Here is a 275,360-nt window from a genome sequence, read left to right as displayed (position 1 = left end):
GGCTCCCTTAGATAAAGTCCACAGGTTGTGGTTTGATTAAACAAAGGGATTATACTTCAATTTGTTTATTTCAATATCATTCAAGAGCTTGTAAAATTTAATTAATGCAAGAATTAGAAGAAAGTCTAATTTTTGGTAGCATTTGTTCTGCTTTTCAATTTTCAATTTCTGACCCCCCGGCTGAGAACCATTGGTTTCCATTCATTTCTGAGTGGCATAAAAATCAATGGACAGACTCTTAAGAATTTGTTTGAAATAAGACACTGTGAACTGTGAAGTCAAGTCAAACACAATGAAGTGAAGGATTCAAACAACCTGCAGATTGACTTTCATTTGGAAATGAATGAATGTCAATGGCTGTCTAAAAGAGAAGAATATTAGAAAAGAAGAGGAAGTAGAAGTATCTTTACTTAAGTGAGTTAGAAAAGTGTAATAATAATTATATATTTTTACTTTGGAGTATTTACTACTCTCCTACTTTTACACAACTGCAATAGTTCCTGGTTAATTTGTATATTTTACATACAAACTTGCAAAACATGAGACAGCTTCAGCATATAAAACTGCCTACATGTTATTAGACCAATAATAATATAATGTAACAGAGTGAATGGCACCATTCTGCATTAGAGATACCTTTACTTTTGACATCCAGTTTGCTGATATTTGACATGTCACGAATTTTGAATTGTGGAAATCCACTCGTAATATCATTGCAGTATTTCTGTTTTAATTGTTGTAAAGAGTCTGAGTCCTTCAAGATGCTCTAAAAACATGCAAACTCAAGGTTGCCACACGCTTAAGAAAAGACCAAAAGGATCGTGGGATAATAGGAAGCCTCTGAATGGAGATGAAGTCGACGGTTTCTGTGGTAATTTCCTGACACTGCAGAGTAAAAAGTGTCAATCGCTGGCCTACACACTGGCACAATACTGCACAAACAGATACATAAGAAGAGACAGGCAACCAGTCCAGATTTTAACGACAAAAGTGCTGATCTGAGATAAGTATAAATACGTGTAATTCAGCAAGGTTTCATGGCTGGTTAAGCTGGTACGTCTTGTGGCGGCCCCACTAACTGATATTACTGCAGTGCAATATTTCAGAGTGCATCAACATCCCGGTGAAATTATCTCTGAAGTGCGATCAGACCCGGGTCCGGCACTCCAAACTGTCTCCTGATTATATCGAGATAGATCGAGCACAAAGTCGTGCACAGAACTCCCCACAATCTCCAAGCTGTCCTGACAAATTTAAATACGCCTAAGAAAAAACACTCACTAATGTTTCTGCTGCTGGAAAATAGGTAATAAATGCGATGCCCCGAGAGTGTTTTTTGGAGGCAGTTGGTTTTTCCTCTGTCTGATTACTAAATCTAGGGTTGATAATATACAGATGTAAATATGCTGCTTAGAAGCCCCCTCCTCCCTCCTCCTCCTCCTCTGCAATCCCTCCCTCCCTCCCTCTTCTCTTCCATCTGGCAGACAATAGTTTAAAATTCTTAATCCATGAGCAACCATTGAACATTAGTGAATTGCAAATTACAGATGTTTTACTGTCTCTCCCTCTTCTTTTTTTCCCTGTTTTGATCTGTGCATCCCACTGTCACTCAGTGTTGCGTACGCATCCCTCGCTCCTCTGCATTCATTAGACACCCTGTGCCATCATGGCACCATATGACACTGTCATCATTTGGTAATTAAACCTTTGCTCGTTTAAATATGAAAAGCTGGCAAGGGTGTGATCATAAACAATGTTGCGCAAACCAGATTTTCCAGACTAAATGAGAATTCGAGCAACATCATGCCAGAGATTGATTTTTTTTTTTTTTTTTTTCCAATCTCTCACTTGGAGCAAAACAAAAAATAAAAAAAAGAGAGGAAAATAAACATTGGGGAAAGTTGCTCTTGTGCCAAACATATCAGTGTCACACATTAAAATGCATGTAAACAGACACTTTATTTAAAGCGCAAAAGAGTGCACTTTAGAAAACACACTCCAGCTTTGCGTCGAATGTGACTGACATCATAAAACTATGTGTTTTATGGTCGTAGTCACAAATTACAGCTCTGCTCTTTTGCTTCAGAAGTAAACAATGATAATAAACCAGCGGATGACGACTTCAATCCAGTATGATGCACAATAACATCATGATGGCAGAGGGATTTATTTTTTTCTAAATTCTGCCCTTAAATGATGATAAGCACGGGACATAACATCAGCGTTGCACTCTTCTGTCCCCTAAACACAGTTATGTGCTTGATCATGTTGGACCACCAGACAATAAAATCTCCCCGGTGCCGGAGGACAGGCGTCAACATCTCCCAGATTCTCATCTACATTCACACAGGCCTCCATCACTGAAGATTTAGCCAAATGGCTGTGGAGAGGAGGCATGCCCGAACCATTACAAGCCAAACTACTGGCTTTTTATTACCACTAAACAATCTTCCTCAGAGCCGTCCTTTAGCGCACCTCCGAGCTCGGAGCCGGTGAGAAAGTACGTGGGAGGAGGCCATTCAGTCACATTATGGCTTTCCATAGATCAAGGTCACAATTTTCATGATCATTACACCACTGAAGGTGACAGGAAGCATTTACAGAAGTGATCAGGAGCTTATGTGGGAGCTGCTCATCCGTAGATTTCTGGGGAGAGGAATATATGTGTATACAGAGAGCTGGTGCACACACCCACAGACGCACAAACTAATCAGCAAATCACACTGTGCAGCTGACATTCCTCGATCATATTATCATATCATTATTAGGGCGAAGATAACTAGTGAAGACAAAAGAGGGAAAAATGGAAGACAACAAGACAAAGAGGGGGAATTAAAGACATCATCGGCTTGTCTGTGGATTTAAAAAAAAAAAAAAAAAAAATCAACATTTGTGAGTTCAAAGCCTGCCACCAGGAGGTGACTGCTACATTATGCATTCACACGCCATAGGCTAACACATGTCAGCGGCCCACTGGACAGAAGCTCTGGTTCCCATATTGCTGACATGTGATTGGAAGCTGTTGGCTGTCTGGTTGGGACACAGGCAGCTGGCGGGACACCTCCGAGCCGCCTCGGGCTGATCTCTGCCGCACACACACACACACACACACACACACGTACATACATACACTGATCCACAGAAGGATCCAGCTTCTCCCACAGCGATGAACCCAGGGCCTTATGGGAGGACTGGCTGGTGTGTGATGCTTTTATCCACTGGTGGAGAAGCTTCAGTGCAGCTCTAGTCTGGTGGTTGTTGTGGGTGAAGGTGAAGATACTGATTTTGACTGATTTTCTTTTCTTTTTTTCATTTTAGTGACTTAAAAATAATAATAAAGGAAAGGAAAAAAATAGGGAAACATCATAGTTGGATATCTGTGACAATGATCATGAACTTTTGCAGAAAAAATAAATAAAAGACACAATATCTACAATATTCCTGACTTCAGTCTCCAATGCCCTTAAAATGTTACTTTTCTGTAAAGCCTCTCCAGTCTTTGTTGAGTTCCAACCAGAGGGGCACACATTTAACTATTCATGTGGAAAGTTTGATGGGGAAGAGAAACCGATTTAGCCCTTGTTCCCAGTACAATAAATGCAACATGGAGAATACTTTTTGAAAATGACAAGATACAGTCCTATTTTTAATCCAGCACTGCGGGGCATATTTAACAATTACTTGCAAATCTGCATAATGAATGAGGAGCAAGAGTGTATTTTAAGACTTTGGCACTTTATTCCCCAACTTAGTGTGTTAATGCATGAGAGACAGAGATATAACATGTCTGAAATATTCATGGAAATGGTCTATACAATAGATTTACATGTTGATAATAATAATAAAAATAATTGTGATGTGATTTTTTTTTATTTTTTTTGTAAATAGGTCCTTTCTTCACGTTTAAATGCAAATGAGATGTTAATTTTTCTTAATGATTTGCTGTACCTGAGGCAGGGAAAAGCTCAGGAACTCGACTGTCTGACTGCTTTTGTGCTCAGGGTATGAAAAGTAATTTAACAAAGTGTTTGCTAATCAAAGTAATGTAACCTGATCCCACTTGCATTTGGATCTTTAATACAATGCAAAACCACTGGAACCACTCAGTCAGTGTGTGTATATACTGTATGTGTATGTGTGTGTGTGTGTTTGTGTGAGGTGTTGTGGGGGGGTTGGGGTGGGAGGAGGTGGGGGGGTGTTGGTGTTGAGGACTAATGACGGGACAGATCATCAGCTGAACAGTCAAGCTGAAAAGACTGCGGATATAAGAGGAGTTTAATTGGAGTTAACACCAAACTGGATGCAGGTTTTTTAAAGCGCTGTGTGGATTTTCTTTCTTTCTTCTTCTTTTTTTTTTTTTTTTTTATAGTTTCAGCACAAAGACTCACGTGGAGCAGCTCAGTGTCCTTCCTTGTGTGTGTTTTATCATCTGAAATACGACCCTGACAGCTGTAAACTTCCGCGTTGACTTTTACGCCTATTCTTAATTTTTGATGATTTCCCATCAAAGACAGTAAACGGTTAAATTGGCCGCATTAAACTGACATATTCACACTTTGAAAGCTGCGAGGTGGCTCGAAATAATAATAAGAAGAGTGGCGTCGAACAACCAATAGATTAAAAAAAAAAAAAACTATATTGCGATAATATTTATTCCCCTTCCTGCTCTGATCCACGTGGAATTCACTTCTCAAATAATCAATTTTATCCTGAATCCAAACTCTGAGTTCAACTAAATGTGCGTTGATTTACGCACGTGACACTGGACTTAATATAAAAGACGATTTTCATTATTTATTTATATGAGTTTGTTGATGTTGTGGTGTACAGTATCACACACACACACTCCTCCTGCCTGCTACATATGGAAATGAAGGGTGTGTGTATTTAATTGACTAATTTATTTATTTAATATTAAATATGAATTTCTTTTTTTTCTATATTTTTTACTGATGTCCAGGTAATCAGTGACAGCTGATGATTTACAAACTAATGATATTAAAATGAAGCCCATGATAGATAAATCCAGAAAGACACTGTGTGTGCTGCTGTAAAAATTATTTTAGGAATATTAGCTATATCAATAAAAGTGTCAATGTAAAAAAAAATGCACTAAATTGTAGAAATATTAAAGCGACTTTTCGTCATGAAATGGTTCAGATGATCAGTGTGTGTGTGTGAGCAAATACACAGGCCACATCCTGAGGTTGTAATGACGTTAACACTCTGCTGTATTAATACACATTTGGGTTTTAGGAACATCGTCCAATCACTTCAATGAACAAATTGGACATAAGTGATATTCGATTATTTGTTGTTATGTGTTTTTTTCGTTTCTTTCACTGTGACAGTCACAGTGCTCCCACTGTGTGAATAAAAATAAATACAATAGAAACATAGATCACATTCTAATTCACCTTTAGGTTTTACATTTGAACGATGGGATCAATGCAAAACAGTTGTAATGATCCAATTAATTATGGGCAAAATTAAAAGCAAGTGCAAAATCAATCTTTCACGGTGTCGAGGATGGAATCAAATTGATGCTCCATCTGTTCACGCCAGCAAGATTTGTAGCCCGGAGAGCAGCAGCTCCATCCTCTCCTCTCCTCTCCTCTCTCTACTGCTGCTGCTGCTGGGTGGAGAGCGCGGGGACACGGGTGTGGAAATCCAATATACAGTAGCTACAGTGTCAGGAGGTTGTTTTAGTCGGTGCCACAGTGTCATATACTGTAAGCAGGTGGAGGCTGCAGCTCAACTTCTGAAACCTCCTCCTCTTCATATAAAACAAGACAAGCGTTTGGATGGATTTCCAGTCAAAGCAAGCAGCAAAGGACATGTTTGACAAATTTAGTCAAATAAAAGATTATTGTTTATTTATCATATATAAATAAGCATGCTTAAAAAAAACTCTATCAAATGTTTTGGGGTATTATTCCCAGATTTACAGGTTGTGCAAATCGTTCAAAAAATCCGCCCCCTAAATTCATCTAAAATCACCATAAACCTCCTGACAGACTCCCTCCTTCCACCCCACCCCACCTCCCACCCCCTCCCTTAAATCCAAAAGGATTAATATTCAACTTACAACCAGTGGTGTCAGCTCCCCCCTCTGCAGGGACACTCAACATCGATTGGTGACGTTGGAATAACGCGAGACAACCGGCAGGAGGGAAATGACACCTCTCTCTCTCTCTCTCTCTCTCTCTCTCTCTTTCCCACCTACAGAAACTTCTCTCTACACCTCCACCACCACATCCTCCTCTTCCTCCACCTCCACAACCACGGTCCTCTCCTCCTCTCCTCTCCGCCACACGCTGCCTCAAAGTGCGAGCTGGTGGAGCTGCTGGACCCTCGGTGCTCCTTCTTCCCTCTCCTCCTCCTCCTCCTCCTCCTCCTCCTCCTCCTCCATGCCACCTCTCCTCTCTCCTCTTGCACAGGCCATTAGGAAGCGGGGCAAAAGATAAATTGCTCTCTGTCAATACATTACACCTCTCCTAATGGGTGCACACGGGCTCCAAAAACATTTTCCAAACTCTTGACACGCAGAGGCGTCGTCTTAAATACTGCGGTTGTGTGTCAGGGTGGAGATATAGTAGTCGCTCATTTGCATTTAAATTCTTGCATTTTTTTCTTTTATTCTGAAACTCATATTTCTCTCCCTTCGCGTGGATGCAATGATCAGATGATTAGAAATATTCAGACTTTGATTATTAGAGATAAAACTGCAAAAAATAAATAAAAATCATAATGAAGCGATGATTCATTGACTATAATCCAATTGTTTTATTTCTCCTGAATGGCTTTTTAGGAGCTCTCTGACCCCGTGTTGTAGCAGCTGAATGGAGCGAGCGGCCACCGTCCCAGAGAGAGAGAGGAGGGAGGGGGGGGTATAAGGCCCATCTGACCACTGTGACACCCAGCAGCATCCAGCACGTGCTGCTCAAACAACACGCCAAACAAAAGTAAACACGTGGAAACGGTGGACTCATCTGTATATGCGTGTTTTCAAAAAAAAAATAGAGAAAAAAAACAAAACAATTTCAGCATTTTATCTCCCCCCATTGCTTAATTTTTTTGCAGGGGGTGGGTGGGGGGGGGACCAAATTGTGGGGAGCAGGAGGCCATGAGAGGGAGGGGGAGGGAGGGGGGTGGTGGTGGTGGTGGTGGTGATGGTGGGGGTCTTATAGGGTGAAAAAAAAAAAAAAAAGAATGTAGCTTTAAGGGAAATGTGCAGCCGGCTGTGAAATTACAGCCTATAGTGCTACATATTGTACCAGAAGCTCACTCCAAAAACAGTAACAAAAAGAGAAATCATCCCCTAACCTGACCAGGAGGCAGACCGCGAGATGTGGCCGTCTGCCCCTAAGAGATGCCCCCCACCCCCCTACCAACCACACCTACCCCACCCCACCCCAAAAATAAATAATACAGATATTTGAACAGCATGCAATAAAAACAAGGGAAAATTATGAATGTATTTAATTTTTAAAGGGACAACGAGGAGTTTTGGAAAAGCGAAGCGTTTTCACACTACATTTATGAGCCTCCGCGCGCACCGTACATTTCTTTGACCGGCGCAAGACGGACTCGTGTTTTCATTCATCAATAATTAAAGTCAGAGGTTCAAAGAGGTTCACATACCACCGTAGTTCCGACCACAAACGGCGGTTCGGCGGCGTTATTCTCATAACTCGCCACGAAGGAAACGCTGGTCGGCTCGACCAGCATTTCCGCCACCACTAATAATAACAAAATAACGATAGAGACAGAACGATATATTTATCGAAAATGGGCCCATTATCAAGTGTGGGTAGCGGAGATTCATCCACATTAACGTGAGACTTTTTTATAACCGAATAGAAACTCCTCGTTGTCCCTTTAAATGTATTATTTTTTAATTTTTTTTATTATTATATTGAGATTTATTTACTACAATTTAGTGACTTTTATTCAAATATTTCTATGTAGCCTGTATCCACATTTGCTTTTGTTTTTATTGCTTATGTATTTTTCCCTACACTTTTACACTTTGTAACTTTAAGAAAAGTGCTCCAATTCACTTTTTTTTTGTCAAATTATAATTATTTACATAATTCGTCTATTATGATTTATAGAGGTTTTGTTTTTTTTAAAAATAGAATAGTAGTTGGCCTATCCAGAATCTTGACTTTCACTTGTCTCCATCACCGGTTAGTTTCACTTTCCATTCACTTTCCATGGCAGGTGATAAATTCCTTGCAGCATCTCGCATGCATCTTATGGGTAATTGTTGCAGAGGAATATATTTACTTGCAGTTTGATCACAGGCACCTCAAGTTTGACTTTTTTTTTAGGGGGGGTTGGGGGTGGGTGGGGGGGCTTTGACAGCACCTTTACATTTGAGAAACTATACAGCGCCATCTACAGAGGCTCAGGGGCACTGCTGCTGCTGCTGCTGCTGCTGAGTGCAGATCAGTTTCACCTCCGACCACCAGCAACCACCACCACCACAGCTCCCAGTTTGGGACCCATGAACCATCGCACCATCAGGCAAGTGTAAAGAAAAAGGTCAGTATAGCCTATATCTGCATAATAATATACAAATGACCACTTCAGCATCCTCTCCTTCACAATTAAATAGTGTAAACAAATTCATTTAGGCCTACTTGCGTTCCAGTGTGGACATAAGGACAGAAAAAAAATGAAATAAAAGGAAAAAAAAAATGTCAAAGTAGGATGGAGCTAAATCCGGGTTGTGAGGAGACCTGACCACACATACAGTAGACATCCTGTATATTATTCCCAGAGAGAGACAGGCTGTTAGTCCGCGTTATAGAGGGAAAAAGATCAGAAAGCAACACAAATTTAAAAAATAATCTCTATTTCATTGATTGAAAACTTCCAGTAAGCGAGTATATAATTCACAGCTGTTATAATGTCTAGTAAAAACTCTGATATTTGCAACTCCGAATCCATTCCTTTATTTATCTCCCTCCCCTTCCTGCCGGTGTGTCAGACCTAGAGACCTCCTCATTTGGACCCCCGGTTTTTTTGCGTTGGCGAATCACAAAGTGTTGGCATCTATTGCCTTTGTCTGACAAGTCATCCATATAAGTAAAGGGGGGGGGCTGCAGAGGGGAGGCGAGGGGGAGAGAGAAAGAGAGAGAGAGGGGAAAGAGAGAGAGAGGGAGAGAGAGAGAGGAGGGGAGGGTTGCAGCTTTTAGAACCACAGACACAGAGAGAGGCTTCATTCCCAGCCCCAAAGATCCAGCCTAACGCATCCTGCGCGAAAAAAGACAAACCCGACGCGTGGTGTGTGTATGTGTGTGTATGTGTGGTGGTGGTGTGCGCGCGCGTTTTTATCCCGCATGCCGTGTTGACGCGTGAATCCATCCAGGCCACCAGGACTGAGGAGATACCGGGGCCCTGAATGCACGCTGCTGGACCTTGAACGTTACATTTCGTTCGTAAAGAAAGAAAGAAAAGAAAGAAAAAAGAACAAAAACAGCCAAAACAAAACCAAGTGTGTTGTGTGTTGTCGCTGGTGAGAAATATTATTCCTCCGGTCAAAGCCCCGCGGGGGCTCCGAGAAACACCGACAAACTGAAAACACGAGCTGTGTGTTGTTGCTGAAACAATCCTCCGGTCATGCCGCTGCGCACCTGCTGCCAGACCTCCGCTCCCGGACCGGACTGTTAAAAAAAACAAACACCACAAGACGAGAACGGCAACTTTTTTGGAGCAGGGGGGGAGAAGAAGAAGCAGAAGCAGAAGAAGTTGTTGCCATCAGATCGTTTGTTGACGAAGCAGGAGGTGGAGGGGGACGAGCCAAGTCACCTCCGTTTAGTAGAAGCACCTTTTTTTTCTTCACGTTTTCATCCTCGACAGGAAGGCGAAACGGCGACTTCAGTTGATTATCTGTCTTTCCTTTGCTATCCAATGGATATTCACTGCAAAGCAGACCCCTTCACGGCGATGCACCGTAAGTAGCACAACCTGAGTTACACAGCCACTGCAGCTTTTTTTTTTTTTTTTTTTAACAACATGTATGCGGGTAGAAATATAGCTAAGCATTAATCGTGCATAAGAGGAAAGGCCTGCAGCATGGAGCACAGATTTTTATTTTATTTTGCATGTGTTGAATCTGCATTTTTGCGGATTTTAAGAAAACAGACTAATAAAGTGACATGCAAGCAAACAGCAACGTCAGGCAGCCACATATTCTCATGTTTCACACCTTCTGTAGTTGTGAATTTCAGTCCAAACATCGTGTTAAAATCTATTTAAAATAGAACAACACTCCTGCAGGCAGAGCTGCAGTGACCAGCAGAAATTAAAAGTTGTCATAGTAAACAAAAGAACATGCGTGAGCAGGTACTCAGTAATTTACACGTGTTATCACCCTGCAGCTTCCCGCGCTGTGTGTGGATGTGTGTGTGGATGTGTGTGTGTGTTCAGGCCTAATAAGTCAGGACACATTAGTTACACATCTATTATTCAAATTATCCAAATAACAACAAGAGAACCCCACGAGTATCACTGAAGTCCTCGTGCAGTGTGGTTTACTTGTTATGTGGTGGATGGGAGTGAATTATTGATGACCTCTTCTTCTTTTAGAAAATAATATGTAATATGAGTGATCAAAGCTCCTTCAATTATTTAAAATTACCGAGCAGGTGAAAAGAAGCAGGTGGCAACTCAATACCAAACATGAGCCGAGGAGCTGCTGAGGAAATATCAAGTCTGTGTTTTCACTGGGAGAAACTTTGAAGAGCATGGGCTTCTCCAGACTCAATAAAATTCATATTCTAAAATAAGAAATTAGATGAAATTGTAATGACAAAGGCAGGATTTAACGCACAAGCTGCTGGATATCATGAAAAAATAAAAATGTATATCCTGCTAAATAGCTGGGCAGCAGGTCGATGCAACTGTCTGTGTTAATCAATTTAATTATTACAATGACATTATTGCAATTTATTTTAATTTGTAAAGTTAAAGTTGATCATAAATGACCTTGTTTTACACAAGGGGAGAAAATAAATTTAAAAAAAACAAAGACCAGCAAACAAGGAGGAAATGATATAAATAAGAGCTTTTAACTACAGGGTCCATTTTTGTTTCATTCAGAAATATATAATATATATAAATATATATATAAAAAAAACATGCTCATGCATGGGGATATGTTGTCAAATCTCCCAGTAATAAAATCCAGTTTCTCTTCCCATCAATTATTTTTTAATAATGACTGATAATTGGCAAATATTAATATAACATGGTTATTGTGGTGTATTCAGTTAACTGTGAAAAGACGGAAAAGTGAGACACCTCAGTGAAGCGAATTAACAACCTAATCAGATTAAAATTTAAAATAAATAAAAAATATAGTAATTTGGATGAAAAATTACTGATTTAAAATGTACGTTATGAATTTTAAAGACTTCTCCATATAATAGTAAATACATTTAAATCCACCTGCTGAGAGAGAAGTGGAGTGAAAGTGACCTGCAGCCATGTTATAGGCTATTATGGGCTGGTCTCCCTGGTTTTAAGTCTTCACTAAACAAATTAAAAACATCCACCTCCCTCTACAACCTTATGTAATGTTACGGTTGTGTGTGTGCTGCTGTTGTGTCCCACGTAGGGCACGGAGGTGTGAACCAGCTCGGCGGGGTGTTTGTGAACGGCAGACCCCTCCCGGACGTGGTGAGGCAGCGGATAGTGGAGCTGGCCCACCAGGGAGTCCGGCCCTGCGACATCTCCAGACAGCTGCGGGTCAGCCACGGCTGCGTCAGCAAGATCCTGGGCAGGTACGTGAGCCCCGGAGGTCCAGCCTGGTGGACTGCACTCTCAGAGGAGGCGGACAAACAGAGGGCTGGACCTCCACAACCCAGGTTTTTATTTATTTTTATTTTATTCACCATATTTTTTTTAGTATAGGAGGTCAGTGGGTTTTCTTGTGGTGCGTAATGAGCATGACGTTTCCTGTATTAATGCACGCACCAATGAAGTTGCGTTTATTATAAGGCGCTATTAATGTTTAAAAACCCTCATGTTGATGTTTTGTTAAAGGAAAGTTTGACCTTTAGACACTTTCTCATATAGTTCTTAGAAACTCCAAAGCTTTTTTAATCCATCCATCAATGAGCCTCAAACAATATTAAACGCTGATTTGTGATGGGAGCAGCCGGCAGCATTATTATGTCTATTGCTAAAAAGCATCAGCAGCGGCCTGATTGTGGGGGGGGATTATTACTTCTGCAGATACTACGAGACTGGCAGCATCAAACCAGGGGTGATTGGAGGGTCTAAACCTAAAGTGGCCACGCCGAAGGTCGTGGAAAAAATCGCAGACTACAAGAGACAAAATCCAACCATGTTCGCCTGGGAGATCAGAGACAGACTGCTGGCAGAGGGCGTCTGCGACAACGACACTGTTCCCAGCGTCTCATCAATTAACAGGTAGGAGACAAGAGTTTCAATAGGACCGGGGGAATATCCTACACTAAATGTGGATATTCAGATTTTTTTTTCTCCCCCCTCTCTCTGTGTAAATTGTGTTGGATTAAACAACAGGCAGCGGGATGTAAACACTCTAATGAAGAGCGCCGGCAGAGCGCAAATTGAAAATCATTCATCACAGTGTATATCTGTGGTGAGCGCGCACCACCACCACCACCCACCCACATGCTGAATACTGTTTGACCAACTTTGTGCTGGCCGGCACGCCGAGGCTGCCTGCCTGCCTGCCCGCGGTCTCAGAGGTGCAATTCAATCTTTCAGACCAAACTCCCTCAACAATCAGCAGTACATCCAGGACTGAGTGAATCTGTCGAGATGAAAACCGATCAATATTCGGTGACCAGATCCCGTGGCGCTATAAAGCAGGCCAATTTTCTTTAGCACATCTAATGTGGTGGAGCTGGAGCTGCTGCTGCTGCTGGAGCTGCACACACACACACATTCACACACACACAGAGAGAGAAACACTGGATTCTGTGTGAGATTTTATGTTGAAGAAATGCTTTGAAAAAGGGTCATTGGGTGGGAAAAGATGTCGGATGCAATTTGAAAAATATTGCATCACGTAAGGTTGTAAATTTCAAAAAGGCTTTCTATTGTAGGAGGTTTAAAAAAAAAACAAGCACTTTCTATTTATTAATTAAGCTCCCAATTTAAATCATTGCATTGGAATATCTTGCTGTAATTAAATAGTCATGATTCATAAAAGTGAAAAATCAAATTTGCCTTGTTGTGGCACTGAAACGCTGATATAGAGTTTATATGAGGACCCAGCAGGTTAATATCTAATCAGCAAACCTTCAGTTTTCTTAAAGAAAGTCATAAACAGCATAAAGGCTCCAGAGTGGCAGCTACAGCAGGACCCAGGACACCCCCACCATCATCTTACCCCCTCCTCACCCCCACCAGAGATCCCTGGTGATGAACTTTGGTTAAGAGGCACTGTTCCATAGAGCCAGCATCAGCATTACATTTTAATGAGCTGATGGGAGAGCATGGACAGCTCCACACAAGACATCTTTTAAATAGAGAAAAGGCTGAAGAAAATTCATTTCATGCTTCGTGGCTGCTTAAAAAGCCCCATTTAAGGAGGCTCAGACACATGTATGTGATAAATTCAAAATGTACATTAATATCATTAAAAGAGCCCTATAAAGTTTTTTCAATTCCAATTAAAGCTTTCTATTTTGGACCGAGGGGGGAAGCCTTATGTGTCTTTGTTTATGTGGGAAATTAAATTGTGAACACAAAGAGCTGTAATTCTATCAGCCAAATGAGAGCTACTTTGAATTTCTATTATGGCTTAATGCTGAATATTTCTTTTTTTTCCCCCCCTTCTTCTTCTTCTTTTTCTTTTTTTAATAGCAGAAGAATTGAGAGATTTCATTGTGGTGCTCTGTAGTGTAGCACCACACACATTCAGTGGAGCATACACACACACACAAATGAGACGACACACACAAGCATTTGTTTTGATTTAGCTGGAGGTAAATATTTCAATACATGTTTGGATTCCTAAAGGAGAAGAAGTTCGCGGGGGGAGAAAAAAGAAAAATCAATGAAAACATCCTTAGTGGTTCGATCACTGTAGCAGATTTTGCTACAGATGATCTGAGGCTATTTTGTATTATTCAAAAAAAAGAAAAAGAGGAGGTGAGTTTGTGTTGAAAAAAAAAAAAAAATGACACCAGAAGTTCATGCGAGGCTTTCCCACTAAAGACTGGAGCCAAAGTCTTTTCCAGTTGGCTGGTTCTGACTGGGGCCAGTCGTGGGTTTCTGTGGCAGACAGTCTGACCTCAGGACTGTTGACAAAAGAGGATGCTCTATTTAAACACCTTTCCCCTGCATGCATTATTAAATGCTACAGAGATAGTGTTGTACTACACGTCAGGGCCACCACCACCAACAAGTAACGCTACCCTGCTGCTGCTGCTGCTGCTGCTAGACATAAAAAAAAGAAAGAAAGAAAAAAGAAACGGGTCCTCAATGGTGCTCGATATTATTGATTCAGAAGTAAAGCAATTTTAATATTTCTTCAGGGGATTTTCAGCAACAGCCAGGCCATTAATTCATTCTCCCAAATTGCTTATTCAATATCAAGAACATGGATACCAAATAAAGTCTTTGAATTTATGTAGCACACACAAGTCAAGGGGTCGAATAACTGTTATGGGCGAGAAGTGAAAAAAATTAAAACATCAATATGCACTCTCTGGAAAAGCTTGTTGTTTGGCAGCTTTGCCTCCAAGGGGGAGTGCTATCTTTTTTTTGTGTGTGTTGTGACAGTGTTGGATTTATTCCTCAGTCTGAAGCCTTCTGGCACCATCAATATCCAGATCATCTGATGTGTGTCTGAATAATATGGAGGACACAACTCAGAGGGGGAGGAGTACTGTATATCTCTGGTTTAAAATTGTAGCTAAGTACTGTGTAGTTTTATATCAGCAGGCAAGTCTTTTCCTATCATGGAAATAAAAACAAAAATTGCAAAACACAAATGAGTAAAAATCTGACCTGTGTAAAGAAATCAACCCTAAAAGCCTCTATGGTCCTCAGCCTCTTTTTTTCTTGTGCTCTAAAATAGCTCTCGTGGCGTTCGTGATGAATAGTTTTAAAGTTTACAAATTATTGTGACAGCTCCCTTTCTCCCCAAGTGCCATTCAGATTAAAGGAATCTAATGCTGGCGTAAGCTTGTGCAAGGCAATAAGGAACTATTGCTTTCCTGTCACATATAATTTATAGCTTTCTATTTGCATCTGTTTGCCCGTGTGACTAATCCCCAACTTTTTCTCCCCAAGCCCCGATCAATACAACCTCATCCGCATTGGCACATGGGGGCCGCTGGTTCTACAGAGATGTTTGATCTGGGAAGCAAAAGGGGCTACTATAAGGGCTGTGATCGGCCCCCGGTGAAACCCCCCCTCCCCTCCTCTCCCCTCCCCTTCTCCCACGGTTGGGGCTGGGAGAGAGAGAGTGGTGGGGAGGGGGGTGCTGATTAGTGTGGGCCAGGTAGAGTCAGTGAAGCTGATCATTGAGGTGAATTGATGTGATTTCATGCTTTGTTTGCAAGATCACTCAGACCAAAAGTGCAATGAAGACTTTTCTCCAGACCTCACCTTTAAGGTAGAACCACTGACCGGATCCCCGTCTTGCGTATGAGTTGCGTTTTGATATCTTAATCACACAATATCTCCATACAGTAGTAGCTGCTGCTGCTGCTGCAAGCGGACGCTATACGCTCCAGATTATAGGGCAGATCAGACGTGTCCAGGAGGAGAAACTGGTCACAGAAAAGCAGCAGTGACATCTGAGTTTCCTCTGTTCCTCTATACAGGATCATCCGAACAAAAGTCCAGCAGCCTTTCCATCCATCCCCTGATGGGACATCCCTGTCAACGCCGGGCCATACTATAGGTAAGACTGCAGGAGCATTTACACAGTATAACAGCATGTATTCACTGTAAAACTCAAGCTGGTTGTTAATTGTTAATTCTTTGGTTTCCAGTACCAAGCACAAATTCTCCGCCTGTAACCAGCGCCTCCAATGACCCTGCGGGATCCTACTCCATCAATGGGATTCTGGGTATTCCACGATCCAATGGTGAAAAGAGGAAAAGAGATGAAGGTAAGGAGAAAAAATAACACTGTTTCAGCTTAAGATTAGCATGCAGAAAATACCTAAAATCCTAGCAAAAAAAAAAAAAAGAAGCTTTATGCTATAAAACCCACTTTGCTGAACTTGCAATTACGGCATTAAAAGCTGCTTCAGTTCCAGTAGATGACCCTTATAAAACACCTAAGTCTGAACTCTGTTACACCGCCGTGTCAATCTGCCAAGGAGTCTTTTGATTTGAAGACACGACCTCCGCTGTTGTCTCCTGCAATTAATCTTTATGGAAGTGATTAAAGGGCTTTAGATAATTACATGTCAAGATGATGTAGCCAACCACCCAGGTCAGTCAAGAAAGCCGCTACAGCTCTGTGGAGGGGCTTCTTTTTTTTTTTCTTCTTTTCTTTCTCCTCAACAAAAGTGGCTCCACTTCTGCTGCTGCTGCTGCTGCCGAAGTAGTAGGTTAGTGGATATAAGGGGGCCTGAGGCGATATAGATTATTGGTTCTGTAAGCAATAGGCTTCCTTAATGTCACTACATAAGTAGCTGATGAGAATAGCTAAACAGATGCACTCGTGTTACGAGGCGTGTATGAGTACGGAGGGATGATGTGGCTGCTGAAAAGGGGCAGTTATCTCAAACAGGGTGGGGAATGAGTGCCTTATTTCTGCAGTGCTCCGGAATGAGAGCTAATCAGAGCACGGCAGCCGTTTACATAGCGTCTTCTTTGTTCTGGCGTTTTGTTGAGAAGCACGGGGGTTTGCGGGATATTGAGTGGAATTGATGTTTTATGTGCGTGCGGGGAGGGAGGGATGACTAATGACCTGTCAGAGGTAGATTTCCTGGCAAAGATATAAAAACCAGCATGACGTGGACATGGCAAATGACATAATCAAGTCTTTCCCTGTAAGAGATGCAATCGCGGAGGCATAATGCAAACGTCTGGTATTTTCAAGGGTTCATTTTCAGTCGTTCGAGGACCTCTCATATTAGCCGGGGTGTAATGTCTAGTCACTGAGTGATAGAATGCACACATTTCTATGCAGATTGCTACTGAAGGGCAAAGAGGTATTAAAGGGCATGGAGAGGACTAAGGTATGTGTGCGTGAGGAGGAGAGCTGGCCTGTTTTGTGGAGGTCTCCCAGGTGACAGCGCCATGTTTCTATGGCTATTCAGTCTCAAATGATTCCCCTGATGTGCTGCCATTTCTGTGATTTAGGTGCTCAGCCGGTATGTACGATGAAAGAGAGGGAAGCTGTGTGTGTGTGTGCGTGTGTGTGTGTGTGTGTGGATGGTAGTGTGTGCTCGTGTATGTGTCTTTGCGTCAGGGTAGGACTTGTACTGAGGATGAAGTGGTGAGGGAGGATGGGGGGGCTTTGGTTCTTATATACTCTCTCAACAGCCGGCTGGTGCCTACCTGGAAACACAGGGTCAGGGATACTTTATCTTTCCAAAACATAAACCCCAGGCCTTGGCCTCACACACACACACACACACACGGCTGCAAAAGCAATGTCTCGCCCTGAGCCACACTTTGTAAGAATAGTATATTACATATGAAGTTTGCCTGTAGACACCATTGTCCTGCTGCTGTCTTCTCTTAAAGTGCACATTGCCAAACAAAACACCTGAATTTCAAAGGTTGAAGTGTCCTCTGAAACTGAATCATATATATACATGTATATATACTGTATATACACACACCATTTACTGTAGCCTCATATTGTAGGGGGTTTAAGGCCTTTCAACCATGACTTACTTTACGTTTTAGCATTTAAAAATGAAATCTTTACTCACTTTACCAAATTAGAGGCCCTTTTTTTTTTTTTACAACCATAAGAAAAAGTAAAGTTGGAAAAATCAGGAAAAGAGTGAGTACTTATTTTAAAATTTAGGCCCCAGCTCCAGGATGTCATTATCTGTGGCATATATGGTGTTGTGTATTATTGTTTTGGGGTATGAATTATTCAAAGAAAATCACAAAAGATCCCATATTTACCACAGATGCATCATATAGTTAAAGTGACTTTCTTTCTTTAGTTCCATTAAAGCATTTTTGTAACATTAATATTAGAAAATAAGTTAATTAGTCACTTGTTTAGAAATATTTCTGAAAGCTGTTAGTGCGACCTAACTGCTTTTGTAGTCCTTTTGTAACCAAATAAGGTAAAAAGCTCAGTATGTGGGAAATCCTTTTCATAAAAAGTATGCTTAGTTTAGGAGAAAGAAACATGGTTGTTTTATGTTATGTTGCCGTTTTATGGTCATTTCAATGTGGATTCTTTTCAGATGAAGTCAGTGTTTCAGTGTTGCCTTGTTTGCTATTCAGATGTATTTTGCTTCGCTCAGTAGGCAGTAGTCTATAGTCAGTTAATGCTTGGATTAAATTTCCTCACAGCACAGTAGCTTGCCTGAGCCCTACTTAACTTGGTAAGCCTCATGATGATTATGGCACAAGCAGTCATTATCAAGGGCTGAAAACATGAACAAAAATGAGCGAAGGAAAGAGGGGGGACGGAAAGGAGGGGAAGGGTTAGGGAAGGGGAGGCAGTGCTGTGCTGTGCTGTGCAACACAAGCCCCGCTGAAATGGATTGGCTGTGTAGCCCGCAGTATTTGTTTTAGGCAGAAGCTGTGGCTCTCTGCCAAGCAGGCAGACAGCTCCTAAGTTTCCAAGTCAGCAGTGCCCTTAAAAAAAGGTCCCCCCATTACGGGAGGGATGTAGAGATAATGTAGTGTGACACACGTTATGTACACTGGGTCTCGGCAAGAGGAGCTTCAGGGACACAGGTGTCATAAGAGCCATTAATCTGCTATTGTCACGTGTTATTGTAAATTAAAAGTAGCATGTTACACTTGGCAGCCATTGTTGCAGATGGACAGAGTGGGGGGAGAGAGGGAGAAAGAAAGAGAGAGGGAGAGGGAGAGGGAGGGACCCCAGGAGATGGTGTCTTTGGTGACCACGGCTGTCCACGCGTTTTACAACGTGACATATATTAGAATTTGCAATTCTGCGGAGAAAAGCTATTACCTCACAGATTAACATCCAAGTACCCCCATCACCACCCGCCTCACCCCTGCATCCCAACTCCTCCAACACCCCCCACCCTCCCTCCTCACACTGCTTCTGACACACTGGGCTTGAGAAAAGACAAAGGGAGAAGCTTTAGCTGCTTCTCCGAAAGGGCGACATGAAAATCTTTCATATAGCATCTGATGTTTAAGTACAAATCTGCTTTCATGGATGTTTTTGTTCACCTTCTTGTTATTAGTGAACGCATGTGTGTGTGACAGAGAGCTGAATTGACCCAAGCAAGAAAGCTTGGAGGTCTGTTGAGAACATGCAGCGCCCACGAAGTGTGTCCGGCCTTTTCAAAGTCATAACCACAACGTTCCCTTTTCAGAGCGCCGCCACAAAAATTTGCGCTATCAGACCTGTAGATGATTCTTAATTTCAGCCATTCTGAACGCTTTCTCGCTTTTGTGTCGGGCTTTTCTTTCTTGATTTATGAGAGAAATACCAAGAGAGAAAATTTCATGATAAGACGATCATCATATATTTCGAGAGCCAGCAACAATAGCCGGTGGCAGTCAGAATGGATGTGATTCTGTGCTTCAGTAGCTGTTGAATTAATTATTTCTCATCGCTGAGCGTCATGAGGACTGAGCCGATGTGTGTGGATGGAGATGAGTGATGGAGCGAGCCGCCGTCACACCCTGCTCTGTGTATCAGCATCTGTTTTGGGGGAGAGGAAGAGTAAACACAAGAACCGAGAGCAGCGAAATGTCAGCACCTGAGTGCAACCTCTGAATTAGATTTTTAAAAGATTTTAAAAGCTCAGCAACATCACAGTTTAACATTTTATGTGTGAATTTTAGGATTAAACCCATGTTTTGCAGTCGATCGATTCAAAATACTAAAAATTCAATGAACATTGATACAGAAAAGAGGCAAGTTCATGTGCTTGAGTGGCTACAGATGGAGGGTTTTACGATTTTCAATTAATCGATACATACCTTTTAAAATCCATCTACTAAATTTTGCCTCTAATCTCTACCAGTTCACATAATCAAAACATTCAATTAGAAAAACAAAATGCAGCTGAGTTCATCCAATTTGATGCAAATGAGTTTTAATTTGATTTAATTTAACCAGGAATTGAATCAGGCGGGAAATTATGGAGGTGTATTATTGTGAAACACATAACAATGTGTTAAGGGAACGAGAGCGGTATGTATGTTGACATGTTATTTAAACAAGGAGCAGAGTAGTGGGTGGGTGGGTGTGTGGGTGGTGGGGGACTCGTTGCTCTGAGGGGGGCTTCCATGACCTCAAGGTGCCAGCTCAACTCCTCATGCCTCTAACAAGAACTCAGAAAACTCTATTTTCATTGCATGAAAGAGTTTTGAACTTTCATTTTGAAATCATTCCCTTCCTCTATCAGAGTCCGACTTTCAGAAAAACCCACTATTCATGCTCAATCTGCACTTTCATTCATGATAATTGTTCTGTTTTTGTTTGGTGGCCAGTCGCTCAGACTCGCTCCCAGACCCGGGGCTGCGTTGGCTGAAGCCCCCCTGCTGGGGGCCGTGACCTCTGGGTGCCAAACCCGCAGAGAGGAGTCTGCTGTATAGAGCTGGTTATCTGATCTGATAGAGGCTGCTCCCTCGTTACCGGAGTGTTAATACAGACTGATGTCAAGATGAATACACTCAACTCCTACTGATCAATAAACAACCACAGAGCGGGACAAGCATGTAACGCACCAACAAAGCCACTGTGGTCAAAGATTAGTATCACCGCTGCATAATGGGCAGATTTGAAATGTCCAAATACTGGATGTGACTTGCAGTGACGATAAGTGTTTGTAGACACTTTAGAGCAGTGAAAACTACACAAACACTTTTAAACAATAAGCATCTGGGACTAAATGAACAAAAATGAAAGTTAATGCTGTCAAAGTTTCACATTGAAAAGCTGAACTACTCTGCTTTATCTGGACTGTGCTGGTTTGACGTTTGTTGAAATTTAATTGACAGATTATCAAACCCATATACCCTCATAGTGCATAAAAGTATCAAATATCATAATTTGCTGCCAATTAGAGCACACATTAAAAAAAAAAAAAAAAAAAAAATACAACACAAATCTCCAGGATTCGTCTGACAAAAGTTGTTATTCATCAGTGTCTTTTTGCAGAGCTCTGATTCAGTTTTGGTTAACTTTGAAGCTTCTGAATCGGTTCATATCGCCTTTCCTTCTCTCTACAAAACTACATCTCTTGTCAAGAACCAGGTGAAACACAAGGAGTTCCCTCCATGTGATCATCTGAAAACGTGCACTTTTGATCAGAAAAGTAGTAGAAGTTCTTCTAGTTTTACCTAAAACAGCGAAGTTTAGCACCTCCAGAAGGTGAGGGGACCTTCATCATCAAAGTGGTGAAGGTCAGGGCAGTCCAACACTTTGTTTACAATTTGTGACCTTATTATAACATCACACATCACTTCTAAATCTGACAGGACTTCTACAATTTCTACAACCACAAGAGGACCACACGTTAACCATCGTTTTCTTAAGAAGATCAAATAAAAAAGGATAAAATAGGAGCAGAAAATCAATTGATGCACCTTTACGAAACACAATTACGCGGCTGCATTTATATTCTAAACCTCTCTATAGGATCATCCTCATCACAAAAACACAGTTGTTGTGGATCTGTCAGACGGGAATCAGTATCGGGGAGGGCAGATGGGGCTGTCCTCGGCCTGAGTGGGAGGAAGAGTGTGCAGGTTGACCCAGGATGGGTTGTCTTGTGTGTGGGAAGTGTATTCCACAGTGGTGAATGACAAATATGGTGGAGGGGGGTATTGATCAGGTGCTGTGGCTCGGGCCGGCTGATGGAAAGTAATTAATGACTCTATTTGCTTTGGTAGCAAAGAGAACAATTGAGTTTGATAAAGTGACAAGCAGCAGCTATAATAGGTGAGGGCTAGAAAACCTGCTGAAGATTCACCTGAATGAAGAGACGAGCAACACGTCAGAATAATTAGCTGAGTGGCACAAATTTGGGGAAATACAATGACGCATTTTCATGCAGTGACCTAGATGAGTCTGTCTTTTGAATATGAAGGTACATCGAGAAGAGCTAGCTATTAACATCGAGGCTGGAGACATGGGAACACAACTCACTGTTAAACCCCAACTCTGTTTTTAAACTCAGGTTTCACTCAAAAAATAAACAACATTAGAGGTATTAATTTGTACATTAAGGATGTGCTAGGAAGCTAGCAGTTTCTCCTGTTTCCAGTCTTGATGCTAGGCTAAATCTCTTCTAATGATTGACAAGAAATCAAACAAGCAAATTTAAGTCTGTGGTCAGGCTTTGTTCAAAACCTTTTTTACAATCGAGTGATCGTAGCTAGAATATGTTTGTAAAGGTGCAGCTAAGCTGTAATAAATGGAAAGGTTGTGATGAGCAGGTTCAAAAAACTGTCTTATGAAAACTACTGTATGCATCTCCTCTATATTACCTATCTGGAAACAATGTAAACAGGCTGTTTTAAAGCTCGACGGCAAAGCGTTTTTGATGTAATCCAGTTAAGTGTTTTTAAAGAGATACCGTGAATGTGAAAAATATTTTCCCTTAGATTTTAAGAAACTGTAACATCCAGCGTTTAATGGTAAATGACACAACAGGTGACACTATTAGGGGGTAAATAACGGGTATGCGTGGCAATCCTATTCCTCTCTCAAAAAGTGCTGATTCATGACTGGTGATCTTGTTTTCATAAAATCCAAACATAAACATCACCATGTGAAACTCAGTCAGGTAACATGAGGACAAAGACGGCTGGGCCAGTAGAAATGGATTCAGCAGCTCGCCACAACTCAATGAATATAAACGAAAACCGAAACCTTTGATTCTTATAACGACATAAGACAAAGAAACTCACGACCAATACCTTGATCCACTTAATAAGATCAGTATTGGCACCAAATAACGATCCAGCTTATTGGATCGTGAACTGCTTGTAAATAAGTCCGGATGCACTTGTGCAGTCAGTGACAATAAAATAGTTAACACGATATTGTTCGCAAACTCATGACTTATTTTACGAACCATCAGCACAATCTGACGTTGTGTGACACACACACACCTGCAAGTGTTCAAACACACACACACACACACACGGTTTAATAGCTCCCCGTCTTCACACGAGAGTCGGGTTCATCCTGTGGCCTCAGCCTGTGAAAAAAGGTCAAGCAGCAGAATAGAATGGCAATAACCCTCCCAAATGGTACTATCACACAGACATGATTGATCAATTGAATTCCATGGCAGAGAAAAATGTGGGATTAAGTAGAGTATTATACGCACAATGAGTTGAGGCATGATGTTCATTTCAAGTTCATTTCAGCTCCCTCTTGCCACCAGATCAGGCAATCAATAGGGGCCTTGCATATCATATATCACCACTCTCCCACTGAGGGGAGAACATAATCTGCCGCAAATTTAGAATGACAGATTTGTAAGGGAGCTGAAGCTTTGTGGGATCCGGGGAGGAGACCTACAGACACAGCCACTGCAGCCAGGAGAGGTGGAGGGGGGGTTGATGGAAAAGGGAGGGAGGAAAAAGGGAGAGGTATGGTAGAATAGTCTGTAAAGGCTTTAAAGCCTTGCACACAAGTGACAACGGGAAAAGCTAAGGCATCCTTCTCCCCAACAGTTGGGTAATCAGGTCAGGAGTCAGGAGAAAATTCCTGTGTTTGGAGAGCAGGATGATTAAACTAGACTGTACGATTTTATTCAGCCTCTTGTCCTCCGCCGCTGTTTCCAAATGGAACCGCACACTCGCAGAGAATGAAAGTAGTTTTGAATTGTGAAAGGGAAATTGTGCTTAAAAAAAAAAAAAAAAAAAAAAACTGCTCTTGAATTCAGCGAGCACCAGCTGAAGAGGAAAGAAGAAAAAAAGATCCCCTGGCTGCAAAGAGAGAGAAGGGACTATAATGGGGCTCGCTGCTGCTTTCATTAGTATACATGCTTGCCACAACATGTATATATTTGCAAGTGACGGTAATCCATCAATTACCAGAGGGGCTTTCAGATCATGATGGTGTTAATACTGTGGGGTGGGGGGTTCAGGGGAAAAAGCCAGTGTGATGTAGCCAGTGGCTCACTATACGGCCATTAAGGTGCAGGAAAAAGCTGCACTCCATCCTTTTCTGTCCTCCTCAGATCCCCCACAGAGGTGGTGCAGGAAAAAAAAAAAATACATGAGGAGAATATAAAGTGCATAGCTTGAAGTAAAGGCCAGCTTCCCGGGGTCAGTGTCTCGATTGTTGCTCTTTCTTCTTGTAGATGGTTCAGATGGTTCTGGCCCAAACAGTGATTCTCAGGGTAGTGTGGAGAGTTTACGGAAACACCTGAGGGCAGATGCCTTCACTCAGCAGCAGCTGGAAGCGCTGGACCGGGTCTTTGAACGCCCCTCGTACCCTGACGTCTTCCCTACATCGGAGCATATCAAACCTGAGCAGGTCAGTAGTAGCACCACGACTCACACACACAAAATGTGGATTTAACTTTGAACTGAGAATATCAACATTAAAAAAAAAACACTGTTGTCACAAATATTCCCAAATCATATTCAGAAACAAAAGCTAATTAAACAAACGTCTGATACGGCCAAGCACTGGATTACAACCCAGCATGTATAATGCTAGAGGGATCACAAGGAAAACTCCCACACATTATTGATTTTGTGATGAAAAACACATTCCTTGCATCCCCTATAATTGAGAATAACAGTAAGGCAACATGAAATTAATCAATACCTAGATTTTTCTTCATTTCTGCTGTGTTATTCAACTGCTGCCTCTTGCCTCTTTTTTTTTTTGCTGTTTATTTCCCAACCCCTGTGTCATATCTTGATGTTTAATGAACGCTACCTTTATTGTGACGTGCATTCAGGAAGTGGATGCATGCAAACGCTCTCTGTGATATTAAAAACCGCAGTCGCCATCCATCCTCATTTCAAAAATTAGAAGGCATTTGGGGGAACAGCCACCCCCACCCCACACCAAAACGACAGCCAGAAACCACTGCTTATTAAAAGCTCTGGGCTTATTACAATGGATAACCTTTATTTACTTTCATTATACCATTAAACAACAAGAGACTATTAATTTCTCCCACCAAACTACAAGTTGGACCCATAAAGCAAAAGCAGTCGCCTAATTGAGTTCATTTTAATTTCTCTCCAATCGGGGCGAATTACGCAGGTGATAAATCAGTGGGACAGGCCTCACCTCCAGAAGAGGGCCTAATTTGCAGCTAATTACAAAACTGATTTCTACTGGAAGATCAATACCAAAACGAATTGGAAATGACTTGCAATCACAAAGAACGTCAGGGAGAGTATTAAAAGGCAGAGGGAAAAGGGTTAGGCTAAAAAAAAAAGGGGGGGTAGAGGGGGGCAAGTGAGGAAGAAAAAAGAAAGGAGACCAGTAACAGTCCAGAAAAATCAGCTTTAATTTATTGCAGTATTAATCAGAGCACTTTCTCTTTCATTGGTGCCTCACGTTTTCTTTTTTTTCTCCTCTGGAAAATGTGTCCCTATTAGCCAGTGTCTGGGTTCTGTAGCGAGGCATTAAAAACCCATTCTGGAGATGCAAAACTCAATGGATTCACCCCTCCCACACTTCTGCTAGCCATTTGGTCATCCCTTTCAGACCTATCTTTTCAGTTTTACCCCTCCTGCCCTTTATCTGCATGATAAAACGTCTGTTTGGCGTCTGAAGCCTCCGAGAATAGAGGAAAACATCCGACATTGTGCCAGTGAACAGTTGTAGCAGACAATTAGAGTTTATCGGTGATAGTGGCAGACAAGAGCGGGGTCACGGGCGTCCCCCTGTGGGAGCGCAGCCCACTGAGCCACTCAGCCTCACACTGGGCTTTGGACAAACATTGTCAACACTCAGACTCCGGAAGTCTCATCTCATTAAAAAAACCTGCTAACATCTGCCATGATGTCTTTCAGTGGATTTTACAAAAGGAAACATGACGATGAAAGATAAACTTGGAAGAGATTATTTTTCACATAAGTTTTTTTTTTTTTAATTAAAAGATGAGTTTCCCAAAATTACATTATTTAGTTACTACTTCCGACTTTAGAAATAGTCCCTAGACCGCAGAGGATATTGTGGAAAAGAGATGCTGCACTGCTGTTAAATGAGGCTGTGCATCAAACTTTGACACCACTGTGGTACCAAGTGAAGTTAACATTTAAATCCACAGTCTTGTTTACACTGATTCAGGCGTATTTTAATCATGACTATGCTTATTTAAAACTGAGTTGTGTTTGTTTATAAAGTATCAAACAACTGACTTTTTAAATTGAAATGGTCCATGTTGTTTTCATGATTATTAAAGCAGCTCAAATGTACACATTTTATAAAATCGCAGGTAGAGTGGGGTTGAGATGGGAGTTTGACACACAAACCCCAAATTATTTGCGCGGCTCGATGCAGTTTCTGTGTTTTGGGTGAACCAGTCATCATCTTAACGCGCACAAGAGGCGAAACTTCAAGCAGTTAAACAGCAACAAAAAAAACACAAGTTGTACAAGTGATTCGGAGATAAGAGGTAATGAAATTTTAAGGTGGTTTAGACTCCAAATTAAAAGAGAAGAGAGAAAAAAAGCAGAAAGAAACGAGTAAAGAAAGAGAAGGTGAATGGTGTCTCTCAAACAGGACCACATGGTGTGCCTGTAACAAAGCAGAACTGCTTTCTCCCTTGGCTGATCAGGGGTAGGACTGCAGTCAAGCACAAAGGGCCAGCTGACGCCTTGGCTTTTCACTCATCTCAAAATCCCACTTCCTCTCAGACAATACCAAAATACATTCATGATATGCTTGAACTGCCACCCTGCAGCTTGAACACACACACACACATACACACACACACACACACAATGCTCGCTCTCATACAAATTTATACTCGCACAGGCCTGTGTGGAGCGCTTAATGGAGGAGGAGAAGGGAGGATTTCCATCTAGGTATTGTTTGGTTGTGTAATGATTCAACTGTCCTTTTCCCAGGCTAATGAGTACTCGCTCCCTGCCCTGAATTCCAGCCTGGACGAAGTCAAGCCCAGTTTATCCTCTAGCGCCAACCCAGACCTGGGCCCCAGCGTGTCGCAAAGCTACCCTGTAGGTAAGATCAAGTGCCATACAGTAACGCCTTTATGCTGCCGAGCCACAGCTTCAGCTGAGGGGTTTTTGGAAGAATACTGTAAAAAAAGAAAAAAAAAGAAAAAGAAAAAGAAAACCAATGCTAAAGCGTGTTTGTGCAATTGACTTTAAGAATAAAAAAGAAAAGAAAGAAATGTGTGAAAATAAAAGCAAACCAAAAAGTTAAGTGTGAGGACTTTTTTAATATCATTTCACTCTGAGCTGAAAAGGTGGTACGATGATGCGATAAAAAGCTTAGCAGCTGTCGTCCGTCTGTTTTGGGTTGGGTTTTTTTTTTTTTTTTTTTTTTGCTGAGCAAGCACGACGTTGAGAAAGACTGGGTGTAAATGGAGGAAGGGGAGGGCGGGGTGTTCAGTCACCGCTGGACAAGGACCTTTGGGTGTCAGCACATCAGAACTATGACTGTGTATCAGAGCAAGGTCTCGCAAGATAAAAAAAAAAAAAAAAAAAGAAAGAAAAAAAAAGGGCCACCATGCAGGACTGGCTGCTTGTTGGCTGCTGCTGCTGCTGCTGCTGCTGCTGCTGTGTTGCTCCTGTGATTTGTTCGCCGGGAGACAGTTTGTGTGTCTCAAAGCACGAGTAATGTGCCTCGGTAAATACGCTCTGGCATTTCTGCCGCCTAACTCTAACACCATGATCATTTATTTCACCCTCCTATCTTTCTCCCCCTCTCTCTCTCTCTCTCTCCCTCTTTACCCCTCCACCACCCCCCTCCCTCCCTCCCCCCTCTCCGTCTCCTCTCCTTGTCACAGTTAATGACTGCCTGGCTAATTGAAATATTGTTTCGTTGTTGCCGTGTTATTACCAAGAAGAAGGTTAAGTTTACTGAAAGTTTACGATGACTGTCGCTGGCCTGAGATTAATATACAGAGCTTTTATTAAAATTCATATAATTATGCAGCAGCCATCAAAGGCAATGGGGTTCTGCATGGGGGAGGACAGGGTGATTGAAAATTGCAGCAGCCCCCCTTCTCAAATGATAGCCGAGCAGACTTACGAGAAAATAAAGAGCCCCTTTTCTCATTAATATGTGGGAGGTAGTTTTCCCCTGTAAGGCAGGCCTCCTGAGAAGAAAGGTGTGTGTTTGTCCTTTGTGCACTGATGGCCTGTGCAGAGAGCAGGCCTGGTTCTGCAGGCAGCTTTGTTTGCACCTGGGATATTTTAGATGGTCTCTGCAGACGGGGTCTCCTTACTTACTGCGTTACAGGTGCAAAGAGACATGTAGAGGAAGAAAGATGGGATTGTATGCATATCCGTGTGTGTGTGTGTGCGTGTATGTGTGTGTGTATTTGCACATGAGAAGCACATTAGTTGCTTTTGTATCAGCAAATACGTTGATTCCATGCCCTTTTTTCTGCTGGTAGATCTCACTGGAGCCAGAGAAATAAAGCATTCAGAGGTCAAAGTAATGGAACAAACATCGCTCTGACTTCCACTTGGTAATTAGTATTTGGTTAGTGGCTCCTCTGCTTGGTTTTCCCTCAGTGCCTGCCTGTGTGGATAATAGGTAATATTCAGGTGTGTGGTCTCTCTAATGGCTGAGTATTACAGTTTACTTGCCAGCGATAAGCCTACCAGAGGAATTTTAAGCCCAGGCAAAAAGTACTAAATTATCTGCAGTATTTAGGCTGAGATCCAATTTCAAATTAATTGTGTCTTTACGGAGGAAAGAACTGGAGATTATGTTCATCCTTAAAATGTTTTCGAACACCAATTAAAACGCCTGCAGTTATTGATCTTGTTGATTTTATGTCCCGGAATTTGCATAATCTATTAAAAATGAATGATTCATGAAGTGCTCTTTGCCAGAGATCGGGATTCTCAGTGAACTGAAAGGCTTGAGAGATAGAAATCTATTGTGTCCTCTGCTTATCCTATTAAGGCTCAAAAGTACCTGCAAAGCAGGCTCAAATAAGAAAGGGATTTAAGGGCATTGTGCACATCATCGAAATTCAGAGGCAAGAAGCCACTTCCATTAAAACAGTTTTTTTTCTCTCTCTCCCTCTCCCCCACATTAATGCTGTATTACCTGCTAAATAGTCCCTCTTACCCCATAAAAACACCAAAGGGTTCCATGAATATGTGGATAGGACAATTGCATATTGTGAGGTAATTTCTATTGTTGATATGGGAAGTAATTTCTTTGATGAATTCCCTTCGAGAGATGGATTTCATCTCAAGTGCTTCTTATTCTTGTTCATTCGAACTGCTTAAAATTCAAATAGTGTGGGTCGTGGGTGAATTTATGAATAGCAGAAGGAGGAGCTCAGAACTTTTTTGTGTATTTTGAGAAATAAATGGAGAGATGGCCTTGATACGGCCAATTGTCCACTATTTCTATATAGAGAGTCTCTGTATTTTCCTGAAATTAGTCAGAGCCCACCTGTTTTCTTGATGGCACTTGAGACTTGAGAAGCCCCTTCAAGCACTGACTGGATTCCCCTGAGCTTTCAGTGGGAGTTTTACACTTCTCCACTCAATGACTGCATACTGAAGACTCTTTAAACATATTCCCTGCTGGGCCTGTTAATGGAGGCCTCGGATGGCTCAAAGCCTCTGTGTCAATGACACCTCTCCTCCTCGAGCATCTGCTTCCATACACTCCTTCACCCCCCCCCCCCCCCCCCCCCCCCCCCTCCTGTTATTCCCTCTAAACAAACCTTCATTGGTGGCAAAACACAACTATCCACGCTTAAAATTCAATTAAGGAGACTGAGTGCTCTCCGGGTGAACTACACAGAAAGTATCAAGACCTGCCGTTGTCCAGTGAGCAGCGAGCAACGATCAGACAGCGAACACGCCGTCAGTGACGTGTGGCCTCATGACAAACCGCTCGCCTGTCCTCCCAGAGGGGGGGAACGCAGGCTCAGGCGCCGAAATTAATGCTTATTTCGTCTTCACAAAAGCAAACTAACCTTTGAGCACACATTTGATAATGAATGACTTTCAGCCGGTGTTTGGGGAATTAAAGCAATTTGGCTCTCCAAACATTCTTTACTTAGTTGTAATTAATTAGGGTGCTGAGATTTTTTGGCTTGTGATAAATTGCCCCATTCTGCATATAGCCTGGAAAATGGAGGTCAAAGATTTTTGGTTGTTGTTGTAGCAAACATGAAGGTGTCCCTGTCATGCTAAATTTAATACTCTTGCAAGCAAAAGAGTCATTCACAAATGACTTTGTTCCTGTGCCAGATAAAGAGAAGGTCACCCTGCTTTTCTGTTTGTGTTTGAAGGAACTGAGTTGATGGTAATGCAAAAGCTGAGCATAATGTTTCTTCTTGTGCTGTGGGTTGAGATATAAAACTCAGGATAATGAATGGTTGGATGGATAATGGTGACTAAAAACTTTTCTTTCTGTGGTGAAGTAGTTAAAAGTCTATGATGTGTTTGAATAAAGAAAATGACCTGTAGCACTTAATATCTACACAAGACTCAGACAATCAGGTCTGTTAAAAACAGATACCGTAGTTCTGGTCCACTAAAAGCAGGAAATACTGTATCCCCAGCTACACTCCCAGCTACAAGCCACCCCTCAAATGAAGGAAGAAATCAACAGGCTTTTGTAACAGCAAAACCCCCCAAAAAATCTTTGAATTGATTTTCGCAGGGAAAGAAAAAGAGGGCAGAGGAAAAAATAAATAACTTGATTTGCTGGCGTTCAATCTAAGGGGACTGTCAGAGGAAGCAGACAATATAAAGAAGCCCATCTTTTAATGAGAATCTGGACACACATCTCTGTTTGTAAAAACAACAAAGGCTAGGAAGCAGCTAATGAGGCTATCATTGCTGTACAGAGAGTTCTCCGAACCGGCGCTTCTCTGAAAGAGGGCTTTAAAGGGGACATAAAGCAACAGTCACAGAGCTGCTGGCAGCCGCTGCCAACTGTATCCTGGAATATACAAAAACAGGACCAAACAGAGGCCGTTATTATCATCACCAGAGCCAAAATGTGACGGAAAGCTGGCATTCACATTTATTTCTCTATTATAACACATCTCTAACGTATCTCCATTTGCCAGTACATTCTTTGTTTTTATATATATATTTTCATGTTAAAATAATAACTGAACTAACTTTTCCCACATGACTCATCTACTCCAAAAAGTAAAAACACACCACACTGTGCCGTATTGTTGCTTTTAAAGGTGAGAACGAAGGTTGAAATCTCCATTGAGTGTACTGTAAAGTTGAAAGTATTGATGCCTTGTTGATCCAATGCACTAACTGGATCAGTATCAGGGATAATATTGATCAGGTATCAGCTAGAAGTGACCAGCCCATATTTATTAAGCTTCTGCAACTGTATCATTAAAAATGTGCGCAAATCTTACTGGATTTTGTTTTGGTGAATGAGAATCTGCTGTTATGTTTAGTAAGTGATGTGTGATGCTGTGATGCTGTGATGCTGTGTGCTAAAGACAGGAATCTGTTGAATTCTTTGCTCATGATGTATTTCATCTCTCTGAAGCGAGTTAATGAAGAGATAAGAGTATTTACTTTTATAAGTCATGTACGACGGCTGTAGCTGCTGCAATAATAATGAAGAAAAGATTGGGTCAGTGTTTGCTGAGACAGTTAGACAATAGTTACCAATGTCTACACACACACAGAGACACAGACACACACTCCCCCTCTCTCTCTCTGTCTCTCTCTCACACACACACACACACACGCACAATGGCCTCACCCCTGCTGGACCCCCCACCTACAGTACTCCCACGGCTCCCTTTGACTTATGTGCACTGGCTTGTGGCTAACTAATTCTTATTATAAATGAAAGGTCCGACATGACCTCACTCTTCTCTGTAAAGCTCTTTAATGCCACAGCCCTCGAGTCTCAAGCGCTTTAACCAAAAAGACACATCTCACCGGCTCCTCAAACAATACAGCCACCGGTGCTGAGATTTGCAAATAATAGAGAACAGTTGTTCGGCGTTATTAGGACTGAATCGCTGCTTTTATCGTTTAATTTAACATCACAAATGGACATGTTCTTGTTTTTGGCATGTGTCGTCAGGGAGAATGGATTTCCCACATGTATTTTCTGTCATGTTTCAGCCTCATCGGTTTATTTTGTGACACATTTTTTTAATAAATCGGGTTGACTGACAAACTTGGTGCTCCATACACAGGCGAAAACAACTATTTTACAACAGCAAAGTGGTGATGTTACTGAGGGCTTTTTCTAATGCAGGAGAAAAAAAAATAGGTAATGGTTTAATGGATTACACCAGTAAAACCATGCAGCTCCACAGTGGAAAATGCCGTATTACAAGCTCTACATTAAAATTAAAGTAAAAGTGCAAAAACACTACAAAATAAATGGATTTTTATAATCAGAGCTCAGTTATTATGCAGATTTTCTTTGTTTAAAACTTTAAATTGTACAATAGTCAAAACTACAGTCATGCCTCATATTCTATTAGCAGGTTATTCAATAAGCTTTGACTTAAAATTGAATCAATAACCCTCTCTTATTGATGGGATTTCCTCTCTTATCTATAAAAACCTTTATGTCTGCTTATAGAGATAACGCAGCACAGAGTATATAGACAGGCAGGGAGCTCCTGTCTCTTTCATATTGCCTCTGTGTGCGTTTCTCCATCCATCATTACACCACATTAAGAAAGAGCCATTGGAAGCTTCTGTAGCTCCTTTCACTTCCCCACCTCCTCCTCCTCTTCCTCCTCCTCCTCCTCCCCGAGTCCTGTGGACCTCCAGGCCTGCCACTCTGCCTCTTCACTGGGTTTACCTGCCATTTCACCTCCTGTGGCCCACCACTACTGTCAGCTTGCCTGCCAGCCTCTAGCATCTGGTACTTCAGTACCCAGAGGGCCCATTCAAATTGTTTTACAATATTATAAACATAAGAAACTGTTGATATGTAAATCTGGCTGTTTTAATGTCCTGTATCTGATATTTGGACAGATACACATTTCTCTAAAGGGTGCATAAGTTCTACAACTTCTTTTTTTAAAATCTATTTCCCTCCTTGTAAGACTGCTTCCTTTTAACCAGGTATAAGTTTTGAAATTAAAATCTGTTCTTCAAGAGCAACCTGGCAAATTGAGCAGCATGAAAACATTCTTGCAACAATAAAAACAAACAAATGTTGCATTTAAAAAGTATACACAGCATCTAACTGAAATGCAATAATGCAATCTCATTCATCATAATCTTGTAAGAAATTAAATTTAAAAAAAAAGATATTTCTGTCTATTCCAATGTTAAAAGATGCAAAAATGATATCAAGCTCCACTTCTCCCCCAGGATGCAAGTTTGTTAAGTGACAGTTTTTCATGAGGAATAAAATAAATTCTCAATAATCTTTTGTCGCCATGATGAATTCCCTTGAACTTTGTAGGCGTATCTGCATTTGACTGAACTTTATTTGTTGTCTGTGTGTTGTCAACTGTTGTCCTTTAGCGTTAAGAAGCATTTTGTCGACGAGTTCCTCATTAAAGCTCCGGTGGGAGGTGATTTTCCCCTTTTGAGTCCCAGTGGCCCTCACATCTGACAATATAACTATGGGGCCTCTCCCCCGGCCCCTGCTGCAGATTGGGGTTACGTGCCGTAGTCCAAACGTCCCCCTGGTCAGCGAGGACAACCCGACTGTCACTCTCAATTACAGAGCTGAATATCTGCAGATGGGCGACGCTCGGCAAAAGGGGGCCTGCCTGCCTGCATGCTCGCACTTTTGCAAAGACGGCAAAGCCTGATGATGGGATTCAGCGAAAGGCTTTAAAGTTTGAACAGCCTACTACAGTTCCACGTCGCGCAAAACACCAGCTGTTTGTTTCACCTGTTACAGAGGCAGAGTGGAGCTGGAGCGCTCTGGTGTTAAGTAACAGGTTTAAATGACACCGCGTTCAGCCCGGGAAAGATCGAGTGTTTCTTCATCACAGTGTAAATGGAGTTGTTGTGCTGACTGACTTGCAGTGGTGGCGGTGGTGGTGATGAGTCATGATGCCGAATTCCTGTATGATGGAGATGTTTGTTTACAGAAGAAGCTGCTTCCGTTTTTTTTGGAACTGAACATTAAAACAGATGTAACAGGTTTAACTGAGTACTGCATTTATACTTCTACTGGTTAGTCCACAATGTATTATCCCATTTACATGAAAACGTTCTACTTATATATCCATATAAGTAAACAATTTCAACAATTCATATATCATTTCATGTGTAAAATGTAAATTCAGATATTATATATAAACATAAATACGTTTCTATAGCTATGAATACCAACAGAGTATAATATGAAAATGTTTTGTTTTTTGTTTTTTTACATTATATGACAACCTAATAACCACTACTTTTATTTGAAAACTTAAAAATTCAGGACTTAAATAAGTAAAGGATGGAGGCTTTTCCTATTTCCTACATATTCTATTCATATAGTCTTATTCTAAATTAGTTTCTCATTCTGAAATAGAGAGAAAAGCCCAAATAAAACAATAAATAAACGTGAAACTTTTACTAAAGTCACATGAGTCACATCTGGAGAGCAGCTTCAGTGTTTTTCTCTAAGTAAAACTGTCACTAAACTGTTTTCGAGGTTTGTTTAACTTAGTTTGAAATTCAAACTCTGTGTGTGTTTCTTGTTTGTTTTGTCTCTGCAGGTCGGGATATGGCCAACACAACCTTACCTGGGTATCCCCCACACGTTCCCCCCACAGGCCAGGGCAGCTACCCAACCTCCACGCTCGCTGGAATGGTTCCTGGTGAGTCGCTGCTGCTGCTGCTGCTGCTGCTTCATTTGGTCGTCATATGTTCGACTTTAATAACAGGTGGCGTCGGCCTCCAAACGAAACAGGTGGAGACGCTAAGAAGCACAGGGAGGAGACTTTAGCACCAGATTACACAATGAGGCGATAAATATTGACCTGCAAAGTTGGAGGCACATGTTCTCTCATATATATTAGCTCTGTGTGTATGATTGGATCAGACAGGCTGAATAAGTGATCAGAGACAAGGGGAGATTAACGGTGGCTCTCTCTTCCTTCCTCTCGGCCTTATTGGCTCATTATCTCCCCGCGTGGCCCGTTCTCAACCGGCCTCGTCGATAAACAGCACCAACCAGCCCTCCCCAGCCTCTCTGCGCTCCAGAGCATATCCCTTTCCCCTCCTCTACTTAACCCGCAGTTCAGGTTCACAGCAAACAGTTAAGGGTCAAAAGGCAGAGAGAGGCATGGGAGCCCGGTAAATATTCAAATCGCTCGTCTCTCTGAGGAGGTCGGCCTCGTGGTTCTCTGCCAGGAACAGGGGCAGGGATGAGGTTTTGGTGCTGGTGTTTGTAAGGCTTCTTCAATCCTGCATCACCACACACACACACATGCACAGAGACACATAGACACACAGACACACACACATTTTCTCTGAAACGCAGCCGGCATTTTGCTTTGATGTGATTAAACCACGTGGATGGGGAAACCAGTGGAGTGTGTGCTGTGTTAGCATATCATTTACCAATCACACCAGCCCATCACAGGCTCAGGCTGTTCCCCTGTTCTCCTGTATAAAGGGCTGCCATGACACGTTTCGTTATCTCCTCAGCCAGGAAGGTCATATTTACTGTCACATTTGTTTTTGTCTCTTAGTTAGTGGGGGGAGGAGGGGGAGACAACAACAGAAAAAAAAAAAACTGAAAAACTGAAACCTGAAAAATAGGTCACTGGTATGGAACGACTAAATGCTTCTCTACAGAATTTTAAAGGATTAGTTCATCCAAATTATAAAGAAACATATTTTTTGTTGTTTTTCTGCCTCAGTATTTTCTGCCCTGCCTTAAATGATTTAAGTCTGAACTGAATGATGAACAATTCATTGCATGCTGTTCGTTATTGAGATGAAGTGACCTTTCAAAATGACAAATAATAACTTGTTCTACATGTGTGATGATGTGTACTTTGACGCACATACAGTAAGATCCAACATAGAAATGTTCATCTTCTATTATTATTAAAACAAACAAATTCAGATAAAAGCGCTTTCTAGTTTTGCTCTATGCTTTTGTTTTGAAAAAACTATTTTGAGAATATGGAGGCTTTTATATTTCATCAATTTAACAGCTACCAGTCAAAACAAAGGGCGACGTGGTGGCAACGCAGCACAAATTCATATTCTACTTTTAGATTTTGGCTTTTGGCTAATAAAACTGTTAAATCATGTGGGTGGGAAAGCGTCAAGTCAAACATACTTTTACTTTCCATTTGTTCTTATGTAGCACAAAGCAAAAGATGAGGGCCTTAATCCCATGGCTTGTGGTTTTGTGTTACAACCCATTCATCCTATACACAACCTCTAAGATTTAGTGACAGGCGCAAAACACTGTTAAAGCAAAGCCATTTCTCACCAGCTTCATATAAAATCTAGCCTTTATTGTCTCGTAAAAGAAAGAAACGTGTTGAACCAACAGCAGTGCTCACTGACATGCTCCAAGTTACTTCCCCTGCAATGAAATTCTGTCGCAAAGAAATGCCAGAGCTCAGACCGGAGGGGTTTCAGATTGGAGATGTTAAAATTCCTCCAAGAAGAAGCTCCAGGATTTATTGCAGCATATCAAAAATGTATGCATGAAACTGTTTATTACCAGTGTGTATTTATTAGGCCAGTTTGGAATATACTGGAGGAAGAAGAATGGGTAGATATCCATAAATGGGACGGGGAAAGCCGCCTTCAGTGTCACATCCTGTATTGTTCAGTGTTGCATAACTTAAGTGAAATGAAAAAGAAATAAATTACTTGCTTGACTGGTCGCACACCGATGACTATCATTTCCCCCCCTCAAATTGCATCCTGTTTTGAATGACGAGAAATGGCTGCATGTGAAGGGGTAATGGTTTGACGCATTGAAATGCTAATTGATTTGTTGTTTTGTTTTGCAGGGAGTGAGTTTTCGGGGAACCCCTACAGTCATCCACAGTACACAACCTACAATGAAGCCTGGCGATTCAGCAACCCAGCATTACTAAGTGAGTAAAGAGTAAAAAAAAAAGACTGGATGAGAAAATTGAATTGACTGTTTGCTAAACCCCTCCCCTGAATCCAGTGGTAGCCTTAAAAGACATAACGAGGCTCAGGGTGTCGAGGATGCTTTGGATTCCTCTACAATGTGGTAAATGTGCAGCTTTAGTTAGAGCACTGTCTTCGTGTGTGGAGCAACAAATGGGTTAAACTGTATTTGCTCTACCTGCGCTGCTACTATTTACAATTAGCATTACTTCAACACAGCAAGGAGCTCTTCATTAACTAGCTACACAATATTGAGGGATTAAAGGATAATAAAAAGCCTATCATATAGCGCAGCATTTGGGAAGTTTGCACAAACAAATTAGTTTCCTCACCCTTAAAGCGTGAAAAAAGATACACATAAAAACAAAGTTTGTGCGCAACAAAGCAGTTGCTTTGCATTTGAGGTTAAGAGGAAATTTTAACAATTAAAATTATTTTAAATTTTTTCCCTCTACTATCCGACGACTATTTGGCTCTCTAGGTGCAATGCTGTTTGTTGTTGTTTTCTACTTGTGTCAACTTTTTGCTAGCATACTGTACAGTATGTAGCTCCAGCCTCCGTCTCTTAGAAAAAGACATCGATTCTTCTCATGCAAATTTAAGACATCATTTACAAGCTCAAAATGAGGCAATTGGAAACATAAAAAGTTTCTAGAATAAGAATTTTGTTTTTTTCCTGTCTTGAAGTTGTAACTACAAAAACCTTTTTGAACAACGTAAAATCAGCTGTTTTAGGCAACTGTTTGGCTCTCAGACATACAAACATTAAGATCTGTTGCCTTAATGTACTGAGTTAAAGTTTAAAATTTGTCTCTGTCTGAAATCATGACATGACAACTTTGTTTGAATAATTACTGAAGTTTGCATTTGTGCCACCGGCATCGTTGAAAACAGATAAGTTTGACCGGACAGAGCTTGGGCAACACTCAGTAATCCATAAACGTGTTAAGAGCTTATTCACATCACATGTTACATCAAAGCGCAGCAGCTCTACAACTGAAATCTATTGTGAAACTCAAGACAGCAATGATCATGAAAATTTTGCTAAATGGCAGATAAAACTGTATTTGTTGTTTCAAACAGTTCGTTCTTCTGTTAACTTTCAGGTTCCCCTTATTATTATAGTGCCGCATCGAGAGGCTCCGCCCCTCCCACTGCTGCCACTGCCTATGACCGTCACTAGTTACCATGGAAACCAAATCAACCTGCAGGACCATGGCCTCAGCCTCCATATTGCCCCCGTGTGAGCAGCATGGTCCACTGGACACTGAGCAACTGCGCATAAAATGTTCCCCGGCTCACACAATGAGAAACTTAACAGGTTTTTTTCTTTTTTTTTTTTTTTTGGATTCAAGACGACTTCTCTCCTCTCTCCTTGCAGCTTTTTTGGACACTTAAAGCCAAAAAAAAGAAGAAAAAAAACGAAAAAAAAAAACTACAAGACATCACCAGAGACAACATCACCTAAAGACACTACAGTACACAAACGATGAAAAATTGTGGCAAATCGCAGCGATATAAAGAAATTAAAAAAGACTGACGACAAAAATATCCAGAATTTATTTTCCCCTCGTAGCAGTGTCAGTTTCATCCCATCATGGATCAATACTGTACATTCCTTTTCTTGACGGCTCCCAGCAGGGATGCTGTCCGGAGCATAAAATGTAGCAGCAGCCTTTTCTTTCCCTTCGACTCCCACTTGATTCAAATGGCAGCACAGTGAGATCAGAGGAGATTAGCGGCAGCACATGCACGACTGTGGCAGGCTAACGTTGTTTTTATCCATCTGAACAGTCACCGACCAAACATCCAGCATGAGTGAGAAAAAAAAAAGGAAAAAAAAAAAAAAAAAAGCGATCACTTTTGATGCCATGAGAAGATTAGGACATGTTCTCTGTGATACACAATCAAGATGTAAAAATGAAAATGAAATAAATAAAGAAACATCAGTTGGAAAATAGAGGGAGCCATGACAATATATCACCATGGCCCACTATTTGCAAGATTTCAAGAAACTAGTAAATATATTCTTAAAATAATTTTTTAATTTCATTTTTATAATTCGTAATGACTAAACTGCAGACTGCTTGGCTAGTGTTTTACTATTTCTTATTTGTCAGGATACAAGAGGTCATCAGGCAAAACCTTTCTGTGTGTTTTTTTTTTGTTTTGTTGTATTATTGTTATTATTTGGTTAATTTTGCACTATTTTGGAGGTTTGCAACACTGGAGCGTTATTATGCAGAAAAATGATGATGCATATTTGCTTTATTTCATGAAGATGACTGTAAGTCTAATAAGTCTCAGTCTGTAAAAGGCACTTACAGTTTCACACTTTTTTTTCTCTCTCTCTCTCCAAAATCCATTATGTCACTGCCTTGACATGCACTATGCTCTGTTCACACAGCTTCCTTTTTTTTTTTTTTTTCAAGGTTAAGTTGATTAAGTCTTTGGCATTCAACCACAGAAAAGGATATAACAGCCATCCCAAGTTAAACCAGTGTCATCATTTGTCTAGTTTGATGCCAGAGGTGTCCAGATTCACCCTGACGACTCCAATAATGTCAAAAAGCAGGGCGACGATTTCAGCTAAAATGCCTTAAACATGTTCCCTCTTAACTTCAGCTCCTTCACATGTTTCAGGCCAAGTCATTTCTTTGAATCAAGCTGGAACGATGGTTTCTTCATCTGTCAAGTGAATGTATTTGCATTTGCCAAAGACTTAGTTCTTGTTAATGTTTATTTACAGGCCGCCTATATGCATCATGAGAGCAGTATTATTATTATTATTATTATTATTATTATTATTATTATTATTGTTAGGAAAAACCCACGTTGTTCATGAGGAAAGTATATGTATAAATTCTATGCAGTGCAGAGATGGTCATCATATGCATATTCAGCTGTAAACCTAAAGGTAGGTGGAGTTTATTTAATTGTTATGTTATTTACAAATTGTTCATTTTGTAGGTTTTTTTGTGTGTGATGTGAAGACACTTCTCTGTAAATACAGTAAGAAAAAATGTCTTTCATGTTCATGGGTATTATCACTTTCATTACGCTGGTCTCACTTGTACAATAATAAAAGTGTCTGAAATCTTTTACGCAAAAAGACGCTGCATGGTGTTTCTGTCTGTGTCAAGTCCATCTGGAGCATTTAGCTCAGTATTATTGGCTGACAACATTTCTGATGATTGGTTTTTTTCATTCTGGGTTTCAGCCTCTCAAAAGTGACGATTTGTAGCTCCTATATTTTATATATCACTCTTGACTGTTTGATTAGACATAAAAAACAACTTGAAGAAGTTGCTACAGGCCTTTTTCACTATTTTATATATTTCATATCATTGTAAAATAATGGACTGATGAAAACAACCTTTTGTTGTGGCAGTAATCTGGACTCAAATACTAAATCTTATCTCTTGTTTTCACAGTTTCATATCCCGGCTCTGTTATACAAAGTATTGTAAGTTTCATTTTAGTAATACTTACAATCTAGTACCCAGTTGTAAACAAATGGTTTTTAAATCAGTGGTGAAAAGTAACAAAGTGCATTTGCTGTTTTGGGTTTCACACTCAGGAAATTAAATATCAAAATGCTACTATCACACACAAAAACATCTGTAACAATAATTGAATAATAAATAACTTTCCTGTCTCAAGATACACCTCCAACATCCTTATTCTAATAGTGCGGCATTAGTGTTTTTACTTATGTAATAAAGATTAATACTTCCTCAGCCACTACAGTATGATAGTCTACAAAAGTAGTTGTAAGTTACTGTTCAATGTTATTTCATGTATTTGTCCTAACATGTCCTAGTGTGAAGCATCTGTAACTTGTTTATAAACAGTGAATGTAAAAAGAAGTTTGACAAAAACAAGTCAAGTTCAATGTCCACTTACTAGATTTTTCCTGGGGCTCTTCATCTGAATCTCACAGCCCTCAGCAGCATACGGAGTTGTTGCAGCTGTCATAGAGAGATGAGATATATCAATAGATTAATGAATATAAACAAATATAATAAATAAATGTTACAATACAAATAGTAAAAAAAAAAAAAAAAAAAAAAAAAGATAGAAGACTTCTTCTTTATACACCAGTTACAGACACTTGATTTGAAAACTTACATAAATACATCAATAAACCTTTACACTGCCCTTATTTTAGCTTACATCTGTATTATGGCTATTATGTATTGTAAACAATATAAAGTGCTAACTTATGGCTTATAAAATGCTACATACAGTGTATTGGGAAAATACACTCTCGGAGGTTCAATGGGTTAAAATACACTGTGATCAAGTTAAGTTTCCATTTAATGTCGACAAATTCTGCTTCAGATGACAAGTAACTTTTATTAATTCAAGCCTGTTGAAATAAACAACACGCCACAATGAATATGCCACAGCCTAATCAGACCGCTTTGAGATAAATGACAATGTATTTACTTTCCAGGTATAAAGATCACATGGTACACGGGGGCTACAGTGAGAATGCCTCTGAATGTTTTCTCCATGATTTGGATCAGTGAGCAGCATATAAAGTGTTTAACCTCTCCTCGCTTTGTAAAGCTGAATTAATTTTTCTAGCAGTGTGCCTGAATTCAATTTGTGCTAAGTTGCAGTGAGAGATTTATGCATGAAATCCCTCTTAGAGCTTATTTTCACTCTTTCTTCGCTCCGTAATCCCTCCGCCACTGCCGCCTTGTATGACTTAGTTATATCATTATTGATTTACAACAAGTGGACACTGTCCTGATTAGCGCTGTGCGATTTGCAAAGGATTTGGGCTGCGGGAGCGCTTGATAAAGCAGCGTGTACATTTGAAATGGTGTCAAACAGAATAGGACTGTGTAACACAGTAATGCAGACATCCAATTGTTGGCCCAAACACTGTTCTCAATGTTGTCTTAAAGGCAAAAAAGAGAGAGTTTGAGTCTCTGGTCCTGTGGTGAGAGAAGTGAGGGTCTTATATGGGTATATTACAAAGTTTATTCAGGAAAATATTTCACCCTTCTATCCCATATTTTCCTTCGAATTTCAACATCGTCAAAAGAGAAAATAAGCCTCTGTAAAACATACTGAGCTGAGCTGTTTTTGGTGCACGCTGGTGCCTCTGGGCCCACGAGGAGAGACCCCCTTTTTGCTTTATAATTCAATTTCTCTGCCTGTTGTTTATTTCATAGCTCCCCTGTGAAGCATCAAAAGCTGATGTTCTGTCAGCCCCTAACTGTCGTATATGTTTGTCATTCACAGCCCTTGTTAAAGGAGGAGGAGGAGGAAAAAAAAAAAAAAAAGGAGCTTGACTCTTTCCTTTCCCCAGCTGAGAATTCCCAGAAGCAGAATTTAGATGGAAACTTTTTTGTCACTTTCCTGTCTAAATTGGCATATCTGGCTCTTTCCTTCCGAAACCAATAAACTGTGAACCTGGATGTATCTGTCAATCACGCTCAAATTGACTGCAGTGTGCCAGATGACAACAGCATCCTCTGGAATATAAATATATATATTATTTACAGTATAAGAGCAGTGGGATGATCTGATTGGCTCTAATCAGCATCTGTCTTTGCTCATCAATCACTCGGCGAGAAGAAAATAAAATTAAGAGTACGACAATGACACTGCTCATCTCAGATGAACTTAAGTGAAACAGAAAAATCATATTTGATATAAAAATAAAAAAATAAGAGTGCAGCTATGCAGAGGCCCGAAAAGAGATTTTTACTCGTATGAAAAACTAGTTCAGTAATCAAGTTAATGCACAAGTGCTGAAATCTTGATTTACTGTACATTTTAAACATGGACTAGGCTGCTCTCTGGCTATGATTTTTAATTCATTTGAGAGAGAGAAAAAAAGCTATCTTTTTATACTCTAACTGTGACATTAATGTTATTACTCCTCACTGGATAAGCAGTAATTATCTTAATGTGTAGACCTCATTCTGTAGTTTGCTGGAGACAAAAAAACATGAGCATATATAGAATAATTGATTTGGAAACTTTATGATCCATTAAAGAAAAATCATAATGTTTAGAAAAAAAAAGAAACAGCAATGAAGGTTACATGTGAGGGAGTGTTGCGTAGACATTTGACACACACTTGTACTTCAGGTATTGTACCCGTGAACCTCATCATGTATAACTTGGAACCGCGTTGTCAGATCTAAGTGTTGACCTTTGGAGCTGCTCCGCACTAATACATGCTGACTGAACACACTGTGTGCGATTTGTACAGTGCTTCTATGAATATGCCGCGGCGACTGAATTATAATTTGGGTACTGGTGTGTCAAATGTACAATAAATCCTCAGGATGTTATCATTTGCAGTGACACACCAAGACGGGGGACGGGAGGGGGGGGGGGGGGGGGGGGTGTGGGTGGGTAGAAAGGGAGGGAGGGGGGGTGCTGTGGAGAAAATATGAAAATGCATTTCACGTCTTTATATCTGTAGTAGTTTGGACGTTATGAAAAGAGGGAATGGATCTGCTGCTTTATGTGCTGTATCTAATTGGATATGGCAATATATAATACGATTCTCCAGTATCCATCAATTCCTGTGTTAGACCTGTTTGTATGGCCGTGTCAGTGGGGCAGCCTAGCTTGTTATGATGCCTGAGCAGCAATTATGAGGTAATTTTTGACTCTTGCTGTGTGAGGCCATCCAGAGGATACTTGAGGGGAGGTTCCTAATGAGTGAGCATTGATTGATTGGACATAATAAGTGCCCTGCTTGACTGAAAGCGAGTGTGAGAAAAAGGGGAAGAAGAAAAAAAAAAAAAGGGGAGGGTGGGGGCCGGCCGGCCGGCGGGGTCTGGATGACAACATATTTCCAAAATGAAGCAAATGACCTGCGATTATATCTGTTAGCGGATAAAAGGTGAGCACCACACCTTTTGCCAAAACGAGGGGTGAAGCTGGCTGCAGACTGGCTGCAGGCTGGCTGGCTCTGAACCTCATTTACCCTTCACCATTAAATAATTACCCTAATAGCTATTGTGTGATACATGATGCAATTAAAGGCTAATGCAATGCACCTCACTTAGTGAATGTGTCAGGTCCCACATAACAGGCACTGGTGGTCCTGGGCTAAACGGGGCTTGCTACCTGACTGGCCAGTAATGGGGATATCCTCCAAAAGCCGACAGAAGAGCTCCCTAATCAGCTGGATCTGTCAGCCAGGCATGTTTGTTTGCAACCAGGGTTGGGGGGTGGAGAGGGGGAGGGAGAAATATTCAGAGAAGTGAGGGAGAGAGAGGGAGGAGGCAGCGGCATGAAGCTGAATTTGATGCAGGCTATTCCTGTTAGCAGAAGAGGGGAATAATAGAAGCGGGTAGAAGAGAGGGCACAATCATCAACCCCCATCCTTTCCCCCCTATAACCCCAGCCTCTCCTGCACCCCCCCCCCTCCGCCCCCCAACGCACCCTCACCCTCCTCCCCACCACCACCACCACCACCACCACACTCCCAACACCCCAGTCACTGTCAGGCCAAACACATGATGAATTGCCCTGTCAACAGAATTCATTCAGGGACCAATTAATTCAGCAGAAATGAACTAGAGCCATCAGTCGCTGAAAAACTCACGGCAAAGAGAGCAAAGTAGCTCTCTTTGGAAGAAAGAGAGACAGTGTGTGTGTGAGGGAGAGAGAGAGAGAGGGAGAGAGGGGGAGAATGAGAGAGAGGGTGCCAAGGGAGTGCAGTGGAAGTTAGCCTGACAGGAATTGGTCATTTAATGCTTTAGCGCACTGGAGACAGCCCCTGTCATAGAGGAAGCCATGACAGGACTCCCCTGGTACTTTATTTATTAATTATCCAGAGCAGCAAGGGGCATTTAACTGTCTCACTCCAGGCCTGTCAACTCGACTTCTTGTCATTTCCTCACCATAAACAGGTCCTTTAGAAACAAACCCCTCGGATCAAAGCGGTATGTACTGTACTGTATGTATGTGTTGGTAGAGGATGATGAACGTTTGCGTCGTAACCACTGTTTCAGAAGTGTGACCCTCTACTGAAAATGTAAACACCTGATTGCCATGGGGAGAGGAAACAATATCTGGCCTTGTGTTATGTCAGCTGATCGGCTGTCAGCAGTGAAAGGGCTCCAGTGAGTCAGGTCACTCTCACGACCTGTGGAAACAAAAACAACACAAAAACAAAAACACCCACCGAAGAGCGAACACCCCCTAACTCACAGCAATAACTCCATGTGGCTAATGCATATTTATATAAACTTTGTACAGTAAATGCATGGAGAGGCAGAGTTGTAGATTGTAAAAAGTCTGATTACAAATGATTTTGTGTTCTCGTATTTTGTTATTTTCTATCTGGATTCATCCTGTGAGGGTCCTGACCTCTGTGTTGGCCAACACTTCTTATCTGATTAAGAATAATACTTTTTAAATAGATTTGTAGAACTCTTTAAACTTTTTTCTTTAGGTGTACTCACAGCAAGAGTTACTGTCAATCAACTTGAACACCTCCACAACATTTTCTTTCTTAGAGCACACAGAGAGCTGAATGATGTGATCTATTATTGATAATTTATTGTACTGTTGCATTAAATATGAATCGTTCAGCATAAAAGATAATGTGCGTAATGATAGGAATCAGTGAACGGGGTTGATCTGAAAGAGAAACTGCTCAGAGGGATGGATGACTCAAGTTGTTCCTCGGTCTAGTAAAACAAAGAAAAGCTTTTCTTAAAGAATAAAAAACAACAAATCCATGACGATTTCTTGCCTATAGAATCAAACAGTGCAATTGTCTTCCTACAGTCTGTCTTCTCTGCTGGAAACCCAATGAGTCCATGGCTGACCTATCCGGTCAAAGGTTTGATCTTTCCCTATTGTGTTGTGTTGATCAGGTGGTAAATATTTGATGGAAGCTTTTCTTTAGCACATTATGCATCCTAGTGTAACAGGAGGATGAAGTGGCAGCTGGGAGGCTGCTTAAGACACCAGGTATTCTTTTACCGAGATCACACAACAACCCAGCAGCAGCAGCAGCAGCAAAACAACAACTGTCCAGTAGTATCACAGGGAACTTTTTTTTTATCCAACAGGAAATACTTAATGAAGGAATGTTAAACGATCTCGCATCGAATCCTCCCACTGTCATGGCTGCTGTGGTGCTTTAAGCAAACACCTTGTGGTGAAGCTAAGCAACTAAAAAAACTGTTAAATCCACACACTGATATCAGTCACAACCCTAAAACTGAGAAGCAGCACCTGCAAGTTTGAAACAAAGGCAATGAAATCCAGAGAAAGCCCAGAAATAAGGAGAAGTGCTGCAGTATATAATTAATTAAATGAGACTAATTAGGAACATGAGAGCAGGTGCCAGGCTATGGGCTGACAGCACAGACAGCCAGACAACAGGAAGGGGGAAAAAAAAAACCTATGGGTAAGGGGTGTAACGTGACAAGAGGAGGGACAAAGCAACTTTCTGTGTTTTGTCACATGAAACCTCCAAGGAATATATGTGACAGAAACTGTAGACCCAGACGCCATGGGGGTCTTTCCCTTTGTTTAAGACAGATTTTCATTTTGCCAATTTGAGGATGATGCAAGCAAGAGATTTTCCTCCTCATTATTTCTGCACATGGATTTAAAGAGGAAAAAAAAAAAAAAAAAAAAGAGCGAACTGTACGACTGTGACATGAGGCAGTAGCTCACCAGAGACAGCATAGAGATGTCACACGTTAAGAAATACCATGCATATAAATGGTAACGCAGGGATTACATCACTGACTGCTCAGCCTCTGGTGTAATATAAAACTCCAGCATTTACAGGTCAGGCAGAACTTGATGTGTTTTTTGTTTTTTTGTCATTTTTGGATGATAAAAGTAATTCCTGCTCACTAGATAACTGTCCCAGAGTGATATCAGGACACACGACATCACATGAACCATTCTGCTGTGTAACAAATGGATGGAAACCTGTATTTGTGCCACACTCGTCCTCTTTTTTCATCCATACAAATGTGGTTCCCAACATTATGGAAAGTCCAGCTTGTGCAGCCAGAGATGCTCAGAAGGGGCATCAGCCTATTTTATCACAATTTGCTCACTAACCAGTTACAAATGTGGCATGTGATGACAATAATGAGGCTTGATGTCACTTAGCCTTTGGTGCCGTGTGTGTGGAATAGCAAAGCAGGGTGTCAGGGTGCTGCAGGTCCTCCACTCTGGCACTGAGCGGGCCTCCTGCACCAGAAGTGACAGACACCTCGGTTAGAGAGAGAGCCGCCTCTCTAACAGCATTATAAATTACTGTAGATCCTATTTGTGTCAGTGGAGGCAAGTGAGGGGAAAATTCAACATCAGCCTATTTATTCATTTACTTATTCCCTGGCTCGGTCAGGCTCAGTGCTGCCGGAGAGGAGCTCTGCTCCGCTCTGCAGTGCCACTCTGCCTCAGAACAAATGCTGTGTGTTTACGGGGACACATGGGCATTTTATTTTAGAGGCACTGGTGATATCAGAGTCAATCAGGCCGGAAGAGGGAAAGCATTACACTGGAGCTGATTTTTTTTTCTCCCTCCATACCTGGATGGAGCCTGAATTTCTAAACAACCATAAAGTGTATATAAACCTGCAAGTGTAGACACCATGTCCACCATCCCTGCTGAGACTAAAGCATTAAAAAAAATGACTAAAGACATACGTTTTTCAAAATCTCTTTCCAACAAGTCCTCATACCTACATGACAGAAAATGGTTATATGGGAAAGTGTGTTAATATAAAAAGATATATCTTAATTGTAGGTTGTTTAAAGACAGTTGCTTCCTACAAAATGACCTACAGCAGATGACCAACAACGGTTTAAATGGGTGTTTTCCCATTCTGCCACCTCTGATTACAAGGTTTGGTTTCCCAGTAAACTGTAGCAACGTAGACTTGGTTAAGTTTAATGAAAGGATGTAAAATGACAGCCTCCTTTGTTGCAGTATGTCTCACTGATCCAACCATCCATCCTGAACAATTTTTTGGTGATTTAACGCCACGCTACACTGAGCTCACTCACTTGTCAGGAGAATGTAAAGTCGTTTTAAGCATTTCAACAAATGACTTTTCCTACTGCTGTTTTATATCAGTTTTATAAGCCTTTGTTTAATACAAGAGCTCCTGCCCCATAAGTTACACACAAAACAGATAATGCAAAATATGTCAGGAAATGTGATCATGAAACAATAACAAAATGCAAATAAGAGTCATAAATGATCAATATCTTGAAACGAGACGTGATAACAATCAGATTATAAACGCATGCTCACTCTACTATGATCCAAAAATAAATGAAAGTCTTGGAAAGTTAAAGATTTTTGAGCAGGCAGCACTGTCTGTGTTCAATCAACAGGCTCACCTGACCCAATGCTCAAAACAAGACTGTTAACAGTTCTTATTCTGCGTAATCAATGACAAGTGACAGACTAGAATAGATTCAGTTTGTTCGTTTTTTCCGTCTAAATGCCATTTCCCAGCTAACAACGCCACAAGTGATTTAAAAAGAACAAAGTGCCTGCAGCTCGATATGTTTTTTTGTGTGCACCTGTTAATTCACAAAAAGAGAGAATAACAAAACAAGGGAACAAACCAAAAAAAAAAAAACAGATGGCTTTAACTGTGCATCATCATTAGTTTGACTAAATAGCGTCGGTCAGTGACTCAAGTAGTGGTAAATGGCACAATTAGCAGCGTGAGCAGGGAGAGGTATATTCAATTTGAAAGCCTTCTTTCTTAATTCATCTCCTGTGATCAGGAGAAATGCTGAGCTATGGGTTTTTACGCTCAATGACATTAATCAGGTTAATTCCAAGCAAAATGTCAACATTGTAATCAAGAACCAGCACACTGCAGCAAAACGTTAAATGTCTATGGACGCTAAATTTAAATGTCCTACAGCTTTTATCCTCCCCATCTCCATCTTAACGTCATTCTCTCCTTTCTGCGCAAATTCCTGTGTTAACAAGTTGGCACATTTCCTCTTCAGATGGGCATATTTGATTAACAGCTAAGAAGGAAAAAAAAAAGGGAGTACAGATTAGTTTGAAACCTACGTAGCAACCGGCAACAATGAATAGCTTAAGTACAGACACCAGGGAGGTGTTGACATGCTTTCTTAACATGAATCTGTTGTTCCTTGTTCTACTTCTCCCAGTGCCCCAGTGCCCCAGTGCTTAATCCCTCAGTGCACTTGCTCTGTAACCCCAGCAGGTGCAGTGGGAATCTATAAACACAGCTGGTGCGTCTCAGCGTCGAAACTCTCAGATCTACCCTCACCTCGCACCTCGCACCTCACCCCGCCGAAAACCCCCCAGTTTACCCTGAATACCATGCATAACACAGATTCATGATGCGGGCTGATTCTTTTATCAGGGCTGCGGGCAAGACAAGGGTTCACGTCAATTAATTACAAGTCCTCAGTGCTGCCGTCAGGGTTTTTTTTTTTTTTTTAGAAATTTGTCAGGGTTAAAAAGCCAATGAAAAAGCTTATAGACCATCATGGGACACTAATCTGAATTCCTCTCTGGTTATGGTTCCTCTTCAAGACAAGGTGACCTATAACATGCATTCACTGCTAGTGGGAAGTGAGATGCAATATGATTTTCAGCTTGAAATACATTTACTAAACTGGAATAACTCCAAAGAAACACAGGCTGGCTTATATCATAGTTTATGTCAGCTTTTAAATAAAATTACCTACAGTATATTATTCATTTCAACTGCAAAGCAATGTTGGTTTACAGTTAATCAGATCTACAAAAGGCAAAGCCTGGTTGAGGTCCACTAGAGCTCTGCACCAAGACAAGAACCCAGAGCAGACGGAGTCATGTTTATGCCTCTGCCAAATAAAATACTGACTACAGCAAGTTAATTAAGGACAAACAGAAATATTAACATCCAAGCTCTCTAAAGCAACACACAGAGGCACGGCGTCCCTACCCACACAGGACTAAATAATTTGCCTTTCAATGTTATTGCTGAAATAATAAATACATATACAATGTGACAACCCTTTTATTAGGGCTTGGAGAGATTTAAGGCAAGAAAACAACTGGTTTAGTTTTCGAGGAAGATGACAATTTGGTATCATATTAGCAGTTAAAAATGATAGGGTACCGTTATCGTCATGGTTACAATAAGAAAGAGACCCATGGTTGCAGTGAAATGATCAAGGTCATGTGTCACATGGTTTGCTCCTTTGATGGCGCTGTCATAATTACTACAACCACTAGAGGTATTTATTTTTTTGACATTAACAAATGTGATTTACTTGTGTGTTTTCACTTATATGAGGTCAGAGTTTTTCAAAATTATCCACATTTGTCTTATAAAAGTGACTCCATCTATAGTTTAATTATAATCCTATATGTTAAAATGTCCATGTCTTGCTTTACAAATCCATGTATCTATACTGTCTATAGGTCTCCTCTACAAAATGCCCCGTGGCCAGCTGCTCTGCTCTTCCGGGTTACAGTAGTATATACAACATGTACTGTGTATGCATGTGTGCACAAATTACATGCAACGCACACATGCACCAGCTGCTGCCTTCTGAATTTTCAAGTATATGCATGTATCAGTTCCTGTGAACTCCTTGTGCTTGTGTGAACAGTCTGATATGAATGAATCTACTTTATGAGTCTACTTTATAAGAGATACAGTTTATAATGTGAACAATAGGTAGAACATTAACAAAGGTGGAGTGAATATAGGACAGATAGACCAAACTGTAGATCCTTATTAGATAATAGGGGTTTGTGTACAGTTTAATACTGTCTGTTTCCCTGCTGTATGTTATGTACAGATATGTCACTGGGTGTCTCCTCTCTTTTCTAGAAGCTTGATGACTCTGGGTATCGACTGTCTCATTCACTCTGATTTAATGTTCTACTTGGCTTTGCATTTTAACTTGTTAAAGTGTCGTAGTCTATACCTGCCTGGGAACGTTAGTCCTGATTGCTTAGGAAATTCACCGCTGCCTGCCTGTAATGAGAGTGGACAGAGGTTAGAACAGCTCAATAGAAGAGATAACCAGTCTTTGATCCAAACAGCCATGCAGAACATACAGGCAATACCATCAGAAAATGTACTGTCAGGAATTTTGGATTTTAAATTACTCCTGATTAAGCCTGAAGGGAAGTGGAGGAAGAGTTTGGCGGACTTGAACAGGGCAGAAAAGAAACATGAAGTCGGTTGGTCACAAAAACCTGTCAACTTTCCTCAAGTCTGAAAGCGAGTAAAGCAACAATTCCTCGAACAAAGACACACATTTTTTTTTAAAAACAAGAAAAAACAAGTTGTCATATCTAAGGAATAAAATGCAAGCTCTTTGTGATGAGGGATTTTATTTCATGCACCTGTCATTCTCCTCCACCTAAAACGCTGCAGAAGTGTGAGAACAGCCCTTGCTGATCAAGATCAGTGAACAGTCTCATGTTTGCAGATGTCTGCTGTGTTATTATAAGGAAACAGACCACTGCCATGAAACATGCATCAAGGAAGAGATTTGATTCAGTGGATCTGAAGCTTGAATTATTCCTTCTTTTTGTGTAAAGAAACATGACTTACAGTGCAAGGATATGGTAGCTATTGTGCTTTTTTTTCTTTTCCAAAAACAGCACAGAATAATTTTTGGATGTATTTGTGGAAATAGTGTCTCAGGTTTCTCATGACAGACGTTTTTTTTTTACATATATATCTGAAGGGTGGTGTTTCTAGGACACACGTTATCAACTGTATCCAATGAATGTGGACAGAAGTCATTTTTCCCCTTTTTCTAACCCACATAACATTAGTTATAACAAAAGAGGATGAACCAATCACATCACAATATTCAACAACTATGAGGTGTCATCCCACAATTAATTAAACCTGGTTTCAGAGGATGCTAAATACAGTAGTTTACAGTCAGTTTAATGTTATCGCTGGATCATAAAGTAGCAGAGCTTTAACAGTATTAGTAGTAGTACTAGGCATTACCTGACTTCATCCATTACAAGTCATTGAATTGAATTGAATTGAATTGAATTGAATTCTTTATGTTGCTAAATCTGAATTTATTGGGCTTTACATGTTAAAAGTGTTTTCCGGTTTGCAAAGAAAAAGCTTTGGTGATGATATTAATTTTTATAGGATCACTTGTTTGGTAACATAACTATGTAAAACGGAATAAATAAACTCATCATGGCTTCCAAAACAACAAAACTATTCTGCTACAAATGTGTTCAGTTCCTTGTCTGGAGTCTGGCTCACATGCAACATGACCGTCAGATGATACATCCACATCTGGACCAATTCTGGCACAAACACAGAAAGTCTTCCTGGCTCTCAGCCAACACTAGAGGATAATAGATAATGATCAATATAATACATAATGCAGAGTGACACAGAGCAACAATGCAGAGTCATAGAACATTTTAGGGATTAACTGCCTGTATGGCCACTGCAACCTACCAGGAGGAGACTATAGCATGAAAAAGCTAATGTGACCATCAAACCGAGTGGCTCACTAATGTTAGCACTGACTGTTATTAGGCATTACTTTTCATTCAGTGCATTTCCACGTGGTTCATTTACATATTCATCCAGCATTACCATGAATACCAAAACTCAAAAATGCAAGTGGTTCTATCTGTGACAAGTCAGTGACTGAATATATAAATAAAAAGGACAATAATTAATAGAGGGAAGTGTTTTTTCTGCTCTTTAGTATAAAACTGTCCCGTGGTATTTCCCTTTAGACCAGCTTGATATATTGATATGTCATTGCCCCCCTGTAATTAATATTTTTTTAATCAGGATTATGTTCCGACTTTTATTAAAACTGTGAATTGATACTAAACATTGCCTCAAATCCCACGGCTCTTGAATATTCACGAGGGTCAGCTAAAAAAAGATTCGATCACAGTCTGACTGTGGCTTCCAAAACACCTGAGGGGGAAAATGATTTCCTCATCGCCAGGCTAATGATGTTTCATTTCTGTTAATCTATGGCCCAGTGTTTTTCAATTTGGAGGGTGTATCCTCACTCTCCACTGTCTATTATGCTCCAGGGCCGGGGAGAGGCCACTCTCTCCCCATCTTGTGGCACTTGAATTAAATGGAGGCAACTTGATTGCTGGGAAGCACAAGGCTAAGCAATAAAGCAATTAAGACACTCCAATTCTTAGCCAAAGGACGGGGCAGCAACGGCACCAGAGAGAATTAATTTGTATATAATGATATCCTCAAGTCTTTTCATTCACATTTCTGTTTCATGGCTTTTTGGGGGGCTCTTTTGTGTGCAGAGTATACTCCTCCCTTGGCTTGTCAGAGAGATGAAAACAAATCTGTGGTTAATAGGTCCTCCGTGGACAGAGGAGGTCTATTGGAGAGTCATTTGGTAATGATGGAGAGAACTGGCTGAAGCAAAAAGAGGAAAGGACACTGATAACAGCTGCTCTTCTGCAAGTTGACTTCATCACGACAAGGTTTCAGTTCACTTCCTACTTGGATTCATTGATTCAAAGCAACTGTGAAGCATTTCACAAATGTAGAGATGCTATACAGTATCTACAAATTAATTAAAAGAGAATATTGTAATGAAGATGAATCAACAAAAAAGGGAAAAAATTATATTAAATGAGTACCGAAAAACAATTTTTCATCTTCAACCATCTTTACTCTACTAAAGAAACATATTGTTTTTATGTTCAATAAACTTAAAACACCTAAAGAGCTTTGGGATTCAGAGCTAAACAGCAAAAAAGGAACAACTGATGGACAGGAAGCACTGATTTATACTTAACCTACAGTGCTCAATGGATTACAAGCAGTGCTTTGTACCTTTCAACCATCTACCATGACTTCCCTCCTACCACTTCTGCCAAATATGAGTATGTCACACTTCTCAGATTAAACCAATTGGTGTTAGCATACTTCTCAGCAACCTCAGCGAGGAAAGTCTCCAATCGAAAGTGCTTGAGAAGAATGTAACTATTGTCCCAGAAAAGAAACCCAACATAAAGGAGTTCAAAGAGTAATAATCATTTTCTAATCACAAGTGTGATGGCTTTTAGACACTAAATGTTTGAGAGCAAACAATTTTCTCTCCAGCTGGCCTCTTTATAGATCATGAAAATATACTACTTAAATCAATGGGAGACATCCCACACACAATGGCAGCCCTGCTGTTCAATGATGGCTTTTGTATTGGGGATAATCTGCTAAGGTCATCAATCATGTCATGCGTCCTCCAAAGAGAAAGAAAAAAAAAAAAAAAAAAACACTGGCTGATGTAACGGATTGAAACATACCTTTTATAGAACAACTTCCTTCTTCCATTGTTCACACAAAGAAGATATTTGTAAAGAATTATATGTGTAGCATGATACTGTGGCAATACGTTACACTAAACACCAAGGGAGTCAATAAGGCAAATTGTTCCAAATTCACTGTCAGGCATGTGGCGAGACAGGCACTTTCACAGCAAAAGACTCCCTGGTTGAGCTGCAAATGTACAATTGACCCTGTCTGCCTGTTCAAAATGGTGCAACATTATAACCTGGGGGAATGTGTTGTCATCCAAATGAGATAAGTTTATTTTCTGCGATGTAGCATTTGTTCCATCAGGCAGGGAGGCTATAAAGCTAGAAGGATCAGTGGGGAGTCGAGCTCGACACATGTGGTGCGAACGAGGAGCCCGACGAAAAGGCTTGGCCACCGCCCAAATCTCTGCCTCTGCCTTCTGTGCGGGCCCAGCCTTGGAAAGCAGGAGGCCACAATATTGTGGAACAAATTTCCTCTAATCTGAGCGTGCTGGTCTGGGGGCTCCGGTGGGAAGACTGCTCTCCTGTGCCCTCCCCGCCTGTCCCACAGATCAGCCCAGTTTACCCTTCACAGTGCCAACACACTGCAAGACGGATGAGATGTCGGCGGGGGGGGGTTAGGACTGTCGGGATCTCGGCCCTCGCGTTGGACCACTCATGTGTGCTCTCAGCAGGCCGGCGCTCTGCCCTGGAGAAAGGAGCTGAGTGGAGAAGAGCTGGCACAGGATCGTCCTGCTCCCACCTGCACCCTCACAGCCAACAACTTTAATAACTTTAAAGCATCTCACTATCAGTCTGGGACTAATCATTGTTTCTGTTCAAATCGAGCCAAAAATGCAAAAGCATGAAGTCACATCTTGTTTTTCTCCTCTAAGGACGCTCAAATTAAACCATTTTAACGAAGATGACCGAAACAGATGGCGTGATGTGTCCGTTTTCTGAATAAACTGGAATTACCTCCTCCACTCAGACTAGTTTTAGGTAACATCCTTTTTTAAAAAAAAGAATAACCATTCATGTTAACTTTGTCATAACCGTCATATGAATTATTGAGGTCACCGTGACTTTAACCACCAAAACCAGTCCAAGTAAGAGTTTGACCTTGTTTTGATTGGTCAATTTGCAGTGATTTGTAGCAATTTGTATCAACCAATCAGAACACAGCTGAAGTCCAACCAAAAAGAATGTGACTACAAATTTAACCAACCAAAACAAGGCTATACACCATATCAATGAGTTTAACCTTTGACCTCATATCAGTTGGTTCTTGGGTCCAGATGAACATTTGTTAAAAAAATTTGTAGAAATTCCCTCCTGGTGTGACTGAGCCATCCCGTTCATGAGAATGAGACAAACACACGGACAGACAAACCGTAAATATAATGTCTGGCCCTGACTGTTGTCAGCGTAGAGGCATAATGACACAAGAAACAACATATATATACATATATAATACATTTACAACTGCAAAGATCCCACACAGCTGAGTGAGGATCCTCCTGTTGTCAAGGACTACATTTAGATTAAATGTGGTGCCATAGGCACCAATGGAGACAAGTCACGTGCCCTGCTGGGGACTGTATCCATCAGCTTCCAGTCATTTTACAGCAGCATGCGGGGCTCCTCGGCTCAGGATTGATCGAGACAGGAAGGGAGTGGGAGTGATGAAATATATAGCAGATAATTATTTATGGTGGCGATGCTATGAAGCTCCTCCAGCATCTTTTTTTTTTTGCAGGCAGCTTCTCCAGGAATAAACATTGTTTATACCACAAGTTTGAGCGTTAAAACTTTGAAGCGACAGCTTTAAGATAAATTTCTAACATGTCGTTGTGACTTGCGGTCTTGATTTTAGGAGGAGTAATGAAGAGATTTTCATGACAGTATAACAATTAGACAAAATTACAGCTCTCACATAAAGTCTTTGAAATGGCTGTCTTGATGGGACTTTTTGTATTTCAACCCTGACATGCTGCATGCAGAAAAAGCAGCAAACATCTTTTTTCTCAACAGCTTCATACAACTCATTGTTTCATAAGTAGATTTCTTGCTGCGTTTAGAGGAAACCATTGAGACACCATGCAAGTCGGAAAAATCAAAACTATTAACAAGGGGAATCTCTGTTTTTCTCCCAGTCAGTAGTTCATATTTACAGAACAAGGGATATGATGAAATACAAATATCTTAAGATAACTAAAATATATGTTACTCTTGAGGTAAAATATGTGTGACTGTCACTGGGATTCTTTCATTTTTATTTCTCTTGGCTCAATCTGATTGTAATAATGAGGAAGCACACTTTCACATGGGGTAATGCATTTCTGGTTCTAAGAACATGGCAGCTGGTTAACAGGGCTGAGAGAGCTTTAAATGTCTGGTTGAATGTTAAGATTGTATATTTATGAATATATACATGTCTATGTTCCTATATAGAAGCATCTGGGTATATGTAGGCTATATATTGCGCGTGTGTTGTGGTGGAAATTGCACGGGACATTTTTTGTCTAAATTTGACTTCAAACACTAAAAAAGAATAACTAATGAAAGATTAACTCAAAGATGCCAAGTGATGCTGTAAACTTATTGAAAAATCTGAGCAAAAGAGAGCACAGTTAAGACCCTGGTTTAAAATAACAATCCTTCTGATGTAAGCGATGCTTGTTTTACCAGCACTTGTGGTTTCTAGTGGTAACACTTCCAGTGCTTTTTGAAGGTGCAGGTCTAGCAGTACTGTTGACACTTGTATCAACAACAAGGAGAAGCAAACATGCCTCAAGTGGCCACACTGACAGAAATGCATCAAAACCCGTGTGTGTGTGTTTACAGTACACGCAGAGAAACTGTGGACTGAGAGGTTTCAGCGTCTTCACATTGTTTTTGTAAAGAAGAATCAGGAGGGCCGCCTCAACGCTGCTAGACATGATAACACTCAACTCATGAGTCAATCTTGTCTTACATGCTTTGTTTCCTGTGAACCCTTGAGCGTGGGTAGAGGCTACACAGTTTGAGTCCCACATGGCAGATTCTGCCAGTAACCATGCAAAATGCAGTATGGAGAGGCAATTACCGAATGCAAATACAATGAACGTCTTTCACTGAGCACAAACAGAAGCAGAACTATGGCGTCATGAAATGAAAATCTTCAAAATAATTCCCTGAATTATAAGTAGCAATAGATATTCATCACATTCATGATCTATAGAGTTCATCCTCCTCGATATACAATATGTGACCGCGTTATATTTCTGTTGTGGTAATTTAAAAAGCAAGGCAAACAATTTCTCAGTCTTCTTCTCTAGCCAGCTTACAGGAGCCCATTCTAGGAAATTTTCCAGCTGCAAAGCCGGGCTGAGCACTGTTAAGCACCCGAGTGCACCCCGAGCCATTTTCCATTTGCAATAAACCCCGTTTGAAACAGGGCAGAACAACAGAAAAGTTGACTTGTTAACACAGGGAGAAGGAGGAGGACTTGTATGGTCTCAAATGAGCAGTCTGGGGCATATTCATGCACCCCAAGGGGGGGGATGGGGGTGGTGGGGGGTTTGGACAGGCAGGGAGGAGGAGGAGGAGGAGGAGGAGGAGGAGGGGGTTGTGATTTCCATAGCAACAGTCAAGTCCCCAGCTGTCATGTTTGGGCTGAGATAGGTGCTGTGAGCATAGGGACCACTTAACCCCAGCCACACTTCAACTTAGGAAGTTAAGATGCTGCTGAGTGTCTGTGCTGTGCCTCACTTAAAATGCAAACTCTATACCCCAGGGAAGATAAGGGAATGCTTCTGAATTAACCCGGGGATACAGGAGCTATGCAAAAAGCCTCCTCAGAAATAATTAACCATCAATGTTTTTGGATGTCATTGAATGAAGTGTGAAGAAAAAAAAAACAGACAGTGAGAGCACCGATGCCATGCCAGGCTCACAAACACAATGAACCTGTTTTTTCCTCTCATCATGAGTCACTTGAAACACACTCGCTTGTTGAAAATTATAGGAAGTGGGATCTATTGTTTAGTAACCCAAGAAGATTTGCTGTGAGGAGCTGTTACGCATCAAAAGTATATTTTCCATAAGTATGTCATCCAATTCATAAATAGTAATCCAGACTGCTTTCACTATGACACAGCAGTGGAACGGCTCTAGAAATTTCAAAATAAAAGCCCTGACAAATAGCTTATATTGCTATTTATAACCAGCATCATTCTCTGTAACAGTGATTCTCACCACAGCTTATTCTCTGCCATTGTCCAGGTCATTGAGTTTTTTCTCCCCCCTCATGACCAGCTGAGAAGCTCTTGATGCTTTAATGAGCAAAATGAGTTCATATTATGTCTGAAGCTACAAGCCTTCGGTCAGACAGGGAACATGGTATTATTACAGTGTTTAAAGCCGGGCCCTTTAGTTGTTGAAATACAGCACGACTGATGTATGAGCGGGGAATGAGAGGCGGTGAAAAGGGAGGTAAAATGTAGAGAAAGTGTGAAATGAGCTAACTTCAATAAGCAGCAGTTACTGAGAGGAAATTTATTTTGACTTCTTCAGCCAGTAAGTTAACTCATTTCAAAATGTTTCATACATTAAATGTGTATTTTATGCAATCAGCATCCAGAGTGAACGCATACAGTGTGGTGTTCAGATGTTACGTCTGTGTGTAATGGACTTTAAATGACTTCTGAGATTCAGGTTCAAAACAGTCCAAAAAAAGATGAGTTGTTCTTATAAGAAAAAACCCTTTCAAATGGCTTTTAACCCTTTAACACCCTCTCTCCTGAGGCAGAGGGACAGTGTGAATACAGACAAATAAGATCATTATTGTTAGATTCTTATACTGAGTTTGCAAACAAAGTTTTAAAAGGTTTACTGTATTGATATACTGGCCATATTAAGGTTTTAGTTGTATACTCTGCCATGCATGATCTATGACCAAACAAAAATGGTTTAATCTCTGTGCAGGGAAAAAAATATTCATGCAAGTGGTTATAGTACTACATCTGCAGTGCTTGGGATTTTATATTTTAAAGTGGCAGTTGTTAAATAACATTTTTGGAAACAGACTTATTTGTTTGCTGACAGTTGGATGAGGAGATACTGATGGACGATGATAATGGTGGTAGCCATGCTTTTGCAATGTCAAAACAATATTTGACTAATTGTCTCATATCATATAAATATTTAATTTAATTTCCCTGCCACAGTTACATAACCACATATAGACATGCACACCAACCAGCTGATTGTAATGACACACTGTTTGCTGTGTGTAGGTGCTGCACTGTGATTTACAGTAAGACCAGAGAAGATTGACAGAAAGATTTTTAATCCGGTTTCTTATCTGGCTGCTTTTCATGGTCGTAAATAGAAGTTTTGGACAGTCAACAAGAGATTTGTGATGATAATTTGTCAGAGCCATAAAGTCTCTTTTGAGAGTAAAAGATGGAGAGAAAGAGGAAAAAATACAAGTTAAATTGTGTCTTCCAGATTCACTAAACATGATCCTTTCTTTAACGGCGGCGACCGCTGATTGAGCAGCGAGTCATCTTCATGTGCGGCATCGCTCCGTCTCCTCTGAGCTTTTCACACAGCCCCTCCGCAACATAACAGATATTGCTCACGACAGGCCAGACAAAATGTCCCTGTTGTTTTGCAAGGGAAAATGTGGCATTGTCCCTCCACGGCAGTCCCCTTCTGGGTGTGAATGGCCATCTAATCAAGCTCTGCCTTTCACTGCAGCTGGTTTACAGCGAGCAGCGGGGCTGACCTCTGAGGGGCCCGCCTCCCCCTCCCCGTCCTCTGGGACCCTTCAACAAGCTTTAGAGGCCAAATGAGGTGTAAGTCTATTAAAAGGGAGTTTGTGTGTAGATCACAGTCCCTCTGGGGGTGGGAGCCTTTGCCTTGTCATTCAGGTGCGGCTAATTTCCTTCTGCTCCACATGCAGACATGAGGCCGGCCCACGGTCCTCCTCGTCGCACTCAGACGAGACCCGCTGCTAGAATTTCAAATGACAGTGTCTTGCAGAGGCAGCAGGTGATTTATTAAAACAGAGCGGAGAAACAAAGAGACATCGTGATGAATACAGTGCGACTGTGCAATGCTCACAGATCCAGTTCATTTATGAGGCTCATAACTGCAGTGCAAATATCATTGGATGCAAATTAGATGGAAAAAACAAACTGTGACAGGTTTTTTTGCTCACGTTTTCTTTTTTTTTAAAGAAAAAAATGGCAGATTTCAGGTTGAATCCTGGAGGGATGTAAACATAGCTGCAATGATAAATATTTGGTGCTGCTGACTGCAGCTTATTGGACCGACAGAGAAGGAGAGAGGCTGGAGAAGCCAAAGAGGGAAATGGAGGAACAAGGCCACCGGCAATGCTTGAGTGCGTGCGAGTTTGAATTTGTGGCATAAATTGATTGGAAGTGAGGGTTGTCAGAATAACACGGTGTTCTACCAATCAGGGTCCCATGAAGAGATCTGATTATAACAGCAGCTCGTGGAGGCACCTTCAACCGCACAGTCCCCAAAACACAGTGACAGTCACAGCAGAGTGCGGTAACAAAACACCTGACAAGTTACAACGCAGCCAGGACAGCGATAGGATTTTCACTGTGGTGGCTCCAGGTTACTGGATTTCAAAACAAACAGTGACTAAGTGTTGACCTTCAGCTGTATAACTACAGGTTGCTCCAAATCGTAGCCCTTTGGTACCGTACATATGTTTCAAAGGACTCTGGCTGCAGGACAGGCCACCACAAAAAAGATGCTATATGTAGATACACGTAGGTCGCAAACTTCCCACAGCACCTGTCTGCAAAGCATCGCCCAATACTGAGATCTGGGAACACAGTGATGTTGCTATAGTCAAGTTAACTTGCAAAAGAAAAGTTCAAATGATCAAACAGGTTGTAAACATGACAACAAATCAGTTTAATCAGATTGTTACACTAAAATTGTTTTGCAAGTATACAATTTGAAACCTGCTTAAAACCTGTTGGATTAGAGATGTCACCATTACGTTTACCGATGGGAACAACGGCCAAAGAATTACCAAAATGAGCTGACAGTTTACTCATAGTCATCAAGTTTTGCTGCTCTCCTATGAACATGCTGTATGTGAATACTCATAATGTACTTCTCTACACCTGAAAGGACTTACTACACCACAGATCCCACTGCACACAATCAGTGTTTCACTTGGATGTAAAGAAAACTAATGAAATCTTTGAATCTTAAGTGGACAAACAAAAATAAAGTGACATTATTGAAGATATGAGCACCTTCAGCCACCTTCAGAGCAGACTGACCGGATATTTGGCTGAGGAAGAGCTTTTCCGAATCAAGCATTGACAGTGTTTGTCAGAGGGGACCGGGGTCAGCCCAGCAGCATTAACCTCTGGGAGGCCATCTCAGTGCAGTGCATTAGTCACACAGAGGAGTAGGAGGGATGTCCTGTAATAGATTATTGACCAGCGGGCAGCGGCCTGCACCGCACCATGTGGTCCTAGCCAGCCACTGACCTCTTCATCACAGATGGAGGAACCCACCTGCAGTCTACAGAAACACACACATACAGTACTGTACATACACTCTTCATGGCAGCATAACCCCGGCAACTAATGACAAACACACAAGTAATATTCTCTGTGTGGTTGCAGCAAGATATTTAGCAGGACAAAGAACCTGAGGGGTATGAAACCATATTCATTCATAGCTATAAAATGGGAGTCCTTGGCTCATCAAATTGAAAGTGCTGGGGAAACAACAATTGCTTCCATGAACTTAGACTACCTAATTAAAGGCAGGCAATTTCTCTCCGAGAGTCACACTCAGGATCTTTAATTGAAATCAAAATGAATATCGCTGGAACACAGAGAGCAGGGTGGAGCGAGAGTTGCAGGCGGGTGGGGGATGGACACATCCTCAGCCGTTTCACTCGTCTCGTCAGTTCATATGACTGACTTTATATTTGATTTATTTATTACTGAGACATAAATCCTGGAAATTAATAACTGTTCGCTGTGTTTTGTTTTGTTTTTTTTGAAAATACATGCAGCCAAAAGTGCAAAAATAAAAAGGAATACAACAACTTAACCCAGAAAGACAAGAGCATCTCAAAACCATTGCCAATATCATCTGTGCTCTGTTTCCTTTTGGCTCAGCCTGGCTTCTTTTTTTTTCTTTTTTTTTAATTGTTTGATAATTCATCTCCAAGCTCTAATTTACCCCCCATCGTCAGCCCTGTATGCTCAACCACTGTGTGAGACATTCAGCTGAATTTCAAATGAGCTTGTAGCATATAAAGTCTTTCTTCCAGGGAAAGCACCTATTTATGGACATGTTTGTTTGTTTTTCATCAGCATTAACCCTTTGGGCGACGAACGTCCGTATGCCGTCTTCTCGAGAACGGTCCCAGGAACGTCCTTGGGCGTGAAGTCACACTGTTTTGGTTAGTCTGGTTTCTCAGGGTGAAAATACAAGATAATTAATTTGGTTTTCACCATGAGAACATTCGACCTATAGGATGGCACCGTTAAAGCACCTGCCTTATAGCACTGTGTGAAAATCAGCCTTCCAACCGACAGCACTTTGAGGTCAACACCACCTCAACAACGGTGTCAAATAGTGAGATGTTTTGTTGTATGATGACCTAATGACGTTGTCTCCTTATATTTCTGGGCAGAGGACGTATGATGATAGTCATTGTGTGTGAGAAAGACATTAATGGTGTGTTCAGGTGTTCCTGTTCAGCTTGTAAACTCTGAGTTCACGAAGGCAATATTGTGATATTAACAGTTTGATAGGCATAATACTTAATGCAATAAATCGGTATTTATTAGGTTAACGGCAAAGACATAGGCTACAGTACATGCCTATTTAATTTTAACATGAATTCTTAGATACTGTTTAATAAATCATTTGTGGTGATTAATTAATAACATGTCCAGTCAACTAACAAAGACAAAATATGATTTGAATGCTACCATTTACAATATTTACAGTAAACGTTGCCATTAGATATGTTGAACCATTGTATATATTGCATAGCATAGGCTACTGTCCTTTGGCAGTTCACACTTAATGACTTAACAGCAAAGAAACAATATTATGTATGTGGAGCCTTGTATAGACAGATATGAGTGGTGATAAGTGAATAAGAATATGTCCCAAAATGTTGAAGATCCTGTCTAAGACTATTCTCCACATGTTTTTTTTTTCCCCCAGGTATGAAAAAACATATTAAATGTTACAAGAACATGCTACATCAAAATCACTGAGAAGCTTTCCAACGAGCACCAAACACCCACACACTCAAACAGGATTGAGAATATGAGGCTATCAGAGCCTTGCACATTACATTGACTGGTGGAGGTCTTCACTGTTTAAGTGGAGCTGCCTGCTGAGGTTTTCCTCCCCGGCAGCAGGCCTATAAGAGTGGTAAGTGGCGGTGATGAGACACTGTCCCCTGTGCCTCCTTCAGCTGCCATTCCTTTTAAATTGAAACAGAGTCCTGCAAATAAATGCCACATTCTGAGAGGGGAGAACGCCTGAAAGTTGCATTTCATATAAGCACCCGTTGGGGAATTGGCCCCGGCACAGTCTGCTTTATTCGCTCTGCTTTTTGTTATTTATATGATGAAGGAACACGGCTACGTCAGGGTCATTCAGTGTTCATTTATCTTTTTATGTTGTGTTTTCTGAGGCAAGCTGCTATAGCCAGGCCAGGCCGCCTATAGCAGTGGATTCTGCAACATGAGCCCCCTTTTGATGCTTTCACCTCTTGGTATCAATATACATCAGTTTTGCCCTCTGTTCATTAGCTTTAAATGGTGTCTCGCCTTAAGATTAATTGAGACTGGGATAAAAGAAGATGGCTCCTATGAGTGGCGCGCTGTTTGTTATTCATGTTGGCCTGAAAACGGCAACAGTAAATCCTCTAAGTTGTTGTTAAGCTGCCTGTATTACCATATGTGTGCCATTCCCATGGAGTGACAGACCCCCCCCTGGATCAAATGGGGACTATTGATCCTGTAGCACTCCATTTCAAGTTAATTGTGCTTGAAATGAGGTGCACACACTCAAGCATACCTGCATTGGGAAGGCTTTATTTATTTATATTTGTCAGGGAACCCTTGTCAGATAAACTGAAAATATTCAATTCACGTCTTATTCAATTTTGCTCAAAAAGCCAGTTGTGCTGAAGTATGCTGAGGTGAAGTGGCTGAACCAGATTGAATCAGACGATGATTCTCGGTAAAGCCGGTGCTGCACAAGACTACAGACAACAAGGGAGGATGTTATAGCAACACGATGCAAGGGGATTGAGTGAAATGATACTCGCATGGCGGTGATTAAACCTCATCAGTGGAAAAAGCCTCATCAGATTGGGGCAATGTTCTCCTCCGCATTTCTCTACTGCCTCCCAGCTTTGGAGGCTCTCTCTCTCTCTCTCTCTCTCTCTCCCTCTCTCTGGTAAGTAAACCTGGCTGTAATATTTCAGCAGAGGTCAGGTGAAATCATGGCCTCCCCCTGACCCCTATTCCCGACGACATTAACGAAGCCGGCTCTAAGGTAACCAGGCATGAAGAGCCTGCCGGAACCAAAAGGGCTGGAAGCGGCGGAGTTCCTCGGCAGACGTCCTGCTCAGCCTTCAGAGTGATCATGTGCCAGATTATGACTTCGAATACACACCCCAGCCTACAAATCACTTATGTCCCTGCAGCGCAGTGGGCTTAAAGTGGGGAATCTGGAGTGAAAAAGAGGCATAATCAAATTGGAAAAGAAAAGAAATATAATCTCAGCCTGCACATATTCTCATGGTGCATTTTATCACCTCACTGAAAACCAAAAACGCAATGTATTGCAATGTAAAAACAGCCAGTTCTGTAATATTACAATGCAATGGATGAATTCATTCATAAAAGTGGACTATAGAGGAAGAGTTGCCTCAATTTTTTTTCTTTGTGCGTGTGTGTGAATAGATTGACAATCTGTGTGTAAATGTGTAATCTATAACTATAAAGCACCTTCTACAAATACAGAAAATATGTGTTATGTTTACAGATTACACATTTACACACAGATTGTCAATCTAATACAAATAACATTGAGACAGTTTTACCTCCATAGTGGACTGATCGTTCACAGTTTAAGATATCTTTGAATGTTATTCCATATTTTCCATTACACAGGCAGCTCCATTGTCAGTGACTGGCAGTGAATGACAGTGAAAATCGCAGCTCTCTCTGCCTGCCCCGGGGCCAGCACGGCCCCATTTATAGAACAAACCCCTCCCGCAGTTTGTTTATAAGCCTATTCTTTTATAATAGTATATATAAATAAGTGAAACTGTGTAATGGATCGCATTAAACAGGCAGGCATATTGAGGCAGGATTTAATTTGCATGCCAGATTAGCTTGCTATTGGTTGGGGCAGCGCCGTAGGGCAGCCTATTCATTAATAGGATCTAGTCTCTTCAAATCCATTAAGTCAATTGAACCCATACATAATCTGATTTCAGAGGCACCATGTAAATGTTGTACTGGTACGCCTGTTCTAGGACAGGCCTTTGCACTCCCTTAAGTGCAGTGCATTGGTGGTATTTGTAGAAGTGAAGTAGGGATTTCAAGCACCCCACACCTCAACCAGCCACCCCCATCCACCAAATAAAGGGGAACACATATAAAAAATCAGTAAGTGTTGTTGCATGTGTTGTTAGACTTATAATCCCCTCATCTCTAAGTGATGAAAGTGATTTAGCCCCTTAATCTAAACTATTATTATTATCCTAACAAGAGAACCAGCTGAACTCGATGCTTCCTGAGTTTGTCTGCCATCAGTAGCATGTGGATGAGAAGAGCTTTTTTCATTCTCTTATACCTGGCTGTCACTGAGGATGGAGGACTTGTTCTGTTACTGTGATACTAACAACACAACAGCTGGATCATAAATAGTGTATAGGACAGGTTGTCGTTATCTCCCTCCTTAATTATATGAGATGACATTAACAAACTGCCAAAAAAAGACCAACTGTCTATCACAAAGACTAAATAAATGAGTGAGGAAATTCAAGCAAATCCATCTCCAGACGAGAAGTACCGTACCGGTATTGAAAGATTCTGCGAAAACGACAACTGCAACTAGTTAGGCAAAGATTGTGGTTACTCTCAGCAGAGTTTCTCTCCTTCGGTTCACTCTCACCAATCACAGTGAAGCATTCGGCTGTTTGGTACCAGACTTTTCTCTGCCTTGGGGGGGTTTACAGTATTAACTCAACCCAGAGCTAAAAGGAGAGTAAATATTGGCTTTATTATATTTATCAGAGGTATCAGATACATAGCTGAATAAATACCTGTACACCTCTGTATCTGCTGGATATGTAAATAGGCAACTGTTTGGGACAGTAAAGCATCCCACAGCACAAGTACTGTCACTTTTGAGTCATTTGGGGGAAAAAAAGAAGGTATCTTATATCATAGCAATTATTTTGGCACTACAAAAAATTTGGGATTTCCGCCACACTGTGGGAAAATCGGTGAGCATCATGGATTACAGTTAGTTGTTCCTGAACATTTTGTAGCTGTAAGTATTTGATCCTTCTCAGGCAAAGCTCCAGGCACAAGGCTAAATTAACTACATTAGGGATTATGGCGTGCAGAATACTTATTTACATACAAAATGCTTACAATATAGTCATCATGTTTATAGCGTCGATTTCAATATGAAGCCCAGAGGCAAAAAAAAAAAAAAGATCTGTTTGTTTTGTGCAAACATCTTAAACGCTGCATTCAGAGATCATCACGTTAACAAACACACGGGCGGAAGCGGGCGGCGGAGGGGGAGGTGGGTCAAGATGACCTAAATCCTTGTTTGTGAGGCTGGCTGGTCAGAGCTGAGGAGGGGAACACTGCTGGAGGCACTCGCAAGACAAGGCCCAACATAGTCCAGGTCATGGCTGACTGACCCAACTAGCCCCAGATTTACACACTGTACACACCCCAGCATCTGGGCCAACAGGGAGCTACACATGCATGCACACACACACACACACAGACATATTCACACTCACGAGTAACTCACAGATACACACACATATCCACACTGTAGATGTGAAGAGAGGACAGGGACTCACCATGGGGAAATCTATACAGTTTATAATTGGGGGAGGCTACTGAAGGAAGAAGAGAACCATAACAAATCTACACAAGGGTGCATGAGGCTAAATAGACCTGAATATCTGGAAGGAGACTCAAAAAGTGGGACCATTTCAGGAAAGAGGATACAATAAATACATCTGGAGCCGTGCCATCCAGTCCTCCTCAGTAAGTTTTTGTTTGTATGTTTGTTACAGTAATCCTTGAGTGTTTTCATATCTATTTTTGGGAAATACTTTCACAAGGAAGTAGCCTCTGCTTTCACCTAAAACGTCCAAAAATCCTGTTTATTGGCATGAAGGAGGAAGTAAAGTAAGCTACATAATTGGCTGGTTTTAGGTACAGTAAATACTGTAAAATAATAAATAAAGACTCACAGTAGGGGGGCAGTTAACTACCCGTCACCTGAAGATTTAAAGACTTTATTTACAATCCCTTAACTGTACCACCCTTTTTTCTATGTCAGAGGATTTGTCACCTCTGCTGTGAGGTTTTCCTGCTTTTCCAAACACACAATGGGGGAAAAATTAAATCCTTGGAGGAGGATTTAGACACTTATATAACTCCCCAATTATAAAGTTTTTTTTTCCTTATTCCTTCAAGAAGCCTCAGTGCCCTCCCTTCTGTTTATATGACTCACAAATATCTAATACTGAACTGTGTATAATGCCAGTATGCCCACATGACTGCAGAAAAGGCTCTTTTGCTTTCTGCCCGACTGAGTCAGGCATAATGGGAGGCTTGAAAAGCTGCGAGCTTAAACCAGCGCAGTCTTGACAAAGCCTTGGTGGCTTGCTGGGAGACTGTGCATCCTAGGAAGTTGCCAAAAAACTAATTTTCAAGAGCACTCAGCATGGTCTTAAAGCTATCTAATGGAACCCCACCCAGACTGGACGTTAAATACCTCACTCCTGCATGGGCAATTTGCTGACAATGATGAAGGAAATGACTATAAAGGCTTCTATACTTTAATTTAAGAAAGAAAAATGAAAAATGCTGAAAAAAAGTGTACTGTATGTTGTAAGAGCTGCTATCAATTCATTGCTCTATCAATGTGAGCTGCTACAAATGTTGTTTTAATGCGACCATAACAAAATGGGTATCCCAGAGATAGAAACCATTGAAAAACCAAGAGGAGTAACCAGTAATAAAAGTTCTCATGCTGCACCACGCATAGATGATATGTCCAAAAGTATATATACATCAACATCACAGATACGCAATCGTGGAACATATAATTCCCACACTATGGGCATTAATATGTAGCCTCTGCACTCTTCCTGGCTGCACGCACAAGGGAAACAGTGAGATTGGGCTCTGATGTTGGGAGATAAAACCTGATGTGCAGATGGCATCCCAATTCACCCCAAAGGTGCTGGGTGGAGTTAAGGTCAGAAAGTTTTGTTTTTCTCCAAACCAAAGTCTGTTTGATTTATATGACAGAGGCAACCAGGAAATACTCGTATGAGCAGCAAAGACCTGCAGATATTTGGTGTTTTGCGTTCAACCAGACTTTATTTTGATTGACTTGTTAACTAACTTTGCTGCTCTACTCTCCATCACACTAAGGAAAATAATTATTATTATTATTGTTAGCACAGGTGCTGTCAGGGTGGAACAGAAAACAGCCTTCACACACTGTTGCCAACCAAACTAAATCGCAGGTTAAGACCTTATTACATGATGATGAGTCATAAACATCTCAAAGTAAAGACGTTTGTTTAACTTCAAAGAGCTTAAGTTGTCAAAATGTCCCATATGTGACCAAAAAATGTGAGAAGAAACAGAAAAACACCAACTAACTAAACACATTTACTTCCTGTACTTCAGTACATTTTTGAGGTATAGCCTATTACTTGAATACTCATATCATACACTCATATTCTCTATATTGTCTTTATTGTCTATAAAAAAAATTGTTACACATTATATAAATATATATTCAATAACAAATAATTACAAAGTTTTCTGTAATAAGAAGAAATGTCCGTCTACTTATAAATAAGCACATACCTAACAAATATCCAAGCAGACTAAAGTAGAGGTAAACCTGATCCTGGTCGAGGTATCTTGTAAGAAGAATGCCTGGTATTTTCCTTGGTTCTCTTACAAGGCATATTTTATGATAAACCACAATGACGCCAAGTCATCAAGAGCCCCCAGTCCCCTTTGACCCCCCCTTATACCTGATGGCCTCAAACCTCCCCTTCTCCTCATCTTAAATTTCAACCCACCTTGATGTACCTGTTTGTGTGTCAGTGGGTGGTCTGGTTGGTTGGTACTAAAACAAACTCCCTTCCCCTCCCCCCCTCACGCTGGCAGATCCCGGCATAGAGTACCAGTTTATCCGATTTCAGGAAACGGCTAAAGCTGCCCGCTTGTTTAGCAGTTTATGTCCTCGGTATGAAAGAGGTAGAAAAGGATCGAGGGTGGGCACATGGGGAGGAGGGGATCATTCAGCAGAAAAGTCCCCTGGCCAGGCCTCAGGACCACCTAACCTGTGGCTTCTATTCCTGACCCATTAGTGTGTGTGTGGGAGGGGGGATATTACCTTTTCGCCGACAGTGCTTCCCCATATTCCCTGACCCCACAGAGACATTACAGTGGGCAAATATAAAGCAGGGCTTCATGAAGCCCGAGCTTATCTGGGCTCTGAAAGTATGTGAGACATGCCTGGGAACAAAAGGCCGTCTCTCAGCCTGGTAGCGGGCCAAGAGGATCTCTTTCAGCAGCCACAGATTGCCCTGTGTTTTCTTAATTGACAGACCCCGGCCACGTTTGATAGAAATGACATGCAGCTGGCAGGGAGCCTCGGCCTTCCAGGTAGACCACCTTTCAGCAGGAAAATTGTCCTCAATCTACTTCATAAAGAAGTTCGATGGAGGTCTTCTCAACCTGCGTCATAAACATACTGTGCTGCGGCGGGGTCATCTCACTGAGGATTACACCTGCGTGGGAAAAGTTGGCAATTTCAGAGTGTGTGGCTTTCAGCTCTCCATCTACACCTACTGATCACTTTGTTGACAATTACCTCCCAAGGAATATTTGAAAAAAAAAAATTTTAAACAACATCTGTTAGTCCACAGACTAGAGCTGTCATTGGGAAGTGTTTTATTAGTCTAAATATGACCTTAATGCCACTCGCTACCCATTTTATGCAGTACACATGTGTATTCATATTATTATTACAATTTCTATGTCTCTTTTAGACATCTATGCATCACTTCCTACAGCAGCTGTCCCATCTGTTTGTTGTCTGTACATTTTCTATACACAGTAATCCACTGGGCTACTGTGTGCACTGTCTGACTCTGAGCAGTGCTGTGGGTAAGTGAGGCTACTTAAATCTATATATTCCCATCTCCCAGTCTGAGGAAAGCATGTCCTCAGCTGGCCAGACACAGTAGTGCACCCTCTACTATTTTTTTTCCTCTGTCAATCAAACTTCAGAGATGTTAACAGAACGTTATCTGTGCTCATATTTCAACTAAATGTGCAATTAAAATGAAAAGCAATTTCATTTAAGAGCGATATGATAATACTCACTAACTGAACATCTTTCTTGATAAAAACAAGTTTCCAAACGACTTTCATAACATCCTACACTTAAAATCTAAATTGCATTATGCATTTTGATGTGTTGGTCGGATTATGGAATATTTTTATTGATCTTATATTTTTACTGCTTTTAGGGTGAAATCTTCTGATTAATATTATCCACAATGCTACAGTCACATTTCTGTCTAATTCCAAGGTGTTAAATATAGATTATGTTTTCCTGCTGAAATAAAAGCATATAGGATAAGTCCTCAAAATATTCAACTGTAAAAGACTCTTTTGTTTCCATTGGAGGTTTACTTGTTTAAAAAAAACTATGAATTCTTAATTTTCTGACATACTTAGTCAGAAAAGTAGCAGGCAGATCATGTGGAGAAAGTTTTGTTTTTGTGATAAAAATGTCATTTGAAAGAGAAACTGTGCGCTGAAATAGAGCACCAGATTTAAAATGTTGCTCAGTGTAACACCCATTTGAAATAGCCTACTATTAATTACACACTATTCTATAATGAGCCCTGTTTTATGCAGTTGGGTCTACAGATAGTCACCAGTTCAGCCCCTGAAAAATGCTAATGAATCTCATTGATGTGCTAGTAATGACAAACAACAACATAAACTGCCAAAATTCCTTTGTCACATCACATATTGTCAAAATCTCTGGTGTGCATTTAGATGCTGGGCATCCAAAAGGCCTGAACTCCACAGGGAATAAAAAGGGGCCATATGGCATCCATGTCTCAAGCCCCTGTGATCCACACGGGCTGATTTCCCATCCGGTGTTGGAAAAAAAGGATTTCAGGGTGCCAAACGGTGTTGGTCCCCTGTGGATATTAGTGGGCCATGGAAGATAAGAAACTAGCCATCCCAGACATCCAGCTCCATCAGCAGATAAGAGCTGAAAGGCCCCTCAGCTCCAACTGATTCTCCACTGATCCACTGCAGGACAGATACGCTGCAACTCTACATCCTCCATCCAACACCAGGAGTTGTTTCATTTTATTTTAACTCAACTTTGTTTTATTCTACAGGATCCTGATTCATCTATGTGCGTATTTAAATTTCATGACCTTATAACACATCACAAGTAGCCTACAATTACAGGCATAAAGCAAATTGTTCTCATTATACAAAAACTCTTGACACCAGAGTTATCCATGTAGAATATTGCTAATCAAAATAAACTTTAACTCTACCATGAGCCACATAATAAGATTGTTTACATAATCATTCAAGAGCCAAAATTTCCTTTGGGTTTTCTAATATGCAGCGGTTCTCATCTTATACTGTATCTATACTGTATCCAGACCTTGGAGACCATCCTCCTCCACACATCCACAGTCCTGGTTTTGTATTACCGATTCTCAGTGGACGGCACAGCACTATCTGTTGGAAACACCTGTAGTTTATACAGACTTACACCGAGAGACAACATCCTATTATCACAGCCTGAAGGACAATATCAACAGCTGTAGATGTATTCTCCCGTATCATACAGGATTTACACCACATGATTGCATAACAGTATCAACACATGAACCCACAGTGTGTAGCTGAATGGCAGAAAGCAAGCACGGACTTCCCCACCTCCGCCAATACAATCCTATGATACAGATTATTCCATCAATCACACACACACACACAAAGTGATATTTCCTACTGCTCTGCATATAGATACACCTGCAACAAATATGTAATCTGAATTTGCATAGAGATGCAATGATGCAACAGTCAAAGGGTTTTCCAATGGGCTCTTTTCACAGCTCCACTACTTCTGCTGCTCCTTTATTTCCTGTTTTACATTATTGGACAACCTGATTAATCCAGGTGTGTCTGACCATTGTGACTACTCAGACACACCTGGATTAATCAGTTTGTCCAATAATGTAACACAGGAAGCAAAGGAGCAGCATTAAGTTCAGGAAGTAGTGGAGCTGTGCAAAGAGCCCATAGCTACCAATCCATGTCAACAACTAGGCTACTCCTTCTCATTGTAAAAACACCTTGGAGAGGAGCATGCCTGTAGTGTGAGTTACTATTTTCAGTAACGAGTAATCAAAAAAAGTTACTGTTTCCCCATTATAAAGTAAATACCATTGCTGACAATAAACTGCGCCATTACTTGTCTCAAGAAGTCCCATGTAGTTATGTAGCCTGCATCTTTTTCAGCCTATCAACTAAACGGAAGTAACTAGCCTACCTGACTAAGTAACTATAAATAATACCTACTTTTTAAAAGTAACGTGCCCAACACTGGTGAGAGTAACTAATAATATGAGAAACAGCTCACCTCAAATGACGGTCTTCTTCCAGCCCTTTTATCCAAGAAAACTCCACATTATGAAACTCCAGGCCTCTAGCTCCAAGTCGGACCGCAGTCCAAGTCGAGCTCTATCTCCGGTATTGATAGAGTTCAAGTTGTTGTAAGTTTTCACGAATTTAAGTGTCTCCAATACCATTTGCTTTTCTCTATGTTGCTCCATTTCGCCGAAGTTTGTTTCCAACAAGTTCTCAATCTCAACACTTCTTTCTTTCACCAGCTGATTTTGCTTTGGCGCTAATTTCCCAGGGTCACCGTCTGACGTAACTAACGTCATCACGTCATCGTCACGATTTCCTTTTCTTTAAAAAAAAAAGAAAGAAAGAAAAGGAAAATATATTCATTTATTGGTTAAATTTTCAACTACGCAAGCGCAATTGAATTATTTTATTTGGTTTTAAATAAAAAAAATAGTAAATAAACAAATCAAAAGATGAGAAGGGTTAGGTTAGGGTTAGGTTTTTTACAGTCTATGGTTAGGACGCCCCCTAGAGGTCGGAGGTTAATCGGCGAACTCCTGCTTATTCTCACCATGGATCTATTATAATAACCTACATCCATGGTTCTCACTAATAAATAAAAAAAGACACATTTTAAATTCAGGCTTTGCTTTATAAGTTAGACTAGGCTACCGTTAAAATCATATGACTGATATAATTTGATGCTTTGATGGGCACTGGGAAGTTTGTGTTTTGTTGTAGGGCTACTTATTAGGCTCGTTCGAGATGAACTGCGCCTCGTCTGGACGGTCGGCGAGAGCAGGCGGCAGCAGCAGGGGGTGGTGACAGAAAGCTGCAGTCAAGTCGGACAGTTTCCAGCCGCCGTCAATACAAACAGGAAGTCACCAAAGTATATATTTCTTATGCTGTACTGCAATTGTCCAATAAATAACCAATATATTTCTCAGGACATAAGTTTGACTCAGTGTGAATATTTTTTTTAAGCAGTAGGCCTACAACATGAGATTCATGTAATCTAGCATTATACAACAACACATAGTGTTTGCAGTCCTAACTAAGAGCCAATCAGCTCATGATCCGGTGCGTTTCCCATCATGCCCTGAGGCGTGCAGGCGGTAGCAGTCGGTGGAGAGCAACTGCGGCGCCTGGCTCTAAAAGCTGCGGCCGCCTTGATCTCGTGAGGTTATTGTTGCAGGCGCGTGCATGACGTCAGAGCAAGTCGGGATCAAGTCGGACACAAATCTAACCGGCATGCACTGTGCGTTGGTCACCGGCGATCGATTCTGCGCACGCCTGGCTCATCTCGAACGAGCCTATTGTCTTGTCTAAAGTAGGTACTTTATGTGTTTTTCTGAGCTTTCCCTTTAATGAATGTTCACAAACAGCAGGAAATCGGTTCATGCGTCAACATGTGTGTGTGCAGAGAGCTTCAACTCAGAAAACTGAATGTCAGCAAAAAGTTAGGTTTACTTTACAGTAGATAAGACTGTAAGCACCTGTCAGTTCTTCATTGGCATGAAAAATCAATACAATCTGATATTGAAATTTCACTCAAACTTCCAAATTATTGTATCATTCATTATTATTATCATTATTTTGGATATTCATCTTCTTTCTGTACTGCTATTTCAGCTTTCAGCATAACTCAAATTCCACTGGAACTGTAACATTTTGTTTCTGCTGGACATTTCACTTCTTTAACCTTTACCAAGAACAAGTCTAAAATGCTTTTTTGAAATACACCCCCTAATCTTCTCCAGGGACTGTGACAGTAAAATATTCAGAAAAGGACAGAGATATGAAAGGTCATCTGATAACTGCTGAGCAAGCAATGAAACAAGAGATTACCTAGAGAAATTTTTCAACATTGAGATTATGAAACAAATTTTGTTCTCACATTTCAGACCTGTGTTGAATGAACCCAATGCTGGCTGATGGAGCTCCTGTCATACTGTGGATCCTCCACCCAACTCTCTTTCTACTGTGGGAACTGTTTTGTCTCCTATCGGCCCATGCAATAAAAGCAAAATGGGAATTTTTTTAGGCAAAAGATGGGTCACAACCTCCCTCCCCTTCTCTACAGATGCTGGTCGGTTAATGAAGTAACAACAAATTGGGCCGCAGGCTAATTTGGAGTGGCGTTTCCTGGCCCCTCTTGGCCCATAGAGATGTGTTTCATTTTCTCTTATCAGTGATTCAGTCATGTGGATTTACGCATGGACGCCTCTGTCTCCCCCGATCGCTGTGCTAATGGAAACTTCGTTAATGTCATTAATCTACGGGCCGAGACATGTACTAAACGCGCATTTTGCTGTTTGTGCTCCATTTGTCAAATAATACTGCGAGTTTCCTTTATGCTAGAGTTTCTAGTCAGTGAAGCAACACAGCAGAAATGAGACAGGGGAGGCTTGGGTGATAGTTTGGTTTGGATTATTTAGATTTTTCAGGTGATATTAATCATTTTCTGGCTTCAAACATGAAGACTACAAATTCCATAGATACCCCCATCTGAAGACACTGGCAGCTTATAATATATAAAGTTAAAGAGTTTGTACTGTAAAACCACTGTGATCTGCATTCAGATTTGTCTTTCTTTATCTATCTACGTCCCCCTATGAAGTAGCTGCTACAGTATGAGACAGTCTGTAGCATCTTTCATTGCCCACTAAGCATAACAAGATGTGATCTGTGATTACGGCACAACGCTGAACTCTGATCTCTGCTGGCTGGAGGACACAAGTTCAACACAGTTACTCACAATTTAGCAGCCCGGATTAGATCAGAGGGCAAAATGCTCCTGCCAGGACGAATCCTCATCACGCTTGTTGTATACATATTCTCTATTAGGTAAATCAGTGTGTTTATATTGCAGGCAAATTGAGCGTAGCCACAAAAACCTGCCTCTGGGTGCTCAGAGTTGGGCAGGGACTCAAGCCTGGGTGTCAGAGAGGCTTGAGGTCAGAGCGGAGTGACTGTCATGAGAAGGGTCACCTCTTCAGTTGCACACTAACGCTTTAAAAGAATCACGACTTGTACGCCCCATGGAGTGAATCATCTTGCATTTGCAGGGATTCACAGATCACGAAGTGCCAGAATGAGACCGAAGTGCTTAGATATGCTAAACTACTCAAATGTCTCATTGAACAAGGTCTTTACCATTCACAGCTGCAGCTATACCTCCCCTATAGATTATACACTATGTGGTGATTCCCAGGGGGAAGCTACTTCTGAGGGAGCCAGGGGGTACACGGAAAGATGGTGAAGTAGTTTAGCTAATTAGAAAAACTAAAAATTAGGATAATAAAAAATATTTGTGTTGAGGAGGGAAATAGACACAGATAGGATTGCAATGGGTGTGACCTGTAGGTAACCTTGTGTAAGAAATTACATGCTGCAACCGAGAGAGCAAGAAAACTAGTTAGCAACTGAGCAATAGATGTTAAAACAGTTGAATCATCTTCTTCTACCACTTAAAACAGCAGTGGTAGGAATGGAAAGTGGAAAGTTGAGCCCCCACTTTTAAAGCATCACACAACTGTGATATTGAGACACACACATTAGATACACAACGACATAACTAAACATACAAAGGATTATAGTTCTTTATCTGCATTGTGTTGTGTTGCTACAGAGAAGCTTTTGCCGACAAATCATATTCTCAAGATGTAACGACATGTTTGTTTGGTATAAGCCCCAGCAAAATTCAGATGATACATTTTACATTTTGTAGTGAAAATGGTATTTTAATGGAAAATTATGCTTTTTGCATATCATGCAGCCTTAATTTAGTATCACATTGAAAGTTCCTACAGCTTAAGATGACCTCTTCAGTTTGCTTGTTTTGTCTGATCTGAGTTATAAAGCCAGATCATTTTCAATATGTAAAGACTTTTAACAAAGAAAAGTAGCAGAACTTCACATTTGAGAAGTTGGAATCAACTAATTTGCCATCTTGATGAATAACAGAAATTATTATGATATCACGATGCATGTATTTTTGGTTCATATTGCTTTTATACACTTACTGTTTATTTCTCTGCATTGAATCTGGGTGAGAAGTAACTTACATGACAAAATCAAAACCTTTGCTTCAATCCATCATTCATTAATAAAAGTTTATAGTGTTGTTGACACTTGGGTAAAATACAGGGCTCTTCCCAAGGAACTGGGCCAACACATTCTTCACCCAGGCAGTGAATAGTTGAGTCACTCTCTGGCTCTGATGCTCTATTCATTCAGAGCAAATGACAAAAAAATGTCTTAATGAAGAGATAAACTAAGTGTGTGGACTCACTGGCGGCAGTGGGGCCGGAGCTAGCTGACCATGTGTTTCCTGTCCAGTCTGGGGTCAGGAGCGCAGTAATTAGGAAGATGCTAATGGGTCTGACAGTTCTGAGTCCTTAGAAAGCTTGAAACGTCGCTTCAATTAGACGGCACCCTGAAGACGTCTTGTGTGGCACCGTCATTCATTCGACTCAGAGGTTGAAAACACAACTGTGCTCGGCCTGAATCCACATAATAGTGTTTTTTTTTTTTTTTTTTACTAAAGCCTCACACCCATGACTCACCTATGAACTCTAGTTTTTCATCACTAGTACATCAACACCTTCAGTTCTTTCTAAACTGAGCTTACCAGATTCTAAACATATATGTTTATTCATGCAGATTTTAAAATCCAACATTATTTCCTGCTTGGTTGATCGACATTTTTGATGGCCGCATGCTCACAAAGCCACTTTAATGTTGTCATTAGTTATGCTTCTCTGGTGGCCAAAAGATGGATCCTTAAGTCCCAGGGTCCAATAGGGTTGTATATGAATGGTTGGGGGAGATAAACTACATCAAATAAATGAACGAAAGACTCATTCACTGATGGAAGACGGAGGAGCAAAAGTCTGTTAATTAAAAATATGAAAATGAACAAAATCTCTGACACACTTTTGGGCCCATCTGAGCACAGTAATTTTCTCTCCACCTTACAGGAACTTATTTAATTAACAGGAAGCTGAAAAGTAGCCGAAACCGTTTTCTGGTTTATTTTCTTGAGCCTGATCTTTTTGTGTTTTGTTTTTTTTCCCCCTTTTTTTTCCTCAACTGAAATTAATAATTTGATTTCATATAAATGCCAAGACATATTATTCATAATTCCTTTTCACTTGGTTACTGTTTCATGACAGTCGTTCCCAAGTATTATTCATTTCTCTCGGTTTTCCAAATGAAAACACGGCCTTATTTGGAGGTTGCCTTTAAAGTAAAATTGACATTCAAGCCTCTTGTATAACGGGATGCTCAATGGCAAATGGTAGTTTACCTGTGGATGTGAAGATATGAGGTCAAGAGCTATTTAAAGGTAGAATTTTAAAACATTATAGCGTTGATGGAAAAGAGGCCTACTTTATACAAGCAGAGATATTATGTAGAACACAGTGTTTGGAGGTCGATCGAGTGTAAAGTTATGGTTATATTGGCATTTACCTGACAGGCCTTTACGTACTTAGTATCTACATATAAATGTAAGTAATATATGTTTTTCTTGTATTCAGACAACATCCTAAGCTTATGTATTTTGTTTTTCCTTTATTAAGGAAAGGTGTGTATTCTATAGACATGCTGCTATGGGGAGGAATACATGTGTGTGGGTGTGTACAAGCCTGTAAATGTCAGTTTTTATGTCCTTTCTTTTAAAGAAAAAATTGTTATATCCAAATTTTAAAGAAAAGGGAGGAACTGAATTTGTAAGAATGAAATCGGTCCAGTATGAAAGTGAAGATACTGTTTCATTTCCCTTCTGACGCAAAACCATAAAATGAACAACACATAAGACTGAGGGCAAAGATTCAACAAATGGCAACCTTAATTTTCAAAACATTCATAATTCACCCTTTTCATGCATTTGAGTGGTGTTGTGTTGTGTAGCCATTATATATGTATTTCTCATCTACGTTTATATATTGTACCCCTGTATAAAGCGCCAAAACATGTTCTACGGACAGATATAATAAAGTTTGTGCTATCTCCACCATCTGAATGTATGAGTCACAGTGTTTGGTTTATAGTTATTGTGACATGTGTACTCTATAGGACCACTATTTTTCCAATGAGCCTAACCTATCAAAATAAAGTACACAACAGAATGCAGCCTCTATTAATGTTATAAGTAACACTTGTGTGGTTTTTCATTTGAAAATATGCAAACGGCCTATATCACCTTGTTGTAATGGTTTTATTTTGAAGGATCACCGTCAGTAAGTCACTCTGTCAGAGAGGATTTTGGAAGCAGCCAGAGATTAAACTTGAATCTATGTGTTGTTTTAATAAGTACAGTATATTACATGTTGCAAGCGGGGCTAAAGCTGCATTCTGAATAAAATGCAGCCACTACATTGTTGTGCCTCGGTATAAAATGATCAGCTGCTATTGATCAATAATTTAGACAAGTGCCAGATTATTGACAAGGAGACAAAATATGTTGGGCCGGCTGTGTTTGAGAACCCCACCCCCCACCCCACCCCACCCCATCCCATACACTCAATCAGTGGAACAGAAATTGCTCCATGGTATATATAAAAACACAGCGATGTTTCTTTCCCCCCCTGCAGATCAATGCTAATTGAAGTCCTACATGATGAATGTAGCCTGAAACGTTTAACCCACTGACTGCTGAACAGCAACAAGGATGGGCCACTGAGCACTCGAGATGTTTTTATGCTGATTATTATTGTTGAAGGTGTGACTGAGAAGTTAAAGCTAATTGTTATAATTCCTTTTATGAAGCAGGGACATAAGAGCATTATCTGTTTTTGCACCGTTTGTTATTTTAAGGAGGCAAAGTCCTGGTTCCACATGGTCTTTGCTCCTAGATTCTTGTTTATTTTTGCTTAAAAACGTCAGAGAAATCTCAAATACTTTGGTTAAGTATGAGCAACTACGGCATGACGCGCCTCATGAATTGAAATTTCAAGATTTACTTTATAACTAACGACACTGTGATGTCTCCTCGGAGGCACACCGGTACAATATGATGATCAGCAGCACACAGCTAACAGAAGGAAGCCGGTCGATCCCTGAAGCCCTCCAAAGGCAACTCTCTGTTGGTGCAAAGTCGGCTTGTGGACAGCACGCAGCAGATGGGGTAAACCATGCCATCAAGTGGAAAATAGACCTGTTGTGTTGTCACAGAGACAAGTTACAATATAGTCTGCCCATCAGACCACCAGAGAGAAGAGTGAGAGGGATTTTTTAACACCTAGCTGCTGCAACAAGGGGGGACACGTGCTTTCTCACTGTGCAGTCACTGCATCAGGTGGTAACAACATCACAAAGCTTATGTTTCTCTCTACAACCTGTCAAACCGCTCGAACATTAGTCTTTTCTCAGAACCTCAAAGCAAAAGATCCATGGCCTCTTGATAAAATTGTGACAGTGGATGCTGGTAGCCTATATTTAAAAAAAAAACAGACTGTTTCCTGGATGTATAGTGTAGTTTAGATAGAAGTAATCCAGCCTCTCAAACAGACAACAGGATTAAAACAGACACATTTCCTGACTCGTTGCTGCCACCTTGTGTCACTGCTGAGCAACATCTTTGCCAGGGTTAGTAAAGCATTTGTGTCTCAATGAGATTGAGAGTGAAATCCTCTAAAAACAGCAGCTGCTTAACCCAAATCATTTGTTAACATCAGTTTTTTTTTAAACTTATTGATCAAAGTGCCATCCACCTGCAATAAAAGTAAACAAAATGTCCCAATAATCCATTACATCCCAGTACTTTTATGCGTCCTTACAGAGGAAAACTGATGGTCTTGTATTTTACAATTTAATACTTATATAATTCATATTCTGCATTACAGGGAAAACAGCATTTCAACACATGTATTTTTTTTGTTTGTTACAAAATTCCTTTCAAAGGCTTAAAGGAAAAAAGTCATCATAAATCCCTATGCCTATCTCACACATGAATTTGGTAGATGCAGATTTAAAGGTTGCTTCTTCCATACCAAAATGAATATACATTCCAAATTGCCCCATTAGTGTGTTGCTATACAGAGAGTTTTAGTTTAACAACTTCTAACACACAGGGAACTGTTGAAAAACTGTTGCCGATGAGCTGTGTGGATGATCCTGAGGAGCCAGGACATTGATTCTGGAGGACACATGGTCAGCAGTGATGGCAGGCAAAAAGTCTCAGTAGTGGAGAAAATAAAACAAATGACTAGTGGTGAGTGAGTGAAAACTGTGGGGCACTGGGTGAGGAGATGATCCTTTAAGGTGGCACACACACATGCAAAATGAAATGTTTAATTAAACTCAAACGTGTTTGAATGTTTCTAAATGAAACATAAGATAACAGTTTTGTTTTTTCACGTCATATATATATGTATATATAAAGTACCAATAAACCAATAAACCGTACTTTGGTTAAAATCGCTTTTCTAAAAACCAACATTATTTCATCAAAAAGAAAAAGTGCAGCCATATCTTTTGGATACGAGGCAGCAGTTCTTCAAAGTACATGGCTTTCTTCAGTCATTTACAGATGTGGCGTTATTTTCAGTCCCGCCTTTAATATGAATCTTTGATTTTTTTTTTTTTTTTTGTCCTCATTATTTAGCTGCACAATCGTGAGTGCAATGTCCATGTGATGCAGCTGCGAGTGACTGCTGTTATGAAGACACCTGTAATGAAAAGAGGTAAATGTTTACAACTGATTGATTGTCACTGATATTATCTGTTTATTCTAGTGATAAATTTCCTGCTGTTGAGTTCTGACCCCGTGGGTTCTGGATATAAATTTGTCATGAGCTGGTAAAGTAGATATATTGCTGATATCACCCACCTGTGTTGGGCAGATAGATGTCCCTTTGGTTATATCTGCAGATTGATAAAGGGAGCGAACCCCAGCACATCCTGAAGCAGCACCAGAGCCCTCTGTAAGGGCGGCTCGACGTCTATCACAACGTTGCGCTTCCGTAGAGGATCGAGACTGCACTCCGTCACGTTGTGGCAGTGATTCACCTTCAGGGACTGCAGCTTTGGGCAGTACTCTGCAAGAGTCCTGTGAGCACAGCATGCGCAGGATATTACGGACGGCTGCACGTGAGGTGATGCGTGTCAAAGTTAGTTGGATTGCATTTGAAAAACAACATATACTGTACCTGATGGACTGGTTTCTGACCCTCAGGCAGCCTGTCAGGTCCAGCTGCTCCAGGCCCCTGCAGTTCTTGGCCACCTCCTCCACCGACTCATCGGTGACGTTGGCGTTGACCGCCAGAGATAGAGACCTCAACTTCGAACACTTCTTGGCCAGGTAGCAGATGGCGTCGTCCTTGAGCTGGCGGCAGGCGGTGAGGTCGATCGACTGCAGCCCCCCGCAGTGGTCAGCCAGGCTGCGCAGGGACAGGCTGTCCACCCACTCGCAGTGCGCCAGGCCGAGGTGCTGGAGGTGCGTGCAGCTCAAGGACACGGCCACCAGGGAGTGGCGGGTGAGCCAAGCACACCCGCTCATGTCCACTCTCTGCAGATGCTGGTTCTGGCCGAAAACTGGCAGCAGCTCCTTGTCTGTCACCCAGTCTGAACAGTTCTGAAGCGACAGGCTCTGGAGAACCTTGTTGTCCTTTAACATGGAGCAAAATGCTTCCTTGGGAATACATGGTCCAATCTGTGATATCACACGGCAGATGGCAGAATTCATCACATTATTGCAAATATCATGGCTGTCAGTACATATGTATACAGTGGGGAAAATTAGTATTTGATCCCCTGCTGATTTTTGCCTTCATTTCACTTGATCAAAAGAAAATTAATTCATCGTCTTTATTATTTCTGGATTTTTTTGTTGATATTCTGTCTCTCTCTGTTAAAATAAACATACCATAAAAACTATAGGCTGTCTATTTCTTTGTGGGGGAGTAAACTTACAAAATCAGTAGGGGATCAAATCCTTATTTTCCCAGTGTACATAAACACACACATATGATGACTGATGGAATATATATATATATATATATATATGATTTCTATGGAAAAAAAACACATTTTATCTTTAAACGTCTATATATTTCTTCTTGCCTTCTATAGATACTATCATGTTATAACTTGTATATGTATAATACAAGTTATAACATGATAGTATAGTATCTATAGAAGTCATAGTCACATAGTCAAGTCAAAGTCAAGTTAGTTAGAAGTCAAGTTAAAGAACTTCTTCGTTCTTCTTACTCACTAATATGTCCTACGATGGGTTTTTTTCTTACTGTGAAGGATGTGTGCATGTGTTCTATGTATTATGATGGTATTTAACTGTATTCTTACTGTGATGGATGTGTGCAATGTAGCGGCCTGGCCCCAAGACGAGTTTCCCTTCACGGGACAATAGGCTATATCTTAACTTTAACTTACTATTATTGCATTATTATAATACTATTGTATGTAGGAGTTTATTTGAGTGTTATACTTAATCCACACATCTGTTTCCTGCCCCTTATGGAGGTCCAGGTCAGGTTAATTAATGTGTTATATTGCAGATGATTAGAATAATAACTGTAATTCATCGATTACTGTTAGCCTTGTTTTCCATTACTGCATTGCATTATACAAGAACAACTTGGACTTAAAAACAACTTACCGGGGACAGATCAAAGGTCCTGCAGTTGGCCAGGTACACCTGGATGAGGCTGTGGAACTGCTTGCTCACCCTCTGCAGGCTGACCAGGTGCTGCAGCGGCAAATAGCATAAAATGTGCGGAACCAGCACATCTTCCCAAGGCAGGTCCAGTAGATGACATCTGCTGAACAAAATGCAAATGCACAACCTCTGCGTTTTTACACAGCTGAACTTTGACACTGCATGCATGCAATGGTTTATGATGCGGGGTTTAACAGAAAACAATTACATGTTAGCTTTTCTTTTTTTGGCTTTGACTGGCACTTTAACAACGCAGCGGATACATTACATTAGCAGGCATTTTATATCCGACTCGCCACGGTGATACATGAGCCGAAGTCAGCTGCCACAAATAAATGGGACAGATCCATTGCTCAGGGACTTGGATGTTGTTGCTATCGCTGTTAGCAGAGGAGCTAACCTACCGGGGGCCACCGATCCAGCTGTTTATTAATTAAACACACTCCGTTTTAAAAGGACACTTACGTTCGCGTCTTGTCTTCTTCATCCATTATGAGCTCAGTATATTATACAGAGTCTTTCAGGACGTATTGTTGAGAACATAAACGCAAAAGCAACGTATCTCCCATTAGCATCTTGCAGGCGTTTGAGGTGTTGTCCAAAACCCAATGCTGCCTTCAGGTACTGTCGGGAGAATCTGAGAAAATTCAGGAAAAGCACAGCGCTGTCAATTTGACAACATGTAGGCTAATGTTGTTTTGCTAAATTACAAGATAGGCTAATAGTAAGATAACTCACACATAACATACATTTACAAATACCACACCCTAAAATAAAAGTGTTATAAGACAAAAAGATACAATGACTGATAGCCTACTCAACTGCCTGAAAGTTAGGCTACAATAGAGGATGGTAACTAAATTTCGCCTTTAAACAAAACAAAAACATTTTTGTACAACAAAAAATAAAATAAACAAACAACAACAACAACAAAAAAGAACATACGAACTGATGCGAAATGATGTTATCACTGCTTTGTGGTCTAATTATTGTCCCATTAATTGCGTTGGCAGGCCTAAAGTAGACAAATTATAAACCACTTGAGTTGAATAGTGATGAATAAAACCCAAATTCCAGCAAAAGTGCGACTTAAGCACGTCTAAAACTCTAGTCAAGTCTAATATTATCAAGGATGGGAGCGTTAACGGTGAACAAGTGAACGCAGCAGTTCTAATTTTCCGGGTATACGTCAATGATCACGTTAAAGGCAATTTACATATTAGTCTTCCAGAAGGATTAACATAAAATAACTCTTTTATGTATCATGGAGACCTTCTGTTACAACAATAGATGTAAATTTGCAAACATTGTTGGTTTCCTAATGATTTTTTAAAACTCTAAAACTTTTTAATCTTTGTTGACACCAGTAAATAGATCATAATAGCTGGTGAATTTTGCAGAGATCATGAAAGGTCAGTGCTGTAACTTTAAGCCATGGTTTAACTACAAAATATAAATCATTATTTTGTATAAAGAAACAGGGGTGTATTCCTATAGGCTACATTAGATTAGACGTTTTGTATGTCAGTTGTGTGGAGAATTTTTTTGCAGCAAAATAATGCAGGAAATGTCATGTTTATCTTGAATAATTTCCAAATCCCAATCAACTGTCACCATTTTAACTACTACTCTTCCTGGTGTACATGTGTTGAAACAACTGACCACCCTGCCAGCTCACCTCTGCCCACAGGAACAATGTGATCAGTCATGCTGAACAATTGCTGACCCATGAGTTATGTCTCGGTGAATGAGATGAGCCAACAGGATAGCTGAGTGAATACTCATTCTTGACTGACTACAGTCCCTTACACAAGCTAGAGTACCAGCATGGAGAATAAATCAGTCTATGATTTCTCTGCTGAGACCCTGGATGGACAGCCGGTTCCGCTCGGTAGCTACAGGGGGAAGGTGCTTCTCATCGTCAATGTTGCCACCTTCTGAGGGTCAACAATAGAGGAGGTAATAATCGGGGAGAGCACCTGATTGATTGCATCCTGATCATATAATCTCATAACACATAACCCGTGCTGTCATTTTTATTGGAGGCATTTTGATTTTGTGTTCCATGCTTCCTCAGTACCACCGACTGAATGCACTGATGGAAATGTTTGGTGACCTCGGCTTTACCGTCTTGGGCTTCTCCTGCAACCAGTTTGGTCTTCAGTCACCTGGTAGGTATATAGGCTACACTGAGGCCTCTGACACACACGTGACTGTACATTGACCTGCTGGTATCTGGAGAAACACTGGACCGTTGCAGCAGTTCCACCAAAAAGTTTGTGCTCTTCATTTGTGATCTTTGGAACTAAAGTATATACAGTAGGTAAACTAGATCCACCTGCAGTAGCAAAGAGTTGTTTATGTGATGAAACAGCAGGAGTCTCTTGAGTCTCAAGCCAATTTTCTACATTATATTTGAAGTATATACTGACACTTTTCTTTTGAGAACGATTTTGAATACCTTTATAAGTGAATGTATTTACACTGATGCTTTTATGTGAACTTAAAAGAATAGTTCACCCAAAATTCAAATTGCACTCATTATCTACTCACCCTCATGTCGACTAAGGGCTGGGAGAAGTTTCAGAGTTATCCGTGGCTTCTCTGGGTTGGAACAATTTCTCATGTTGAGGCTTCAATACAAGACGGACATTACATACGAGCAGCATGGAGGTATTTGGATGTTTTTTGGTGTGTCTTTTTGTTACGAAGACAGTTGGTATCCATTTGCAACCGTTATATTGACATGCACTGCTACGCCGAGACCCAGAGAAGCTATAGATAACTCTGAAACTTCTCCCAGCCCTTAGTCGACATGAGGGTGAGTAGAAAATGAGTGAAATTTCAATTTTGATAATTCCTTTAAGCATCTGAACACCTGGTTTACAAGCTCACGTGCATTTAACAAGTTGTATGCTATCACGTAACCATTATAGTTTTTGTTATACAACACGTGAGTAAAAACTTTATTTCACTTTTATTTTTTGACAGAGGTCAATCATGAAACCCTCAACATTCTCAAGTATGTGAGACCTGGTGGAGGGTTTGTGCCAAAGTTTCCTGTCTTTGCCAAGGTTGAGGTGAATGGATTGAATGAGGAGCCTCTATTCACCTTTTTAAAGGTAGCGTGTTTTATTTATTAGACTGATGGATGATATTTTGGGTCACATTGCATTTTTTTTGTCATCAGAAATGCAGCTGTTGCAACTCAACTTTCTGTTTCACCCCAGGAATCTTTGCCCTTTGTGAACCCTGTGATTGGAGATATGAAGAAATTCTACTGGTCACCGCTCAATGTCAATGACATTCGGTGGAATTTCGAGAGGTTTCTCATTGGAGCAGATGGCATACCCTTCAAAAGGTAACGTTATGGACCAAAAAAATCAAAAGACACTCCATTTTGGGTATAGCCATAATTCCTCTGTTTTCCTTTTTCCTGCAGGTATGACCTTCACTGCCCCATGGAGAAAGTGGAGCAGGACATAGCAGAACTTTTGTGATTGAGTCTCTTCAGTGTACCACTGGTGGCAGAGTGACGATCCCCCAGAAAATGCACGTGTGCACCTGAGCTGGATCTGATGCGGAGAAGAACAGGACTCGGAGCTTCAGTGCATTCACTCTGAGAAACGTTCCCTTCAGCCACGGGAGGAGTTTTCACTAATGAGATGGGATCTTATCCTCAAAATAAATAAAAGACTGTAAAAGTATAACCATCAAGTAGTTGTGGTTTTTGTTGTCACACCTGATATTAATATATCATTGTAGCATATTAAAAACCTTTACTTAAGTAGAGGTGTCATTTAAAGTCCTTAATTCAAAATCCTACTAAAAAGTTTATCAACAAATGTTCTTAAAAGATCCAAATATCAACCAACCCAGGGGTCAGCATCCTTCAAGAGGTCAAAAGAAAAATCTGAGGGGTACTGAGATGAATAACTGGAGAAATGAGACAAAAAGACAAATCAGAATACACTAAGCTGTAATCATGCTCTCACTTTTCTTCCATTGTTTCTTGTGTAATGTTTGAAATAAAGTCACACGAGAGATCTGACTTGTTTACACTGCTAATGCATCTTGTAGCCTAATGATAATCTTTTCAAATTCATTATTTGAAATGCTTATCCATTTTTTTTCACTGGAGCACATAAAATTTAAGGAGTGCAATTAGAAAATGTATAGGGGCGCACAATGTAAATCAACTTGCAAAGCAAATATTCACATTTCCTTTTCTTTCATGATCCTCACACACATTGGCCTGTCACCTGTAATAACAGATTACAAATTCCCCCAAATACAAAAAACCCAGCAAATGTAGGCTATGTTATCCATTATTCACACTTAATACAAACGCGTATGATAGGACAATCAAAATAAAATTGGTCCTTATGTCGACCCGTACTTTCACTCTTGCGCATGCGCATTTCTTCCTCTGTCAGACGGCAGCAGCCAGCCAGTAAACATGGCTGGTGTTGGTTTCCGACAGTTGGCCTTAGCTGTGTCTAAGGCGAGAGGGCCCGGTGTTTCAGCTCTTCTTTCGGGAAGCAGAGCAGGTCTGCAGAGTGTAATCATTTTTTAGTGCGTGGCGTGATTAATATATGTGGAGAAGTGTGTCAAAATTAAAGTTTACAGCCTCGAGTGGACGTAACCTTGACATGCTAATGCTAGCTTGTTGTGCGATACTCTGAATGAGAGTTGAAGCGGCCAGAATAACATTGTTGTTTCTCCGTTTTATTCGCGTTAAGATTTCTCAACTAAGACTTATTAATTCACATGTGTACTAAATATAATGTATTTGTGTTTTTTCAGCCTCTGGTGTGTCAAAGGATGGTCTGCCCGGTCCATTCCCGACGACCCCAGAGGAGAAAGCCGCTGCTGCAAAGAAGTACAGCATGAGGGTTGAGGACTATGAACCGTATGCTGACAAAGGAGAGGGGTGAGCTTTATATTTGGAAAAAGTCTGTCATGCATGGTAATCGGTGCCACTAGCAAAAAGGCAATGTGTACAGGATGCACTGCTGCAGCATTAAGGATGGTGGTAGTGTAGGAAAATATAGCAGATTGGCAGCCATCATATCATCCACCTGATATGCTGACATGATAAGATTATGTGACTGAGTTAGTCTATAATGTGCTATACTGTGTTGGGTGTGTAAGGTATGTGACCTATAATTAGATGAAACTGGCACAGACCTGCTCCACCACCATGAGCAACCTGTTCCTTTAATTATTGTAAAGGTAATCATTTGCTGTCGTTATGTCTTTGTAGATATGGTGACTATCCAAAGCTGCCAGATAGATCTCAGCATGAGAGAGACCCTTGGTATAAGTGGGACCATCCTGACCTGAGGAGGAACTGGGGAGAGCCGGTAAGATACTGATGACTTTATTCATCACTGCTGAGATTATTCATTTTAGCACAGCACAACGTATTTTACGTATTTTTCATATGTACATTTCTTATGTACATAAACAACGCCATATTCTAGACAACAACTGCAGAAGGGTCCTTGCATCGAGGTGGTAATGGGTGCAGGCCATGCGTTGTTGTTGTTGTATATGATCAGTGATAAGTAATAAGTAGAAGAAAAAACTCAAATTTGCAACATGTAATCTGTGAAATGTGTCAGTTTTCAACATGGGCATGTGTTTCCTCTTGCCCACTCTGTCATGTTTCTCTGAAGTTTGTCAGCAATAAACTTAAACTCTCAAATGTTAATAATGGTACTTGCTTCAAATATCCACAGTCAGCCAGACAGTATCAGTCCTCTGTACTATAATATTGCTGAGAGTGCTTGAATTCACAGAAGCGTTGTTTTCTCTACATAAGGCAGGACCACTGTAGAATGATCATTTATTTCAAAATAAATGGATGTTACAGTATGACGGCTCTTTAATCAGCGATTGCTCTCTCTATGTGTTTAGATGCACTGGAATTTCGACATGTTCATCAGGAACCGTGTGGATACATCTCCCAGCCCTGTGTCGTGGTCCACAATGTGCAAGCATCTGTTTGGTTTCCTTGGCCTCATGCTGGCCCTGTTCTACCTTGGGGAGAAGATGCCAGCCTACCAACCTGTTGTAAGTACAGATCAAGGCCTCAAGCGCACCATGCTGGCTTGGGAAACTATTAAAATAGGATTTGGGCCACACAAAAATAGCTGAAAGCATCTAAATAGCTTGCTCTTTTTCCTTTTTTAGTCCTAAGATTATATGCTTTCTTTTTCTTTTTACCTTCTCTGTGTTTTTTGGTCATTCAAGTTCTGAACTGTGAGTAATCAAATAAACTATGAGAAAAATGTAGAATAAGTTGAATCTTCAATTTGTTAATATGGAAATGCAGTGTGTATAGTATTTCTAAAGGTTCATACTTTTACTATACAGCTGTGTTATTATACAAGTGATGATACTGCTATGTTGTTGTACTTTTTTGTGCATGTGTGCAGCAGTAGGAGCCGTTCACAAAATGTTTTTAGATATAGCAGAATATTCAGTGGGTAGGAAATATCATTCCTTTGTTTCTCAGTTTCTGCAAGTATTTCAAAACATAGACTTACAAAGTTTTCCAGACATCATGGAAAACTGAACCGATGGAGTGTGATTGATAACAAAATGGCTATTTGGGAGGTAGTTATTTCCTGCAAGTTGGAGAATTTCCATGATAAACTTTCGGGACACCTGTACATCTGTTTAGTTAGTATGTGGTTACAATGCCAGGATGATTTTTAAAATAAAAAACTGTTAAGTGAACATGTGTTGAATAATTTGAGTATTTATCGTATCAACAGAGAAAATGTTTAGTTTTGAAAGATATTTTTTTCATTAATGCATGTCTTTTATTTCCCAGGCTCCTAAACAGTATCCCTACAACAACCTGTACTTGGAGAAAGGAGGTGACCCTGAGAAACAACCAGAGGAAGTCAAAAATTACGAAATCTAACCATTGAAAACTGGTTCTACTTGTGTATATACTATATTTCCCTGTCAAGAATAAAAACTAATGTTAACAGTTAAATTGTTCGGAGTGTCTGTTTCTTTTTTGTATGTGGAAGTAATATAAAGAGTTTCTGACCTCTCACAGATAAGTGTGAAAGCCCATTTCTGCCACTTGATGGGAAAAAAAGTAAATGCTGTAACTCAAAATGAGATACTTTATTATATTTTTGACTTAATATCTCATTATTTTGAGAAAGCAATACAAACATATTATTTTAAGAAAGTATTTCATTATTTTGAGAAAGTACCTCATTATTTTGACTTGGTATTTCATTTTGAGAGAGTATTTAAAAAAATAATGAGATACTAACTAATTATTTTGAGAATTGATCTCAGTATGTTGACTAAATAATGTTATGACATTATTTTGAGAAAGTATCTCATTATTTTTTGACGTAGTATCTCATTTTGAGAATGTATCTCAATGAGATACTAACGCATTATTTTGAGTTATTAGAAAGAAAGAAATGGGCTTCCACAGATAAGATAGCTTCACTACAGGTAGTTTTATCTTTGGTGGGGTTAAGCTGCGGCACGGGGGTTACCTCCGGCCACTTGAGAAATGGTCTGTGCGGGCCACCGTAGCGCAGTGACAACACAGCACAGCACTTTGGTCGGGCTCAGCCTGTGGCTAAGCTGTTAGCTCTTACTAAGTAGCGTCCAAGCTTGATGTGGATGCGGACTGTCAGGCTGTAATAAACAGTTGACGTGAGTTATTTTTAAATTCATATGTCGTTTTTATTCTATATTTTCTGGGTTTGAATTCGCCTGATGTAAATATATTTCTGTTGAATATGAATACAAGAAGGGTGGTGGCTGTTAACTAGCATGCTCGGCTACGGTTATAGTCTGGGATTAAATGGCTGGGGGGGGCGAAATGTCATGTTATCCGGCTTCTAGCAATATTATGTGACATTATCCTAATACCAAAGCATGTAACAGAAACTGGGGAATAACTTCAAACTAATAAAGTGACAGGTAAAACCAACAGTCAACCTGTGCACTATGTTAAAAGATGCTAATGGTAACTGTTAACTGTGCTTGTAGCCGTGACGGATAGCTTTGCGATATACAAGCTTTACAAAGTGGCTCGACTACAACTTAATGCAGGTAAATTGCCGATTTTCTACGAAATCTACAAATGCCAGGTTAACATGAAACACCGGCATTACAGACAGTTTGTTGTGTCAATCGATAGCTACCTGGGGAAAACGTTTAGGTGAGTAACCGCTAGCCACTTTTTTCAGGAAATAGTCAGAGTTGGGCTGACAGTAAGGGTGACTCCCTGTTACAGGCAAGTTGAGCCAAAAGTAGGAAAATGTAGAGCTTTGTGAAGCCTTTAATTGTCCAGTTAAGAGATACTCCAGTGACGATACTAAGTGAAAAGCTTTGATGATGATTGAAACTCACAGTATGATTTGTGAAACCTTGTGAAAAGGTTTCTCCTCCCGTCTGCAACACACGAGAGGCCAGGTCTAAACCAAAAGCCACATCTCTTTGATTTATCAAATATGGGCTAGGTCAACATAGAATATGTGCAAATTGTTTAGAACTATTCGAGTAAATGCAGGTATACAGTAAAACTGTCTTTAACAGTCACTCTTGTCTGTTATCAATGTTCATGTGTAATAGGTATAAATGTTGATCCTTTTAAGAGATTTACTTGTTTGTCTGTATTGTTATCAGAATGGACTAATGCAAAGTGAAACTGGTATTTTGCTTTACATGACAGTAAGTACAGGTTTTTAATGTGAAAAAAGAGTGTAAAGGCTTTCCCCCCCTCTTTTGATCACTGTGCGTAACACCCCTTTTTATTTGACTCACAAACTTAGAGCGAAGTTCAGTGCTGTATTGACTCATCACTATTTGACCCTTCTAATGCCAAGAAATATTTTACCTTGATACATTAGTGTCCGATCGTCTGTCCAGGACTTGAAACTTGTAATCAGAGGAAGATGAGACTGAAGGAGATCCAGAGGACTGCCCACCAGGCGTGGAGTCCTGCAGGACACCATCCCATCTACCTGGCCTTAGGAACGTCAGCACAACAGCTCGATGCCTCTTTCAACACCACAGCTGCCCTGGAGATATTTGAGGTGGATTTTTCTGACCCCTCTCTGGACATGCAGCTAAAGGGGTCTTTACCGACCTCAAACAGGTAAAGTGAACAGTGACAACATTGTTCAGTCCAGAAGTAGAAATCATGCAACACGTTTGAAACATCTGCTTCAGCACTTCAGGATCAGCAATTCAATTCAATTCAATTCAATTCAATTCAATTCAATTCAATTCAAAGAACTTTATTTTTCCGTTAGGAACTTCATTTGCGGAAAAGTGTCAGTGCAAATTTAAACAAGATAAATAAGCAGATAAATACATATAGATAAATACAAATGTTAAAAAGTTAAAAATACAAAACAAATGTTAAAAAGAGAAGGACGCACACACACACACACACACACACCCTAGCTAGCACACACAAGCCAGACCAGGTCAGCTGTTCAGTAGTCTGATCGATGATGGTACAAAACTTGTCATGGCTCTCTTAGTTTTAAAAGTGAGGGATCTGTATCTCAGGCCTGAGGGTAGGAGACTGTAATGGCTATGTAGTGTGTGTGCAGTGTCTGAAGCTATTTGAAAACCTTTTTTGCTATGAGTCATTTGGTCTAAATAACTTATTATATTTCTTCAATACAATAGGTTGCACAGTATTGTATGGGTGAACTTTGGAATGGGAGCAGATGGTACCGGTGGGAGAGTGGTTGCCGGCAGTGAAAATGGCGCATTGACTGTATATAACCCAGAGGAAATAATGAACTCTGGAGCAGACGCAGTCGTGGGACAGTCTGACAAGCACACAGGACCCGTCCGAGCCCTCGATTTCAACCCTTTTCAGGTAAATTCGCCTCTGTCCTATACAGAAGTTCTTCTCTTTCCTGGCTCTGTGGAACTCATTTATTAATCCTATTGACTACTTCTTCCTTCAGAATAATCTCCTCGCATCAGGAGCAAACGATTCAGAGATATACATCTGGGATCTAAACAACTTAACCAGTCCAATGACACCAGGAGCAAAGTCACAGGTTTGTCTGTCGCAAGGAATGAGTCGACATATTTTGATCTGGCCCCATTTATTTTTTGCTAAAAATAGAAACCACAGTTCACAAGAGAGAGAGCTGTGTTTCTTTATTTGTAGTTTAATGTCTGAAAGTGACAGTTTAGTTTGTAGTTTCCCTTTCATGTGCTGTTGTGTATGCAATTGCTGTTAGATAATGAAGGCAAAGATGTTATATTTTCTTCCTAAAAGTTTCACGCAAGCCTCTCTCATTAGTTTCTAAAACTTGATTTAAATCAATATTTAGATGGCACAGACTAAAATACTTTGAATATTAGGGTTTGCTCAAACTAGCATGATCTCAGGAAGTTTTTTTTAACATCTTCTGTCTTGTTCTTTTCAGCCTGCTGAAGACATCAGTGTCGTGTCCTGGAACAGACAGGTTCAGCACATCCTGGCCTCTGCCAACCCCAGTGGGAAAGCAGTCGTGTGGGACCTGAGGAAGAATGAACCCATCATCAAGATCAGTGACCACAGCAACAGGGTTGGTGGCTTTAAAACTTTGAACAACAAATCTCTTATCTGTCCTGGATTAATAAGACGGCTTGTTGGCCACATTTCGCACAGCAATCAATGCACAATGTGACCACTGTCCAGTCAAATTACAAAACAATAGATCTGTTATCAATTGTTGTCTTGAACTTTTAAGAAATAGCATTCATTTTGAGGATCTTTTTCATTCATTCTCATCCTTTGTGTGATTACAGATGCACTGCTCAGGAATGCTCTGGCACCCAGATGTGGCCACCCAGTTGGTGCTGGCCTCTGAAGATGACCGGCTGCCTGTCATCCAGATGTGGGACCTCCGTTTTGCCACCTCGCCTCTTAAAGTCCTAGAAAACCACACGAGGTGAAGCTTTAAAAAAGTTTGTGTGTTTGTACTCCTGCTGCTGTTTGTTTGTCTTGCCGGATATACCGTATTTATCCTGTTGTATTTTCCTACAGGGGAATTCTGTCCATATCCTGGAGCCAAGCTGACGCTGAGCTCCTGCTGAGCAGCGCTAAAGACAACCGGATCCTCTGCTGGAATCCAAACACCGGAGAGGTGCGTGGCGTTAATTACTGCAGCCATGTGACCTTTCAGTTACCTCGGCTCATTATTGTGACTTGACGGCGATGCCCTTGATTTCAAATGTCTCCTTTCCCTCATTTTTAGGTCATTTACGAGCTTCCAACAACGAACCAGTGGTGTTTTGACGTCCAGTGGTGCCCCAGGAATCCGGCTTTGCTTTCAACGGCATCGTTTGATGGGAAAATTACCGTCTACTCTGTGATGGGAGGGAGCTTGAAGGCTCAGCAGCAGAGCACAGCTGATAAGGTAGAGGCAGCTCTGTTTGATGTGGTGCATTTAAATCCAAGGACCTTGGGTTGTGAGCTGCTTTGTTTGGCCACAGGGTGGTGCTAGTGTGAAGCGACTGATGGGGAACCATGAAAGAACATTGAAATATTTTATTACTCAAGTGAATAATTGTTTGGTCTCTAGAAGAAAACCATCAAATATACTTTTGTTGATCTAATACTTAATTAATTATTTCATATTTTTCCATGTTGTTGCTTATTTTTAATCGTTTTACATTTTGTTAAACAGATATCCTCCTCATTTGATTCAATGGATCCCTTTGGCACAGGGCAGGTGCTGCCTCCCCTGCAAGTTCCTACCCCCACAGTGCAGGACACCATAGTTCCCCCTCTGAAGAAGCCACCTAAGTGGGTTCGCAGGCCAGTGGGGGCGTCGTTTGCTGTAAGCTCAACATTTAAACACGTCATCATCAAGTTAACTTAAATCCTTCCCTTCACGACTGATCTGTTTGTTTGTTTTTTATCTCTCAGTTCGGTGGGAAGCTGATAACCTTTGAGAATCCCAAGCTGCCTCCCGTGCAGAGCCCCCAGCCCGTCCCTAGACAAGTGTTTGTGAGCCAGGTTACCACGGAGACCGAGTTCCTCCAGCGCTCCAGGGAGCTGCAGGCGGCGCTGCAGTCGGGTTCCTTCAACAACTACTGCCAGGCCAAGATTCAGAGCGCCAAGTCGGACGCTGAGCAGGACATATGGAAGTTCCTTCTGGTGGGTTCCTTCCTCACGCACCCGTATTCAGACGTCGCATCAAGTCTTGTCCGTCAGCGTCGTGCTGTCGTTCTCTAAACTTATTCTAAAACTAATTTCTGCTTCCAGGTTAATTTTGAGGACGAAGCTCGCATTAAATTCCTCCGACTTTTGGGTTTCAGCAAAGATGAATTGGAAAGAAAGGTATTCCGAGCACGCTTACCACTGCAGCAATTACATGCGAATCATCATCATCATCATCATTATGTCACTAAAATATGTTTAAACGTGTTTTACTCAGATTTCAAAATGCCTGGGGAAGAGTTTTCAACCCAACGGACATGGAGTAGATGCCAAAGATCTGGCAGAAAAGATGCAGCGGCTCTCCACTGAGGTCAGCAAGTCTGCACATAAAACAACGATTTTCCAGTCTTTGAGGTCGTCATTTGCAGCTCCTCTTCACTTTCCCATTAACCTTTGTTGTATTTCTAGAGATCTGATGATGTAACTGCAGTAGGTGATGCCAGGACATCCGGCTCGGTTTCACCTGCGGATTTCTTCAGTCAGACCCCGAAGGACAACGCCAACTTCCAGATCCCCGTTTCATGCGGTAAAAAAAAAGAAAGAAAAAGGTTTCTTATGTGATTGCAACCTTTGCTCCAGTTTATGTGACTGGGCCGACGGCTAATGAGCATCTCCTCCTATTATTAAGATACCGACGGGTTGATAAGCCAGGCGCTGCTGGTTGGTAACTTCGAGGGAGCTGTGGACCTGTGTCTGAACGACGGCCGCTACGCTGAGGCCATTCTGCTGTCCATCAGCGGAGGAGAGGAGCTGCTCAAGAAAACTCAGCAAAAATACCTAAGCAACCAAAAGAACAGCATCTCCATGGTCAGAGAATTCACATTAATGGCGACGACTTTCAAAGATTCATTCGTTTCATTGAATTTGTTTAGTTAATTCAGTTCCTCTTTGGCTTTAGCTCATATCATCAGTGGTGACCCAGAACTGGAAAGACATCGTGCAAAGCTGCGAGTTGGACAACTGGAAGGAGGCTCTCGCTGCTCTCCTGACCTACGCTCACCCCGAAGACTTTGCTCGTCTCTGCGGTAAGTAGATCAAAACGCTCATGTCCTGACTTGCCTCATTGCACAGGAGAACTGTACCTTTTTTTTCTCCGATGTACTTGTTTTACCTGCTGAATTACATTTCTGTCTGTACTTATCCTCTCTGCTCTCATGCTGCCCCCTCCTTTCTTTAACATGACTTCATTATGTGAATCTCAACAGATACTCTGGGAGGCCGGTTGGAGCGCGAGGGGACGGAGAAGCGCTGCCTGCAGGCCTGTCTGTGCTACATCTGCTCCGGGAACGTCGAGAAGCTGGTGGAGTGCTGGGCCTTGCACAGAGACTGCTCCTCCCCTCTTGGTTTGGAGGTACAATCCTTTGAATGGTTCGGTCTTGGCTGTAGCAATAAAGCAAATAATAGCTCAGCAACACAAGTACGTCTTGCACCAGTGGACAAGTTTGGCAGAAGCTGAATATAACACTCGTAAAAAGACATTTTTTTCTGCCCCATTAGAATAAATAATTGTGTGAACTGTATATCAGGAATTGTCCTGACATGTACAAATCTGTTGTAGCAAGTTGAAAAACCTGCAAGAGATTTTGTTTCATTGTCTCTACCCCGTTGTGGCTCACATGGAAAAGAAACGAGGAATGCAGCAGTTGCAGTGTTTTGTGATCTTTATCTTGCAGGATCTGGTGGAGAAAGTGATGATGTTACGCAAGTCGATCGAACGCCTCCGCAACAGCGAGGTGGCGGTCCAGAGCTCCATCCTGGCCGAGAAGCTCTCCAGCTACGCCGGCATACTTGCTGCAGAGGGCAGCCTGTCCACCGCCATGACCTACCTGCCTGATAACTCAGACCAAGTGAGAACCAGATCGGAGAGCTGCTGTGCAAACATCCCCAACATCTCCTTTAGATTGTAATAAGCAACCTTTTTTGTGTATTTGTGCCATTTTGTCTCCCCAGCCTGGGATCATGATGCTGAGAGACAGGCTGTTCCACGCTCAGGGAGAGGCTGCCGCCGTTGGACAGCAGCCTCCAAACTCCTTCAGCAGAGGCAACGCGTCAACGGCCAAGCCTGCTCCTGCTCCTCAGACTGTTGCACCAAAAGCACAAATTATGGTACAGATCTACAGGTGCATCTCAACAGATTAGAATATTATGGAAAAGTTTATTTATCTTGTCTATAATTCAATTCAAAAAGTGAAACAAATACAGTATAGAGATCCATTACACACAGAATGAAACATTTCAAGTTTTTTATTTATTTAATTTCTTTTAATTGTAGTGATTATGGCTTAAATTCAATGAAGACCTCAAATTCAGTATCTCAAATAATTTCAACATTACAAAAGGCCAATTAAAAAAAGCATTTTTAAGATGGAAATGCTGGCCTATTTGACATGAACTACTGGAAATGGACTTTTCCGCGATATTCTAATTTATTGAGATGAACCTGTACTGTCAATCAAAAGCATCAAAGTTTAAACTTCTCTTTAAAACATAGAGACCATTGGGTTGATTGTTATTTTTCTCCGACCCTTAGAGCCAGTACCAGCCCTCTGCACCTTCTCAGGTGGCTCCACAACCGCAGCCTCCTATACCGTCAGTTTTTACCCCACAAGCTCCTCCAGCCAGCACCGGGCCTGGTCTGCCCCCCTCTTCTCATGTCCTGCCGCCCAGTGCGTCGCGCCCTGGCATGAGGCCTTCGTACCCGCAACATCCTGCTCCAGCTCCAGGTTTGACTATTTGTGCTAAAAATGATTTAAAGGGATAGTTCAACATTTTGGCAAATTGGCCCATTGCCATAATCCCTATAGTTTTAGGAGTAGGTTCGTTACCTTTAATTGTCGGTGTAAGCTATTTTTAGACTAACTCCAAAACGCTCTGGTGGACAAGTTGTGACCTGCACATTCACCACGCTATGAGATAATAACAGAACATTACGAGACAGAGTTGTTTTCAAGGCAAATGCAGAGACTGCTTGCCAAAAAACTGCTCCAGATGGGAATGCGCATCAGCACCTCAAAAACAACTCCCGTCTCGTAACGTTTCGTTATTATCTCATAGCGTGGTGAATGTGCAGGTCACAACTTGTCAACGAGAGCGTTTTGGAGTTGTTGGATTGTGTATTTGATGAGAAATCCCATTAGCCTCCGTAGCGTAACTCTGAGCAGCTTGCGGCTCTGCTCCACCGTTCTAAAAATAGCTTGCACCAACAATTAAATGTAATGAACCTACTGCTGAAACTATAGGGATTATGGCAATGGGCCAATTTGCCAAAATGTTGAACTATCCCTTCAAAGTCTGGTTTTATTTGATGTAATGATACTTATCTGTGTCTCTTCCCAGGCTTCCTTCCTCATCAGCCATTCCAGCCTCCGCCCATGTCGATGGGTGGACCCTCAGCCTTCCCTCCTCCAGGTCCTTCTATGCCGGCTGCTAGTTTATCAGGACCTCCGCTCCCGCCTTCATCATCAACCCCCGGAGGTCTGCCCCCCATGCCCAGCCCCGGGGTGCCGCCAACGGGCTTCATGCCGTCTACCTCTCTATCAGGCCCGATGCCGCCCAGCTCTCAGCCCGGAGCCCCGGTTCCCATGAACCCGGGGGGCCTTCACAACCAGGGGCCGGCACCGCCAATGGCATCTGCTCTCTACTCTCCCTTTGGGTCAGGGTATCCACAGGGAGGCCCCGGAGCTCCTGCTGTGAAGCCGTTCCAGCCCCCTGCTGTCGCTCCTCCGCCTACAGGTATAAACGCCATATTAGTCCCCTTTTGGATCAAGTGATCATAGTTATATTCAGGTCATTTCCCTTTCTTCCACAACATTTACCCAAATATTTCTTGATGGTGACAGATCTGCACAGCATTAGCAGGATTCTGCTGATTCACTTCTATTCAGCTGTCACTCCTTATTTGACTTGCAGGATATTTTCCGTGGCTGAATTCCCAGTGTGACAATCAAGGTGACAGGGTTGGATATGGACTCAGAGTGCATTGAAACATACACTGAGTGATATTAAAAATGCACCTGCACTTTACAATACAGTGCAGCACAATATCCCAGCATTGTGTTACAGCCTTGTCTTGGATCACAGGATTTGACATATTTTTCACTCAGTGTGTGTTTGGTGGTGTTTTGCTTGTGCTGCCGTACATTTCGGGGGAAATGTAGCGACTTATGGGAAACAAAGCATAGTAAACAAAAGTGGTTTCCAGCAGGGCAGATGCTCTGACATCATCAGTACCAATCTGACACCAATATGCTACTGAGAAAACAACATAACAGCATTTCCTACCACAATTTGATCAACTTTTGCATTTGTTTTCAGGCTTGAATTGAGACATGCTTCATTTTTGCTCTCACAATATCAACCGTTTCAACATAACATCCAGTCATTTATTTATAGGACAAATTACGATTTAAGTCCCATACCTTCAAGCTCACAATGCTTATGATGTTTCTGAGATATTGTTGCTTTATTGGCTGATTAGTTATAGTAACGCTGCCTGATCATGTTTCAGTACATGCTGTTTTGTTTTTTGCATAAGCTGCTGATGTCTATGGACTAATGTCATGTTCTCACTGTTACTAATCTTGGCTCTAAGAGATTGTTTCATGTAGACAATCTTGCAACAGTGGCTGCTTTAGTGTGACCACATTGAGAAAAAAAGCTACTAGTTTCTGTCTGACCCTCTCTCCTCTTCTGATGTAGGACTTCAGGAAGGCTGGAACGACCCACCAGCAGTGCGAGGTGGACCCAGGAAGAAGAAGGTATTCCTCATCACTGTCTGTGCAACATTTAATTTGAAAAATCTGCAAAATTAGAACAATAATCTTGCAAAATTTCCATAATTTAGTGTTCAAATCAAGCTTCACTAAACCAGCAAATACTGTGTTTAAAAAAATACAGTATATCCAGGGATCTCCTCACCCTGAAGAGTACTTTAATTTAGTAAGGAATTAATGCAAATAACTGAGGACATCAAACACATTAATATACTCTTAGATAGTTGAACCTGAACTTTTTTGTCTGAGCTGTCAGGAGGGATTTCCGCTCTGCTTTGTGGTTATGCTGGGAAAAGTTAATATTTAATAATTTATCCCATCTGGAGTGCACTTGAATAATTTAGGTTATCATTCATTCTTAAAGCTCCACTAATAAATCTTTTAGTTCAACAACGTATTAAATTTCTACATTTAATTTAAAGGGGGGTTTGTGTCTAATCACAAACCCTTAGAGAACTGTTGTTGCTCCCATTTATCTGATTGTCTGCTGCAGAATACAGATGTTTTCAGTTTAAAAAAACTCTCATAAACTCACTGTGCTCTACCTGCTAAAGGTTCAAGTGGGTCTAATAAGTGAAATGAAATATGAAATATTGTAACCTCTCTGTCATGGACTGATTGTGTGTTGCTGTTGTCTATACACAGATCCCTGATAACTACACTCCACCAGCCCCCATCACAGCCCCTGTCATGGGATTCCCAGTGGAGGCTCCTCAGGCTCACGACCACGCCCAAGTCCCCCCCGGAGCCCCGCAGGAGCCCAACGTGCAGGTTTGTGTGTGACAAGGAAACCGTTAGGTGAATTCTCAGGAGCATCTCTTGCACGACAAACATGTCAGCACCTCGTATATACGTATGTGTCCTTGTTTTGCTCAGCTCCTCCAGCAGCTGCCGGCAGAGAGGGTGGAGCAGAAGGAAATCCCAGCTGAACACATGGTCCTCAAATCCACCTTTGACAGCCTGGTGCAGCGCTGCCAGCTAGCAGCAGGAGACCCTGTAAGTCTCGCTGCCTGTCTGAGGCACCATGGAGATTTTTCTCCCTGTATCAAAGCGTATGTTGATTTTTTTTTAAAGAAAAATGAAGTTGAATGAAATATCAAAAGACTTAATTTTTTTGATTTCAGCAAACAAAACGGAAACTTGATGATGCAGCCAAACGTTTGGGCTTCCTGTATGACAAGCTGAGGGAGCAGTCGGTAAGGAATTATTACATTCAAGCAAGGTTGTCGCGCTTCAAAAAAGCGCCCCCACTCTTTTTAATTGAGTCTTGATTTGTCCTCTGTAATTAAATTAAATTATGGTGTACGACTCCGACGAATCTCTTCTGCTCAGCTCCAACGTGCAGTGACGATTTCAACCGTAAAGGCTTGATTTACCCAAATTATAAAATGTTGAAAATGGCTGAAAGTTGAGTTTTATTTAACAATTTTTGCATTATAAAAGTAATTCTCCTCAGCTCCATGTATTTTGGGGTGGCAGAAATCTCAAAGAGAGATACCTCTAAACTTGGACAGATAGTTTATCTGCATGACTAAATGAAAACTTGTTGTGTTTCCATACATTATTACCATTGTTTTTTGGAGAAAATGCAAATTCATTCATTTTTTTAGCTACATATTTAAAAAATGATGCAGTTGTTTGAACCATCATCCAGTAACTACATTAATATCAACACAATGCTGTGTCTCATTCAGGTTAGCAGGGTGATTGTACTTGTTTTCTGCCAATTACAATCATAAACCACAAAAGCAAAACCGTGTTGCTCAGACAGACGCCTGATAGACGCTTGAGGAAGTTGCGTGAGCCATTTCAACATCGGCTGCCTGCCACTCGCTAACATCATGATTTTATCTCTCAGCTCTCTCACAACATCCTGAACGGGCTCCACGAGATCGGCCGCTGCGTGGCGAGCCAGAACTACCAGCGTGGCCTGGAGGTCCACACGCAGGTGGTCAGCAGCAGCAACTTCAGCGAGATCTCCGCCTTCATGCCCATCCTCAAAGTGGTCATGACCATTGCCAACAAGCTGGGTGTCTAACCCCGCCCCCCCCCCCCCTCCCCCTCCACCAATCAGACTTAAGTGTTATCATATTGTTATATATGTATTTATTTCTTTTTTGACCTGATGATGTGCTTTGATAATGAGATCAAATACAGATGATATTGCAGATTGTGATCTTCATCACTCCATACATGTTCTTTCCCCAGAGGAACTCGACTGATGTGGGGCAGTGAGGTGGATTTTCTTTTTTGTAGAGATTTGTTTAATGTTGCTGTGGTAATTTTACAAATAAGATGAATGTATTCTGAAAGTTGTGATTCTGTGTAAATTCAACAGTTGGTGTAATATAACGAAGCAAGCGGTGCAAAAGTCGAATCCAGGCGGTGTTTATACAAGTAGGCGCATTTTTCATAGTCCACATTTCTCTCCGCACCAGTGCACATTTCCCCTCGCACTCCTGTTGTAGTCAACAGGTTTTGCAATCGAACGCATGCAGTGCTAACAGCTGCAGAAACAAAACATCTGGGACTGCAAACGTATTCATCCGATCCGAGGTGGAGGGGTGAATAAAATTTGAGTTGCACCTTTTTTTCCAACTGTCTTCTCTACTTTGTGTGAGAGGGGGAAACGGACTGACACTCATATTGTTTTTACAGAGCGAGTATATCATTGCATAACAAGCATCAAAAAGCATTTATATGAAAACACACTGTATCATAAGTACTGATTGTTCTCTTCACCTGGTCGTGTCCAGTTCATTGTGCCATGAGGGGTTTTGGGCCAAAGCACTGCAGAAAGATGTCACACAGTGATTGTCAAGTTGCTGGTTGTTGTTTTTTTTTCTCTCTCTCTCTCATCCTATGTTAATCTAAGCCCTAACTAATAGCACTGGTACTTCTTAATAGCTTGTGTGAATGACTGAATGTAAATGATAATGATTTTTTTTTTTCCTCAGACTTGTTGGAGTGTGCATGTTTCCCACGTTAACCCCTTCACTGACTGCTGAGTTCACATGGCAGCTCAGAGACAGAAGTTACATTAATTTATGTCGGAACTGAAAATGAATTAACACCGTCGCCGCCGCTCCCTCTCTGTTGAAGATGCTCTCAATCTTCCTTCTACCCACTCTACATCTTAACTTTTTTTTTTGTAACTCTGAATGTCTTAGATTAGATCAAAATACAACCTAAATGAACTGTAAATGAAAACAAAAACAAACACATGATATTCTGAGGTTTGTAGCTGGACATAAACAAAAGCTGGATAGTTATGGTGTATCATGGCAGCAGAAGGCAGTAAAGTGCCTCAGTGTGCTCATTTTGGTTGCACAGATATTTATACAATCCATGTTGCTTACTTTACTCATTTCGGTATCTTTTTCAAATAAACTTCCTCTTCGATGGACATGAGCTTTGATTGCTTTTTTCATCACATATTGATTTACTTTTTATCACATTTTGATGTATATATTTTTTTCTCAGTAGCATATTGGTGTGTTTTTGTTTTTTTTTAGTTTTGCATGTCCTCCAGGAAAACCTATGCCACTCAAATAAGGGGTTTACATTAAAGCCTTTTATTTTATTTTTCACTTTTATTCATGATACTCTAGGATATATGACTTATATATGATATATGATATGTGACTTTACACAACTAATGTGTATATGTTATTTCCAATATAATATCTATATACTAAAATATGAAAGCTGTAATTACTTTGAATTTTTACGCACAAACAAAAAATCAAACATAGGTTGAAAATATTCAAAAGATTTGTATTTGAACATAACTTATTATTTTTAGGGAGAGCTACCAGTAATATAACATATAACAGTGGCAAAAACACATAAGAAAATAACAGACAAACTTGTATCCCTATCTATCTGCCTGCCTGCCTGCCTTTTAGGAAATGTTCCTCCTCTTCTTTCCACTTTGACCAGTAGATGGCGCTCTTTAAAATGCACTTTTTTTTATTGACCAGAGGAAATACAGCTTTTGCCATATCTTCTCTGCTGTTGCTTGCCACACACAACGCTGCGCCCAGCAGTTATCATATAGCTTTCTACACCTACAGTAAGCCACTTTAACTGCTGCTGCTTCTTCCCTATTCTCACCAAAAGCACGTGAATGCACCACATGTGAATGTGCATTTCCGACTCATTTCCGTAGTGTTTTCTTTCTTGACTCAGCCTTGTCAGGTCCAGGGACTGTGTGAAATAGTAAAAAGTTTGCAAGCTGGCACAGGTGGTTCACGCGCCTTTTACCTTATTGGTCCTGGAGGATCATAAGTCACATCCTGGCTGCTGATTGGTCGGTTTGAGTCAGACGCTGTGAGCTGCGTGGCGTGAATGTTTTTTTGGGGAACTGACCTGCAGTAACCCTGATGTCATGTCAGCCTGGGGTGATGGTGGTATATACGGTAATTCAACTTCGGCAGTCATCATCACACCACACCACAGCAGCCTCCTGAGTCACGCTGTATACGGTAGTACTGAGTCGGCTCATTGTTTCATAAAGCTGCAATGTCCCAAATGTAACTCAGTACCTGCATGTGCACCAGACCAGTTCAATACAGTTGTGACAAGTGACCATGAATCTATTATAAGACCAATATAACACATCCATGCTGGTGAGCCATCCTGCCAGGAGACACTCATCCATGACCTGTAAACATTTACTGGTGCTGCTTCCAGGGCAGTTCAGCTTTATGCAAAATTTTGCAAATTATTAATGACAGATGTAATAAAATAAACTCTAAATCTGTTCAGCTGTAACATTAAAGTGTCTCCTGCACCTTTCTATGAAGAAGCAAAAGTAGATTTAGAGCATGTAAAGTTATATTCAGGGGGAAAAAAACAAGTTTTGATACATAAAATAACCTTTATAAACCCATAATCTGAATGCTGGGGGGAAAAATTCAGCAAGAATTTGAGCATATGTGCATTAGAGATTTACAAAATTGATTATTTTCTTTAGTTGTAACAAGGTGCGGATAACATTAGAGTTAAGTGATTAATATCATGTGTACCCGTGCACTCACTCCCTGACATTGCATTTGAATTTGCATGGCCCCGGTAGTGGGGTAGGTTGTAACAGTGGCACTCCCTGCATTTGACATAGTGAATTCTGTGATATAGTTTGAGAAGTTTAAGGCTCTGCTATTTGTAGTGGACAAATGAAGGGATGCTGTGTCAAAATTTGAGAGTCCTATACCATGAACACTCTTCAAGTTATAGGAGCTGAGACAAAAAAAAAGTGTTACAACCATCCCCGGTCTCCCCTATACCTTTATTTTTGTATTTGATGTATGTTTTGATGCTAATATACCTGTTAATCACACATTTTAACAGACAACTTGCTCTCGTTACAGAGTGAGACAGATGGAAAAGTAAAGAAGAGACGACAAGTGTTGGTGCAAAGAGAAATCTGGCAGACAGGAAGGAAAGGTGCTAACGAGGGAATGTGGGACAGGTGAGAGAGGAGGAGGATGAGGAGGAGGAGGAGGAGGAGGAGGTCAGGTGATCCAGGCTGCACTCAAACAATAGAAATGACTCAATGAAAGGATGATTGAGCAGGACTGACGCTCAGAACTTGACATTTTACTTTGATGGAGCGGATTATCTTATTCTCTGACTGCTATAGCTACTTAGATTTTATTTTTATTTTTTTACATGAAAATGTATGATCATCTCAACAACATAAAACAGACCAGTGGCTTTCAGCACATCGGATCTGCACAATGAGGAAAAATGTGATTGAAAATAGATATTACTATTAGTGCCACAGGGCGGACCCACCGTTTTGACACAACGCCATATAAGCACAAATGTGAGAGCATGCGGCGCTGAGGCAGAAAATCACCCTCTTTCTCTCTTGAGTTTTTGGTCTGCCTCTGCCAGGGGTCCGTCTATCGTCGTGGCAACTCCTCAAATTGCTGTGGCAACCTCTGAGCCTCAGGCCAGAGTTACAGCTGAGACCAATTCATTAATTAGGGACTCTCCTCTGACAACTGCAGTATATCAACTATTTCACTGATAGTTAGGACTCCATACATTTACATGAAATCTATGTGAAACACAAACACTCAAACGCAACCTCTTAAAGGCAGGCTGTTACACAGATAAGATTAGGATCAAATCACTTTACTGTCAATGTCCAACATATACATTGACACACTAGAATGCATGTACACACACGGTACAGTACACCAATGCACAAAAACAAGTTGACAGCTCATTAATGTCAGTGTTCATGGTCACAAGATACTAGCTTTGACTCTGGGATTTGAACTCCAGTCTCCTAATCCAAAGTCATTGGCATTACCCATTCCACCATAATATTGGCCTATCTTACAATACACTTTCCAATGATACATAATATACAAGCATAGGTTTGGTGTGTGCTTCTAAAATAGCCTGTTTCTATAATGTAGTTAGCTAGTGCTACAATAATGGACACACTATTTACCAGAAAAAGTCTTACGGTTACTAAAGGTTACTGTTATTGTATTAATAAAAAAGTAAAATATAGTATGAAGTTTGCTAACCTGATTTAGCCTATAGCTACAACACTGCACTTCCTTCTTCTAAAAAAAATCTACCAAAAGCATCTGAGTGGTTCCTCTAGCTGCAACTAACAATTCATTTCTTTACTGATTACAATATTTTAGTTGAATTGTTTGTGAATAAAATGTAAGCCAATGGTGAAAAAAAATGCATTCTGCAGTGTTGCACAGTTCAAGTTGCCTCCTGTGCCCGACAACACAGGCCAAAGAAAGATGTTCTGTTGACACAAGTGTTGTGAAATAGCCGGAGATCTCACAAGAGAAGTTTGTTTGAATAATGTCTAAAACCTGTTCCTGAAACAAGGGAACTTTCACAGCCATCATAACCTGCTCCACATACCGGCGTGTACTCCTCGACCTGAGACTCAGGCGTAATATAAACTGGCTTGTGGTCAGCACGCTGGTCTGACATTCCTCTGTGCCCTGTGTAAACCGTCGGAGAGAGTTTCACTCATCTGCAGGCAAGAGCTAATAACAGCAGTTTTAAACAGAAGGGATATATTTGACTTGGACATTTCTGACAGCAGCAAACTGGACGGCGTGTCCAGGTCTTTACCACACAAGGCAAAATGTTCAACTGGGAACAGAAAATCCCCAGACAATCCCCCCAGAGGGATTTTCACCAGATAAGTGCTCAAGACTGTCATCCCCACATCCCCACACAGGAAACAGTGGTGGTGGATGTATTCGGGTCATTTACTTTAGCCAAGTACCATCCTGTAAAAATGTCTTCCTGCTGTACTATTCCCATCATTATTTCCTGTAACTCTAGTCTTATTTGTGGAAATTGTGTTTGGCATTTTCCACTAAGTCTCTCTCTCTGTATATAAATACTAATAAAATAGTAATAAAATAGCTCTTAAGTAGCCTACTATATGTATCCATTGTGCTGAATATATTTTACCATTGGAATATTATAACTGGATTGGCTGTAACTGAGCCTTTACAGCTGATGTTAAAAGACTCAAATTAAGAACTTTAAAATGGCCAAATAGCAATAACCATAACTTTGTACCAGATTACTATTAAAAAATAAACTAAACATCCAGGGCTGAAGTGTTGAGCTCTTTGAGCCATTTCCCTAAAAACCATTATAACATCGGTAGATATTTATCAGAGAAAGTGAAGACACAATGAATTAAAAAGAAAAGAAAAAAGAAGAGCGACAACTGTTAATTGAATTTACCAGTGTATTGAAAATATTGTGAATTTTATTTCAGAATAGAACACAGTTGAGATTTGACATAATCATTCTGACTGACAACCTTTTGATCCTCGTTGTTGTTTAGGGAAATGTCGGATTTCTACGCTCTGGACAGCGGGAAGCGTTTGCATGGCTTATTTGTGTTATTTATTATAGCCTAGTTGTCGAATCGGTGGTTTGGTGCTCTGATCATACTCTAACATTCCTCATGACACCTTTGTTTGGAAGTTTTTATACTCAGATGCTGTGATGGGTTTAAACTAGTTGGCATATCAGGGCCTTTAAGTTAAATTTTGGTGATTACACGTCTGCACCAGGCGTTCAGTTTGCAGAATCTATGAAAATGAACCTCTATGCTTTTGTATATATACTATATATATATATTTTATACTATCTCCATGTTGTCACACGATTCCATTTGCCTAAATTAAATTCTCATGTGTTTGAAAAATAAAAACAGTGTTTGACCTGGTGCTTCAGCCTGTAAACATGGACCACGGTCAGATTTGTTTTGTGGTGCTTGAGCCTTTTTTTTTTTTTTTAATCTTAACTGACAGGACATGAAGAAGATCAGGAATGGATGCAAGTCATAAGGCATTAGGTTGATTCCTGACTCTTGGGAAAACATAAACAGGTGCTCCAATTTTGATATATTTTACCAGATGGTCACACGGCCAAATCTTGGAATGCAGAAACTTGTTCAGGTTAGAGCAATCCGGCTTTTTGTTTCTTTTTTTTTTGGTCAATAAGGGAAAAAAAAGAGAAATAAATACATAAATAAGGTCAAGTAAGCATTCCGCACACCAGAATTGAAGATGAACATAAACATCGCTGCACCTGGAATTTTTTTGCAACAACAATCAGCTTTTGTAGGACATCAAAAAGGGAAAAAAAACAGACCCCAGCTCAGAAATCACCACGGCAACAGTTCTGATGATCCAAAAGCAATGCAGCTCCACAGTACGTTACAAAAATAGACGCGGTTCTGCCATTAGAGTCACCGACAAAGAAAATACACCTCACTACAACACCTACTACAGTATATCATCATGCATGGGTGGCATGTTGTTTTGTAACACCAGAACTGTCACATGACCGACTGCTGCTGCTGCTGCTGCTGCTGCTGCGGACGTTTCAGGACAAAAAGAGGGACATGTTGGATAAAAATCTCAAGAGGAAGCAAAAGCCACTAGATGCCACAATATTTAAAAACTTCCATGACGATGTTAAGTGAAGAAGCAATATCGACTAAAGTGTGCTCTAGTGGACCACAGAGATGACTATAAACATGGCGACGATTGGCACACGGTTGGCACTGTGATATTCATCAGAAACACAAAAAAACTAAATTTAACATCGCATGGTTCTAAGGTAAAGAAACATTTAGCTGTTATATCAAATGGCAGTCTTAATTTAATGATAAATATGTCCCTTATATTGTCTTGAAAAAAGCTCAATCCAATTATAACACAGACTAAATACAGGATTAGTCCTTGTTTTTCAACCAAGTTATACCGTACACAGAAACAATGCATGACTGGTTGAATGAATGGTTTCTGTACAGTTTTTGGAGTGACTGGTTGTCAAGGTACAAGAAGATGGTCTGGGTTCCCTCGTTCTACTATCATGTGCCATATTTCATTAAAGCCAGCAACTTTCACTTTTTTTTTTTTTTTTTAACAAAACAAATGTGATTCAAACTCTTCCCTTTTTTCTTTTCTTTTCTTTCTTTTTTTTTTTTTTTTAACAGATCTCAGAGCGCTCCAAAATCAAATTCATATCAGAACTGTAAAAACTTTCTGTAAACTGCAATAAAAGGCAACAGTCTCCAATCAGCATCATACCTTATCAGTTACAACATTGTCACGGCATATTTCAGTGCTCCACTTCTTGTCTATTTTGATTAATAATTGAGTTATACTTACAGAAAAATGATCGGCTACATGACTGATCTTGCATGAAGAAATGCACACCAAAGTGGCAAAAAACAGCGGAGAATGAAGTTGACTTTTTTTTTTAAATGCATCTACTTCAAATCTAAAACATCTTTGCGAGGCCTTGGCCTGACTGAACAATAGAAACCGAGGCCAAGAGCTTAGCAAAAATGTTTGTTTTTTTTTGTTTTTTTTTAAATCCGTCTTAAACAATTTGTTTAGTTACAGCTACAAAAACCACAAAAACAAGCAAAATGTGGTCAAGGCCCTCATGAAGCTGACTTTCATCCACACAGGATGAGAAATGTATAGCTGTCAAAGACTGTGAAGCTTCTTCTTTTCGGTCGTTTCGCCTTGAAGCCGCGACCACAACTCAACAATCTTAGCCACTCCGGTGGCTTCCGTCTCCAGTGCGCTGTATTCGGGCCGTGACCGCCTCGTGGGACACTCTCTTGCGGTCCTTGGCCAGGCCCAAGAAACACATGAAGTCGATGAAACAAGTGGTAAGGTTCAACTTGCAGCCAAACTCGCTGGTTGCATAGTCAAAGGGGAACGTGTGGTGGTAGTTGTGATATCCCTCACCTGTAAAACACGAGAGACATAAAGGAACAGTTTGTATTAAAAACAAGAATTGATTCATAATCCGCAGAGACACGACATTTAAGGACATGTCACATGAATAAATCTAGCTACTTCCACGACTGTAAGTAGTGATTCTTTTCATCTTGTGCAGATTAAATCCAAAGAGAACGAGTTGTTTTGGTATTTAGCTATTTATCTGGCAACCTACTGAACCAACGTCAGTTATATTTAATGAAAAGTTCACTTTATTGTTCTGGTGGCACCTAAATTGTGACACATTCTTGGCACAAGTGCGAAGATCTTGTAAACCACTACAGAGACTGACAGCAGGTTTACAAGCCCATGAAGGTTGATCTGCAGGATCATGTGACACCCCCCAAGGCCCAAAGACACTTTCTCCCACACATAGAGCTGATTGATCAATCAATTTCGTTGATTAATTTGAATTCATTCCGTTGATGATGTTGAAAAATGAAAGTCTATTTTCAGTTTCAGTTTCACTATCCTTAACAGTTTGGAGCCACTGATTCCCTGAGCTTTCCGTAGTTTGTGGTGACAGAAGAGTCATAGTCATTAATATATATTCTAGTCAAATAGAATAAATGAACAATGAAATGCGTGAATAAGTTAACACAATTCTTCTGCAAATCAGCTTTTTGAGTTGGATTATTTTACAAAATCTTTGTTGAAACATTTGCTTTGTTAAAATTTTCTATGTGCCTCTTCATTTGTTTCATGGTGTTCCACACTGATCCACATCACTAACTCTTTATCCACTGTAAAGATCAATAATGGAGACAAGTTCACGTACAGTATAAACTCTGAGCAATCCCACATAATGCATTGGGGTTTCCCTTTCTAGATGGCGCTACAGCAAAGTAGCAACTTGATGTTATTTTTGCACAATTAATCTTTGCACTATGACTTAACATTTCCACACAGGATTTAAGTACTCCACAAAATTGAATGGAGTTTGAGAAGTACATTTTAACTGAAATTGATTTTTTTGTGAACACAGGCTTAAAAAAAAATCCCATGGCAACCTCCTACGCACACACACAAATGCACTCAGACAGGTTGACAGCTCCTTAATGTGAGAGAGACGATCATGTGACTGTCTGATCTTCTTATGTTAATGTTGTTAGTTTTTTCTCCCAGATCTTTTCTTTAATATTTTCAATGATGTTTTTTTTGTTCACGTGTTTTGCGTACCTATAGCGCTGAACGTGACAAACTTGTTCTCCCTCGGGTTGATGCCCTTGTCATAGGGCCTGTTCCCCCACATGTGGGCAGCGCTGTTGACCAGCCAGGTGGCATTCAGCACCAGGGTGTACCTCAGCAGAGCCGGGACGAAGTACGCCACCCACAGAGTCTCCCCCCACAGGTACCAAGGCACGAACATGGGGACGAAGAAGCACATGAGCAGCACCGACGGCCTGTAATACCTGTTGGTGGGAGGAGTGGAGTGGGTGGAGAGAGCAGAAGGAATTCGACTTAGTGTTTACTCAGCAACTCATTACAACACAAATCCACTGCTTGTCACAAACGGGACTCCTCGCTCCTTAACTTTCCTACACATGACACAGTTTTCATTGACAACAGTCGATCTTTACATGCATGAATGACATATAAGTAAAGAGCACCTTGTTAAACCAGAATGACTCATACAACCTGCAATGCAAACTTAACTCTGCATCTGCACTGCAAAAACTTAAAGATTATTTGTCTTATTTCTAGTTAAAATGTCAATTCTAGTCAAAAACAAATCTCATTATACTAAAAATAAGACTCATCGAATAAAAAGTAGCTTGTTTTTTAGACAGTTTTTACTTTTTTCAAGCATATTTTCACTTGAAATAAGTAGAAAAAATCTGATAGTGGGGCAAGTTTTTCTTTGTTATTACAAGCACAAAAAACCTGCTTTCACTGGTGGATTTTTCCACTTATTTCAATTGAAAATTAGTTTGAAGAAAGTGAAAATTATTAAATTCTAGGTGATGAGTCTTATTTTAAGTGGAAAGAGATTAGTTTTGACTAAAATTGAGACATTTTGACAAGAAATAGGACAAATATTCTTGAAAAGATTTTGAGTTTTTACAGTGTGCTTTAAATCGTAGTAGCTGGAGTTTATCTTTATTTTCTGTTTGATAAATTGGTGGTTTGCTTGGTGTTTGCTTTCAACACTATCTGACAAAGGAGTGAGGTGCACATTTTTGTAATAATCTATCTAACCACATCCAGACTAATATTTAGCCCTTGGGTGAAATGTAAAAATCAATCATTGACTGGAGCTACCGGTACTCACTTCCTTTGAAACATTACAACTTTATCGGCCATCAGGTCAGTGAGCTCCAGCTTGCGTCCTTTCTCAATGACGTCGGGGTGTTTGCGCACCAGCAGCCAGCCAATGTGAGCGAAGAAGAAGCCTCGGACGGCGTTGTGAGGGTCCGCGTCCGTCTCGGAGTATTTGTGGTGGACCCTGTGGTCTCGAGCCCATTCGAAGATATCATTCTGTGGGTGAGAGCGAAGACAGAGATTACACACGCGCTGTCGAGCCAAACGTGGTATTTACACCGTGATGAAAACTGCAAATTATCACGACGTTAAGTGTGTGCTTTGTGTTTGTTTTTTTCAGGCACCTGAAATGCCATGGAGTTAGCAAAGCCAAGAAAGATCTTTAAAGGTAAGGACGCCTTGTAGGATCTGTGACTCCACAGGCGATGAGCTCCTGCAGTCACTCCTAAAGCACTTATCAAAAAACAAAGTACGGCTGTGGGGAGAGATGCATCAACAAATTAGTTTGACCACACATACTACTCATCTATTCCTGTCATAAACACTTTATCAGACTGGGAACATTGCAATGTATTTCTATCAAACATTTATGAACATTTGTATTTGTACTTGAGCTGGGGGAACACTCCTGCAACAGGTGACACAGTGATTCAGTCTGTAAATTCAGTTTTCAGTTCATACTACTCCAAAACTCACTCAACAGCACAATTCAATGAATCCACTTTGATTTTTCCTGCACGATACTCCAATGAGCTTGTCTGAACTAGCTGACTTGTTTGACAGGAAATTAAACAACTGCAAAGCAAAACAGTGCTATATTACATGAACACTCACTGGGAAGTGTAATTACATCACAATCGGATGATGAGTGAATGCAATGAGATCATGTGATGATGACTGTTTGGTAAGATTGGAAAACATCCAGCAATTTGCATAGGATTTTAATGATTGATGATCAAGCAGTTGCACTGTAAAAATGTAACTTAGGACTCAGAGCTGAGGTCCTCAAATGTCAAATCAATCGGAAAATATTCTGTTTGCCCACATATGAAATAGAAGATAACACTGGAAGATAAGGTAGCTGTTAGTAAATGATTTATAAATAACTCCAATGGTGATTGACTTAGTCTCTATTGATTGTTTAATAAATCCTCTTAGGGCTATTTGATTTGTTACTTAATGATCAGGGAAACTGGATTTTTTTTTGCTGACATGCATGCACGATAAGTCTGTGATCACATACTGCATGCTTCATCTATTCTACATCCACCCATACTACATACTGGAGGGGATCATGAGCCACCACCACTGAACCACTTTTTCTTTTTTCTTTTTTTTTATGCAAGCATGCACCAGCAGTGGTGAGAAAGTGGGCCGGGCTGCTGCTGCTGACATAACAGCTGTGATTTAGAGAAGGGGGTGAAAAAATATAGGCCTATACATTTCTCTCAAAGATAATTATAAAAAATGAAAATAAACCACCCAACCATTGCAGAAAATGCAGTGAACAGGTAGAGATTTTCTTTTACTTACACCAAAGCAAGGTCAAAGGAGATGCTGAGGGGATGAGGGAGACGCCGTACAGGGCACCTATATGTAACAGAGTCATCAAGAAGACATTTTTCCATACGATGGTCCTGGGAGGTTTGGGGCCCTCTTTCTCTTTGTACGAGTGATCAAACGTGTCTTCTCTGTTGGCCTCTGGAGGGACATGATTCCCGTTGCTGGACTTGTGCTGCTTCTTCTCCAACGCCTCCGCCTCCGTCATCGTGGCTGCTTGCGGGGATTTTTTGGGGGGAGACGAGGCGATGCGATGCGATGCTCTGAGGCGGCAAAAAACGTGAGAGAGAGAGAGATATATATAAACCTCGGTGTGGGTGACACGTAGAAGCTAACGGAGGAAGTGATGATGAAACAAACACACATACACAACGTCCTCAAGCGGCGAATACGTAAAATGTTCCCGTGCTACCCAGCTAGCCCGCTTGCTTGACGCTGGATGGTAATGTAACGATGATGCTGCTGACTTCTAGCCGTGTTGCATAACACTGATGTTTTACACCTGTAGAGATAACACATAAAACCAAAAAAAATGGCGGATAAACAACTCACCAAGCACAAGGTAGAGGAGCTAGAGAAGCGATGTCCGGCTGTATGAAAAAAAAAAACAGACGAAGCCGCTGTGTTTAACCCAAACTACAGTAACCCAGAAATGGAAGAAGAGTGACAGTCAGCACAGCAGCTCCCTCCGCAGCGATCGCATCAATGGGAGCTGGAGCTGGAGGTGCGACGGACCAATCAGCGTCCAGCTCGCGCCTGGAGCTCGGGTTCTGATTGGCTGCCTGTTTATCTGCTGTTCACCTTTTATTCATTCTCCTGCCAGATGTATATTTACCTCCCCAGGAGAGCAGCTGCTGCTGTCTAGACATGTATTGAATTAACCGCACTCATATTTTCATTCACGCGTGGATTAATTAAAGCGTATACACATGAACATGAGTGGGTGGGGAAAAATGTTGAATTTAATTTTGAAATAAGTTAGTTTCTAATTAGGACCCCCCCCTCCCCCACCCGTCCACAAACAGCACAGGGGATGTTACAAGGATGCTCTGTACGTCATCCACGTCCACCAAACAGGAAGAAATACTCAAGACTAAAACATACAATAAATAATCCCACATTTATTTTTTTAATTTTTAAGTGAGATTAACAAATAGGCCTACTCCTGCAACAAACAGTCTCTCCTCAAATGTGTTACTTTCTGTTTCATGTAACTAAAAACCAGAAGATAAATGAGTAACTTTTGAACATCAGTTAAAATCTGAGTGTTAGATCTTGGGCGGGCACAGTGATAGCTTCAGATGTGAAACATGCAACGTGTGAAACATGGGCTAAAAATATGTCAGAGCTTGAAGTGTTCTTGAAAGAGGAGTGGGTGAAAATGTGGGTTAAAAGCGACTCTTCACTGGCAACGATAAGCATCGACAAGCTGTGATATGTGAGGAAGGGTGTTTACCACAGACTTAACAGGAACCTAACCCTCATGAAACAAAAAGGGACCCTGCATTAACATCTTTTTACTTCAAAAATGAACAAAATTCTCAAAAAAAACAAACTCTGGCATAGTATTTGCATGCACGCAATGAATTGAATATTACAAGAGAATAATCATCACCCCATGTTGAATAAGGATGCTTCTCATTGCAAATTTCAGTCTGCAACTTAAAGAATTTGCAGTGTTTCTTGCAATAAAACAAGGTAAGAAAAACTTTTAACTGAGTTATGGGCTGCATGGTTTGTTTGCAGATAGGAGTCAAAAAAGTCACCCTCTATTTAAGATGACTTGTCACATTTATTTTCAGGAAGTCAGTGAAAGGAAAGGGAAGTCTACATATAGGTGCTACTTCAAAAGAAAAAAAATGCAACTCAACATGCACCACACAATAATGAAGTGACATGAAAAGAACAAGAACAGTCGTAGGATATTGTGTGTTTCAGTCTGTGGGTCCTATAGGGCCTTATTGTAGCTCTCATATCTGTATCCAGGGACCTCCTACTGTCTCACCATCCATCAGTGAGCTGAGGTGATGTTGAGCTGAGGAGGGGGCTAGTCTACAGATGGAGCAGCAACAACATGTATGACGGTTAAAAAAAAAATCCACACAGCTTTCCACTTCCATGACCTACATTTCAAAACAGACGCTTTGTCTCCATCTAGTGGAGAAACGATGCAGCACAGGGAGGGAGCCGATCGAGGCTGTCATCTCTCCAGTCCACATTCTCCCAAAATCTCCACACATGCACACACACACCATAGACACACGAGCAGCAGGCAGCAGGGAGCCGATCTCACAGCTGATAACATTTATGTCACCGGCTGACACCATTTGCAGCATCCACATGACGGCATCAGCAGGCGCCTTTATTTACTTCTGGTCCAGTTAGCCGCCGCTGCCGCCTTGCTGCTGCTGCTGCTGCTGCAATGGAGGTAAACAGGGACGAGGCGGAGCGCTGCATCGACATCGCAACTGCGGCGCTGACCAACGACCAGCCGGAGAAGGCGCAGAGGTTTCTGGAGAAGGCGCAGAGACTCTTCCCGACAGAGAAGGCCAAGGGTGAGTTAAAATGGCCGTGCAGGAGTAAAAAAAAAAAAAAAAAAAAAAAGGATGAGCTTGAGCTGCTGTATTTAGCTACGCAGCAGCAGCAGCAGCAGCATCATTATCATCATCACCTGCAGCATCACCTGCATCCCGGATGAGCTCTGCAGCGCGTGCAGCAGCCGGGGCCTGTGATAAGCTAATGCACAACAACCAGCTGAGCTAACTGCGTTTAATAATGATGTCATCTTGAGATGAATCAAACTGCTTCTGTGGTAGCGTCTGCTTTATCTATAAAGAAATATATACACCCACTCAACGTGAAGCAGATTTGCGTGTCAGTGATAGGCAGTACTACTCGTTATCGGCTGTTTGCCCATTAGGCCCGGGCTGCAGCTAAACATAGAAAGTCACTTAGTTAACTACAGGGCAAGAGAGAGAGGGGGAGAGGGACAGAAAGGTCCCTGAACGTCTCATCACTGTGTTTACTGCAGGGCAGGATAAATCATTGAAATGCTGCAATATGGCCAAGTGCAAAACCTTAATTACCGGTATATGATTTGTTAAAGGTTAAATGTGTCCCAACATACAACATAGGCTACATACAACATTACAAATAAAGCTGCATCATCCTGCAGAACATATTGTCATATATGCAGGCCTAGCCTACTATATAACCCATTTGTATTTTCAATAACATTTGATTTGAATACATTTGAATACATTTGAAAAAATCCCACAAAAATCTTTGAAGATAGAGGTGAGGCCTAGTTTAATTGTTTTATTACACATCTATAATAACCCCAAAGCCAACCAAAGATGTGCAATAGCTAATACAAATCATCTGCACAATGCAAAATATACAGAGAAAGCAAGAAATGTACTCCCTACAGGAAAAAAATATGACGTTTTAAGTACCAAATGTAAATCGAGGATTATTTAAAATCTCCACTTTACTTTGTTTGCCATTACACTTGTCAGGTAGGTTGTTGGGAAACTTGCCATAGTTCCTCAGAGGACTTATGCTGGCTGTCTCAGTGTTTTTAGTCTCTTCCTGGTCCGCCACCATGGTGCTGAGCTCAGGGCTCCATGGGGAGTGCGACTCTGTGGCTCTGTGTTTGGACACATTGTCTCCCCCTGAGGACGGTGTTATGTCTGTAGAATAGCCACCTACCCATGTTATGCATGAAAAAACCTCTCTCTCAAAACAAACAATAGACATCCTTAAGTCATTGCCACATTATTATACGCTATTAATGACTGACTGAAACCTTTATTCATACAGCCAAGGTGAGACAAGGCAATTGCACAGCATATTATTATACACAGGGGTCATTCAATGTGCTTCACAGAAATAAACAACTGGAAAACAGTGTCATTTTTAGTGACGGAATAATCCAATAATAAAAATAAACAGCACACCAAATTTTAGTTTCTGTAATGTAGCTCAAACATTTTCTGTATCCTATAGGATTCACTAGCCAATCAGCTGAAAATATTCTCACAAATGTATCATACATTACGTATGCTGAGGAATTTAGTGGAAAAAATGCTGCAGAATACAAATACATTCACAGAGGCAGAATCATACAAGAACAGCACAATCCCTAGATTGAGTTATACAATGCACATGTCGCTGCTCTCTGTAATAATCCATCTGGAAAAGGGCTCACGTAAGCAGTCTATTGTGATGTAAATGTACTTACTACAGCATGTTACCTACTGCTGCAGAGTATTCACGTGTAATACTCCCATGTCCATATGTCACTGGACCTGCCTGGTTAATCTGAGCATTACCAGAGAGAAACGACCCTTTCCTTTCCTGCCTGAATATCTTCTTAATGCTCACACCAGTGGCCTTGTGTTGGTTCTAGTGCTGCTGGACCTGATAGCAAAGAATGGATTTACACCCAGACCAGGCGCAGGCGGCCACTCAGAGTTCAGCGGGACTTCAGGGCCTCGACAGCGACAGACCCCGAGTGAAGATACCAGACCTGAGCAGAAGCCTTCAGAGACCTCGAAGTCCTTCACATCCGATCAGCTGGAAGCTGTGAAGAGGTGAGCTAGGCTGATATTCATGTAATTTTGGCTTTTTAAAAAAGGAAGAGTTAAACATCCCTTCCCCAACCTAACATTGAGTGCGACATATTCTCTCTGCACAGGATAAAACAATGTAAAGACTTCTATGAAACCCTCGGGGTCCAGAAAGACGCCTCGGAGGATGAACTCAAAAGATCGTATAGAAAACTTGCTTTGAAATTCCATCCAGACAAGAATCATGCTCCAGGTGCTACAGAGGCATTTAAAGGTAATGAACCGATAGGTGTCACTTAGAACTTCTTTGAGATGCTTAAACGTAATCCTGACTTTTCATTTTCCTCACCAAAAGCCATAGGAAATGCATATGCTGTTCTGAGCAATGCCAACAAGAGGAGGCAGTACGATCAGTGCGAAGAGGAGAGGAAACATCCTTCGAGACACGCTCCAGACAATGGGAACTTTGAGCCGGACATTTCACCTGAAGACCTCTTTAATATGTTCTTTGGAGGGGGTTACCCGTCAAGTTAGTGTCACCTTTTATTGTGTTTTCCTACCTGGTTCTGCTGATGATGATCTACATGTCAATTGCTACATCTGCTGCGTTAATCTAGGTAATGCTAATGTGTATGCTAATGGGCGGATGCGGCATCAAAGGCGAGAGAGGAGAGAGCGACAGCGAGATGTGAGTCTGGTATTATTATTAGAGCTCCTGTGCAGACTGCAGATATGCAAATAGTGTAATGTTATTTTAAAAACAGCAGGGGGAGACATTGATTCAGCTGTAATTTAGATGCACTCTGCCATACTCATGTGTCTTTTAAGTCCTGTTGTTTTTTTAAATGTGGTGAATGTGTCTGAACAAGCTTGTGTTTGTGGTGTTTCCTTTCGCAGGGAGGTCTTGCTCTCTTCGTGCAGGTCATGCCCATCCTCATCCTGGTTATTGTGTCCGCTCTCAGTCAGATCATGGTTAACAGCCCCCCCTACAGCCTCAGCTTCAGGCCGTGAGTGCTGATCCCTGCTCTGAAAGCCTGCCTAAGAAGGATGTTATTAAATGCCACAACTAACTGTTTGTTGTTTTGCAAAAAAAAATTGCAAGGGATTTAGACAAAAGATTATCTTCAAATTACATAAAACTCAGTGTAATCCAACCCAGGTTTGTTCCGTGATTGCTAATTGTCACATTTTCATGCATTTTTTTTTTTTTTTTTACACAAACCAGAACACAAGCAAAGGTGCGTGTGCAAAATGTTACCAATTTAGAGGTTAAATTTACTTTCATGGTACTTGAAGTTATTTTAAGATGGATCTGTTGCATTAGCTGCTCAGTTTCTCGTTCTATTTCTTGAAGCTGCATCATTCAGTTCTGAATAAGCTCAGGCCTCCTGGCTCCATGTTGTCTGCCTCTGTGTTTCAGATACACTTCTGTAGCCTCCGGCCTGTTATGTGAGGCACTATCGGCCATGAGTTATGTTAACAGAGACAGACGGTGCCACATCTGTCAACCTTTTGTCGTTGTCTGTCACGTGATATGTCTCCCAACACTTTGTCGTATCTTCGTGCAGCTCAGCGGGCTACACCCAGAAGAGGCTGACCGAGAACCTGAAGGTGCCGTATTATGTGGGGGAGCATTTCTCCAGAGAGTTTGTTGGAATGAATCTGAAGAACTTGGAGCGGACGGTGGAGGATGATTACATTTCAAACCTCCGCAACAATTGCTGGAAGGAGAAACAGCAGAGTATGTTTGCCAGGAAAACAAATCATGCTCCATTATTTATTAATTTCCCACATGGATATTGACTTTTGGGGAAACAATTAAAACCATATTTTGATTTTATGAACCCTCATTTATCTTTAATTTATCTGTTTCCTGCAGAGGAGGGCATGCTGTACAGGGCTCGCTATTTTGGAGACACCGATCTGTACCAAAGAGCGCAGAGGGCTCGAACACCGAGCTGTGCCAAGCTGTCCGAGATCACGGCTTCATTACACGGCTGAGGCCGCTTCCATAATTCAAAGCAAGTAATTTGTTTCCACGCTCTTCACACATTTTGCAAAGGCCACCTACATGTTTTGTATCACTAATTGTTTTCCTCTTGTTTTTTTTGTCTCGTTTCCAGACTCTACACAAAAGATAACTGGCTGTAAATAGATGAGCTTTAACAATCCGGAGACTGAAGACGACTCAACGACTCAAGCAACACAAACAGGCCAGCACCGATCTGCATCAAACTGACCACACAGACTGGTTGAAACCGTGAATTTTAGTATGTAAAATTGAATATATAATGTCAATATAATGATATGAAATGACAAAAACACTTGAAAATACCTTGTCCTCCTGACAAGATACGGGTTTGGAAGAAGAAAAAAAAACGACAGCAATGTCCAAGCCCCACTTTAGACCGGATCGCCACGTCGCTGGCAGAGGTCATGTTATGGTTTCTGGGAGAATGCAGTATGAAAGCAGAGCATAGTGAGGTTAGATATTGTCATACGGATGTCATCTATGTAGCAATCCAGTAGATATCACAGCAAAGGCTTCCTCTTTTATTTTATGCAGTCGGATCAGTCAGAGGGAGATTTACTGATTTGACTTCAAATGCACATTCTGAAACTATGCAGGAATAATGTGAAACCTCTGATGAATACACACTCATGTCTAAGGTTTGTCAAACATATGAACACTGAGATTTGTCTTCTCCTTCTGCTATATACGTATATGTATGTGTGTCTGTGTCTGTGTGTGTGTGTATGTGTGTGTGAGAAAGATCATTTCAAAATGTTCCTTTACACTTTGCCTCCCTTAATTGTATAAAGGATAGAATTATATAATGTAACATGATGAAACTTCACAATAAATGTCAAGAGAAGGAGAGACGTGCCTACCCACAGAGTGGGGATTTAACAGGTTGTTCTTTTGAGAAGTGATGTCTCATGTGTTGGAGAAAGCAGTCTTTGTCACACTTTTTGAGTTCATAGTAGGCTATTTATTCTCTGTATTATTATTTATTAAAAAAAAGAAAAAGGATTATCAGACCAATCAAACCAATACGAGATCTTGCTCACTTTTTCCACCATGTTTTTACTCCCAGATGATGAAAATAAATATGGATGCTTCAAAACGTGTGGGATGTGACTTGTATGACTTGACGAGCACAGAAATGTGAAAAATAAAAGCTCCGTCAGCACATTTAGCGCACAGAAACTCTGCCGAGGCCGACTGAAGAAGAGGAACTGGAAACATGGCCCGCCGCACGTTCACGTTTCAGCAGACGTGCAGCATGTGCCCGGCAGGAACTGCAGCGTCACATTCTTTCACCGCAAATGTTCTCAGCTGTGCTTGGCAGATGTTGCACCTCTGCTGTCGGTTTTTTAAAACCCTGCAGGCCTGTTGTCATTGTTGTGCACGGCTCGACTTCCTCCTATCAGCTGATCTGTATGACTGCAGCAGCATCACTCAACGTTATATCTCACTTCAACTATTTAGTTTTGTGTATTTAACAGAAAGGAACACACTTTCCCATTATTTATGTATGGGAGAAGATCTCAATGTTTTTTTTTTTGATTGGATGGGTTGCAAGAAATACAAACATCAGCAGAGAATTGATAAAAAAATAATTTATTTGCAGTCATGAAAGTACAAAAACAGTGCAATGTTATGAGTATTTGAATATCAAATAAATAAAGTCGAAAGCAGGACAAATCTACACGGATACAGGATCAAGTTACATTTGAAACATTAGCCACAGCTTACATTTATACTGCACAAGGCAAGCGCTGGTAGGCCTTTGCTCTTGAATCCACGCAGTCACTATAAGGTCCCTAACAGCTTACTGCACAATTCGTCACTTGGAGTACAATTCAGTTTACTGCCTTGTGTCAAAGGAATAAGAACACAATGGTTTTCAATGACTATAACCATAGAGCTAGCTGCCGTCATGTGGTTTCAATAGAAACTGAGGTACGCACTTATATTTACTTGCAAAAAAAATGCCTATTTATCAGATATAGCATGATGGTTACATATTGGTAATAGGAAAATCTGAATGTCGATGAGTAGCAGCACACTGCTGCATGGTACCATAAACTTCAACTCCCTTACAGTCGGAACAATTGGCAACATCATGACAAAGTCCATCCTTAACGCCTCAGAAGGCATCTCACATACAGTAACAGTAATAAGGCCCTTCTGTGAGATGAATCAACATTCCTCAATGAGCAGATCCTCAGAACAATACAGTTTCTTCTTTATCACACGGAAACCAGTGCTCAGTTTAATAGCTTGTCTCACTACTGGAGTGGAGGGAGATTTCGAGCTGAACAGTCCTTGGATTTTGGGCCACAGCCCGCTGGACTCCAGCCTCAGCACCAGAGTGAGCTGGAAGGTGGGGACGAGGTACGGGTCCACAGATAGCTGTCCCATGCTCTCGCAGGCGGCCCCCTGCTCCACACAGAGGTCGATGAGAGCCCCTCTCAGGCCGCAGGGCTCGGTAGCTGCCAGGTGAAGGAGCTCCTGCCCGATGTGCTCCAGGAGCTTCTCCGGGATGAGCAGTTTGGTACATCGCAAGGCGCAATCAGAGTCTTTGGCTTCTCTTAAGCTGCGTGCAATGAGGTCCACCACCTCCTTCAGGATGGTCTCCTCCATTGGATTGTAAAACAGGTCTTCATTAGATGGAGACAGGTCACTGGAGATGTCTGACCCTGCAGAGAAGAGAGAGAGAGAGATGGCACCAGATTAGGGACTGGACTGGACTGGACTGCAAACCATGAACAAAGAGGTGGATCAAATTCACACCTTAAATTGAGGTTATTGTCAGCTGCTTACCTGAGTCTGATAGGTCACTCCTGCTGCCATTGTTGTAGCCCATGTCCATACTGCTGTTGTTGGGCGAGCTGAAGTCGGTCAGTCTCTGCACCAGCTTGCCCCAGGACAGTCTCCTGGGACTGCCGTCCACCGGGGAAGGGGGTGAGCTGCCGACTTCGGTGGATGCAGAGAGAGCAGGCATGTTTGTCCAGTTTGTGGTCAGCTGTTTACGAGGAAGAAAGAACAACAGATGAGCACTGAAAACTCGCGTAGGATACAAGACAAGTAGATAAAATAGTGCATGTAATATAACATTTAAAGTACAGCTTCTTTACGAGTGTATTAACGTTACAACAAGTTTGCAGCAGGGAAGATCTTTGTTTGGAGGTGACTAGCAGCCGTTTAAATGTACAAATTAGCGACAAAGCGAGCAAAAAAAATGGCGAAAATGACATGATACTTACAGCTTTTTAAAAGACAGAGCTGTCGAGGTTCGTTGTCTGTGTTAAACACAGTTCTTCAAGTTGTTATTGTCTACAAAAACAACTGTCTCTAAACTTCTTTTCTCTCCTGTGCTACTGCTTCCTCTCACCAGCTGCCAAGCTCCGAGATCTGTCCTGCAACAATGTATATAAAGGGGCTCCGAGGCCACGCCCACGCCGCTCCAGCCAGCCAATCAAAAAGAGAGGCACGCCATTCTGACCTGTATCCTGCCTGGTAACATGCCAACAGAGGAGAAGGACAAACACTAGCAGAAGAAAGAGGGGGGGATGGGGTGATGAATAGCAGATCCCAGCGTTATGGAAATGTACAGAGACATGCCTGGGCTTGCAAGGATCATATTGTATTTCTTTGTTTTATATCCCGCATAAGCGTAAATAAATATCCGTGGGGTGTGTGCGTGTCTGTGTGTGTGTGCACTTTGTTATTGGCAGCATTGATTAGATGTCCATGCAGGCAGAGCTCAGCTGGCTCAGTGTTGCAGTGCACATTACGTCACCTGTTTTGCTGAACCATTACATCAGATTTTTTCATCTCTCACAAAGAGATGCATACACTGTGAGCTGCAGCTGGGTACTTGATCAAATGCTTGTTTTTCATATCCATAAAGATGCATGACAGGCATTTATTCTCGAATAATACAAAAATGAAAACATGCAGAAATGCATCAGCAAGGTATCTGATGCTGTTAGATTATTTCTCTATAGCCTTTAACAGTGTAAAATATGCCCCAGTGTGATCACAAAAATGCTGCATTGAAAATTAGATTCAGAAAGGAAATAACGGCTCCTGTAGTGCACAGCAGAAACCGCTGCTTTGTCTGCCTGGCAGCCCCATACTGTACCTGACATACACAATGTTTGCTCAAAGAAAAGTTTTTGGAAAGCTGCCAGACATATGCTGCGTTGCGACACGTGAGTGGGATGGACTGTACTTTATGTCAGGGAGGAACTAAAAGACATAAACACGTGTAGGCACAGTTTGTTCTGAAGGGGATGTTGTGAATGGGAGTCATCATCACCAGGTTTTTTGTTAAAGGGGGAACAAAATGTTTGTTCCCTTTTCCCCCCATTCCTATACTGTACAAAGAATGTGAACTCAAGTCGAATTCTTCTGCTGCTCAAGAAAAAAACACAAAAACTTTTGCAAACTATGCGCAAACAACTTTTAAAATTAAACCATTCAGTTTGCAACATACTTTCTTAGAAACTAGAACGCAGTGTTATTTATAAGATGAACTGTTGAACTTATAAAGGGAAATTTAAGCTCCAGCTAGAGGTGTGTCCTGTAATGTTCAGGGCCGGCCTCAGACCAGTACATTCTGTACGTTCCCACCCCTCATTTGCCTGAAAACATTCATTCCCTGAGCAAAACACCCCAGATCTGCACGTTTCCTCACTGTACACAGTGTACACACCGCAGACGTAACGCTGAAACAATCACATCAGTGAGTTTCAGAAGTACATTTTCAGCGATAGATAGGTATGCAAATGGGGACAACGGAAAACACCACAACACAAAGATTTAAATGTCTGTCAGCAAAGTAATAGAAACAAACACATTACAGTTAGGACTAAAACTATACGACATAGGGGGAAAACAAACAGCAAGAGACTCGAGAAAAATGTCCCAAGTATGACTTTATTTACATGCTCTCTTTGTTTTCGCTCAAGGCTGTTGGAGCAGGCAGCGATGAGGACAGAGGAGGATAGACTGAACAGGCACCAGGTTTTCAGAGTTATGAGTTACAGTGCAGCCATGTGAGAACACAAAGCCTCACTTCAACAGATTTATTACGTTACCAGACCTTTTTTTTTTTTTTTAGCTTGAGGCCAAGTACAGATTGAACTGGCATGATAATTTATTGTCTTAAACCATCTGAAAAATCAATGAACAGCCTATTACAAAACTTTAAATGGCTTAGTTATTAATGTATGACAATGAGGTTTTTTTCCTTGACAACGGTTTATTATGGTATCCTGGTTCAAATATAAGAAGTTTTGTGTTTACAAAAAAGCATACGATAGTAAAAGTGACAAAATAATACAACTCACATTCAGTTTCTCCAGATAACATTTCACACTATATTGAATAAAAACCACAGAGGAGGAATATAATTTATGAACTGATATAATCCATCTTCTTCCCTTTTCCTTGTATTTGGCTGATCTATTAACCAAAAGGCATCTTGAGCTCTTTATTTATGACGGTGTAAATCCCAAAAGCTGTTCAATGGGTTTATACCGCCACTCATCTGCTTCAAGCTCCTCCACCAAGCTGGCAAGTTTCTCCATTCGAGACACTTGTTGATCTGGAAGAATATAAAAAGAGACCATTAATCAGGACACTAATCTTTATTGGTGCAAGCAAAAATGAAAAATATTTGCATGTACAGTTACTGGCTTACCGTGTTTGACCTGTTTCAATGTTGAGGCAACTTGGTAGCTGAATACAGACTCACATAAAAATCTGTCAGACCCATCTAGAAAGAAATAAAAACAAGTTAAGAAGTTCAATAAAATACTTATGAATAATTGAAAAAGACATAACTGCAACCTTGGAAAATGTCAGAACAAGGCTTTCATGCTACTTTAGAGCCAAAAGAGTTTAAATATTATGTAATTCCAGCAATTATATAAAAGGCCAATAAGAGCTTTGAAATAGTCCAAATACTAATCACACGAAAACAAAGAGAAACAGCTTGAGACCTTGGTGTAACTGGAGTCCTATTCACCACGTTGTTGGTTGTTTTTAACCTTGCAGCACTCACACTCTGCCAAACTAACTCTGTTAATTGGTGTATTTAGAGCTACACAGGCAACAAAGATGGAGTAAACAAGTCAGATGGCCTTTCATTCCCACAAACAAATCCTGTGTGCAGGAGCAATGACGAGATAGTGAACAAAGTCGAGTGGGTGGAAAGGTGCAACTGGCTGCTGGTACAACAAGCTTTATGTAAAGCACAAAGACACATGTCCAACCAGAGTTTGGCTTGTATGTATGAGTCACCTTGCATGTCCAACAGACACCTACATAGCTCTGTGCCGTGTCCGTCGGCCTCAGGATTTGAATGATGAAAAAATAACGACAGCAATTGTTTGACAGCCACAAACTGAGGCTCTAGTTTCAGGGTGGCTCAGCAGTTCATTGCATTTAAAGACACAAAGACAAAAAGGCACGGCTGCTGGGCGTAGTGATTTCAAAAGAGCAAGGAGTTCAGAGTATTTGCTTCATGTGTTGTAATGTTACATAATTATACATGATTTTTTCCATAGCCTGGTGAATGTGCAGGTCACAACTTCTCCACGAGAGCATTTTGGAGTTGTTGGATTGTGTATTTGATGAGTTTGATGAGGGACAGGGGACCAGTACCGTTCACCTTCATTGTGTTCGCTGAGCAGCAATCCTAAGTAGAAAATTTCCCTTGGAAAATTTTGAGAGGGCCACGAGAGCTACGGCTGGGGTTGCCATCTCTGTCAACATGGGAATCAAACCCACGACCTTATGGTCAAGACAGAGCTAATAAGACAGACACATGATCATCTTTCTATAAGCACTCATATTGAGGAGCTGTAATCACATAAAGTTACCTGTGTGTATCTGTGTGTGCAACTGTAATCACATAAAGTTACCTGTTTGTGTGTGTATCTGTAACTGTAATCATATAAAGTTACCTGTGTGCTGGTGTTTGTGTGTGTCTGTGCGTTTGTGACCGATGTTGTTGGTTCGGACTTGCCCTAGGCGTTGATCGAACCCGTGGCCTCCCGCACCACAGGCGACGATGCTAACCGTTCCGCCAAGAGGTTGACAACCACTTGGCAAATTGGTTAGCACGTCCTTTATGGGTGAGTGAGTTTACTTCCAGTACCGCTAACCGCCACAACCTGTCACTTCTCCTTACTGGTACCTTGTGACTGTGGCACACCCGCTGACCTCCGTTACACGTGTGTGTGTATCTATAACTTTAATCACATGAAGTTACCTGTGTGTGTTTGTGTGTGTGGGAGAGGAGTGTGTGCAAACTTTGAATACACGTGCATGTGTAACTTACCTGTGTGTTTTGATGTGTGTGTGTCTGTAACTGTAATCACATAAAGTTACCTATGTGTGTTTGAGTGTGTGGTTGTGTTTGATAGAGACCTAAACTAAACCTGATGGGGTGCCTGAAGCAATGTTATAAAAGTTTAAAAAGCAGCCCATATTATGCACAGAGTTTTGAGAGAGAAATCAATTAAGTATGACAGGGAGCAACAGGAGTAATAAAGTCTGACCAGTGCTCGGGGCTTCTGCAGCTATTTCATGGCTGTAGGGGCCAGTGCTTGTGGCGATTGCCCCTTGGCCCTAACAACATAGTTATTTTCTCTGATCATTGAAGAAGACTATCCAACATGTAATGTTAGTATGACTGACATTTGACAAAATAATTTAACTGCTGAAGTTATGATGGAGCAGGCAACACGAAAGCAAAAAATGTCTCAAGAATCAGATTAATACATGAAAGACAAACACAGAGTTTGTCATGTTGCACAGGAAAAAGATTTGTGTTAGGCTATATTTGGGACAAGAGAGGACAGTCTGTTGATGAGCCACACGACACAAACACAAAACAACACATAGCAGGGCTGTATCGTAGGACTTAACAGCAGTGATACCCCTACCCACAAAGCCAGCTAACGTGATTAATCTTACCTTCCATCATTTCACCTGCTCCTTTGGGATATGTGTACAATACTTTCCTGGGGGGGATGAGCTCCGAGGCACTGAATCCAGAACCAGTGACCGAGCTTCCGCTTACACCTCCCGCAGAGGAGGACGAAGAGGACGCCGCCATCGCCTTTTAAAACTGTAAAATACACACACGGAGGGCTCAGGACGATTGTTGAGCTTAAACCAAACCAGCCTTCAAACGCTACAAGCAACTGCTACAACTACTAGGCGGCTAGCAAGAAAGCTAACTGTCCTGGTTAACCCCAATGGCAACAATAACCATCCAACTTTGATATTATTTGATACAAGATTGGGGTAATTAAGCTGTTTTATAACAGTATAACTTACCGTCGATATTCCAGTGAATATAAAATGACTTTAAATCCGTGCTGTTGTTCTGTTGTGTGTGTACTTCTTCTTGTCTCCCTTCTGGTTTACGACAAATACTACGTTTTACGTTTCAAGGGCTGGCGTGACAACAGACTCCACAACGACGCGGATGGATTCCTAGCGCCACTCTACGCAGCATTGGATGTGCATGTCCATTTGTAGATCTACGAACGGCGTCAGCGATGCGTGAACGTCAACGTACTCGAACGTTACACGATGAAGTCAGTTTCAGATTCGACATGGGAAAGGAACGCAGATCTCTCGCTTCTTTAACCATCTCCTCAGTAACTGAATGGGAAACTGACTTCAGCGTAGTGAAGTTGCATGTACCCATAAACTGTAAATACACGTAGATAGCTAGCAAAGTTAGCAGTGACGCTTGCCTATGTTGTTAGTTCGCTGAAGTGTAATTAGCTAACTGTACCAAGTTTACAATATGGAGGTTTTACGACCAAGTCTCATTAATATAAATGGAAGAGTGTACCGAAGAAATGTCATTAAGGAGGAACAGTATGAGGAAGAAGAGGATTTCTCCTACATGGGGCCACCAGGTTAGTCAAGTGCTAACAGCAAGAATATTATACACCTAAGTTAGCTGACTAATGCAGTGTTTTCCTGCAATACAAACTACATTAAGGACGAGGTGCTGTTTTGAAACTGTTTCAAAGAGGTGTCTGTGGTGCTGTTTAACCGTATTGCTTTCTACATGATGTCTGTGTCTATATGACCTACCCCTCAACTGTATGAATGGGTTGGAGAAACGAGTAGGAACACCTGTCAACACTAACCAGGTCAACAGCACCACAGACCACATCTGTCATAATGATTTTACAATTTGAACCATAGCTAAACATCTAAACTCCCATAAAGGAGCATGTGGCCTATTGCAGGATGGCTGCATTAGACTGTATTAGCCACAATAATATATTTGTACATTTGTGATTTAACATTTTTAGAGAGCGAAGATCTTGCAGAAGATGAAACCTGTGATGCCCACTCAATTGAAAAGACTGATAAAGGATACCGCTGTGCCATTGACGTCCCAAGTGTTCTTTACAAGTGAGTTAATGACAAAATGCACTATGCACTCAATGCAAATCATAATTTGTTTCTAAAAAGCTTAATGTGAGTCTATGTTTCCTTGTTTTCCCCATTGATCCTCAGATACATCATTGGTAAGAAAGGAGAGACACGCAAACGTCTAGAGTATGACACAAAGACATCAATCAACATCCCTAAACAAGGAGTGGAAGGACAGATTGGTGAGGATAGAGTAAAGTAAAAGAGATGAAAGGGCATGCTCTGAAAGATTTTTTTTTCCAACTTTTCTTTTCTTTTGACAGTTATCACAGGTTCCCACAAATCTGCAGTCTCGTCAGCACTCACGCGAGTAGAGGTCCTTGTTGACAGTTTCAGGAAAAAGCAGCCTTTCACACACTTCCTGTCATTCCCTCTTAATGATCCCAAAATTCAAGAAGGATTCCTGCAGTTTAAAGACGAGGTGTTAAAGCAATGTGCACAGGTATACTATTCTTATAATACATAATGAATAATGAAAAATGGCTTATTTCATTATTTTTCATCTCTTATTTACTCACAAATGCAAAGTTTAAGACACATTCTTTGTTTATTGTTACAGTATACTTAAATAATAAAAACAGATTCTGATTGTGAGGTACAGCGAATGCAGTGATGGCTGTGTATAGTTTAAAACCAACACATGATATTGTCATTAACTTCTATGCCCATAATTTGTTGTAACCTGATGTGTAGGATCATGGAGTAGAGGCAAGCATCTTTCAGAATCCTTTAAAGCTTCACCTGACGATCGGCACCCTGGCTCTGTTAAATGAGATGGAAGTGAGAAAAGCATCTGAACACCTGCAAGAGTGTCAAAGATTCATCAGGTAGGGGCTGGACAAAGTTATTGTATCGCAATCGCACTACTAAGATTTAAACCAAGCATCTAAAAATACTGTGTTTATTTGAGATTAACACAAGACTCTTTGAAGACACAACTGAAGTTATGATGAATATGGTGCTATTCTGTATTTTTCTTATTGTTAGAGAAGCCCATGAAAGCCAAGACTGTAGTGAATCTCTGTTATGATAAACATGGAGACTGTAGTTAAAACTAGTCTTCGACAAATAAAGTATTAAGACCTGCTTGGGTAATATTTTCTAAACAGTTCTGTTCCCAGCTGTTTTTCAGATGAAAGTTAAAGCAGTAGTTCCTATGCAGTGGATGCATTCTGAACCGAGTACCACACACACGCTGGGAAAGTTGGAAAGTATTTAGAGGCAGATTGTTGTATAAATGCTTTTGGTCCATTCATGGGGTTTGTTGAAAACAGAACAGACTATCAGTAGCCTTATCCTTTAAGAGTTGCTGAACTCTCTTCACGACGTTAAAGATAAAGATTAGATTAAATTAGATGCAATTAGATTGGATGTGATTGTGTAGAATAGATTAAACGAGGTTACACTTAATTGTCAGAAAGTCCAGCTGCACACACCCACAGCACAACAAGCTCTTAATAGACAGCTGCAGTGTATTATTCTGTCATATTGCTTAACCTTTGGTGTGAAATGTGTAAAGAAAAACAAGTGTGCACCTCCTGAGTGTGTTTTGTGTTTGTCTTTTCATCAGAGACATCACAGAAGGAAAACCTCTGCCGCTGGAGGTGAAAGGTATAGAGTATATGAATGATGACCCAGCCATGGTGGACATCTTGTATGCCAAAGTCAATGTGAAGGACGGATCTGACAAGTGAGTGGAGGAGTGAGAGAGAGAGAGAGAAAAAAAAAGCTGAGATCTCACTGTTTAAAAATGTTCCTGCTGCTTGAAGTTTCTGCTTCTGTGTTTTTTCACTCTGTAGGTTGCAATCAATCGCAGACCAGCTGGTAGAGCACTTTGTCTCTCTAGGGCTGATGGTCAGAGAGTGGGACAGAGTGAAGCTGCATGGCACTGTGATAAACACGCTGTTCAGAAAAGACTCCACAGGTAAATAAAAACATTACGCAGACATGTCGAGCTAAACGGCGCGAATGCAAACAGCGTCTGAGCCAGAAGCTTGTGTGAAAACAAACTTATTGACCCGCTGTGATCACACTGGTAGTTCCTACCCTAAACCTATTTGCCAATGTCCCCTTATTATCTTTTTGGCTCGGACTGGAGCTGCAGTGACGACAAAACTGAATCTTGAACAATCACGGCAACAAATTCCTGCAGAGTGGCAGCATGGGGCAGCTACTTCAGTGTTTTGGCCATGGCTCTGTTTACGTGCACAAAGCAGCGTGTTTTTCCAAGTACCGTGACAATGGTTTCATTCATTTTTGCCATGGATCAAGTCCAGCCCCAGTTCTCAAATTTGTACTGGGCTGAGAAACAACACAGCCGGAGAGAGGCCGTGTCACTGCTCACCATGTTCACCAGCATGGGTACACATCCTATTAAAAACAAGTGTTTTTTTTCTCTTTCGTGCAAACATGCTCATTTAATCAGGAGATAACAAATCTGTATTTTCTTTGTCCTATATTCTATTGTTGAGTTTGTCTTTAACTCTGGTGTTTTTACAGTTGAAGACACAGGTGGCCCAGGAAGACAAACCACCAGTGAAAGAGAGGCTTTTGATGCCAGAAACATATTGAAGGTTAGAAACAATTTACTCCTACCTGCACTTTCAAATGACTAAATTACAAACAACTTGTACTCACTGCTTGACAGCTGCTCTCTCAGATCTGCCAGATAACAAATTACATTTGAACATTTTAAAATAGTTTGTAGCTTTAGTCCAAATGTGAAACATTTATATATTGCTTAAAAATGCCTTTAAAATCCTATGTATGATCATTGTGATTAACTCGTAGAAGAACTTTAATTGTGAAAACACAGGTAAGATATACTATGGGAGAAATCAGAAACGGAAAACTAAAACATACATGGAACTGATATATATACTCACTATATCTTGCTTTATAAAGGCAGCTGCAGCAATACTGCACTTTATAACTGATGCAACTCTGTCTGCATATTCCCCATACTGTATATGGATTTTTTCAACTTTTCTTGACATTTCCACTGCATTTGGATTCCCACTGAGATCTGGGAGTTTGCCAGTTTTCAGGTCTTTGAACAGAGCGATGTAGGTCTATTGGTAGAGCAGCACAGAGTCATGCACAGAGGAAATATTGGGGCTGGGGATTTCACTCTTCACTCAACTATTGCTAAAGGTGTTTTGATTTCAAGCTTAAACTAAACCATTATGTTCTCAGATTAGTTGCGGTGTAAGCTTTTAATTTGGTGATCTTCTAGGAACTGGTCATGGTTGCCTCGATTTCAGAACAAAAATAACATTGATGACTTTCCCCCCTTCAGTCTGTAGTAGTAGTGGGAGGGGGCACTGATTCATCCTTGTTTATCATGAGCGCAATGGGCAGCTGTGAGAAAGTCTCTGTTGTCTAAAAGTGTCACATTGTCGGCTCCACTGAGGGCTGTATGTGTCATTAGCCGTCATTACCGTGTCATTTCTCTCGAGGACATTAGACTCTCTGTATTCATTACGAGAGGCACATGGCAACTGAGAAGCCAAGGAGTGAAATATTATATCAGGCTATAGAGAAATACAAAAACAAAAGGGGGGAGTGATCATTAAAGGTACTGAGCACACTGACATCAAGCCTGTGGTAATTTACATATTTGATAAAGGTGCATCATTGAAGTAAGTTATGTTATTTCTAATTAAAGCTACTTATTTCAGTTGCATTTACATTAAGTTAAAAAGGACATTATCATCCAGTGTTTTTATTCATCTTTTAGTATTTTTTTCTTTGAGTATGATTCTCCATAACAATGATTGCTTGTTTCAGATGTACTGCATGCTAAAAATGGATTCCAGTGAAAGGTCTGAAATATTTAGGGTAAGGTTATTGTTAAAGAGGAAGTAACACATAGGATGCTGCAGCATGAACATTATATTATCATTGCTCTGAACAGCTACAGTCGACCCATGTTGTTTAAACGTGGGGATAAAAGTACATAGTCTGTCCTTGAACGAACCCATTGTGTTGCCTTCAGTTGTGTAAGAATAATACCAGATATAGTTATTAAGCCTTTTTTCTCACCTCCGCACAGAAAACCAGTCGCTGTGTGAAGTGGGTGTGAATGTGGATCTGTGGTTTCACAAAGTTTTATAGAAATTGTCCGACACAGTCGATCCAATTCCAGCGTCGGGGAGGTGATGAGAAGCTTTTCTACTGAGTCTACTCCTTCAGAGCGTATTGATTAAACTAGTTTTTTTGTCCTATAAAGTTCAAAGAGGAGAGTTATGATTGATTTTTTTTTCAAAGCAGACTATATAAAATGTTCCAGGAGCAGTTTCTTTGTGAGTGAAATTGACACTGCCGATAGAAACTTCTGAAATCCACCATCCCTTCTTCTCGGGTGCAAGAGGTCGTCTTTGTTTGAATACCAAAAATCCACCATTTTCTTTTCTCCTCTCTGATAATGATACAAGGTTGCCTACTCAGTGCTCAGTGGCCGGTAACCATGGTGATGCCATGTTTGTGACTGAACTCTGCAGAGTTCAACATCACATCAAATCAAATCAAATCAAATCAGACTTTATTGTCATTTTGTTGTTACCAAGGTAAGAACAAAAAGAGAAGATGTTTCTCGGAGATCAATAAAAAGAGAAAATAGAATAAAGTAGACAAATAAGGAATAAGACAAAGAAAATAAAAGAGCTACAGCAGACACTGAGTGGAATTTAAAGTGCAGCAGCGATGAGCCTTCAGTTTTTGTTATAAAGTCTCACAGCTTGTGGCAGAAAGGTGTTCAGCTCTTGCACCTGATGCTGCTGTAGCGTTTCTGTTTGGGCAACATCTGGAAGAAACTGCAGGGAGTGGGCGATGGGTCCCTTACAATGTTCAGGACTCTTTTTTTTTTCTTCCCTAAATCATACAACTGTATTTTTAGACTTAATTGTAATTCAAATTTAGTGCAAAAATGAATAAGTTTTGTTTTATGATTTCAGAAATTTGCTGCTTATCGTTTTGGAGAGTTCGAGCTGAACTCTGTCCTGCTGTCCCAGAGATATTCAACAGATTGTACGGGCTACTACACCTCTTCAGGGAGCGTCAACTTCTCATGAACTGAGCCTAATCTGAGGTAAGAAATTAGAAATAAAATGTACATACATACATACAGTTCAGAAGATCACTGACACAGACTCCATGGAGTTGTCCAGTAGGTGGCAGTGTAGGACTCTTTAAAAATTGTAGATAACTTAGCTACACCTGAATCAAATTCTCCCGTTTTATATAAAGTGCTTTGAGAGCAGTTTATGGGGCAAAATAAAAACGATCAGAGAGCAGAATGATTTGAAGTTTCAGACTGAAGCTCAGTCATAAGATAAATGCATGCAAATCCATTCAGAACGGAATTACTGTTTTTGTACTTTTGGTCTCCTGACAATTGGTTCTCTTCAGGGAATTCAAATGGAGTCAAATGGCATCAAAGTAAATGACAGAAAACACATTTTAAAGGAAGAGAAGCAAAAGAAATCATAAAAAAAAAAACTTCATCGTGCACCCTACTTTTGTCTCGACTACCAACAAACTTGCAAAGAATGAAAATGTTTTATTGAGCATGGGAATCCCAGTCAAACATTGTTCCTCTGTAGGCAGTGTTGTTGTTAAGATGATAGAGCGACTGTGTGTATGAAATTGGATTATTGAAGAAATATAAGTCTAGCAAGATATGGAAATGAGTTCCAGAGGAGTCTTGTCCTCTATTATCTGTTGAGATGTGACAGATACATAATAAATAACATTTTATTGAACACAGTGCTGAAATCTAATAAAATATGTTTACTTAGTAAATCAAATGAAACAGAAGTATCACAAATGTGTAACTAACTTGATGTCATATGCAAATACTTTACTTAAACTTTGATTAGGATTGAACATCAGATTAACTTCATGTGCATGATGTGATGTAGTGATAGTTTACACAAATCAGCAGGACATACAAGAGTTTAATTCTGGCTGCTCATTCCTGTATGTCATTGGCTGATGTACCTCATATGTTTTCTGCCTGGACATACATGAAATCAGTCTTACTTTTTTGATTTTGTAACTTTGTAAGTGATTATTGTCTCGCTGTAAACCACAAACCGTTCTTTTAGCCTACACCAGCTGCTCTATTTGATAGAAACTCAGACTTTTACAAACAGCTTACGAGAGGCAAGCTTCTCATGATTCAGTACTTTTGATGTTCACTGGAAAAAAGTCAGAATAAAAGTTTCAAAAATAAATTGAGTAAACGCGAAACACTTTGGTAGCTGCTGAGACATGCTGGTAGGGAGCTGGTTTCATCCACACACACTACTGGATAATAAGTATTACCCATTTCCTTTCATCCCACTGCCTCATGAATGTGTTAATGCGTCACTGACATGATTTATTATAGCAGTCTGGGATTTCTTTTCCCCCCCCGTCTTCTTTATCAGTGCCCTTCCCACACGAGCCACAACCTTGTTCCCACTCCCGTCTGTTCAGTGTGTCAGTGAATACAGACATCGGACACAGTGTCTGGACACTTGCTCTTGCCGTCAGAGTTTTTCTTTTTTTCTTTTTTTCCCAGCCGATGCTCTGCTTGGCATGCAGGAGGGGCGACTGCAGAGTGGCCAGAAGTTACATTGATGGAAACTGAGGGCACTTTTTGTGTGTCAGCTCTGTCATCCTGTGCTGTCCACCCTCCCCATTTCAGCCGTGGCTTGATTTATTTTTTTCTCCTATGCTCCTGGAGCTGTGTCAACAGACACCATTAGACAGGGACATGCTAATTTTCAGCATCGGAAAACAGCCAACCGGTCGGCCGGCCGGCCAGTCGAGCTGTCCGTGAATTGACTGTTGCACCGTACGGCCACGTAATTTATCTTTTCAGACCCAGAAAAAAGGCCTAATTATCTGCTGCCTGTCTCCTGAGAACATGCTTGTTAGTGGGTCAGGAGGACACATCCAGCTTAACGCCAGTCTAAGGTAACCAATACAGTCAGGAATTGCCAATACTATCGCTCACAAGAAGAGAGAAAGAAAGAGAAGTATAAAGTTAATACCGTAAAAAAAATTCACTGAGAATAGAATGTCTGTCCTTGTTTTTTTTTATTAAGGTTGCGTTGGGCAGATGTCCTCTCTAATGATCGCGCTGAGAACACATGTGAAAGACACGTACGTCACCCGTAGACACAATCAGACACTCAAAACAGATTTCATGTGTCAGGAGATTCCAATACAAGATGTTCACGCTGATGTTTGTTTAATTTGGCATATGTGGGCTTTGCCTCACGAACTGGGAACATATTGGATAATCAGCCACAACTGGATCAGTAATTTTGTCTTAAAAGTTGTAACTCTTATCATTTATAAGCACTATGTAACATTTGATTAATGGTGTATAACACACTAGAGTCTTATAACATCTCCTATGAAGATATTTAATGTATTGACATTAATTTAGATGTGTTTATACACCAGCATGCCATTACAGGAGTTATAGTTGTTGACAGATGTATTAAAAAAACACAACATTTGCTTGGATATTTTATACATTGCTCATAAATTCTAAATATGTGGGACTTAAAGTGAAGTGTTGTGGAAAAACACATCTCATATTTTTTCCCAGAGCCCAAGGTGACGTCTTTAAATCATTTGTTTTGTGTGACTAACTGAGCAAAAAAAAATTTAAAAAAAGCCCAGAGACGTTTCATTTACACAAATGACACAAAACAGTGAAAAGCAGTAAATTCCTGACATGTTAGTGACTGTTGCTAAATGACAGACGTAACGATCGCTTCAGTTTCCGTTGACACGATTATGTGTTTTCTTCACATTCCAGTTTAATTTCCCCCAGATTTGCATGACGATTGATTTTTTTTGACGAAATCATGTTGCTGTGCATGTCTGTGTGGGTGAGCCTGCTTACGCGCTGCCCGACATAATACACCCCTCTTTCCTGCTCTCTGCCTGTCTCCGTCTCTGCCACCTCTCTCAGCCTAATTAGTCGGCTCTTTGCTTCCTGCTGTGGGAACTTCCAACATGACCCTTGAGACTTCGAGACTAGCATGTGTCCCTTTCAATAAACCAGATAAATAAGACCTCTGTGACTCGTTCTGCGTTACCGCCGCTGACCTATTTCCTCTGCGAATTTGCGTTTCAGAATTTCTGAAGATCTGAGGAGACACGAGCTGGATTTTAATTAAAATGTTAAACAGTTTAGTTGTCTTCTCAGGCGTGTGTGCATTCGCTTGTTTACATGCACTGATGAATCCAATGTGGTCTGAAGTGCTGCTTCACTTGCAGCCATTGAAAACAAGCCTTCACACTGTAAAACCAGCTGCTATATTTATTTACATTTTCTTAAAAGTGAAACCAAAAGCAATCGCTTATTTTAGCCCGTAGCACTGAAAACTTGCAGTGAACCACTCAGTAATGGGAATTCATATCATGTTTGGTAACTGAAGTCCTGCAGTATCTCAGCCAAGTATTGTTTTGGCCTCAATCCAATTTGCATATTTAATTTCATGCCAGTTTTCAAAATAGCCTTTTTTTTTTTTACGCAAAGGCTGTTTGAAATAGGTCTTGCTTGATCAATGTCAAACTTTTTTTTTTTTTTTTTTTAAAGCACATTTCAGGGGGGTTTTGATATGCAGAACGGCACTGTGCAATTTTTTCATAGTGTAATTAGAAATGAAGTTTTCAGTCAGGAGAACTGATGTTGGCATTTGCCGGGGGGAAAAGGACGGTGCTTGACAGACGTGGCCTTGTAATCAATTGGTTATGTTTGATTTGTTTGCTGTGGTTTGTTTGAATTTCATGATATGTTTGATTTGCATGGAATCGATTATGAAACATATAATATCTTCATGAGGTAAGTTTTACTTATCAGGTTCATTTCGCATAAAATATTTTTGAACTAAGTCCAGATAAGGCGAAGGAACAAACTCTTGGTATCGTGTTTTATTCTTAACAAGCTCCAATAGCTGAGGAATTTGATTAATCCAACACATCTATCCACAGGAATTTACCAAGGTGCTCTATAAATGATCCAGCCAGACAAAGCCAACAAATCTTTCAAATTAGATATCGTTAGCTGTGAAAGTATGACAGCCTGCTTTCCCTTTGATTGTTCTCTTATGTTGGATGTGACTACCCAGTCAAGTGTCACCGCTGTTCGAATTCCACACTAATCACTCTGTCACTAATGGCACGAGCGCCCTTGATGTACAGCCAAGGCTGGAGTATTTGAAACGTCTAATCTGTGTCTCCGGCGAGAAAGCAGGTGATCCCTGCAGCAGCTCTTTATCATTCAGAGTGCTGCGTCTGGAGGCTGCCTGCAGCTGTCCGTGTCTGTTTACTGCTGGAGGCATTCACAACACAGGGAGGAGAGGCGCAAAGCCGAGTGTGTTTGAACAGCAGGTAGTCATTCAGAGCTGCTGTTTACTTTATGTACACCTCGCACAATAAGAGCTTAAAATAGGCCTGCAACAAACTTTCATTACCGATTAATCTCTCCTATCTGTTTAATCTATATATAAAAAAAGACTGTTACGATGTCACATGGCCCAAAGCTGATAGAGACAGTAACAAACCTTTACATTTATTTTAAAAGCTGTAAGTGGTGCATGTTTGGCATTTTCTCTGTTTAAATGATTAAACGTTTCATTACAATCTTTGGTTATCAACTGAAATATCAACCAATTGCAGCTGTTCACATAGCAACGCCAGCAATGAGGGAATGACTTTGATTGACAGAACAAGCTGTGTAAAGAAAAAATTAACATGGCATTAAAGAGAGGTGGTGAGCATGTTAGCAAACAGTTAGTTACCCACATACACATCCAGCAATCACTGAGCAACATTAGCATTCAATTGGAGGTTAACCGTGCTGCACGGGTAGCATCTAGTCAGATCTTAGAGGTTTGAAAAGGCTGCATGTCTGGCTTGGAAGTAACACAGAGAGCAGTGGAGTGAACTGGAATCACCATAAAATCAAAACAATGAGCGAAAGATTGCTAAAATGCCATATATAGCTCAGGGGAGCTGCAGAGTAGAGTCCTACTGTTACTGTGTATAAGTCATGATTAGTGTCATGTGTGAGCGTAAACTAGAGATAATAACTTATGTTCTCTTGTGCAACTTTGATTTACCATGATCGATTAATGGTCAATATCCAAAAGTGACGCTTCGCCGCTGTAAACACGGAAGCTTTAAAATTTAAAACAAATCCTCCCCCCGACTTCCACTCAGATGTTTTACCCATCCGCTCCAAGATGCTGCAGAGGGGACGTCTCTTCCCACAGCAGTGCATGCTGTTTCTTATTGGTAGGATGTACTGTAGAGTGAAACTGATGGGGGGATTTGACACTTTAAGTAGTTGCTATAAGCTTCATAATGCAATGGCTAAAAATAAATCATCTACTGAGACTGAGCATGTCAAGAGTTCAAAATTAAAGCCAGCGTCTGTCTATTGTGTACATTTGATTGAAAAAGGTGCTGCACTCTCTTCCACCCCTGCTGCAGCCGCCCGCAGAGCCAGAACAGCAGCCGCAGCGCTCGCACGCAGCTGTCAAACTGCTCTCAACCAACTTTGCACTTTTAATAGCTGTGTGACCCAGTTTGAATCCAATTGAATTAAATCTATACACATTTATAGCAGCTCCATTTACAGCTGTAAGTCACTCGAGATTACTCACTAAATGTGTCCCGATGTGGTTTATTCTCCCCTCAACTTTTTTTCAAAATAACTTCTTTTGATGGTTCTCCTATCCAGGAACGTGCTCTCAGGCTATATTTTTCTCATGCAGACTTTTACAGTGGCGGCACCTATCAGAGCCTGTAACCGCCTCACAAACGAGCATCAGTAGTGGCTGTTGTAAGAAATACATTTGCAGCATGTGTTTGTCTTTACTCGAGCATCAATATTTAATTCTTTAGTAGCCTCTTCTCTTCTCACCCAACTTTCTCTCTGTCTAATTCTTTACCTAACTGCCTTGTGCAGCAATAAAGAAAAGAATACGTAGACTAAACTCCCCATCCTTGTGGATCCATAATATTAACAAATCTGTGTGTTTGCCTCTATACAGAATTGATAAACTCTCATATGGCTCATATCCATACACTATACGGACATAGACATAAACATATAGAAAATGTGAGTAAGTACACATACTCACACTCTAATCTAGATGCATAACATATATTATATATATATTATATTTAATCCACTAAGAGATAAAAGAATAGAAGTAAATTCCTTCTATCAGTGGTTTGAATAGAGTAAGAAATAAAAACGTGTAGCGATTTCTGTCCTTTATTGGGTTTTCTTATATAAACAACTTGTACCTTAGTAATAGATTATCAATTAGATGGTCAACACAAACAACTAAGGTAATCAATTAATGGTTTTTGCTCTTTGTTAAGAAAAAACGCCAACTTCTTAAATGTGAGGATTTTCCTGCTCGGCTGCTTCATTTTAGTTATCTTCTACATTGAACAGCTTGTAGATATAGAAGGCCGGTCCTGTGACTTATGGGAAATGTGATGAATTTTTCTTTCTGAATAATGACAATGCATTAAAAAAGTAAACAACCGATTAATCATTTGTGCTGCATTTGGATACTTTAAAGTACAAATATTGATCACCGATGTGTGTTGCAGGTCATTGATCAACATGGGAGCAGGGAAGAGAAGTTGTTCACTGATGTTGGCTGATGAAGGAGCTCTCGGCTGGCAGCAAAGCACTGTGGGAAACCAGTTTCCACCAGGTGATGAACATGAATGGACTCGCAACAAAGAGATATTTCATCTTTTTTGGAATCTTTTGTTGAAATGGGTTGTGGGGGGAAAAAATTACCATTTGTTTGGGTTGATTTATCCTTCATGGTAGCAGGAGGTGCCAGATTTTACTATTCTGTATAAATTTTGACAGGAATAAATAAATGTGTGAAGCATCCACCCTTGGCCTCTTGCAATTAATTGTTGTGTACTGGGAATTCCTGAAGCGATACTTACGGAGCTGTTACATCATGTGAGCATATGTACGGCCTTGATAAGCAGCGAAGCTCGTGTTTGGCCTCATGAGCTGTTGGTGAGACAGAAAAGGGATGTGATGTGTTCACATTTGTAGACAGCAAATATTTATAGATAAGCAAGCTTTTAAAATTTTGCTGCAGTCTTGTCTGATGTTTATTCAAATGAAGCTTCCACCCTGTACTCCTTTGTGTAAACTGATTATGCTTGGAGAACAGGATAGATACATTTTTATCAACATCTGCCTTGAGAGGAGCTGATTCCATCGGTTAATCCATTTACAATTAAAAGCACTCTTCCGCAGCGCAACTCGATATGTAAAAGAAGCAACTCCACACAACTTGTTTAACCCAGACAAGTTGTTTGAAGCTGCTTGCATGTGTTAAAAAAAGTAAAAAAAAAAAAAAAAATAAAAACATAATATTTTTGTCTTTGAGATTATTCCTGAGTCAATCAAATAGAGTGTCAGTCAGAATAAATCCCACTTTAGTGTCTGTAAAGTGTAAAACCAAGAATTGGTCTCATGGAACAAGTTCAGTGACAAAAACGTTAATGTAAAAAGTGTGGATAACATTAATGCAAAAAACTATATATCAATTTGACACGTTTGTATGAAAAAATGTCTACGTTTTGTTTGCTGCTTCAAAATACAATGACAGTGCAGCTCTTGACTATCGGGGTATTTTTCATCTGGAAAATGTAGTTCAAATTCAGACCAAGTTCTTTTGCTGCAATCACTAATGCTGCACCCCCAAACCTGCAGGAGCTCATTTTTCTTCTGGGACCAAAACACTGAGAAAGAGCCACATCCTTATGAGTCAATTGTAGGGACCTAAACAGCTTATGCAGGATCTTAGTCAGGAAAAAAATTGTGATTAACCCCTACTGTATACAGAACAGTATGTAAACACATCATAGATCCTAGGTAGAGAGTCATTTGTATTTTCTGTTGGTATTTTTAAGATAAAAATGTCTTTACCATCATCAATATGGGCCTTATCAGTTGAACAAAAATACAAAATGACCATCTTTGCATTCAACGACGACGTTGCACGACTCTCAGCCTGTAAAAGGCAGCCGGGGGCCTCATGGGAGCACGAGAGCTGCAGTTGAATGCTAACAAGATAATCTGAGATGTGACTTAATTTCATGGCTTTTGAGGTTTGCTCGCCACTGTCATTGAGACAGAGAGGCACAAACTGTCTCTTAGTAATTTAAAAAGCAGATGCATTTGTCGAGGGACTCTCAGTGAGCAGATATAATCTAAATTGAGAATTTATAGGGGGAGGCTGGAGGTGGTTTACTGGTACTGTTACGAGACCACAGGACACTGATCACTGAGAATTCAGTCTAATCAGTGAAGCAGAAACTTGCTAGAAAATCATTTTTGCCTCTACCATACAGTATGTGCTGTGAGTATAAAAAAATGGCCTGCTGTGTGATTACTGGTCCTCAGGGGCCTTTGGTCACTGTGCTGCTACTTCAGATACTGATGAAGTAGAAGTGGCGAGCTCATAAGAGCCCTGTGCAATAAAAAAAAATTAAAAAATAAAGATCCTTTGAGTTTTCTCATCTTTAAAACTTCTGAAGTGATGAATGACTCAAAGCCTCTCATCAACATGCTTTTCGATTTGCTGTTGCTGTTCTTGCGCATGTAGGATTCCCTTAGGAAACTTCCTCCGCCACAGTCCAGAGAGAGAGAAAGAGAGAGAGAGAGGCTTCCCAATAACATCTTAGTCCTTAAAAGTTAATGATGCAAAGCAGAACGTGCTCTTTAAATGCTTCTGAGCGACCCATTTCAGCTGCTGCACGGCCATCAATCTGCAGCACATTCATCCTGATCATGACACGACTGCGGACGACCTCTTGATTAACACATCATGTCCAGCTTCCCGAGCTGCTGATGTGCACAGCTGGCTGACGCTGCAGGACATTTCTCCTGCTGCCCTTGCTTCCAAAAAATCTGGAGCCATGTGCACACTCAGGAAAGCCTGCATCTGCCAAATCAACTATTTTGACAGCGGTGTCAGAGCGAGTTCGGCCAGCTAAGCAGCATCACAGGAATGTGATCCTGCCCCTGGCTACTGAGCCTTGACCAATATTGGTAACCTTAAACTAAAATGAGTCTTTGCAGAGCACTGGATTATGTTTATCTTCATGGGGATGAAATAGAGAGCGGAGGAAGCGAGAGGGAGAGGGCATCCAGAGTTTAGGAAGCTGCAGGAATGATGTGGGTAGACTTGAAATGATGTGCAGGTACACAGCATCGCTCTAGGTCACAGATTGTTGCAGAGAAAGTCGGAATATATTCCATCCTTCAATCTCACGATCCGTCTTTACAACATCATTTTGTGCAGACAAACATTGTTCGAAACCAACGAAAGACAAGTTTTCAATTTTCAAGGTTTCAGAATCAAATGGACTCGTCATGCTGATTTACAGGGAGATGTGTGAATGCACAAGGGTTTTCTATTTGATCAAGTGCTCAAGTTATACACTGAAAAAATGTGTCAAGGATGAAGTGATCAATTTGTAATAATCTCCTCTTTAACCTGAATGGAGAAAACTGTCCAGACTGATTCTGTCTAAACTGTTTTCTGTAGCAAATTCATTTTGAAAACCTTATAAGAATATCTTGAAATTGAGAGGGAAAAAACATGCTTATTCACTTTCTGTCATTGAGTCACAAGAGAATATTGATATCACGTCACGTGTGTATTAATTAAATGCCTCCAGCCCAAGCCGGTTATCTTAGCTTAGCCTAAATCCTGGAAATGGAGGGAAACGGCTAGCTCTGGTTGAGCCTGACAGAAACAAAATCTGCTCACCAGCTCCTCTAAAACTCCCTAATTAACATGCTGTTACTAGAAAACTATTGTATGACTGTTTACAGACCAAACAATGAGTTAATGCAGAAAATCACACACTGAACCGTAACGTAAATGGTCATTAGTTGCAGCCTTGGGAAATGTTGTGTCATGTTTTTTTTATTTCTTATATAGCAAAGTTCTGCATCTGGACTTAAACTGACAGTGAGGCTTCAAATAAAAAGACTAAATAAGACTTTAGCCTTGAAATCTTTGAGCTTCTGAAGGCACGTGTTGTTAAACTTTAAAGCTATGTTAGAGAAAATGAAATGAGAGTTTTGAGTTTCAGTGTCGAACCACATCACCATAACGAAGGCTTGATCCGGGTTGGGCTGACTTGAAAGACTACGATTTTACAATATCACATCTGAAATGATATTGTCTTATACATTCTCTCTGTGCTGCTAATGAATTAATTAGGAATGAAATGGAGCTAATTTTAAGCTAAATTGAACCTCATTTGCCCAGAGGCCACTTGGGAGTCCTTCAGCACACCTCAGCAGTCTGTGGAGCCCATATAGTTATCGGGGCCCCGCTGCCTTATGGTATTAGCTCAATTGCAGCAATTTTCCCTCACATATTGTTTCAACTTTTATTGTTTAATTGAGTCGCTATAATTTCAGCCTGATTGCGTTACCCAGTCCTGCTGGCGCGGATATCAGACAAACACTGGGCTTTTTCCAGCAACATTTTAATACAATGAATAAAATCTGATTGATCATCAGTACAACAATAAACATCTGTTCCACTTGTATGATTCATTTGCAGTGTGACTATCAGGGTTTCTCTCTCTCTCTCTCTTTCTCTCTCTCTGTGGGTGTGTGGGCTGCCTGCCTATAAACAGAAATAAGCCAAAAGACAGAAGACATTGGAATAATGAATCCAAGTAAGCAGAAATAAATGATTAGTGCAGGATCTAATCTCTCCTTTAACTCTTTCTCACCCCTCCCTCCCTCCCTTTCTCTCTCTCCATCTCCTCCTCCTCTCTCCGTCTCTCCCTCTCTCTCTCCATTTAGTCTGTTGGAGCAGCAGCAGCAGCAGCAGCATCAGTAGTAGCAGCAGTCTTGTATGTGGATCCTGTGGGCTAGAGGACTGTAGCAGCAGCAGCAGCAGCAGTAGCAGCAGCACCGGGAGGAGGAGGATAACATCCCACAGCACCAACCTGCCCGAGCAGCCGAGCACCAACCACCACCATGGCCGGTGTGAGTGTGAGAGCCGTCGCTTGCCTGTCCCTGCTGGTGGGCATCTCTCTCCAGGTGGACGTGAAAAGTGGCAAAGAGGCAGGAAAAGCCGGGAATTTCATGGAAGATGAGCAATGGCTGTCAACCATCTCCCAGTACAGCCGGAAGATCAAACACTGGAATCGCTTCAGAGACGTGAGTTGTGTATTTAGTGTAATTATACGAGCGCGGTCTGTATCTGCTGGTGTTTGAGATGCTGCTGCTGCTGCTGCTGCTGCTGCTGCCTGTGGAGGCAACGCGGGGTTGTTGGCTCAGGTGATTTTTGCGCACAGTTTACTGTCGCTCTGAAGTGCACATAAAGCACAACATTAGCAGTTTGTACATTAGAAATACTTTTTTTTCTCCTTTAAAGGAAATGCAACACAGAATATCAACCTGTGCGCGTGCGTGTGCGCGAGTCTTATGAAATGTTAGATTTTTTTTTTTTCTCAAGGTGCCTTATTTACTGGTGATGTATCATTGAATTGATTGATATGGGCCACTATTTAGAAGAAAAAAAGGCATCTCATGCTTCAATGGACACTTTTATCTATGTGCCTCCTTATATGAGAGCGATTCAAAACACAACTCAAAGGAAATCTATGACATTAGCCCAAGTCTCAAAAGCCATTTCCAAGCTCCTTCTGGGGGTAACTGTGATGCTCAGAGCAGTGTCTGTATTCACTGATCAATACTCATCGATCTGCCTATTGCACATCACATGTAGCTGGGCTCACAGTGGAGGAGGAGGAGGAGGTTTCCAGAGCTTTCAGGCTGAAAAGCTGCACAGCAAGACATCAGCTGTGTCTCCTCTAAATCACAAATATCAAGTGCAAGGGAACAAACAATTGTTATTCTCCTGTGGATGTGTTGTCCAGACCGATTTCTGGGCTGTACAGGGACAGCTTTGTTTATTCTGTGCAGTCATGCCAGGAGGACTGCTCTCTAGAGATGAACAATAAATGAATTTATAAAGTTACAGATGGCTAGTGACCAGAATTGAGCAATATCATAATAAGAGCTGCAATCACAAGTTGATTAGTGATTGATCTGCAACTATTTTCCAAGCATTTACAAGAAGCTTTCTCATATCAAATTTTCTTATATAATGGCATCAAATAATGAATATGTGTGTAAATATAGATGTGAAATGTCCGACTTAATAACCTGGTAAATCAAGGTTATGCCAAATCCTGTAATTCCAGTTTAACCAGAGCAGCAGTGCTGCTCATTAATTTGCACCGTTGCTCACATTGGCCTGTAACACAGATATTCCAGGAACAGCTACCTCAGTGCAGGGAACACAGCAGAATACCAAAGTGGTATGCAGAACAAAGTGAGCTATTCTTTTGTTTCCCAGTGCCATCACATGGTTAAAATGATGTTGATGTTTCTGGCTAATGATAGCAGTCTTGTCTTTACTACTGAGGACAGAGTGGGATGATGGAGGCTGGATGTCCACCAGGCTTTATGTCACGTTGTCACTGTTGTTTGATGTGAGTTTGTGAGAAACGTTTTCCCACGTTTTTCACATAATACTGTGTTCTTTGTTTAAAAAAAAGAAGACAAATTTCCCCTCCCCTCCTGCAGGACAATGACGTTAAAGTTGGGCTCAGTCTTACTTATCAGACTGGTGCATCTCTTAAAGCAAAATCAGTACTACCTGTATATGAATTTCCTTCATCTCAGTACTTCCATATCACACAAAGTCAGCCTGGTCTAAGATGAAATATGTGCGCTAATATACAATTCAGTTATCTGTTTATTACCCAGGTAAAGAAAATGCAGTTTTAAACAACAGTCTGCAATAACTTCTCCTTTCATGAAGGTTATAATGTTGTTGAAACTGTTTTAGAGAGGCGTTGATTCACCTTTATGGTCACTTTGGAGCCTGATATTGATGTTGCCGCTCAAATGTATTGTATTATTCTGAGTGTTATTCTGAGGGCAGACTAATCCACCCTCATTGATATAAATGGGGTAATAGATTTTAAATCCCCCCCAGCTTCGCCTCTCTCCTCCTCCCATCAGCATCCAGAACACAACCAACCAGGGAGTAGCTATGTGGGTGATGGGATTCATGGTAAGAGGTCAGGGGGGTTATGACGCTGGGTGTGTCACGTCGATACAGTTTTGATGGCTCTTTGGTACCAAAAGACAGACAACATGGCATGAATCAGGATTCCTGACATCTCTGAGGAGGAGTGTGCTCAGATCCAAGACTCTAGTTTGACAACTGGATGGTTGTTTGATCTCATAGCTGAGAAATATCACCTCAGAGAGATAGTCTTATCAATGTCGGCCAGACAGTATAGCTACATTACCTGCTTTGACCGTGCTCGGTAGCTATATAGCTCGCAGGAATGTGTCCGACAGCTCCGGTTCCTCGGGGACACAGAACAGAACCCTGTTAGAAATGTTGTCATTGAATTGCAAATGTGTACTGTTATGCAAATTTGGAAATGATCTTTTCTGGTTTTTTGGAACGATTTACCATCACCTGTCTGATTGGGTCACTGCTTGACTGACAGGTGGGGGGTGAGCGATGTGGGATGGGGCCTTGTGCTGCATATCTGGGGCATGTTGTTAACCCTCCCCCCCTCCCTCCTCTGTCCTGATAAGATCTGTTGGATTTGGGCATCAGATGTGTCTTCAGTCACTGAATTTAGCTCCACGTGGCAAAGAAATCTTGACCTCATTATGCGATTGTAGAAATAAACAAAAAAGATGTTGAATGCTGCAGCATGGTGAGTGGTCATTATAGAAAGTCTCTTAAATGTTAAAGCAAAAACAAATCTTTCGACAAACTTTGATTAAGTTTTACTAGTCTGCTGTGGTATAATTAAGTGTAATTCATTAAACGGAAGAACAATGTGGGGGAGGATACCTTTTATAACCTCTGTGTTTGTGTGGTCAAACAAATTTAGTCAAGGCCTCCTCAAAGGTTTAGCATTGGTATTCAGACTAAAAATTCAAGTAATGAAAGTGAAGTAATGATAAGAACACACAGAGGATTTTTTTTGGAATGAGGTATAAATGGGACAGTAAAATATCTGGTAAAAAAAATAATGATTTAATTCAAAGGAAGGAAAAGACAATATAGCCTACCCTTGTGGTCTAATTTTCAAGATATGGTCCATTATTGTTTAGTGGGATGAGTGAAAATGTACAGAAGTAGCCTTAAACATAGCAGCGAGGACAAGTACATGTTAAAACTTTTACTTATTTGACACTTGAAAATAGCTACATTTGCTTTTTTTTTATATATACAGAGAGTCGGAGACTGGAAGCAGAAAATGGACCAATATCTTTAAAATTCAATAATCAACGGAAGTGTAAAAATGAGTGTTTTCATAGAGTAGTTACTTAATAGCACTAAATTGTAGCCTATTATGCTAATCACCCCCTGTCTTTCGGAGCTACACACTTAGCATACAAACAGGGTTAAAAAAGCTAATAATCTGGTTGCGTTTTTTATTTTTTGGCTATTTTATTTCACTATGATCCCACATGATGTGGTCAACAGCTGCATGGATTTGATTCATTGTCAAACAAAATGGTTTTGATTGGAGTTTACTAGCTTGGGGAATTCTGGTGCCCTTGGTTAGTCTTGCTTGTCCATGAGCATCTCATCAAAAACTCAAAGGCAATTGTTTAAGCACAGAACATGAAGGGATGTAATGCTGTAGGGAGACAAACAGTCAAATTGGCTTGGTTCTGCTCAGACAGGACTATTCTCTGCTGTACCGGGCAGTGGGATACAGCATCGGAAATGTGATGAGGTTTTGTTTGTTTACTAGCTGTCTTGGCAAACAGGTGGTGTGAAAATGGCAAGCAGGAATATTCATACTGTGTCTAAATAAAGCAGAAGGGAAAAAGAAAAAAAATCGCCATGTGGGAACACACAGTGATGGAGGTTTGATTGATCTGACTGGTGTTTAAATTGGACCACTGTACATATACACACTGGTTATCCAACATGGGCACATAATGAGGAAATGTTGAAAGGAAGAACAATAAGACCAACAGCTGCAGAAGCAGGGGGTGTTGGGATAATCCACAGCAGGTTACAGGGTGTTATACAAGCCCCATTATGACGGGCGTCCATGTTCAAGCTGCACTGAAAATGTCAATACATCAAATATCACGATTCTCCCACACACAATTCACCAAGGCCGAAGGGTTACAAATGCGCAGTCTGCACATTAAGTGAAGGTGTAATTAGCGGTTTGCATCTATCTGTTGAAAGGAACTTATTTGACAACTTGATGTTTTTTTGTCAGATCACAAGATCCACTTTGCATTCTGGTGTGTTTGGGTGAATCTGCTCAGTGGGAGCTCAGGCTGCCGCTCATGTGAACAATACTGAGCTGTTCATTCACGGCCAGATTCTCCCATCTCTCTGAGCATTGCAAAGAGGGAAGTCATTAAGGAGCTGTAGAGCCTTTCAGCCAACCACAGAGGGCTGTTTAAGGTTTGCACCTGCTGCACTGCCAGCTACATTTTTAATGAGGGAAAATTGCTACATCTTTTCAGGTAAATGGCTCCTTCAGCTCCTTTGGTTGTTCAGATTAGCACGGAGTATAAGGCAAAGATAAGAATGACCATTAGCCTTATTGGTGCTTACAATTTAATTTGATTTAGGACAGTGATAAATGCAATAATTAGATAACAATGAGTGGTTCTTTAATTCTACCCAAGCTTCAGTCAGTGTACTTAAATCTACATCCTCAATATTCATGAAGGAATGTCTGAAGAAAAGGAAACCAAGGATAGTTCAAGTGTTTCATACGGTCGGTATTTATACGAATTATAAAATGTCAGCAACAAAAGCTTATTTCATGTTGACAAAGCTGAAGCAACAGTTAGATAATTACTCAATTAGGCATTTGAGATTAAAGGAATCATTTAAATCGTTCTTCGTTGAAATCATTTGTAATGGATTTCTGTTTTTCAGTGTCATATCTCATTGTGAAATGGATATCAGTGAATATTTGGCTGTGGGCCAGAGAAAACAAAACGTTTCTTCAGTATTTTCTGACATTTTATAAACCAAATGATTAATTAATAAACCAATCAGTACTAAAATTAATCATCAGATTAATCTACAACAAAATAGATTGTTTTCACAGCCTTGTTGTGATTTCTCATCCAAAGAAGATCAATCTTATCTATAACAGCTTTTCTTCTGAGGCTGTATGTAGCCTTAGCCGTGCTATTGCTAAAGGCACTCAAAATACCTACACTGCAAAGATGTTGATGCTTACCAGACATACCAATGTCCAAGCTCACCACATAGGTACACGCATGCCCGTACCAAATGTAATAATAATCCATGTGAGACAAAAAGTTTGCTAGTGGTGATATTAGCTTTCAGCCTAAAGTTCAGTCAGTCACAGGTGTGTTACCCTGGCTGTAAACAAAGTCCTGTTTTGATTATAAAACACCAAAAACTAGTGAAATTGTCCAAGATCTGTCTTCAGAGCTGAAGTTGACAGCTTTAAATTGTGTGTTTCCTCCAGAAATACAAAGATTTTTTGATATAACACCAAAAAAAAGAGAACACAAAATCCTCACAATCCTCAAGCTGATATCACAGCTTTTCTTGTCTGGCTTTGCAACAATTAAAAATGATCTTAACATTTCTCTGCAGTCAGTAGGAGCATATAAACACTTTATTTAACTACACATGCATAAGGAGAGGAGAAATGGTGGATGAAGTCATTGAGGTCTAATAAGCAAACTGATGGTTCATCCAAACATGAATCAGAGTTGTTTTTGTTGCTGTTAGTGAAATGATGGCGATGACCCGACCACTGATCCTCCATCAGCTCAGCTCCACTGTGAGAACCCTTTGATGAATGTCAGAGTCGGGTTCACTCAGTTTTTCTGTAGCTGAGCAGCAGGAACGTGAAGCTGTTGCATCCTAAGTGACACTGAGCTCCCTTACCTTGCTCAAAGTCACGCTGCCTGCTGTGGCTTTTTCCGCTCTTGTCATCAACCTCAGCCATTTATTAGCCTCCCACAGGATTTATGCTCCAGCGCTAACAGCCAGTGTAATTATGGATATGAAAAATTAGAAAAATTAGAGTACGAGGAGAGTATGCAATTGTAGAAAATATGAAAATGAGGCCTATTTCCAATTAAAAGTGGCAGTGCGGGGGCTGGAAATTAAGACGAGAGACACCATAACAGTTAAATGAGCTATTAGTTATCTGTATTTCCTCTGCTGAGAGAATCCAAAAGATCAGCCTATCAAATCAACTATCTGTGGAGATCTGCTCGTTGCACACTAATGAGATCAAAATGGCAGAAGTGGTGGAAAGAGACGCTTTCTCGCCTCTTGTCATTACCATGTATGTCTTTCACTGCAGGTGAATGTCGGGGAGGGATTTTGCTGCGAGTGTTTGGGCCGCTCAGATTCACAGTGGAAACAGAGAAGAAAGGGGATCCTCCTGGCTTCCCAACACAAGCGTGGGTGACTCTTAATTGAGTGGAGAGAGGCTGTTTTGTGTTCTTGCTCCTGTGGAAAAGCTGGATAGCAATTTATGCTCCGGAAAAAAAAAAAGCAGAGGAAAAACACAGAAAGAAGCTCAACAACTGCCTTGAACAGCAGGATAGCGTTTTCATAGGCAAAGCCATGTACCGCAGCCCACAGATTGTCCAAATACACAAAATCTCTTTCCTTCTTCTGCTACGGCTGAGTTCGAGGAGACTACTTATTGTGATAGGACAGTAGGCCTACATGTAGATTAATGTGTTTCATAACGGAGCCTGGCTGCACCTACTACATCAGTGTATTAACACACACCAGCAGCAATGTGAGTTGCTGAAATGTCGAGCTGAATAATTAGCTGTTCCAAGGTTCTTCTTCTGGCTCTATTGTTCATGCATTATTTATAGTGGCATCTGCCTGAGAGTTGTCTCTGTACTGGTGAAGCTCCTCTATGCCTTGCTGCAGGCAGAGTGATAAATGCTGCCACTCTGCTTGTGTGTCTGTCTTCATTCAAGGCTGGCATGATGGCACACCCATAGACTCAAACGATGATACAGCTTTTTAACTAACAAACTTTTACTATATTACCCCTATAACTATATGAATCGATGGTGGAAGCAAATAAAAGGTTGGGTTTGTATTATTAACAGGATCCCCTAACTTCTGTCAGTGTGACTCAGAATAGCACAGACTTTCTGAATAGACAAATGTAGCAAAAGACAGTTGGATATAATGAAAACAACAAAACAATGCAATAGAGTCTATAGTCATGCTAGCCACTTTAATGAGCTGTACTTAGCACAGTGGTTCTTTGAGCTAAACGCTAAATTGCCATTATATCATCAGTGATGACTGACATAAGTGAATGAGCACTATAGTACAGCTAAGTAGATAATTGAATTCCAATCAAAGCATTGGTCGAATGGGCGCCTATACCTAGTTGTCAAGACATTTCACTCAAAAGCACAAAGTTCAACCTCATGGTGGAGCTATAGGGGAAAAGTGAGGGGACCATCAGTCTTCGATGGTTTTATCAGAGACGTTCTATTGCTTGCTGGTTTCGGTTTGCACATGACCAGGACGAGGGTTGGCAAAACAGCAGAAAAGTGACCAGACTTGCATAGTTCCTCTTTAAAAGCTCAAAAAGAAATGTAAAAATGATGCAAAAATTGCAGGAAAATCTAAATAATACATCGTAGAAGGCCGACCCAAAAAGACAGCAATAAATTAGTTGAACATTGATGTCAGTAAAACATCCTGTTAATATTTGTAAAAGTGGTTGCTGTGTTTAATCCTATCGTTTGGACTGTTGAATCATGTTTTAGGCCTGGAGACATAATTAACCTCTCTTGGCATTCCTATTACGTGAGATTTAGTGTAAGTGTATTAGATGCATTTTTGGTTTCCTGGTTGGTAACAGCGAGGTTTGAAAGGCGCTGCATAGACATATTAGTCAGATATAATGTTACGTGTGGGGGAGATATAACCGACCCATCTTGTCACTTCTGGTGATATATAGATTTACTAAAATAGGCTGGGGCTCATCCCGTGGAAATGTATTATACAAACTTGTTAAATAAAATCTATTATGTGTGTCACTCCCAACATAATGAACTTGAATGATAAGAAATCCACCTGTATTTATTGACACTTGGAAATTCATCTGCCACTCAACTACAATGACGTCCCTATCCGTTAATCTGGAATGACCTTTCGTCGCTGTTATCGCTCCAGACGCAGAGGCTGAAACCTCAGTTTACTCTTCACTGGGTAAACACTTTAGAAATGGCTTCACCTGCTGAAATCCCCTCTGCAGAAAAGGTGCAGTCATGGGATTTATTATTTGAATGGAAATTATTAAACCTGGGAAGAAAAAGCCAACAAACATAGGGGTGCATATTTTAGCCAGGTGGAAATATATTGAGGCTGCAAAAAAGTGCCGTCCTGAATATATTTAGGTGCGCCTCGGGTGCGTTTGTATTTTTGATAGATGTGCGTTTGTGGCCGCCATTATTGTTATGAATTGTCTAGGACCGAGCTGCACTAAAACACATGGTCTGAACAAACACAGTCATATCACTTATGTTCAGTAACAATAGATGTAATAATACAAGGTGCACAGGTTCAACCTGGCATTGATGTATTTCTTGCTGTAGGCCACAAATCACTCACTGTTGAAACAGCGGGGCAAGTATTGTACAATTAGGCCAGGGAGTTACAATAACTACGAGGACATGCTCTTGCCTGAGGAGATTCAGCCTCTCTTACCGTCTTGTGGATGTTTGATGTAAATGTCTGACAGGACGGGCACCTGTTCGTCTTTGGCCCGACTGTCCCAGAGCTGCATACAGAGGAGCCGGGAGAGCCGAGCCTCGTGTCTCTGTGTTAGCGGTCAGAGCGGGAGGGAGGTGTCAAGGGCACGCTTGGAAAGGGACTCTGGTCCCGTCTGTGTACAAGCTGTATTTAGTATGTGTGGCATGTGGCGGATGCATTTGTTTGTGTGTGTGTATGTGTAGGAGAGAGACAGAGACTGTTAATTTGTTGAGTTGGCAGGATAATGGATACACACTCCAAAGTCATATTGAAATGACCTTAATCAAGCAAATCGCAGAGCAGGGATAGGACGAGAGCTAAAGCGCTAATAGCTTTTTTCTCAGTTGAAAGAACCCGACAGAATCTCATTTATGCGTGATGTAGTCCTTCCTAAAGCCATAACGTGACATCTCAATGTGGCTCGCTGTTTTACTGTAATATCCCGCTGCCATTGCAGGAGATTAGCATTATCAGCAGCCACAACAACCCAATTTGTTCTCATTGCCATGGCAGACGGGGGGAATTAAATGTAATCAGCCAGCTAGCATATTTAACTTAGCTACCCCTGTGAGCTGTCTCATTCAGATCCCTGCGGCATTTCAACTGGGATGGTTATCATCATTATCTTCTCTTAACCATGCTGCTGGTTTCTGAACTCATGTGTCTGACAGTTGTAAAAAAAGAGCTGTGGAGCTTCAATGAACTTGTAACTGGAGCCTAATTAATTTAAATAGCGGGTGTAGCATGTTAAAAATGTGGAAACTGCACCAAAAAAATAAGAAAAAAGAATACTCATAGCACAAACAGACAGTGGTAAAATTATATTGTAATCACAATTTCTTGGAGGTTTGCTGAACATGCATGCTGACAGTGCATCACACCATGCTCGAATGGTTGCACAGCTTTTCAGTACAAACAAAAATCTTCTTCATGCTGACTTTTTTGGTCACTGAACAGATCAGTGCGGTGACAGGAAAACGCTGGTGTTATTTTGTATTTTTCTCATTGTCAGCGAATGCCATAAAAAAACAACAGTACATCAGTCTGCCTCTCAATACTTTGTTACTTCTCCACCTTCTGCAGCGCTCAGCTCCAAACCACTGGTCTCTACTACATTAATCTTTAGAAACAGGCCACAAATATACTTACCAGTGCAGCTTTGTGAAGTGTATTTCTTCGGGACTATTTTCAGCGGTGCATTAATACACATTTAGTGCTGGGAATTACTTACTGTGGTGTTTGTCAGCCTGGTTGCAGACCTCTGAATCACAGCCCTCATCCCTGATTTGTTCAGCCATGCACATGCTGTAGCCTATATTGTAGGTCCAGTATTGTGGTCATCGATGATCATTCAAAGTAGGGAGAGAAACTGATTAACAATTGATTACTTTGTAGACTAGCAAGTCTAGTCCAGGAAAATAGCGTCAGGAAAATGGCCAGAACATGGATGGATGAGATGTAAACCACCTTTTCTTAAACCGGCATATTTCTTGGATTGTTATGACAAGTGTTCACTGAAATGAACAATGTAAATGCAGGATGGACTTTGGACTAAAGAACCAATTTCAGCCAAGCTAATTTCATGAAACTTTTTGTGAATTTCATTATTGTTTAGACAACATTAGCCTCAAAAGTGGTTCAGAGGAAAAGTTGTGACTTCAACATTCAACTTTTTCTTTTTACTTGCCAAGAGCATCAGTAAACAACGGCAATGTTAACCCTTGTCTGTATATACTTCCCATTTTGGGGTCATCCCTATGTTCCCTCAGCCCTATGTTCCCTCATTTCTAACTTTTGTCGTCACTGAAAATATGGCCCTATGTTCCCTCAGCCCTATGTTCCCTCATTTCTAACTTTTGTTGTCACTGAAAATTAGGCCCTATTCCCACAGCCCTTTGGTCCCACCATTGGTTGGGTTTAGGCAATGAAGAAAGGAGTTGGTTAAGTTTAGTAAAAAGACCAGGTAGAGGCTAGACAGGCCAGATATACAGAGTCCAGATAGGTAGAGAGAGTCCAGAGGGAACATAGGGCTGAGGGAACATAGGCACGCTCCCCATATTTTCATCTGCTGAAGTTAGCATGCTAACCAACTTAACCCGGCCCACCTTGTCATTTTCCGATACAGAGTCACTGTAGCCTACTACAGTATCTGCCATTGTAGCTGCTGCTCAGAGGGAGAATTATAACTTCTTTTGTAAACACAACAATGTCAGAGAGAGCTCTTGTCAAATGACAATCACCATCAGCTGCTCCTAGCTAGTAAACACACAGAACATGCAGACAACCCCTTTAATGATAAAATAGCACACCTCATTATGTATTCCGTGTCTTGAGATTAAGACTACAGCTAGGCTACTACTACTGGAATACTAATAACAGCCGAGTAATGAAGTCAATTTACACTACAAGCTCCAACAACAAGGCTTTAATAGCAGCACTGGGATAATACATGAAAATACACAATACATACATGATGCTTTACTTTTACAGTTCATGTTTGTTTCTCCCACATTTTCCTTTGATTAAATTACATTGTATAAAGTGAAGAAGATGTAAATGCGCTCCTTGAAATGTCTTTTTAATCCCTGAATATTTCACCATCATTCACAACTCTGTGATAACTACTTTATGAAGATAGCTTGTATTTTAAGTAGCGAAACATGCAAGGCTTGTTTTATTCTCCAGGGACACAAAGTCAGTTTGTTAGAGTCTATTGGAGTGGAATTTATTTTCTAAGCCTCCACCACATTCGGTATTGATTTAAGTTTCCTGAGTTAGATAAATATGCCAACAACAAACAAGATTTAAGCTTATTCGCCTATTTATGTATGGTGATAAGTTTTTGTGCTTGCAGATCAATATTGATGAGTCTAGCTACTATAGTGAAAGTTAGAAACGAAAATTGGCATCAGGTATTTTTTTATTTTTTTGTCTCTGTGGAGCCAAATTGTTCAGCTTGTCTTATTATGGGTTTTTTTCTACTAATATTGTATGCAGAAGCAGCATGGCTCAGCACAATAAAGGAGGCCTGTATAAGCTGCAAGCTCCCTGGGGCATCTCTGTGGAGCTCAACCTGAAGGCTGGCCTCTTCTCTTTCTGCTTCTTTGTTTTGCAAATGGGGGGGGTGGCAGCGGCGGCAGCGGCGGTGGTGGGGGGCGTAACATGCTGCAGAGACTCAAACGTTCCAGGGTTCTGCTTGGCTCAGCAGCGGGGTCCAACAGAATCCATTTTTCTGCATCCGCTCCGTCCTCCTCCTTCTCCTCCTCCTCTCCAATTACTGCATCTCTCAGAGCATGCGATGCCTCGACTCAACTATGGAGTCTGCTACAGGAAAGTGAGCCTGGTTACTGTTTCATGTGCCGCTTCATCAGGGATTTGGAGACCACAGCTAAAGGGCTCCTGAGAATGAGAAAAGGTTCATTTCTGTGATGCAACTTCTTGAAATGTAGTCTAATTAGCCGGTGGCAGCGGCTCCAAAAAAAGCCTCTCATCAGAAGGTCTTAATGTTTTAAGACTCTTGTCTCAGGTTAAAAAGAGCCTCTTTTATTTCGACTTCACATTAACCTGCCTTGTGACTTGATTCATAAATGTTGGTTTGTTAAATCATCTGCATAGGCAAGACCCACGCCTTCCCCATTCAGCCTGATTGTTTTTGCATTTCAGTGCGATGCGAATGTCTCAGATGGATGAACGCTTGACAGTTGGCTACTTCGTGGCTCAGGAAAAGAGAGACGTGCCCTTCAGTGTGCAGAGATGGCTGCAGATTGTGCTCGGTACTGTACTGCATTGCAGGCAGGCGTCTTACCTTGTGAAACAACATGCGTCCTTTGCCTGCAGGCCCCCGAGCAATCCAGCTCAGATGATCAATTTGATCCAGCTCTGTGTTGCTGGGCTGCGACTTAATCCCATAATACTCTAGTGTTTTGTTGCAATCGAAACACCCCCATTTTTCTCTGTGGGTTTTTTAAAAAATTGTATCTTTGGAGTGTGATGAGAATTCTTATGCTTTCATATATACACCATGTAATCACACTTAAACAGTCTGTAACACAACCACAGATCATGTTAATGTCTGTCAGAGTGAAGATGGTGCAGAAATATTGGACCTGTCACGCTCCAGTGAGAGTAAACGGAGGAATTGTTTGCATGGGCGCTGTATGAGTTGGATTGTAGAGATGTGAAAATATATCTTTAATTACTTCTGTGTGATTTCTGCCTCATCTGCAAAGTGAAAGTGCAGTGTTTAGCCGCTGTATTAAGCCGGCGAACCCCCGGCCGAAAGACACACAGTGTCATTTTGGAACACTAATGCATTTCTAAGTGGTTCAATCTGTGGTGGGTCTGCGCCATTAGTGTCTCTCCCATTTCTCCTTCGTTTTCAAAGGCGGCGGGGTACAAACAGAGTAAGACATTACCTCCACCACTCAGGCCCCAGCATGCTGAATCGGGGCGCCATAATGACCCGGCAAAGGCAAGATGGACTCCCGCTGCTCCCTGGTAACTACAGAGAGACGGAGGGTGGAATGTAGATTCACGACAACCTCTGCCTGTGTGCCCTTTTGCGGCAATTTAAAGCAAGGGAGACGTAGCTAATTCGGCCACATTAATCAGGCGAAACACATCGCAGTGCAAATGGCGACCGTGGGGAGCGATGATCTGACAGTGTCCTGCCAGTCTGAGGGGCAGATACACCTCGGTGATCTGATAGGATGACACGGCCACGGCCCAGAGCAGAGCAATCAGCTGAGGAAAGCCTCTCGCAGGTCTCCATTCATTACAGACATGACCCGGATCACCAGTCCATCCATCAGCCTGGGTTTATCCAGTCACCGCCAGAGTAAATGACTTCACGAAGCTGGCTGGCTATAACAACTGGAGGAAATGCTGCAAGATGACCAGCTCATCATTTAACCTCTAACTTGTATCATTGCTGCTTAAGTCATATCTTTACTGCAAATATCATCTTCAGAATATCAATAAGGGCTATTGCGGAGGATGGAGCACACAGTTATTGCCTTGACAGAGAGGGATTTCACTTGGGAACCAGAGCTTCTGAACTTGAGCTCTTGAAATGTGTCTGAGTCCAAGAGTGTGGGTTTTTGAAGCTATTTTCAACACTTCCCAAAAAAAAGAAGAAGACCATAAAAGATAAACATGTCAACGGGTAGCCAGTTTTTTTTTTTTTTTTAAGAACACATCACGTCTGACTTTGTTAAATCACTAGTTTGTGCCAGTTTAAATTGATTGCCTTGCTGAAAAAGCTGAATGCAATCAAATTTTGCAGGCTCACTTGAAGCTGGTTTGTACACTTGTCACATAGCCTACATGTGGTTGCATGCAACAGATTTGTCCAAGAATTGAAAATGCTTCTGTCAAACAGGCCACGAAGGTTTGACAGCCTGTTTGTGGATTGCTTGTAACAGATGTGCTATGAAAAGAGTCTGGTACGGCCTGGCTGAAATCTGTCATGTAGGAGGAGTAGTGAAAATCAATGCTCTGTCTTGATGGATTCATCTTGGACCCAGTAATTCAGGGGATAGAAATGAGCTTCTACACCTCCGAACTGAGGAGATTCAACATACAAATAATGATAAAATCGTTATAAATGGACAAATTGTTATAAATGGACAAATTGTTATAAATGCCACTATTGGATCTCGAAGCCTCAGCGATAAACAAATCGCAGTACTTGTTTATCCAGTGACCTAAATTTCCACCAGATTTCACTAAGATCTGTCGACATATTGGGAAAAACTCTCTTCTTTGATGTTGCCTTTGCACTGATTAAACAAATATTTAACATGTTAATCAGAAGTTAAGGGAGGTTAAAGAAGCTCTTTGTCAGTTTTGTAGCTATCGTTAGATCCTAACAGCTCTTGCCAAAACTTTTTACTCAGCAATTGTTTGTTTTTTTCAACCAAAGTTAGGAAGCACCATTGTTATCTCTCATCTCTATCACATCTCTTGAAGTTAGCATTTTAGCCAGCTAGCTCCAGCTTCATTAAATTTTCCAATAGTGAAGCCTTCAGTCTGTCAGTCAGTCTGGAGATGTTCTCCTTGGAGGATGTATCATAATGTCTTGTCTTGTAAATGTAAAGATGACTGAAGCACTTGTCATGTGACAATCACCAAAGCCTGCTCCCAGCAAAAGACCATACTGTAGTTAGCAGTGAGGAAATGTACAAATATTCCCTTTAACTTGACTTTATCAGGTGTTAATCCATAGCCTACACATACACACCACCTCCTTCAAAACTCACTAATTTATATCTCTTTTATTTAATCTGTACAAAGCCGAACAATTTGTCTTTTGAACAGGGTCAGTCAGGCTAGATATGTTTCCCTTATTTCCAGTCTTTGTGCTAAGCTAAGCTACAGCCATGAGAATGGTATTGAGCTTTTCTTCTAAAAAGCATACGTACATACATCCCAAAATGTCTCTCTGTTCCTTTAAGACAGAAAAACCTCATAATTGGAACAGGCTGTACAGTACAGTGTTTTCAGATAGAAATCAGTCACCAACAAAATACGATCTTTCTGACTTAGATAAGGAAATATGATGTTCTGTGGTCAGAGAGGAGCTTATCTGTCTTCCAACCGCAGATGAGATAATAGATAACCTATATAATAAAATATGTGTGTGAGTGTGTGTGTGTGTGTGTGTTACGGAGGTGTTGTGGTCTGGAACATAATTTCCTATGTTTCCAGTGCTTTTCTCACAGCACCCAAGGGTCGAGGATATACTGTATGTATATAGGCCTACATCTGTATATGTGTGTGTGTGTGTGTGTGTAAGTTTAGGATGGGCTGTATGTGTGCAAGCGTCCTTTTAGCACCCAGACTGTACCGACCCTGTCACATTACAGGGACAGATGAGCTGCAGTGATGGAGGGAGAAGGGCTGCGTGCACGTGATGGATCATTGCAGCAGGGCGAGGAGATGCAGATTTTCACCGTGACATTTCTTTTACTCGGGGAGCATTTCTCCACCGAGCTGAAGTGAGGTCGTGCTCCGGCAGCTCTCAGTTTGAACACTCTCAGCCTGTGAGTTTCTTCCCCTCAACATTACAGCTTGAGGTTTTTATTTCCAGTCTCTCCTCCATGGAGAGATGGATACTCCCTTCATTTCTAGACTACCACTTAGTTTGTATTCCACGTCGGAGGTGCCAAGGATGCAAAGCGTCGCTTGTGAATTGCTCTTGACCTCTAACACTTAAGCTGCGGATAAACACGTGTAAACAGTACAGATGGCTCAACAGTACTTTTTCAGAAACAAATTACACAACACTGAGTGTCTGCTAATACTGATACTAATCCAGTGTTCATTTTTTTCTTCTTCCCCTGCTTAGCGCTTCATTAGCTGCCATCCCCAGTACAAATGTGATGCATTTATTTTAAGAAATCACATAAATTAATCTTGAAATGACTCACACATATAGGTGTTCAAGCTCTAAACATATTTTCTCAAGCTGTTTGGGCAGATATGAGAGCACCAACTCAGAGGAGAAATGTTGGTTTGGCAGTGAGAGTAACAAGGTTTTGTATTAAGACGTTTTCAGATGTGGATAGCGGCTGGTCATCCATCAAAATAAACCGCATGATTTTCCCGGCCTGTTAGCTTTGCTTTGTTGCTGTCTGCAGGGAGTTTCTGACACTTCCACAGACACCTCCCGACAACGTGTTCCAGCAAAACTTTTCTTGTTGACACATTTATTTCTTATTTTCCCTAACCACAGTCTCTCTCTCTGTCTCGGTTATAATGTAGAAGTCAGATATAGATGTCGTTGCAGGCTCAAATTAAAATGTTATCACAAGGCAAAATCTGCGGTTTTGCAGCACTGTTCTGTTGATGTTCTTGTCTAAACTTGATCTCTCTAATGTTTTATTTTATCGGATTTCTTTCTTCTATTTTTTTTTATCCAATCCAGGTTTTTTTCTTTACCGCTGCAGTATCAGTGGTGGACGGCTCCTCTCTTTTCGCTGCAGAACAGAGAGATATAGAAGATCCGGTCTACTGCCATCAGGCTTTTGAATAAGCACCTTGTAACCTTGTGTTTAAAGGTGCTACAAATAAAATAAAAAGAAATTAAAAAATGAAAGAAATCTTCTGCAAATGGTAGATGAACTACCAAGCAAATTAATTTCCCTTTGGGGATTAATAAAGTAATAAAGTAATTTGTATCTTAGCACTTCAGCATTACTGGCTTATTCACATACAAACAGTATACCAATGTCCTGACTAAAAAACAGTTTATGAATCCAAAGTTCACTTCACCCTCGTGGCTGTCACGCTGAGCTGTGATGCACGTGAGCATTTTGTTGTCACTTCGGTGTGCACATGGGTGACATTGTGGTTTTTTGACCTGTTTGGAGTGGGGGGTAGGGGGGGTGAACGGAGGTATTTATGTCAGCGAGCAGACAGGGTTCGGTCGAGGTGAGATAGACGTTAACTCAGAGGAGCGCAGTCAGGCTCGTGGCCAAACGCTGTCAGCCTAATACCAGCGAGCGGCCCGGGAGGAGCGGTCGCAGCATCTGGATAGTCAAGCTCCATTAGCCTCCTGGCTCTGTTTTACACCGGCTGCATTACAGCCTTGTTGACAAATGGCAGAAGAGGTGGTGTGTGTGATATGAATCACCTAACTCAGGGGACCTCCACCATGAATATCATACCCCCTCGCTCCCTGATCTTTCCCACCTATCCCTCCCTCCCTCCCTCCCTTGTCTGGGCCTCGCTGCTGTGAACTGTAGCAGCAGCCTTGCTGGGATTCAGTGAGACAGCACTAGTTCTCAACCTTGGTGAAGGACTAAATGGAGCCCCAGCTTGGTGTCCTTGCTGTCACACTGCTGCTGGGAGAAGATAAGCACTCCAGGCTTTAGGACACGCTGTAGGGCCGCCTTGGGTCCCTGCAGCTCTGTGAGCCAAGGAGCTGCAGAAGCACCGCGAATAACGAATTTGCGGATCGTTACATCTGAGGCATGTAATGGCTGCAACCTTTAGTGCGCTGGCAGTGTTTACATTTCATAGGATATATTTCAAATGTCTTCCTCCTCTTCTTTATTGCAGACATCCAGTTGATTCTTGGGATTTTTTTTTAATTTTTTAGATAAAAAACAGTGATATTGCCTCACACGTATGAAGCATCTGGACGTTTTATTGCTACAGAGAAAATATTTACCTCCAAGAAACAGTCTCTGAGGTGAAATCTAGAGTCCTGCCTCGGCCTGGTGATGAATTCCGACTTTAGCCTTTTAATGCCAAGCTCTGGCATTTTTGGCTTGTCCTTGTGTGGCCTGTAAATTGCTCATAGTGATATATTAAGATGCTGTCACCGGACTGTTAAGTAGACAGGTATGACTGTGTGTGTATATGTGTGTGTGTAAGAGAATTAGGTTTATTTACTGGGTTGAGTTGGTGAAATAAACCATGCAGGGCTATATTTCTCTCAAACACACCGGAGCATTGAATGATGGCACACACGGGGAGAGGCTGTGTGGTGGGTATTGATGTGTAATGCCCTTGGACCGAAGCCAAGACGGTGAAATGGAATGAAAGGAAAGTAGTCACTCTCCTGTTAACTCAAGGTTGTACTTTACAGGAGCTATATCTGTCTGTGTTGTCAGTGCTACGCTTAGTAAATGCGCTCTCTGTGTCTGCTGCTGCAACTATAAAAAAAACGTCTAAATCACATCTGCCTGTTGACTTTGAAGATTCCCACCAATTTGCCTGTATTTTTCCGAGGCCGATGTGGTATGTCATGGCTCATCTGCAACTTGTGAGCTACTGTAGTGTGGGAACCATGGCGTTTGGCACTCGCTTGTAAATACAGCCGGAGAATATGGGCCCTTAGTGATCGGGACCCCTGCCAGCTCATAGAAAATGGCAGCTGATCATCCTCGGTTAATAAGCGCCCATAATCCTCTGTGACTGTCTTATGTTGTCCCCCGAGAGGAGCGAGACTGAGGCATGTATTTGCAATCAGCGTGCATTAAGGGCTGACAGTTTAACTGCTGCCATAACTGCAATAAACCAACCCACTGTTTGCATGCTGAATGGAAGCAAAATGAAAACTGTGAAGTGTTTTTTTTTGTTGGTTTTTTTTTCATCTCTAACAATGGCTCTCCCTGTTTTTCTCCCCCCACTGCTGCTTGTCATTGCCACAGGAAGTCGAGGTTAGTGTCGCTTTTTTTTTTTTTGGTTGTTGTTGTTGTGTACAAAGCACTGTCTGTTTTTACTTTGACGTCCCTGTCACGCTGTAGGTGTCACCTGCCACATGAGTAAGAGCTCATCTTGTTGAAAAAAAACACAATGCAATACAACAACGTAAGGACAAAAAAGAATTAGAAACAGTAATGTGAAACAACAGAACATGTGGTGTAGCTGATCAATGTGTTGCAAGTGTATTCTTTATTTTAGACACGCAACTATCAGTTCATTGTGGAAAAACAAGTGTAAACACAAAAAGTATGATTTCAACTCCTCACCCCTGTGCACAGTATTTAAGATGCCTTCGGCTATACTTGTTCGGCTTAACTTTGAGAGCTCAGTCTTCCTGTCCCCTGAGCAGAATAAGACCAAGCTAAACTGAACAGACCTGATCCTCGGGGTCCTCTCTGGGCCTTGTGCCGAGTAGTAACCGCTTTATAGTTGATCCTCTCGGTCCTGACACAGAGAGAAATGGGTCAGAATGGATACAGCAGAGGGAGGCTGCATTTTTATTATCGTTCCAGCGCAGTGCCGCCGGGGACACAATCTAAAAAAACCAGAGTTAGTTTGCAAATATTCCCCCTTGCAAGAGCGTGGGAGCGGAGATGGTCCAAATTCTTTTATGAGATACATTTAAGCTTTCAGGGCCGTGCTGTGGTTGATTACCTGATGTTAGAAGATGCATTACAGCAACCACAACAGGAATGAAAAGGAATATAATACCTGTGGCATTAATGTCAAAAGTAAAGCTTCAAAGTGTTAACTGATGAAATGACGAATAAATGTCAAGAAGCTGACAGGTTAATTTTAGCTGTGGAAACAGCAATGGACAAAATCAAAAGTCGAGCTCCTCTTACTTGTTGTTCTGGTGCTTTTGACTTTATGACATCTGCTCTCATCACCAAATTGAGTTTCCTCAGGTGTCACAGAGTCGCAGATGTTAAAACTCTAAGGTTAAAAGCTCCAGAATGAGCAACTAAGTTAACTTGAGTTTATTTTGTGAACAACATATAACTGTTCTAGCTCCATATGATTCAACTGAATAATTCAACATGTTGCAATGCAGCTGTTTCAGTGCCAAGAAGTAGAAGACTGATACCACTTTTAATGTCTGCATGCTGAATGTGTAGCTGGAGCATTTGGTTAGCTTAGCTAAGCATAAATAGTGGGAATTGGGAAACAGCTAGCCTATAAAGTAGCAATACCTGCCTCATATCTATAAATATCTACAATTTGTATCTCGTCTAATAATCCCAGCATAAAAAAAACAAATGAACGCCTCCTCAATGTCTTTCTGCCTTATCTCATTTATACAGGCTTTGTTGGGGAAATCTTAACCAAAATCTTAACCGAAATCAAACAAAGAAGTAAAATTACGTATTGGTTTAGTGAAGTGAATTCAACTATATCTGTATGTGTATTGTCCTGAATAAAGTCCTATACATCCACCACGTATAGTCTTAAAAGATATCACAAAGATAGAAAGTACAAATGAATGTCATCAGCAAAAGAGTGAAATTTTATAGGGAAGTTTATCATTTGATTCGATAATTAGTGGCTGTTCAATCCCCTGTTTACAATTTTATTTTTTAAATGATTATTATCCAGCTTGCACTGAACTGTAATAATATATAAGTCAATCAAATGTTCAACATACATTTTATATTGAGTGAAATTGTCACATAAATTAATAGAATTAATTGGATTAATTGTTTTGTGTGTTATCATAATTCACTTTTAGCCCAGTTGCTACGTGTTAACTGCATTTAATGTTATTCATGATACGTTTTAAAGATTCTGTATTATTTCACGTCTGTAATTTTCCTTTCGTCTAATTATTTAAGCTCTTCTGAATCATTCTCATAATGACTGAAAAATCATTTAGCATTAGAGAGAAAGCATGCCTTCTCTACTGTAGCAGCTAACATGAAATATTAAGTGAATTAATGCAAATATATTTCCTTTACAGGATGACTACATCAAAAACGTGGAGGAGAACACGGGTTCAGATGAAAGTAAGTCAGAGAGAAATATTTTATCTGATCAGATTTTCTCGCAGACATATATTTGATGGTGGGTGTGCGGTCTCATTTGATGTTTGGTTGTGTTTTCTTGCATATGCAAAGCTGGTTTTGACAGTATTGACTTGTGCAATAAATGCTAGACCCTGTCTGCCTCTATACATCAGCTCCAGGCAAATAGATAGCATAGGTGCATGTTGTTGGGGTGTGGATTCCTTTAATTGCAGCAGTTGTCTCCGGTCATCCAGCCTGCTGTCGTGAGCACAGGTCTGAGGTGTCAGCGCGTATGGAGGGTGAGAAGGCAGTTGTGATTCAGGAAAGGGGAGGCTGTGCCCTCAGTCAGATCCATTAGTTTGAAAAGCCTGCTATAATTGCCTTTGTTGCTGAGGGCTCAAGTCAGAACTCCCACCAGGCTCCATTTACCTCCATAGGGTCTGTTCCTAGTCAACAAGACGGAAAAAAGAAAGAAAGAAAATCAGCTGTGGAGGAGCAGTGACTGACTGTGTGACTAACATTGAACAGTTCTGTTTCATCTCAGTCAAGTGGTCTGTCTGTATTCAACGGATATGAAAAACGATACGAGAGAGCACTTAGAGGGATCATCATACATCTGTAAATGTTTCATCATCTTTGAAATTTTTCATGTTAAATAATCAGATTACCCAAGTCATAAAAAAGCAATTGAGTTACATTGAGTCACGCATTTGAAAAATCCAACATCAATGTGTCTATGGTGCACTTGTAATATTTGGTTCCCAATGAATGTTTCACCAAACATGCTGCAGTGCAAACGGGCCGCGATTGAAGTTTAAAGCAACTCTAATCAATATTTTTATGTTCACACTGGATCACAAGACTACTTTTGTTTGAAGGGGGGGTTGCCTGACATGATGAAACCACAGAGAGTTATTATGATCCAGCTCTACAGAGCATTTAAAAGTCCTGCAGGTGATTGTTTTGGTTGTCTATTCCCCACGCATGACCAGTGTTGGTTCACTCTCACTGCTCTCTGTGGCTTTGCTTTAGCTTCAACAGGCAGAGCCACACTGTATAATGTAGCTAAAAATAGAGTGCATATATTCAGAAACACTCCTAATTAACGTCACATCTCTAATAGCTGATGATAAGTCAGTGTCGGCTTATAAATGGTGTATATTCACTCCTCAAACAGTATGTTTAAAGAGTTGTAATTAACACTTTCAATAGCATCAGGTGTTAAAAACATTTATTTGCATCTGGATGGTGAGGAGAAAAACGCAGCCACTGTTAATACAACTATGAATAAATACCAGTATTAAGTAGTATAAATAGGCCAAGTAACAGTTGTGAAGAAAAAAATGAATTTGTGATATGATATGGTTGAATTCCAGCTGCAGGCTTTTGTAGGATAATAAACCGATGGTCCATGAAGATACAGAGTTGTGAAATCTGTGAAGTATTTTACTGCAGAGCCATAGTTGATAAATCATAAATGCAGTTTCTATTAAAATGAAAACATCCACTGTATCCGTCCCTTATCAATTATTTCAGGTAAATAGAAAAATCAGACGGTGAAAAACTAAAAGCAGGTTGTGCGGCATCAGTTTGGCCTGCAGGCTTGTTATGTTGCTATGACTCACTCATGTTGGCAGATATTAAGATAACTCCGTGGTGCATCAGGTTGAGCTGCAGTTCAGCTTAAACCGGTCGTTTACTGTGCTCTTCATACGTGTTGCAGCCAATTCAACTAAGCTTCAGGGGCAACCAGTGTGTGTTGGTGCTGCAGGGTGAGTCTGGGAGGTCAGGACCGCAGCTACATCGCCTCACTTTAAAGTCATCAAAGACTTTGCCTCAGAGGAGGAAGATGTGAGAGGAAGCAGCTCCAGATGTTATCCCACTCATCTGCTTTTTTTTCTTTTTTCTTTTTTACAACAGGGGGAATAACTAATGTAATCTGAAGAAAACGCCTCATTTGCTGTGGTGTGGGCGATGTTCATTTGAATACCATTGATTTCATCCCCATCACGGCTCCCACTGGGACTAATTCCGCAGACCTAATTGATCAAGGTCCTCTTAATTGCAAATTCAACAAGACAAGCGGAGGCAGCGGGCAAGGTGTACCTGCAAGCTGCAGACAGAACAAAAGAGGTAACGGGAGAGTTCAGAGAGAGACACCTCCGCAGAGTCTGCTCTCTGTTTCAAAACAATACAGAGACCATGCACTGCACTGACTCAACAGAGGAGCTGTCATGTGTGACCTTGACATCCTTTATTTGTGCTGATGAATTACACTTCTTTTGTGTTTCGAGAATTTTTTACTAATTAGATTATAATCACCCTGAATCTGATTATGCGTCTACTTGTACAATAACTTCAGGAAACCATTCAGACGTGCTGTTTCAGGATTAGAGGTGAACACGTGTGTTGTATCCTCTCTAATTGCAAGTACCGGTAAATACTTTAATATCTCCATTGGAGTTGAATAAAAGCTGCGGGCTGCTTTAACTCGCCGGCCACCAATTAAGTCGAAGGCTATAAAAGAGTCTTCTTAGATGACAGTAATGACAGTAATTGCAAATCCAGTTGAAACTAATTTACTTAAAGCTGTCAGATGGGTCCATCTCTCCCGTGCTTTTTAATATTTATCAGAGCTAAATCTTTTCAGTTTCAGATGGGCGCTACTACTTCTTGGCAGCCCATTAACAGGTCTTTTGCAGATTTTTTTTTTCCTTTTGTGCAGGCCCACTGAAGTACTTTATTAAATACATGCTCTGACAATCTGGATGAAAGACAAATGGTAGATGATTGAGGATGCTGTCCAGCTTCAAGACGTCACTCTAAGCAGAGAATTCAGATGTGACCACCACAGACTCGACAGGGACGGAGCTGATAGATTACTGGAAAGCAGCCACGCTTTGATGTGTTTTTGATCACCAAAAAAAACTCCGGGAGATTGGACGCAGGCTCGGTGCAGTCACGTTGCCTTTGTTGACATGATTACAAGAGGATTTAGAGCCCATAATGGCCCCCTTATAGGCCCCGGTCCTGCACTGAATTCTCAATGCAGCGCCGTTGCGAACAACAGCCAGGAGAGCAGGCGAGGTGAAAAACACACTTGATCTTTAATGCAAATTAAATCTTGTGTTTGGATTCCATTTTCAATATGTAGGAGTTGTACAAGAATACCATATGAGGGATGTGCTTGGGTTTAAGCTGTTGCTTGGAGGCAGACTTGAAGTGAGGGTGCTTATGAATGCTGAACATAGAGGGAATGAGAGAGCTGCACATCAGCATCTGAAGCTGTACTGAAGACACCGAGCTGTGTTTCTATGGGAACATATAGTACAGCAAAGCAATCTTGTCTTACTTAACATGATGAAAAAAAATATCTAAGGTTAAGACCTGAACTACATGAAGTGAGGCGTGAATACAAAATACTTTATGTTTCTTGGATTACTTCATGAATATCAATAGAGGACATGGCTGTTAGGCTTTAAACCCCTATAATCAACATTTTTTATATGTATGGTATGAATGGAATGAAGAGAAAAAACCCCATTTATCTTGCCATACAACGGTTATGTACACCGTTGCCCATAAAGTTGGAATAAAATATATATATTTTCTACCTCTTCTCATGAAATGATTGTGACAATGTGATTAATTCTTGATATATAAAATGTATCTCTTATCAAAACTTTATTGATCAATCTCTTCCCCCAGACTTTGGGGGTATTAAACAATAGGATTAAGGATTTGTTTCAATTCTTTTTTCAACCTTTTTCAGTTCAACAGAAACACATATTCGGGGGGATTTCATGGATAAGAATGTCTAATATTGCTCTTTCAATGTCACTCAATCACTAATATTGAGTATGGCCGGCCACCCCATAACATAATAATAAGATGTTGTGGCATACTGTCCACAAGCATGAATTCGTGGGTAGTGGGACTCAGTATGTGATCATTGAACCTGGTCAAAGGTAATTATTGATATGTATAGATAGGAACGAAAAGAGGAGTGTGTCTGAAAACAAAACCATTCAAACTGCATGGGCAATGGTGTATATTGTTACGTTTACAGCGACTTTCTGCTGCCTCAAATGGTCAAATCACATAATATGGCTTCAAGAAAACGTTCTACAACTCCAAATCAATTCTTCTCCACAGGTCATTTAGATGAGCCTGAAAATGTTGTTTATTTGTCTTTTGATCTTCCAGTTTTTCTTTAATAGAACGCAAATGCTTTATTGGCATGGCCTTTTCTTTTACACCTGGATTAAATTGAACCAGCAAATTCTGAAGTCATAAGGTCATAAGGTTCATCTCACTCGCCACTTCTGTACAGCTCAAGCGTTAACATCCCCCTACGAGAATGAAAAATCCAGCTCGTATGTATGATCGCCTATAACCTTGTGTGTTTTAATGCAGATGGGGATTCAGACGGAGATTAAAAATGTATTATTATTAAAATAACATGAGCAGGATTACAGAGACTTGGTGGAGTTTAGTTCTCTGGGAGCTCTCTGGATTTATTTGACTCTTCCTCCAATGTGGGTTTCACAGCACAGCACAGCACAGCCTGTAGCGTTGGTTTCCTGTGAGTGCTCCGCTGCTGCTCACCACCAGTTAAAAAACAATAAAACTCCACAAATGAAAGCGAGAATATAGTTTACGGGATATTACACTGAAAAACACAGAGTTTGGTTCCTTGCCCCCATAAAAGTTTATGGTCCGTGACTGGAACCTGTGTTAAACCTGCCATTGAAATATACAGTGACAGTCTCTGAAAGATCAACCAGAAGAAAGCCTGCAGAAAACCTCAGTGATGAGTTTCACTAAAGAGAGAACTGATGTGATCCGTTGAAGCATGCTACAGAAAATACGAGATGTCTTTACCTTCTTTGTTGTCAAGAAAATAGTCAAAATGATGCGTCGGGTTTGATTTCTGGGAGGTTTTACGTCCTAAATCAAAAGCGAAGTTGGAGACAAATGTGCCGTCATCCGTGGAGTCTGGATATTGTTCAGCCGTGGGGGGTTAAATCATGACAGAGCAGAATACCTGTTGGAGCAGATGAAGTGAATAAAAGTCAAGTGGTCACAAAATCTTTTATATGGAATGACTGTTTCAAGTTTATGAGCTATCAGCACTGGCAGAATCCAGCTATCTGTCTTTGAGCTGCTCTGCACAGCCTAAATGCTACGTCTGGTATTTTTTATGAGTTTCTCCAACACTGAGAAGTTGCTCCTAGATAAACGGATTTGTAATTCAATTACAATAGACGGATAATGTAATAAAAAAAACCATCCGCATATTACAGATACTCATTTCTTTTCTTTTTGACTATTCATGAGTCGTCGCCTTTGATATGGAGGCTGCTAGTTTATTTCTATGCTAATACAACTGAAGTCCTGCTCTACCTCACTCCTAGTTTCTGGTGTTTCCATTCAACAGCATGTCTCGTTGCTCTGTAGTTGTTCAGTAGCCCTGCAGACAAACTATGTAACAAAACAGATCAGATTGAACCCAAAAGATACAGTATAACTGTGCAAAGGCTGAACAGTTGTCTGAATGTATTATTTTGAAAATAAATAATAACATAAAATGGATGGAAATGTTCAATCTGCACTAAAATAACATGTCAAATTCATATTTGCACAAATTAGAAAAGAAACTGTCAAAACATGAAAACATCTTCAAATATCCAATGATCCTGCTTTCCCATCTATTCATCCATCTATTCATCCATCTATTCATCCATCTATTCATCCATCCATCCATCCATCCATCCATCCATCCATCCATCCATCCATCCATCCATCCATCCATCCATCCATCCATCCATCCATCCATCCATCCATCCATCCATCCATCCAGAGGAACCTGGTGAACCCACTGAAAGACCTTAAACCCAGAGCCTTCTTGTTTTGAGGCAGCAGTGTTTGTCATAAAATCGTATACTTTTTTTGCACAGCTATATCTTACAGCAATCCAAGCACCCATAGATGCAGCTATACAGCATGTCTCCAATTATATTCTCGTTCCTCCATAACATATTGTTGAATCACCCTTTTTGCCGAAGGCCAATCAGTTGTTTGTATCCGAACTAAAATGAAAACTAAAGAACAAACAAACAAAACCAAGTTTTAAAATACCAAGCCCCATTTGTATTCTGTGTCATCTCCTTTACCCGAACCTGAGAAAAAAGATCAAGATGTTCTATCTTCAAACATGTTTTTTTTTCTTATCTCCTGTCTGCCCGGATTAAACCCAGCTGCTTCGCTCTGCTCCTCTTCCATAAAGTGTTTTATAAGTCTGCCGTGCACGCCGCGTGTCTGTGCGCGACTAAGAGTTTCAGAGCTCTGAGAGTCAGTTGGTTTTTTGGTCAGACTTCTCAGCAGTTGTTCAGACACGCAGCCTCTTCTCACCAGTGTCTCTGGGTCCCCTCGGAGACGTCTTGTCATCCACCGATCTCATAAGAGTCCACTGTTTTCTCATACCTCCCTCCTGTAGCATCAAAGTCTCACCTAGTGGCTGCCGGATTTGTTGGCAGAGACACCTCGTCTGTTGACCGTGTTGACTACAAAGCAGCTGCTTGAAGCTGACTCAGGTTTTCACAGTTTAAATTTCTCTCGCTCACTGCCGCTCGCCACTCACTCTTAAATTTATCTGAACATGCGAGGGGCCTCTCCGGCAGAGGCGGCAAATGGAGTTGGGGACGGTGTGACATCCAGTTTGGGATTGGCATTGACCGCAGACTGAGGAAGGTGAAGGACACAGAGCTATTTCCATCTGAGTCTATCAGTGGAAAAGAGGCTGGCATTGAACCATTCAACCCTCCAAAGATATAGAGAGAGATGCAGCAGAGGAAGGGAAGGAGGGAGGGAGAGAGAGAGAGAGAGAGAAAGCAAGCGGGGGAGGGAAGAGGATGCAAAGAAAGGGAATGTGGGAGACAAAGATGGAGTGTGCATGTTAGTGTGAGAGAGGGAAAAGGCAAGCCGGAGAGAGACAGTGATAAGTTGACATGTGGGAAGTGAGATGTGACAAGCCAAGAGAAAGAGATGCTCAATCAGCGCTGTCAGGTTTTCTCGCAATCAGAGACAGTCGTTGGAGACTGCAGGCAGTGCTATTGACGATGGGCTGCCTCGCTAATGACAGCTAGGCGTCCATGTTTTCAGCAGTGCTGACTGTAAAATCAATGGACTCATTTGTGCACACTGCTAGAATATTCTTCATTACACATTTTGTGATTTTTATTGCATACGCCTTTGAAAATGATAGTTAGGCGAAGATGGAAGATCATTATAAATGGTGTAAATACACAGACCTTGATCATGCAGCACGTTAAAATAGCTCTTTTTTCCAACTGTTTAACACATGAGTCTCTTTAAAGGGGACATGTAGGAGCCATTTTGCCTGTTTTGACAACCAGGTGGGGTATTGGGTTGGGGAAAGAGGATATAGGTAAGGGCGTAGTGAGCCTCAGGTGTGTGTGGAGTGGGAGAGCAAAACGTTTTCTGAACATGATTGACCGAGATTTATCGTGATCTAACGTGTTTGAGCGTGATAGAGTGATTTGACCGTGATGAAGGGTGATGTATGACTCACTCACCTCAGAGCAGCAATACAGTGCCTTACCTGAATTGTTTGTGTCAATAAATAATTACCATATGCAAAAGAAACCTCACGTGTGGACACTGGTTTGTGGACACGCGTCCGGAGAGTTTCCACATCTGCACGCCCAGGAACTTAATTATACACTTTTTATTGGTAAAAAGATTGTACAAGGACATATTATGGAAATATCACTTTTTGAAGGCTCTTTAACATATATTTGGGTGTTTGTCTTGCCTTCCGGCCCTCAAAATGTGAGAATTGACCAAAAAATATTTAATTTGCAGGCTCCCTAGATTGAAATCCATGTGGTTTTATGAGCTGTTCCCTCAGATGTCTTCAGTGATGTAACTAGCTTTCAAATTTGCACAACCCCACCCCTACCTGGTACCAGTAAAAGGGGCGGGGCGAGCAGTGGCTGATTTGCATTTAAAGGGACAGGCTTTGAAACCAGCCGTTCTGAACAGGGCTGTTTTGAGCAGATGAAAAGAGAGCTGTGATGTTTGATCCTTGGGGTATTTTGACCACAGCATGTCACAGACATGTCTTTAAGACACCTGGTAACTATTTTAATTTGTGGAAAAGGGGCAGAATATGTCTCCTTTAAAACATGAATAACAAACAGCAAGAAGTTCTATGTTTTTTCCTGCAGGTGGAGAAAAAATATACAAATATATTAGAGTAAAAAAAACACCTGAGCTGTGATTGACACCTCTGGATGGATTTTTTCAGTGCTGTTTGTTTTGTGTTTGCAGCTATGGACACCACCAAGGACCCATGCCAGAATGTGAAGTGCAGCCGCCACAAGGTGTGCGTCGCTCAAGGCTACCAGAGGGCCATGTGTGTCAATCGCAAGAAAGTGGAGCACAGGTAGGTGGAGAAGTGGTTTGTGTTTCTGTTTTTTTGTTTTTTTGTTTTTTTGCAAGACAGGGCCGCATGGATGTTTGTTTGTTTTTTTGAAGATTTCTGTGCTGACACGACACAGGCTTTTCAGTGGCAACCCGCCGTTAGCTGTGTGTCGGTTAAAAGCCTTTCAATGTCTGGTTGGAGAGCTATTGATTAGAGTCTGTAACAGGGCCAGAGAGTGTCATGAGTCAGGAGTGAAGTCATTTTTGATGGAACAGTCCTGCTGTGAAATGACTAATTAACTGCGTGCATGGAAGGTGGCAAAGTGAGCACAGAGAGTTATGGAAGCAAATGAGGCCCATAAAGATTTGACACATAAGCTGAATATCTCATTTTGAACTTTCATCACACATCATACTTTTTTATTTTTTTATTTTAAATATTTGGCTTGGTCAGATCTGAATTGTAGCCATATCTTAATTTTACTGTCAGAGGCAATTTAAAGCAGAAGTAAGTGATATATTTGTGTTAATATAAGTCTTAAATAGTTATATCTTCCGACAGCAATCACTTACATAGAGTGTTTGGTCTGAAACACGGGTCTGTCAGTCACTCTGCTCTGCTCTGAGTCGAGGAGAAAACATTTATCGTATCCTACAGTTTTTATCCAATGAGGAGAGAGAACGGCATGCAGGGCTGTGTGTGCAGCCAAGGGACGCCGTGAATGTGGCGACGTAGGGACGAGGACTGTTATGGTGCGTTCAAGGAAACTCGTATTTTTCCGACCGTGAAGTCGTACCAGTTCGATCTGGTACGAGTTCACCGGTCGGAAGTTACGAGTGGCCGTTATAGTGACTTTCACCGGTAAAACAGGTCGGAAAAACACGAGTGGGTTGCCTGGAACGCTACAAAGTCGTAAGTTGTGACTTGAAGCTGTAATTTACGATTTCAAAAGCCTGCCTGGAACGCAGCATTAGCGAAAACGACCGAACCACTTACTTCTGCTTTAAGTATCCTGATTTTTTTTACATCTGAATTTGGCTAGATGAATTTGAGCAATTTTAAATGATGAATTAAACTAGTTTTCTTTAAAAAAAAAAATTGGCTACCTACTCTTATGAACCTTAAGAAATATGCACACTTAACATAAAAGTTTTGAAATTTGAAACCGATAATTGAACATTTCAAAAGGAAGGAATTCGCACCACATTAATTCGGAGAGATGATTTCCAAAGTAAGATATTCGAGTGCTTTGACTTCACTGGTATTTGAATATTACATTAATAATGACCTGATTTGGCTTCCCAGTGCGCAGGGGCTGCAGACAAGGGTGCCCCCTGTCACCTTTATTATTTATATTGTTTATTGAACCTTTAGCTGAGGCCATCAGAGCTAATCCTGATATATCTGGAGTTAGGGTAGGTGAAGAAAACCACATAATTTCCCTATTTGCCGATGATGTTCTTTTATATCTGAATAAACCTGAGAAATCAATTCCGGCAGTTTTACATACCATAGCCACATTCAGTGCCTTATCAGGTTATAAGATTAACCTTGGGAAATCAGTCGCTACGCCCTTTAATATTCCCCAGGATATGTCAATTCAATCTCCTTTTCAAGTGTCCAGGAGGGGTTTCAAATATTTAGGCATCTTTGTCACCCCTGACTTAAACAACCTGTTTGAAACTAATTACTCACCTCTAATTCAAAAGATTAAAAATGATCTGACAAAATGGACCTCCCTCCCAACCTCTCTCCTTGGGAGAATCAACACTATAAAAATGAATGTTCTCCCTCGATTGAACTATTTATTTCAAAATCTCCCGTGCTATTTGACCCCTGCCTTTTTTAAGTCACTGAATTCCCATATCTCTCGCTATATTTGGAATAATAAACATCCAAGAGTTAAGTTTTCTTTACTTACCAAGCCAAAAGACCTGGGAGGCCTGTCCCTGCCAAATTTACAATTATATTATTGGTCTGCACAACTTAAAACAATGTCAAATTGGTTTATGAACAGGAAAGATTCTCTATGGTTGGGTCTTGAATCCTTATTTTGTTATCCCCGAAGGCTTAACTCCCTTCCTTTTATCAATAATATAGATCAATTAAATCTTCACAAGAATAACATAATTATTTATAACACACTGTTGGCTTGGCGAGATGCAAAGAAATACCTTAATATCGATCCTGCCATCTCTCTTTGTTCTCCCCTAGCTCTGAATCCAGATTTACCAGCACAGATTAGGAGTATTGGTTTGTTGGATTGGATGTCTAAGGGTCTGTCAAACTTTACAGACCTGTTGGACTCTGACTCGGTTAAATCATTTGAGCAAATCAGGACTGGTTTTAATATTCCTCACAAAGATTTTTATAAGTATCTCCAAATTCGCCACTTTGTAGAATCTCTCTTGAAGACAGGCGGGATACGTATGAGATTGTCAGAACTGGAAAACACTATAGTTCTGGCAAAGACTCCTAAAGGTCTGATTTCCAAGATTTATACTTCTTTACTTTATTCTGATTCTTCTGGTTATGACTCTCTGAAGTTGTTGTGGGAGCGTGATTTGGAGGTGACGTTTACTCCTGTAAACTGGGACAAGATCTGCAGCGGGATTTTTCCTAAATGTACTTCAATCTCTATACATGAACAGAACTTTAAATTTTTTCACAGAACTTACTATACTCCTGTTCGCCTCCAGAAAATGTTTCCTGACACTTCCAACCTTTGTTTTAAATGTAAGACACAAAAAGGTACATTTATCCATGTGTTTTGGTCATGTGACCACATCCAGACTTTCTGGAAGGGGGTTCACTCTGTAATCCAGGAGGTCACTGGTAAACAGTTTTTGTTGACTTCTTCTTTCTTTTTACTCAACCATGATGCTCCAGACAATTCTTTGGACACAGACACGAAATCTCTATTGACAATTCTTTTGTTTCTGGCTAAAAAATGTATCTTGCTGCGGTGGTCGACTCCCCAGGTCCCCACAGTCGACATGTGGATATCACAGATTTCTGCTCTTATTCCTCTCGAGAAGTTGACTCATGACCTCAATCACAAATCAGACAAATTTTGGAGGATCTGGGAACCATTACACTCCTTTTTACAGAAGCTTTAACTCAGCATCTGTCCATGCAAGATGAGGACTGCCAGTTTTGTTTTTTTTGTTTTTCCCTTTAACTTATTCTGTGTTTGTGCTCTTCATTTACCTGTCTCTCTTTATTTATTTATTTATTTTTATTTTTATTTACTTATTCACTTTATGTATACGTACATCGCAGCGCTCACTGTTGGTTTGGGGTGGGTTTTCTTTTTCTTTTTCTTTTCTTTTTTAGATGTTCTGTTGTGTCCTGTTTGTACTTATAAAACTGAAAAAACCAATAAAAAAGAGTATTAAAAAAATAATAATAATAATGACCTGATTTGAATATTTCATTGATAATTACTTGAATTATTCAGCAGTGATTAAACTTTAAAATTAAGTGTTTAGTTGCTTTGTGGCGATTACCTGTTCTCACATGGGCTTCACACACGCCTACACTTGCAATCGTGACAGCTCTGCTCCAATCAGAAACAGAGGAGAGAGATGCTGGTCTAATGACTTTCACTTAATGTCAAGGGTACGTACCTCATCATTAATTAATGCATAACTAATATATGACTCGTGATGATCTAATGCATGATGTATCATGAACTCCCGTGGCTCAGTCTTAATTATAAATGAAGCCACTATTACTTAGTTTAATTACTTAAAACTACATGGATCATCAGTTTGTGAACTCATACATATATGTACTTAAGACAGAAAAATAATTGCATCTGCGAAAGTGAGAAGGCACCAGATTATTACATTTAATGCAAACATTGTGAAATTGGCTAAGGAGACTTTGATGAGCTTCTTCACTGTATCTGATTGAAGCTTGCTCTGTTTGAGTCATATTGTGAGGACCATAAATACAAGCAGCTGAGGCAGAATATACTCATCCAGGCCTCTAATTAGGGACAAATCTCACCAAACACCCTCAGTCCCAAAATCACTGCAACTCATCATTTTAGTTCCATGACTAAAATCCCAAATTAACACAAATAAATCTGATACAGCTGATTAAAGAGGAGCTCTGTATCCGTGTACATGTTTAACATTCAGTGTGAGTATGTAACGTAATTTAAAACTGCTTTAATCTATATTTTTAATTGGATTGATATAATAACTTGTATGTTGCAAATGAGTTGTAAAAAGCAAGGTCTTTATTCTTCAACCCTGTCAAAAAACAAAATCTTATTTTTCTTGTGTGTGGAGAATACTTTAGAGCCGTTGCCACAAGTCTGATCCAATTCTGTGTCCAAAGCTGTTGTAGTGACAGTCACACTAGGATCCCAGACACACTTTTAGAGCTATCAAACGATGTATAATTTGTCAAAGTTGCATGAAGATTGAGTCTGGTACAGATCTAAACAGTGAAGCCAAAGATGATTTTACAGTGTTTTTTAAATTAATGTGAGAACACTTAATGTTCGGTCAATAAGGGCCTCATGCAGCCACTAGAAAAAACAAAAAAATAGGCATAACATTGTTGAACAGAAATGTTACTAATATTAGCAACCATTATCTACCAGACAAAGTAAGGCTGTAGCAGCAGAACCTCTCAGCTTTTAAATAAGGGTTTGTTTTAATGGTTATAAATGCAATTTCTTTTTTGTTAGCAGAGTAGTTCTTAGAAACGTACATGGTTTACTGTGACGGAACAACAGTCAAACTTTTGTCAGTGGCTTGAAGCCCATGGAAGTAACTTTTTGAAAAATTCTTGTTCATTACATTTAATAATCGAGTCCTTTTTATAACCGTAACATGGCACTGAACTGTAAATGTTCAGAATTATTTTCAAAAAGGAAAAATAAATGTCCATTTTACTGACTGTCACTTAGCAACAGTACATCTCAAACCACTCAGACCCTGAGATTACTTCGTACTTGACCTTTTATGTTGAAAATAGTGTGTTACCAAACTTTCTCTAAGACGGCAGCTTTAGAAATCATGGCACAGACTAATCATTGGAAGTGGACACAGAGGAGTGAGAAGGAGAGGACGAAAACATGACAACCAAAACCTGTAGAAAACTCACAGGGATTTATGCAAGTATCTCAGATGCTCCACCCCTTCCTAAGACTCTTTGGTTTTCTGTAGTAAATCTCTCAAAAAAGCATTTATCGGTTCCTTCGCACATTCATCCCACTTTGACTGAAAAACAAATGAGCAGGGTTGCGGCCTGAAAAGAATTAATGGAGTGAATTATTACTACCTGCAAAGCCTATCTGCAGCGGCAGGCATTTATCTTTTTCAATAAAGTGCTTCATTTACAGAGTCACTCCAGAGATGAGAGAGACTGTGTCGAGTAATGGGTAATAAGCACGAACGCAGCCGCACTAAACCATCCCAGCATCATTAAGTAGCAGCCTCCGAAGTCGTGCTGCAGACTAGAGAGCCTCGACGTTGGTGCTCACTGAACATGCAGTCAATCACCGTGTGAGAGGAGAGCAAGCAAAGGGAAGTTTTATGAAGCGGTGCGTACAAATATTAACAAGCAGATTATGACTTTCTGGTAATTATGATCAGAAATGTCTGTTTCAGTTGTATTGATGTCGTAGTTGACGGCGGACTGATAGCAATGAGTTGTAGTCTAATAAAAACATCTTGTTGGAGAGGATTTGTAGCTGTAACAGAGTTTGACCTCAGTAGGCTGTGAGGCTTTAAAGGGCCAGTTCACCCATTAAAGAAAAAACATCTATTCTTGTGGTGGTTGTATTAGTTTGGAGTTTGTGTACAGCATTGAAACCTCAACATTCAACAGCAGAGTGTCTTCTCCAAATCAGTGTCCCGTTACATCCCAATCAGTTTTTTTTTTTTTGCAGATGCTTTTGTCCAAAGCAGTTCACCAGTAAGTGCTATCAAAGTTGACAGCAGCAAGAGCTGGGTGTCTCCAAAAAACTGAAAGTGCATCCCTCTTCTAAAGAAAACTGAAAGCACATTGAGTGCCACAGTAGAAGTCTACTTAAGCTTGCTGCTGTTGTTGTTGTTGTTTTGTTTTTTTAAAGAGATGAGACATGAATGGTTCAGGGTGTCGAGATGTTGTGTGAAAAGGGGGCGACGCGGTGACTCTGCCATTCTGGCGTCAAAGTGAACTCAACTGCTGAGGAGGAGGAGGAGGAGGAAGAGACAGGCATCTGTTATCTGTTACTCTGGATCATCCACAGACCTCTCTGTCAACAGTTATCACCGGAGCTGCTGTCTACCAAAGAAATAGTCCATCAGAAGACTGTTGAGGGAGTAGCTGTTCCTGGAAAGACTCAAGCACACTGTTCCTGGAAAGAGTTATGAGCCACGTTAGAGGCAAAACTAGTGAAGACACTGGTGGTGGTTGTTTAAATAATAATAATACGCTTCCTATATTTAAACATATTGTAATGTCACAAAAGTTGGTGCAGATTTAATGATGCCATAGCACCAATAAGAGTTTGATATTTGTCTCATGAAGGTAGTTTGGATTCCTATTGCATTTGACACAAACATGCATTAATATTCCTTGGGATGAACTGCACTAACTTGGATCCTCTTATTTTTCTCCAAGTCAAAACATAGTTTACCCACTTATTTATTAGGCCTATGACTCACTCTTCTCTTGCTATACCTGCAGTGACAACAACTATTGCGTTGATTTGCATAAAACTAGCAAACTAGCAAAGTAATTGGTATCTGTGTCCACTTGTCATGGTGGTTTATGTCTATGCAAAACTAATGACCATTTATTTATGTGTTTACTGCTAATTAGCAAGAGCTAACACGCCAAACTGGCGACATGGTAAACATTGTACCTGCTGAACATTAGCATGTTGTCATTTGAGCATGTTAGCATTGTGAAATCCAGCATTTTATTTTTCTTCTTTTCTTGTTCCTATCAAGCTTGAATCCACTTGTTTTGTATCAAAATAGGAGGTAAAGTCCCAAATGTAATGGCAGTATTTTTGAGGAGGTGAATTATTTCTTTTATCAGCACAAACACATTTTTCACTGGAGTGGTGATAGACAGACATCTATGGGCAAGTACTGCTGTGTAGATGTGTAGATACCTGGTTGAGTTAAAGGTAAGTGTGTTGGTGCTTTCTCTGTAATCTGGATGAATTGACATTTTTGACTTTCTCCCTTTTTATCCCTCTCATGTCCAGAGTCAAACAGCCAGAGCGCCAGGAGGAGCATGACAGCAGCTGTAAGCCTTGTCCTGTAGTAGCCTCCTCACCTGTATGTGGCTCTGATGGACACAACTACGCCTCTGAGGTAAAAAGAAAACACTGTGTTCTGCACCAGCATCTTCTCTTTTTTTTTTTTTTAAGAAAGCACTTAGACTTGAAAGCTTAGATAATTTTCCTTTTGCTTTATTACTGGCTTATGGCTCCGTAAAAAAAAAAAAAAAAAAAACCCTGAGAAGAAATGGAAAGTGGCCGTGTCATCGTTTTAAATAATGAGAGCAGTCCAGTCAAGTGCTGTTTCCTGCTATGCTGACATATACGTGGGCAGAGCAGGCCGGCACAGTTCATCACTGCTTGCGGGAGGACAAGTGCACCAGCTCAATGCGGCCGCGTGATTAATGACTGACGTTGTTTTGAGCGGCATCACCGTGCACCGGCCACTAGCAGGACTCTTTATTGATTTATGTATAGTTTTTAATTTTGACCTTGCATGGGAAGACGGCGGAAAATGACAGCTCATTCTTGCTGCCTTTCTCTAAGTGCTGTGTCTCATCTGAATGAGCAATCTCTCTTTCCTGCGGTCACCCCCATAAATATTTTAACTGCAGCCATGCCACTCTCTCTCTCCCTCCCTTCCTCCCTCTCTCTCTGTGCTTACAGTGTAAGCTGGAGCAGCAGTCCTGCCTCACGGGCAAAGACCTGAACGTCATGTGTTCTGGCTTCTGCCCGTGCGCCACAGCCTCCATCACCATCACGAATACTGACACTAAACGTGGCAAGTACCTCCTTCATTTTGTGTATTTCAGTTTTGACGTTCACATCTCCAGCCCTGGGTTACTGTCACTGCTTTCTCAAGGCAAAGCATCAAAATTAAAGGGATAGTTCACCCAAAATTCAAATTTCACTCATTATCTACTCACCCTCATGTCAACTAAGAGCTGTGAGAAGAAATTGTTGCACTGACATAGGAAGAGCAGTGAACTGAGTCACTGGGAGCTTCCGCTACAAACAAGCTTAAAACATAGACTTATTTTTTTTTTTTCTGAACAATTTCTCATGTCGGGGCTTCAATACAAGAGGGGCATTACAGACGAGCACTATGGAGGTCTTTGGATGTTTTTTGGTGTGTCTTTTTGGACAAGGAAAGTTGGTATCCATTGACAACCATTATATGGACAAATACTGCTGCACGGAGCCCCGCTGTAACTCAGAGAAGGAACAGAGGACTCTGTGAGAGAACTTCTCACACAGCTCTCAGTCGACATGAGGGTGAGTAGATAATGAGTGAAATTTGAATTTTGGGTGAACTATCCCTTTAAAAAAAAAAAGTTATGTCACACAGTACTGGTGGCCACATACGTCACACTGTTTGAAAGGAAAGGAGCTCCAATTACCTGAGACAACCAATCCACCCGATGCTTGATGTTTGGGATCAATACTCACCAATTTCAGAGATTACTGTTCGCCCAAATATCCCCCATGTGGTTCAACTGCTCTTTCAATCATGTAGTAATTAATTATTTAGAGTGTACACTATCTGTCATCGCAGCCAAACACTATTGATTGTTCGGGCTCTGGGGCACGTGAAAATGCCAATTGATCAAAGCGATGAAATGTTACTCCTGTTTTCCATCTGTACCGTTGGATTTCTAATGGATAACAGCAACCTGCTGTAGTAGAGTTAATTGCAAAGTAATGTTTTCTTTGATTAGCAGATCATACACTTACAAATCACAGCATGAAAATCCGACAGTGCACCTCAGCAGCTTTACAGTGAAGGAAACCTGTGCACTTTACATCAGTTGAGAGCTCTATGAAGCTGTGTAGAGTCCCTCGCCTGCTTGCTGTTAAGTGCCAGCCAGACTTCTGAATGCAGGGATTCCCTTTTTTTGCTCCTTAAGAGAGCTGCACCGGCCAGGACCTGGCAGACCTGGGTGACCGCTTGAGAGACTGGTTCCAACTCCTTCATGGAAACGCAAAGCGAAATAACTCTGGCAAGCTCGGAGCTGGCACCGCTTCAGGTTAGTAAACTCACAAAGCGGCTTTATTCTCCTCCCGCCTCCAAACTTACAACTCAATTGTCTATGCAGGGAAATGTAGTGTAAACAGAAAGAAGAAGCTGAAGTATTATGCAAATGATTTCTGACAGCTCTGGACAAGAGCCTGGTAGCGAGCTGCAAGGACTCCATCGGCTGGATGTTCTCGAGGCTGGACACCAACGGAGACCTTTACCTGGACCAAGCCGAGCTGGCCGCGATCAACCTGGACAAGTACGAGGTCTGCATCCGACCATTCTTCAACTCCTGCGACAGCTACAAAGACGGGAAGGTCTCTACGGCAGAGTGGTGCCTCTGCTTCTGGAGAGAAAGTGAGTAAAGAAAGCAGCGGTGTTTGAGTTGAATGTCTGTTTGGGTGAAATAACAGCAAGGTTACATCACTGGGAGATGAAAAGGTTTGCATTGACGTGACTTAAATCCATGTGGCAAAACAAGCCTTTAGAACTGTGGTCTGTAGACACTGAAAAGTGGCTGCTCTGACACATATTATTGTATGTTTGGAATGGATCTGTACCTCAACACCGGGGAAGCAGCGGCTCCCTTTAAAGGAACAGTTTGATAACTTAAGAAAGTGCATTTCCCAAAATGCTGAACCATCTCTTCAAGCCAAGTTTAGGCAGCCAATAGCAGCTATTTTAAAGCAGGATTTGGCAGCGTAATCGACATCTTCAAAACACATTCTGGTCGTCTGTGGCTTGTCTGTATTTTCGACTTCAGTGGTTTGAATACTCCATCAATTCATCTCTCATCTACTGGTACTGATACATCTCCAGCATGGTTAGCAATTCTTCTGCCCTGCTGAGAACAACCTTGGCAAGACCTCTTATCTGAGTCATCTGACAGTTTGCAAAAATGTCCGTCTGGCCCATCGACAGTCCTTCTCCATGTCCTCGGTGAACTCTGCCCAAGCTGCCCAAAGTTTTGTCTCTCCACCAGAGAAGGCTCTCCTCCTCCTGATTTAGTGCCTCAGTCTCTGGCTTTGGCAGCTTCGCTCTCTGCCCGTTTCTGTGGCTGCGACTGCGAGATAAACCAAAAACTTTCCAGCTACAAGTGCAAAACAACTGTTTCTCACAATAGAGGCTTTGAGTAACACCGTGTCCTTTCCTGGGCAGCAGAAAGTGTCGACAGCTCCTCTGTGGAAGATGCAGTTGTTCTGGAAAAGAAGCTCTAAAATTGTTTGTTTTTGTTTTTTTACATTGTCTCCATGGATTTTTATTTCACATATACTCTTAAAGTGGACATAGGCCTTTTGTTTATTGTCTAATGCCCCCATATTGTGGCACTGGAGGTGATTCATTTATAACTATACTATATTTTTTTCAAGACTTTTCACAGCTCTCTTTTATTGAAAAAAATTAAAAACCTAAAAGCTTGTTTCATTTGCATAGAAATTAAATGCAAATTGCCAAAGTAACTTGGTAACACTGTGAGTTGCATTAATAGAAATATCAGGCAAAATGATCAGACAATGAATCAAAAATAGCTGGTGTGTTTTAGGAGTTGTACTCTGTAACTGTAGTTATCTTTCTATGGGTATTTTATCACACCTAACCTGTGCTCACAAAGCTTTTACCCACTGCACCTTTTGCACCATTTGACCTTTACTAAACAAATACTGGATATTTCTGGCAGCAACCTCATTTGCACGCTGATTATCCAATTGATCAGGCATTTAACCTGCATGCAAAAGGTTCCCCTGACACCCTAATCAATTTTTCATTTGCTGCCAGTGTTGTTTGTATATACACATAATAACCATTGTGTAAAAATGGTTTCCTATAAATGGGATCCTATATGTAAACAGATAATTAGAACTAATAACTACTGTAACAGACTTTTCTCTCTGTGACTAGATAATGAGTCGTGATAATTATATGAATTCATCTAGTTTTGTGCAAACACACTTCAGATATTCCTTACAGATGAGAAAACCTCATCTTCTTTCTACCTATTTTAGAGAGTTCCTTGTCATTCTCAGACTACATCCATATGTTCTTTCACCTGAGCTCTCGACAATCGATCAGGCTCAGAGGGAATGAAATATACGACTTTTTAAAACGGATCAATATGGGCAAAAAATGTAATTATGGAGAGCATTGATTGAGATAAAGTTTGAGGGGGAGCCGTTTCAGGTATTGTCTGTCATCACTTTTCTCCTCTGGTTCTCACAGAGCCGCCGTGCCTCGCCGAGCTGGAGAGGATCCAGGTGCAGGAGGCGGCCAAGAAGAAGCCTGGTAAATACGTTTTTTCCTCCTCCTTAACTGCACCGTGAAGTTCAATAAGCATTTGACTGAACAATTTTAAACACCAGACGTGCAGAGGGAAACAGGAAACTACCGCTATGCACTGTCTAGCTGGCGTTGCCCCCCTCGTTCGCTGCGGTGTCTCTGGGCTCTACCTATGTAACAAGGCGCCTTGAGCAGCGGGCGAGGAGCTGGAGGAGCCTCATTAAAGAGATCACAAGCTCATGGCTGGGATTAGGCCCTAATCAGGCTTGGGGAGAGGGAGGAGGGGGGGGGGGGGGGGATAAAGGGGCAGCTCTGGCTTTGAAAAGGAGCAAGGCTAACGTGCCTGTCCGGCTCCCTAGGAAACCCCACGCTGCAGCAGTATCAACCCCAGCATGCTCAACGCTGCTACTTTCCAGTCCTCAGCTCCAGAGATGTCCCTGAAGCCCACTTCTCTCATTGCTTGTGTTTTCTCTATAGTTCTCGCAGTAGCAGCGGGGGGTTGGAGGGGATGGAGGATGGAGGATGGGGAGGAAGGGGAGAGGAGGGGGGGGCTTATTAGGGAACTTCTCTTCAGGTTTGACAAGAGCGTCCTGAGGGAGGCTGGAACAGTGGAGCTCTGTCACCGCGTCTGTCACCACGTTTTTTTTTTTTTACATGCCACTCAGCGCAACACAAGGAAAACACGCCGCCACGGCCAACATGCTGTATGAAAACGACATCACATCCAGCAGCATATGCACCGCTCGTGTAAAACAAACAGGGCCGGGCTCTGTCTGTCTGTCTGCCTGCCTGCCTGCACGGTCTCCTCTGCTCCTCCTCCGTCCTGACTGATGGTCTTATCTCAGGTTCACTAAGGCGTGCTGGCACTCTCGTTTATGCTGCGCTCATCTCGGGCATCAGCATGAGGCAGCTATGTCTGCTGAAGGTATAAATATTTAACACTTAGGCCTGTGTGTGTGTGTGTGTGTGTGTGTGTGTGTGTGTGTGTGTGTGTGTGTGTGTGTGTGTGTGTGTGTGTGTGTGTGTGTGTGTGTGTGTGTGTGTGTGTGTGTGTGTGTGTGTGTTTGTGTGTGTCCGTCCTTGCAGGGATGTACATTCCCAGCTGCGATGAGGACGGCTACTACAGGAAAGTGCAGTGTGACCAGAGCCGAGGGGAGTGCTGGTGCGTCGACCAGCATGGTGGAGAGATGATGGGAACCAGAATCCATGGCAACCCCGACTGCGGTAAGAGAGGGGCATTTGGCAAACGCATATTTCTTCACACTGTGCACAGCAAGAAAATCTCCCTCTTATAAAGTCATCTTGTGTTTGCACCCAGTCTGGAAAAGCTGTGGTGATTTTATTTTTTGTATTTTGGTGCATTGACCTGCTTCCTTCTTTTCATATCACAAACACAGAGAAGATTACTAAAGATTGACAGATTGTAATATTCTTTGTTCATCTGCAGGTTTGTAATTGTTCTGATTAAAGAATCAGTCACAGACAAAAAAATAAATAAATAACAGATGGAGATTTTTGGCGGTGTTGGAAATAATAGCTGCATCTGTTCAAAAGTATCTGAAATTGTGCCGAAACAAATTGTCATATTTGTTATCACGCTCCCAGTTATTCCTTTGATTAATCAGTGATTTTTTGGTCTGTAATTGATCTATCTAACATCAAAAGTTGTGAAAATGCCTTTTTCTGTCTTTCTCAATGCAATTTCATTCAAATCTTTTTTTTATATATTTACCTTTTTCCAGATGAAGTGGCTGGATATTCTGGAGATTTTGGGAGCGGCGTTGGCTGGGAGGACGAAGAGGAGAAGGAGGCCGAGGACAACGGTGAGGAGGCCGAAGAGGAGGAAGAGGAGGAAGGCGAGGCAGATGATGGAGGATACATCTGGTAGAACTGTCTGACCCCACGCCGAGAGCCACGTCACAGCTGCTGGCCTGAAAATCTACAGGGATGGCTCTCTCTTTCTCTCTCTCTCTCTATAGCAGCAGCAAAAGATTTTGGGATCGGACTCAGGAGGCATGAAGATGTATCGTCCTGGTGGGATATGTGGTGCCGGGCAGGTCCAGTGATGAGATAATGACCAGTTTTTGTCTTAGATAGGTGTAATTGCTTCATTCTCTTCTCTGTTTTTTGAGCGACAGAGCTTTTTATTTTGCCGTCCTGAACAGCAGGACCCACTGACTAGCCTACTGCGCCATAGGTAGCTAAAGTCCATCAGAATTCCTATCTTGTCCGACCGCCATCTATGCATATAGAGATTACCAGTAATTTTGTATTGTGTGAACAACTGCTTGAGTATTAGATCCGCCGTCCCACTGGAATGACAAGAGATCAGAATTTAAAGGAATAGTTCAACATACATCTGTTTGCTTTTCTTGTTGAGAGTTAAATGATAGGATGATACCACTCTTATGTTAAATATAAAGTTAGCTGTTAGCTCAGCATTTACCAGGTTGTGTCTAAACTTTTTTTTTAAATCCACCAACCTAGCAAGTCAATGTGCCAGGGAAAGAAATACTCCAGCAAATATATAGCAAACCAACATAAATTCCTTATTAGTGAGCTTTAAAAGTGCTGGTTGGGGGGTTTTCTTACTGTTTAACATCAGATTAGCTATTGCAATGCTTCTGGTCTTAATAATAATCACATGAAAGTGTGAAAAAATGTGTTATATATATACTAGACAGACCTACAGTTATCACCTGAATCTGCAGCTCCTCTTGCAAATTTGTTCAGCTATTTGGTCAGAAATGTTTTGATTCACTTGATTTCAGAGCATCATTTTCAGCCACACCAGGAAACTTTGTTTGGGAAATAGGTTCTTAAAAACCTATATTAGCAGACAGACACAGTTAGAGACAAACTGGTGAACATATAGTGGAGCAGTTAGCAACTGAAGCAAAGTTTCTGGTCTACTCTCAGCAGGTGGAGACCAAAAACAAAGCTAAAAGAGAGTAAATACTGGGTTTACATGCATTTGTCCAACAGAAACATGACTCCAAATAAAAACTGAATGTAAATAAGCAGTTGCAATAATATGTTAATGTTATAAGTAGCCAACGCAGGTTTCAGCTGAGTAAGCTAACCGTCTCCCAGTTGTAGCATCACTGTTGTACAGACAGAGATTGGTATCAGCTGTTTCTAAATCTCAGCAAGAATACAAATCTCCCAGAATGTCGAACTGTTCCTTTAAAGCAGTTCAGTGCAATGTGGTCATGTATTTCTTATCTGATTCTGCTTCTGTACATAAATCCAGTGTAAATTATCAATGAAGCAAGCTTAGAGGATTTCAGGCTAACTTTATGATGAAGGTGCACCACGGCTCATGGCAGTTTTTAAATTGTACATGCTTTACGGATTAAATGGATACACACAAAGACACAGGACCTATATATATTTCCAGTTGGATTACTTTTATTATTATTGAGAATCAGTAGAAGTGCACCCACCAGTAGAAACCACTAACCGCTGTCCTCTGCTATCTCTGAAATCATGTCAAAGAATGTGGCACAACTACGTTTTATTCTGAGTTTGCAACTGTATTTTGTGTTTATGAAAAAAAAATGTGTGCATTACTTGAAGTTCTGTGTGTATACTTGAATTCACATTGTAATTTTTTTTTTCTATGAGAATATTGTTGCCATGTCTTCATCCATGCTATTGATAGGCCAGATGTTTGGTTGTTTTTAGTATTGCATGTTAGTGAATAAGAATGTACTTCTAGGCTGAGCACTTTACTAATAAAGGCACTGGAGCCAAGCTGTTTGTTGACTTTAATCTTTTCTAGCTATTTCAGGGTTGAGAACGATCGCCCGGGGAGAAATTAGGTTTGTGTTTGTGGCTACTGTGTCGCCAAGTCACAATCATTTCTCTCTGTAAAGAAGGGAACACTGTGCTTAGGCAGGGAAATGCAATGAATTTGTAAGAGAAAGGCAGTTTTTCTTTTGTGTCCTCACTGTGGTCAGGAGAGGATCTGTATCACCGACTGCAGCACTCAGCTTTTTCACCACAGCAGACCCATAAATAAACCAGCGCTGTTTTCAGTAAGCCTACCTAATGTGGAGTAATCTGCTTATAAAACATAAGCTTGGATGTGTAAATAATGAATATTTTAGAGCACAGAACTTATTTCCCATGACCTTTTGGGCCCCCTCCCCTCACACCTGGTGTGTTCAAAGACTTGATTGCTGAAGATTTTTTCACCCGCTGCCTGTTATATGTAATTGCAATTACATCTGATTGTCTTTAATTTCATCATCATCGTCTTCAATCATGGAGCCTGCAGTGGAATTTATAAAAAAAATAAAAAAATACGGAGGTTGAGAGCTCCAGAGTTTCCTCCCAGCTGAGGCTCTGACAGGCAGATGAGGGTATTTACTTGGGGGTTTTTTTTGGTGCTGAGCTGCCACCTCATGCTAGAAGAACAAATTACAGCGGTCAAATAGCGCACACCACTAAATGACCACAATTTGACAGAAAACCACTGTCTCTGAACTGAAAACAAATAAAATGCTGCAGTTAAAGTTAAAAGTCCGGGTTCTTGCAATTTCTCCTAAACTGGAGACAGGAGGAAATATCACCTGCATAAAAATAACTTATATTTAACTCTTGAGAAGTTGACATTTTGGAGAGCAGCAGAGCAAATTTAATTTTGAATGTAGTAGATGAAAACTATAAAGTCAAGAAATAGGATCAAAATCATACTGACATACAACAGCTGAGTAATTATATCAAGACAAACAGCAGGAATAAAGTGATATAACAACTCACAACAATGCTTAAGTGAAGATTTAAAAGTGACTCTACATGAGATCATGGATCAGACACTACATAATTATGTTTTGAAAACTAGCAGTAAAATCTTAAAATAACTTGACAGACTGGTGAATGGCGACAGTGACTGGTGTAAAGGTGATCACGTCTTTTGAAATGTGTTGAAGTTAGAAGTGTAGAAAAAGTTGCAGTAAGTTAATATCAAAATATGACAATAATTAAGCCTGGAGATAAAAGCATCAAAGCTTCTCTCCTCGTCCGACGGTGAAAAGAAAATCTCAGTCACGTGCTGTAGTCAGTGGAACAACACATTATTGCAGCACTGAACTTAAAATTACAGTCCTTTGGCTAACAGACACACTTACTGAGACTACAAAGTGAGAACAAATCTCAAAACAAAGTAATTTAAAATGAGTGGGGATAATAGATGCAAATTTCCCCACTGCGAGACTAATAAAAGAATATCTTACCTTAAGCAGTGACTTTAAAAAAAAAAAAAGAAGAGAAAAACAATTCATTGCAAAAGCACCAACTCATGAAAGTCAATATTTCAGAGGCCTCTGTCTGCCTGGAGCCTTGCAATTACCCATCCACCCTCCTACCCCTCCTACCCACCGCCACACATTTCCTCTTGGAACCAAAGACTGTATACAATTAGATCACAAATAAGTATTTTGATTTTGGCATTTCTTTTATTTTTTTATTTTAGTAATATAAACTAGTTTGCTTTTTAGTTGTGTTTGGAGAGATTTGTCACTTCCCACTTCTCTACTTAATTCTCTATTTCTTCTGTCTGACTATGGAAAATGAGCGTATTAAAACCCTGTTGTTGGAAATATATAACAAAAACAACAAAAAAACACACACTTACCCAGATGAGTCTATAAAAGGCGAATTTTATTACAACAGCTCATCACATGGACCAAAATACTCATCTTTATAATATTTGGATGTTGTCATTGCTTTAAATAGTCATTCTCTAAAGGGCATTTACTGTACAAACATTTACATCTGTATTATACATAATTTACAGGAGAAGAACAGAATATAAACTATGATCTATACCCTGTAAACATGGGACACAGGAAACAGTAAACGGGCACAATGATCACATGCTTCTGTTCCTCATTGTACATGTGCTGTATGAGGATACAGTTTCATACAAGCCATTGTAAAGATGTAGGCTATGCGTGTCTGTCTACATATCTACAGACTCAAATAGCAAAAGTATTTACGTATCCAGAATAAAATTAGAAATATTAATTTACAGGTTTGCATATTAATGTTTACAAGATGCACTCTCATATCTTTTCAGATAGTCAAAAAGTACATTACCTGCAGCACTTCAACCTTGTTACTGTTGTACAGCTTCATTCTGATCACATGACAATAAATACCTCAGGCGCTAGGATAAAGTAATAAATAACAAGTAATAAAATATAAATTATCCACTATGTTAGTCTCTTATCTAAAATATTGCTGCGTCAGACTTGATTTAAATCCACATTTTCAATAAACAGACTAAGACCTATATTCTTTCCAACTCTACCAAGACTTTCTGTACAGTAGAGTTGATCAATCTTCATCATTGCTCCCTGACATTTTGAAAGCAAAGCATTTCTACTAACGGCATGTGATAATGAAGCAAGGGCAGCTGCTGAAAGCCATGAAAATCCTTTACGATTATCCCAAAGTCAACGATGATAAATACTTCTTTCAGTCCAACAAGCGTACGTAAACTTGGCCGCCTTCAGTGCAGCATGTGACATCACTTTGGATCAACACGTGTGGGAAAAGAGCAAATATTAAAAAAGCCACTGAAAGTGAGCAGCACATGAATCACAAGGCGCCCTTCAGTTTGACTCAGTTTCCTTCATCATCTTTGCTTTTATTTGTGGGATGTTGTGCTCCGTTTTCAGCTTTTCCGGGTTCTACTGGGGATTTAACATTATTTTGGCTTTCTACTCATCCCGGGAAAAAAAATGTTTTGTTGCAGTTCACACTCCCCCCTGCTAATCCCAAACTCATTAGTACACATCTTTGGCTATACATATTTGAAGGCAGTGGCTGCGTACCATGAGATTAAATAAATTAACCATCATCTTCATCTTCTGTATATAGTTATTTGTCAAATGAATTGTTTTAAATTTTAAATTAATCCATATTAATGTGATGTCACATGCAATAAATTAGTCCTTAGTTTTCATTACTTACGTCTGAATAAATTCCAACTTGAGCAGTTAGTCTATAAAATGACTAATGCAATACTGACGTCTACAGATCTACATTGTTGCTCAATGCGTACACACCATGAACCATGTTACAACTTTGCATTGAAACCCTTGAACCCTGAATAAATGCTTTAAGAATTAAAAAACAGTATGCTCTTAATAATGTCATTTCTACCGTAATTTGGACTGATTGACACAAGCAAATAGACAAATTTATTGTCATGTTTCATGGAAATGTGTCAAGAAAATCCCTTCTGGTTAATCAATGTACTGTGATAACCATCTGAAACCTTCCCCATAGCCTTGTTTTTTCAACACGCTGCACATGAAAATCTCCAGCGGTCGAATGTTCAGCTCCTTCAAAGAGACATTTCCCTGTTGACCACAATAAGGACAAATGAGGACGATGCTCATCCGGTACCGGGACGCACACACAGATCATATTATTTCTGAAATGTTTAAAAGATAAGGCCTACCTTTCCTGTAACTTGACCATCAAGAGCAAAAGCTCCTCTCAGTCCTCCTTCGCTGATGGCCTCGGGGCGGTCGATTTTATTACCCAACACCAACACTGGTACGTTGACTATGGTTTCATCTGCTAGGAGAGCCTGGGAATACAAGAGCAGCACAATCATCATAAATCTGCTGTTAACAACAGACAACTGTCGGTGCTGTTACAGTGGAAACAGCTTGCAGCAGCAATGGTTAATCTTACATCGAGTTCGATCTTAGATTCTGTGAGTCTGTCGTGATCTGCACAGTCTACAAGAAAGACGACCGCGTTCACAGCCGGCAGGTAATTCTTCCAAACTCTTCGAGCTATAAACAAAGGAAAAACAGTTACTGAATCAGCGGTTCAACGTGATAATAAATATGCCACTTTCAGCTTGTAATGCAGTAGTTTTAAACAGAAACTAACCAAATACAGTCTTACATTTTCAATAATGCTGTACTGAACTAAAAACCCTGATAATGTCTTGCCTTTAATGTGTGCAACTACCCCCATGAGGAGAGTGTTGGAGCTGTCAATCAAGCACAGCATGTAACACTGAAGTGGGAACCCAAGTGACAACACCTGGGTGGGTGCATAATGAGATTTTATTCTGACTGTAAGGCAAATATGATTTTACCGTTTTTACTATCAGATTTAGAAACTGTGATAATGATTCCAAATGTAATTTATCAATGAATAATATGATACTCTAAAGTGGCATTTGCACAAACTCTACATACCAGAACATTCTTCCTTTAAATTTCCTTTCAAATGTCTTCAATATCTAAGCTTGGTAGCTGCAGCTCCTAAAATGTCATTACACATCAGCGCTGCAGGGACTTCAGAAGTCTCATGTGGTAGACATAAGAACTGTGATTGGTCAGCTTTTCTTTTTTGATACATGCTCCTAATTACAACAGAAATTACTAATGCTGAAGACAACATGGAGTAAATTGAAGAAAGGCTCATTACTGGGGCTTTTTCACTGATACAATTTTGACTTATAGTAGTGTAGATGACATGTAGTTAAGTTGATATGGATAATATAGTTTCAGGGTTCAGGTTTTATAGCCTACTGTCACACTGTTACAGCAGCAGTAGTAAAACCAGTGTTCTTCATAACAAGTCAAAATCTAAAGTTCATTGTGATCTAGCAAAGGTCTTTTCACATTTTAAATTACTTTCCCAGAAATCAGATTTCACATATTGTGGTGACAGAAATCAGTGATAATAACTATCTTCTTTTTTTTCATTGTGTGTCATTAGTGGCAAAAATGAAGGTCTCACCTTGTACATGTCCTCCCAGATCAAACGTCGTAAATGTCATGCCACCTATTGTCAGCTCCTCAGAAGCTTTGATGGAAAGAAAATAGAACAGGCGGTGATTGTTTATCCTGCACAGTAAGAACAGCGGATTGCTCAGGAGAAAATCATGATATATTTCCAACAATGACAACTGTTATCACCACACAAGTGATTCTGCAAGGCGGTATATAAGAGAATCACATCTATAAAACATGATGTGCTGGAAGGAGGATGTTCCTTTACATGAACACAACATTTTCACTTCTTTAGAAGAGCACTTATCTATTATTCATTCATTAAACTCACATTTCCACACATCTTTGCAAGCAGCTTACATGAAAGAAATACTCCATCCACCCAAACACAAACACATTTACAATCATCTAAGTGTAAAATAAGTAAACTGAAGTACCAGAAAGTAAAACTGCAAACTGCAAATCCTGCTCCTTGGGATATTAGCCAACTTTATTACAGTACTGGTGCCAACACTGAAAATGGCCAGTGCATAAAAAAGGCTGATGCTATATGTACTTATATTTATAGAGGGGTAAAATGATACAACCTGTACCATAATATAGAGTGGTATGATATAAACTTGACTACTAATGTAATAAACATACAACCCTTGTACAGCACACTACTGTCTGCTATCATAATATCGTTCCTTACTTGGATGCAGTGTGGGCACATGTTGGCCCAGTCTGTCATCTTTCAACATGTGGAGCAGTGTTGTTTTACCAGCATTGTCCAGGCCCAGGAAAACCAGCTTCCCATTCTTTTTGTACAGACCTGGAAGAAATCACAGAGAGAGGAACTGATGTATCATAAATTACCATGAGGTCTAACTATGTAGCAGATTTTGACCTAGTGCTTACATGTCAATAACTGAACACTGTAGGTTTTAATCTGTTTTAACCACTTTTTTCTCATTTCACTCACTGTTTCAGAAATTCACCGTACTTACCCAAGAACTGTAAAACACTACTAAACCCCCTGTAGATCCAGTCAAATAAAAATGACATCTTGTCGCTCTTTGCCTGAAACAAGGGAAACAAATGTCAGATCCCTATCTCAGAATACTGCCACAAGAAAGCAACTATTTTAATTACTAAATCATCATGCAAAATTATAAATCCAGAAACTAAATATCAGGTTAATTAATGATGACATCATAAGATGCAGCCTTAGTTTCTCTTGGATTGTAATTTGTGGTAAGATGTTATAATTGCTCTTCAATGTCAATAGAGCAGGCAAACCCCAACATCTTGTGCATTGCGGAGCATCTTTAAAATAGATATATTTATTTACAGAGTAGTAATTGCATTACATTACATCATCCAGGTGGTGTTGTTACCTGTGACGTTAAGTTACACGATAACTCCTCCCACACGTGTAACAGGTGCCTACCATTACCTTAAAGCAATAAGGCATCATTTAGGCCAGGCTACCTACACCAGTACCTACTAGCACCACTTTCTGATAATGAAAGCAGCTGAAACATTAATGTCATCTGTGGCAACATGTTTTTTTTTTTACCTACACACTACAATGGCTGCCTTATTTAACACCTCTCCTCTCTGCTATATTTGCCAGTCGTTGTTTCCTGCGTCGTAAAAAAAGACAATCGCAGCCTTCAGTAGTGTGTTGTCTCACTGTTCAACTAACACTACTGTGTTTGTAGCCATGCTGTCGGTGTCATTAACGCTTGTTACGCCGTGGTTAGCTTGTTATTCAACGTAAACCGTGATAATAATGCTGTTTGGCTAGTTAGCATTAGCACGTTAGCTTACGTCAGACCTCTGGTGCTTTCTAGAGTCTCACCGGGACGACGTATAACGTTAACAACGAACAAACCCGCTACTACGAGATGCCGGTAACGCAGTGAGTTGTCATTGTCGTATTACAACACTTTACTCACTCTTTAGCACAAGCTGCTAACTCACCTCTCGGCACCCAGCGCTCAGTAGTATCGGTGGTCTCCTTGGAAACAGCCAATGGAGGTCTTCTTCCTCTTCGCGTGAATTGGCGTCCACTGTGTTGGAGTAGCGCCCCCTCATGACGACGGTCGGTAAGTGAAAATCCCCCACACTACAAAGGTGAGCTGCTCTTTCAGGATTTATAAGATTGATTATGCTCTTTTAATTGCACTATAACAGTCATTTTGTGTTCTACCGTCCTTTTTATGACTCTATAAGACAAAAATTGTTTTGTAAGGTAGATCCAAATAATGAATTTGTGTGGTTAGACGATGCTGAGAAGCTAAAGCATCTTTTTCAGTTGAATATTTGCATTTTCTTTATTTCTTGAAAAGGCTTGGGCAATGAGACGAAGAGCGATATATAGTTGAGTACTGCAAGTAATCTTAAATTGTTTATTTATGTCACACATGTGTGGCAGGTAACACCAACAGGAAGGACTGTTTAGTCTTTTTTTTGTATTTGTCATTAAATGTGTCTTGTAATCCCATATGGGATGGGCCACAGTGGTGGCATGACAATAAAAAAAAATCATTCATTCATTCAGTTAAATGCAAATAATCCTATATAACATAAACTTTCGTTGTTTAGCATACTGAAATATTCTCAAACTAGCTACTTTATCTAGCCTATATTAAAAATAAATTTAATGTAAATTATACAAACATTTATATTATTTACAATATGCATTAGTCAGTCTTAGAAAGATTTTGAGAGTTATTTTTCAGAGTAACTCAATGTTAATAAGATATGTAAACATAGGATGTTATTAACATATTATGCCACGACTTCAAATATCATTGTGAAGTTTGCACTACTCATGGCAAATTCTCCATTTATATGATTGAAATGCCTCAACAAGGAGAGATCTATTTTAACAAATAGCTTTAACTTTTAGTCTACAATACTTTTTTATATTATATTTAAGCTTTTATTACTATTCTTTGCATATTCTCCACTGTATAGGCCTACTATCCACTTTATTTATCTGACATCAGTTAGAATATTGACCATAAAGGATTAACTTTCAGAAAAGTACTTGAGAGAATAAGCTATAGAATAAAAATGATATCCAAGCTGCAGATTTATGTGAATGTTATATTAAATTAAAACAGGTGTGACGTCATTCAGAAACCAGCTGTTTTTAATCCCTTGAGCTGCATGAGAACACGATGTAACAAAAGTTTTTAACCACACTGTAAAGAAATGTAGAGCTTTATTGAAGTTAAGGGTTTTAATCAACTTTTGTACCGTTAAGTAGCTATTACACTGCAGGAACACCAGATACACCATTGTGGCAATATATGGAGGAATGTATGAGTAATAAGAGAAATGAGGCAGAACATAATTCCCCTCCACCTGTCTTTTCCCATCAGGACGCCATTATCCACTCCAGATCGATATTTTGTAGGTCAGCTCAGGTCTAAATGATAATAATAATAATAAGTAATAGTGGCAATAAAATCAATACGATGCACAATAGCCTGGGACATGGTGAGGTTTATTATAGTGTCCTGTCAAGCCTGAAATTATGGGCTACAACATACATAAATGATGAAAAAGCATAAAAGTGCTTTCACGTGATCTGAATTTTTCCAAAGGGCCACAATCACACAACAACCAGTTTTGACAACAACAGCATAAGACAAACAAGTTTCAACAACAACGATAACACACAAAAAAGAAAAGGAAAAAAGAAAGAAAGAAAGAAAGAAAAACAGGTAAAATGTGACACAACAATATACATCCAATGTGTCCAGTTCATGCGCTCCTGTGATGCGTAGAAATCAGATGGAAGCAGTGAAGAAGGAGTGAAGTCACATCTCCGTGTTTCTGCCTGCGGGCTTTTCTTTTCTACTACTCATAGTAGAACCATTTGTCAACTGAAAAATAACCAAGCACAATTCATTTTCACAGAGTGAAAACATAGACTTGCTGCAATGAAACAAATAAATACAGAACACCCACCTGAACTTGGAATAGCATCTTCAGCTCCAAAAGCAGATGCCTGTGAGAGTTAATGAATTCATTACAAGGTGTTATTGTGGACTTATTAAATGCTGTCAGATATGGTGTTGTGCTGATTTTGGGAGACAGTTTTCTATTATGTGAAAGCCAAGATATTCTTGCTCAGTTGGATTCAACTGAAAGAAACCAGCTTAAGCTTCTCTTGTCTGAGGCATTGGTAGTAACAGGTTACCATCTCTATTCTCATTAAGGAGAGGATGGTTATGGGAATTTTTGGCTTCTAACATGAAGGTGAAAATAAAAATCGACTTACAGACTTAACCACAGCTTCTGCATCTCCAGCAGAGCAGCAGAAGGGACTGTCTGGGACGCTGGTGTTCATGCTGATACAAGAACAAGAGAAAACTCAGAAATCAACTCTAGCTTAAAAAGACGAAAAAAAAAAAAAAATCACTGAGAGCACCAATACTACTCACCAATTTAACTCGCCAGCATCAGTCTTCTTGGAGATCAGTGCTTTCCAAAACTCATGAGTGCTCTTCACTGTTGAAATGGCAAAGTCCTAGAAAAGAAAACATCCTGTTTTCCTTATTTGCATCCTCCACAAAATCAGCATGAAAAAAAAGCTAAAAAGCTTTAAGAGAAACAGAACAGATTAAGTCTTGATATAAATTCAAGTTTTTTTCTGGCAGTTGCTTTTTAACAATGCTGTGAAGAGTTTTAAAGTGTTATACCCTGTCCTTGAACTCCCCATTGAAAGCAAACTGGTTCTCGGGTTTCCCGTCTGGAACTTTATATCTTTTGAACCAATCAAAAGTTGCTTCCAGATATCCAGGCTTCAGTCGCCTCACATCTTCAATATCTGCAACCAGTCGACAGCAAAAGAGTCTCAATACAAAATGAATTTAAATGTAGCTGATGGTTTAATATTTGGCAGCATTGCAGATTATTCCTACTGTTAAAATCTCCGGCTTCAGGGTCCTCTGTATTGATCACAATGACCTTCCAGTCTGTTTCTCCTTCATCGATCAGAGCCAGAGTTCCCAAAACTTTCACTTTGATTATCTCTCCCCGTGAGCAGACCTGGGAGTTGAAGGCATGTTTTGAAGAAGCTTGCAAACACTTGGGATTTATTTCTATGTCCTCATCACCCACAAATTGAGGTGTTTCAGTACCTTATTTCCTATGTCACATATGTCAATAGGATCATTGTCTCCACAGCAACCTGTGTCACTGTCCTTGTGGTTAGGGTCCTCCCACGTCTGTTGAAAGGTAGAGCAAAGAGAGATGTTTCTGCACAGATCTGGTTTGATTTCAAGCGTGTGTTTTTTTTCTTTGATATTTAAACTTTTATTGGCCAAAGATGATACGATAAGACAAAATCAAGTTAGTCATAGTTTCCAATCCAATTTTCAATTTCTATATAAAAATGTAAGGTGGAGAAAAAACAAAAACAAAAAACGAACGCATACAAAGTAAAAAAAATTATATAGTCGCCTACATATACAATAATTACATGAAATTAGTGGGGAAGGAAGAGGAGATGGAGGCAGGACTTGCCTGTGGAATAGCTCCATAATTCCAGATGTAACCTTTGTGCGGAAACACGTTGGCCACATAACGAAGATTCCCCTTCTTCAAATCTTGTTTCAGCGGATTGAGAGGATCTTTGGTGGCGATCTGAGAAACACGGATACGAAGCAAATTAACTGGAAAATTAAGTAAATGGCATAAATATGCGACTTCCATAATCAGTTTAGACATGTTCTGGTGGATGATTTATTACAGTCATACAATTATTTGATACTAAAGCCATCATTCTATGACACATCTTGAGAAATGGTTGCATCAAGTACAAAGGATATGGTTCTTTGTCTTAAGATTTATGACACATTTATTAATAGAATATGTAAATACATACCTCCATCTTCGCATTTGTCCATCTTGGAACCTCCACAACAGCATGAAAAATATTCTGCAGGATGATCAGAGACAACATTTTGTTACGCATTGTTATGAATTCTCTAGTGTTAAGTACATTTCCACATAACTTGCAGAATGCCTAGAGGAATAGCTGATGTACACAGTATACTATCTACAAAACAAAACATCAATTTATCACCAGCGAGATAGTGAGACTAAAAAAGTGAGGCAGGAGTAGATAAATGACTCGGAGCCAACATAACACTCACAAAAAGGAGAAACAGTGAAATACATTTTTGTATATATACTGTATTTTACAAAGGAACTATACCAGGGACATATAATGGGCTTTCTTGAACTTGTGATGTGAACTTTTACATTAACTGGTGCATTTACTAAAGTCAGTTAAGGCAGCCCACAGACTGATGCTCCCAGGTGGTGCTGGGGGGAAAAAAGCATCCATCCATCATTGCAGAGAAACATATTTGACAGTCGAGTTTGGGACACACACACGCACATCTACACTTTCCTAGACCTCCCACCCCAAAAATGCAATAAGACTGCAAAATTTAAAAAAAAATGATGCTCACCTCTGCTTCATTGGCGTAGACGGGTATGTCATGGAACGGAGAGATGTATTTACCCTCAGAGTTTTCTGTGTGAAGGGAATGTGCATTGTAGCTCAGATGAGACAAAGAACTGAAAAGCTGACGAAGCCCTTTGAGTACTTGTCTGCACTGTACTATAGGTATTAAAGCAGCTACTTATTCAAGCAACTATTACACAATCCATGAAGGGATTAGCTCCTTTCACGACACAAACTAATTCATTTGCTTACTGAAAAACAGCCTGTAGTCCTGGGTGTTGGGCCGACCCCTCTCCTCGATGGTAAAGCTCATGTCTGCTGTTGGGTTTTTAAAGGGTTCTTCTGTAGTCTGTGCTCTTACTGAGGAGGACTAAGCAGCTCCTGACTGACAGGCAGTCATTGAGGTGGAGGAGCAGACATGCGCACAGCTTAAGCCAAGGTTAGAGACCTGACAACTGCCGGCATGTGACAACAGAGCTGCTGTTTGAAGAGCAGAAAGGCCAGGTGACAGAGCTGCGCAGGGTCTCTGTTGTTAAGTCTCTGTACGCTCTCTGAATTCAAATCACACCCGTAGCCAACATGTGTAAACAAACCCAGGAGAAGCAGAATTTCTCAGAATAGTAATCAAGAGCTAATCCATCGTCACTGCCACTTCTCCATGCTGCTGCGTGGATGTGAAGTTTTCTACCTTCTTTCTTTGCGTGTGAAGTGATTTGTTTGGTTTTTTTCCCCCATTTCCCTCTTGTAAGCTGTGGCCCTTGAGAGCTCTTTTCAGACAAAAACAGATGGAGCTGACTGGTGTTAGCTGTAAACCAATTAAGAAAGCAGGATTAGGTGGCGTGCCCAAGATGTGACTTCTTGCCTCCGGAGTTCACTGTAACTATTTGATAACACACTTATGGGACCATTTTTTAGGAACATTTCTGTATGAAACACTTAAACTCACTTAGTCTCTCTACCATCCATGTCTTTTTATAACAGGTTTTGATAGGAGTAGATGGCATATTATGGTATTAATATTGCAACCAATTAAATATGTCTGTTAACTTTCATTCTGATCTATAATGGACCTAATGTTTTTGCCTGAAAATAAGGACTTGACTCCACCAACTGAAATACGTTTAATTCATGTTGTATAGGTGACAAAGAAACTCATTTATTTGACTACATTTTGAAAAACAAAACAAAACACTATATCAATACCTACTATTATTTTTCATATTTCATCACAATATTTACAATGAATGTAGTTTATTACTTAATCATGAATAAATTATCATTAATCAATCTCATTATCTGGGGAGATTGTTCTTCACCCTCTCACAGATAAAAGGCTCCTGCTGTAAACACAAACACAATGCATGTTGCCTTAGAGAGCCAAATATCTATAACACTAGTGCTGAAAAAAATGAAATATGACTGCAGTTTTCCTCTGGTGTATAGATAATTAGATTGATTCAGACTGCAGAATGATGCACAATGCAAGGTCACAGGCGTCATGTGACGCTGTAAGCCTGTAGCCTGCAGCCCTGCTGGCCGCGAGATATACTCCTTTGGGGTGGCTTGTGAATACAACTTGGCATGCCCCTTTTGCATTTTTAAAGTCTTGTTGACAGAAAAAACGATACAAACTAATCTGGTAATTATATAATCCATTATGTATCATAATGCTAACACCCTCTTGTGTTTGCATGACAAAAAGCCTCTCCAGTCAGCCCAAACATCAGCTTAAGTGATCCAGACTCAGCAGGGCTGCTATTTAAAGAATGCCTGGAAAGTCTGAGCAAAATACTTTTAATCACCCCACTATGGACCAATCTCTGTTATCTGCAGCCTTCATTACAGATGGAGGATTTAAGAGCTTGATCAGCACTTACGCAGCCATCTGTACTTTCTCTGTTCTGAAACAAGCCTCTGTGTTGAGCAGGTAGCTTCAGAGATGAGCATTTTGCTGTCATCTCAAACATTTTCTTCTTTGTAATGAACCACTCAACTCAATCCCTGAGCACATATTCACCAACATGAAGAGTTACAGAGAAAACTAGACTTATGAAAATGAATTTTATCTAACAACAAATCAATCTTATAAGAGATTTAATGTGTTGATGCATGAATCATAGAGTAAGAAATAATGAAACGGTGCACTGTTTCCTTTGCATAAGCTTTAATTGAAAAAGAAAAAAAAAAACTTTTTTAATACTATCAAAAGTAATAAATAAGTAATTGCCAGTATCTCAGTTGAGATTAAAAAGGTCAAATGGTGCAAAGAGATGGATTGATTTCATCTCCACATATCTGCTTCATCAGCCCCTTGCAGTTCAATCAGAGGATAACGCTGAGGCCACGGGATGTGGTCACTAGCATTGTGTAAAAAACTCAAGCAAGGAGGACGCCATCTTCACAGCACATCTGTGCTCCTGTTGCTCATACAGCATTGTGATATCTTCAAGTATTACCTTTTTCTCACTTCCCAGGCACACAAGAGAATCCAACTCAAGTAATTAAAGGCACACAGCATGCAGTCTATATGTGGTGAGATATCATTTATAACACCTTCTAGGACTGTGTTGTGGACAGAATGTCAAATTTGTGAGGAGGCTGCAGGGCAGAGTGAGTGTTTGAGTCCAAGGGGTTTGACTTCACATTGAGCCACTTAAGTCCTGGCATTGCAGACAACTTCTCCACAGGTATTTCTGTATGAAATAAAAAAAACATTCAGATTTAAAAATGTACAACTGTTTCTCTAAAACGTACAAAATGCATCGATGTGTTATTATTACCAGTGATGCTATTTCCCTCCAGGTTAATCCTCTCCAGTGTGCCTATCTCAGTGAGCTTGTCAGGGAAGGTGGAGAAACTGTTATTAGCGAGATTGATGCTGGTCAAATGCTCCATTTCTCCCACGGCGTCAGGCAGTTTGGTGAGAACATTGCCTTGCAGGTCCAGTTCTGCAAGGTGTTTCAAGACACAAATAAATCATTGGGTCACTTGGCTGCTCCTTAGTCACAGCATGAAGACAATCATGCAGCATTTGTGAGGTGGACGCTGCGCAACTACGCAACTATTTCTACCACATGGATCAAATAGTTGTGGTGTGTTTATTATCCTCTACCTCTCAGCTGAGGGAAGGTTGAGAAGAACTTGTTGGTAAGTGCCTTCATCTCATTGTCAGCCAAAGTGATAATGCGGATGTTTTCTGAGACACTCCTCAGGACCTTGAACACACCGTCTGGGAAAGAAATGAGCTTGCAGTTGGACAGATCTGCAGAGAAGAAAAAATATATGAATGTAATTATGGGATTATGAAGCATTAACACAGCAGGGTGATGTTGAATACCTATAATTAACAAACACTCTGGGATTTAAATTCATGGTTCGCAAGTGTAAGTCTCTGTCACCATCTGCTGGTGAAATTTGGAAACAGCAAACACAATATTGACTTAGTTATTATAGGTTGTAGATAAAAAATGTGTAAAGGGAGTCTTACCCAAAGTGTCTTTCTCCTCCTCTACAGTGGCATTAACCCTGCGGGCCACATTTGCAACTGCCTCAGCCATTTCTCTGCAGTAAGTGTTCCTAAGGGAAGTCACATGATACAATGTTACACTTTCATACTTCTTATAGTGAGATTCAAGACGGCCAAATGATATAATAATAAATATTGATAGCATATCTATTAGTGATGCATGCTTGGACATTAGGGTTTGGTTGTGTTGTCCCCATCACAAGTGAGAGAATGAAACATTTAATGGCCACTAACAATAAGGGGGACATGATAATAAATCAAATCACTTGACTCTAAAACTGAGTAAATATTTTCTGTGCATTTACACTCAAGAAATACTCGAATCATTCAGTGGATAGCAGTTCAACAAAATGGACTACAATGGAAATAGCCTACTTTTTTTTTTTTTTTTTTTTAAGTAAAAGCAAAGATACTCCTATATTTCTAAAACGTCTTTGGTGAAAGTAACAGAAATACCCTTTTTTGAAGAGTAAGTCAAAAAGTTGTGTGATTTTAAGTTATTAAAATACAACATGACAAAAACGTCAACATTTGTGGGAAAATTTGAATTTTTTTGGATACCTCTCTCTGTAATAAAGCAAAGGTAAGGACAGGGTAGTTGTGGATACTGGACCTTATACTAGAGCTGCAGAAGAGATTTCACTGGAATGGGAGTCACTTGAAATAATGACTTAAACAATAAATAATATACCAGAGCTGTTGTCACATAAGTTTTTCTCAGTCAACTATTAGACTAATTATTTGGAGGTCTACTTTAATCACTTTTTTTTATCACTTTGGAATAGTGCTCCAACACCAGTTGAGCCAATTAAAAACTGTAAAATAGTGTCTCTCATAGTCACTAATGTCGTTAAAACATAATTATCCTTCAAAATGGATATAGCAACATAAAATGACCACCATTATGTACTCATGTTACTTTCTGCTGCTGCATTACACAAAAGTTGGAACCACTGCTGCACTACCAGGGAACTGGACCTGGTTGCTAGGGACATATCATCTCCATATAAGTACACAAATAATTTAAAGGAAAATAGCATTTAAAATCTACGATACCACAGCCCCTGCACTGTCAGAAAAAACACAAATGCAGCCTGTTTAGTCAGTGATACCAAAATACCAGTCATTATTTCATTAGTGTCTCATTAAAGCACCACCAGAGAGCCACTTACCCAGATTAGAGCTATGGTCCTGTCACAGAGCAGCTGCAGCCGCCGTTAGCTACACCGGCTAAACCACAGTCTAATTTGGTGAGTGTGTGGTGTGTAGCCTATTTTTAGCCCCGGAGAGGGGGCAATTACATTCACCTGAAATGTTCCGATATACAAAGGAGAGGTTGTTACCTTCTGGCAACAGCTCACAAACTAGTAAACTTAACTTTGGCGATGTTGTGTCACTACTACTGCTTCATTACATGTATCAGCATGAGTTAGCTTCAGGCTGCTAGCAAACAGCCGGCTAGGAAACGTGTGTCGCGCGTGTCAGTGCTGCGCATGAAAGTTGCAGAATACGCAGCTGCTCTACCAACACCAAACTCTGTCTACCAGGGCTGTCAAACTCATTTTAGTTGAGGCCAGGGGCCACATACAGCGTAATTTGATCTCAACTAGACCAGTAGAAATAATGGCACAATATTAGAAATAACGAGAACTCAAAAATGTCCCCTTTTGTTTTAGTGTAAAGGAGAACAAGCCATTATTAAGATGTTTACAGTTGATGAACTATCCTTTTACAAAACATTATAAACAACCTGAAATGTCTTGAGAAAACACACACATTGTGACATTGTAAAGTAGCATGGTGGGATCATGGGAGTTGTGGTTGCCACCACTGCCATCACTGTAGTCCACTGGATTCTGTTAGTTTTAAATTGGGTGCCGAATGTTTTACATAAGAAAGCTCTTCCCCTGAGCTCTTCAAAACAAATGGACTCAATAAAGTGGTTTCCTCTAAAAACAAAAAAATCAGTTTCTCCAACACTGCATGAATCAATAGGCCTACCGATTTAATTAAGTTCAGTGAATGAATTCCATTTAATTTAATTCAAATGAATTTTTAGTTATGATTGAAACATGTTATATGAGGTCACAGGGACCTTGATGTCTGACCACTTTCTGTTTAATTCTTCCCATTTTAATAGACATTTCTGCCTAAGTTGACAGCAGACAGCCCTGAGACGTCACATCTCATTCACAAGCTTCGGACAACCTGCTGAATGACTGACAACGTCTTGTTGTGTGAAGGTATAAAGAACAATAACTTCACATGTTCTTAAGAGATATGTTTTAGTTGGTCATTATGGGGAGGTTAATTTTGTTACAATTTTGAGACGTTTCATGTCTGAATTCTTCTTTTCAAAATGGGAATATTTTGCACTGAGGCGTTCTCTTTTTTAAACATGCCACTGGAATTCCCCAGAGACCAATTTGACATCATCAAAGGTCTTGTTTGGTCTGACTAACAATCAAAATCCCAAAGAAATCTGCTTACAATTATATACGACGAATAAAAAGCAAAAAATAATATTCACATCTGAGAAGCTGAAACATGTTTTTTTCATTATCTTTGGTTGAGAAATGTCTCAAACAATGAATTTCCAATATAGCTGCAGTCATTTTCCTAATAAATTATCTTTCTTTCAGCACTGTGCTCACTTGATCTGTCAGTTATTTTCTCTGTCCATCATTTATAAAAACATCAAAGAACAGCGAAAAATCACAATTTTCGAAAAGCTCAGGATGATCTCCTCAGATATCTTGTTAAGTCCAAGCAACAATCCAAAACGCAAAGACATTTAATTTACGTTAGAATAAATAAAAGCAACAAATGATCACTTATCACTCAAACTTTGTCGATCTACTGATTGTTGCAGCTCTAATATATTTTGAATTAAAAGGGTGTTATTATTTTTCTTCCAATATTTACCTGAAGCTGAGATTTGTTGTCTTACCTTTGGGTCCTGATCCACTATTCCCAGTTTGAGCACTGCTGTGATCATGACTCTGGCAAATTCCTGGTCAGTCAGTGTATTTTCAAAGGATCTGAATACAATAAGCTCTCTGGCTTCAGAAGAATAGATAGAAATTTTTTGCTTTGTTACAACTAGCAGTCACTTCACAGTGTTTGCTAGATATGACTCTGCAATACAGAGCTTTATTTTGAATTAGTGAACATCAGTGGAATTGAATGACTGAAAGTGTGAAACTAGAAAAGTCTGCATCCTTTGACATGCCTGTTCTTTTGTATCACACACACTAGTTCCAGATAGATATACCGGTGATCCAAGCAGGGACATACTGCTGCGTGTTGTGGATAGTTTATGCAGGTATGTTGTGTTTATATTGTGTCATGACAGCACAAACCAAACAAGGCAGCTCAGAGAAAGCTGTGCTGAACAGGTGTCATTTCTCAAAACAACCAATTTTCCATATATTACTGCAAGAATAGAAGCTAAAATTTTTCTAAAAGATTAGAAAACTGATCAGCCTATCAAAGGCATCTCTTTGTTGTGGGTAAAATAAGTTTGGATTAGCATGGTTATAAAATTAGGTCCTGTATTATGCCAACTTTTTGACAAAAAAGTTCAGTACAAGTAATGAAACATAACAAAATACATGCTCCATATGCAAAATGTACATAAATACCATTCTTTTTAATATTTACAATAAATATACATTAGTTTATATATACACAAATGGTAGTGTACAATAAAACAGTGCTGGAATATTCAATAACATTATCATTTTATGTTTACATTATTGATGAAATTGATAAGTTAAGGGAGAATATTTTTTTTATATTAGATGACAGCTGCAAACACCTGTAGGGCAAGATGCTGCTGTGTTGTAGAGAATATGTTTTGCCACATCTTACAATGACAATGTTTTTCTTCCAAAACCAGAGCTCACATCACAAATTCAAGTTATATCGCTGCACATAGATCAGCTATCTTAAAATGTACAGTGACAAATATCAAAGAGCTTTTTTTTCTCCCTTCTGGCTAAGTGTTTTCTTTTTTTTTTCAGAAATCAGTTGCTCCCGTGCAGCATTTTTGTGCTGTTATGCTGCTCAGCAACTGAGGTAATGCTTCGAGGGGAGTTCAGCTGTCACTGGCAGCCACACTCATTCACAATCATGTCTTCGTGATGTCGTAGGAGCATTTCTCCGTTTTCGTAGTACAGCATGCTCAGTGGGCTCATTTTGGTCGGGGCACAGCAGGGCGATGCCACTCTGTCGGGGTAATAATGTTTCAGTAAACTCTGAAAAAGGAAGAGACAAAGGAGAATTTGTTATATTGAATCAAACCACAGTCCATGAAGGTCATGAACAGATCTCCAATTTCCCAGATTTTACACAGACTGTAGTACCCACCTGCATGTAAGCATGATTTGTTGGATTTAGGTCTTCTCCCAGAGGACCAGGGCAGGAACCTTCACAACGGTAGGCGTTGTACCTCTTTGGAAAGATGATCCAGGAGCCCCATCCTATTTGATTAAAGTCTACATGCAGGTCGACTCTCCGACAGAGAGATTTTTCATTCCCTCTCTTGGACACCTGCGGGCTTCTCGCTGTTTGTTCTCTCTGGCCCCGTTTACTCCTGCGCCTCTTTGGCCAGCGGGCCTTTTTGATTTCAGCAGGGGACAAGAACTTGGATTGTTCAGCTGTATGAAGTAAGCTTGCTTTGGCCTTTGAGTTTTCATCCAAGCCAGTGTGTGAAAAGACGACCAGCAAGGCTCGGTCACTAACATCCTGCTCAGTCCTCCGGCTCGTCACATAGACGGGCTGATCAGGAAGCGACAGGCGTCTCTCTGTCTTTACCATTTTCCTTCTCCTTGATACACTTTTGTGGTGAAATCTTTCTGTCGGTTTCCGTCTGAGCCAGTCCAAGAGAGGACTCGTCATGTTGAACACTTTCCAGCTCTGTGATGAAGTGACCAGTGATGATTCAGTGAGCAGCCCCACCAGCTGCTGTTCTTGGCAGAGTCTGCGCGAATGGCATGCCTGTCCATGGTGATAGACCTCCACTGAGATGTTGTAAGCGCTCGGTGTCCGAGGGAGCCTGATTCTCAGCTCTGCTGCCTGGATCTGCTTGTCAGCCAGCAGGGTGTGGAGGTCAAAGGTCACAGCCCAGCGCCTATGTGTGTACGTCAAACCTAATGAAATGAAAAGAGAAAGATTAGCATCATTGAGTTTCACACGTATTTTATTATTAGTGGATATTGTGGTAAAAGCAGAATAAATATTAAATCCAACTAGAGAAAATTTGCAACACATAGGCTACAACATGTTAAAGGTATTCTATCAAAATAAAAGTCATCTATTAAATACTATAATAAACTACAGGGAACTTGTTCTTATAAAGCAACATAATTGTTATTTTTGTCTCTGTCTCTTTAGTATAAGCAATAAAGTAATGTAGATATCATAGGATTATAATACAGAGGATATTGTTGCACAGCATGTGCAACTTTTTTTTTTTTACTCTTTCAGGCATCTACACTACATAAAACTGCAATAACTATAAAACATAATATTATGGCATGAATAAAAAGTCAGGGTTGTAAAAGGAGTAACTGAACTATAGGAAATTCAGTTTACAGAAAAAATGCCATTATTGCACCATGGAAATATATAAAAAGTAATTAATTTTCATTGTGGGATTCTTTTAATAGTCTTATAATAAATGCATTTTTTGTTGTTGTTGTTGTTTTTAGATCCACTCACTTCTAATAAAATACTAAATGCATTTGCTGTTGATAGCTTATGTTCCAGCTTCAAGATTATACTGTATGCTGCACTGATGGAGATTTCAACAAAATCAAGATGTATCTAAGGTTTCAGGGAAAAAAAGAAAAAAAATCCAGTCATTGTTCCATCTTGAGGGAATCATGTGCTGCACCCACATCTGTAATTGATGGCAGGGGATGGTGGGGTCATTGTGATTCAATGAACAGGTGTGGTTTAAATTCATCTAAAGGATTAAAGCATTTTATAACCTCTGCATTGTCCAGAGCATATTGGCCCATTTAGCTGCACTGTTGATTAAACGTGCAAAAACCATCCACTCTTATTAATCGACTCAAATCAAACACCGAGTCCCCTCCCGAAACCAATCGTTTAACACATCCCTGCCTGCCCCTGGCTTCTGCATATCCTCAGTCAGACAAATAGGTAATAACTCTAACACCTATGTGAAATTGGATTCAGCAGCGGGGAGGGGGCTCGTCCTCTGATGGCTGCTTGTGCCACCATTAAATCCCGAGCTCTAATCTAATCAGACCAAGTGTGAAAAAGAACTGAGGGAAGTTGTTGATTTGACTTAACAAGAGATTTGTATAGGGGGATGTCTGGCGAGGTATCTAATCAACATCACCTATTTAAGAAAAAAGGAGGTTTGCTTTGAGCATTAGACAGAAAACCGGCCTTTTCACACGCTGATCCCTGCGTGGGTTATTCACCCCCCTGAGCTGGATGTGGATTGAAACCCTCTGAGGTCGTCTGGCGCGCAGCTTTGACAGGACACTTGCGCCAAAGAATAAAAACTAACATAAAAAGAAAAAAAAGTGGTAGAGAATAGATCCAAGTCTGAGCGGAGAAACCAAATCCCAATGGATAAATACAGATTATTACATTTTGCCATCATCTTCTCATTCATGTCCCAGTGATCAAAACAAAACAACAAAAAATCAGATCTTACTTTTAGCCATCACACTCTTCACGGTGTCTGCTTGCTTCGCTGCGTCTTGCTCCACGGTATCCATCGGCCTGGAAAAGTTGGTCTTGAAATTCCTGTAGAGGTGCATCATGTAGGTCGGCAGGTGATACCCAGTGGAGCGGTCCATGACGGAGAGACGATGCAGCGGCCTCATGTAAACTCCATCCCTGGACTTCTGGATCCCCTGGGCCAGCAGCACCAGCAGAGATGCGTGCAACGCGACGCTCAGAGCTCCCAATGAGCGCATGTTTTAGGCCGGTTAATGACAAATACCTCTACTGGGAGATTAGGGGTGTCTTATATACCATCACCCACGCCCTTTCATGTTTAACAAGTAGCTGAGAACATTAAAGGAAATTGACATGCGTCCTCAAGACTTGTTACCTGACAGCTCATCATCCATTCACTTGGTAATGAGGCGCCCGGGTGCGTGTTTACAAGGAGCACTACTTTTTGTTTGCGCCATGATCTTTGGGCTTCTGCAGCCTGAATCCCCATCCGTGGACTAATTGTTTCAGCTATTTGGCTTACACTAATTGTTAGCCTTTCCCATAGTGTCATGTAGTCAACTGAATACCGTCTGAATTGGACTATATAGGGGGAAGGATTGGGCTGTTGTGCCCACAGACTAATGAAACATCACAAGCATTAACATAAAAACATGTCAGAACATCACTCAGTAATCTGAATTATTATTTGGCCTATATCAATTGTTACTCATGAGGCCAGGTTTGATGCAATGTCTCTGGGTAGAATATTTGCAACTTAGGCTCATAGGCTTCACATAAGACTTTAAAAAAAAAAAAAAAAAGACAAAACTTGAAAATAAAGACAAGAGAAGTAGGCCTAAAGTAAGATAACAGTTCATATTGACATCAGACACACCACCAGGCCCAACAGAGGTAGAATTACACAGGAAATGTCACTTTATTTCTCTGTATGATCATATCTAGGTATGATCATACATAGGCAATAGGCCTACTCTTGAAGTTCATTTAGCCTATTCAAACGAGGAGTTTCCAAGATGATCAATAGGCCTATTGTACATATTTTCTTTTTGTTATTTACATTTTTCATATCGTTGTGTTACAATATAACATAGACAATGTTTCTGTAACCTAATATCTTCGCATGCTGTTTGCATCTTAATATAAAACTGCATCAGCATGTTTTTGCAAAATTGCCTATTCTAACTGTCTATATTTAAAAGCAGTCACTTTTAATGAAGAAAGGCTCAGTAGGTGTTTTCCTACTAAAGATGCGTTAATGTCTTGGCTGGAGACTTGCAGAGAGCGTCCGAGGATGACCGTGAACTGCGCATGCGCGGTCCTTCTTTATTCACATAGCGAAATCTCTTTCCTCGTAAATTTCCCGAGAAAAGAACCATTAAAAAAAACTATCAATGAGTGTTTTTTCTAGTCTGTAAACAGAAAGCGGTGCACCTCGGCTACATCCCCCGGACAAACCGAGCTTAGGTTCTCTTCGGACGCTTTTTTCATCCACCGTGTGCTGAAATGGTGAGTAGCTTTAAAGTTTACGGTCTCTTGTTGCACGAGCTACGGCAGCCTAAAAGTTAATGCTGATGCCGTTTTGGATGCTAAGAGCGTATCAGAGTCCTCGTGCTTTCGTTAATTGTGCAATATAATAGCTGCAGCGGTGCAGTTCGACTGTAGTTGAAAGGTATTTTCATTTAGTGTTTGTGTGGTTGATGGAGCATACATGTGCTTGGCACCCCCCACTCTCCATGCCTGCAGTGTATTGTGCACAGTATTCACTCAGTGACTTTTCCTCCAAGAAGTGATGCAACATAAACTAAAGAAGCACTTTCAACTTAAGTTGGTGCTGAAACACATAGTAACACATTCTTACAAAATGTATTTTCTTTTTCAATGTTTCTTCTCTTTAAAAACACTTCCAACACCCAGGTTTTTGCAGTGATCCTACCTACTGCCAATAGAAGGCTACAGCCTTTGATTATAGTCCAGTCCATAGTATATTTTCTGTTACAGTCCATAGTAAATGGTTGCTATGAACTCAATCTGCCTGTAGAGTGGTAAAAATGGTTGCCACATTATCAAAGTCAATTCCATCCCCCGCAGAGCAAGTATTTTGAGATATGATGGCCCTTAGAGAATCCAAAACAAATATTTCCACACACAGATAACATTACCAGATGGATGGTTTACTGATCCAAATATATGTTTACATACTGTTGTGTTGTGTGTTACAAAAGAAAACGTGTACAATCCAGGAGTCAAGAATGAACATGCATATTAGCCTATATAGAATAAAGAAAAATCTAGTTCAGGCCACATCTTAATGACTAAAACACAAACAAACAAAACATCTTGAGGTGCTTTCTGCACAATGAACATACTTTTATTTGTTCGTTTACAAGGGAAGCACTCATGCTTGTGAATGACAACTCTTGGTCTAGCATAGTACATTGTACATTGTTGTAAGCTGCTTTGGACATAAACATCTGCTAAATGTATATAATATAGTATGAGAGTTAATATGTAACCAACTTGTAGGTAAAAAAAAAAAGTATTTGTAAACCAGAGTATATTTTAAATACATTGCTCATGGATCATTTCAGCCTATAAATAGCCTAATGTCAATGCAGAACAGATTTTCCAGAGCATTCTTCTTATAGGTGCAATGTCAAGTATGAAAAGTCTATAGTGCAAGTAAGACAAAGCACATGACTCCCTTTGATGTATTATGGTCCCGGCTTTTGTTTGATTTCGCCCGTCCAGCTGGGATCAGTCTCCTCTCTCTTCATATCACTTTACCTCTCTTACATCCTGGGGGAAGGCAGAAACTGGCTCTTGACAACCAAGAGCGCAGATCAAACCGCGAACATCACAATTAATCAAGACTGAGAGCACGAAACTCCTCGGTGAATGAACACCTGGATCATAAATGATTGAGCTGTTTATTCGTAGATTCATCCTGATAAGAAGCATCGAGCAGTAACTTCACCCCTCCCAGGGTTGACTTGTAAAAGTTGCTAATTTTCTTTTGTGAATCACTGTCATAGCTCATGCTTTATCAGTGGCTGTTTATGAATCGTAGGATTATTGGTTGGGAATTGATCAATTTGATTGGTTTAGAGGTTATTTGGGTGAGTTTATCCCCATAAATCCCTGGGGATGCTTCAGTAAACATGAAAATAGTCAATTTTCTCTTTAATTTTTGAAAAAAGATCTTAAAAACCTGATTGTTTTCACTGATAATTGCAGCCTTTAGAGTCTCAGTCATGTTGTGCCAAGTTACAGTATTAACACCTGTTTGGAGCTGAAACAGTTGTCATAAGATAATGAACATCTGTGTCCCACTGATGTGAAGTCTTGTGTACACGCCTGAGTGCATTGGATAATTTTAACCACAAGGTGTCATATTTGATCACTGGACTCTATAGAGTAATGCGCATCCCCAAAATTGGTCCCTTTGGGTTTTGAATTCATTGCAATTTCAGCTGCAGTGTTTGTTAATACACTTGTAACCTGACTCAATGAGTTGAAAAAAGCTGCCACACGTCCATGAAGACATTAGAAATATCATATTAAGCTCATTTTTTTTATTGAAGAGTTCATCCATAACTTATTTTTTAATACTGTCGTGCTCATTCAGCACAGCTTAGGACTTGAGCTGTAGCCCAGGTGAAATATTTCCCTTCACTATCTCTTCCTTTCCTCTTCCTGTTACAAGGCTTTTAGCAAATTGACTTTTTGGGGGGTGAGACAAACACCAGGCCTGAGAAAGGATTTGGACAAGACAGCTGATATTAACTGTATGCTCCTTTTCTTTTCTTTTTTTTTTCCACCGAGGACGTTCAGCAGAGAGAGGATGTTTCTTTGAATCTGTCACAGATCATATTCTCTTCAGTCTTTCACTTGGACCTGTCCCCTGCCTATCTTTTTCCAATCAAAAAGAAAAGGAAGGAAACAGGAGGATTTGCATCAGTCAGAGTAACTACACCACTACATGTCACAATCTCAAACCTGTTCCTTGCTGTTAATCAAAAAGCACCCCCGAAAAACGAAAATCTTGTTTATGACTGCTCCCTTCCCAGATCGATTCATTCATATCTTGCGGTTTTGCGGTTTTTCATGGGAGGGCTTTGTTTCACTTCACATTTGTGGTGTGGCAACAGCAAGAAGAGTCTTTGGCCTGCGCTGCTGCAGGAAGGAAGGAACAGGTGTGGCAGCAGTAGATTTTTACATCCATATCTCCAAAACCGCTCACTCACTTTTGCAAATCAGCTTAATTTGGGTATTATCTTGTGACGGACCGATTACACATGTTGTTGTAAGAAAATACTCTCGTATTATGCAGCGACTGTGTCGACCCCTTGGGTGTTTTGTTTCCTCATTTGCAGCCGTGGTGGTTGTATGGTATGAGTGTGTTTTTGCAGAATTAGTGATTTCTGGGGGAAGTTTGTTGCCCCGTGCAGGTATAATATCACAGTATCAGCAGCTGCTGTGGGCTTTGTTCTGACTTCATACAGCCCACAGCATGAAACAGGACACCATGAGACCATAGCATGAGAAGTCGGTCTGACCTCAGGGTTACGGCTACAAGAGGTAGAGCACACAGCTGAACCTCGAAGCTTAAATCTAAGTATTTGCCCAGCTGTAAGCCTGTTTGCCTTTAACATGGCATGTGTTAACCGCTAATGAATGGAGTAATTAGAGCATCGTAGTGAATTAGGCTTACGTGATGTCATCTATTCTGCGTGCAGTTGTTACAGATCGTCAGTTTTCTCCTGGCAGGTCCGACTCCGTGCATTACATTACATTACATTGCATTACAACGTGTCAGTGGGGGTTAATGGCTGCGGCTGACTGTAAGAAGTTTTAATAAGTGAAGGTTGAATTTATGTGTTGGAGACAGTTGTTAAAAGGTCTGCCATGTGTGGGAGGCATTGTGCTGCCAGGAGGCTCTGATAGAGATTGGACGGTGAACTGGATGATGAGTAAGCCTCTGTGGGTCCGCCCCCACATCCTCTTCACACATCCCCACACACACACACACACACACACATTGCACATCACACAGGGACGCACATACACACACAAATCTCGGTGTTCGCGAGCAGCCTTGCATACAAAAAAGTAACGCACAGAAAGAAAACAACAAGAGAGCACGCTGTCACCCAACTAAGCCTCAGACAGAGAGCTGCACCCCCCTCCTCCTCCTCCTCCTCCTCTTACCCAACCTCCTCCTCCTCCTCCTCCTCGCTCCCCCTGCCTCCTCCTGCTGAGTGCCTGTCTGGGATCCTGTCCTCACTGAAGGACATGGTCATTGACTTGGCTTTATTAGAGACGCGTTAATGATGCGAGACCACCGCCTGCCATAGTGTGTGTGTGTGATCAGCGGGGCAGAGACAGATTACCTCACAGATCAGAGAGAGAGAGAGAGAGAGAGAGAGAGAGAGAAAGAGAGAGAGACACGCCAAGCGAGGATGTCCGACTGAGACCGGCGGCGCTGCCTTGCCTGCCAGAGAGAGCTGTCACCCTATAGCTGCTTCTCCTCCTGAAACCAACTGTCTTCTCTCTCTTGTTTTCTGGTTGTGATCCTCAGAGACCGGAGCGCCTCTCGGATGGTGGACTGAACAGCTGAACGTCAGGTACAGTTGTGATCTACTTCACCTTCCTTCTGTGTTGTGATACTTGACTCCCTGCTGCAGGCTTGTGGCTGCCAGACATGTCATCAGCAGCACGTCTCTGAAGAATACAGAAGGAAATGGCATACGTTGTTGTCTAAATATCACTTCACATGCCTGGCGTGATTTTTATCTCAGACTTCAGACTCAACTATGCAGCCTTTTTTTTTTTCAAACTAAATGATATATGAAGCTTCCTGTCCTTTTTGCGGGGATGGCTTTATTGGCTTCACGCATGCTGTTATAATACCGGTCATGTTTGATATTCACATAGCTACATGGGTTACATTCTTCATGGCATGTGATGATGAAGTGTTTATCATTCCTTTACTGGAGGACCAGCGCCTGTATGACAGGCTTCTGGCATCGCCACACCAACTTAGGAAATACAGCCGCTAGGTCGGGAATTTGTTTGCACATACACATGCAAGTTTACAGATTGCAATCAAGAGTGGCAGGCGAGAGGGAAACATGTTAACAAATCTGTGTAAAATCTGCCGGTGGAGCGGTTCGTCCAAGGCTGTGACAAATTAAAAAAAAATGCTGTCAGTCGGCCTGGCTGGTGCTGAACAGAATATCGTGGTCAGACGCTGGTGGTTTTTTTAGAAAAAAAAAAAAAGCCACATTACTGCAGCCTTGAAATCATAGGGGGATAAAATTGCCATCTTGAAATGAAATAAATTACAGGCAGGGGTTTAAAAATAGATCTGCTCACCCGTTTTAGCAGCTCCGTGTCAAGCTGTGATGAAAGCAAGAATGTGGAAAGCTAAAGGTTATTCGTGTGATTTATGCCATATTTGCTGCATAGTTTGTTTTTTTGTCTCATTCCCGGTTGATTTGCTGCTTTTACAAAAACTTTCACTTAAGTTGCTTTTTTTTTCAGCCATTTTGTGCACTTTTGACAGCTTAATCTGGACTATCTGTCTTCCCGTGCACAATCTATTCCGGGGGAGTTCGATCAGATTTGGAAATCGCATCCTTGAACAATGCGTCGCGCGGCTTCCTTTGTGCCACGGCCTCTATCTGAACACGCCGGTTGGGGCGATTTATTTTGGACGAAAAACAAACATGGGAGCCGTGAGCTGACACAAACTCACAATGAGGCCTTTTTTTTTTTTTCGAACAGTTGGAGGAAAGAAAGAAAAAGATTTCATGCAGAGGAAGGACTGAGCTCATTTCCGTGCAGCACTGATATTTAGCTCAGGAACTAGCAATGTCCTGTGGAATCACGCCTATATGTAACCCTTAACCTCATTGGTGAAATATGTGTACAGCTGCAGGGAGGAAGTTTCAGAGAGTACAACTAAGCATTTCCTGTCAAGGTGTGCTTACGCTTCCTCTGTTCAGAGGGGTGTGACTGGTTTGTATTGAAGACTTTGCTGGTCTAGTATCCTGTGATGAGTAAGAGAGCGTGGGACACTTTGTCATTGTTATAGATCAGACTTGACACTGATGCTTGAAATCTTCATTTGGCATACTTTTAATTAGGCTTTTGAATGAGAATTTGCACATGTCAGATTTTCAAAGCAACACATGTTCAAAACAAACAAATAGTCATACATGTGGTGCTGCTTAGAAATAAAAGCCTGACTGCATCATACAACATCAAGCTTGTGTTGTGTTCATTCAGTTCTCTTGTTATATGTGGTTTTGTGCCGACAGCAGACATTCAGGCTTAACATTGTCAGACTGAACTGAGTGGCTTCTCTGGAGACAGAGAATACCCAGGTTCCTTGAACACAACAAGCGATGTTGCTAAGAAAGCAAGTTGCATTCACTTTGGGCTTTTTTTTCTCTGCTGCTACGCTAGCGGCTCCTCTCTCATCTCGGTATGGGAAGCAGCGTTGAAAGATCTTCAGAGTGTTACAAAGTGATACCCATCTCTCTTGAACCCCTGCATCTCTTGTGAATGAAGAGCGTTCTGAATCCTTCCTCGGTTCCACCAACAGATGCATCCTGCAGCTGCACGCTTCTTCCTGTCTGCACTCAGGCCCTTTTGTCTGAAGACGTTGCTACAGCAAAGTTGGGACACCGGCTGAATTTAAATGGGGGCAGCCCTGAATGGAGTAACACTGGTAGGACTGGCAGAAGCTTCCAGTTTCCATGGCCTTTATTCTTACTGTGCCATCAGTGAAGTTAGATATTAGTGGCATTAGCTAAACTCAAACAGCTGTTCGCCCTCTGGCCCGATGGTGTCATAGACAAACTTGGGAAATCTGAGTTTGTCATGTCGTTTTATTGGCCTCACGAGCAGCGCGACACTACTCTGGCTGACATGTGGGATAAACAGCTTCTCTGATGAGTTCTCTTGATTGGTTCTCCAGGAGGATGTTTATGACTGAGGGCTATTTCTACTCAGGCCTCCGCCCCGGCTGCCCACTCGCTAGACCAGGCCTGCCCCTGCTGAAATCAGTGCGGCTGACAAGTTGAGCTCATATGTGTGTGGTAGGGACTTCTGTGTCAAAAGGGTGTGTTAGGCCTTTTAAAAAAAACTGAAGTTTCTGTCAAGAAGTGTCAGTGAGTTTCATGAAAACCTCAGACAAATTACAACAGCACATGGGATAAAATTTGGGATGTTGTACACTGCGTAGATGAGGATAATGGGAGAATCTGCTGTCCGAGTGTTTTACAGCCTTCGACTGAACCACATAGGAACATAAGTATTATCATGCATGACTGTGGTGGTGTGTAAAGGAAACCTACTGATTAAATGTCCTTAAAGTGACAGGGTATGAAAAGGGTTTGCTATGCAAATGACCTTCACTGTGAATCCAAATAGGAAGTCAAGGCGACAAAGCATTCGTTTCCTACCATGTCTCATATTCTGCCTTTTTTAATAGAGTCCATCACGCGACTGTTCGCAGCTGTTTGTATTTCTCACTCTTAATTCAAGTTTATATGTGTTTTTATTTTCCCATCAAAGGGATTTTACAGTCTGTACAGCCTACATCAAGGTCTGTCATTAGACCTTTAGATTCTGTGAGGAGAAACTCCCAAAGTTGACACTTGAGTGCATTTTTATCCACCTGTTTTCATGTGCATTTTCATTTTAGTGCATTAATTGAAGTACGTGACTATTACAGACAATCTGATAGCGCTCTTCCCACGGGTGTATTGGAACTAACTGAAAGAATTGGCGCCGTTGTCTGTTCATCTTCATGCATCCAACTCTTAATAACAACAGTACGGTCGTGGTTGGGAATGGGGACGTGCATTTATTTGCATTTTCTCTTCAAGACTTTCTGGAAATTTGGTTCAATCTTGCACAACGTTTGATGGAAACTTGACTAGAAATAGAATTGGAAGAAAATGTGGTGAAATGGAATGATAATAATCTGTTGTTTGGTCCATTAGATGTCAAAAAAAGTTCCCAGATCTTATGGTTGGACTTCATATTGTGTTTTTTCTCTGGGCAGGAATCTAAAATCTGGATTATTAAATTCACAGTTTTTTACGGACTGTATGAACACAATTAATGAAAAAAGAGTTCAAGTTCAAACAAGGCTCATAATTCATTTTAACTAAATCAAGCTGATAGGGGGCTTTTAGGGAACCCTCTGCTGGACCACAGAGGGAACTGCTTCATACGGTCTCATGCGCTTATAGACTCTAAGCTTTGAATTTCAGCAGATCGTTATGATCGGAATATCGCGTTCGGACAAATGTTTGAGTTTTACGGAAGAAGTGACAGCCCTACTGTACAGCACAAGAGTCCACTGTGTGGTCTTTGTGCAAATCCTGTCCCTGTGAGAGGGAGCTGAACCTTGGCCATCTGGCTGCCAGATGTACCACTACTTTTGCCCGGTCCCCTCTGGAGAGACTCGAGTCTCTGTTGCATGAATCTACTCCCCAACAACATCAGACTGGAGATAAGACACGGACGTGGACGACGCTGCCTGATCGCTCTTTGGAAGTTTTTTCCTTTTTTTTTGCCCAGTGCCAAGCGGCCGAGGGCTTTGAGCTCCCATGAGGGGTGTTTCCCACCGACTGGGGGTGGGCGAGGGGATTCAAAAGAGGAAGATTTCTTTTTGGATGTGATGCCAAGTTCTCACACTCCTTTTGGACCATGGCAGAAAACAAGCAGCAAAGAAAAGGCTCTGGAACCAGCCAACGCTCTTCAACGCACACGTAAGATTTTGAATTTTTTTGGGATAGATTGTTGCAGTGCGGAGGGTTTTTCTTGTTTTTCTTTCGGGAGTCACACAATTATGGCAGCAGAGATGCTTTTGGTATGTGGTGAGGACTCAAATAGATTTGGGCAGCCGGGCGCACAGTATTCTTGAAAACTTAACTTCCTTTTAAGGATGTTGCTTTTTTTTTATTGGTTAGAGACTTAACTTCTTTTTTCCGCAGCTCTTTTCCTCAAATCTTACAGTTATTCTAGATGAGCTTTGTGTTTGTTGTGTTTTTTTTCCCCCTTCATTTTTAACGGTTCCAGCAAACACTGCAGCCTAACAAGCAAATCAATATGTTGTTATCCTGCCCTTGAGGAGAAAACCTTTACCAAATCAAAAAGGTACAAGGTTGACCTGCCCACTCAGCTCCAGACGCAACAATGAGGGGAGTAGCGGTGACTCACCCGCCACTTCTCTCTCTCCACAGAGCCTCTCTGCACAACGAGAGTCCACTCTGTTCAAAGCCGGAGATCACACAGAGGTGCTTTGAGCTTCAGGCGGCAGCAGAAATCCCTGCAGTACCCCTCAGCTGTATCACATGAAGTAGATATTGATGTCGGATCGATTCTGTCTTAACCCTCTCGGTCGACACTCTGCTGCTGCTGCTGCTGCAGTGTGACAGTATGTGTTATCTGTTGAGTTTGTGTTGTGGGGTTTCATGTCATGTGGGGATTGTGTGTGTGTGTGTTTTTTCTCTGATTGTGTGCTCTGGTGGTGCTGTAGGTTCCTGTGTGTTAGAGGTGATGTTGAGGAGCGGTGTTGTTCCTGACGCTGACTGCTTGCTTGTCGGAAGACTCGTTTGTTTATCTGCAGAGCTCCCTGCAAGGCTCACTGTTTATTCAAAGGGGAGGAGGGTTTGCTTGAAACCTGTGGCTGGCTCGCGTGGGCGTCTGAGTGCTCCATATCAAGTTGTGTGATTAAAATATAAATACTGTCACACTCGACCCTAACCCCCCTGCCACTGTGTTTTTAAATCACAGCGATATGAAATTAAAGATGATTTTAATGTGTTCTGAGTGCTGACTACAGCTAAAAGGGGGATTTCATGAATCATTGGTTGATCATCTGCATGTCTGTATGTCTCTTTCATTTCCTGGCTCTTTGTCAGAGGCACAGAAAGAAATACTAAACAATAGCAGTGATTTGGCAGCATTTTGTCTGTTTTAAGAGAAACAACTCATATTTTCTGTTTTTGGGGTCATCAGCAGATAAAACCTTGGTGTAAATATTTGTCAGATGAAGTGATGAAACTGTAAAGTTCAAGAATATGGACTTGACATTTAGGAATTATTCACTGTCGTACAGAGAACAAAACAATCTTGATCTTTATAGATAAGAATCACCATCCTTAGTTCAGAGTGTGGGCATGCCAAGGGGCGTTTTTGCTCACTTAATAGGCCTATACTGTATGAAAGTAGATCAGCGTCTTGCAATGAGACCATCAATGCCCACATATTTCCAATTATATGTCAAACATGGCATAATTCACCTCGTAAGAAAGAGGCAGAAGTTGAGGTAGTGTTGTGTCCTAAAGTTATAAATACATGTGGCACTTCTCCATTTTTTTCATAATCACAAGGTTTCTGAAAATATGCACAAACACAGACAGAATGAACACAGCATGGACAGAAGGCTTCATCTGAATCTTTATACGTATCAAAAGCTGAACATGAACGAGTCATAATGTCTACTACTGAGCAGCTGAGACGGATGGAAATGTCATTATTGTTGCATTTTGACCTTGGATGAAAGGTTAAGTTATTACAACCCATCCTCTAGGGACCATGAATGTCTGTATCAAATTCCCCAGTGGGAAATCCACTAGTTAAAAAACAATTTAACCAATATTTTTTTTTAAATGTGAAAATCTGTGTGTGTATTTTTCTTTTTTTTTTCAATTATTTATAGAATATGAGTGACAAGTTCAGATTTTTTTCTCTTAAATCACTTCCGTCTGAAAGTGTGAGACGTCCACTGACTAGCTTATGACACCTTAAATACGTCTACATGTGTTATCACTCTCCAAACGTACTGTATGTGTTGCCACTGTGTGTGGGCTTTTATGTAGGTGTGTGTGAGTGTGTTTGCTTCCTGTTTCTGAGTCCGCTGCGATGTCATTCACAGCTGCTTGTGGAGCATGGGTACAACTGCCAGTGCCGCACCACAGCCTGTTTCCGTAGCGTCGCCGCTTGAGAGTGTCCATGGCAACGGGATGGCCGACAGCAGGCAGTCACTTAACATGAGCCCCTTTCAGACAGTCAACATCCATAACAACAAGGCCAAGTCCATTATCACCAACAAAGTCGCACCTGTCGTCATCACGTAAGTCCCTCCCCGAATCCGCGTTCTCACAATTGGGTGTTAATCCTCTTTGATCACTGTGGTGACACCACCACCACCACCACCACTGCCACCCCCCACCCCCCACTCTTGCCCTCCCGTCGAAGTGTTTGCCCCTGTTATCATCTCATTTGTCAATCCAGGCCGGGCAAATAGTAGCTGATAATTGAATTGGCCTCTCTAAACCATCCAGACCTGCTGTTTTGCTCTGCTCTGCTCTGCTCCACAGGTACAACTGCAGACAGGAGTTTCAGATTCACGATGACATCCACAAGATCAACTACAAGCTCGGTCGGATATCGGACGCCATGCCCGAGCACTACCTGGTGCAGGTAAGAGGACGACAGACAGAGGACAAGACGTGGAATTGCGTCACCTGTCTTTTTTTTTTTATTTCTGCTTTTTTTCACATTCACATGTCAAAGTTGCAGAGTGGCGCAGGAACATTGTCATGCGTGGTTTTATGATCTGTAGCAGCCGCTGACACAGGAATCGTTGTCACCCTCCCCTCGGCGCTTTGATCTGCTGCACCGTCACCTCCTCTGCCCCGCTGCAGTCAGTCAGGCATTGCAGTGTTTTGTGTCAGTCAGTGTAAACCCGCAGCTTCTGTTTACATGTGTTGTTGGATAGGTTGGTAGTTTCAACTACAGTAAGGTCACGTCGTCCACGGTGAAACGCCTTTTTCCTCTCTCGTGTCGGGCCCCCTCCTCCGTCCACACCAACCAGGTGTTTTTTTTTTTTTTGCAAAACCGAAAACGCTCTCCTCAACAGATAAATCCACTTCACAATGAAAACCAGTGAGGTTTCACAGACGCTGTGGTGTTGAACCAGTGTCGCACTTTCACCACATAGTTTGTCACCGCTCTCAGTAACTCTGTCCTGACTCATCTTCCCTTCTCCTTCCCTTGTTTGGTCCTAACTCTGCTGTGCCACAGCTGCGGGGAAAACAAAACAATTGAGAAATATAATATCAAGCTTTACTCTCTTATTTAGCAAATAGATAAATAAATAACAGTTTTTTTTCTTTTTTCCTACAACCTAAAGATGAAAACTGACACAGAACCTGATAGGTCGCAGATTATATTGTCAAACTGGGTCTGGCCTTTCTCAGTTTATCAAAAATGCCACAAGTTTTTACTTTAGCCCGACAGATGGTTTAGGTTTCTAGATAACCAGGTCGTGGATCCAATTCTACCTTGGTAAAATACCTGAATTTGTGCAGCCCATGTTGTGGTTTTCTCCTTTACACTATAAGCTTTGGAAAAGATAAAATAGGAGATCAATGATGTATATAAACGGAGCGATAACTCAGTGTCGCTGTTGTTTATAATAGATACATAACGACCGGCTTCAACGTTCCAAAGTCAATGACGCAGATGTAATATTTGCTAAAGGGTACTCGAGATGATGAACAAGAAGTTTCTTGTTTAAATGTTTACCCCCCCCCCCCCCCCCACACACACACCTGTAGGGATGAGCTTCGATCCTCTTATTTGATCAGATCTTGACAAATCCAGGTGTTTTATTGACCTGGAACTGGTTGTCATGATCCATACTCACAGAGCTGACAGTGACTCAGCTCTATTGAAACACAATATAACTGATCCTGTGGTGACAGACCTGAGATTTAATCTGTTGTGTCAACAGAGTAACCAGACCGTGTCCGATGTGTTGTTTGCCAACAAAGAAGAGGAAGAGGAAGAGATTTCTTTCTTTCTATTATTATTTTTTTTATGTTTGTTTTAATGTCATTAAAGGACAAAAAATAAATAAATAAATAGGAAAAAAGCTTGAACTGGCAGCAGGAAAGCTTTAACCACTTTTATGTTAACAGACTTTATTTGCACTGCTCAGTTTACAAATGCTAATGAATGCAAGCGTAGGCGCTCGGATGAAACTTGCATTGCTTTCCAGGGGGAGCACTTCATGGTCCAGGACGTGTACAGTAAGGCCGACGTCCTGAACACCGCGGGCAGCTACGGGGCGCCCAATTTCCGCCAAGTGAAGGGATCCTACCCGCTGTTTGGGATGGGTCAGCCGAGCCTGAACGGCTTCAAACAGGTTCTCCAGAGGCTCCAGGCGCAAGGACACGAGGTCAGTGTTGTTTTATACACATTAATTTCAGATGTATACACTTGAGCTGACAGAACTGGTTGATAGATTCTCTGTTGCAGTTTTCTTCCCCTGACTTGGTGCCTGTGTTGCTCTGCCTGGGCTCTTTCTAGCCGTGTTGTCAGTAAATATTTGAGGAGTCAAGTGCTCAGTGGAGGCTGCGGCTTGAATTGTAGAACTGAGCAAACAGAAACTTGTGGTCATGTGTACCAGTGGAAAAATGGATCTCTCTGCTTACAGCAGCGAGAATCTGACCGTAATTGAAATGAAATTGACAAAATTATACATTAGGCCTCTTGAAAGTCCTTACTCATGTGCTGCATGTCATAAGACAACAGATTGTTTCCAGTTGCTTTTGGAAGTGGTGCAGTCGGCAAAAGGCAACAAGCACTTAACTTTTTAAAAACCCATCATTTGATGCCCTATCTATCTCGTTGTGCTTTTTTGCATACAGGAGGTTATATTCTTCTGTGTGAGAGAGGAGCCGGTGGTTTTCCTGCACAAGGATGGAGACTTTGCGCCCTACACCCCCAGGAGGAAGGAAAACCTACACGAGAACCTTCACGGCCTGGAGAAGGAGATGCCGGTGGAGAGCCTGGAGCTCATCATCAGGAAGGAGGTGACGAAACACAGTCACACACTTTAAAGGGATACGCCAACATTTTTTTTTCGTATTTTGCCTCACTCCCGAGTCCATGACAAGCAGATAGACACCATCCTTTCGACTGTGCGTGCAGTAACAAGGGAGATAGAGCCGTATCGCCTGTAATTAGCTTAGCTCAAACGCTGGAAGTGTATCGGTAGTGTTAGCCTGCCTCCTATACCTGAGCCGAAATCAGCAGTCAGAAGCTGATTTCATTTTAGCTCTAAACTCTGTAAATATATCACTTTATTGACATTTCAAACATTTTTAGGCGAGAAAGTAGCCGTTTAGCTCAGCAGTGTGTCGTTAATTTGTCTAAATACCAGCTGTTTACAATTTTGTTCGGATGAATTCGGCGCTACTCAAGCTAGCCGTTGTGACCAACGCATTTCCGGTTACTTTCACAAAATAAAACACCCATTGCCCTTTACATACAGAAGTGCTTTTACTTTGAAACAGGAAGCTAACCTACCCTCGATGTAGCTAGCTTGAACCAAAATAAACTGTCTTTGCTTGAACCCTCCGTTTTGACCGATCTCGTCCCGTTACCGGCATTTGACCGCTCGAGATGCCTTACCGGAGAGTTTTGTCAGCTCTGAGACGAAGATCGGCCCGCCGGTTTCCGTTTAGAGTTGCTGAAGAGTGTCTCTGATGAGGCAGGCTAACACTACCGATACACTTCCAGCGTTTGAGCTAAGCTAATTACGGGCGATACGGTCTCTCCCTCGTTACTGCACGCACAGTCGAAAGAATGGTGTCTATCTGCTTGTCATGGACTCAGGAGTGAGGCAAGACACGAAGAAAAAAAAATGTTGGCGTATCCCTTTAAGTCAGAATCTACATTTGGTAACAGCTGAGTTTCTAGCAGCATTTGAACCCCTTCCTCCTTCCCTCCCTCCTCCCTCGTCTCCTCTCCAGCTCCACGACTTCGCCCAGCTCAACGAAAACATCTTCTACGTCTACAACGACATCGAGTACTTCAAAGACGAGCCGCAGAAGATCTCCATCACGTGCGAGGAGGACATCCATGTGACCGAGGAGGTCTATAAGAGGCCCATGTTCACCATGCCGGCCTACAGGTTGTTTACACTGTTCCTTTATTGCCCCCTTCACCTCCCCGGCTCTCACGTCAGTGTAGACAGAGCAATGTGCGGCTGAGCGCTGCAGACTATGCAGGGCAGGTTATAAATAGTGACGCTTGTTTGTGCAGAGAGTGGTTGCCCTGCTTTTTTGGAAGAAATGGGTGTGCGAGCGCCGAAGATCGCAGCATCCTGTTTGCAGCCGACTCCACTTTATTGAGATGTTGCGGGGCTGCACGCGACATTTCCAGGGCAAGAGCGCAGAGCTCCGAGGCCTCTGACTCCGACTCTTAAAGTGTCACAGATGTTTTATTGTAGTTCTTTTTAAAGGCACATTAATGATCTCATGGTTCTGATCTCTCCCGTCGTCCCTTGCAGATTGCTCAAACAGACAAAGAGACACAAGGGAGCTCGGCTGCAGAGTCTTAACTTTATTGTCAGACGTTTACATGCAGCGTGTTGTGACCTACATAAGCTCAGTATTGACACAACACAGACGAAGGTTCAACTCTGGGTAACAACCTGTTGTCTTGCAGGTACTACAGACTACCATTGCCAATGGAGGGAGCACCACTGGAAGAAGACTTTGACGCATTTGTTAGCATACTCAGGGTAAGCCCACGTAAAAGTGTCACTCATGGCAAAACCTCAACAATTGAATCGACCTTTTTTGGTTTTGTTTTTCACATCGGAATTGTGTTTTGATGTGCCATTGAAGTTATTAATGAGTGGAAATATTAGAGCGCATCTGGACTTTCTCACTGAGACAGCGAGAAGGTCACAGCAGCTTTTTTACATTTTTTTAATCCATATCCAGTCTTCTGAATATGTCCTGTCTGTGCTATCCATCACCAAGCAGTAAGATGATTATGTAAAAGAAATGGCAAAAAATCTGCAGCTTGTACTCACTTCATGTCCGCTCCTCTGGTCATCCGCTCTGTCTGGTTTCCGTCCTGCCCTTCACTCACACAGGATGTTCTTTTCGCCTTGTTTTGCCCTTTTTTGGACTGACTTGCAGCAGCCGGTCCAGTTCCATGTGGTTGGAAAGTAGCTTCTGTTTTTTTTTAGTTTTTTTTCTTTTGGATCTGAACTCTACTGAATCCTGTCGTACTCTTTCTCTCACTTTTGCACTTTTTCTTTCTGTAATTCTCACTCATGATATTATCCTCCTGAAGTCTTCATTGATAAAAGGCTTTAAAACCACTTCCCTCAACTCATCTTAGATACTTCCATCATGATAAAACTAATGACCCATTAAAAACTAATTAGGTTTAAACTGCACTAAATGTCACTGAATTACATCTTAGGAAACATCATGAGATTTTGTCTCCTTTGAGCCACATAAACTAACTTATAATAACAACATGTCACTCCGACCACAAAGATATAACCACACTCATATCTTTGGAGATGCTCTGAGTTGCACTTTCTCTCATGGTCTCCTCCAGGAGAGCCCCAGCTTGTCTCTGGGCCACGATGTGTCGCGGCCGCTGCCCGCCCTGCTCTTCAGCTGCCAAGTGGGCGTCGGCCGCACCAACCTAGCCATGATCCTGGGCACGCTGGTCATGAACCGCCTGAGGGGAGATTCACAAGTGCCGCCTCCGTAAGAACTCGTTATCAAACACATGTGGAAGAACACAGACTCCAACGCTTAAATGTTTAAAAATTCAGTCTAATGATGATTTCATTCACATATTATTGGGTGCATGTGTTTTTGTTTTGCAGAGTTGAAGAGGCAAAAGGGTCAGAGCCCAAACCACTTTTCCAGCTCATCCAGTCTCTGATCAACAAACTGCCTAATGGGCAGCAGATCATGGAAGAGGTAGGGCAGATTACTTATATTTAAAAACTATAATGTTTTCACTTTGTAATTGTAAAATTAAATGTCTTCAACATTTCTTGAGGGGATCTTGAACTTACATTTTTTAGCTCCAGGTCAAATTGGGTTCATGTTTCATTCTGACTGACATTCAGAAATGCTGAAGTTAATAATGTTTTCTATCTTTTTGACAGGTTGACCAAGCCATAGCCCTGTGTTCAGAAATGCACAACATAAAAGAAGCAATATATGAGAACAAGAGTAAGCTGGAGGGGATCGGAGAAGATTATCAAATTCAGGTTAGTGTGATGTGATGACAGCAGCCTGCAGTTTGTCTTTGAAGGCAGCATGTGGGCTCCCTTTTTTTTTGCAGTGCATGTGATGCTTAATAAAGTAAAGGGCTGTGAGACCACAGTCAAAGGATAATAACCATGCATGAGAAGTCCTCATCAGTGTGGGCCCTCCAGCTGATGGAGGACTTAAGTAACACAGTTGAATTTTAAGCAGAGTCATCCTCTGTCTGTCAGGAGATCAGCAGGGTTTTAAATCCACTGATTCACCAGAGAAATAAAACACCTGACAGAAATATACTGAAGCATTTGTTTGTTTCTTAGGGGAGCAGCACCAAAGACTACTTTCTCAACAGAACCATGCAGAGCTTGGAGCGCTACTTCTACTTGATTGTATTTAACGCATACCTTCATGAACAGGTAAAGATTTTTTAAAATGAATTTATGCATATTTGTATTCAGCATAGATTCCAAAGTAACTGTGTTTGTTTTTTTTGCAGTACCCTGTTGCCTTTGTGTCCAACTTCAGCCAGTGGATGTGCTGCCACACTTGGCTGTACAGACTGCTGGCCCGCATGGACCTATCGGAGCTGTCGGCCCCGGCCGAGCTGGTCACCAGGGGAGCCCGCGTCCTGGTGAGGAAGTCAGACGCAGAAGGCCGATTCTGTGGCCTGTAGACCTGTGATTATATCTGTGTGTGTCTGTAATGCGAAACCAAAAGCACACCACGCAGGACACAGATATAGTCTCAGTGTTGATGCATCCAAATGCTACGGCTTCAATATACTGATAAACTCAGTAACCTCTCAGCTCAAATCTGTCATCATCTTCTCTCACAGTCGTATAATCATCATCTCTGTCTCCAAACGTCTCATGTATCAGGTTGCTGATGAGTACTTGGCTCCTGACGTGCTCAGCACTGTGAAGGAGATGAAGGCCGTCAACTTCAGACGAGTGCCCAAGATGCCTGTTTATGGAGTGGCTCAGCCGACATCAGAGGTGCAGCACTTTCATCAAATCAGTAGAAAAGCTCTTGTTTACTTTCAGGCAATTATTAATCTCATAAATCCCAAACATAAACTTGAAGGGATGAAAAGTGGATGAAAGATTCAGTCTGATTACCACCTCTTTCATCTAAAGAGGATGCATTTGTAACAGTTATCCCTCTAAGTAGTCATTTTTTTATTGAAGGTTGGAGACTCACAAATCAACTGCATAGACGACGAAGATGAGATATAATAATATAACAGGATTTTGCACATTTCTGTCACCGCAGAACATTTTATGTCCGTTTATGTAACCGTCGTCCCTGAAGTCATTAATATTCCTGAGTGTAGAAATAGACTCGGGGGAATGACTCATGACGATTTTGTGGAGACTCACACGCCCACCTCAGGATGCAGGAGCCGGACTTCCAGCTCCTTTGCCGTCTAATCATAAAAATCTGGCTGTGTGCAGGCTGCCGGAACAGTTTTGGCCCATTTGACGGATGAGAAGAGGAAGCACAGCCACGTGTTGTGGGTAAACCTGCAGGATGAACTGGTGTTAGAAGGAAATGGTCAGATTTTTACGCCGAGGGAGTCCTCATGCCTTGACCAGCACATTCCTCTCCCATCATCTGACCCACAGCTAATAGAGGTAGAGCATAAATGATACTTTTTATGTGTCTTTGCAGGTCTAACCCAATTAGATAAGTAATCAAAAAGTGCCTGTGACAGTCACTAGTTTACTATGAAGTAAGTTCTTGTTCTTGTGTCCCTCCCGGCCTGTAGAAACTGGAGATGTCCCTGAAGGAGGCGATCCTGCAGGCTCAGAAGTGGCTGGAGGTGACGCTGGAGCAGGAGAAGCAGATGAAGATGTTTAAAAGCTGCATGACAGCCCAGGAGATCTTCAACCAGCACAAAAGCTCTCACCAGGGCCTCGTCTACAAACGCATCCCTCTGCCGGACGGCAGCGCTCCCAGAGAGGAGGTAATGATGCGAGGGAGATAAACAGGCACATGCTCCTTTTGTTAGCTACTTTTAATGCAAACCTTGTGCGCCCTCTGGTGGTAAAGATTGTTAATGTCAGACTGAGCTTTTTTTCCCCACACAGTAATAAACAAATAACAACTATTTTACTCTTTTCTGAACTACTTGAATTTTAATTTAACATTTACTTCACAATTATTTGATAATCTTGTGGATTTTTATTATATTATTTCTCTGCATTGTGGTTGTTAATAACATTTTAATGTACTGACTTAGATACTTTATTGATCCCAAAGGAATGTAACCAGTTAGCACAGATATGCATAGAAGCATAGAAGAGCAATATATATATATATATAAACACAGAAAAGTACGAAAAAATACACACTATATACATCCTTATGAAAATATGTATATACATATGTTATGAAAAACTACTAAAATAGAATAAAAAGACGGAAAAAAGAAAAATCTGTACCAAATAAATATGCATAATATATAAAACTATAAAACTGTGCAAAGGAATAAAAGGTACATACAAGATCCTGCATAAAAGGTAAAAAAAAATCAACAATGTAATAATCACGTATGATATATTTTGTTTTTATAGCCTTGATTATTTTCTTCATGATACAATGAATTGCAGGTCAGATAAACAGTTGTGGTTGACTTTCAGCATCTGTGTTTTCATGTTTGAACTCTGTGTGCTCAGGATTTCGATAAGCTGCTGGAGGCCATGAAGAGTTCCTTGGCTGAGGACTCGCGCTCAGCCTTCGTTTTTAACTGCTCCAACGGCAAAGGCAGGACTACGACCGCCATGGTCGTCGCTGTTCTGACTCTCTGGCACTTTAATGTGAGATGCTCTCTGGAGTTTACAGACTTCTTCAGTGCCCTTCAGTGTATTTTTACTGACATACCTAAAAATGATTCAGTGTGGTTACGATGTTTTCATTCTCCGGAATAACAGCCAGTTGTCTTCAATTTCTAGGGTTTTCCAGAGTTTGCAGATGACGAGATTGTGAGTGTCCCTGACGCCAAGTACACAAAAGGAGAATTTGAGGTATGTACACTGGAAGCAAGCAAACCATTGCCTTCATGGGTTACTGATTGGATTTCCTTGTCATTTCCATCTGTTCTTTTCAGTTTCATGGTCAGATCCCATCACAGCCTATTTCCATATCAGTACTACTGCTAAATGCTGATCTGTGGCTGCCACTTTGAAGTGAATTTCTTCAAAAATAAACAGTGTGGGCGGGGGATGTAAGCGCAGTAGACTCTAATCTTGATCCAGATATGTTTTTCTTTTCATTTTCTTTTAAAAGAAACTGTGAATTGAAATACAATTAACAATTCAGACTCAAGTCACTTTAGTTAAACTGAATATATGTGAAAAAAATAGTGCTGTGAGAAATTCAGATGGTGCAGTGCAGGAGATGTATAAGGGGGTTTCCAGGCATGTTATCCAAGCAGAAGCACTTCTAAAATGCATTGTTTACTGCATTTAGATTTGTGTGACTGCTTTGTTCATTCGGAGGAACTGGTGGTGTGAGTCATCAACGTGTGTAATACAGCTGTATATTAAAGGGGTCATGTGTGGCCCTTGTTAGTTTTCTAACCTCTTTAACTCTGCACCTGTGATTCGAAAGCTTCAGCCACACAAAGCCAGAAGCCAAAGCTTTTCTCCTCTGCTCTGAATAGCGGGCTTTGAATAGAGCCACTGGGTGTTTTTTTTTTTTTCTTCCTCCTTGATTCAGAGCTGTGACAATGAATCAGTGGTTGGAACCTGTGAGCTGTGTCCTCTCAGCACTGTAAACACGGTCGCACAGAAAGAGGCAACAATCTTGCAGGCACACAATATCGCATGCCAGTCACAGCAGCGAGGCCACCGGAGTTTCTGGGATACACAAAGTGGTCACCACGGAAACGTAGCCTGCCTCCAATTAAGGCGCCAATGGAAGTGTGATGTCGCCTTATCTGGCAAGAAAAAAAGAAAAAAAGGTGTCGCTATGGCTTTATGTGCTGGAGGAACTGGTGTGGTGCCAGTACATAGTGGCTGTCGAGTGTGATATAGAAATTCCTGTGTGATAGGTAATCATCAGACAATCAGGGTCCAGGTTTATGAAGCATATCACCTAAATATACACTTCTCCTTGTTTTTTTTGCAACACCAAACAGCACGTAGTAGTAGCTTAAAGCCCCTGTATGGAGCTTTTAACTGGATATGCAAAAGTCTCTGGTTTCTGCTGATGTGTCTCTGTTACCTACAACAGCAAATGAGCCCATCAGTGTGAAGATAGGCTATTTCTAAGTAGTCTAATTCTATACCTCTGGAAGGCATGGTTGGGTCGGACCACTGATGAAACGATACGAAAAGATACATTACGCTGCTAAAAAACAAACAAACAAGTCCCGTCTTCTTTCCAACGTTTCCAAAACAAATCTACACGCACCAGCCAGACAAATGTCTTCATGACAGTGGAAAATGCAGTCTTCATTCCGCCGCTTTCGTCCACAGGGGACGCCAAAATCAACACTAAACGAAAAGTCTGTACAGGGGCTTTTAAAGAGGAACTATGCAAGATTTTTACCTTAATTAAACAGTTTAAGAGTAATTGTGATGGTTAAATGACTTATTATGGGGAGAGTGGAGGCTCTCTGCCTTCCACTATAGGGTCTCCTCGCCACAAAACCTATTTGCAAGATCAGCACCTCCATCCCAGATCTCGTCTCACGAGAAACATGGACTTCTTTACAGCATAATGACACAAACACGGCCCGGTAATCCGTAACCGTTACCCACCTCGGTAGACATCGCTCCACGGATCGCCTTCTCGCCCGCTTTATTGAAAACAAATGCACATGGCCGGGGGGGGAAGGGAGGAGGGTTAGCGGTGAGTTTTTACGACAGTGAAAATATTCACTCCAAGACTGTAGGGGGAGTTTTGAGGTTGAAAAACCCCCCCGACGAAAACAGCAAAAAAGGACCGGACTTGCATAGTTCCCCTTTAAGTGACAGAAACTTTCTTCAGTTGTAGTAGGTGGAGACCAAAAATGGAGCTAAAAGAAGAATTATATTGTATATATTGAACTTATATTCACTTGCTGACCACAAATTCAACATTGAATGAATGGTAGTGTTGCGCTGTAACTGCAGGATGTATCGTATAAACTTGAAAGGTGATGAAATGTCATTGTGTTCAGTTTGTTTCCTGTATTTTGATAAACTTGAGTTCAGCTTTTAAAAAATGACATCAATGAATGTTCCCTGATCCTTATGAATAGCCTACTTGTTGCTTGTTTTCCATGACTGACACATCCTTATATTCAGAATCAGTGATTTCAGACCATGTCAACCTGAGGTGCCCACAAACATGTTGGATCGCATTAGTGCTATAAATTACGAAAAGCTTTAATAATAGTGTGTAGTGTGAAGTCATGTTAGTAAAAGGCATGCCGTGGACTGCCAGTATCAGCAGAATGCATTGTTGGAAAGAGAAAACAGGGAACCCCCTGAGGAGGATTGTGTAGATGTTATATGCAAAGTGGCACAGATCATGTGTTTATCACACGCTGACGCTGCTTGTCTGACACACACTCTAAATCAGAATAAATGGGGTTTTGCCTGCAGGCCTGTTCTGTTCTCTGACCCCGATGTTTGGCTTTCGCTCAGTCTTATTATTGTCGACGTTATCAACAGTATCTGAAGTCAACCAGCTGCACAGGGGCCACCAGCACAGTTCAGTAATCTAGGTTGCAACAGCGTTGTGGTTTTACATCACACAGACACGCTCTCTTTCGGTTGAGGTCAACACTGTAAATGAAACATGCTGACACACATTTGTACCCACATTTCAATTAGGTCAGGACTGGCAGGCCATAACATTTCTTATCAGTTCAGCTGAGGGTTGCACAAAAGAAACATTATCAACCAGCTTCAGTTTTCCTGGTTGTTTTTTTTTATCAAGTCTAAGGGTTTTCATTTCAATCAAATGGCACAACAACATACATGTGATGATGCCTGACGATAACCTACATACCACATCTTTATACAAGGAAAAATCCATTAACACTGAACAAAACATGGGAAGACCATGTGATGCAAATGTAAGCTCTACAACGACTAACTGGACCTGAGATTGTTCAGTTTCCAAGATCAGAGATAAACTTAAAAGTTTCAGCTTTTTTACGGCACCACTGATTAAAGAGTTTTGAACATCCACTAGATTGTGTGGAGGATTGCGTTGTATTATTGAAAGCCTCAGAAAAGCTGGCAAACTGAACTTGTTATATCAAGTATTTAAAAATAATTTAAAAACGGAAACAAAAGAAAACAATAGTTTTTTTTTTTTTAGCTTAAAGCCCCTGTACACACTTTTCATTTATTGTTGATTTTTGCGGCCCCTGTGGAGGAAAGCGGCGGAATGAAGACTGCATTTTCCACTGTCATGAAGATGTTTGTCTGGCCGGCGCGTGTAGATTTGTTTTGGGAACGTCGGAAGGAAGACGGGACTTGCTTTTTTTTCTTCTTTTTTTTTTAGCAGCGTAATGTATCTATTGGTATCGTTTCGTCAGTGGTCCGACCCGACCATGCCTTCCAGAGGTATAGAATTAGACTACTTAGAAACAGTGTATCTTCGCACTGATAGGCTCATTTGCTGTTGTAGGTAACAGAGACACATCAGCAGAAACCAGAGACTTTTGCGTATCCAGTTAAAAGCTCCGTACAGGGGCTTTAAGTATCTTTCCATCTATGTGTTTTATTATTATTATTTTTAATTGTGAGAAAAAGAAAAACTTACAAACGTTTTTACACCAGATCAGATTTTTCATGTAAATGATGACATAGCATGAGCTGCCTCTCCTGCACCTGAATTCAAATAACACAAACCAGTGACGTGGGAGACAGATATACCAGAGTTAGAGGTGCTTGTTAAATTTCATAGTCTTGTCACAACTTTGGAAACATTTCCTGAAACTTTTAGAGCTGGAAACCTAACGAGTCTCTGTGGGTTCTGTCCGACCAGGTCGTGATGCAGCTCGTCCGACTGCTCCCCGACGGACACAGGATGAAGAAGGAGGTGGACATGGCCCTGGACTCTGTCAGCGAGACCATGACCCCCATGCACTACCACATGAGGGAGATCATCATCTGCACGTACAGACAGGTACATGTACACCACATGTCTCGGCTGTATTCATTACCCAGCCTCTGTGATGCAGAGAAGACGTAGGGGAGATGGAGCTGTGGCTCAGCTGAAAGTCAGGGTCAGGACTGCAGGTAGAGAACAACAAACAAATAAAAAACTCAAAGTCCTTGGAGGTATTCTAAACTTAAATTTAGTGTTTATTGTAGATTAAAGACAAGCGATTGTGTTTTCAAGAGATAAACTCCAAAAGATTTTTTCCTCTCAGGAGGGTAAATCAGAAAAATAACAAATCCTATTTAATGATTAATCCTTTTTCTTTCTGCTGGGACACAAATAGCATGTTTTTTTTTTTACTTATTCAGGTGCAGTATCACCAGGTTCCTGTAGATGGCGTTAAGAACTTGTTCTAATGTAACAAACGGCTTTACTTCCCTTGACATGATTGAGAGGGATCCACAGCTGTGTAGGCAGGAGCTGCAGAGTGTGGAAAAACGATTGCGGTGCAACAAACGTTATCTCTAAACGTGAATGGGATTCCTTTGGGTTTAAATGGAAAATAGTCAAGGGGGAGAGGGGGGCAGGAAAAACATAATTACTTGTGGGATTTCATGGCTTAACCTCTTAAAGCCTTGATATTTTGTGCAGTTCATGGTCCAAGTAGTATTAAATAGCATCTCATATCAGTGTCAGCTACTTTGTTTGCTTCATGCGTTGAATATCTATCAAAGTCCTGTTAGGTTTTCTTCATTAAGGTGGAAATCCAGATAAGGAGAAACAAAGTAGAGGAGTATTTTTGATTTTTGCAACATGAATAGAGGATGAAAAGCAGCCACACCTCCGTCTGTGAAAGCTGTTCCTGCCACTTTGGACGTTGTGTTTCATTAACAAAGGAGAAAAGGGGAACAAAAGAAGTTTGTGGCATTTCAAAGACCTATGTGGACAAGGTCTCTCCTGATGCTTGTGGCCTCTGCAGGACCACGGCTCTGTTTTAGCCATTTGTAATGCAGACTGTAATCATTGTGCCTCTGTGCACCGTCAGCCGTTCTCAGCGTGCTGGAGGCACCCTGTCCTGTCTCCACCGTATCAATGGGCCTCATTGTCCCATGAACTCTGTCTTTCCCCCTATATTCTCCCTCCGTCTGTCACTTTCTGGTGCCCGGCTCAGGGGAAAGGCTTGCTGTCAGATCCCTTTCTAATCAATTAGGTCATTTTTATTACAATCATTTAAAGTTTAGAGACAAATATGTGTAAAATCTTATAAACATTCTATCTCAGAGTTAGAAAATTCCTATTTTTTGTTTTTGTGACCATAATTTATAATTCTTCTGAACCTTTTGGTGTGTTGAATACTTGATCTGGCCTATGGAGCGATGCTTTTTTGGATATGATTTGCATTCCTGCCATTAGTTTCACACTAATCTATTGATTAACATTAACATAACAGATGACAAGCCAGCACACCCAGATGTTAACAGTGCATTTAAGTATTTTCTTCTCTTAAAGAGGAACTAAGCAGGATTTCTCCCGTGGCTATGCTACATTTTTACCTTAATTAAAATGCTCCGGACTAATTGTGACATGGCTTGTGACTTGTTATGACTGAGAAAGGAGGCTGTCTGCCTTCCACCTGGCGTCTCATGGCTGAAAACCAACCTTGCAACATCAGTGTAGTACCTGGCCGCTGCTCCGGTGTCCCAGCTCTTGTCTCTGTGGCACCGGGACACAAATGCTCCGTAACCGGCAATCTTGTGTTCATTACTACAGGTTAAGATTGTTTTACCTGGTTAAATAAAGGATAAATAAAATAAATAACAGGTTAAGACTACACAAATTCACACGTCGTAACATCGTATATAACGTTATCCGCCGCTCTTTGTATTGATTTATCGTCGGCTTCGTTGTAAACAAATGCACATGGACAAGAGGAGCGTTACCGAAACAGCAGAAAAGCGACCAGACTTACATAGTTCCTCTTTAAATCGACTTTCAACAGCTGGTAATTAAGGAAGGAAGTGCACTAAACATGTTTGTCCAGGATGCTTACAGTGTATTTGGTGAGAAAATGCTGGATGTAAACAAAAACCTTTTGTCTGTTTATGAGAAAACTCTTGATCTGCAAACTTCTGTGAACATGGGGGCGGCATAGCAATAAAGGTGAAAAATAACACTATTACCCAAACTGTAAATATCTAGGACAAGTTTACGGCCTGTTTTTTCCTGCGCAAGTTAGTGTTTTCAATCACTCTGGACAACTACACTTGACCTACTAACCGTGTTTGTTCCTATCTTTCGTCATTGGCCTCGTCAGAGTTTTGTTTTTCAGTGATTTAGACTTGATTGATTTCTGGTTTAATAAGATTTTAACACAACCTGGGGATGGGGAGGCGTAGAAGACCAAGGAATAGGTAAGACTCTTAATAAATCAGGCTGATCTGTTGACCCCGCTGCACTGGACCTCAGGTTGGCACCGCGTGTTCCCCTTCCAGCTCGTCCCCTCCTGCTTGAACCAGCAGGCCAGGTGATAAACAGTGCCAGATGTTGCTAGAACCCGACAGGCAGCAGCGGACGAGAGAGAGAGAGAGGTGGGAGAGAAGAGTGGGGGGGCGGGGAAGAGGGGAAAAAATTCACCCCCACTCTCTCCCTCTCTCTCTCTCTCCTCCTAGCCCTCCCCCCTCCATCCGACCCTCCTCTCTTTTTGACAGTTGTTGGAAAATGTGTCTTTGATAGAGAAAAAAATATATTTACACTGGGACCCGAATCGTCCGCCAGCTCTCTAAAGGGGACTGGGAAGGGGTCGTTGGGTGTGGGCCGGCCGGGGAGGTGTGTGTGTGTGTGTGTGGGGGTCCTTCTTGAAGGGCCTGTAAATCCCTGCTACCAACCAGGCGTGACCTCACGTTGCAGATGCATCTTCCAACATCAGGGCCGATGCAGAGCAGAGCAGAGCAGAGCAGAGCTTACTTCCTCTCCACCTCCTCCTCCTCCTCCTGTCTCCTGTGCAGAGATCAGCTGCAGGGGCCTCTCTCTCTTTCCAACGTCAAGCCAGTTTGAGGTAGAAAACCACCTCAGGCAATGTGTGCACATCAGAGTGTAGTCCTTGTTTGTGTGGTTACAGGTGTCGTGTGTTAACTATGACAGCCTGGATTGGATGCACAGTAACAGGGGGAACCTTTTCTTAACAATTACTCAATTTCCATCTCTAGTCAAGTGATTGTCCCATAGACATCTCATTGTTTGTTTTGCTTTCACTTTTTTATCATCCACCACCACCAAGGTGCATTTTGTGTGAACTATCCTGTCCAAGAAGCTCACAGAGACATTTTCCACTACTGAAAACCTGATCATTGGATAACCCAAATCCTAATCTCTGTACCACAAAAAAAAAAAAAAACTGAATGATTTTCAACCCGGTGATGAGAAAACTGCAGCGAGTCAATGAGCAGGGAATCATGCTCTGTGTGTGTGTGTCCAAAAAAAGGAAAGAAAGGCCCTCATGGTTTGGACGGGGCAGTGGAAAAATATTTTTGGAAAGGGGAGAACGCTCCGAGCAGGTTTTCTTGAGGAAAGGTAGAGGACGTCTATTGGGAAGAAGAAGGGGTAGGAACTAGGGCTTAACACTCCAAGAGGTTGAGTGGACCGCTGCAATAATGACAATGCAATTATTTTATTCTACCCAGAATAAAAAGAACAAGGGATTAATAATAAAGACAATTACAGTAGATTGAGAGAATAAAGTGGAGAATAAGAGGCAGTCTTTGTACAGTATAAGCTTGACAGATCACATTGTCTCATATTTTAGAGCTTTGCACTTCAATCTGGGTTATCTCCTAATACTCCTGAGGCTCCAGGGACTTTGTGTTAAATTCTCTTCTCAATTAGCACAAGCACTTGACATAAGTGTGTGAATTACAAAGTGGAGTTGGCGAAAGCTATGAAGGAAAATACTGGCAGGAAAACGGAGCCCACCTGAACCAGAGAGAGGTTCCTCTTCTTCTCCCATAAAGTGCGAGCAAACTGCTGAAGAGAGGCTCTTATTTAGCTTTGAGCTCCAGCTCAGGGTGGGAGGGTGGTGGTGAGGAGTGGGAGAGCCAGAGGTTGTTGATTTTATTCATAATTTCCAGCCTCTCACATGCCAGTGCCAATAGCGGTATTTATTGCGGCTGTCTGCAAAATGACATTTTGACAGAAGTGCATCGGAGCAGGTGCAAGCAGCTGAGCTATTTGGACATGGGTAACACAGTGAGACCATAGAGTTATGATACAGTCGTATGAATGTGTGTTTATTTGTATGTGTGTGTGTGTGTGTGTGGCAGTGGTAAATAAAGCATCTCTGGGGAATTCAGTGAACCGGCGTGGAGGGGGGTTACACACAGCTGCTACAAGTCTGTTGCTATTCAGGAGCTCATTTGTTATTAGGGAGTTTCCACAGTAGTAAATGACTTCAAATGGAACTCTAATACACGTACTGTAATGAGTGTTAAAACTGATGTCAAATGTGATATTACAGGACTGCTGCTGCATTCATTGATGCAGCTAGACCTCATATATTTGTCATTTAATGATTTATGTGTTGTGTTTGGAGTCTGTAGAAGGGAATTGTAGTTGTACAGGTGCAGCAGACACCACAGAGAGCAGGAGGAGGAAAAACTGCCTGTGAAAAGATCATTGTGACTCCCTGATGGCACAAAGTTGACTCAATGAATTTTTAATGATCTCCTCCCAGGTTTCCTGCTCCATATCAGTGGTCATTGTTAAATAATGACTTAGGGGTATTTTTAGCCATAAATACATCGGAGACCTTAGCAGTTTTTTTTTTTTTTTCATTTTCAAACCACGTCCTGTGTTTTCACTAATTAGTCCGTCTTCAACCAAAGACGATGACATAATCGGCGAAATCACCCACTGCACTGAGTTGCTCAGCGAGTTTCACAGCGAATGATTCAAGATCCCTGACTTATAATGACTGCTAGACGACTTATTATTCTTACTTTTTGCCTCCTCCGTGGCCTTATTCCAAGTTTAATTGCTTTGTCACTTGGTACTGTACAGCACTTCAACTTTTTCCTGTAATGTTGCCTTGCCTCACACCGAGAACCAGCATGTTCTCCGCTGGCTGATCTCAAGTGATTGAAAATGTTTCCCACACTATACTTACACCCCATAATCTGAACTTGTGTTGTGAACATGTACTTTGTGACCTGAAACAACCATAAACCATAAGGAAAGCATAACATAGGCTAGTATAGCATATGCACACTCAGCTACTAGTTAAATACACCACTTAAACTTGTGCAGTGCAGCCTCTACCTTAATTGTAATGCACCATATGGGATGTAAACAATAGCATCTGATTTTAAAATGTTTGACTTAATTTTGGTAATTATCTGCACTGAATGACTTTCCGTTGCCATTTCACTCACATTCACAGTACACACTGGTCCTGATTTGTCTCTTGTTTGTTAAACCTGTTTATTGGCTGCCCTTTCACCGTGGGCAGGTATAGGCTACATGTGGTGTTGTTGGATCTCCTTGGATCAGCTGCCCATGATATTCATATGAACCAGAACCGTTTTCTGTTCTTATGTCACATGTCCATCTCTCAAAAAACAATGATGAATGCAATTTAGCTGCTGGGAGTCTTCTGATTACATCTAATTCATCTAGCCTATCGTTTAATTAAAAAAATGGACCACTGCCGTTTTAATAAGCATGAGATCATCAGCAGCCTTGTTAGTGACAAATTGGACTCTTAATTAGAAAATTGGACAATTTTTCGAACTAAGTATCCCTCTCAGAATTGAAAAGGAATAAAGAAAAAAAAAGCTTTGTTATTCAGTTCAATTTGCTAAGTAGTTTTTCAGCTAAATCAAAGATGGAGATTGCAGATTTAGTTTGCTGACTTACCTGTGCTTATTGTTTTGCCCTAATTAACACCCGAAGCTGCTGTAATAGAGTCTTATTGAACAATGACAATAACTAGAACCCAAAAATGATTTTCACGCTAAATATTTTTAAGGAATTTTTTGCTATTTCTCTGTAGCCGATGTTAGCATCGACAGCTGTTCCCTCACCAGGCTAGAAGAAACTTTGCAGGTTCAGCATTAGACGTGGTTCCTTCACTCATCAAAGACTGTTTTCAGCGTTTGAAAACAACCGCAATGTTAAGTCTTCCCTCCAACGTGTCCTTAGCATGCTAACTAGCTAGCCCTGTCTGATAGCAACTCACTGTAGCCTCCAATCTGTGCCAGTGCTGCTTCAAGGGTGTATTATAACTTTTTTTATGAACTGACAATATAGAAATCTTAAGTTAGCATTATGCACCATAAACTGGTCACACTATATCATAACAAAATTCACTTGAATGTGAACGCAGAATGGCACATTCACAGCATTAGTCTTGGCAAGTGTTGTGATCATTGTTAGTGAGGTATTTCCTAATTTGAATATTTAGAATATTATGGCTTTGCACAATTGTGTTTAGAATACATTTGACCTCTAACAGACTAATCTCTGTGGGCCACAGCATAATGTTGTGTGTTTATTTCACAAGCTCTCACGCTCTGCCTCACTCGCTGCATACTGACCGCTTTAGAAATCGATACGATCGCCACCTCGTCTGTCCTCTTTTACCCTGAATAACTGCACTGCCCTGGCCTGCCCTTTGCCCTGACCTCCCTCACGTCCCCTGCCTCCCTCTTAACCACTGGCCCCCACGAACAGCGCTTCAGACCTGGCTGAGTCTGAGGGTTGCCATTTCCTGCCCCCACACACTAAACCTGTCATTGCCCGAGGCCCACAGACCAGGAATAACTACCCCTAAAACCGTGCACGAGTGTTTAAGCATACCCCCAGTGGCTTTGGTCATACTATCTGTCGGTTGCTGCTAAGCCTCAAATCATTTCACCAGGGAAAGGTCCACCTTTTTTGTCTCAAGCTTTCACACTAGCTAGCTTCTGGCACAGAACAAATACCTACGGGAATCCAATCCCAGTGGGGAAGTGACTTAAATGCCAGCCATGTGGGATATGCAGAAGTCGTGACTGGGCTGAGTTGCTCCAGGAATTGCACTTTCAGTAATGCTCCAGAGGGGAAGCCGTGTTTCATACGTGAGGACAGTTGAGCAACAGATGAATCCCGTGTTAACGACACCATAACTACTCTCAAAGTTCCAACAGCTCACACAGTCAGCAAAGAGCGTTCAGGCCTGCCTTGTCAAATGGGATTTTTTTTCTATCCTACAGGAACAGCTCACAATGAGGCTTCTTTCTTCATTCTTGTATTGCAATAATTGTAATGAGACAAGATTTTGCATGAGTTGGCATTGGAATTCTGATAAGAAGCATCCCAGAAGTTATTCATGAATATTAAGTAGAGTTCATGGCCTGACACATTGCATAGATTGACAAAGGCAGCTGCTACGATTTTGAAATCCATGTGTTGCTCTTTCTATTACCCACCGGTAAGTATTCAGAGGTCAGACTAAAGATAGAGAAAAGTCTATATCTAGGCTAACCCTGGAGAAAAAGAATTGTGTGATGTTGAAAAATAGAGACAACTTTTATTATAGGATCTGTTTGACTAAAAGAGCAAAAAAAATATATATTAAAGTCATGTCTCAGGGTGGTGCCAGAGCAGCCTGGTTCCAAACCTTCATTTCACTGCCCACATCTCTATGATTCAAGTACATCTGGGGGTGTTGTCGTCACTGCCAGCTGTCTCCTTGGTTGGAAAAAAACAGTCAAGCCAATCAAAACCTTAGGCAGGATTAAGAATGGCAACATCATCTTCTATGCCAGAGCGAGAAAAGGGTAACAGAAGGTAACAGAACAGAAAAATTGGCTCAAAAATAGCAACAAGTGCGGATGAGATGCTGTCAAAAGCCGAAGCACAGAACAAAAAATTCATTATTGTGGTATATTTATTCAGTTGACTGGAGAAACCTAAAATGACCTAAAAAAAAAAAAAACTCTCGAGAACTGTTACTGCAGTTTCTGTTGAGTGAAACTGTCAAAAAGGATCAATATCACCAGCGTTACTGATTGGGAGCTCAAACACAACATGAATTATATAAACACAAAAGGCTATTTTGTTGCTTAGATTTACTATTATGAATATTTATATTGTCAGGAACTCCCTTTTACTTCGAGTGACTTTCAGTTTATTGTTTTTTTTTTGTTTATTTGAATAGACTATTGTTAGCAAATGACTTCTACATCCCCACCAATACACCAGTTATGTGTTTTGCGCTCATTTCACAGCCCCAAGATTAGATATAATATGTAGCGTATTAACTTGTTAGCATGTCAGTGTTTGTTAATTCATCATATTTTTTAGGATTCATGGTGTTAACGTGCTAATATTTAGCTTGTAATATATATATATATATTTTAGCATAGGCCTATAGTGTTTTTTTTGTTTGTTTTTAGCAAATTAACATGTCAACGTTTTACATGAATTTTTTTTTTACATGTATTTATTTTAGCATTCTTACAAATACCGTTAAAGCAGAAGTGAGTGATCCGGTCGTTTTCGCTAATGCTGCGTTCCAGGCAGGCTTTTGAAATCGTAAATTACAGCTTCAAGTCACAACTTACGACTTTGTAGCGTTCCAGGCAACCCACTCGTGTTTTTCCGACCTGTTTTACCTGTGAAAGTCACTATAACGGCCACTCGTAACTTCCGACCCGTGAACTCCTACCAGATCAAACTGATACAACTTCACAGGACGGAAAAACACGAGTCTACGAGTTTCCTTGAACGCACCATAACAGTCCTCGTCCCTACGTCGCCACATTCACGGCGTCCCTTGGCTGCACACACAGCCCTGCATGCCGTTCTCTCTCCTCATTGGATAAAAACTGTAGGATACGATAAATGTTTTCTCCTCGGCTCAGAGCAGAGCAGAGTGACTAACAGACCCGTGTTTCGGTCCAAACACTCTATGTAAGTGATTGCTGTCGGAAGATATAACTATTTAAGACTTATATTAACACAAATATATCACTCACTTCTGCTTTAACATACCAACATTTAGTGAGTAATGTTTAGTTTGTTACCATGTCAACACTGAGCATGGTAACCTGTTAATGTAGCATGTTTAAATTTCATATTAGCATTAATTACCCAGTCCAGCTGTTCCATGTGGAAACTTTGACCTGTTCATGATGCTATTTGTGGTTGCAGCATTGAGTTCTTTAGATCTCATCCACTGGGACTGTCTGCACCAAATTTCATGGCAATACATCCATAGTTATGTGAGAAATTTCCCTTTGGACCAAAGCATTTGACCTCGCTGTAGTGCGGCTAACAGACAGCATGGTCTACTCATCACATCAATAAAGAAAGTGGCTCCCTCATGAGACAAAAGACAACCATCAATAAATTTGATTTCTATTCACCACAAATAAAATGGAATTGGTAGCCAAGAGTACAAATTTGATTAGAGGAAAGCAGCAGTGTGTTTTGAATTATTGACTGTCCAATTATGAGTAGATCCCAGACCAGTACCATTTTAAGACCCCAGTGTTGGGTTTTTATGCACAAGATATTTTGATAGCTCAGTACATGATTGATTCTCAGCGGGAGCCTCAATGTGCTCTTTTGCCAGGCATGTGCACGTACAGAATGTACCATAATGCGTGTGGTTAATGTGGGCAGATATTCCAGTCTCTGTGTAGGCTAAGTTGATGAGCCCTGTCTCCTCCTGTGGCTTTTGTAATCTCTGCTCAGCAGACACGTGATGTGTTTTTGCTTGTCTTTTTTGTCTGAGAAATTGGCCTTTTCTAGTTAAACGGATGTTGACCATTGACTTCCCAAAGTTTTTGATTATTTTGAGGCTCATTTTTGTGTTAGACCATATTATTTTGGAGACTGGAGCTGTTAGATATTCAAGGAAGGTTTAGTCTGTATTCTGATAGAGATCATAATCCGCAAGACTTTGCTTGTGATGTCATTTGATGATGACATTTTCACATTCATTTTCAAGCCCTTGGCTAGATGGACTGATTGGTCGATGGCAGATCTGCATTTACAGTGTATGTGGATTGACACCGCTTGCCCCTAAAATCCACCTCAACCTCAGCTTCATGATTTAATCAGTGTAGTGTGGCTGAGAGACTGGAAAAAGACAGACAGAGGATTGGAATCTGTAGAAACCATTAACATAAAGGCATCTCCGTCCCCTTCTCCCACTGGCTGCTACATGGCTTCCCTGCTCCTTTGAAAAAGGAGTTTTGGGCACTATCTTGATCCATAAAGATCAGTTCTGCAGCTTGAAGCCAGATGATATATAACTTTGATTGCTTTGCTACTGGCCAACCTGGCAGGCGGCAGACAGGGTGGGTGGATGGTTGGGCTTTCAGAAAAATGGCTCCAACGTAGAAAAACATACATATGCTGGTTACTTCCATGCAATCCAGAGGAATATCTAAAAAACATGTTCATGTACTTTATCACCCCAACACATTCCACCATCTGCGGTATGAACACATACAGAAGCCAAAGATTTTAATACCACTAATATTAGTATGTAGAACAACAATAACCAACTCATGTTTCTAATCAGAGTCAGACAGCTTCATAGGGACAGATGCAAAGCTTGAAATAGGACATTCTGTTTTATAGAAATGGACCAAATAAGAAGAAACAGTGATGCGTGACTGAAACACAGACCAATAAAACTAAATGTTAGATTCCAAGCCATTTTAAAGTTGTAAAACTTGTAAAACATTCACACACAGAGAAAGTTAAATGCAACAGAATATTTGTTTTTTTTTTGTATTGTATCTCATGCTGTGCATGCGGTTATTCATAATAACAGTTTTCAGAAAATGTATTTCCTCAAAAAGCAACCGGGGCTCTATTTACCTCAACTGAAACAGACTGTGGAACAAAATATGATCACTCAACTATCATCAGTCAGTCAGACAGTCATGAATATTTGCATTAGCTAGCCCCACTGTTGCGGTCCAGCCAGAACAATTTTTAAATGGAAATTTAACCAACAGCTAAAATTCAGTAAACACTGGGAGGCAAGTCCATTATTTACAAGCTGAGAATAAACAATGTTTTCCCTCAGCACGTAACAGGACCCAAATTATTTGAGGAGATGGTTCCTAATGTAGAGTGAAATTGGAAGTGTGCATGCTGCCTCATATTATATAATTTATCCCCTTCATGACAAAACACTGTGTATATTTTTTTTATATACAACTGATTTGGAAATGAGCACAAGAGACAAAGTGTCTTTCGATCTGAATATTATTAAGGGTCCAAATGAATAATTCCTGTAAACAAGTTACTGGAGATTATCCTTGATAGTGAGATGGTTGTGTAATTTTTGAGTCATGTTCGGATTTAAATTCCACAACCCAAATATGGCAATGTTAGCTTCTTAGCATTAAAAAGGGAAATCTGCAAGGGAATATCAATAATGTAGCATGCTAAGTGTAACAGATTTAGGCTAAAATCCTACAGCTGCTAAAGATTAAACTTGCTTGCTAATTGTAGTGTCTTTTTTGTCTTGTTTTAGCATGCTAACATAGACAGGCAGCTCAGTCTGATTTGATTTATAGATCATTAACTTAATGAAATGTATTTTATGTGTTTATAGGAAGAGGAACAGTGAAGTTCATCTTTAAGCAGTCCTTATTACTGTTGGCTACACTGACCCATTGTCATTGAAGTTACAGACTCTTGAAACGTTGCATCTGTTAACTTCGCCGACAAACGTCACACTGGATGGAAAAGTAAAAATAGCTCCAGAAATTGCAGTTGGGCCCTGGTTTGGGTCTACTTAATGAACCTACCTGAAAATCAGCATGTATACTTGACTTTGAGTCGTCTGTACATTGAGTCAAGGAGCCATGTGTAGGCTGCCTGTCCACTCCAGACAGGTTGGGGTTTGGTTTAGGATTTGGGTGGGAGGTGTTCTTGTAGAATCTGATGAATGGCTGCTTGTGCAGACCTGGGTGGGAAGGGCCAATATGGATTGGCCTTTTTACCTCGACAACCCCATCAGCTGGTAATTGGCACCATATGTCAAGCACACAGTCCTCTCCATAATGTGCACTTCTCACATTCTGTCCTCCTCACTCACATGAGCCCACAGAAAGGTTGACCCTCAGCACTTGTCTGGCACCATTCAGGGATTAAACTGCGATGCTCCCTCCAGAAGCTCTGCATTACTTTTCATCCTTATTTAACTCAATTTGAAAAGTATCAGTACTGACGTGCTAAGATTGAGTTTTATTCAATATCTTCTTGAAGCAAACACAGCTCTGACATTTTATATTAGAAAATGAAGAGTTGAAAAAACAAGAATTGGCTGTTATATCACATCACATCAATCTGTTTTCTCAAGGTGACAGTACTCTGTACTTGTCAGTCTCAGCTTTGTGCTAAGATGCTGCAAAACAAAGCGCACCATTTTCATGCCTGTTGGTGTCTTCACTTTCTTTTGTACTAATTCCCAGCCAATCAGAGCGCTCTCTCTTAGCGGCTGCTGATGCAACAAGCTCAGCTGGCTGCATGGGTGGCACTAAGAGCAGATTAGTGCCAACGGTACCAGACACACTGCAAAAACTACAGCCAATGGATCGTCCAAGCAGCAGGGATACAGAGGCTGGCGGCTGAGTGGGGCTGGTGTGTGTTCAAAACACCCACTGCACGGCATTAACACATGATTTATATGCTCCAGACCAATTTAAAGATGTGAAGAAAAAGAGCTGGCACGCCCAATAATGACTTTCTGGATCTTCTGTCTGTTGACGTACGAATCCTTTTCAAACGCTCTGATGGTTTTGTGTCTGCCTCTTCAGTGTTAGAGATGAGAGGCAATATGACAAACTGTCCTGTGAGATGTCAGTATGCATTGTCAGCGCACACATGGAAAATGGCTTCTGAGCAATTCACTGCCGGAGACGGACAGATTGCTGGTGCCTTCGAACAACCCGTTGAGCAAAATGGCAGTGATTTGATAAATCAATAGCGCAAGCCAACAGCAACTGACTGACAAGCTGTCAGTCTGTGTATGACAGAGGAGCGCGCGCTGACAGCATTGCTGCGATTTTAGACTGTAAATAAGCCAGATTGTGTGAATGCTGGGCAGCACAGAGACAAAGTTGTTGATACTCTTGCGTAACAGCAGAAAGGTTGTAGTTTTGATCCCCTGGGGCTTTTCTTTGTGGAGCTTGCATGCTCTCCCTATGCCTGGATGGGATATTTATTTATTTATTATATAGGTTTTTAGTTCCTAATATTGGTTCTTAGGTTATTTATTGTCTTCTTTTAACTTTTTATCTCACTGGTCCTGTGAAACACTTTTCATTATCTGTGTTTTTAGCATGTAAAATGACAGATAAAGAATCAGAATCTGAACATGCACACTAGTTGTATAGACGATGAACAGATGGACGGATGAATGTCGAGCACATACACGATTCTTGTCTCCTTTCTCTGTGTGCAGTTATTAAAACGCAAGGCAAGATTTTCAATTGACCTTTTTTACCCTTTAACATCAAGGCCCTGCGACTGGGCCACATGTGGGACCTTTGTATACCGAGCCTTATGACACACAGCGTCCGTGTTTACACAAGACATGGGCACAGGTCAAGTAGTGTGTCTCATAAGTGGGTGGTGTTTATCTTTAATACACCTACACCTGCAGGCTGCAGGCTGTGACGCTTGTCCGGGGATTATTGTGAAGTTTTTGTCTGAACCTGGTCTGACGTGTTTGGATTAAAAGACAGAGACTGAAACAGTTGCCTGGGGTGGTATTAAATCACTCCCAAACAAGAATTGTGTGCATTTGTTTGGTTTCTGCAAAGTATATATAGTATTTTCTCAGATTGTGCAAATAAAAATCAATTTTACTTTCATGAAGAGAGAGATTGTCACAGAGAACTGAAGTTTGAATTGCCTGCAGCACTTGTACTTTGAAAAGAATAAAGAAGGAGGAAGGATAAAGATCAAATCCATATCAGTGTGACTTACAAACAAAGGTGCATTGCAAAGAAATAGATTATTTTCATAATAACCTGAATACTAAAGTTCAAAACTTTTCTTTGTACGGCTGTAGGTACTGCCATAGACTCCCATGAGGAGAAGGAGAAGAGGAAGACTCCCTTTGAGACCCTATTATCTGTTATTGTGTGTTGTTGTGTCTGTCTACTGCGTTTTTTCAAGTGACAGAAAACCAGAGCTAATTAGCATCTTCACTCAGGTTGTTTACATCAATGCCAGATCTGATGATTGCATGTGACTAGTCTACAGTCATTTAAAGGAGTGAATGCTGATTTTTCTCCTTTCTTATTGCTGATAAAAGCCTGATGTTTGCGAGTTGTTGGGTTTTTTTGTTGTTTTTTTGACCAATAAGAAAAGTAAAAGAGGCTTTAAAAAGCTGTTTAGCATTAGCGTATCTCCCAATGGTCATTTGTCCCATTCACACGTCAATTTCATGCTCCAGCAAATATTTCATCTGTTCGACATTGGCTGATGGCTTAAGAAAAGCTGTTTTAGAACTTCATTTATTTGTGAATTTTGTGTGGTCCGTCTGTGCGTAGCCTTCATCTGCGGTTGGCAATGCTTTTGATGTAGTGATGAGTAATTCCCTTCGTCTTTATGTGTGCTCTGCCTTCACAGGAACCACTAAAATGTTCCTTTTCCATCTGAAGTGCTTGCATTGAGGAGAGATAGATAAGGTTTTTCCAGTCCCTGCTCTCATGAGTGTCTGTGCAGCGATAACGCGCCCTGCCTCCACTTTTTCTTAACCACCGCTCTCTCTTTCACATTGTCCTTGCTTAGAGGAATATACTAAGCCGGCCAGCATTCCCGGACTCTCTCAGCAGTGGTATGTGGTCTGTATTTGGCCGGTCTTCCCACCTCAGAGCAAAGTTGAGCACATTCATTATCACACCTCAGGGGCTGGCTGAATAATGGCCTTCACCTTTGATGACAAGCGAGGACTGATGAGTCACCTCCTTTGTTCTGAAAGGCCATGCAAGATGAGAGGATGCTCCAGTTTTCCAGTTCTTGTAAGAACTTTTGTTTCTTCAACCTTCTAGAAACTTTATCTTTAAAAATTAATGAATCCACCAGTAGAAAAAAAAGAACATAAATCTTATAATAATCATAATAGAACAAGTATGAGATTTCTTTTTTGAAACATGGACTAGATTTGTGGATATTATTATCGGCACAATAGCTACAGGGCTGGGCCAGAATTTAAGAAAATGTAATCCACTTAAATCCAAATCTTTCAAGGCTGTCTCCTTTACATGGAGTGGAAGAAATTTACTTGGTTTCTTCACCACATCTTCCCCAACATTGTTTTCTGAAGGAATTTCTGAGAGTGCACGAGAGGCCGCTCAACTGCACATGAAGCACGGTCGATGTAGACAGACAGATGGTAACCGCAGAATTAGGGTTCGGCAGATTGTGGAGGTGTGAATTATGTAATCTTTGTAAACTGAGCCTGTGTGTGTGTGTGTGTGGGGGGGGGGGGGGGGGGGGGGGGGGGGGGGGGGTGGTTATGTGTGTGTGTGTGTGTGTGTGTGTATATATATATATATATGTGTGAGCTCTGCGTTTGGCTTTTGCACAGATAGCTGCCAGGCTTTGGCACCGTAGGTTTTCAGGCTATGAGATGAAATGCTGAAAGCCTCCTGGGGGTGCAGGGCAGAGAGGGAGATCGGGTTCGCCCACCGTCTCCCTGCCCTTCCCACCCCGCGGTCTGTGTTAACTGAGGGAGATTATGAAACGCTAGGTGTGTGTGTATGCTTTCTTCCTTCCTCTCCGCTCTGGGAGAGTTGATGGACAACAGACAGCACGTCCATTGTTTAGCTAGGTGTAGTTTCTCCTCCGCTCTGCTGCAGATGCTTGGAAAATTGGGATCCAACTACGGCTGTTTGGGAATGGACAGGAAACCCCTCTCGCCCCCCCCCCCCCACCCCTCCCTCTCTGTTGCGTCATTCAGCCCTGGAATGATCGTATTATGGTGTGTTGTGCACATTTCAAATTACCTTGAGTGCTAGCCCACCTACCTTGTAAACTTTATTTTTGTGCAAACCCCGAGGCTCTCACAGACTTCCCTGATATTTGACTGACGGTGAGTGGATCACCTTTAAATCAGTTTTATTCTCTAAAACTAAAACGGAGACAATTTGTTGAATTCTCACTTCAGCACAATCAACAATCTCCTGGGAAAGTGTCTGAAATCTGCTGACAGTCCACTTAGCGGTTCTTCACCTCGTCTCCACTTGTTACTTTCTCTTAACCCCAGTTGACATGTTATCCAATCCACACTCCGCCACACAGACACACAGCTGGATGGCAGACCTTGTCGCTTGATGCCTGGAAGTGCTCAAGGCTCCAAGCAATCAAAAAAAATAAAAAAGGAGAAAAAAAGAAGGGGAAAAAAAGGAAAAAACATCTTGACACTGACTTGCCACATTGATGAAAGCCTGTCTGCATTTACCTCAGTGCTGCTCAAAGCCTATAATTGAAGAGAAACTCAATGGCATACCTCTTGATGAGAAGTGGGATGTAATAGTGCTATTACAGAACTGAATCATTGCTAAGTTCCACTCTTTTTGCAAAGTTACATGACTGAAATTTTGATTTATGCACCATAATTTGATGTAGGCTGAAATAAACGTTTTTAGCAATCTTGTATCCAATGTTGACTTGTAATGGATTTTCCTCTCCCTCCTGTAGAAGTGAATTAGTAATGTTGAAGGTACGTGCTGTTATCATGTCTTTGAATAACGATAAAGGGAATTATAGCATCGTTCTAGAGATCCTGACCAGTGGGATTTACCATTGAACATCTTGCCAGCAAAGAAGAGAGGGGAGAGTTAATATGGATGTTAATGTTTGTGTATTTGTGTATTTAGTCAAACATGTTATCTGTGGTAAAAAAAATTGTCTTCCTACTTTTTTTTTGTCTTCCAAATGTTTGCTTATAAGTCTTTCATTTGAAATTCCAAAATGGCTGCTGCGAGGGAAGAGCATCACTGCCAACTCATCTGCAGGCTACAGATGTTCAATTCAATTCCAGTAGTGCATAAATTAAGTTAGCGGAGCATTGTGTTTTGACAGCACGGTCCTCTTTTGAAATAAATGATGTGAAACTTGCAAAGATAAATTTGAAATGTTTCTCCCCTGGGTAGTTCTAGTCCCTCAGCTTGGCTGCTTTCAGCATAAGAGCAATAGAAAACTTTTTAAAATGAACAACCATTGAGGTTTAATCTAAATTACTGTAGCTGTACCTTTTAATTACTCCTCTCTATCATGTGGTTTGAGAAAGAGACAGAGTGAGAATGGGTAATGCTTATAAAGATGCTGTTTGTTGTGGTGGGCTCTGTGGGGTACTGTGTGTGCTGTAACAGTCAGACCAGTCAGGGCTTTTAACATGCACACGATATGTGTTACTATCATGCATGGTGGAGCTGATGCCATAAGGGAGACTAGGGAGTTAAACAGCGTGATGTTGGCACTTAAAGCATAAATAATGTCCACGGAAGTGGACGGGCAATAGGAGGAAACAGAGTGTAGGAATGAGGATGTTATATAAGCTGAACACACCTCTGATTTCTGTGGCCACTGAGTTCACCATGTGTGTCCTCAGCTGTTGAATTTCACTGTACGATTAATACAGATGTGGAGTCGAGTCATTGTGTGACACAACATAATCATTTGTGGAGGTCGTGGGTGTGTTTTTATTTAAGATTCAGTGAATCTTTTGAATATATTCAGTGATCAGTGTCTTTTTATAGTGGACAAGTTTGTACTTGTTCAGGATCAACAGTTATTGAAGTGATTTGTTTTTGGTCTGGACTTGATTATTGACACATCCTTCACTTGTTTATTTAAAGAGACTACGAGGAGTTTTGGAAAACAAAGTGTTTTCACACTACATTTCCCATGAGGCTCCGCGCGCACGGTGAAATTCTTGGCCTGGCGCAAGTCGGAGGAAAGTGAAAACATTTGCCAAGAATGTTTTCATTAATCAAGAATGAAAGTCGGAGGTTCGAAGACGATCAGATATCGTCGTACCTCCGACCATAAACGGCGATTCGCGGCGTTATTCCCATGACCCGCCGGGCAGCGTCGGCGAAACCGAAAGTAGGAAATGCTGGGCGAGCCGACCACTAATAATAATAACAAAATAACTATAAAGACAAAGCGATATATTTATCGAAAATTGACCCATTAACAAGTGTCGGTAACGTAGATTCATCAACATTAATATGAGACTCTTTTATAAAAGCAAACTCCTCGGGTCTCTTTAAATGCTGGTATAATTTGCTTAACATTTACTTTTATTTGAGTTTGATTTAAATAGAATTAGATTACATTGTGATGACTGCCTCCTCGGTGAAACCAATTACTCTCTGAATACTCAATTATCAAAAAAAGGCCAGCTTTATGCAAACACAGCCTACGTTCAGGAGGATATTAGAAAAGCTGAAACTGCTACAGCACACAGGAGACGGCCCATATGACTGCGCCGTTGTTGATACTGCACACAGTCCAAATGTTAAAAAATGTAACAAGTCTGCCGCTGCCAGCAGTTGTTGCCGTATGGGGGAAAAATGTGTTGTGCCCACTTAAGATGCCAATCGAGCCTTTGTTTATCTGTTTTCTCAGATTAAAAGCGGTAAGACGGAGAAGGAGTGTCAGCAGCTGCTGCTGAGGAGCCTGCAGTGTCTGGAACGCTACATTTACCTCATCCTCTTCAACACATACCTGCACCTAGAGAAGAAAGACTCCTGGCAGCGCTCCTTCACTCTCTGGATGGAACAGGTACGAGATCTTTGCTCCACCTCTGCTCACGGCTTCTACTATATACTTTTTTTTAAATGTATGATTTCTAACCTGACATTTCTGGTACATTTTATGCAAATAAAGACAGTCAGTCATCGGGGAAAATGTATAGTATGATGAAATTCCCGGCCACAGAGCCATATTTAAATGGATCTGCACTGTAGATGTGTAAGATTTGCAGGATATTGCAGTTCCATTAAAATTGTAGCAGGTATTATTACCCACAATGCTGTGTGTCAATGGCTCGGTGATAAACAGAAACAGGATGCGAGGGACATGTTTTTTTTCCCTTCCCCCCCTCTTTTTTTTCATACTCCAGTTGTGCACATTGTGAGTCGGTTACCAGAGTTTCATTAGGATTTTCCTCCAGGAATTTACAAGCTGGTTCTGGTTCTATTGTGGCCTGGTTCTTCACACACTGAACTTCATAATGTCTCGGCTCTGTGTTTTTGTTGGTACATTAATCGTTTGGCCACCTGTGCCCCTACAGTAAAGTCGAGAATTTATGTGCATTCCAAACAAATGAGTAGTCTGTAAGCAGTACCCACACACATGCGCACGCACGCGCGCACACACACACACACACACACACTGCAATTAAATTGTATGTTGCATTATGCTAAACTCGGATAGTGGTAAAAAATAATCAGTTTGGCTGTTTGACAAAACTCATTTTGGGGCACATCGAATCCACATCATTTGGTTTACTGGATATTTATAAACATTTGGTGTTAATTAAAAAGTGTTAGCTGTCTTCTTGCTATGTTGAAGTTTGCACAGAGCCTCAGGAAGCCTCTGAAATCATTATTTTTTTATGTTCATAAAACTTTAGCAGCAGTGGCAGAGGCGTTGTGTTTCCAGCTTCCAGTCTCCATCCGTCCTGTTCCCGTGGTATCGGGAAGGTCGTGAGGAAAATGTGTCGAAGTTGCCACTCGGATTGAAAGATGAACTGATTAGAATCTAGTGGTCAAAGGTCAAAGGTCACTATGACCTCACGAGACACATTTCTGCCTTAAGTCAAGTGTGTCTAATAATAGGATGAAATGATGTGAGTTGACTTCACTGTGACCGTGAGGACATTGCAACCATATTTCATTTGGATACTGAGGTGGTGACACTAATCTTGGGTGCCCACCTTCAACCTGTGGTGTGTATATGTCATATTCATCAGACTGAGGGATGAGCTTTTTTTTGTTTGTAGTCTTTAAAGGGATAGTTCAACATTTTGGCAAATTGTCCCATTGCCATAACCCCTATAGTCATTGCAGTGGGTTCATTACCTTTATTTGTTGGTGCAAGCTATTTTTAGAACGGCGGAGCAGAGCCGCGAGCTGCTCAGAGCTACACTACGGAGGCTAGTGGGATTTTTTGGTTTCCCTCATCAAACTCATCAAATACACAATTTAACAACTCCAAAACGCTCTTGTGGACAAGTTGTGACCTGCACATTCACCAGGCTATGAGATAATAACAGAACGTTACGAGACGGAGTTGTTTTTGAGGCAAATACAGAGACTGATTGCCGAAAAACTACCCCTGACAGGAATGCGCATCAGCTGTTTTGCATGAATTTACCTTGAAAACAAATCTCTCGAAATCCCATGACCCTCCGTAGCGTAGCTCTGAGCAGCTCGCGGCTCAGCTCGGGTCGACCATTCTAAAAATAGCTTACACTAACATTATAGGGATTATGGCAATGGGCCAATTTGCCAAAATGTTGAACTATCCCTTTAAGTTAGTATCTAAAACCTCTAAACACTTGGTTGTGATTTGGACTTGGGCCTGCAGCTCCTCAGCCATTTTGTATTCTTTATCTGCGAGCAGACGCCGCTCAGAAACACGGCCAAGAGGCTGGAATTTTTGGAAGTCACTGAACGAACGTCTCCTCCTTCTTTTTTGTCTTTATTGAGGTGGAATGAACTCAAAGAAAAAAAACGTGGAATTCCAAAATAGACTGGAACAATGGCTGTGAAAACAATTGTCACAGAAATATGCGCGGTCAATCGGTGCATATTCTTCCTGTTATGAATAGCAAATATATGTGGTGCATCAGAGTGACTCTAATGGCCCAGTTATGCCATGAGAAAATACAGACACATGCACACAGAGGGCGGGAGCACTTAGCTGTCAACCAGGCAGCAGAAAACACTCGTCACCATAACATAAGGCCAAAAAAATCGTATGTTCTGGAAATGTTTGTGTTTTATCGTCCAGGTAGCACTTTTGTCACCTCTTCTTTGCTCTTCCATTGCACTAAAACTAAACAAATCTTAATACAGAAGTCTGTCTTGGTTCTACAACTTCAAATCTGCACAAAAACAAATACTGACGTGTCATACCGCTATTTATATTCCTAATATTCTAAAAGTTTCTTTGCTGAATATGGGAGATTAATTAATGAAAGTCTATTTCTGTTTCACATTATCTTGGCATTCTAGACCTGATTCCTGCCATTGAATTGACGACTGTAACTCAAGGCTCAAAATCAATCAACCTTTTATTCACTATTCAACCCCAATATGTGTGTTGCTATTGTACCTATCTATAATTGAAAGCACACACTCATCCTGCAAAGGAAATGACCTGAATGCCATTGATTTGTTCATGCCGGGGCACACAAAGCCATTGAGTTATTGAATGAATCCCTTTCACAGCAATAAACTCACTCCCTTTCAAATGCATTGATGGATTGAATCACTGAGTCACCGTATCCCAGGGTATTTGCTCGGAAATGACTGAGAGCTCAAATAAACTTCAATTCAGGAAGTGGTTCAGTTCAGGTCGTTCACCCAAAAGATCAGTTCTCATCGAGGACACATGACTAATTTTAGATGATATAGAGAATCTGTTGCTCTAGTATTTTCACCAGCCTGTCGCTAACTGTCTGTTTGGTTTTGAGCAGGTGGTGTACAGTGGGTTTTTTACAGCTGCCTGCTGCAGCTGCAAACGATGCCACGAGAGCAGAGAGGTTGAACCGAAGCACTAAAATTGGGGTCATTTGAGCAACAATGACCTCAAACTCAGTATAAACCTCCGTAAAGCTGAGGGCAGCTGCAGATTCAGCTGGAAATTCTCTGTAGTTCTTCACTACAAGCAACTCCTTTCATATATTTGAAATTTTAGAGACACTCAGTACGTTTACATGCAGAGCTTAATCGAGCTATGCTCAAAATTCGATTTTGGCGTCAAGTCGGACTTCTGTCCTTGTCTCAATATACATGCAACTGAAAAAACCGAATAACTGACGGGGTCCGCCCCCTCATGCGGCGTCACCCGTTGCTTCAGCGCGTTAATACGCCGCCTGTCCTGTTGACTTCTCTGTCACCTCGTAAAAAACTGAATATAAACAACTTATAAACTTAATAATAAATTCTCAACTGCAGTTCCCGACCAGACGCGCCAGTCTGGGCTGGATGCGCGCTGAGAATAGGGTACGGGCTCTCTCTCTCTCTCTCTCTCTCTCTCTCTCTCTCTCTCTCTCTCTCTCTCTCTCTCTCTCTCTCTCTCTCTCTCTTTTAAAAAAAAAAACACTCTTGCTGGTCGCGCTGTGTGAAATGCATTGACTTGGCGCTGATGTTGGGTTTTTTTCTTTACTTTGCCGGGCGGCTTCTCTGCTCCACTTTGTGCCGTCTCTACTGTTGTGGAGCATGCGCACACGCATTGTCCAGTTATACTCCGACTAAGGTGTACATGACGGAGAAAATCGAATTCCAATCGCATTATCTGGGTGTCTTAATCGGAGTTCTCAACTCCGATTTCAGTCGGACTAAGGTGTTTACATGCACTTCAGTTGTCCAGTTATAGTCGGATTAAGGCAATAATTCGGTTTTTTCAAGTGTCATGTAAACGTACTGACTGAAAACTGCTTGGAGAAAGAGTGTAGTAGGAAATGTATTTGAGATGTAGACAAAGTGCTAAATCAGGCTTATTGTGCTTGTTATGAAGATTACATCCTGAGTCAGCTGATCCCAACACATTTCAGTGCTGAAAATCCCAATCCCTCACATATGAGCTTTTACTTTGAAAAACACAAAATTCCTTTTATTTTCCGTTATGTTAGGTCAGGTTTATTAGATAATTTCTTGGGTTATTCTAGCTATTATATTATAATCACTATGCTAATATGCACCTCCAAACCTCAGTGGTGAATGTGTTGTGGCTGTCATTGACAGCTTCGTGGCATCTCATGGGTGTTTCACTTTCTTGTAATTTCCCAGCCTCCCCTGAAACAGCTGAGTCCAAGTCTGAGCAGGACAACAACACTCACACCTTTTAGATTGTGGTGCCCACACCACTTTGCCTCCGGGGAAGGTCTGTAGGGACATAGCTAACCTGGCTGCTACATCACAGCCATCCATCAACTGCACAGAGAGCATCACTCAGGGCGTACCATCATATATCAAGTGATGAGATTTCTGTACATCTGTTTTGACCAGGGTATTGGACTCTGGTTTTTAGATTTCTGTAGCCTGGAGGGAGGCGCAGCTTAGTGGGTAGTTACTGCTGGAAGCACATTTTAAAATGACCTTCTGTACTAGAAGTTTAATTAACTACCGAGAGAGGTTACCCTCTGGCCTATCCTGCAGCAGATGAGACCAGACATTCACATTTTCATCATCAGCCACAGAGTGCAATATTAATGTGGTGGAAACCGGATGGAGGTGCTAAGTCACTGCCAAAACTCATGTGAAAAACTCATCAGAATCACATAAGCGTCCTGTCTCTATTCTGAGCTCAGAGTTTCATGGAGCTGCTGCAGACAATAATAAATGCCTTACTGATAATCATAATGACAGCATCCTGTCTCCTCCTGCAGCTAACCAACTCCACCTAAAGTTAGATCAACTTGTGTAGTGTGTCGCTGCCTGAACTCTCAGAACTTTCTGCTTTACCCATTCACACTCACAGTGTTTTGTCAAAGCATAAAGAAAGTATAGGAAGACAGGTAGGAGATGATGTTTGATTAAGGCGAATAGCTTCAATTCAAATGAAAAATATAACACTTACAGAGCTGGGCTGGCTTGAATAGCTTATATTTAATCTAAAGAACGCATGGAAGGACATATAATAAGTAACCTTCCCTGCAAGGAGTTGGCCATTATAGCAGGGTGTGTAGGTTCTGAAAAGGCACTTGCATAACCAATGATTATAATAAAAAAAGGATAATATATTATATATTGTCCCTCCGTTGCAATTTACCTACAGAGGGTAGGAATTGATTTGAGGCTGTCGCACTGTGAGGTGAGACGGTTACCTTGGCAACCAGCCTCTTAGGCATTAGGGTTAGGATTAGGTGTCATCCTAGAGAGATCTTCATTTCGATTGATTTTAATGTCCCATATGAGATTTGCAGAGAGCACAGCAAACATCCAAGTTTCTTGTTTTGTTTTCCTTTGTGTATTAGATGCACACTTTGCACGCACCCGCTCACTCTGCACCGTCTGGTGTGTCGTTGACTTTTACATGTCTTCTGCCTCCACTGGAAAAACGTTGAGGAGAGACTGAAATGAGAGCAAAGTGGATCTCACATGATCGCTCTCACACTGCTTTCGAAATGAAAAGCTAGTGTGCTGCTGATTGCTCTACAGCTGCCAACAGTTTGACAGGAAGGCTGCTGGCTATCCTGTACATAGATTATTAATACAGCGGAATTTAGTTCACAGTGTGCTCCTCCAGGAACTGTTTCTCTCCAAAGCATGCGCCAAGGCATGACTAGATAAAAATGAAAACCATTAAGACTTTGCAAACTTTGCAAAGATTTTTAATAAGAAAAAAAAAAGAAAAGAAGACTTTGTGATACATTTCCCCCTCGCTGCCATCAGAAATGTGATTTGTTTACTGGCCCAGTTGCTGCAGAATCTGGCAGCTGCCCAACCAATTTAACACGACCGACCCCGTAGGACACAATCATTAGCTTATCACCAGTGACCGTGGCAGGATCATTAATGACAAACTGCACATGCCAGAGGCGGCGGTTGAGGGTCATCACCGTCACTGGTCTTGCATTTGAAGCCATGATTACACAACCGCAGCCAGACCTGAGTAGTACAGCCTGTCCCGCGTCCCACACTCTGACTGTATGCATGTTTGTGTGCATGGGCTAATTTGATCTCTACTGACTAAAAGCAGGAGCACAGTGTCCCCAGTCATGCACGGCAGCAGCAAGTCGCAGCTGATATGAAGCCCCTGATCTGTTTGGTCCTTTTTTTGCTGCTGGTCAGTTGGGACGCAGATGCTGACCACCACATGCCGATACAGCAGTGCATCCTCAAAAGCATGAAGAAAAATGATTTAAGTAAATGGTGCAATTGCTGTCGCATTGTGTGCACCTTTGGATAAATATTGTCACAGGCATCATTAAGCCATGTGGGCTTGTAGCTATGTGGTGAGATCAGAGCAGAAACATCAGAGGAGTTATTGGAATTGAAATCCATGTTTGCTAATCCAAAACGTGGCCCTTTACACAATGGCAGGACTTGTGTACAGTGCATACCACAGATGCCTGCAGGAGGGGTACCCTATCAGTCACTCCAGCTGTTTTGATGTGTGGCACAGAGGCCTCCCTGTCCCCCCTCCACCGGCCCAGGTATGTGCAGCCTTTGAGATAGCCGACAGTGGGGAATGACCAGCGCCTCCTCGCTGCCCTGCCCCTCCCACCGCTGCAGTCGCCTAATGAGCGTTTGTGATCTCCTCAGTGCAGCTGGAGACCGAGGCATCTCTCCGACGGCGGCTCTCCTTCACTGTCGCCCAGAAAGCGTGCCATCTCACGACGAACAAACAAAGCTCAGAGTTCAAAGATGCTGAAATGTAACCTGAGAGATCTGATCTTTTATACAATTTGCAGATGCATTGATGTTCTGCTTTCCACATCTCGTGCAGCTGTCTGCAGCTGTTATTTCTGCCACATGAGCAATCTGGTGTCCCATAAAATGTGCCAGGGATGTGGCAAGACTTTTGTTTACTATGTATGCAGGTGAGGCAGCATTTAAATGATGTATGCGTTACAGGACTTAAAGTCTGATAATCTTTCCAAATCCAAATCCCTATTAAATTTGCATGCAGCATGTTGTTGTTGTTGTTGTTGTTATCAGGCGTGTCAGTGTCCAACTGCACATCGCCAGAAATAGAAATGATGGGGAAAAAAATAAGTCACAGTGACCAGAGCTGAATAAACAGACTGATAAATATCAGCTGGTAATGCAGTCTGAGACTGGACCAGAAACCAGAACCAGACAGTGGAGTCACCTGATTCACTGGTGAGTTGATCCACCACTTTCATTTACTGTAGAACTAGCTCAACAACTATTGTATGGATTTCCTTGAATTTTTGTATAGACACTCATGGTCCCCAGAGGATGAAACCTGAAGTCATAGTTGTGGTTTTGACTTGATATTTTAAAAATGATTCATAAGATTGCCATTGATAATTTGGGGCAGACCCGTATGTTCCCTTCAGTCACTTGTAATAACTTTGTTAGATCAGTTATCAGATACTTTGGTTTATGATTAAATACCCGCAAAACTAATGACATTCCCATCAGCATCAACTTAGCATTTTAGCATGCTAAAGACAGAGTTGGAAGAAGAACCAACACTGGAGTGCCTGAATCTCTAGGAAAAAGGACTATAAAGTGAAACCACGGTTTAAAGGAACTGTCCTCTGAGTCTTTTAGAGCCGCTTTAAAAACAGGCAAATATTGGAGACAGAGATTTTGATGGAGTATTGTTTGAAAAAGTTTGAGAAGACGAAACCATGTCAACACTCTCAGCTTTTACCCACAGAGGTTGTATGCAGTCACTCTTTATAGTCTACAACAACTTACTCTCGATACCCTCGATTTAACCAACAGACATTTGACAGCTAGTGATTTGTTTTTACACATCCGTTGTTTAGACAGCTGGGCTGCGGAGTAGATGAGTCAGGTTAACAGCACACATCCAGAATTTCTCCTGGGAGCCCCATCCGCTGACTAATGGCTGTTCCTGGTTGCTGGTTCAGCCTGCACCCACTTATTCATTCCCACCAAAGACTTTACAGAGCAGTAAAGCTGGACGTCTTCCAGGAACACATCAAACCGAAACCTACATGTACCAAAAAGGCACATCAGTTGCATGTGCTCAGGACAATAGCTGCACATCATTAATTCATAGAGACGACTTAACAAGACTGAGGGAAGGGTTTTAAAGTTGGAGTCAACTCTACAAAGCACTAGTTTTACTGTTACATGATATCTATTGTAAGATTTGATTTTGCATGGTCAGCAAGTAGGTAATCTAGACCACACTCTGCGGTGCCTTGTGTTTATTTCTGCACAAAGCTGGCCCGCTAAGCTATAATCATTGTAGTGAAAGGGATATCTTGGTACTATTATTCCTGTTCATTGTTCCAGCATGTCTTCCTCAGCCTTCAACCTGACGGTGCATTTTTATAAAGTATCCCGAGCAGCACTTCATACAGGATTACCTCACAGCCTCGAGAGCATAACCACAGTCATGCTCTTCTTCTTCTTCTTCTTCTTCTTCTTTTTTTTTTTTTTTTAAAGTATGCTTTTAAAGTATGCTTCCCCAAATAATGCCCTTGTTCACCTCGCTGGTTAAGCATTTCTCGTCGCGGGCATTCTTCTCAGATCCACAATTTCTAGACTCTTCGACTGCCCGAGGACAGCAGGGTGAGGTTAAATTGGCAACGCGTTTTAGGCCACATCCCTTCATCTGAGTCATTCCTTGATGTTTTCTAAGGTCTTAGAGACTCGCTAACAGCCGGTGGTTCAGCTACATTCTGTATTGATTCCAAGCTGAGCGTGTAAGCTGGAAGAGAAAACTTTCCTGCGTGCTTGAGCTCTTTTAACTATGACCTGGAATGCTATTAAAGGGCCTGTGATATGAAAATCGATAAATGGATCAATGTAAATAAATAGATTTGACAGACTCTGTATGGTCTCTTATCAGATGTAAGGGGCCGAACTTCACAGAGCAGCTCTGTGTCTGGAGGTGTCTCCTGCAGAGTAAACTGGGCCATCTGTGGCACTTTTTAATGGGGTATTCAATCTTTAAAGTTTCTGCAGGGTTTGTTTATATTTGTTTGTATTGTTTGACTTTATGGCCAGATGGTTCTGGTTGTCCATGGTGCTTCCCATTAGTCCTACGGTGTTTGACAGCCCCAGTAGGCCATGAGTCAGCGTGACCTGGTGCTTAGCATGAACACTGAACTCCGTCTCCCCAAAGAAGACCTCGCCATGTTGCTCTCTGTTCTCATCCATTCAGTAATGACTAAGACACAGACGAGCTGAGTAACATATACAGTGTCAATGGTGTTGTTCCAATGCTGTCCCATTACAGGACTTAAGGGAAATTGTGAGGTTGTTAGGTATATGTTTGCAATTTTATGATTTTTTTAAACTCAGAGAAATATTATCTAATGGACTGGGTTGCATCAGTTGAATCATGTGTGGTTTAAGTAGGGGTTCAAGACACTTTGGCATGTTCATCAACCCTACAATTATTGTACAACATGTTCCCACATCATCAGGTCCATGTACTTATTTGCACTTATCAAATAAGGAACTCAAACGACTGGAGACAGTTTCTATGAGCCTTCAGTGTGGGATGGTACTGATGTGGTTCATGCTTTAAGCAGCTTATGGGTAGATATTCTTGCAGATGCTGTGCACTGAACGTTTCTGCATTTTTGGACATATTTTCCATTTTACTGCACTTAATTTTCTGCTGTGGCTTGTGGATTAAGATTTTACACACAAAACATGAGCAGCTCGTAAAATAAGATCTGTCTGGTGTTGATGTTTTTACTGAAGCGAAAGATCTGAATACTTCTTCTTTTACCGCTTCCTGTTGTATTCAAAATCCTATTGTTCCCATGTATAAGAAAACCATCAGATAACATGTTTTTAAACCTGAAAAAAGTGGCAGTCAAAGCATTTGTGTGGTCATGATGGATAGATAAAAAATGCCTGGCTTGCTGCTTTGCCTGCACGTTAACATTTCATGTATTTTTGTGGTAGGTGGCTGCCAGGGCCGGAGTTTATGACATCCTCAACCAGCTGGCCTTCTCCGAGTTTGAAAACCTGAGGGACACGCCGCTGGCCAGGCTGCGCTGCCGCTGGCAACAGGAAAACATTCAGTCACTTCCTTTCCGAGGGGAGTTCATTTGAGAGAGGATCACTGTGAATGCACCAAAACAGTACTGCGCTTTTCAGAATAAAAGACATTTACAGTAACAATGCCATGCCTATATTTACCCATGCATATCTTCACTTCAACTATGGTTTGTTTTGTTTTTGGTTTTTTATTACCATTTTGTAGATGTTTTAATGTTAAGTCTTAGCAGATCATTGTTCATATACTAAAATTGATATTTGTGCCTTTTTGTTTTTTTTATTCGTAACAGTAGGTCATAGAAGTGACTAATATTTATGTAAAAAAAAAAATTAAACCAAGAAAAACAAATTCAAAACTATTTTTTTCTTTTTGAGTTCACGTTTTTGAAGTTGAGACAACCTTTTAAAACTTCTGTTGAACCAAGACAAAAGTTAAATATTGTTATGGAGGTGAGAAGCAAATTCCACACTGTTGTAAGCCAACAATTTTGGTCGTATATGTCACAACTGTTTGCTGTTGTGCCACCTGATGTTTTTCTTCAGCCCTGTCCTTTTCTCCTCAGTCAGCTGTTATCAGTGGCTGTGCATTAGTCTGACATTTTTTTCAGTTTTGGAGGAGACAGTTTCTCTGTGTACATACGAAAGCTGTTGTTATTTAAATGGTAATGTTTCTTTAAGTTTTCTAAAAAAACTGATCGAAGTTGATGTCAACTGCTCCTACAATAAGTGCTCTGTCCTTAACTAATATCTGCTTCTTTTTACATTCATTTACATGTGTCATGATACAGGTACTAACAGTGAAGCGTGTCAGGAATGTTTGTTTGGTTTCACCTAATGCATCTTTGTATCAGAGCTTACGGATGAAGACGTATACACTTTTTATCCAAGATTGTCGAAATCTGGCACCTTCATTACCCACAATGCAACCCGACCGCTGACGGTTCAGCCAGAGGTTCGGGTGTACAGTAGTACTCCCTGTGACCTGTAAACAGACTTTGATGTGTAAAGTTGGCGGAGTTTCCCTTTAATCAGCTCAGCTCTTGCAGACTTCCCGACCTCTGCCATTGAACAGTAACAATCTCTGCAACATCACCAGTCCGTCAGTAGGAATCAAATTATACGTCTGACAGCAAAATGAACGGTTGGAAAAAGCCAGGCTTGCAAATACTTGGGTTTAAGCAAAACACTTGGTATCAATTGATGAATGATAAATATACCCTGCCTCCAACAAAGGGTATATGAAGAACAATGCAGCATGATTCACCGTTCAGGACAATGAAGTTACAATTGTCATATCAGACAAACAGAAACATTGCATTTATTCAACACACGACAATTATTGTTTATTATTGTTTTCTGTGCCAACATTTCCAGTATAAGTTTTGCTGTACAGTATTTCTTTTCCCAACACCTTTTTTTGTTTTGTTTTAATATTTTGTTCTTTAATTTGCTCATATGTGTTTAGTTGTAAAATAACTTATAGCTTCAGGGGTGCTGTAAAAACCACGATTCCTGCCTTTAAACCAGAAAAATAAGCCAGTTTTTAAAAAAATAAATAAAAAAAACAACTCAAATGCTTCTTCCTGATGCCTTTCACTCTGGCCTATTGTATTCTGCCAAACATTTGCACTGTATATGACTCATCCAGACTGATCCAGCAAAAAGATTGTGATGATTGAAAATGAAATGGAATTTGAACTTGAGAGACTTTTACAAACCCGTCCTCTCTGTGTGACTTGACAACACAAGATTATACATCTGCTGGTTGTAATAACACCTTAATGTCTTCGCCATGCTCTTAATTTAATGTTTTCTCTTTTTTTTTCTTCTTTTTTTTTAACAAAGGAACTTTTCATAGAAGCAATGTAATATCTTTTATTCACTGTATGTGCCATTTCTTTTTCTTTCTTTTTTTTTGAGTGGGGAGGGGTTGGGGGGACTAAAATAAATAATTCCAATACATTTAACAGCCTGTGTCTGCTTCTGGGATAATTTCACTGTCAGCTTTTCTAAAGAGAAAAAAGTAAAACTGATCCATCTGTGTCAAGGATTTGGATTTTAAAAGCGTGGCTGGACTTTGTGACCGTGGATATTTTGCACACAACTCTCCACTGCGCATTGTTTCATTGAAGTTTCCGATTCAGCAAATGGAGCCAAATAATTGTCTCTTCCCTCCATGGCTTCCTTTTTCCCTCCTCCTTATCTCAGCATCATCTTTTGCTCTACATACACACCGCTGAGGACCCAGTCGTATATCCGGACGGTCTCTTTGTCTTGTGTCAATGCCAGCCTTGGAGAGCGGAGCAGATTATGAACATGAGGCAGCGTACATTTACACAAAACAGATAATTCATTGTTGGGCTGAAATCTTAACATATTCCATATACAGTAATAAAGAGCTTAGGCAGATCAAAAGACTAATCTGAGTTGCCTTTTGATGTGGACAGGTAAGGTCTTAATTAAAAAGAGAAAAAAAAAAGTTCATTCTGTCAAGAATGGAGGCCTGTGTGGGGATTAAAACTCACCGGCCGGCACATCAGTGAAGCTCACTTGGCTTCGCTGGCCTGCTTTGAAAGGCTGATATCCCAGATCACTTCCCGTCTTGTAAGTGCATAGCAGGCTTATCTCTGGGAGTGCGGAAGTTGTTAGGATTTTATCACACCACAGCCTATCCTGGATTATTGTAAATGGAAACCAAGTGGTCCAGATTGAAACGGTCCTTTTATAGTTTGTTACACTTGTTTCCTTTCTACATCATCTCAGTTTATGAGCTCCTTTATCCCTTGTTATGGGGTTGGCAATGTCTTAAAGATATATGGGTGCATTCACAGGAACATAAACGCACAGTGTCTGTTTGTGAGTTTTCCATAACTCCACCAACAGAGACCACTCGCTTAAAACAACATGGGGACACGGAGAGGGGTTATTCAGTTGCAGCATGTGGCCAACTTGACTCTGGGTCAAGATAAGCCCAGGACATGAGGACCATGCTTGGATGATATAGCGGCCCCTCTCCTTTGAAATCCTTTCCAGACTCATTGAGATACTCCCCAATGTGAAACTCAAGCTAGCAGTTCTGAAGGATCCAGAGATTACGACAGACAAAGAGCAGCATTGAGGGGTGAGCAGCAAGAGGGGATGTAATGAACTTCATGTAAAAAAAAAAACCCTCCCCTCTGCAGAGTTGCTCAGGAGAGGAGGCATGGTGCCGGTGCTCAGGGTGCATGGGTGCACCGTAATCCTCTTTGATTGTTCTTGTGTGGATAAAGACAGCATTACAGACACCCAGAGATTCAAGTGCGCTCTCAGCCCTCTCAGTGTTTTGATCAATAGACATGAGACGGGGAAAATCTTTGAAGAGATGCTCTTTAATCTGTGTTGGCAAATATGCATATGGTTTCATTTCCCGTAGACAATAATCCACAATCTTTGATAGGATGGGCATTACACACGCCACTGAGCGAGGTAATGAAATGTCTCTGCTACCCGGATCAAAAACACTGATTTAACTGATGCAGAACATTTAAGTCGGCTCCCTCCCATTCATTGATTGTTTTCTTTCTTAGAACTTCTGTCGGGGGACAGAACTGATGATGCATAAATATATAAAAATGGTGCTTTTCATGGCACTCAAAGCGCATTAAGTCCTAAAGTGTAGGAAAAGTAGAAGATATCTTATTAACTGTCTTTTGATTCATTCTAATGAAAAACGTACGGGGAATCTGTCTCAAAAAATCACATTATGACAGAGAACTGTCCTGATTTGATGATGGAGACCTTTATTTATTAAAGAATAGGCTAGGCCTACTAGCCTGCCTAGCCCCTTTAGACTTTTTTCATAACTTTGTTTTTAGTCGCCTCTTAGATACAGAGATGAGTTTTTGGTTTTCTCGGTCAGTAATTAGGCTACAGCAAATACTTTTAACATCTCTTCATTATAACGACTAGTGCTCCTCTTTCGCAGATCTTGTTGACTGGGATTCAACCCCCGCAACCTCCCAATCCACTGAGTTATTCAGTTGGATGACCTTAAGCTCCATACTACATTGCATTATACATTACACTTTCTATACTTAGGCCTACTGATAATGAAACAAATCACGCCTGTCTGCGCAATGTGGGTTTGATTCTCATGTTGACAGGGCTCACACTCGGAGGCCTACGCCAACTTCTCTCAAACAGCTCCTCGCTCTCTGTATCAGACACTCTGATTGGCTGTGAGCACACCCAACGAGCCAATAAGAATGTCCAATAGAGTGACGTCACGTTCGAAGAATGCGGATCGAATCGAACGCAAACAGAAGCAAGAATGCGACAAAGAAACGGTAAAAATACTTTAAATCTTCCCCAAATGTATACATTAATGTAGCGATGTCAGGCAGAGACACGCACAGACGTACGCACAAGAAAGCGACGATCGTTCAGTTGACACAGAAAAAAACGGCGCATCTGTAGCTCAAACGGTCACGGAGAAATTGAATTTTTTTAGGCTACATTTGGAAACTTTAACACGACCATGAGGAGGAGGGGCATCGACGTACAACAACGTATGGTTTGGAGGTTTGGACACATGATTGCTAACAGGCTGGAGCTTTGGCAGACAAAAAAAAGCTGAGACTGATTAGTTTTGTAAGCTTTACATGATCTCTAAAGCTTTGCTTTGGTGATCACCAAAGTCAACAGGGTTGGTCCTTTTATGGACCCTGACTGTCAATAACATTTCAGTTTGAATCAAAGTGGTGCACTGACTGACAGACATGAATTTACATTCATATAGCCAGGGCTCCAGACTATTTTTTTTTTTTTTTACTAGGAGCACAGTGGCCCCTGACCTAAAATTTTAGGAGCGCACACAGAATATTTGAATATTTTGAATCGATTCTGCAAACACATATATAAACTATAGCAATCACATAATGTGCCTCCATCAGATAATCAAAGGGATAATTCAACATTTTGGCAAATTCGCATATTGCTTAATCCCTATATAGTCATAGGAGTAGGTTCATTACCTTTAATTGTCGGTGCAAGCTATTTTTAGATCTGCGGGGCAGAGACGCAAGCTGCTCACAAAAGCGTACTTTCGCCTTTCCCTCAAAAGTAATCAAATGCACCATCCAACAACGCCCAAAAGAGAAGAAGTTATGACCTGCACATTCGCCACGTTATGAAATAATAAGGTATAGTAAATACTCGGACGTAATGAACCTACTCCTATGACTATAGGGTATAGGGATTATGGCAATAGGCGAATTTGCCAACATTTTGAACTATCCCTTTAAGCTTGTAGTGCATGTAAAACTCTCCTGTAGGTTTTGTTTTTGCCTATGCTAAATATGAAGCAGGGGGAAACGGTGTAACTACATTTGTGGTTTACGGGTGATTTGGTGTGGGACTATTTCAGGCCAGGTGCAGTGATGTAGAGCATCAGATAAGCTGTCTGAAAAGATCATAGTCGTATAAAGAAAGCATACTGAGCAAAAATGTTTAACCCTTTCGTTAGCATCTGACAAGGAAATAATAGAAAAATCATTCATCTTCAGTAGAAGTAATAATGGCATAACTGCGCGGCACACTCATTACTGTCTAATCACGTTTTCCTGAGGGAGGTCAAGTGAAACTCATCGAGTGTAACCAGGGTCATAACTCTGAACTGGTTCTGAATCTTGCAGTGTCAAATCCCACAGGACAGAGGAGAGGACCATAATAACAACCCCTCCAAGTCACTGGTTTGTAACTTGGCACATGCAGCAGCTCCTCTTCCCTCAAGCTGCAGACTAGCAGCTGCTTTGCATCTCCCTGCATCTTGGAGATGAAAAGTCACATATTTTCTCAGCACGCTGGCATGGCTAGACCACATTACAGCACACACTGAGGCATCCACAGCCGTGCACGACTGTACTGTAACTGTCTCCCCGTTCCTGGAACTACAGTGGAAGAAGCTTAATTCTTTGCAGCTCCATCCGCACAGGCAGGCTAGACTAATAACCACTGCTCACCATATTTGTGTCTGTTTGATTCAAATGTAAGTTAATTTCTCTGTTAAGCATGAGCAGGGATGAGGATGAGAAGTTTTTTTTTGATTTTCAAATATTTATTTATTAGTTAATTTCATTTCTGAGGAGGAATCCTTCATTTGAACAACTGAATATAAAATACTGAGTTTGATTTAAAGCGAGAAAGTATAAAAAGTTTTGCTCTCAGACTTCTGTTGTGAAGGACAGAGTGTTCTAATGCGAGAACTGTAGTAGAAAATTGTTCTGGTGTGTGGACTTAACCACAGACTGAGTGGAGCTATTCATTTCAGAGGGGAAAAAACAAGACTTCTAATTGAATACTATGCTATATTGTGGAATTTCATCCTGGCTTTTAGACACATGCAAAAAAAAAAAAAAAAAAAAAACTCCAAACAGTATGGATGGAAAAAGAGCATAAAACTTCTTACAAGGCAGTTAATGGTTTCCATCTCTTAATGCTGTGGTTAGTTTCCATCGCTTATTAATGCACGACTCTGGATCACCATCAAATCTTCTCATCGCCACCCCCGGGGGGATGACTGTGTAAAACCCACACCTGCTCTACATTGACCATCCTGGGAGCATGGAGGTAATTAAGCTCAGAGTGAGAGTCTATATGCACCGCATGGGGGGAGGTCGTCCTGACCGGCGGAGCCCAGACACAGTCAGAGAAACTGCATGTGGAGGGAAAAGAATGTCCAGTCTAGACACCTTTTTTCTCTAGAAAGTACCTGAAAGTCAAAACTCATTTCAACCCAACCCCCTTCTCTTCCTCTGAGAAGGATTCCAGAGTTGTTGGTTCAGTCTCTGCGTGGTCATGTCTGACTAAGTCTGGACTCCAGCAGGGTGAGCCGGGGCCAAAAAAAATCCCAGTTGCTTGAGCAGTCATCCAAAGTTTTAACAGGCTGTCATTCCACCGATGAAATCCACTGTACGATTTTCACACCTTCTAAGTCTTTAATGACGGTGTTGGATTGGTGCCCTTTCTGCAAATGGAACATATGC

The 275,360-nt window shown here is 41.0% G+C and overlaps 16 protein-coding genes across 24 annotated transcripts; 8 read left to right on the top strand and 8 right to left on the bottom strand.

The window, feature by feature from the left end:
* Positions 1-9,921: 9,921 nt before the first annotated feature.
* pax2b (paired box 2b) lies at positions 9,922-38,627 on the top strand (the record flags this gene model as incomplete). 4 transcript variants are annotated; one of them, XM_083994212.1, is made up of 10 exons in its annotated part: positions 9,922-9,964; positions 11,630-11,795; positions 12,250-12,447; positions 15,843-15,922; positions 16,014-16,133; positions 24,477-24,652; positions 27,214-27,328; positions 34,989-35,090; positions 37,254-37,340; positions 38,506-38,627. In XM_083994212.1, 10 exons carry the CDS (start codon positions 9,922-9,924, stop codon positions 38,625-38,627), a joined length of 1,209 nt encoding a protein of 402 aa, XP_083850338.1. The 4 variants fall into 4 exon arrangements, with proteins under 4 accessions (XP_083850338.1, XP_083850336.1, XP_083850339.1 ...); XM_083994210.1 differs by having other exon boundaries at positions 24,423-24,652; XM_083994213.1 differs by having other exon boundaries at positions 38,487-38,563.
* A 42,624-nt stretch (positions 38,628-81,251) lies between these two features.
* fbxl15 (F-box and leucine-rich repeat protein 15) lies at positions 81,252-85,664 on the bottom strand. Of its 3 annotated transcripts, XM_083994635.1 has the most exons (6): positions 85,301-85,664; positions 84,821-84,992; positions 84,296-84,458; positions 82,827-83,329; positions 82,508-82,726; positions 81,252-82,346 (listed from the first exon to the last, which is right to left on the bottom strand). In XM_083994635.1, the coding sequence occupies exons 2-5, from the start codon at positions 84,844-84,846 to the stop codon at positions 82,537-82,539; spliced, it is 882 nt and encodes a 293-aa protein (XP_083850761.1). In that variant the 5' UTR covers positions 84,847-84,992; positions 85,301-85,664; the 3' UTR covers positions 81,252-82,346; positions 82,508-82,536. The 3 variants fall into 3 exon arrangements, with proteins under 3 accessions (XP_083850761.1, XP_083850760.1, XP_083850762.1); XM_083994634.1 differs by lacking the exon at positions 85,301-85,664 and having other exon boundaries at positions 84,821-85,097; XM_083994636.1 differs by lacking the exon at positions 85,301-85,664 and having other exon boundaries at positions 81,278-82,346; positions 84,296-84,455; positions 84,821-85,097.
* A 438-nt stretch (positions 85,665-86,102) lies between these two features.
* gpx9 (glutathione peroxidase 9) lies at positions 86,103-88,007 on the top strand. Its single transcript, XM_083994965.1, has 5 exons — positions 86,103-86,314; positions 86,433-86,526; positions 87,347-87,477; positions 87,586-87,716; positions 87,798-88,007. The coding sequence occupies exons 1-5, from the start codon at positions 86,183-86,185 to the stop codon at positions 87,853-87,855; spliced, it is 546 nt and encodes a 181-aa protein (XP_083851091.1). The 5' UTR covers positions 86,103-86,182; the 3' UTR covers positions 87,856-88,007.
* Positions 88,008-88,759: 752 nt separating this feature from the next.
* ndufb8 (NADH:ubiquinone oxidoreductase subunit B8) lies at positions 88,760-91,361 on the top strand. The gene is made up of 5 exons (XM_083994024.1): positions 88,760-88,905; positions 89,162-89,288; positions 89,622-89,721; positions 90,278-90,433; positions 91,200-91,361. The coding sequence occupies exons 1-5, from the start codon at positions 88,815-88,817 to the stop codon at positions 91,290-91,292; spliced, it is 567 nt and encodes a 188-aa protein (XP_083850150.1). The 5' UTR covers positions 88,760-88,814; the 3' UTR covers positions 91,293-91,361.
* A 562-nt stretch (positions 91,362-91,923) lies between these two features.
* Positions 91,924-104,754, top strand: sec31b (SEC31 homolog B, COPII coat complex component). 2 transcript variants are annotated; one of them, XM_083994658.1, is made up of 26 exons: positions 91,924-92,056; positions 93,259-93,506; positions 94,049-94,244; positions 94,336-94,431; positions 94,807-94,947; positions 95,171-95,313; positions 95,409-95,508; positions 95,620-95,781; positions 96,052-96,204; positions 96,294-96,524; positions 96,633-96,707; positions 96,805-96,897; positions 96,996-97,113; positions 97,216-97,394; positions 97,486-97,612; positions 97,793-97,938; positions 98,261-98,434; positions 98,538-98,693; positions 99,118-99,310; positions 99,924-100,319; positions 100,497-100,535; positions 101,286-101,344; positions 102,005-102,130; positions 102,236-102,355; positions 102,484-102,555; positions 103,218-104,754. In XM_083994658.1, the coding sequence occupies exons 2-26, from the start codon at positions 93,304-93,306 to the stop codon at positions 103,395-103,397; spliced, it is 3,678 nt and encodes a 1,225-aa protein (XP_083850784.1). In that variant the 5' UTR covers positions 91,924-92,056; positions 93,259-93,303; the 3' UTR covers positions 103,398-104,754. The 2 variants fall into 2 exon arrangements, with proteins under 2 accessions (XP_083850784.1, XP_083850785.1); XM_083994659.1 differs by lacking the exon at positions 100,497-100,535.
* A 4,347-nt stretch (positions 104,755-109,101) lies between these two features.
* On the bottom strand, positions 109,102-116,211 carry scd (stearoyl-CoA desaturase (delta-9-desaturase)). Of its 3 annotated transcripts, none has more exons than XM_083994676.1 (6): positions 116,053-116,211; positions 115,474-115,763; positions 114,285-114,415; positions 113,951-114,156; positions 112,858-113,090; positions 109,102-111,645 (listed from the first exon to the last, which is right to left on the bottom strand). In XM_083994676.1, the coding sequence occupies exons 2-6, from the start codon at positions 115,706-115,708 to the stop codon at positions 111,446-111,448; spliced, it is 1,005 nt and encodes a 334-aa protein (XP_083850802.1). In that variant the 5' UTR covers positions 115,709-115,763; positions 116,053-116,211; the 3' UTR covers positions 109,102-111,445. The 3 variants fall into 3 exon arrangements, with proteins under 3 accessions (XP_083850802.1, XP_083850801.1, XP_083850803.1); XM_083994675.1 differs by having other exon boundaries at positions 115,474-115,761; positions 116,046-116,187; XM_083994677.1 differs by lacking the exon at positions 116,053-116,211 and adding an exon at positions 115,865-115,988.
* Positions 116,212-117,740: 1,529 nt separating this feature from the next.
* On the top strand, positions 117,741-123,184 carry dnajb12b (DnaJ heat shock protein family (Hsp40) member B12b). The gene is made up of 9 exons (XM_083994209.1): positions 117,741-118,055; positions 119,912-120,095; positions 120,200-120,345; positions 120,427-120,600; positions 120,689-120,759; positions 120,969-121,078; positions 121,640-121,812; positions 121,951-122,092; positions 122,195-123,184. The coding sequence occupies exons 1-8, from the start codon at positions 117,923-117,925 to the stop codon at positions 122,070-122,072; spliced, it is 1,113 nt and encodes a 370-aa protein (XP_083850335.1). The 5' UTR covers positions 117,741-117,922; the 3' UTR covers positions 122,073-122,092; positions 122,195-123,184.
* A 496-nt stretch (positions 123,185-123,680) lies between these two features.
* ddit4 (DNA-damage-inducible transcript 4) lies at positions 123,681-125,498 on the bottom strand. The gene is made up of 3 exons (XM_083993817.1): positions 125,346-125,498; positions 124,903-125,104; positions 123,681-124,778 (listed from the first exon to the last, which is right to left on the bottom strand). The coding sequence occupies exons 2-3, from the start codon at positions 125,081-125,083 to the stop codon at positions 124,279-124,281; spliced, it is 681 nt and encodes a 226-aa protein (XP_083849943.1). The 5' UTR covers positions 125,084-125,104; positions 125,346-125,498; the 3' UTR covers positions 123,681-124,278.
* A 1,511-nt stretch (positions 125,499-127,009) lies between these two features.
* anapc16 (anaphase promoting complex subunit 16) lies at positions 127,010-130,539 on the bottom strand. Its single transcript, XM_083993779.1, has 4 exons — positions 130,438-130,539; positions 130,072-130,225; positions 127,790-127,864; positions 127,010-127,693 (listed from the first exon to the last, which is right to left on the bottom strand). Exons 2-4 carry the CDS (start codon positions 130,211-130,213, stop codon positions 127,584-127,586), a joined length of 327 nt encoding a protein of 108 aa, XP_083849905.1. The 5' UTR covers positions 130,214-130,225; positions 130,438-130,539; the 3' UTR covers positions 127,010-127,583.
* Positions 130,540-130,785: 246 nt separating this feature from the next.
* Positions 130,786-143,736, top strand: ascc1 (activating signal cointegrator 1 complex subunit 1). The gene is made up of 10 exons (XM_083993839.1): positions 130,786-131,030; positions 131,436-131,538; positions 131,644-131,741; positions 131,823-132,001; positions 132,253-132,386; positions 133,130-133,249; positions 133,359-133,483; positions 134,059-134,132; positions 136,515-136,648; positions 143,200-143,736. The coding sequence occupies exons 1-9, from the start codon at positions 130,916-130,918 to the stop codon at positions 136,629-136,631; spliced, it is 1,065 nt and encodes a 354-aa protein (XP_083849965.1). The 5' UTR covers positions 130,786-130,915; the 3' UTR covers positions 136,632-136,648; positions 143,200-143,736.
* A 3,895-nt stretch (positions 143,737-147,631) lies between these two features.
* Positions 147,632-190,858, top strand: LOC311003156 (testican-2; the record flags this gene model as incomplete). The annotated part of the gene is made up of 10 exons (XM_083994841.1): positions 147,632-147,814; positions 168,640-168,685; positions 177,041-177,155; positions 184,357-184,465; positions 185,038-185,156; positions 186,283-186,398; positions 186,527-186,745; positions 188,606-188,668; positions 189,749-189,886; positions 190,405-190,858. 10 exons carry the CDS (start codon positions 147,632-147,634, stop codon positions 190,548-190,550), a joined length of 1,254 nt encoding a protein of 417 aa, XP_083850967.1. The 3' UTR covers positions 190,551-190,858.
* A 4,988-nt stretch (positions 190,859-195,846) lies between these two features.
* Positions 195,847-199,415, bottom strand: sar1aa (secretion associated, Ras related GTPase 1Aa). The gene is made up of 7 exons (XM_083994902.1): positions 199,405-199,415; positions 198,426-198,498; positions 198,131-198,250; positions 197,444-197,509; positions 196,379-196,482; positions 196,140-196,271; positions 195,847-196,038 (listed from the first exon to the last, which is right to left on the bottom strand). The coding sequence occupies exons 2-7, from the start codon at positions 198,481-198,483 to the stop codon at positions 195,922-195,924; spliced, it is 597 nt and encodes a 198-aa protein (XP_083851028.1). The 5' UTR covers positions 198,484-198,498; positions 199,405-199,415; the 3' UTR covers positions 195,847-195,921.
* A 1,879-nt stretch (positions 199,416-201,294) lies between these two features.
* On the bottom strand, positions 201,295-204,233 carry ppa1a (inorganic pyrophosphatase 1a; the record flags this gene model as incomplete). The annotated part of the gene is made up of 11 exons (XM_083994632.1): positions 204,167-204,233; positions 203,919-203,983; positions 203,327-203,380; positions 202,966-203,085; positions 202,581-202,667; positions 202,362-202,488; positions 202,140-202,267; positions 201,882-201,967; positions 201,719-201,788; positions 201,406-201,445; positions 201,295-201,320 (listed from the first exon to the last, which is right to left on the bottom strand). The coding sequence occupies exons 1-11, from the start codon at positions 204,225-204,227 to the stop codon at positions 201,295-201,297; spliced, it is 864 nt and encodes a 287-aa protein (XP_083850758.1). The 5' UTR covers positions 204,228-204,233.
* Positions 204,234-206,145: 1,912 nt separating this feature from the next.
* Positions 206,146-208,894, bottom strand: lrrc20 (leucine rich repeat containing 20). Its single transcript, XM_083994026.1, has 5 exons — positions 208,613-208,894; positions 207,402-207,490; positions 207,027-207,176; positions 206,695-206,862; positions 206,146-206,607 (listed from the first exon to the last, which is right to left on the bottom strand). The coding sequence occupies exons 2-5, from the start codon at positions 207,469-207,471 to the stop codon at positions 206,471-206,473; spliced, it is 525 nt and encodes a 174-aa protein (XP_083850152.1). The 5' UTR covers positions 207,472-207,490; positions 208,613-208,894; the 3' UTR covers positions 206,146-206,470.
* A 2,652-nt stretch (positions 208,895-211,546) lies between these two features.
* Positions 211,547-214,402, bottom strand: ndr2 (nodal-related 2; the record flags this gene model as incomplete). Its single annotated transcript, XM_083994646.1, has 3 exons — positions 211,547-211,699; positions 211,812-212,593; positions 214,138-214,402. 3 exons carry the CDS (start codon positions 214,400-214,402, stop codon positions 211,547-211,549), a joined length of 1,200 nt encoding a protein of 399 aa, XP_083850772.1.
* A 1,077-nt stretch (positions 214,403-215,479) lies between these two features.
* On the top strand, positions 215,480-270,208 carry pald1a (phosphatase domain containing paladin 1a). The gene is made up of 21 exons (XM_083994887.1): positions 215,480-215,672; positions 219,745-219,790; positions 226,126-226,323; positions 226,571-226,673; positions 228,256-228,435; positions 228,908-229,072; positions 230,015-230,175; positions 230,712-230,787; positions 231,624-231,778; positions 231,901-231,997; positions 232,189-232,293; positions 232,609-232,704; positions 232,785-232,919; positions 233,167-233,283; positions 233,743-233,922; positions 234,057-234,254; positions 234,967-235,107; positions 235,243-235,314; positions 239,279-239,419; positions 258,047-258,202; positions 268,243-270,208. Exons 3-21 carry the CDS (start codon positions 226,139-226,141, stop codon positions 268,390-268,392), a joined length of 2,613 nt encoding a protein of 870 aa, XP_083851013.1. The 5' UTR covers positions 215,480-215,672; positions 219,745-219,790; positions 226,126-226,138; the 3' UTR covers positions 268,393-270,208.
* The last annotated feature ends 5,152 nt before the right edge of the window (positions 270,209-275,360 follow it).

Source organism: Trachurus trachurus (assembly GCF_905171665.1).
Source record: "Trachurus trachurus genome assembly, chromosome: 19".
NCBI lineage: Eukaryota > Metazoa > Chordata > Actinopteri > Carangiformes > Carangidae > Trachurus > Trachurus trachurus.
This window is presented reverse-complemented; position numbering and strand designations above follow the sequence as displayed.

What these genes read in the sequence shown, in the direction of transcription:
- ndufb8 (XM_083994024.1), top strand. Translation starts at nt 88,815, where the DNA reads ATGGCTGGTGTTGGTTTCCGACAGTTGGCCTTAGCTGTGTCTAAGGCG. An exon ending in TCTTTCGGGAAGCAGAGCAG is followed by an intron (nt 88,906 to 89,161) that starts GTCTGCAGAGTG and finishes GTGTTTTTTCAG; the next exon opens with CCTCTGGTGTGTCAAAGGAT. An exon ending in TGCCAGCCTACCAACCTGTT is followed by an intron (nt 90,434 to 91,199) that starts GTAAGTACAGAT and finishes TTTATTTCCCAG; the next exon opens with GCTCCTAAACAGTATCCCTA.
- sec31b (XM_083994658.1), top strand. Translation starts at nt 93,304, where the DNA reads ATGAGACTGAAGGAGATCCAGAGGACTGCCCACCAGGCGTGGAGTCCT. An exon ending in TTCCCAGTGTGACAATCAAG is followed by an intron (nt 100,536 to 101,285) that starts GTGACAGGGTTG and finishes CTTCTGATGTAG; the next exon opens with GACTTCAGGAAGGCTGGAAC. An exon ending in ACAAGCTGAGGGAGCAGTCG is followed by an intron (nt 102,556 to 103,217) that starts GTAAGGAATTAT and finishes TTTATCTCTCAG; the next exon opens with CTCTCTCACAACATCCTGAA.
- scd (XM_083994676.1), bottom strand. Translation starts at nt 115,708, where the DNA reads ATGACGGAGGCGGAGGCGTTGGAGAAGAAGCAGCACAAGTCCAGCAAC. An exon ending in TCCTTTGACCTTGCTTTGGT is followed by an intron (nt 114,416 to 115,473) that starts GTAAGTAAAAGA and finishes CTCTCCCCACAG; the next exon opens with CCGTACTTTGTTTTTTGATA. An exon ending in GTTGTAATGTTTCAAAGGAA is followed by an intron (nt 113,091 to 113,950) that starts GTGAGTACCGGT and finishes TCCCACCAACAG; the next exon opens with GTATTACAGGCCGTCGGTGC.
- pald1a (XM_083994887.1), top strand. Translation starts at nt 226,139, where the DNA reads ATGGGTACAACTGCCAGTGCCGCACCACAGCCTGTTTCCGTAGCGTCG. An exon ending in AGCTCATCATCAGGAAGGAG is followed by an intron (nt 229,073 to 230,014) that starts GTGACGAAACAC and finishes TCTCCTCTCCAG; the next exon opens with CTCCACGACTTCGCCCAGCT. An exon ending in CATTTGTTAGCATACTCAGG is followed by an intron (nt 230,788 to 231,623) that starts GTAAGCCCACGT and finishes GGTCTCCTCCAG; the next exon opens with GAGAGCCCCAGCTTGTCTCT.
- anapc16 (XM_083993779.1), bottom strand. Translation starts at nt 130,213, where the DNA reads ATGGCGGCGTCCTCTTCGTCCTCCTCTGCGGGAGGTGTAAGCGGAAGC. An exon ending in AGCAGGTGAAATGATGGAAG is followed by an intron (nt 127,865 to 130,071) that starts GTAAGATTAATC and finishes ATTTCTTTCTAG; the next exon opens with ATGGGTCTGACAGATTTTTA. An exon ending in ATTGAAACAGGTCAAACACG is followed by an intron (nt 127,694 to 127,789) that starts GTAAGCCAGTAA and finishes ATATTCTTCCAG; the next exon opens with ATCAACAAGTGTCTCGAATG.
- sar1aa (XM_083994902.1), bottom strand. Translation starts at nt 198,483, where the DNA reads ATGTCATTTTTATTTGACTGGATCTACAGGGGGTTTAGTAGTGTTTTA. An exon ending in AATCTAAGATCGAACTCGAT is followed by an intron (nt 196,272 to 196,378) that starts GTAAGATTAACC and finishes TTGTATTCCCAG; the next exon opens with GCTCTCCTAGCAGATGAAAC. An exon ending in ATGGTCAAGTTACAGGAAAG is followed by an intron (nt 196,039 to 196,139) that starts GTAGGCCTTATC and finishes TGTGGTCAACAG; the next exon opens with GGAAATGTCTCTTTGAAGGA.
- dnajb12b (XM_083994209.1), top strand. Translation starts at nt 117,923, where the DNA reads ATGGAGGTAAACAGGGACGAGGCGGAGCGCTGCATCGACATCGCAACT. An exon ending in CAGCTGGAAGCTGTGAAGAG is followed by an intron (nt 120,096 to 120,199) that starts GTGAGCTAGGCT and finishes CTCTCTGCACAG; the next exon opens with GATAAAACAATGTAAAGACT. An exon ending in TGGAGGGGGTTACCCGTCAA is followed by an intron (nt 120,601 to 120,688) that starts GTTAGTGTCACC and finishes GCGTTAATCTAG; the next exon opens with GTAATGCTAATGTGTATGCT.
- fbxl15 (XM_083994635.1), bottom strand. Translation starts at nt 84,846, where the DNA reads ATGGATGAAGAAGACAAGACGCGAAC. An exon ending in GAAGAAGACAAGACGCGAAC is followed by an intron (nt 84,459 to 84,820) that starts GTAAGTGTCCTT and finishes CATTTTGTTCAG; the next exon opens with CAGATGTCATCTACTGGACC. An exon ending in GGACCTTTGATCTGTCCCCG is followed by an intron (nt 83,330 to 84,295) that starts GTAAGTTGTTTT and finishes GTGATATCACAG; the next exon opens with ATTGGACCATGTATTCCCAA.
- ascc1 (XM_083993839.1), top strand. Translation starts at nt 130,916, where the DNA reads ATGGAGGTTTTACGACCAAGTCTCATTAATATAAATGGAAGAGTGTAC. An exon ending in GTTCAGAAAAGACTCCACAG is followed by an intron (nt 133,484 to 134,058) that starts GTAAATAAAAAC and finishes GTGTTTTTACAG; the next exon opens with TTGAAGACACAGGTGGCCCA. An exon ending in ATGCCAGAAACATATTGAAG is followed by an intron (nt 134,133 to 136,514) that starts GTTAGAAACAAT and finishes TTATGATTTCAG; the next exon opens with AAATTTGCTGCTTATCGTTT.
- lrrc20 (XM_083994026.1), bottom strand. Translation starts at nt 207,471, where the DNA reads ATGGCTGAGGCAGTTGCAAATGTGGCCCGCAGGGTTAATGCCACTGTA. An exon ending in AACCTTCCCTCAGCTGAGAG is followed by an intron (nt 206,863 to 207,026) that starts GTAGAGGATAAT and finishes AACACCTTGCAG; the next exon opens with AACTGGACCTGCAAGGCAAT. An exon ending in GGAGGGAAATAGCATCACTG is followed by an intron (nt 206,608 to 206,694) that starts GTAATAATAACA and finishes TATTTCATACAG; the next exon opens with AAATACCTGTGGAGAAGTTG.
- ddit4 (XM_083993817.1), bottom strand. Translation starts at nt 125,083, where the DNA reads ATGCCTGCTCTCTCTGCATCCACCGAAGTCGGCAGCTCACCCCCTTCC. An exon ending in GAGTGACCTATCAGACTCAG is followed by an intron (nt 124,779 to 124,902) that starts GTAAGCAGCTGA and finishes TCTTCTCTGCAG; the next exon opens with GGTCAGACATCTCCAGTGAC.